Genomic DNA, 253903 nt, shown 5'->3' with positions numbered 1-253903 from the left:
AACATATGGCCTACAACAAGTAGCACACAGTAGGCCTATAAACCCAGCAAAAAAAGAAACGTCCTCTCACTGTCAACTGCGTTTATTTTCAGCAAACTTAACGTGTAAATATTTGTATGAACATAACAAGATTCAACAACTGAGACATAAACTGAACAAGTTCCACAGACATGTGACTAACAGAAATGGAATAATGTGTCCCTGAACAAAGGGGGGGTCAAAATCAAAAGTAACAGTCAGTATCTGGTGTGGCCACCAGCTGCATTAAGTACTGCAGTGCATCTCCTCATGGACTGCACCAGATTTGACAGTTCTTGCTGTGAGATGTTACCCCACTCTTCCACCAAGGCACCTGCAAGTTCCCGGACATTTCTGGGGAGAATGGCCCTAGCTCTCACCCTCCGATCCAACAGGTCCCAGACGTGCTCAATGGGATTGAGATCCGGGCTCTTCGGTGGCCATGGCAGAACACTGACTGTCTTGCAGGAAATCACGCACAGAACGAGCAGTATGGCTGGTGGCATTGTCATGCTGGAGGGTCATGTCAGGATGATCCTGTAGGAAGAGTACAGCATGAGGGAGAAGGATGTCTTCCCTGTAACTCATAGCGTTGAGATTGCCTGCAATGACAACAAGCTCAGTCCGATGATGCTGTGACACACCACCCCAGACCATGACGGACCCTCCACCTCCAAATCGATCCCGCTCCAGAGTCCCGGACTCGGTGTAACGCTCATTCCTTCGACGATAAACGTGAATCCAACCATAACCCCTGGTGAGACAAAACCGCGACTCGTCAGTGAAGAGCACTTTTTTACAGTCCTGTCTGGTCCAGCGACGGTGGGTTTGTGCCCATAGGCAACGTTGTTGCCGGTGATTTCTGGTGAGGACCTGCCTTACAACAGGCCTACAAGCCCTCAGTCCAGCCTCTCTCAGCCTACTGCAGACAGTCTGAGCACTGATGGAGGGATTGTGCGTTCCTGGTGTAACTCAGGCAGTTGTTGTTGCCATCCTGTACCTGTCCCGAAGGTGTGATGTTCAGATGTACCGATCCTGTGCAGGTGTTGTTACACGTGGTCTGCCACTGCGAGGACGATCAGCTGTTCATCCTATCTCCCTGTCTTAGCAATCTCACAGTACGGACATTGCAATTTATTGCCCTGGCCACATCTGCATGCCTCCTTGCAGCATGCCTAAGGCACGTTCACGCAGATGAGCAGGGACCCTGGGCATCTTTCTTTTGGTGTTTTTCCGAGTCAGTAGAAAGGCCTCTTTAGTGTCCTACGTTTTCATAACTGTGACCTTAATTGCCTACCGTCTGTAAGCTGTTAGTGTCTTAATGACCGTTCCACAGGTGCATGTTCATTAATTGTTTATGGTTCATTGAACAAGCATGGGAAACAGTGTTTAAACCCTTTACAATGAAGATCTGTGAAGTTATTTGGATTTTTATGAATTATCTTTGAAAGACAGGGTCCTGAAAAATGGACGTTTCGTTTTTTTGCTGAGTTTAGATGGTAGGCTAAATAGGCCTATTTGTTTTCTCATCTGCTGCTTTGATGGCCTCCAGCAATTATGATTTGAGATCTTCAAATATGTGATTTATGCCAGTTTCTTTCAAATAATCTGAAATAAAAGATAGGCCTTTCATGCCAATGGTTGACCTGCAAGTCAGGGATGGATGTGTATGGATGGAGCTACCTTTTCCATCCGCATGTGGGTTGATCCAAGAAAGTCACTATTTAAGATTAGGTGGTAAAGGCAACAATAGGGTAGACAAATATCATATGAACCAATGTATGTCTACTTGTCATATAGGCTAAGCTACCAGCTCTATAAAACACTCTTAGAAAAAAACGGTTCCAAAAGTGTTCTTCAGAACCATTTTTGGTTCCAGGTACCCTATTCGGTTCCAGGTAAAACCCTTTTGGGTTCCTTGTGGAACCCTCTGTGGAAAGGGGTTCTACACGGAACCCATAAGGGTTATACCTGGAACCAAAAAGGGTTCTTCAAAGGGTTCTCATATAGAGAAAGCCTATGGGAACAGCCGAGGAACCATTTTAGGTTCTAGATAGCACTTTTTTTCTAAGAGTCTATTGTTCTGCAGTTTAGGGTGCTGACTCTGAGGCACTTTTCTATTATTTTACTGAACCTTTATGTCCTATCGACCAAGACCAGTTAAATTGTTGATGAAACTCTTGAATTCAAGTGAAAAGACAGGCCTGTAGCGGCACTGAATGCAAGCCTTGTTCGTCTTATTATCGGGTTAATTAAAGCTAGGATCTGACAATATCACCCGGTTGTAGAAAAACGGATTTAAATGCAATGTCTCCCGGGACTACGTGTCAAGGGCTGCTTTTCACTGAGCCCGTGCGCCTGGACGGGGTTACGATCAGAATTGACAAGAAGCAATTATTGAATTTTAGATGTTCAAAAAATAAATAAATGGTTGCAATTATTCATAAAACATCTATAAAACATGATAAACTTAGTTAAAATACAAAGAGAAAGGCATCTGAGGCAACTCAAACCACATCTTTGTAGGGGAGAGGGATAAAACGTTCAGATCCTGAGACATTTCTAAGGATTTCATTCAAATGTACACATTGAAATGCAGAGGGGTGCTATTTGGGCTTGAGGTCAAGTGACGAACGGATTATATACTTCCTCATAATAATATTAATTAAACAATTTGCATGCTAATAAGGTAACAATTATCCCGGCTTCTGTTGAGAGATTCGGGTTATTACAACACGCCAATCCGGGTGCCAAGGGTCAGGGAGTGAGTGGGGAGCGAAATTTCAACTCAGAATAACATTATGACAGCACCAGACATGGGATAAATAAAGTCGAATTAATTTTCTCTGTAGCCTAAAGAGCAGAGAGACAGAACTACTAGACCTATTTAGACAGGATTGATTCGCTTTATTCACAACACATTTCTTTACATTAGCGAGTGGGGAAACATGGACTAGTCCTATGAAGGTCTCCGGACAAATAGCATAATGTAATAGATATGAATGGTTCGGAGCTTCCCCGCAGTAGACTATGGTCATACATTTCTGTTAACCTTTTACACAATCATAAATGGCCTCAGTTTTCACCGGAGATGAGTCTATTTTGAACTGCGAGAATAAATAACCTCTAGGCATATAAAGGTAAATATAATACAATTATTGAATATATATATATATATATATATATATATATATATATATATATATATATATATATATATATATACATATATATATATATATATGTGAGTGTGTGTATAGAGAAAGAGAGAGAGATATAGAAAGTTATCCGATGACACACTGGTGCTGCAGATCCAAAGCTACAATGTTTTATTTGTTTGCCTCATAAAGACAGCATTTACCTGCCTACATGAGTTCAAAACTAGCCTCCCAAAAAAACGAGAACAATAACTACAAAACCGTGTACACAAGAAGCTACTTTCTAAACCTGGGAAAGATTCTCACACATTTCTAAATTAAGTCTCATTAATTACAGTATAAGTGCTGGGGAATAAGGGTTCACATTTCTTCCTAATATCGTTCCTCTTATTAGCAGAAGATTAATTAGTGTGTGATGTAATTAGTAACTTAACATCTGCCTTTTTTTCAATCAGCCTATCGACAGCAGGCTGAGGAGTCGATCGCCCCCTTTCATCAACATCCCGTTATATTGCACGCGAATTGGTTGTAGTCGCGAATAAGATCTGACAGCATTGGATGATAAATGTCTTTGTGTAAAATTAGGGTATTCGTAACTCGGCATCGATTAATAGAGAGAGTAAACATTTAAAACGCCACAACATGTTGACCAAAAACTGTGACTAGCCTCTCCGTCATGTTCGATGTGGGAGCGAGCGTTCGAAATTAGTCCATCTCTTTCACCTTTTACTGGGCTTCAATCTGATCACTCTCTCTTGGTGGTCCCCCGTGTAGTTGTGATGTAGTTCTTATCAAAGCCATCCTGTCTTGTTGTGACAGCTCTGATATTGTTTATTGAGGTGGATGTCAGGTTTAATTAGCAATCGATATGGAAAGCGTTTGCAGACCGCGCCTCTGACGTCATACTCGATTACCGTTTCTCATTGGTCTCAAATTCCCAAAGCCTAGGCTAATTATTGGAAGGTTCATGTTGATAAAGTACAGCTCATCCTTCCCTCCACATCATGTCCCCTCCTCGCTGGCCACACTCACTGCATGCTTTTTAAATTCACACCACCAGCCTCCAGACGTCGTTTCCTTTTGCCTAGGAGATGATGGACAGCAGAATACTGGATCCACCTCATGCCCAGTTCGGAGGCTCTCTCGGCGGGATGGTGGGCTTTCCGTACCATCTAAGCCACCATCATGTTTACGAATTAGCCGGTCATCAACTTCAATCTGCGGCCGCAGTTCCTTTTTCAATAGACGGATTACTTAATGGTTCCTGCACAGCTTCAGTGGTTAATTCGAACCCCCTCTTGTCTGGCTGTGGTATGAATGGAGATAACCAGCAGTACAAGCTGACAGGTAAGCCAAACGAAATACAATACTTATCAAAAGGGTGGCTGTAGATCAAAGGGCTAAACAAAGAACTGAAAGTGTCTGTATATCCTGTATATCCTGTCCTGTATATCCTCTCCATAAAGCGTTAATGAGGGAATCCAAATCCTAAGAAACAAAGAAGCAGTCTTCTGCTTTCAAAGTAGGCTATATGCAATTCATTTCAGTGGAGAGCAGCATACGAGCTCGGCTCCAAACGTGAAACCCCCTTGTGTTGTGGCAGGGTGGGGAAAATCACTATTTCTCTATTGTTAGTAGAATGTTTAACTGAGTTATTGTTATTATTATCAGGATCAATATTGTGTGATTAATAGTCTATTATTACTACTATTTTCTTACCATCGAAAACTGACATAATAGCCCAATTTATTAGACTATATTTGATTAATTTCTTTATAAAGGACCACAGAAAAAACGTTTCCTTGCAAAAAATCATGCAGGCTACTTTTGCGTCTCTCACACAATCTCTTGTTTTGTATTCTCATGCTAGATTCGTGTGACCCAGACAAGGATAGCCCAGGTTGTAAGAGACGACGAACTCGCACAAATTTCACTGGTTGGCAACTGGAAGAATTAGAAAAGGCTTTTAATGAGAGTCACTATCCGGACGTGTTCATGAGGGAAGCACTGGCTTTGAGATTGGACTTGATAGAATCGAGGGTACAGGTAAATATCAACCATATCCACTTTTTGGCATTCACTGTTGTTGGTTTGTTATGATGTCTAGCCTAATGATTCTTAAACACTGATAGGCTGTTTGAACAAAGGAAAGTATGCCTATTTATTCCCCATGTCTCTTACACAAATATATTACAATGGTCTATTTAGACATATGACTGTCCTGTAATTCCTGTCTCTTTGTTGTTTTGTACTGTGACCAACAACTCCACAGGGAGCTCGTGTAATATAGGCACATAGAGGCCTATTATAGTATGTGCTGTACGATGCCTCATATATATATATGCTTCAAAACTGCAAATGAAAGCAAATCATTTTCACTATTTTAAAAAGGAAAACATTATCAAACGTGAATATTTATTTAAATAACACAATATACGATATATTTATAGCGATATAGTCTTCGAAATCAAGGGTGATACGAGCAGCAAACCGAGCATAAAGAAGACCTCTGGTTCAAGGAAACATACTTTAAATATGGCTAAGCCATGGAATGGTCAGTTCATTTGCTGTACTTGATATTAATATAAATTGTGTAGATTCAGCCGACAAGGCTATATTACTTGCACTCAAACATACTCAAAATGAATATCAGTCTTTCCACTTGTATATTCCAATATAAACCGATAGAACACCCAAGTATACACATACATTTCTGAACTTGAATATTGATTCATTTTCAAGCCGTACATTTTTATAAAGGACACACTTTCCCCACATCTCTCCTCATCAGTCAAATGTCCATGCACGTGGACTTATTATTGTGATCATTTGCACTTCTGATGTCAAAAGCTCACATGTATATTGTGTTATGCACAGAGAAAATGCCCAAAAATTGCAAAAGTGACATGCCAAATATAGGACTAAACCAGCGTTTCTCAAACTCGGTCCTCGAACCCCAAGGGGTGCACTTCCCCCCCCCCCCCCCCCCTAGCAATACACAGCTGAAATAATCAACTAATCATCAAGCTTTGATCATTTGAATCAGCTGTGTGGTGTTAGGGAAAAACCCAAAACGTTGACCCCTTGGGGTCCCGAGGACCGAGTTTGGGAAATGCTGGTCTAATTCTATATTTGGCATGTCACTTTAGCAATTTTTAGGCAGTTAGTGTTGGGGGAAATTTGAGTATTTGTAACTATATTAAACCATTTATTATTATGCATTTGGTTGGGACACATGGGCCCATCATAAGCGAGATATATGTTTTCATGGAGCATTGACCAGATCAGACAGACAGCATTTAACTTTTAATTTAATAACGAAGAAGGCATAAGCACACGGAATAATTGTAGGCCTAGTCGAATTGGAAAATAAATATGCTTATTTTTGTCATCGCATCTGATAATAAACAATTGTAGGCCTACAAGCAAGAGGCATTGCTCTTTGGTTTTGTGTAATTTGGAACCACCTACAAAACATTATTCCAATGGTTCACACAAATATTAGCCTAAATTATTATTAGGCCTATGTATTTCTTTTAAGAAAGTGGACTTCTTTTTGAACATGATTTGTTTCTCTAATATGCAGGTATGGTTCCAAAATCGTAGAGCTAAGTGGAGGAAAAAAGAAAACACAAAGAAGGGTCCAGGGCGACCAGCTCACAACTCCCACCCAACAACATGCAGTGGAGAGCCCATGGACGCGGAGGAGATCGCCAGGCGAGAACTGGAGAGGATGGAGAAGAAGAAGAGGAAGCAGGAGCGAAGACTGTTGAGGTCCCAGAATAAACTTTTGTCAGGGGACCTATTTCACACCCCAGGATCTGACAGTGACAGCGGAGTGTCACAAGTGACAGACAGTGAACAAAATCCACATTGTGACTCTGTAGGCCGAAACCAAACCCAATCGAGCTGTGACCAAACACCACAAACCCTCCAGAACCAAAGACACTTGAACCAAGATGCTGGTGGATCCGAGCTGGACTCGTCCGACAGCAGTCAACAGTCAAGCATGTGCGCCAACAGCAGAGCCTCCACCCTTCAGAAACTGAACCCATTCAGCGTAGAAAGCCTTCTATCCGACTCCAGACCAAGGCGCAAACCGAACATAGATGGATTTTCTGCCTTACCCTCCTCGCGACCTTTGATAGGGAAAGGACATTTCTTACTCTATCCTATCACCCAGCCGCTTGGATTCATTGTTCCTCAGACTGCTTTGAAGACAACACCACCAGACTCAGATACTGACAACTCCCCACAAAGAACCCCAGTGAAGGACAGCAGCTTATCTGCCAATACTGGACATAAAAACCACAAGGAGTCCAACAATCTCAACGACGCGACAGCAATCAAAGTGCAGGTCAACTTTACCGCGAAAAATACTAGTTCCCCACAGAACAGCCCAGGCCATGTTACCTTTTCCAGTAGCAACTGTAGTCAGCCTTCAGCCAGTTGTAGTGCAACATGTTTCCAAGATGATGATGATTCAAAGTATCTGCCATTAGACAAACAAGAGCAGTCTGTAAAAGACTACCCAGAGACTTCCGAGTCTGTGACAACCAACTGTCCACCAGAGACAAAGACAGAGACTCAAGATGTCGGTATGGAATAATAGACCTATAGGTGAGAAAAAATATTGATAGCGTCAACAACACCTTTCATTTGCCCAAAGCTCAATCACGTCTTAGAATATAAACTCTCATTTTACAGATGACATATATAGCCTATTTTCTGATGATGATGGGTTATAACTGTGTGTGTGTGTGTGTGTGTGTGTTTGTTGCGTGCGTGCGTGCGTGTATATGTGCACGTGTGTGTGGTGGTGGTGGTGGTAGTAGTACTAGCCCCCCTGTGTAACAAACTGTAAAAATACATAAAACCCACAAAAATCTTCAAAGGTTGTAAAAAAGTATTATAATATTTATATATGTAAGGTTTTCATAAATAAATCGATTGTATACAATACATCCAAACCGTGTGAGATCTTAAATAGCCCGTATAGTGGGTATAGGTAGCGCTTTCTGCTAAAATCTGATGTTGTATTTTGTGTATTGCTTTAACAAATTTATTCATCTATAAGCCTCACTGAAATGAGGTTACGAGCCGGAGGCGAAAGGACCCGCTCGACTCCTGCAGAGTTTTGATATGAAAGTAATTATTTTCCCGGTGGCTACTGCAGGGATTCAGTTTATTTTAGCCCAAAGGGTTATTATACATTACCGATTTCTAGTGATATGAAATCACATAAACTTCCAAGAATAATAGAATTAGCATGAAAGGCTGGGGTGTCAAATTGAAATAGGAAAATAATAGCCCCGGCAGCTGGGAGTGTGTTTGTGCATATTGGATAGGAGATGGGAATTCGTGGGGCGGAATTTTCATGAGCTTTTCACTTTGTCGGGGCCCTTGTAGCCGGCTATATTAAGATAGATGTTCGATGATATCCCTCATTGTTCTGTCGCTTACATTGATGTTTCTGTGTTATCAGCCTATTGATCATGCGTCGGCTGTAATAGGACGGGCGAAGCAAACGTGCCTATTTACAATAGCAGAACACATTTGTTCTAATAGGGTTGGCGGTCCCCAGGGATGCTGTGCAGGCTCGGGGACATCTGCGCCATGGCAATATTAGCAATGTTGACCAGATCTAAAGTCGAGGTAAGAAAGGAAAGACCATTCACATCGCATACAGCTTGTTTTACAAGATGGGGCCTATAGGTAAAAGAAAATGCCCCCAATAACACGAACATCTAAATCCTAAAAATGAAAAACATCCATTCCAGTGTGGTGTTGTTGTCCTTAAATACCCAGAGTTCCTGCTACTCTTTTAGGGTCTTGATTTGCAAATAAATTGAAAATAATCAGAGGGGCAGCTTTACATCTGAGCCGGCACAAATGAATTTCTGAGCCTGTGTCCCTTTCAAAATATTTACATAATTTTCACCCGATGACTGCTGTTTGCTCAGAGGAAGCAATGACTTATTGGGTGTGGGTGAAGGGGGGGCTCTTGGTATAAGAGACAGGCAAAAGTGTATAGGGAAAGGAAAAATGTAATCTCAACAGAGAATATATAGGCCTATGGCAGACAGAAAGTCAATAAGCTAATGAATAACTTATTATTTGATGAAAACAGATCCAAATACAATGGCCCTTGGAAGTCCTCAACCCAACAAAGATAATACTTGTAACTTTTATTAAATATATATTCCTATACCCGACATAATATTTAAAGACATTATCTTCTTATTCAGCCAGCCACAGCCAGCCCAGCTCCCCCAATTATTGAGCTTTATTTATGTCAATGGGTTGCCATTTAGGATAGGCCATTTGGAAATTAGAGTTGTCTGGATGTGTCCTTCAATATATATATATATATTTTTTGTGTGTGTCTTATTTGGAGCGTATGTTGCATGGTAGGCTGTGTTCATGTTTAATTCATTAGCATACTGAACAGGAGTATCGTGGCTGCACACTGGTGGCCTTAAGGTGAAATTAGCGATTTGCTTAAGTAGTTAAGCTTTTTTTTGCCTGAGAGCTGCACGCTGTATGATTCAAGACAAACTATCAATCGATATGGCCCAGGCAGCCTCCAGGAAATGTGTCCTCCATGAATCATACTTTATGAATTCAATTTCTACCCGGAGAAATTTTCAATTTGAACGCCGGATCATTATGGGAGAGTGTAAATTGTTTTTGCTCTATTATGCATCGGACGCTATCATTTTTCTTTCTAATTACGGAGGTGTCAGGTCGGGCTGTCATGCAGGCGCTGATTTTCAATTTAACTGATCATCATGCATTCATTTTCCCATTTGATAAATCTGCTATCTCGACGCCTCTCCATGCCTGGAATGCTAAAAGAGAGACACAGACTGGCAAAGTAATAGGGGCGTATATGCAGCAATAAGTGCAGATCAGGCAGCTAATTTAGCACCTCCTGATATTTCATTTCCATTTTTCATTTTCAACTCTCAAAGGAGGGAAAAGCAGCCCAAAGGCAGAAAGCTCGTTCGTATTCAGCATCAGAGAGGGAAAAAAGACTACGAAAAAGCTTGTTTTCAACGACACATCCAAATTGGGATATCAAGCTTAATTAATGCTAATTGAGTTTCTCAATACGTGTTATTTTTATTTAATAGAAACAAATTTGCGCAATTAATTATGAGCGTGATATCAAGAACCTCATTTGCAACATTCTCTTTTCCCTCCCTCGCAGCTTTGAGTAAATGAACTTATTTTGTCATTTGCCATTTTTTTTTGCAAACTAAGTGTGTGAACCAAATCCCAACCAGGAATTATGCCATTGACATTATTTAAGAATGAAAGACGCACACTTTTTATATTTTTACAACATGCAATGTTCATAGCACACACCAATGCCGAACTATACAACAAGGTTATACAGATATGCCTACGAATGTATTACTTGTCCATTTACGTAGTTTTTCTTCAGCATTGCATGGGCCTGTAACATCAATTTTTATTCATGTAGCAATTCATGAATTGTTGTCTCATCATTTAATTTGTTACAATCTTAACTATTTGAAGCTGGCTAGTACACATTATTATGGAAATGAACACAAAGAAAATTGTGTTTAGTGACCTGCTAATTCATTGGTTTTGTAGATTATAGGAAAGTTCTTAAGCACTTTTCCTTATACATTTTCCAAGATCGTGTTTTCTGACAAGCCTAGGATATTTTTGAAGATTCTTTGAGTTTCTAAGTGGTTATTCACGTATTATTGCCAGAGGTTTTCTACAAACTTGTCACTAATAGTATCTGCTTAGCAGGGCTTTGTTTCAGTAGCTCGAAATGAGCATGAATGTAGGACTGTGCCAAATCAATTCAAGATTAGAACGATCAGTCATACACGACAGACATCAAATGATTAGTTTAGCTATTCGATGTGGATCTATAGATAGTCCTACAACATAGTTTAGTATATGCGTATATGTCTTGCAGATGTGAGCCTATATCTTCTATCATAATCAAACAGAGCAAATGTACACCAATCATTTTAGGCTACAACAACCCATAGACAAAACATGGCAAGTGATTCAATTTCCACGTGACTCAAAATCAATTTAGGCATTGACCGTAAAACAATGCACATGCCTATGATAATCCTATCCCACGTTTGCTTGGCCGAGATAAGAGCGATTAAGTATGTCGGTCCATTAATAAGCATGCGATGTAATAAAATCCCCCAAAAAGCATGGCGGAGTTGCTCCAGGATAGGAGCCAAATGTCAAGTAGCATTTTAAGCGATTGTGTTAAAGATCCAAGTGCCAGTGTTTCTCTTTGGGTATCACTGGGACAGAAGGAAGTCCCCTTCATTCTCTCATTCAGTCTCAATGAATTAGCTAAACAACGTTGGTAGCCTAAACTAAAATGACATCAATTTGACATCAAGTCATTGGCTACATTGATGAGATTAGTCGATCATAGTCGTTCATGAACAATGCACTACTAGCCCATAGCACAAACTACAACATGTCTTATAGAGCATCCAGTACAATCAAAGCTGACAAGCGAGAAGCCAGCAGTCTTTTTTGTAGCTATTGGCCAAGACAAAAACATAGGCTACTACAGGTAGAACGTTGGCTAAACACTCTTAGAAAAAAGGGTTCATGGAACCCAAAAGTGTTCTACCTGGAACCAAAAGGGTTCTTCAAAGGGTTCTCCTATATGGGGACAGCCGAAGAACCATTTTAGGTTCTAGATAGCACCTTTTTTATATATAAGAGTGTAGAGATGTGTGAAGACGGAAATATTCTATTGAAATGTTTAATGTCTGTTGTGTAATAGGCCCACCCATTTGAAGACCTTCTATAACATTTAATTATCTCATCATCTCAACTGTCGCCTGTCGGCTTTATCTGCAAATTCACGCTTGGAAAGTACAGGCAGTGGGGGACTGAATTATACTCTATCCATCTGTCATATCAACCAACTACATCAAACCATGTGGGAAACAATAAAGGCAACCACCTAGAATGATTCAGTTATTGTAAGGTTTGAGGTATAGGCCTAGCTCCAATCTGCTTTCAGCTACGTTCAATATGCCCCAAAATGCTTCCTCTATAGCAAATGCATCTTGTCATATCCGCATGTAGACATTCTGGTTTACGTTTGAGGCGTTTACCATCCATTATTTTGACCTGGAATAAATCAACATCATAAACATGACCCAGAAATTAACACCAACTCCCTTGGTCATTGTGGTTATTACATATCTAACAGCCTGTGACTGCAGCCCTGCTCTTCTCTGCTAATTATCACCTTGTGAAAAGTGTTTCATTAGCTTTTTTTCATTTAATGAACCAACCACGGAATTCTAGCCAAATAACTAATAAGGGGTCTTCCTCAAAGTCATGAGTAATGACATTTAACATAGGCCTATGTATTATAGATAGACCTATAGCCTGTGCAGCTTATCTAGCCACTCTCAGCTCATGTGTGATATGGATGGATGTACTTCCTCAGTGGACCCGTATGTCAACACCCATAGATGTGGTGCTTTAAAAAGATCACTCAATCTGTTTCCAAATCCATTCAGCAAAAAAAAAAGAAGAGAAACCTACATGGAATCAACAAGGTATTGCCACACAAGGTCTTATTTGTTATACTCTTTTTGCTCCAAGAAATGATATCATGGGTTACATGTAATGAATAGAACGTGCATTTGATTGTATGGCGTTACATTACCAACATCATCCAGCACACATATGCACGATCCACCTGGGTGATACTTACTGTATATAGAAAGCATTTTATGTTTTGAAGCTAGGTTATATTTAGACAGCTTACAGGCCTTTCGCTCCCCACTGCCTCATGTTTTTCACCTGTGTTGATATGCCACAATGAAGACTAACCACTTTGTGGCGGTTTCTAGAGAACGGTGTAAACAGGCATTTTCCTCTCCCGACTTCCCAGGGAACCTGCGACCCAGAGGTTAATGAAGCGTGAAGTGTGAAAACTTCCTGAGATGGGATGAGTTAAACAGTGTCCTCAGATGTTAAGGCAACACTGTCCAAATCCATTTGTGGATGTCAGCTCTTTTCATATGCCTCAAATCCGTCTTTTTCAGAAGGTGAACAAGCCCCATCTGTAGATCTTGGCACTTTTCAATTTAGAGGGCTCTTATCTTTTAGTATACTGTCGCAAAGTAAAGTAATATATGTGTGTTGTCATAGAATACCCTATGAGAGATTGAATTGAAAGTTCATTAGTTAATTAAATACAGTCAGAGGATGAAAGAGAAATGGGTAAATGTTGTGGTTTATTATAGGACTTCAACTCCATGATCATTTCAACATCTCCCTCTGTTTGAACGGACGTTTGACATCTAACATTGCATAGTGATCGTCTCAGAAACTGTACTGTAATCAATACGGTGTAACACTAACAAAGTTCACCATTATGAGCTTGATCTCCATATGCTTTGTTGATGATCACCGTACTTCAGTAGAGGAATACATTGAGATATCATTTCCAATGACTGAACTACACTGTAATAAAACAATTCTGGGAGCTCATAAAAATGGAACATATTCTCCTGTGGCATCTTGGATCTGTCACTACAAGTCAAATATCCAGATAATAGTAGAGGGGGGGGGGTACTTTTCAGTTTCAGTTACAGACCTTAGCTGTCCTTTGGAGTGTGCCTTCAGTTGCACGGTGGTCATTAAAGTAGGCTGCCGTTCTGCTGGAGGTTAGGCTTTGTTAAATGATTTGATAGCTGGACTGTTTTCATTGATTTGGGTCAAGCCAAACATAGCAGGACATGAGCGAAATTGCCATAGGGTGTAGTTAACCCAAGGATAATTAGTTATTATTTCAACCCTTAAACTGCATTAACCTTTTCCATTTCATACAGGGGATTGGTTCTGATCACACTGTCAGGCAGTGTTCCATCCTCCATCAAAAGTTAGCTATAAAAACCATTTCTCAGAACACACCTCAACAGACCCCTGAGTAGTCCCATCAAAGCATTTCTCTCCAGCTTTTTACGTATAACTATCCTTTTAGAAATGTCCCCAAAAGACAGTTTTTAACAACATAAGACAGCTCCAGCAAATGAAAGAGGTGTCAGAGTTTGGTTAAAAAAAAACGTAACAAAGTTACCATGCAGCCTGTAACAATACTCATCAGTGTTGTTTATCAACGTTACCATGCAGCCTGTAACAATACTCATCAGTGTTGTTTATCAAAGTTACCATGCAGCCTGTAACAATACTCATCAGTGTTGTTTATCAAAGTTACCATGCAGCCTGTAACAATACTCATCAGTGTTGTTTATCAACATTACCATGCAGCCTGTAACAATACTCATCAGTGTTGTTTATCAAAGTTACCATGCAGCCTGTAACAATACTCATCAGTGTTGTTTATCAAAGTTACCATGCAGCCTGTAACAATACTCATCAGTGTTGTTTATCAAAGTTACCATGGAGCCTGTAACAATACTCATCAGTGTTGTTTATCAAAGTTACTCATCCTCATGGTCTCGATACATAATTACTTTTAAATAACATCCCTCACAATCCGAACCAAACAGTGCATGGCTGGTGTTAGTGATCTTATTTCAGCCTGCAGCGGAAGTCTTCTTTAGCTAATAGGCATTTTCTGGTTGCAATTAAAATGGTTGGCGTGAAGGTCTTGACATGTCCTCCAATAGGCTAGTCACCAGCCCCCAGCTCTCTCCTTCCTTTCGTCATTAAAGTGGTGTTGCAAATGCTCTTTACACATCAAGGCCAAGACCTCGGATTTGACTACTACATGCACATTATTTAATCCTTGGACTCCCTGGTAGTACTGACATGTACAATTCTGTCATTAATGCGGCAGGAAGCTCAGGGATGGACCAGACACAGGGTTTCACTTGAGGTCCAGCTTTTTTTTTAATGGGCCAGGGGAAATAGGGTCTAACTGGGCCTGAAATGTCACTTTCAAAGTGTCCTGTAGACTGTAGAGGAGGAGCATGTTATGGCTCTGTCGCCAGTCCGATCGATCACATTAGAGCAGGAAGTGGGGAAGATCTGACAGGCCAGAAACACTTCAATACTGACACACTCTGTCTGGGAGCTTCAGGCACACTTCTTGAAATAAAAAAGAAAGCCTTGTACCAGCCCTGTAAGTGGGTGTGATTAGGCATAAAGGATCCCATTGTGCAAAGGCTGGAAGAAAATTAGAAGTGATAGTGGGACAGAATCAATGCTGTTTTCCTCTCAGAAGTGTGACCATATCCATCAACAACACCGAGATGTCTAAGGATCGCTTCCCTACCAAACACCTTATCGACGGCTAGAGGAAGAACCTGAGGAAGGAACCTTTTAAGACATAACATTCATTTCAGCGCTATCGATAAGCAGGCCAGCCTTTCAAAATAACCGATTATGGCACAGGAGAAATAATTAAAGCACCACCTACAGCTTTTTAAGCCTAATAAATGGGGAGTTGGAGGACATACATTTACTGAACAAATTGAGGTTCTCTCCAGCAGGCAGGCTCCCAAATAGGAATTCAATTAAAAGTAATATATGTAAAGTAGATATCAGTAGGAATGTTAATGCACACTGGTATGCAACTGTGAAGCACAAACCACACATATTACTTTAACCCGAGATCCCATATGGAAATTCAAATGGAGCTGGTGTTGAACATTCAAGCATTTACAATAGATTTGCACAGAGACATTCCAATCACTTGGGTTATGACAATGTCCACTGAAATTGGCAAAACAAAGCCCACTAAATCTAATAATCACATTTGGTATGAAACTCAATCTTAATGGCATACTCATGAATAAATGAACAAGACAGCATAGGGGGCAAGACTGTATAGAAGCCACTGCGTTAGGGCTTCTCACATTTCTCTCAGTACTACGCCATACGCCATGGTTAGTTTTGGCTGTGCAAGGCTGCAGTTTGACTCACTAATTCAATGTGTTTGCCAGCTTTGGGCCACCCTCTGTCCGGGAGGTACAGTAATCCTTAGTAATACTGGCGGAGTGCGCACAGAGCAGAATGGCTTCTGATCGGGAAATATTGACTGTAATAATATGTTGCTCGTTCCCAGAAGGTGCACCAGCCATGTTTAATCAACAAACAAAACACCCAATCTAACCCTAACTGGGTTGCCACTCTTTGTGGATCCAGTAGAACAAGTGGCTGCGTGACAACATTTACCCCTCGTTAATTGATAGTTTATGGAGATCCTTATTGAATACTTGTATGGTGGAGTGAAATAAAGACTTTGCTTCTCAGTACTAGCCCATGGCTAGGCCATAATGTTACTGAACTGAAGGGAGTTCAGGTGAATGGGCCAAGCAATTGGTCTTGTGGTCCTGCTCTTTAATGGTGCCTATGTGCTGCTTCTCTTCTGGTCAGGTTTAGCAACCTTTTACACTGTAAAACTTTCCCCTGTAAATTTACAGCACTATACTGGCACCCCAGTGGCCAGCTTAATACTGTAATTTTGAGATGCAGAGATGCTGTAATATGTTTTACAGTACTATTTTCCTTACTGTAAATACATATTACACCATCCTTGCTGTAAATTTACAGGGATGCTGTAATGTTTTACAGTCAGGAAAATAGTACTGTAAAGCAAAATTACAGTATTAAGCTGACAACTCTGGTGCCAGGATAATGCTGTAAATGTACAGTGAAATTCTACCTCAAATCTAAATGTAAGAAAAACAATACATTTGTACATAAAATAAATGAATTCAAATAGGTATCAAAATTAAAAATGAATTAACAACAGAATTGACAATAGAAGTAACAAGAAGTTACCACATGTAACCAAATAAGAGAATCATTACAACGCTAATGTATGCCTGTGCATTGGGGCTGTGGGGGAGAGAGAGACAAAGAGAGAGAGGGAGATGGAGTTCAAATTGGGATTGGGTACAGTCCTAGATCTTCAGATTCAGAGCTCCTAGCTCCAACAAACAGGACTAAGTGAAATAAAACAATGAAAATGGTAATCCGAAAAATAGAAATAGTACTATGTACACTATCATTCAAAAGTTTGGGGTCACCTAGAAATGTCCTTGTTTTTGAAAGAAAAGCACATTTTTTGTCCATTAAAATAACATCAAATTGATCAGAAATACAGTGTAGACATTGTTAATGTTGTAAATGACTATTGTAGCTGGAAACGGCAGATTTTTTTATGGAATATCTACATAGGCGTACAGAGGTCCATTATCAGCAGCCATCACTCCTGTGTTCCAATGGCACGTTGTGTTAGTTAATCCGCATTTATAATTTTAAAAGGCTAATTGATCATTATAAAACCTTTTTGCAATTATGTTAGCACAGCTGAAAACTGTTGTCCTGGTTAAAGAAGCAATAAAACAGGCCTTCTTTAGACTAGTTGAATATCTGGAGCATCAGCATTTGTGGGTTTGATTACAGGCTCAAAATGGCCAGAAACAAAGACCTTTCTTCTGAAACTCGTCAGTCTATTCTGGTTCTGAGAAATTACAGCTATTCCATGTGAGAAATCGCCAAGAAACTGAAGATCTTGTACAACGCTGTGTACCACTCCCTTCACAGAACAGCGCAAACTGGCTCTAACCAGAATAGAAAGAGGAGTGGGAGGCCCCGGTGCACAACTGAGCAAGAGGACAAGTACATTAGAGTGTCTAGTTTGGGAAACAGACGTCTCACAATTCCTACACTGGCAGCTTTATTAAATAGTACCCCGCAAAACACCAGTCTCAACGTCAACAGTGAAGAGGCGACAAGGAATAGCCTTCATTTCTCAGAACAAGAATAGACTCACAAGAATAGACTCAAAGAAAGGTCTTTGTTTCTGGCCATTTTGAGTCTGTAATCGAACCCACAAATGCAGATGCTCCAGATACTCAACTAGTCTAAAGAAGGTCTGTTTTATTGCTTCTTTAATCAGGACAACAGTTTTCAGCTGTGCTAACATAATTGCTAAAAGGGTTTTCTAATGATCAATTAGCCTTTTAAAATGATAAACTTGGATTAGCTAACACAACGTGCCATTAGAACACAGGCGTGATGGTTGCTGATAATGGGCCTCTGTATGCCTATGTAGATATTACTTAAAAAATCTGCTGTTTCCAGCTACAATAGTCATTTACAACATTAACAATGTCTACACTGTATTTCTGATCAATTTGATGTTATTTTAATGGACAAAAATTGTTTTTGTTTTTCAAAAACAAGGACATTTCTAGGTGACGCCAACCTTTTGAACAGTACTGTACATAATAATAACTGTAGCAGTGATCAATAAATACATGTCCATTGGGGTGGACATTGACCATAGGGGGACCAGCAGTCAGACTAAATTACCATTGAGGGGTGTGGAGACAAAGTGAAATAAAACAATACAAATAATAATTAAACAACAAAGAATCATGTATACATTATTAACAACTGCTGCAGTGATGAATGTCATTGGGGTGGGTGCAGAGTAAAAGTTTTTTTTTGGGGGGGGGGCGTATCACCCTCTGAAGCGCCTTGCGGTCCGCGGCGGTGGAGTTGCCATACCAGGCTGTGATGCAGCCCAATCTATGATCAGGGGCAACTCTGTTTGGGGTAAGGGGATTCAGAGGAGGTGAAATACAACTGGACAGTTTGGGCAGGAGAGCATCCAGGACAGAGAAGTCAGTGCAGCATCAGGTGTTCCTCATGGGGTTCCGTAACAAACCTCCTCAATTCTTATTTGTCAGCTCTTCTCACCCCTAGGACAAGCATAGAAAAATAAAGAATAGAATGAGAGACAGAGAGCACCAGGGCCGTTACTCTGTGGGTAAAAAGACAGGGGACAAAGGACATATCAAGTTGGTGTCGTGTGTGTGTGTACTTGCCTCACTAGAGGTCTTCATTCAAACTCAGTTTGCTCTTGGAAGAAAGGGGCAAGGTAGGGATTGAGAACAAACAGCTGGCTTCCTCTGGGCCACCCTGTCATACACTTTGTTCCATCTTTCATAATTCATCATCTTGGGTTGATTCGAACCTACAGCATATATCCAGGATAGTTTATGAAATCAATTGAGGCATTGAACAAACACAAATAAGACAGCTAGATATACCTACTTCAAACCATAGCAAACTAATACAACATTGCTATAGCCTACACAATATCACAGATTATTTTACCAGATTTACAACATTTTCCTTTCTAGCTGTGCCACCAAATGTTTGCGAACTACTGGTAAAAGTGAACAGGTTTAGCTAATACTGTAACATTGCGGAACAATGTTTTTTAAATTAAACAAATGGCTAGCAGGAGAGGCAATATGGACAATCCTGGCCTACAAAACTATGATTTATGTTGCGCAGATGAGAGCCAAGTGAACACTCTGTTCTGGTGTTTTTGCCATTTATGCTCTCCCCATTGAGTAGAATATGTCACGGTGACATCTAGACGGCTACCAAACTAGTTATTTCTTGTGTAGGCTGCAGTCCTACTTGAAATACTGTATAATCCTGGAGGGGAAAATCCACCACTTTACTAGTTTCCACCGCCGACACTGTGTTAGGCTACAGCTGACCAGTGGCACTGCACCTATGGTCGGCAGGCACCTCGATACAATATGGTGCACTGGTCATTCATATCAGCTTTAGCGGCTCACGAGTACGGCCCACAACGTGGTTTATATGCGGAAAATGCGGCCCGTCAATCCCCAAAATATGGGTCATTTTTTGAACTGCTAGAAACGCCATTTTCTCTGTGGTAATGGTGGAAACATAACGGTCACGAATCTGCGCTCAGTGTATTCTCTATGGCACTCAGAGGCTGCGATACAGCCTATCATCACAATATTCTCTCTGTGATGTTTTTCTAGGTCGCACAGCTAGAAATGTACACGAAATTTAGAGCACACCGAAATGGCTTTTGTCAACTCGAGCAAGCTAGCTAACAAACGTCAGCAAGCTATCTAGCTAGGTTAGCTAAGGAAACATGCAGTAATTCAACGTTGGCTAGCAATAAATATGCTTATTAACAAGGCAAGGTACCTACCCAGCAGCTGCTGAAAACATTCTTCCACTTCACAGCCACTCGAGGAAGATATTTACTAAAATAGTCTGAGCTTCATGTGTCTCGCCCGACAGCATGAGGTTGACACCTGAAATTGATCATTTGAATCTACTGTAGGCATACGCTATTACTGTAAAGAAATACAGTATGTTAGAGTAATATTTACAGGAGGCTTCCAAATTACAGATATTTTCAGTATTTTATCCATAATGCAGTGCAAACTACAGCATGAATGCTGTAAAACACATTTATCGTATTATACTATGCATCCTACAGTGTTTTACTGTTGAAATAATAGAAAAGTCTTACAGTGTATGTGAATTTGGCTGTACATATCTGCAGTAGATCCATAGATGCAAGCAGACCGTAAAGGCTGTTGACCTCTAGCTATATCTGCATCTCGGGTGGCACCATATCCCTGTATAGTGCACTACTTTTGACCAAAGGCCTATGGGCCCTGGTCGGGGTTGGTGCACTTTGTGGGGAATGGGGTGCTATTTGAGAAACACTGTATATATCACTCCCTTAATGAATTCAGCGGAGAAGGGCTCTACCAAAACAATACCTTGTCTGGATTATTTATTGCTAATCCTGCCTCCTCCTCTGTTAAATTCCACGTTTTCTTTTCTCTGGTCGTCTCCTATGTGAATCCAACATGGAAGACCTGTATCTCAATCAGTATTGTTCTTTTCCTTTCTTTGTCCTCTGCCCTCCTGGGAATGTCATGAACATGCTGACTATTTGTATTAACAGAATTACTTGCAAACCCCCCCCCCCCCCCAAAAAAAAAACACTCAGACTGTCAATCTGACAGCATTCCAATTCCCCACCCCAAAATTGTGGTGATTTAGAAAATGTATTGAACATATGTAATTGCTAAGCTATTGTTCAAAAGAGGTAATTTAAATAAATGACAACACATCCGTAAACTCCTTTACAAAAGCTTGCTTTATCATAGGAGATATGGGCTGTGTGCATGTTCAAGATATCTTCAACTACAAAAGCACTTTTCCGTTAATGAACAAAAAATGAGCAGAGAAAATTGTTCCTTGAATTTCTTTGGGCAGATAACGATTCTTATCTTTATCAGCAGTTAATCTGCTAAGGTCAAGATTAAAGGGAAATGTGAAGTGAACCCCTAGTGTCCCCAATTAAAGAAAGAAAGAAAGAAAGCAAGGGAGAGGGAGGGAGAGAAAGAGAGAAGTAGAGTCTGCCATAGATTCGCCTGCTCTCCAGTCCCCTAAGTACTGTAGAGAAATAGAAAACAACACAATTAAATTATGACACCTGACACTTAGACCTCACTTCAGTGGAAATGGACTAACTGTAGAATGTGAGATACTGTCAGACGATTAATGTGTGATCACACACATTAGCACCTCTCCAACACGACATTTTCTGATGGCTCCCCCCCCCCCCTCCCATTTTGAGCTACACATGGACATCAGCTACTCAAGAACATGTCTCTAAAATGTGTCCTCTCATGAGCTTGGGGGACAACCATATGTTAGAGGTAAACTGATTGCACGGATTGCGATCATATCTAACGCAAGTGTTGACTGACAGATGGACTGTACAAGCTTCATTCTCTCCAACATAATGAAAAGTAGCAATTAATGCGCTATATGTAGTTACTTCAATAAACATACATTCAATGGACTTAAAGTAAGAATGCATGTTCCAAAAGTCATAAGACAATCAAACAAGCTGTTGTGACGTTAAAAGGGGGGGGTTACATGTTTATGTTAGAGAAATTGAATGCACCTGAGTTACTTTAAAGCCAGACCACAGTATCTTGACATTGAAATAGGCCAATATTTACGTCTCACGCCTGGTGTTATAAGGTCAGTCCTTTACATTAGTTACAGTAGAAAATGAAATATTCAAAACGGGCATCCTTTCCATCTCTAAATGAAGAGAAAGCATGTTTAACCATTAGAGTTAGAGCGCCCACACATATTACAATACAAACAACACCTACACAAGCCCACTCAGAATAACAGCGCACACTTCAATATCAACAAGAGACATGATTCAAATGGTGGTCCATGTGATCTCAAAGCAGTGCAACACATTTAATTGCTGTCACCTGAGGTCACGAACAAGCAGGAATCATTTCTGTTCCTGAACCTTCCCTGAAGCTTTCTTCAGCTGGTCATCTCACGCCGGTGCCATACAGTGCCCATTACATTGCCCCTTTACAGAAGATAATATTCATAAGGAGAGCAAGGAGGGGAGGGAAATATTGTCGCTCACTATTTTGCACAACTGGTAATTAACGGTGTGACGTTGAACAATTTTTACAGCTTTGAGAGCAAATAAGCAAAATACTGGGAAGTAATTGAGTAAGTGCCCACTGACATCACCGCTCACTTAAGATAAGCTAGGCAATATCATACAATCATGGCTGGGGATGGATATGGCTAGTGGGTGAGGGAATGCGTTTAGGACACTATAGGCCTACCACAGCAAATCTGTTATGTTAATTACAGCCCTATACTCACAACCTCTAAATTAGCTGGGCTAAAATGATCTGCATTTGTGCAAAAGTGAAAGGAATCAATTTGCATGCCAAACGTAACCCTGCAAATTTGATGAAGGACGGTGTGTTAATATTTTCCCATTAAAGATGAACGGAGGTCACCACTGGCCAATTTGGCCTAACTAGATTTCCTAAAAGGAAATATTTGAATACCGTTCCGTTGCATAGAAAACCAGACTTTGTTTTACACCAGCTGCTACTGGCAATATATGCATCAGAGAGATTTCACAATGTCCACCTAACGACACAGCTTGAAACAGTCATGACAAAACGGTCAATAACACGTCGTTTGTTTCTTTCCCTGGTTGTGTGTGACACACGTTTGCTGAAGCTCCATCATGAAGAGATGCAAATCTCAACATTCATCAATCAGAGCATTTTGTCACAGAAAGTTGATCAATCATCTCCGGTACTAGATATCTTAATAGTGCGAAAAGAGTGTGATTGTGCTTCAGATAGGCGAGGAAAGAGAGCACATGGAGGAAGGGAAGGGAGAGTCAATCCTCTTGCTCCAGTGGTCCATGGCAGATGGATGATTCCTCAAGGTACATTTTTTTAGTTCAGTTGAGCTACATTGATTTGGCAGCATCGGGTGGATGTCACACATGCACTGAACAATGCTCAATGACTTTGCTATCCTATTCCCATTTAAATTGCCTCTACTTTTCCATTCTGACACCTGTTTAAATCAATGTCTTCCTCTGCGGGTCATGGGCTGAATGTACTAAGGCGCCCACCGACCACCTCTCAAATCCACTAAAATCAACACAATAATTGAAATATTTTCAAGCTGATTACACCGAGGCCCGGGGCTCGGCTGGTTGCTAAGAATACGCTCCCTGGTTGCTAGCGGGAGTAAATCATCTTGCATTATTTGATTTTTGTTACTGATATGAAACCGCTAGTCCCTCGATTAAATGTCTCACAGTCAACCACCTAGGGGACAGAGGGGAGAGACAAAATAAAATAGTCACTGTGAACCTGTCAAATAGGATCTCTAACTTCCCCTTTCTCAGGGCTTCACACACCTACCTGTTTATGTTTGTTCCAGTTGAAATAACAAGAGCTCGGCCGGTTAGAGTGTGATTGAGGAAAAACAGGACAGACATGGGGAAATGTCAGCAAATCACACATCAATCTTGGGTTTGGTTACGATCATTAGATATTCTAAGTGATCCGCCTAGCCCTTATATCTATACTGATTGTATACTCTAAAAACATGATGTTTGGACAAGGCTTAATGCAGTTTGTATGACACAAAATAGCGAAGGTCAAAGACTGAAGGTCAAAACATTGATGCAATGCTTCATACAGAAGTGCTCCCTAAACAGTCACAGATAAATAGGGATTTTCCCAACAAATTCTGCACATGTCAAAAGTCATACGATGGCTTTGTCCATCAGGTTGAGATTACATTAAATGGGGGAACATTATCAAACTGGAACTTTTCATATAATACCATGTTATCATCCTGTTTGGTGGAAATTAATGTTGTAAATGGGATTCAGGGATTAAAAATTAACATATTTTGATAGAAAAACATAAATTCCTCATCAGCACTGTATTGCAACTTGAAAATTGTACAATTCAGACTTGGCACCTATTCATTTTTGCCCCTGTGAAAGACCACACCATGCTGGTGAGTATAACTGGCACTAATACTTTACTATCCCACCATGATACAATTATCATGGATTAGACTGATGGCTTGGAATTGACTTTATCATCCATCAAGATGAAAGAGAGAGACGTACTATTCTGCATCCATTAGATCTGATGCCCTCTGATTACCATTGGTTTCTATTCCATCTCCCTATTATCTCCGCATTGGGAAGGATTTGCTGCTGCAAAGACATGTCAGACACTGAAGGCTGCTCGAGCCTGCCTTGCCAAATGAGATCAGTGCTCACAATAATGGTGGGGTCAAGTGGAGGGACAGCCTCTCTAGTCCATGGCAGGCTGACAGCCAGCATTATGTGCTTTGAGTACAGTACATAGACATGTGATCATCACACAATCAATTAAGAATAGCAGGAGGACTGGACCTGGTGGCGTGCCACACACAAAGAGTTCATTCCGACACAGAAGATGTGAAACCAGAAATAGTGGTCTCAATGTTTTTGGGATTGTATCAGTCTTTGAAAACCAAAATATCCCAAAATACTACTAGTAGTGTGCCACAGACATCCTCCAGTAATAAAAAAAAAAAAATCTAATATATATGAGCTTGGTTCAACTGTCATACCCCATCAGAACATAGATTATAAGCTTGTTTTTCTCCAATGTTTGTAAACAATGTAAATGTAAACAACCAATTTATAGCCTCAAAACATGGTTAAAACTAGAATGTTGATATCACGGATGGTCATCTATATGGGTAAGCTGACAACATAATGAATACGATACGCACTCTTCAATGGGGCAGAAGTCCGTGAGTTGTCATTCTGGATGGCCAGATAGCTACAAACAAACAATGACAAGAAACTGCCATGTGGGGAATTGTAAGTGACTCGTTTCAGGTAGTTTCATCTTGTTCCCGAAACCATGTCTTGCTTTGAGGTGTTTTGACGGATCTCATGTCAATGCTAATATGGCCAAAAAAAAAATCACCGGCTAGCAAACCAACAACTGTAACGATGAATTTGAAAGACAAACAAGTGTTCATTGTGCAAATGTATTTATGTTTTCGATAAACACTGGAGAATAAATATTGTTTACATGTTGTCAACAATCTAAGCCAATCCCCATCAGTTTTGCCCCACCGTTGCACACGCGTTGGTTTAATCCAAGGGGAAGATACTGCTCATATTAAGGGAATTACCATAAATCCATAGAAAGTGGAAGTCCATCCAAATTACAGTCATGTTTATCAATGTAAAAATGATGATGAGGCCCAAATGAAACACTTGCTTATTCAAAGGGGATATTTATCAATGGACTGACCTCACCATTGTATTCCTTTAATTCAAATAAAGAGATTACAAGACATGTAACCAGCCGATTTGCTGACCTCATTTATAAGAGCAGCCTTTCTCACAGGTTTTCCTTTCTCTTTCTCTCCAGCCCCTATCCCTACAGTATAAGGCAGGCCAGGCTGACAGCTCCTCTGAGGGGGGGGGGTCAGCAGTGATCACAGCCTGGCCCCTAAATAAACATGACGCCTACTGACTAGGGCCCCTTCATTAGCCTACAGTCAGGGCTGGCGCGTGGCAGCAGGATCGATAAGCCAGTCCCACTGCTTTTATTTACCAGCTAGCTGCATTTTCTTGTGGCTGACTTGTCTTCTTTTAAACAGTGGCGCTGTTTAACTGCTTTTATTGGGACTCTGTGTGGGACCATCTGGTCCCCCTGTCCTATAAGTCTCTCCTAAAGCCCAGGCCTGACAAGCAAGAGATATGTCAATGCAGTCCTCAGCACAAAGCAACATCTGCCGTGCCTGACGCCCACTATTGTACGGCCATTTAATCTGTCCCCTTCCTCCCCTTAACAGCGCACAACAGCTCCTGGTATTATGTTTGGCCACTCAATTAGCATTATCATCCAGCTGAAATAGAAGCCAATTTACCTTTAATGACATCATTGTTAGATGAGTGACAGCGGTCGGCGCGACGTCCATCGCTAGATAAACGGAGGCCTGCCCCTGTTTCCCGGACTGGGCCTCGGTGAGGACCGAGGAAGACCAAAGCCAGCCAATCACAGTGGCCTCACCTCACCCCTTCACCACCAACATTGTTTCCTCCAGTTCACAGAGGCAGTGTGCTGGAAAATTGAGTCCAGATTCATTAGGTTTCCAGTGTGCCGCTCGAGTCAGTTAAATTGATACATTTCCTAACAAAATTGAAGTGCTTTTGTGGCTGCGCCTGCGGATGGCTGGTGACCCCGCTCGGCCCACTGAGCAGCCGAAGCAAGCTGATGGATCCATTAGACCGCTTAGACTGCTTATTCCTCTCCCTCCATCTCTGACTGACACTGTAAATCTGAACCAATTTCAGACTCTAATCACCATTACAAACCCTTTCCACTGTCCATTTGTTACTCTGCAATTCGAATACACTGCCCAGATTGGTCCAGGAATACCAGTTTTAGAGGAGCTCCCTCCCCATTTTCTCTGGTTAAATGGTTCATGACTGGTCCCCTCTTCCTGCTGGTAGAGAAGAGAGAAGCTCTGGAGGAGGAGGAACTACTACCCATACATACCCAGTAAAAACAAAAGGCCTTGAAAAATTCCAAAAAGTTAAATTGGAACTATAAAAAAAAAGATTAATAAATTAATAAACACACATGATTAAAAAAGATAAGTGTTAAATTCAGGGAGATGACAGACAGGGCTCAAGGCCACACTGCCGGCAGTGGCAGAAGGGTGTTCCTTGAATAACAATCACAGTTACACCTCCAAAACATTTCCTCATCCACTAGCCATTTTTACCCAGCTTTTATCTGTTCACTCAACCGCACGGCGCTAGCGAAGCGGCTGGAGGATATTATTTCCCTGTTGGCCCCAGTCATATAACTCTGCTTAATATGCAGTCTATAATTTAAGAAACTTTAATAATAACCCACGAATATTTTTTGCTTCTTTATTTTCCTCGAACCTCTCTTTAATCTAACCTTCAACTTTGTTCAACTTTGAGTAAGTGACTCTGAACGTTTACACATGACAGGTAAGAACACTCAAGTGGTCTGTATTATTTACACACTTGAAGACGCACTCCAGGATCTTAAGCACAACAAATTCGTAACATACAGTACGAATTGGATTCGTAACGTGTCATACGAAATGGATGATGTAGTACACAATTTGATGACGTAGTACACAAAAAAACGGGGACCACTTTTGGCTCATGAGCACCACTTTCAAAACGACTGGCTGAAATTATACAAAGGTTTGAGATTGCATCTTTAAATCATAGTAGTTCAATCTAAGGGCTTCAATTGAAAGCACTGAGTTAGCCTGTCAGTCTGCAGATCTAATTATTGCTGCTCCTCATATCCTCTAAGTGCAGTGGAAACACATTTTAATTGATATTGAGATGTTTATGCCCTCAGAAAGTAATTAAGATTTTCAATTAATCCTTTTTAATTTCTGGACATCTTGGCTCAGTGTCCTTGAGCGTCCAGCGGTTAATTCCCCAAACCTCCACCAAATGAAAGAACTTTAATTACTCTTCATTGAATCATGGCCCTGTAAGTGACCCCATCCAAGGCTGCATCAACATTTAAATGAAAGCAGATACAAACTCAATTCAATCAAATCAAGGTGGCACGATCCCCTTCGTCCAGTGGGGTCAGTGATGTTATTGCGGAGGCCTTTTTAAGATCCTTGTACATACAGCTGCACAGGTGCTGTAAAACCTGGGAATGCTGCTTATTGCTTATGAGGGTGTGAAGAGGTTGGTGGGCATTAAAACCAGAGGCTCTTAAGTGATCAATACCGTAGTTCTGGAAGAATCAATTAAAACAGCCCACTCACAAAGTTATTCTGGCTCCTCTGGGACAGAAGTAATGCATGCACTGACCTCTTCAACTCTCACCGTGCCTTCATTTGCTTGTTTGGTTAATACATTCAAATGTGCCCATACACAACATTGCACTGTAACAGCGTCCATTCGGCTCCTTATCAATCAACATAGAAATATGTGCCGCGGTGCTACACAGTTCGCCCTCAGAGGTGTGTATAAAAGGTGGACCATGTCCTCGCCCTGATATGAGAAAATAATCCACCCTCTACAGTATTTCTTTTTCCTTTGGAATTACATCTCCCCGAAACCCAAATGTGTACATGCAATATGACAACACGTTGACTGTCCAAACCTCTGTCGCCATGCCAAGAATAAATAACAATTCCTCCTTGCTGCCCTTGCACTGGCTGTTTTGCTCACACATAGAATCACCTGCCCGTTTAGGCAACAAAAAACCTGCTTGGGGATTATGGTGACATAATCTCAGCAGTGGCCTGTAGAGTGGGGGCTGAATGGGGTCTGAACCCTCTATGCCAAGCTGAGATAACATTTGTCACTGGGGCTCCTGGGCTCCCCATTCATAGATTAGTGGACCGCAGCCTTTCAGAATGTGAAATGGCTTTGGCACTGCCACATGTTTATTTAAAAAAACCCAGGCCTCCAAGGACAGGAGGAGGCATCTTGTCTCTTTCTTGAGAGCGCCATTGCCTGCCCTCATCCAGTTCAGCCGCGTCCTTTGTGGAGGCCATCTTTAAGAGGGGTTTGGGGATCACTATGGCTGCTACCAAGACCAGAGATTTCACCTCATTGTTGTTTCATGGCTCTTTTAAAAATACCTATTTATGTTATTCATGCTACCTTTGGCCACTCAGCTTTGCGAGTTTGAAAAGCACAATATTGAAAACTAGGAGTAAACACAACATACTGTATGGGTTTACTCTTGTTAGACTTTCCCCTTTACCTAAAGATTGAAAAAGGATATCATCATTTGAAAGATTATTATTCCAATTCTGTTACCAGACCAAATCATCTTATCCTACCCACTTCGTACATAGACCAGACAGCCCAGACTTGGAAAAAGGCCACATACAGTTGCTTAGTGGTGAAATTAGCCAGCATGACAGAGCAGATGATTTGGGGACTCGCTAGACCTATTTCTTCATTGACTCTGTATCGTCCTCCTCATAAACAGCCACAGTGGTTTTGCATCATCTGGCCTCCCTGCTAGAGAAGCTTTAATCAGACAGCATGCCCCATAGTTCTGATTTAAAGAGAATTTTTGCATCACAAAAGGCCAAGACGTGTAAATGAGATGTGACATTTTATTTGTGCAGCGCCGTGCCGTAAATAAATAAATACCCGCCCATGACAGACAGAGTGAGGCTGCTGGGAGAATCTCTCTACACATTGCACTCCCTGGTTAACTGTCACACCATTAAATTGTCTTGGTCTTCGACACATCGCCTTCCGATTGGTTAGCAGATGTAAAGTGAGGAAACACTTGCCAAACAGTTTCCGAAAGGCATGGAATTGATATTGTGAATCATATGTGACACAGTGACTTCTCTGCCCTGTAATTGATCTGCATTTAAGCTACAAGGCCTGTGAACACTGGGCAGGACTCATCATGAAGCACTAGACTAGAGCTACCCTATGTCCCCAGACAGGAAGTCTGTTTGAGCAGTTTATTCGTACTTCTTACTGGGACTGATTGGATCTTCAATTTTACCTGTGGTGTAGGCAGCTATATACCTCAGTGGGTCAGAAGATATCTGGCTCTAAGTGGGACCTTAGTTATTGCTCTTTCATGTGGTGGATCTATCCGTTCACTCTAATTAAATTGAGTTTTTTAATCAGGCTCTTTTAATCCGGAGTCTTGTGTGTTGGGACTTGTGATGGGATTTTGAAAGGGAATACTCCTGATTCACAGAAACGTCCTTATCTCACTCTCCTCAACTATTGAAATAAAACTTGCAAATTAGGTTTGTGCACTTAAGCACCTTACAATGAGATCCCTGAGCCTTGTGCTCTGGGGTAGAGTGAGTTCAAAGAAGTTCAGGAGAGTTTTAAATGTTTAAAGCTTCTCATCAACAATAGCTGCAAATGATTTGTTCAATTGAAATGAAAAGAAATTGTCATCACAGCTTGAGTTTATATACTTTAAAAATAATAGATGTTCATGATCCAAATCGCTGACAATCCCTTTCAAAGCAAGTAATGGTTGCATTTAAAATCAAATACACGTTTGTACATACAGCAAGGACACCGTAATGAAAGTGGTATGATTCTGACAAATAATAAAACATTCCATTTATATGCCTGTGTACTCTCCTCTCACTACAACCCTTCCTGGCAAATTGAGGAAAACATCCCAAGACAAATCTCCAGGAGATAGGTGAAATGACCAATACTCCCCCTTCCCAAAATAAATGGGTTATATCTTTTAGACCTGGGTGACCACTCTAACCTATCCCAGGGTAAGCCTACAATTTCAGATCCCGTAAAGCAGCCACCACTTCCTCCACTGTATTAGCTCTCTGCTGGGGGAATTCATGCAGTTTGGACTTTAAGATCCAGATCAGGGCCAGGGTTGATAAGGCTTGTTCTAGCTGGGTATTTAGAGATAGGGGTCTTACCTATGAGTCATTTTCAGCATGATCGCCCTTATCTGTGCTGAGCTGGGCTCTCCCCTGGCCACTCGGGCCCTCTGTTTAACTCTGGCCCTCGCCCCGCCTCGCCTCGCGCTGCTCCACCACCAAACACAAAAGCACTCACAGCCAAAGATGCTTGTTTGTCAGGGATTATATCTTTTTTCCTGCCTCTGTGGCATCATCCCTATTTGGCCACAACAGTGGTATAATTCAGCTCTTGTGCCATCACTCTCTGTCATCAGCATAGGCCACTGGCCAAGTTTTATTAGCTCACTTTAACCTGAGCAAACCAGGTTGAGTAAACATTGGAGCACTCAACCATCACAGAGAGAAAACGAGAGAGTGTAAATGTATTTGAGGTCAAATGAAATGCGTGGTACAAAAGTGTACTAAATATAAGCACATAAAGTAATGGAGGGAAAAGTCGAAAATACAATTGCTGGGAAGAGATCATAGCCATGAGAGAGTTCTGTTGCTAGGATGGAATGAAAAGGAACAATGAATATATTTTAAGCAATTACCTCATTAGATTGAGAGCAGAGTTCCATAATTTATCAGGCTGACGACGATAAAAATAATCCACAACATAGAAACTAAAGAGCTGATCTCATAATGGATATTTTAATAATGTCCCTCGAAAATCGGGAAGAGCCTATTAACTTACAATTTCAATTTATGAATACAAAAAAATGAATTTGCACCTCACTGAAATTATCAAGGCATCCCACAAGATGTTGTGCTGGATTACATTGATACTATAAAATAAATTCAACCAGAAACAATCCGAAAGCTATGGATATAACATTTAAAATGTAATCCATGTCTTATTATAATACATTTTCTAACCTTGCTTTTTTTTCAGAACTTTTTTAAAAAGTAAAAATTTGTGACCTATATTGCTATGGTTAAGAATTAAAATATGTATAAGTACTTTTGAAAGCAGTTTTGAAATTGGAAGTATATTTCTTAAAGGATTTCCATCAATATTTCAGAGAGGTGTTGGAAACCCGATAAGGTTAATAGTCTAGAGAGTTGTCTCTATGGTAACAATACAAGTTTATCCAGTATATTTACATCTTCACCTTGAGGGAGCAGGCATAAGTGTAGGACTTCAGTCCCCTAAAGGAATATCACTGGAAGATAATCACCAGCCTCTGACACAAGCATCTCTCAGACCCCTGTCTCTCTGACACTCAGGAATACTCTCCACAAGACTAATTGCCAACATTAACACCACAATGTGCATCCATTGAGACATGATTGAAAATGTCTTCCCACTTTATTAACCTATATAGCAAAGAGATACATTGTTATACTGTTTTTTGTTTCAGGGTCTCATGCTTCGGAGTCTCATCTTTCAGTGTGAAGGAGGGATCTCATCTTAAGGCTTGATTTGGATAATGGAGAACACCAATTCTGCTTGCCTGATTCCATCTATTTAGATTGATGCACATTACGGCTCAAATAGCTTAAATTAGTGAGTAAATGGCAGCCTAGTGAGTCCAACCTGCAGTAAACAAACAGCAGCGGGGTGGGAATGGGCTGTGCTAAACCCCACAGCATCACACTCCAGGGGGTTTCAGTAGGGACTTCTCCGTAGTGACAGCCAGTGTAGCAGCATCAGGAAATGTCCCCACTGAAATCTATCCAGGTTACTATATTTCACAGCATGTGATAAAGACAAATATGAACCCTGGAGCTGAACCTTCTGTAAGAAAAAGGACTATTTTGTTTTCTTCACTACTGATGACTATTGGACCTGATACACCTACCATAGCTTCTAAAAGTTTCATTTTCGGGAAAACTCAAAAACAGGACGAGGCCTCGGAGGGTGTTTAGGTGCGTGTCCGTCGTCAAGAAGGAGAAGGAAATAGCGAGTTAAAAAAAAGAGGGGGTAGGGAAGGATCGGGGTCATTCTGACGGGCGCCGAATTGTGTTTTGAATGGAATGATCTCATCTCTAAAAGGCTACTGTGGATTTTTCCCCTTTATTGAGAGAATAGCAATATTATCATCCTATTCTCCTCGTGAAGTCAAAGTCATATCCGATGATGATTGGGTTTGGGAGACGTTCTGATGGAAAAGTGGAGCCCATTGCATCCCCGTCTCCATCACACATCGCATTGGCATACGCGGCTCACTGCTCCCCGGTTTTGGCCAAAATTGAAGAGCTTACACAGAGGAAAATAAATAGATGGTGGAATAGCAATGGCCTGTGCCACTGAACCTTTTATCAGTGGGAATCTAACAGCCCTGCTGTTTTAGAATTTCAGTTTAGCTTCCGATTAGGGTATGTCCCGGCATTTTATTCCCTACATCTCTATGCTTCATAGCTTTCAAACACTTCTGGGTAACTGCCTATTATCCAACAGTTCCACTCCACTGACCCTGCCAATAAAACTTTTCATATCCTTATAAATGAACTCGATTGCAGCGTTCTAAACATTTACACTGCGCTAACAGATCATCTCCACACCTTGGAATTGGCTAAATTCCCTTTTCCTGATGAATATATAGGAGGAGATTAGATATATGATAGCTTTTCAGATTGCTGCACCCAGAGAAATTAGTTTAGTGAGCGTTTACAGAGGCTAAATTGGAACCATTAAATAGCGGATTGAATTGATGGCACATTCATTGTCTCTCCATCGGTATCACTGTAAAATCAATTAGCCGTCACTTTTCCATTCTCAATAAAGTATGATTGTCAGCCACGGATGGATACAGAAGACCCTGACAGCCACTCAGGGACGGAACACCATGTGAAAACAAATGTGTGTGCAGGGCGGAGGATGGTGAACGTGACCTGTAATTGTGTGGGGAAGTGCAATTGTCTTCATCAAAAGCCCAATGTGCATGGTAAGGGCTATTAGTTTAAGATTCTACCGTGGCAAACTGATAAGGAGATGGTGGAAATTCTTCAAATATTGCTTCAATACAGGGTGAGCAAAAATAAAAATGGGATATGTATTCAATCTTTATTATTCAAACAGAAATATTTTGGGGTATTCTAATATACACGGTACCACTTAAAGCCATAATAGACAACCCTCTCTTCTGGGTTAAACTGACATGTCCACTGTAGCATCAGATTTACTTACAGCCAGATCACAAAATATAAATTATTAATGTACTATCCAATAGAAAGGCCTGAATCTTCTTTAGTAGTGCCTTGCATAGACCAAAAAAATGGGGTCCTGGACTCGAACGGACCCGAGGACGACTGGACCTAGATCCGACACGTACCCTAACGGGTCCTGGTCTAAACCAGACCTGATTGGACCCGAGGACGACTGGACCTAGATCCGACACGTACCCTAACGGGTCCTGGTCTAAACCAGACCTGATTGGACCCGAGGACGACTGGACCTAGATCCGACACGTACCCTAACGGGTCCTGGTCTAAACCAGACCTGATTGGACCCGAGGACAACTGGACCTAGATCCGACATGTACCCTAACGGGTCCTGGTCTAAACCAGACCTGATTGGACACGAGTGACATTTAAAAAAAAGGATCAGCCAATTTGCTCTTCTGGATAAGGAATAGGTCTTTATATATATTGGCTAGGCCTTCTATAAGTCAATAAATTCACCTTAGCATAAAATAAATATGCTATAGGCTATACAGAGCCGTGGTCAGGTCCATTCGGGTCCACTCGTGTCTATCAGCTATAGTTACATAGACCCTAGACCCAATGACAATCAACAGGACCCGATCAGGGACAAGTTAGAATTTCAGACCCGAACCCGATTGGGCCAGGGTCGGGTCTCAGTTATAAGGGGTCTACCCGGACCCGTGATGACCTCTACTGTTTGGCAATGGACAGATCTGTGCAGCATGGCTACAGTGCTTTTATTTCTATAGCATAATCTTTCTGCTACTTATTGATTTGGTATGTTAAAACTAAATATATTAAACACTATGTCCATCATCCTCAGACCAACTAACAATAACAAACCACAGATGAAGCAGGACCATCAAACATTATACACTGTTGTTCCTTGTTTCCTCTTTATTGTGTGGAGGGGTATCATCTGCCGCTTAATAACGTCAAACAATCTGTTTGCGGAATATATTCAGAGCCAGTCAGCTGTTCAGTTTGGGTTGCAAATAAAACAGCATTATGCCTGTCAATTTGCCAGAGGCGTTGCTAAGTGTCCTCTGAGATCAAGACTTTCATCAAATTTTGCTTCCTAATGAAATCAAAAAGGGGGCCCCGATATCTCTTTCTCTCAGCAATGAATCCTGCTATCTTCACATTGAATGAGCTTCTGCCCCCAACAGCTGAAATCCTTCCCTCCTTATTTGCATGACATAGACACATGCCCAAGAATACCAGTGGCCGCAGCATCGCATACGGTATGCTATGAAATCCTAAACGATTCGATGAAATGATGCCAAATTCTAAATGTCACCAGTTTGTTGATTTGATGGAACAACATAAATATATATTTTTTCTCTACTCTCCAGCAATAGACTAAGCCTGGAGGAAGACAGTGTTGCTAATATCAAGTTCTGGCTGGAAGAGTATGTTGCTAATTGATGTGTTATTATTTTGTTTGCAGTAACACTTGCCAAGTTAATCAGTGACAAGTGTTCCAAATCATTAAACCTAATACCCTCCATTATTAGACCTCTAATACGCAAGAGGTATCTTGAGTTAAAGATAAGCATAGAGCTGCTATAGCACTTACAGAACAGGTTTGGGTATTAAACCCATTGTCCTGGGCACACTCATCTAATTTCTATGAACCAAATTAATGGTTCTTCATCTCCCTCTCTCCTCAGCACAATCACTGCTATGCGTTGGTTATCTCCACACAAAGTGGAGGGCTTTGGGTTTCACTGATGAAAGGTGATATGGAAATGCCTTCCATTATTACTGCTGCATGTTATCAACACTTGAGCTTTCACTATATGCATGCTATGCATGACACATCGTAGATGCTCACCTCAGAGGTAAATACTTTCATTTCATGAATACAAAATGGCTGTACACAAAGGCAAGGTAGGAATGCCTTCTATAAATCTGATTCGAAGACTATCCTGGGTCCTTAGTGAGAGAATGAAGGGGTCTAAAAGAAAACCTTCAGGTGTCTTTGAGCTCTGTGTTTGGTATACGGGGTGGTTAGACGGTAGTGAAGTGCCAGTGCCTTTTGACTGTTGTCCGCTAGCTGTAGGGGTTCAGGTTTCGTCGTGTGAGATTAACGATGTTTGTGGAAGGTGGGCAGGGCAGCGGCAGGGCAGCGTGGAGGTCAGGGGATATCCCAGGCAGCGGATCATCCTCAGACCATCTGAGGAGCCCTTTAATGCTGAGGAAGCTAGACTGACGGAGGAAGGTGAGAAGGGCCGACTGGGTGTTTTCTCATGATCCTGGCTGACCTGGGGAGGGAGGCTCCATGGCTCCGGGGGAGGGAGGCTGTTAGGCTGTTGGCTCTGGTGTTGGCTCTGAGTAGACAGCTGATGTTTAGGAGCAGGTGGGGTGGCGCTCTGTCCACAGGTGCTGCACAGATGCCTCCAGAGCGAGGGAGGGAACAGAGCGAGAGAGCACCAATCATCCAGGGACACTGGGACACTGGGACACAGGGGCAGGAGCGGCTGTACACTGGAGACTCCCTGGTCCTGGTCTTGTCTCAGCCACAGCTCCTCGGCCCCTCACATCTGCTGAACCAGTCTGGTTGTGGGCGAGTAATTACCCACACCACACGGTGCAGGACCATGAAGGATCCTGGGAAAACAGGAGCACAAATACAATAGGGATGTTTTTTTGGTTAGTTTACAAAGAATAACTGCAATCTCTTATTAGATAACTGATTCAGTGTGATCTTATTCATTTTCATCTTAACCCAAAGTTAGAATGTTTTTGAGGTTGATCATTCTATCACTAAAACAATCTGCTCTCAGTCATGTCTCACATGTCTCCCTCTTCAAAGGGGGCATTTTCAAGGAGGTCTTTGAAAGCCATCAAGATGAATAAATGGAAATGTATAGGAAATGCTGTCCAATTGGTGTCATGATTGCTGTTTGGGAGACTCATAATTACAGATAGAGGAATACAGATAAAAGAAGTGAGGCTGGTAATGGGAATCTGTTTGGAGAGGAATGGATTCTAATAACTCATTTTGCCTAATAAACTATAACCGATTTAATCTCCACCTTATCAGGCCAAGATTTCACCACTTTCCTTTTTAATTGGCTATTTTGTAATCCCGAGTCCCAACAGAGTGGATGGTCTGTCTCCCTCTCCTGAGAGTTAGCATGAAATCAGTTTGAAACGCTGTGTCAATCTCATTCTGAAGTGGCCATCTGGCCAATATGCAGGAGCTGGGGATGGCACACTGAACCATGGGGTCTCTGTGAGGCAATCATCAGCAGATTTACACAATGTGTTAATGCAAATTTAATAGAGATTTCCTATCGGCCACTTTAATCTTCACTGTGTCATCAGTGTCAGCCTGACTGGAGCCTCTACTTATACCTATCTCCTAGAGAGAACACACTATCGAGCTTCAGCGGACTGGATCATGTACTGCACATGAGCTGTTTTGGATGAAATGTTGAAAACAGTGACTATAATGATATGCACAGGTTCCATCTGAACATGATAACTGTACACATTTACATAGCTCATATACAAAACATGATTCTGATTTTGACACTGGGTTATAGCAGAAAATGTAATATGTAGGATACATAAGGTAGCATTGCATTAAGTTATATGGCTTATGTTTCCTCATACTGTATAAGATATTGAGTTACGTTCCCACGACAGTATTAATATAAAAACAAACTAATAACCACTTTCAAAAGGGACGTGATTGCTGTACATTTCTTTCTTGTTTGCTTTTATGAGGTTTCTACAAATATTGCACTTTTAAAGTTGATATGAGTAACTTGTAGTGTTTTTAATCCAAATAAGTTGTGATGTTATCTCATATAATTTTACTCTCTGCTCCAGAGCAGAACAGCAACAATAGTATGTAATGAATTGTTTTTAGTTTTGACAATTTTGTAAATATTTTGAAGGCACAGTGATTATATTTGCTCAACTTTGCTTTTGAGACTGGTCTTTCAATGTTATCGGTAAACGCTGAATTCCAAAGCAATTAAATGTTTTTGCAGGGCACACAGAAATATTCTCAACGTTGCATTGTCGTATCTACACAAGACAGGAAATAACATGTAAATGCTTGACAGCAGTTCCATGCAAACCTTTGATTTCATTTCAACTTGAATGTTTTTTTTAACAAAAGCGAAGAGGTGGCTACAGAAATAGAAAAATGGATATCAAAATGGAAATATTCCCTTTCTATTTAATTGGACCGGCACGTTTACTTCACTTGAATGGAGAGGCCTGTGCAGAGATAAGTAAAGTGAGCTGTTCCACTGAAACGAGAAATGACTGTTTCCTTTCAGTTCAAAAAGGCTGTGCTTTATGGCATTTAGGCATGATGGGATGCAACAGTGTAAACAAGTCTCTCTTCTGTGTCCTCTGTAAACCCTGTATGTGTCTGGAGACTTAAACGGGCCTGTAGAGTTGTACACATTTCAATTGCTGTGTTTTTTTAACATACTGTACATATGTCATTCAAGATCACATTCAATTGAAAAAAAAAAGGTTAAAAAAGAAACCATAAAATACCTGTGCTTATATTTATAGCTGTGAGATGATTCTGGCAATATGAGACAGACACAATCACCCAGGAGATTCTGTGTAAGTAAGTCAATATGACATGAATCAAGATGGAGGACATTTTAAATGGTCCACAGTTACAGTCGTACCACCTTCATGAGGTGAGTTAAGAGCAAATATTTTTGATCCTATATAGCTTCAGAATAATGGGAAAAGCCCCTACACTATTGCCAGTTGTTCCTGGAAGCTATAGAGTGTGACATTAATCCTGACTGTCTGTGGAACTGAAGCAATAAAAACCGCAAGCGGTGCTCCACGTTCCTCTGTGGTGATGCATTAGAAAAATATAGATCTGCAGACAAACAAAGATATCCAGCCTTGATTGTTTCAGTTCATTTTCCTGGGCTCTCACTGTTCCCTTTGTTGTACATGAGAGAGACATTACACCCATGGCAGGATATGACCTCATTTGCTGAGGAGAAGAAATTTAATTAACAAGGCAAACAATGTCTGCGACTATGCCTCAGCAGCAGAGCCTCCAGGAGATAGCTGCTACCTTTCAGTGCTACTCAAACTGGTTCCAGGAGATAGCTGCTACCTTTCAGTGCTACCCAAACTGGTTCCAGGAGATAGCTGCTACCTTTCAGTGCTACCCAAACTGGTTCCAGGAGATAGCTGCTACCTTTCAGTGCTACCCAAACTGGTTCCAGGAGATAGCTGCTACCTTTCAGTGCTACCCAAACTGGTTCAAGCAGAGCTTGACAGACAGATTTGAAAAACCACACTGCTGGTGTTAAATCACTGCACTTTGTGGCTTTAAAGCAATAAGTCACTTAAGAGCATAGAGAAAATATACACACCGTAACAATTGCACACCAAACAGCATAGATAAGACCATGCTCATGAAAACAAGATGTGTGGAGTTTGTTAAACAGATGCCAGCTGAGCTGACAATATGCTCCTGGTCCTCAGCTGTATGAAAAAGCCTAGGGCCCTATGGGCCCCGGCATTATTAAACCAGTTAGGCACTTTGTATTACACTAGAGCACTTTTGAAAGGAAACACACTGATGTGCCAATGTATAAACACGACATGGAATTCCATGTTAGACCTACTAAAATCAGGATTGTAAACTTGAATGTCAGGGAGTAGAAATACACCTACAATCACAAATGTTTGTTACCTAATAATGTTTGTACCATGTCTGTGCTGCTACCATGTTGTGCTGCTGCCATGTTGTTTTGCTATCATGTTGTGTTGTTGTCATGTTGTGTTGCTACCATGTTGTGTTGTCATGTGTTGCTGCCATGTTGTGCTGCATCCATGTTGTTTTGCTATCATGTTGTGTTGCTGCCATGTTGTGTTGTTGTCTTAGGTCTCTCTTTATGTAGTGTTGTGGTGTTTCTCTCTTGTCTGATATGTGTTTTGTCCTGATTTGTATTGTTTTTTTATCCCTCGTCCCCGCAGGAGGCCTTTTGACACTTGGTAGGCAGTCATTGTAAATAAGAATTTGTTCTTAATTGAATTGCCAAGTTAAATAAAGATTAAATAAATAAATAACAAATGTAGAGGTATAAAACATCCATAATATAAAGCGTAACGGGAGGCAGCCTTGCCCAATGCCTCGTAATGACTTGCACACCATTGTTTTATCTCTGTAGGGAGTGAGGGGTTTCAGATCTACTCAGCTAAATGAAACCGTGAGATACCCTTGACAGAATGTCCACTACATTTCCCAAAGATATTCACATTATCCATTTAAGGCATCCGAACACCTTCAAGACAATCAAATCTCTCACTTCTGGTCTAAAACAACTGGTTTAATGACAAAGCAGTAAGTAATGTCCATAACTCCACACCACTTGGCTGTTATCTGATTTATCTCTCTAGTCTGCTAAGGTGATTTGGCCCCCTACTATAGAACAGGACATGGCTATTGGCTGAAAATGAAAGCCACAAATGGATTGTTTTATTGTCTCCTCATATGGTCAAGAATGTCATCTTGACTTGTAAGTTCCTTTCATAATGTACAAACAGCTTTCCGGCTCCATTCCAGGGAGAACAATGGCTTCACAGCCCAACCAGAAATAGCACCAGTGCCTTATTACCCATGAAGCGCATTCACGATAATGATGGACACCATTACTCGCCTCTCTTCTTTGTCTACTGTGCCGTTCCCAACACTTCTGTACTGTACGGAGGGACTAGCAGCATCTCTACATCCAACATCTCACTGGATGTGAACTTCTCATTGTCAATTACATGAAGCACAAACAGCAGATCATGCAGTGAAAGTCACACCAGAGAGTTGTTATATTTGTTGTTTTCCCCCCGTCCAGATTATTCAGTATGGGAGCATATAATTGGTTTTCTGTGATATTAAATTCGTAGCTAAAGAGAGCTGCATCAAAAGCAGAAAGCACAGCAAAACAATTTTAAGCCTAATTTGGTAGGAGACATGACTGGCCCAGTGGCAGCGCGCAACACAGCCAATTACGATAAGGATTAAGCGCGCGCAATCAAAAGATAGAACAAGATAATGTGCAGAGATACATTTGGAACACAAGCAATTAATTGAAGAAGCATGACACCATGGCACCTAAAGATGAAGGAGGAGATGAAGTTTTAACACTTCATCATTATTAATGACAAAGACGACTGATTTGTCCCCATCTCACAGCAAAAAGGCTGCCGTATGTTTTGGAGAAGCCAGACGGTGCTGTCAGGAAGTCTTCGCTGGGCTGCATGGCGTTCTGTGGCTGCTGTCTGTCTATTACTCATGTGCCTAGTGAACCCAGGAGGCAGAAAATGGCTGAGTTCACGAGGTGATTAATGAGTGCTCTGCCATGTCGTGTCAAAATCGGACACGATTGTTAACGCCGAACTTCTCGCAGGACTGCCACGATAATGCACTCCTCTTATAGGAAATCCATTTACTTGAAGCTATTGAATCATGATTAATAACGTCCTTCAGGTTTGTAAACATACAGATAGAATCATATTTACTTTTCACCCCACTGGGTGGGTACAATTCCTCTAAAGCCCAGATGCTGTTTGTAAAGAGGGATGGGGTGGAACGAATCAGAATGCTCATGCTGACTATTCTCACCAATCTGTCCTAGCAAAGGAGAGAGCAGTTCCGTGTCTGAGATCGCAATGACTGGACAATAGGTCACCCTCTCACTGTATATAATATATAGGGAAGACACTAATTTAATAAGCTGGGCTGCTAACCGTCCAACTGTTAGGAGAGATGAGGAGATGACTCAGTAGGAGGATGACTGCTGAGGGAGAGGAGCGTGTCATTCAAGCTGTTGAGTAATGACTGCTGCTCTCTCTTGATCGTCTGAACCACCCTTCTCTGCAGCACCAACTCGGCCCCAATTAAAACCACAAGTGGTCACTGGGTTATTTCTCCAGGGAACAGCTGAAATGAAGCTATATGTTTCATCCGTGTATCCTGGTTGGAAAGTCAACTTGACAGAACGCAGGGGCACTTGATAAACAGGCTATCTAGGGCACACACTGTATTGCAGGCCTCTCAGGGGGCGTTGTCAAAACCCCAGACATTACAGAGAAACCCGAAGCAAATTATCCTGACATGGATGAAACAATAGCAAATTGGACAAATGATATAATTTGAGTCTTATAGTCCCCAGCAGAGCCCTGGCTGTTCCCAACACTCCCAGGGAATTGGAAATAAGAATAGTGTTTGTAGTAAAGGTCAGGTGAGATAGTGGCTCTCAGTATGGCTCGCTTACTGAAAAGGAAATAGGATTCCCTGAGAAACATCCCAGACACCCAATGTATTCATTACGGTGTTGCTGTTTTGTAATGCACTTTCTATTAAAGGTACCCTGTTTCCATTATTTAAGAGTCTCTTTCTCAAAATAAGAGCAGGTTTGATGGACTCGTTGAGGTGTCAGTGACAACCGTGAATCAGCCACGTCTGATTTTCTACACACTATAAATCACGGGGCTGGTGTTGCTCTACCACAAAGTGCTGTCGTTCACCGGTTATAGCTCCACTGTTAGGCGACGGCTGCAAATGAACCCAGACCAAGCAGAGAGATCTAAAACGACAAAACGTCTATTTGTGACCTGATTCTTCAGCTGAAATAAATTAAGACCGATGAACAACCTTTTTTTTGTCTTCAATGAAAAGACTCCTTTGGGTTTTCGACGGAATTCAAGAGATAAACCATGAGGGGACAGATTGAATTAAATTGAAAGTTCTGGATGACTTTTACCCTTTTCAATGTTTGAACCTACTTCTGTGCCTTGATTTCACTTGTCTTAAAAATCAATTCCTTTTTTTATGTCAGGGAACAAAGGTGTTTCAACAAGTTCAAGAAGACAAAGGTCACTGGGACTGAAGTTCTGAATGTTTGGCTATGTCTGTCTCCCATGGCAAGAGAGGGTTTTAGAGGTAATCTTAGTCTAGACTGTGTGTGCACGTTGCAGCAGGAGGGAGTCATACCAACTCATTAATCAGACCCTACTGACACTGGTAACCTTCCACCCCTCATAAGGTCAAAATAGCTCCTGCCAATGAGGTGAACTGTGGAACTAAGCAACCAGAAACAATGTGATGTTTTGTCTTAGTTTATGTTACTCTCATAAGGAGGCTGGTCAACCTCAGTGGAGGTGAACACACATTTAATGCAGTTCCCGGACTTCATCCACCAATAAGGATGGACATTACATGGCAAAGATCACTGGGAGGAAGTCAGTAGACTCTGGGAGCAATGACAAGAACTGGCTTTCTTTTGGTCACATCTACCTGCCTCTGTGCAGGGTCATTGAATAGCCATTTACAAAACAACCCATTTACTGATAAAAGACAGCAAACCACAAACAAACTTGAAAAGTCTCAGGTTAAATCACACAAGGAGCAACTATAATATTTTGTCAATTTCTGTTATCATGAATTACACTATATGGCCAAAAGTATGTCGACACCTGCCGAACACCCGCCGAACAGCTCATTCCAAAATCAATATGGAGTCGGTCCTCCCTTTGCTGCTATAACAGCCTCCACTCTTCTGGCTCGCAGGCGGCATTCCAATTCATTCCAAAGGTGTTTGAGGAGGTTGAGGTCAGGCCTCTGTGCAGGCCAGTCAAGTTCTTCCACACACCGATCTTGACAAACCATTTCTGTATGGGCATTGTCATGCTGAAACAGGAAAGGGCTTTCCCCAAACTGTTGCCAGAAAGTTGGAAGCACAGAATCGTCTAGAATGTCATTGTATGCTGTAGCGTTAAGATTTCCCTTCACTAGAACTAAGGGGCCTAGCCCGAACCATGAAAAACAGCCCCAGACCATTATTCCTCCTCCACCAAACTTTACAGTTGGCACTATGCATTGGGGCAGGCTGCGTTATCCTGGCATTTGCCAAACCCAGATTCGTCCGTCTGCCAGATGGTGAAGCGTGATTCATCACTCCAGAGAACGCATTTCCACTGCTCCAGAGTCCAATGGCGGTGAGCTTTACATCACTCCAGCCGACGCTTGGTCATGGAAACCCATTCCATGAAGCTCCCGACGAACAGTTCTTGTGCTGACGTTGATTCCAGAGGCAGTTTGGAACTCGGTAGTGAGTGTTGCAAGGACAGGCGATTTTTATACTCTTCAGCATTTCTGGGAGCTTGTATGGCCTACCACTTGCTCCTAGATGTTTCCACTTCACAATAACAGCACTTACAGTTTACCGAGGCAACTCTAACAGTGCAGAAATTGACAAACTGACTTGTTGGAAAGATGGCACCCTATGACAGTGCCATTTTGAAAGTCACTGAGCTCTTCAGTAAGACCATTCTACTGCCAATGTTTGTCTATGGAGATTGCATGGCGGTGTGCTCGATTTTATACACCTGTCAGCAACGGGTGTGGCTGAAATAGCCGAATCCACTCATTTAAAGGGATGTCCACATATTTTTGTATATATAGTGAGTGTTTCATTAAGTATGTATGATGCTTTCGTAAACATGACACCTGTTCAGACCACTTATTACAGTTTCTGACAATGCCGTCATATCATCACTTTGTAAGCTCCTTTTGCAATGCACAGTACAGTCACAATGACATGTGAATGTTCATACAGACAGTGATAGCATTAGGATAGGCTTAGCATGGATCTTTCAAATTTATTGTTAGCCATTTCTCTAACCCCATGCTAAAGAGTCAAGTACTGTAGTCAATTCACCACACATTTTCCCTTGATTTGATCAGGCCCTCAGCGATACAAGTAGGTTACCGGAAAGAGGCACAGGAGAGCAGAAAAACAGTGAAATGAGACCTTTAGCATTAACATGCATTTGCATCCCAGTTCTTGAGATGGTCTGAAGCCGATTGATTAATGGAGACAGGGCTTGGCGAGCCATAACAGGGCGTCTGCTCCGGTTAAGTGGTGCTTAGATTGTTTTATATCGGCTGTGATTAGAGGATGAAGCCCGAGAGTTTGATCGTTTAGAATTCTCTCCTCCCCCCCCCCCCACCCCCCCCAATCGCAGGAGGCCTTTCGATCCAACCTGCCCTGACAACTTCAATCAGACATGGGATACCTGTGCTAGTGGAAGCCTGTCAAAACCATGGAGGCGTATGAAGCGTAAAGAGGAGAGGGGCAAAAGAAACCACTTCATAAGCCATAACCCTATATCTTCATTCAGCATATGATTACAGTTTTGATCAACTTTACAGCACAAATGATTTACCCAATAGTAGGAGATCAGAGGCTATGCAAAGATTGTTGTAATTTCACAAAACCTCAAACTCTCTGGGGGAGACGGCATTATTATCGACATCATCAAAAACAATCACGGCTGCATAAATTACTGCCTGTCTACACCCCATTGTCCCTTGCTTCTTCGTCACTTGCGCAGATAACACACTATTACCATCACAAAGGACACAGCATAATAGAGCCGCCCAGCTGGCGGAAGAGGGACACAGTAATGAGCGTGACAAGCCGCAGTCAGTTGTCTGCTACAAGAAAACGTCTCATCCCATTCAAATGGTGTGTGTGTGCACAGTCAAACTAGAACACAGAGAGAGCATGTAGGCCTGTATTATGACGCCAGGCACGGCCATTGAGGGACACATTTGATCCATTTCAGAAGCACCTGCCACTGTCCTCGGATAATCATCGATACTTAACCTTCTCATTCAGCGGCCTGCTGGCAGGGTAGAGCTGCTGAGCTCTGTGGCCACCTCCGAAAAATAACATGAGTGCCCCCCTTTCAAACCCCCTGCCCCTCAGATGCACTTCCCTCTTCCCATAAGTGAAATAGGTGACAGTTACATTATCATCACAGTCTGTTAGCTCATATGGTATCCTGTATCTGAACTTCGTCGTACGTCTACTTTCCCTCAGCTTTTCACTATGTGAGTTGAGACACTCTAGAAAATCCCTGGCAGCTCATATATCAAGGGAGCTTCTCACAGCACCGCTCCTCTTCCCTTTTCAATGCACTGGATAAGTATTTTAATTAGTTGGCTAATTGTCTAAGTAATTGGTAGACAACTTAGCTCAAAGAGTAATCAATCTCTACAGGGCTGTGTTCTATCACATCAAAGGATCTGTAATTAACACTGCTAACCGTGGGATGGTCTTTGACTGAGCTCGATAGCATGGGGGTGTACGATCACAGATAACACTAGGCTGAGCTGGGGAGATGGATCTGAGAGGCCTCCAATGCGCATCGAGACGGGTTAGCATTATAGACACAACAAGCCCACTCCAGGCTTCAACCAAAACACACATTAGAGAAAGAAGCTAGTCTCATTGTCTTACACATTTCCCATGATGCAATAGTTGCATTGAGGAGACAAAGGTAACGGTCAGTACATTTGGTGGGCTTTCATACTTTAGGATTTGTATGGTTTTATAATTCAGAATTGTAATTATTTTTGTGTTGATATGAGTGAAATACAGAGGCATAATCATAGCACTCACTCATGCTGACTTAATTACTTAAAGCACTTTATTTCTCAGTAAGGCCATTGGTTAAAGCCATGAATTGGCTTTAAATTGTACATCTAGTCACAAAACATTGACTGTTTTGATGTTTGATTTGTTTTCTGCAGTTGTCACACCACAACTAATCTCAAGGGAATTCAAACAATGAAAGTATGATCTCAAAACCTGCCAAGAAATTGAGGGCAAAACGACCCTAAATTTCATCAAAAAATCTATTTCACACTCTCTCCACTCGATTGTGACAGCAAAATGGCAATTCATTCTTTCCCATCTAATTAATATTTCCAAAGGAATAAACATTTTGATATAGGCAGTGTCAATTTCAGTTTGCTGTAACGCTCTATCCCAGCAGTAAGCAATTATACATTTGGGATGAAAAAGACTAATCATGCCTCAAATTGATCCATTTAGGGCATTTTTAATTTCCCCATTGTAGAAAACAAGATGTATAATGAACAATTATACAAACAGTCAATTTCAATCCTGTGCAGAAGACTTAATTAAAATGACTAATGAAAAATGGGCTGCTTACAGTATAGAAGTTTACTTATCAATTTCCAAATGGGGAAATGCTTTATCTTCACGCAAGTTAATGAAAAGTGACCTGAATAACAATAAAGACCATTGTATTCACAAGTAAAGTAAGAAGAATAAGAAGCCCAGGTATGTTGCACTGAATGACATGAGGATATGACACAAGATGGCTTCTTCATTGAGATTAGTTACCGGGCCCTTTTCAGCAAGGCATTACAGTTCAGAATGATTTAGCTCTAACATCTCATCTCATCCATATACAGGCTTTATTCAGTGTGAACGAATGGGAGTCAAGTGTCATAGAGGCCCGAACGTCTAATTATGATGAAGTGTCCAGAGCAGGCAAAGGGAGAACATGTGATTCCCTCAAGTCACCCCTCCCCCTGGCGCCCTGCAGCAAGGGCCAGTCCACAGAGTCAGTGGCACTGACAGATTGACAAATAAGGTTAATAAGTACTTTCCACTTCTCCTAAAGGCTAATCAAATATTAATCCTTGAGGTGTGGTCAGCAGAAAAAAATAACAAACAATTGATAGGGAGAAATTGATTGAATTGATTCTCTCCCCTCGCAACGTTAGAAGCCATTCAAATTCCTTTAGCATCTGGCAGACGTTGAACAGTCTGGCGAAAGGCCTTCTCCCTTTATCAGAGGGACCACTGTCTTAACACAGCCTAAACAATAGCATGCTTAATAAACCATTTAGTAATGTATTTATTTATTCATTTCCCTTTACTGTATTACTGTAATATTACAATTATTCTATTACTTTCTATCATTAGGAATGAGTGTTTATTAGTGATTGAGTTCTTGATGGATCAGTGTAGCCTATAATCTCAGGTTCTAGGAATGATGTCTGATTCTGGGTCCTTTCTGTTTTATGACTCATCAGGGAACCCAACAAGCCAACTAGGCTAGCATTGGACCAACGAAGGGCATATGAAATGAAACAATTACAGTATGTTTGACAAAACATGAATGACACCCGGCACAAGGTTCACTGACATCTAAAACAGAGCACTGACAGACAAATAAAGCATTGGCAGTAAATTGGTGTTGTTATAGGATAATTTTTTCTCTCCCCGACATAGCTCTCACTAATCACAAGCCCCAGGACATCTCAAGTCCTAACCTAGTGGACTATGTGAGCAGAGCCACACACATGTACTGATAGGACAAAATTGGATCCAGTGAGAATGCAAAGAAGCTTATCAGCCACCACTTCCAGGCAGTGCTCCCTCCTAGAGCATATGTCAACATCATTTATTAGATGTGGCCAGGGACTAAATTATGTATGATCACAAAACGAAAAGAGAGAGAAAAAAGATTCTCTCCCGGTAGGTGGGTAGAATAATATTTGGAAAGAATATTAAATTATTAATAATTAGCCCTTGAGGGAGAATATTTGTTAACATTATCTGGTAAGTAATTTGTAATGCTTCAAGTCCATAATTAATCATATGGGATGTTTTGAATCATAATATATATAATATATGCATATTTTTTGCCATTTAGCAGACACTTTTATCCAAAGCGACTTGCAGTCATGTGCGCATACATTTTACGTATGCGTGGTCCCGGGAATCCAACATACTACCTTGACATTACAAGTGCCATGCTCTGCCAACTGAGCTACAAAGGACCACAAAAGACCATATAGGTACTATAGACTATATACGGTACTAGAATTAAGGCTTTGGGTTAACAGTTAGTTGGACAAAGACTACCGTTACTGAGGTCCGTACAATAACTACTATCATTTGAATATGTATCCCTTTGGTACTGTATACAACATAGCATTTGAACGTCCAACCCTTTTTAAATGTGTATTGGCCCAACAGCAAGTTAATCATGTGTTTGGAAATCTAGATAGAGTTTACCACTTCATATCTAATTTCATTTTTTTTCTCAGGATTTATGGATGGAATTGGAAACCAGTTTGTCAGTGTATTTCCATCAGTCCACCCTAACATACATTAAATACTTACTAAGTAGATATATTGCCAGATGAGCAATTCCTGAACCAAAATACACTTCAGAGGTACTGTGTAATTGACTCTCCATCTAACAGTATGGAACAAATCCCACTAGCTCAGGGAGTCTACAAATTGCATTAAAAATACTAAATTGGGCCAGGATTGGATAGAAGCTCATGTTCCTCTTTATCCCATTAAACATGAAACAGTTCAATCTGCAAAACCTGCTGACACACTGGGAAATACTCAAACGTGTGTGTTTGTTAAAAACATCAAGCCAAAAATGTTCCCTCTGAAAAATATACAGCAACTGCAACTAGCAATTGCCTACAACAACGGAATCCCATGGGTTATTACCGCTATAAAAAAAACGATATAATCATAATCATGAATATCCTCATCAGTAGCAGCATATAAAATGCAGCTGTCTAGAGTCAGATGATGAATTACGGTTGACAGTAAAGATCACGTTTCAGCATTCCATAAACTCACACTGTAACGTCAAAAGCGAGACAAAGACTCAAACTGTCAAATCATCCGAGTTTCTCTGTCAGTGGCTTACCCGATTTGAACATGTTCCGCTCCTTTTGATTACATGTAAACAGGTTTTGACATGGGTCTGGTTAAATGTGTACGACGTGATGAAAAAAGGGAAGGGAAATGCCTGTGCAAAACCAAACCTGTCAACACAGTACCTGCTTTAAATCTCTTCCCCATTTCAAGCAATCTGTGGGAACCAGGCCTGTGGAGCCTAATCCTGTTTCCATCCTCACCCCCCTCCTCTGTATCATACTTTCAATTCCACTTCCCCGTTCTTTTGTGTGATTTTCATTTGATCTTGCTTTTAAAATTCAAAATCTATTCAAGCTTTTTTTAGTTGAGTTTCATGCTGCAGCCGTGAAGCCCTATTTATGTTTTAGATTTGGAATAGCAAATCAACTGTGTATGATTTAAGGGGGAATGCGAGTGCGAAATTCCCTGGCATCACCTTTTATGATTCTGTAGGTTTAAAATGTTAACAAGGGTGTTTTAGCAGGCTGATTTGTGCAGTATCAGCCTGTCGTTGGCTGTGTGCGGTCGTCTCAAGCCTCTTCGTTTGTGACATGCGACAATCAGGAGAAAGTCACTCTTTGAAGAGGCATTCCATCACTATCTCAGGTGAGGTGCATACCATAGGAGTAGAATGGTAATGCTAATTCTATGGTCTAGACACAACACCGTACTAGCAACACAGACACCTGACTACACACAGCACCAATCAGATGCAAGGATATGACCGTCACAAGAAGTGATCGAATACCATTATTTTAAAAAGCCTTTTCATGTCTCCCCTCTCTGTAAAGTAGACCAATCAAGTATTCACCTTCAAGACACTAAAGATCCCAGGGCTTACATGAGAGGGGTCTAGGAAGATCAAGTCAGCAAATGCGAAGTAAAGATATTCAGAGACAATAGACGGTCCATTACATGTCCAAACAACAGTACAGTGTGAATACCTGTTTTTCACCAAAATGTGTGAAAAAAGGAATAGGATTAGAAAACACATGTGTGATACATCATTTGCTTGGATGAGGCGTCAGTGTAGAACTGTGAGCTGAGCACAGAGATGAAATGGAATAACCTTTTCTTTGTCATTTCAAATTGTGTTTTGAAATGTCAGCATGTATTACATTGTACAACAACAGTGCTTTGCAAAGCGAGAACTGTACACTATGTAAAACAATAGGAATTTTCTGACAAAGCCACACAATACATAACCAAGAGCTGCAATGTCTATATTCTCCAGTATTAATGGCTTTCATCTAATACCATATGCTGCTGTTCTGAGATTGAGGCGACATGGAAATACTGTATCTACAAACCTACAGCAAATGACTTAGCTACATAATAAATAGGCATCCCTTTGGAAATATCAGTGTACTGTACTGACAGACAGAGAGACAGCGAGACAGACACACACACACACACACCCACACACACGCACACGCACGCACGCGCACACACACACACACACACACACACACACACACACACACACACACACACACACACACACACACACACACACACACACACACACACACACACACACACACACACACACTCCACTATGAATATTATATTGACAAAAACTTTTGAACTGTTGAATACAGAAATGTAATTCAAAGAAATGCAATATTGCTCCTCTGTGAGCAAATGACTATTTCTCATAATTCTCAACTGAAAACAAATTCCAAAGAGCAACAAATCCGGCAGTCATGTCACATCATGAACTGATTCATGGGTATTAACATTCATAAAGGATACAGTGGGTTGTTTTTTAAATGTCATGGTGAAATAAACAACGGAATAAATATCTTTAGGAAATTTGTTTTGGCACTGTGCATCAGAATATCAGATTTAGCTATGTGAACCTCCGCTCAATCCTCATATACGTCCTCTCTGCAGCTAAATTTGTTTTGAGACTGATAAAGTTATTACGAAAGTACAGCGTAGCTACCTATCATTAATATATGGCCACACTTGATACTCTGCCAGGGAGAAGGTGAGATATATAAACATAATAAGCCCTACTACTTCCTCTGATTATCTGACACAAGGTGCTGGCAGCTCTTCACTGTTGACATTTCTGTGATATTGACACTGGAAGTGATAGCAATGACATAGATAGCGTGCTGCTTTACGGCACTTATCGTCAACATTTCAATAGGTAGAAGGAACGACCTGTCATGGCCGACACAGATCCCATTTCAGAGCTGTTTTATCGGTCGTTTCAGTTGTTTGTGACCAGGCCATACTGCTGGAACTGCTGAAACAACATTAGCTACAAAACACGCTATCAATGGTAAAGCACCACAGTAAAAATAATAAGCATTAAAACAAGTACTAAATCTAATGGACGTAGGGTCACTGGGTCAGTATGTCTATGTGGTGGTCATACCATTGACATTGTAAAAGGGAGATGAGTTCTTTTTAGAACCATTATTAGGGCACCCGTAGTAGAATAACTCGGCCGTTGTTTACCATAAAATGACAGCGGAGGTTAATAATAAAATGCTATGTCGCATTAAAATCAGGCAGAGAAAAATTAGCGTACACCTTTTACTCTAATGGATTTCTGGTATTCTCTGAAAAGTACACACTTCTGTGTAGAGGCAGAGGTATTTCCATGAATGCTAGGCAATAATTAGAGCACAAGGTCACAGGCCATGAATTCATAATTCAAATGATTTGCCTAAGTAGAATATTACAATGAATGTGGGAAAAATACACTAGAAACAGAGAATTTTGGTAAGCATTTAAAATATACTGTTTACATGTCTGTATGGAATTAATGTAGGGTGTTTTTTTTATCTTTAAGTGGCCTATATGGCTTTTGTCATGCTCCCGACAAAAGTATAGCAGAGATTTGAACTATTTGTTTCCCAAGCATTGTGTGTCTGGTCTAGTCTTTAGTCTACAGACTAGAGCAACAAAATAATATGAAAATGTTCTACCTCTAAGTGGATAATGGATATGGTATTGAGCTTTCCCATGACATTTAGAGATTCATTTGTGCTGGTTTCATGGTTACTTATTGATGGCCGGCCCGGATATTTCCATTCATCACGCTTTTTATTGACAGAAATGATTAATATACCGTCAAATCAAACAGGATGGTAAGTCTGGAGTGGTGTTGTGCCATAAACACACAGTGCTGAGACTATTTTTTCACGTCAAATTGCACATACTATTATACTATGGCCAGGTATCAACCTCAATCCCAGCTCTTTGAACTCACCAGCTCTCAGTTCCTCAATCACATGACCTGTAGGAATAAAACAAATTCAACATAACCCCCGCGTATAGCTATGTCAAGGTCAACAACATCTGCATATTCAATCAAAATGGGTATTGTGGTAAACACACGATTAGATACTCCCACTAACCTAACATTTGTCTGTGTTGAGGGATGGGTTTCTTCCTGACTGGTCAGAGATGTATGGCGAAAGGTCACAGTGTCACTGATCCAGCATGTCCAGCTTTGATCCAGCCTATCAACTCTACCTGGGAAGACAGAGGAGAGGAAGTAGGAAGTAGGAAGGAGAGATTCTTCACAGCCTGGTATCTGCTCCTCCTGACCACAGATTTGCTTCCCCTCTCTGCTAACCTTCTGACAGCCCTGGAGAATCAATTGCTTCGCTTTTTGCCCTTCCACCAAGAATGCACTATCCTCTGATAAGGTTTTTCACTGTTTGTTAAATTCCCCTAACTTTTTTTTACGCAGTTGTTGTCACATGTATTGAGTCAGTGAAGAATTGTTTGGGATTGAAGGTGTAGTCAGATTATTTTAGATGCTGAAGAAGTACACTGTGGAACCCTCCACCATATGCATTAACAATTAGGAAGTCGCAGACACTTCATCAGACACGGCGTTGACGCTTGTAGTCAGCACACATGAAAATGGATGGCATTTTTGTCTGGGAAATTTGTTCAAGTCATAAAACATACAGCTCTGTGATTCTTAGCCATCTTCTTTATAGTTTCTCCTCCCGTCTCATCTCTCATCCACTAATTCCAAGCGGTTGTGCCTAAATGTGTATAATTTCACATCCACCGATTCACACGGCATGTCACCAACTCAGAATGAAAAATACTTATGTTCAAAGGAGTCCTAATATGGAGTGATGGGGGGCCTACAGTCGCTCAGAGCGCCTGACACACAGCTGTCTTTGCTGTAAGTCTTGGCAAATACACTCTACAAAAAAAAATCCTCTCTTGAGAATTCTTTGTGTGGTAAATTACGTCTGCTCTGAAAAACTGAAGTTACAGTGAAAAGGCTCTTTACCTTTACCATTGAATGGTAGGAAACATGAAATGAATGATTAGACTCACATGTATGAACGAAAGGCTATTAAATTACATTTCCAAACACATCAACTGTTTAAAGATCTTGACATTTGGTTAAAAAATGTCAATAAGTAAAGACATTAGATACATAGCGTATGGTCACTAGACAAGGTTAATCTCTTTGGTTAATAAATATCACATTTCCCCATCTTAATAACATGCGTGGCCTTGTTGGAAGTTCCTCTATCTGCAAGCTTTGTCTATTAAGGTGGGCACGTTAATTGTATGATTGCATTTGTAATTTGTGCTCACCCTTGGGGTCGAGAACAAATTACAGCACACACTGTGTTCGTTTGTTACTCGTCCGTCAGCAATGCAAACCATGGCAAAAGTTCTGATTTTTTTTGGTGTGTAACGAACGTTACATTATTTATGTCATGAATTATTGATGAACTTGAGGAGAACTTCACAGTCCTGAACGGGGAATCGGCTGATAATCAATCCCTGCCTGTGGCAGCTCTCCAACAAGACAGTCATTAGTGGCTACATTTACATTTACATTTACGTCATTTAGCAGACGCTCTTATCCAGAGCGACTTACAAATTGGTGCATTCACCTTAAGATATCCAGTGGAACAACCACTTTACAATAGTACATCTATATCTTTTTTGGGGGGGGGGTAGAAGGATTACTATATCCTATCCCAGGTATTCCTTAAAGAGGTGGGGTTTCAGGTGTCTACGGAAGGTGGTGATTGACTCCGCTGTCATGGCGTCGTGAGGGAGCTTGTTCCACCATTGGGGTGCCAGAGCAGCGAACAGTTTTGACTGGGCTACTTCTGTCGCTCTCGCTGGTGGTTTGAAACATCTTAAAACAACCTAACTAACCTAACCACCTTAATAACAGAGGCTATTATCTCCAATGGCGGTATAGATTACAATGTTATCTAAGGTGGTGTAGCAGCTTTGTCATTTGAAAATAAGCACTGAGATATTCTACCTGTCTGATAAAGACTCAGACAGTGAAGTCCCCTGGTGCTTTGAATATACGGAATGCAAGTTAAATGGCAGAGTCCTTTGAATTAATACACTGTAACTTCTCATGCACTGCTATGAAGCACTGAGCTGAGATGCTGATGAGAAAACACCATTCACGGTGTTTTTCAACCTCACCCAGCTTTCTTAGCTTATTTGATTCCCCATTCTCCTTTTAGTTGATTCAATACATTTCCTATTTGCATAAAACTGTCCGGTAAGATTATCTTCACTTATTCGATCTATCCTAAGAGTCACCTTGTTCAGGATCTTATAGGAATAATGAGATTTTAAATTGGAAGACACTCACACAGAGAATGAGCCATTTACAGTTAATTCATCTCATTGAGGTACATTGCTTAGAGGTATTGGAGGGTTTAGATTTTCATTCAAGCATCATATTTAACAGTTGTCTGCTTCCCCCCACTTTACTTGCATTGAAATTGAAATGGCCTGAATCTGACAGATCCAATATTGCGGTCCACCGTAGCTATTTTCCTGAGAGCAAATATATTGTCAGAATCCCTTTATTCACAGAGAATAAAGAGTCAGAAAGAGGGTGATCACATGGGGGTCCATTCTCCTGGCGTTCCTTCTATTCTGCAGATATCAATGGGAGCCACAAGTATTTTTTACTGGCCCTATTTATAGATAGACTGATTCACATCAGGAGTTATTGATTCTCATCAACTCCATAGTGTGGGAATTTGAAAATGATTTTGTATGATCATTGGCTTTGTTGCATGATGAAACAAACCTGTTGGCAAATTAAACAACATATCTTCAATTACTCAATTAACATCACACAGAATATACACACTGTGTGTGTGTGTGTGTGTGTGTGTGTGTGTGTGTGTGTGTGTGTGTGTGTGTGTGTGTGTGTGTGTGAGTGAGTGAGTGAGTGAATGAGTGAGTGTGAGTGTGAGTGTGAGTGTGAGTGTGAGTGTGTGTGAGAGAGAGAAGAGAGCACGAGCGAGAGAGAGAGAGAGAGAGAAGAGAGCACGAGCGAGAGAGAGAAAGGGTGGGGTTAATTGGCTTTTTATGACTCCAATTAAATAACATTATGCATATACTGGCTTAACGGCTTATATGTGGCCTCCATTAACAATGTCCTCTTGATTGGTTCTTGGGCTTAAGGTCTTCTACAGCTCAGCTACTGCTTGTCATGGACTTTAAACCCATATGTGAAAAAAGCTTTGAAAATAATAATAAAAAATGATTCATATTGGATGTGCTTAAAATCCTGAAAAGGAGAAAGATGATGAGAATACCTCTGTCGGGGCACAGCACCTATGGCAAAACAACCTTTTCGCATTGTCAACCTTCAAATGACAATTAAATGAAATAAATCTCCAAATTAAGGCACTGGTCTGTTATATTTAAAAAGCGGTGGCGGTGGAGAGAAAACAAGCATTTGCCTGTCCTGAAGCTGAAGCTGAAGCAAAGCTGGTGAGGTGTTAACTAATCTCTGGTGGCCAGTCTATGCACTGCCGCCTTTAATTGCTCCCTGTATTTCAGTCTGGTGTGAGAGCAGCCTTTGTAGCAAGCGCCCAGCTGGCCCCCAGAGGTCTCACACCTTCATTATCACTCTTTATTGCACAACCTTATACCGGCACTCAGCACCAAACAGCCGGGCCGTTAAAAATAGAGCCTTCTCTCCTCCTCTCCTCCATCTCCTCCCTCTCTCCTCCTCTCCTCCTCTCCTTTTGGTGGTTTCAGTTTTAATTACCAACACGGAGCCAAAGCCCGAGTCCTCAGCAGGCTGGGGTTTTTTGTTCACTAATTAAAGCGAGGAGGGAGTTTATTGAAGGGACTCTGACTCTGCTCTCTCATCTATTATTAAGAGGGCAGGACAAATCATTTTCAAATTTAAACGCTGAAACCTGTCCAGGGACAGCTACAGCACAGGGGCTGGCTGGACGGCTGGTTGGGGGAAGGTGGATCGAGGTAAAGTTGACAATGTAGTAAGGCAGTCAAGGAGGCAGATTAAAAGGGGGAGGGGAGGGGAGGAGAGGATGGGAGTGTTTTATTTTCAAAGGAAAAATGCAGGCTCACATCTTCCTTCAAAATACACATATACAGGTCAGGTTTAAATAGGTGTACCACAAGGGTGCATCCTAGGTCCAATCACTTTTGCTATTTGTTTTTGTGGATACTTCAACTTTGATTTTAAAAGTGGAATACCTAACTACACTACAAATGTACCACATCACACCACCAGTATCAACAAATCTAATGTAGTCCTGTCGGGATTGATTGCTGGACCCCACTGTGTGCTCTGGGTAAACAGTGGGCATAAATACCAAAACAGCAGGCTGGTAATGTGAGAGCACAACTTCTGGGACAGATTGATGTTCCTAGTGATTCTCTAACCCATCCTGTCTCACACTTCTAATTGTCTAAACAGCCATGACCCTGACAGCTGCACAGGTACCTCAGTCAAAGAGCTCCATTCAGAGAGGACTCACTGTAAAAAGAAACAAACAGCTGAAAACAACACGTTTGAGATGTGGCAAAGCCAAATAGAGGACAACAAGTCCAACAGTAAAGCACTGCAATCTTTACATCATTCACAAAATATATCTAAAATGTAAAATGTCAATAAGGTCTTTTAAATAATTACACAAATAAGAAACACGTTCAGAAGTGAGCATGAACAAAATAGCCTGTTTCCTAGTATCTTTTCATCTGTTATTCTAACCTTCCTAGGAGAAGGTGCGGTGAAAAGAAAGGGAGAAATAATGAATTTAGCTAGGGTGAGGAGCCAGTGAATCTTTCTTTGGCCTAACAAGCAGCTCGCGTCCTTAGGGCAATTAGTCACTGTCAAATGGGGGCATATGTAGAACCCTCTGCATGCTTGTTAAGTAAAACCTACATAGAGGTCAGTGACATTAAGAAAAATGCACGTAGCTACATAACATTTTCCAATGTATAATGTCAGATAAAAAATAAATTAAATCTAATGAAATATTCTTGCTAGTATTGATATAAAACAATACTGAAACAGGTTTGTACTGTATTTGCTTAATTTCAATAATACAACAAAGTAGTGGATGCAATGACATCCAAAATTGCAATTCAATTCAGATACTGGGGTTATACACAAACACCTCTAACCTATATTAAGAAAATAAATTGACCAAATAGGTGCATGCATTTGTTTTAAATCGGATAGCAAACACACATTTAGGTGACTGTGAGACTTAAAATTGAATTTCACAGGCTTTCAATGCGTCGGATTGTTTAATTTCACTATTTATATGCATTAGAAAAAGGTACATTTCTTTCTGGGGATGGATTTTTCCAATATATAGAGGGGAGGATATATAGGTCAGAGACGTCCACGCCTTATCAGTAATTCACCATTGCCTGGTTATTAAGGACAGCTTAGGTGGAGAGGGCTGGAGTACCAGGAGGGGTTAAGGTGAATTGATTGCCTGTGGACATGTTAAACATGACCCTGTCAGGTCTCCACTCCAGTCCCAAAATGCTCCAACCTGTGCGCCTCACTCCAAGTAATCAGCTGTACAGATGCTTTAATCAAATTCAGAAGCCCGGAGAACTTCCCCCCCAGGGACTTTTCTACCAACTTGGAAATAATCGAAACCTGCGGCAGCAGACATTTGCACTGTTATCGTGTGAGAGCATAGAAAATGCTTCTTGATCTGAGCCTTCTTAATGCTTGTTCCAAAACTTAATTGTTTACGGGTGTAATAGAAACGGACGGTGTGTTGTTGTTGTTTAAGGTTAAACAGATCGGAAAGTAATCACGCGAGTGTCTGTTACTCTGCGTACTGGGTTCAGATGCAGCAGCTTGCGGCAGAGGGGGCAGTGGGAGGATAATTATAGGGTAACTTGGGCTCAATCTGTCTGTGGGCGCCCTCCCCCTTTCAAGGGGTGTTTCCCTTGATTAGCCCAACTCAGGGTGCAGCCCCCTCTGCGAACGGCAGATTGAAGTTCATCACGGGGGTCTCAGCTGCCAGTGTGTTGCGATGAATTGCCTGCTGTAAGAAGGTGTTGACAGGACCAGCTGGACATCAGAGAGTGATGATGAAAAGAAAGGGAAATTCACAGAGTCACCCCAGACACAACAGCCCATTGGGGACAGAGAGGATCGGTCACCTGCTGGCAGGGGGCAGAACTGCAGCCACAGCCAGGCCAGAGGGGGTGATTGGACCAATGTAGGCCTACCTAGAGGAAGCAGGGCGGTCTCTTACCCCTTTGTGTGTCACTGTCCCCATTCACTGAGGTGCACTGAGATGTATACTGCTCTAGAATTACTACCATATACACTGAGTATAGCAAACATTAGGTACACCTTCCCAATATTGAGTTGCACCCCCCCCCACACACGCTACTTTGCCCTCAGAACAGCCTCAATTTGTTGGGGCATGGACTCTACAAGGTGTCGAAAGCATTCCACAGGGATGCTGGCCCATGTTGACTCCAATGCTTCCCACAGTTGTGACCATTCTTGATACACATGGGAAACAGGTGAGCGTGAAAAACCCAGCAGCGCTGCAGTTCTTGACACACTCAAACCTGGCACCTACTACCATACCCCGTTCAAAGGCACTTAAATCTTTTGTCTTGCCCATTCACGTTCTGAATGGCACGCATACACAATCCGTGTCTCAATTGTCTCACGGGTTAAAAATCCTCCCTTTCATCAACACTGATTGAAGTGGATTTAACAAGTGACATCAATAAGGGATCATAGCTTTCACCTGGATTCACCTGGTCAGTCTTTTCATGGAAAGAGCAGTTGTTCTTAATGTTTTGTATAGTCAGTGAATGGCTTTTGACACTAGTATAGATGATCTACAGTCAGTTCACAGTACAATAATACTCATGTGTCCTCTTATCTCGCACTAGCACATGTCATCACTGCTGGTAACTAATGCTATAGTGAAAATGAGGTTTTATGGTGAGTGTTTTGGTGAATAGAGCCTGGTTCTGCACATGCCCTGAGGTGAGCAGAAGCTATATTGGTGTGATTCTACCATTCAATGTATTAATGAACTGCCTAAAGGTGCAAATTAGGTTTTAATGGGTGTTACTTTACTGGGACGTCTCTACCTCACACAAAGCACCCCTCATTCACAATCTCCATTTTTTTCTGCCTCTGCAAGAATAACCAATTACAGTTTATGACCACTCCACTAATGCCCAAATCAAATACAAAAACATCATCATTTTTAACTTATTGAGATAAGATTGCACATTCATTTGGATGTCATGATACTCAACTGAAATCTTTTCTCCTCTAAGATGGAATACATCGCTCAAGTGGCAAATCCTTTTACCCCGAGTGGGACACTGGTTTATCGGGAACAAGGCCAAACCATTCCATATTTTATATTGGGGTTCCTGCTGTTTGAACCCTTTTTCTGCTTCATTCCCTACCCAAACATCACTTGATTATTACTTTGGAAAGGCGTATCATGTGTATTGTTAGGATGTATCCCTGTCAAGGAAAAGATGGTGAGATTTTATTCTGGTGCCTAATACAGTATGTCTGTGTCCATGGTACCTGGTTATGATAACATGTCTCTCAGCATCCCTGACACCAGACACTACTTAATTAGAAACTATCAGACCAGCCCTGGAGGAGAGGTAAGGACAGGAGGGGAGGGGAGGAGAGGAGAGGAGAGGGACAAATGATTAATGATGAAGCTGCTTGGAAAGAACCTCTGACAAAACACAACATGTCACCGGGCGTGCTCCAGAGTGAACTATGGATGTATTATCTCCTCCTTTAAAGCCACGTCGATTATTTATGAGATCAAACCCTGATTTAAGCTTCGATTTGTTTATCAAGCTCTGTTGGTTTAACACAATAGGAGCTATGTGATACTGTTTGTTTGCTTTCCTAAACCATATGGTTCCCCCTGTATGCTAAAGCCAAATTCAGAGCAGATATGCTAATGGCGGTGTCAGCCAAGGAAAAGAGTGTCCAAAGTCTATGGGGAAATTTGAAGAGCCCTGTCTCTCTTTGTGTCTAATGGTTGAATTGCATAGCATTTTTTGTTTTGACACTTCGGCTAAAGCTCTGGGTGAATTGCAAAATCAATTGCTTTATTGATCTATAACTAATTAGGGGAAGATAAACGGTCTAACTACACACATACTGCCCCTCTGCTGAGCCAATAGAGTATCATATATATTTCTCCCGTATTGGAGGATTTCAGGAGAGCTTAAGGAGGGAGATCTAGAGGTATTTCAGGCCTTGTTAAGGTATAGTACAGTATGATGAGGGAAATTGATCATCAAAGAGCATGTTTTGATATCATTTCTTAAGGGAAATGTACAGCATTAGATTTGTGTGTAATGTGTAGCATAATTGTAAAGACTTCACTTTATAAAACATATACTAAAGCTTCCCTTTGTCTTCATTTTCTTACCTAATTATTTGCTTTTTTATGCCAATTTACAGCCATAGGCCTATTAAAACTGCCTCTCCTGTGTGACTATTGCTTTATTGGTTGTTGTAACAGTCACAAGTGATCAAACCCTAATTAGTTTCAGCTGACAGGGCGTGCCCCTCAGGTCAAAGATCCTGACTGATGTCATGGGGATGATGGTGAGGAGAAAGGGTCAGGGAAGAGCCAAGGGTTCAACCTCTCTCATTACCGTGGCAACCGCTGCTCGTCAACACCCCGACTAAATATCTTTGTGCTTATAGTTCCTATTATAATCGCTTGTAGATATTATGTTCGAAGAGACTGTTTTGGATGTTTGTTTGTCGTGCAACACCTCTCTCATGTTCCTGGACATGCGTATTGTATAGCAGGACAAGTTGGTCCTCCTGGACAGACTTAGAACCAGGGGCTCCCTCTGTAGTAAGGTTCTGGAACTGTGCTCACCTCACAACAGTGCCCTCACTCACTGCAGCTGAGCTCAATCTTAGACAAGACAAAATGCTCTCAATGCTTGATTTGTCATAACAGATGTTCCAAAAACTACTTCCCCCTTCAAGCCTAAAAATCGGAAGAAGTAAATGAATAACCACTCCCTCCCAAGTTAAGTCCCCCAGACTCAGTTCTTAGCCAGTACTAAGTGCCCTTGTTGATTCAATTGGATTAGCACTAATATGTAAACACAGGAGGTAAGAGGAGTAATCCTCTAATGAGAAGAGAACATTTTTTAAATAAATAAGTGGAAATGCCATGTCTTCCTTTTAACTGAGGCGGATGTCGTATGTAAGCTGGATTGATTGAAATCGGGTCTTAAAGTTTGGGCCCGGAGATGTTCGGAGGCGACTGTTTTGACCATCCAGTGGTAACGTAATTACCCGTTTGTAACTTAGTTGGATAATAGGAGTGTACCCTCCAGGGGATGAGACAAAGACTTGTTAATTATTAAAAGCTTACATCAGCCAAGCGCCAGAGAGTTGCAATTATTAATGTTGTTGTTCTTGTTTGTGCTCAAACACTACTGCTGCTGTTAATATCCTCATTAACCAAAATGAATGATTTTATTACTCTTGATTTGGTTAGGGGTTTGTTAAATGCATCAGAGCTCAGTTGTCATTGCTTATTGAAGGATAAACAGTGCTGGCTCATGTCATGCTGCAGCGGGTCTCTGCTTTGCAGCTTATCTTGTTTAATATTTTTAAAGCTGTGTCCCAATTCAACCATAAACATCACACTGCTCACAAATTACATTTCCAGATTGATATTGAAATTCACCGCACTGTTAGCAGATGATGCTTGTTAATCATATACTGACTAAAGTATGACATGTCCTAGGGTGTATTATCATACTTGATGTTATTTCTATTGAAAGTATCTTGACTGAGAAGGAAAACTTGTCAGAGAAGGAAAACATGTCAGAGTTCAAAATGTATATTATGAAAGATTGTACTTAAAATACATAAATGTGCATCTAATTAAGTGGATTCTCCTCACACAAAATCACTTTCAAAAGAAATAATAATTCTCATAATTCAAATTGTAAGCTAACATAATCACTTCTGAGGCCATTAAATGAAAATGGCTTCGTGTTAATTACATTATGTCTCAAATATTCATTCTGATTAAATTACAGCATTACAAATGAACTAAATGAATGCTTTTCATGTAATGGCCTGATTTATATATTTTTTCTTGTCATGTAAAAGGCCTCACATGGTCTCCTTTATTTCTTGGAAATAATGCTAAATATCGTATTCCCGTAAATGGTCTAACTGCAGCACTATTGAACTAGAGTCGGTGCTACATCTTGCTTTCCTGCTTCAAGGAAAGAGAGCAGTAGCTATATAAAAGTGTAAATTCTTGGTCCCTAAGGATCTAAGATATAGCCTAGCGGTATTTACAATCTTAATAACGTCCCTTCAGATTGTTTGGGCACAGTGTTTGGCTGGAAATAGGTCTTAAACACAAGTGTTTCTCTTGCCTCTTGCCAATACTGATCACTGTGTTCCCTACTGTTGCTGCTGCTTGAAAATATTCTTTAATTGAGCCCGTCTTTGATTCCCCCTAGTGAGGATGGAAACAGAGGATCTGTAAACGGGATCCATTAATCCTATGCAAGATCTCTCAAGATTTTACATCTCGCCTAGAGCCAACAGGACTCCATGCAACAACACTAGACAGTCTGTAAATTAAAAACGATCTAAATATTAAAAAATGAGAAACTACTTCACATATTTTGATGTATTGAGAACTATTTTATGTCTCTAACTGTTTATTTCATAATATGTATGTTATTTTCAGTATATAATATACTGTATCATGTTCTTTTCAATACCTTATATCAACAACGTTAACCATACATTAGCTGCTGACGGCTTTGTACTATAACTGTTAACCCGAGCGTATTCCAAGAGCACAGATGCAAAGCTTCTAAACAAAGCCAAGACATTTGAGATGTCTCACATACACATTAATCTATAAGTAAAACAAAAAAGCCCATACCATCGCTCCCACTCACCATTGCAGAGCCTAATCTGAACCATACGCAATTTTAAAGGGTGTTCCTCGTTCTAATGGGTCCCTGGGGAGGAAAGGGTTAATTGATGCAGATGTTGATAGCTTCTACATGTGACGCAGAGATCCGCTCCCCAGTGGCTCCTATTTGAGAGACTTTTAATGAAGTACTAAACAGAAGGCTTTCCCTTCAGTGGGAGAATACTACCAGCAAACAAAGCACTTCACTGAAAAAAAACAAGGTTTACCATTGATTTGCCTGTCAAATAACAATCATTTTTGCATCCATGCTGATTTCTTGACTTGTATGCCCTAATGAAAGACAAAGTGAGAGAAAGTCAATTGGAGAGCCATTATTTTGACTCTGAAACTTGTCCAATGAGAGAGAATCTTGGTTTGGAACCAGCATCTTGACTGCTCCTCTGTTAGATAATCTCCTCTTTCAGTCATTATCCAATTGCCACACGTTTAATAAACACTTTGTAGAAGGATATAGGTAATTTTTTGTCATTTCAATGCAATATTTTATAAGAAAGTACAATCATGCTTGAATATTTCGGAAATCCAAATAACAGACATGTGCAAAGATATTTAACAGGTTGACTGAAATACATAAGAAATGTAAATAACATGATTGGTTTATGTTTAATAAAGAAGATCCTATCAGTAAAATCCTCCAGCCAGGTCTAGGAGATGGCAGTGTGTGGTGGTAAAAGTTGGCTAAACTGACGGTGGTGTGATGAGGCTTCACACTGAGGATTACTAACCCATAGTCACTAAATCCTCCTCATTAAAGTGACAAACCCAAACACATAGTTAGTCAGGCGTGATCTTCAGCTGTGTACGGCATCTGGCCCTGACGTCCCAGCCCTCGCCACCACCCCCACCCCTCTTCAAGAGCAACACACACACACACACGCACACGTACTACACATGCACACGCACATTAACTGTAACCTCTATCCAATTTAAAACAATCAACATTCCTTTCATTTCCAATTTACCCACAAAACCCTATTAGTGTCCACTATGATAAACTAGCTGTGGTTTATGAAACGAGGCCACTATCTTCCTCTCCTCTCCTTCAGTCTGGAGGAGTTCTCTCTCTCCGTCTCCGTCTCCGTACAGTCTGCTTCTCACTCGATCCGTCAGCCTCCTCCATCCTGATTATCAGGAGACGCCAATTTCAAAGAGACATCTTAATAGTGATGTCAACGTATTAATTAGAAGTGTTAATGAGCTAAAAGCAAACCAAATTAAATTAATGCAGCAATAGACACAGAGAGTGAAATTAGCTTCAATTTCTGTAAATGATTCTGAAGTGTGCACAACATATCAGCCTGTCTGAACATTCCCATCCCCCAAAGCTAATCAAGAGCTACATTGCAATTAGCTGCTTAATTAAAGCAACACTCTGCTCGGGAAAATCCGGCACAATTAAGTAATGGCTGTTATAGCATGAAGACAGACTGTATTTTTCTTGGGGAGGAGAAAAAAAAGAAAATAGAAAAACAAAACATATTTTGTCCCTAATGGCCTGCGGGGGATTGAGCCAGCCAAGATGTGCCAAGATGGAGAGGGTTCCATCCCGTGCTTCAATGGGGTTCCTGTGCTCCAGCTGGAAGCTGTGTGAATCGATGACAGCTCGCCAGATCAAACTGCTTTGCCCAGGGTCTCTGAGCCATCTGAATTGGCAGTGACTTGGGCGACTGTGTCCTAATCCCCAGTTTTAGTGTAAGCAGCTCACTGGTTTCCAGTTGGACAGGGCAGTTCCAGGCTATTAACTGTCTACATATTTCAACAGTGGACCTGTTACTGACCTCCAATCTAGTCCGACAACGACACTGGACACTGCTCTACTCCAGTTAGCACTGGTTAGTCAAAAGGCCTGGGAAAACATTCTCATAAAGTGATATTTTCTATAGCTCTAGTGATGAGAAGCATCAGCCAGTAAATCATTTCATACACCTATGATAGTATGGATGAGCCATAAAATTGCTTGAATATGGCTTCGCTTGACTATTGTGCTTGGAGTAACTTGATATCAGTTTGATATCAGTTTGATATCAGTCTGCAGCTCAGTTGGTAGAGCATGGTGTTTGCAATGCCAGGGTTGTGGGTTCGATTCCCACGGGGGGCCAGTACGGGGAAGAAGAAAAAAAAATGTATAAAATGAAATGTATGCATTCACTACTGTAAGTCGCTCTGGATAAGAGCGTCTGCTAAATGACTAAAATGTAAAATGTAATGTTTTTGTTTGCTAAGAGGTTGTATAGGCCATAGATTTAAATAGAATGCAGGCCTGTACTCTCAACTGTCCATTTGTGATGACTTTGTCACGTTTGCTCCATCCAATAGATACATCATGTCTGGGAAAGGACACATTATAGTTGAGTGGAATCAGTTTTAACGTTCTGCCGTTTCAAACTACACACATTAGCCTACATTGTGCTACGATAGACATAGCTCAACAAAAGAGGTTCCAATGCCTTACAGGGGAAATGATAACATTACGTCCATAGTGACAGAGCCCCTGCAGTTGTGTATTCAGTTATTTACTGGTTTTAAAAAGTGTGTGTGAGCAGAGTGAGCAGTGAGCTGTGATTAACACCCCACTTGGCGGTGGAGCCCAGGGATGGCGGTGTAAACGCCATCCTTCAGCAGGTGTAGGCCACAGCAGAGCATATGCCATCAGGTTGGATGGGGCTTCTCTGCAGAGACTGTGCTCCGTGATCGTTTCCCTGGGCCTGCCTCTGCTGGGAACGGGCGTCACTCACACAAACACCATCTGCCAGGAACAGGTTCACCTGCTAGGAACATTTAACAGAGGGCCTAAGAGTGGTGCCTTCCACTCTAGAAGAAACCCCATACACCTGCAGAGAGTGATGCCTTCCTCCACTAGAACCTGCAGAGACGGACAAAAGGAGGACAACAAAAACGCTTTGTTCTGTTTTGCACTGTTTCTGCACAGCGACACAGGCTCTTAGTTTCTCTTTAGAAGTCATCCATGTAAACATTATAACACCAGACACAGGAGACATGGGGGATGGGTCCTCCGCCCCAACCCAAGACTGCTCCAGGACACCTTTCCCTTTGCTAAAGAGAGGGGAAAAAACACCTGAAGTGTTTGACGCTAAATTAGGTTTTCAAAGACAATAATTAGTCGTCTCCCCCTAAAGGTAAATTACCTGCTACCCAATTGAACTGCCTTCTAATTATAGGCATACGCCTCAGAGCCATTGCCAAGGATTCTCGTTCCTGTGGTGGAAGATGTGAAACATGTTCAGATACACGGAGACGTGGTAACGAACGGCCTGAAGAAGACAGAGCTTAAACACATTGCGAGTGTGTGTGTGTGTGTGTATGGACTCACGCTGTGTGAAAAGCTGCTGTGAGCCTGACACTTCAGCTTCAGTGGAATGATAACCTTTAGTGATTTCTCACATGCTAATAATTGCATTGTGTAATGGCTACAGTATGGTGGCTCACTCATGGTTTTCCGGTATAAGTCAAAATTGGCAAATTAAATTAATTTTTGTCAGACTATCTGTGCAGACTAGTTTCGGTCTTTGGCATATTGTAGGCGTCACAACACTGCAAAGCGCTTTGTACAGATACAGGATGGTGAAAGGGTATAGAATATTTGCACTCACCAAGTAATAAAAGAGATCCAGTCTGTGATGGAGGTCTAGGTACCCTTTGGGTCTTGGCATTTTCCATTGTTATGAGGACTCTATTCTCCGCATGGCGGCAGTGTGACTGCAGACTGGTAGGGGACGGGCTGGGGAGACACCGGAGAGAGGGGCCAGTAGTCATTTGAATCCATCACTGCTTCTGATTCCCTGACACTAATTAATATGTAAATTTCACATTGTTTGTTAGCTGCTATGTCAAACTTTGATGTGAGGAGGGAGCGGCTTCCAGGTTGAGATTTACTGTAGATTGAGGCCTGGATACCTGCCAAATATCCTAGCCAGTCGGTAATCTAATATTTTATTTAAATAGATAGACTAATAAATGTCTCTACAGCTTAGAACCTGAGAGACAGGCTAATGATATTTTATTAAGTCAGAGTAATTGAGGATCCCATCAAAATATGTAATTAAACACTTAAGCATAATTATGCAACACAGTAGGACCCCGGATGAATTAATTAAAGAAACGTCAATACATCAATTTATTTGAATTCCTTTGTCCCTTTTCTACTTGTCATGATTAACATTTTAATTGGCTTAATTTGTGACAGCGTAAAATAAATGTATACTTTATTTTTAATTAGCAATAAAGCTGGGAAATTAGAGCTGAGATGTGTTCACTGTAAAATGGAGGAGAAAGTTGTCATGGCCACAAATAGAGCTCCTCAGTCTGAGGTAAAATGTGAAAAAGAAAGAAACTCAGTCAATTGATTGTCATCTGTTATAAACATCACGCATACATTCCACAAATACACATGTGATCCAAACTCTATGTTGGATTGGATATGGGAAAAGTGTGGTTGTGCGTAAGCATGTTAGTGTGAGTGCTTCTGTGGGCCTGTCTGTGTGTATGTGTGTTATCAGCAGGCTGCCTAGGTTTGATGCATACCTGGAGAGCAGCTTAATATCCTCGGGCTGCCTCTACATGGCAGGCCAGGAGAAAGATACACACACACACACACACGCGCGCACACACAGAGACACATCCCTGGCCCCGGTGGAGCCATTTACCTTTCTCCAAGTAGGTTCAAGATATTAATTAAGATAAATCTAACTCAATTCACACATTCTGCCATCTGGTTATTTATCAGAATTATGTTAATCATTTCTGTAGGGCAGGAAAATTATTACCCATTTTGTGTATAATTCATATTAATATTCAGAATGAAATAATTCTGTATTCTGGGTCCATATGGACCCTGTGCACCATAGCATCTATTCAGCAGAGTAGAATAAGTGGGAACACATAGACATAATGCATGTGTCAAACATTATCCCTTAAGTGTTCTCACAAACAATATGGCCATGCAAAAACTGGAATCACATGCAATTGCACAGCCTGGAGTGATTATGATATAGGTCATACATTTTAATTGCCTTAGACTACTAAACAATAATTATATTGGGCCAACGATCCATTCACTCTACTTAAATGTCAGAGGAGCCAACCCACGATATGAGATTAAGTAGTCCGACAATGACACATTCTGCTTGAGTTGCTTATGATTTGGACTAATCTAAAGCAGCATTGTTGGCTGCTAGAAGCGGTTAGTTAATTAAACACAGAGGAGATAATTAAGATGAGACGACTGTGTGGATCACTGGTCAGTCTGCCATTATTTGGGGGACGGGCCTGGCAGGTGGCACAGCGCTCTGTCAGGTGACAGCTCACAGCCTGCCCAGCAGATCAGATCACATGATAGCAGTCAGCTCACTGTGGTTCCCCCTGGTACAATCCCCTACAGTTACAGTGAAAACCTTAGTTCAACCAAGGCCTCATTTCTGGGCAGCTTTGAGCACGACTTTCCAGCTATTTAGTTGCTGGCTGGTCACGTGCCTGGGGCAGGGGAGAGGCAGGGGTAAAGGGGAGTGCCAGGGCTGAAGCAGATCACACTCCAACACAAGCCAAGCACTAATGAGGGTGAGGCTGGGGCCAGACGACGGCCATGTGATTACATTTAGATCTGGGGGGAGATCTTGACCCATGGTGGCCTGCATCTAAGTGACATTTACCTTGGATAACCACACTGCCGCTGAGGCTTATTAACCTTTTATAGACCTGAGCACCTCCGCACGTCTTACTTGGCAAATGATTATTAAATAGACCAACTTCAACATGTAGGCTATTCTGGGAAGTCCCGTGACCATCTGTGCACTAGCTTCGTGTAGGGGTTAAGTGTAGCAAAGTAGTAATCTTTTCAATATTCCTCTAGTGACATTATTTGAGACTTGTAGAGCACCGTCCCACAAGTACCAATGGTTCCCTGCAGGGAAATAATCTGGCATACTTTCAGGAAGTCAATTTCCAGAAATGATATCCTGATTCCCTTCATAAATTGCAAAGTATAATTTCTTTATTTCAGCAATTTGGACCATTCAGCTGAACATGGAAGAAAAGCATGGATATCGAACAATTGTAGCTATCTCCTACACAATAAACAATAAATATTACATTTAAATGGTTCAAATCATCTGGATCACATTTGTTTTCAAATGATGTCAATGTGCTGCCGGACAGACTGGGATTCTTCTTCTTAATAAAAAAAAAAAACATAGAATGCATAAAAAGACGACAGGAAAAGCTCCAGGCTTATTATCATGCTTGTAACAACCATACCCCTGACTCCTATGTCTGAAATGCTATATAGCCCATTTTCCACCCAAGCCAAAAGTCTTTTAAGTCATGTGTTTAAGTGTGCTGTATCCACCAGAGCCTGGGGTGCTTTGCCATGTCAAATCAATGCTTTCGAGTCGTGGAGAAGTCAGTCATATTTCACTCGGTTCTGCATTTAGGAGCAAGTGGATCCTACTTTAGGCATTGCCATGCTTGTGTGGCCAAGGCGTTCTCATATTCAAATAGGAGATTATGGCACAGCGAGTGAGCAATATTACCTGAGAGCAATGACCTACATTATGTATAGCGTTCCTTCAGGAGCCAGTAGCTTTACTCTGCCACCACCACTCAACGCTGGTCACCGTCTCCAGGTCTGAGACCATGCCCCCTGAGCCAAATATGGGCTCCAGCTTAAATGAACAATGCACAGAAGAAACGTTAGCATCGGGTAATAGAGTAAACGTTGAGCATCAAGCCTTTTTGTGTTGTGTAAACTAAAAATCTCACCTAATGGATATCTAGATATGTATATTTGATAACAGGGCTTCACTGAGGTGTACAGACACTCCAAAAGGAAACTTCCCATAGAAATCTTTGGCATTTCTCAACACTCACATTCCCAACATTTGACTCCAAGATGTGAAGAAATGCAATGCAGATATTAATTTGTCAGCAAACTGTTACTTGCGCACTTTCAATAAAGGTGACCGACAAGCATTCTGAAACAGAGTCCAGAGCCACAAGTCCCACACATCGGAGATTGCATGGTTACATGCGTCTTTAATAATGCAAAGTGATGGGCACAAAAGGCCTTACCAATGAAATCTGGAGTGAATTACAGCACCTTGAATGTCAGCAGAAACATACAGGTAACTGCCTAAATAAAGGAAATGCTTGAGTAGATAGGTATTATACGTATCAGCTAACCACATATGGTATAGCAGTACTATGCCTGACTGCATAGTCAATGACGTGACATTAAACCATTGGTTGAGCCATGCAACATCTGAGCAGTGGAATGCGACCATGATGTGGTTAGCTGATTGGTAAAATACCTATCCAGGTGTTGTAAGATCTGGCAGGCGTCTGCAATGTTTGAGCAGAGGAACGTGCCCATTGAGATGAGAGCGATGAAACACTTTGCTCTCACGCAGTCACACAGAGTATCTGTGCATGTGCACGATTGCACTTCACACTGCTACAAAGTGGTAGCTACAGGACCAAAACAGTAGAGAAGTTTAGCCTCGCGCTTCAACGCTCCAGGGTTGTTGAGGAAATTGACCCACTGCTACTGTTAACTTGGTGCTTCTACGTCATCTCGCTGAGTCTACCTTTAAAACCTGACCGAACCTAACATCAACACACTGGATGACCTGACGCATCTCCTTATAGATTACTGCCCCACAGTGGCAAGAAGTGACATCCCTAAAAATTACTGAAACTACACAACACATAAATGGCTCCTAACCTTCCACGCATAGGCTACTTTATGTCCATAACACTAAAACTGAAACTCAATCATATATCAAAAGCAAATCGATTTTGTTTATGAAACTTAAAGTAAATAAAAATGAATAAATCAGATCTGAAAACTTACTGAAACTAAACTGAATTTCAAATACAATTCTTTAAACTAATAGAAATAAAAACTATCATAAAAACACAAAATTATAATAACCTTGGTGGTAGTTGTACAGTGACTGTGTAAAAGTAGCCTAATAGTAATAGAAGTAGATTGGTAGGTTTAGCAATGCTAAGTAGGGAAGCTATTGTCGTGTTTAGTGAGTTTCTAGTTTCAAAGTTTGTCACGTGCACAGGATACAGCAGGTGTAAAATAGTACAGTGAAATGCATACTTGCAAGTTCTTTCCCAACAATACAGAATATAATAAAAAATATTTCTAATAATTATAGAAAAAGATAACACAAGGAATAAATACACAATGAGCAATGATAGCTTGGCTATATACATGGGGTAGTACCGCATCGATGTGCAGGGGAGCGATGGAATTGAGGTAGATACAGTATGTACATATAGGTAGGGATACCTATATGTCAACAGGACAGACAAACAGTAACAGCGTATGTGATGAGTCAAGAGGGACAATGCAGATAGTTAAATAGTTAACCAATACCTACCCTGACTAACTGTTTAGCATTTGTACAGCTTGGGGGTAGAAGCTGTTCAGGGTCCTGTTGGTTCCAGACTTGCCATGAGGTATCAGAGAGAACAGTCTATGACTTAGGGTGGCTGAAGTCTTTGACCATTTTTAGGGCCTTCATCTGACACTGGACAACAACCAGGACAACTGACTGGTATAGAGGTCATGGATGGCAGGGAGCTTGGCCCCAGGAATGTACTGGGCCGTGCGCACTACCCTCTGTAGAGCCTTGCGGTCGGATGCCAAGCAGTTGCCATACCAAACGGTGATGCAGCCAGTCAAGATGCTCTCAATGGTGCAGCTGTAGAACTTTGAGGATCTGAGGGAATATGCCAAATCTTTTCAGCCTCCTGAAAGGGAAGAGGCGTTGTCGTGCCCTATTCACGACTGTGTTGGTGTGTGTGGACCATGACAATTCCTTAATGATGTGGACGAGGAACTTGAAGCTCTCAACACGCTCCAATACAGCCCTATCGATGTGGATGGGGGTGTGCTCAGCCCTCCGGTTCCTGTAGTCCACAATCAGCTCCTTTGTCTTGCTGACGTTGACGGAGAGGTTGTTGTCCTGGCACCACACTGCCAGGTCTCGGACCTCCTCCCTCTAGGCAGTTTCATCGTCATCAGTGATCAGGCCTAACACCGTTGTGTTGTCAGCAAACTTTATGAAGGTGTTGTAGTCGTGTGCAGGGAGTACAGGAGGGAATTAAGTAAGCACCCCTGAGGGGCCCCGTGTTTAGGGTCAGCATGGCGGATGTGTTTTTGCCTACCCTCACCACCTGGGGGCTGCCCATCAGGAAGCATCATTGCCGAGGTTCAGCTGTGTGCCCACTGTGCCACCATTTTGCACATTGCCTTAGGATGAGCTACTTTTGTAATATTTACCATGCTTGCCAAATCAGACTCAAAATCAAACTGCTCATGCAATATAATATGCTTTGATGTATTTGACCATTTTTAATGATGTTGACTTCTTTAAAAGTCTTCTCCAGAACCGCTGGACCGATCGGCACCTAATTTGGTATACAGCATCTACGGATGTACATCTTCAAATATATTCTAAGACTCTAGCTAAAACAATATGGCCGCTATGAGCCGATGGCTTGCACGAATGGTTTTTCATGTCCAACAGCGCCACAATGTGGCCAAACTCAACCCTACTATACAGGTTAGCTAGACTCATCCTTGAGCATGTGCGCCAAATTTCATCATTGAGTCAAACAGATCAAGAGATACAAAAATGTGCCTGTTATAGCGTCACTGTGTAGTCGATATGAAGGTACCCGCATATGTTGAGTCTTGACAGTGTTTGCAACGCGTGTACCAAGATGTGCTAAAATACAAATATCCGTGACTGACTTATGTGCCAGACCACGCCCGAGTGAATGTTTATTGGTCAGTAGCGGCCATGTTGTTTGACATACCTTGGTCCATAGAGGCCAGATATCAAGTTTAGTGCAGATCGGTCAATCCCCGCCAGAAGAGTAGCGTCGTTTTTCAATAAAATTCTAAATGCCGGAAAATCCATCATGGCAGACTTTATGGGTCCTTGAGGCAAATTTGTTTCATGTGAGGAGAGGGATCTGCATACCACATTTCTAGCGCAAACAGAGTGAGGGGTGTGGCCTTTAAAAGCTTTTCAATCGCTTGTTATAGTGCCACCATTTTGCCAATTGGCATGGCATGAGAGGGTGTGGCCCATGGCCCAAAAACAGTCATTAATATAGCAGCAGTGTTAGTGGTTGATGGGTGTGTGAATGGTGACGTGAGTGTGTGTACATGGTGAGAGAGTGTGCGCGCAAGAGTGTCAGTGTAGGTGGTGTGACACGTGGGTAGAGACCAGAGTGTGTGCATAGAGTCAGTGCAGATAGTCTGTGGATGAGGGTGGATGAGTCATTGTCAGCTGTTCAAGAGTCTTATTGCTTGGGATAGAAGCTGTCTCGGAGTCTGTTGGTTTGAGACCCGGTGCTAAGGTTTCGCCTGCTGGAGGGTGGCAGAGAGAACAGTCCATGGCTGGGGTGGCTGGAGTCTCTGGCAATCTTTCAGGCCATCCTCTGACACCGCCTTCCTGTGTTAGGTTGTTAGAGTGGGTTAATTTAGTGGGTTGGAGTGAGCTGTGGGGCATAATCTGTCTTGGAATGTGTTCCCCCAGTGCTATAATTATTAAAAAATGTGAAAGGCCCATTGCAGTTAATTTAACAGTGGGAAGTTAGCTTAATGAAAGTAGCTGATGTAGTTATTAAAACAGCTGTACCTCTTGATTGGTAGATGATTGGTTATTTCTGTTCTGATTTCACATTTGAATAGCATGGAAACAGACCAAGATTTCATACCCTCTAAGTTTGTCTAAGTTTATAGAAAATGTAGTTGATTTGGTTACTAAATCAGCTGTATAATGTGATTGGTAGAAGATAGCTGTTCTGATTTCAGATTTGACTGGCAGAGAAGCAAACTAAGTTTTTGACTGAGTTGTTGGGAAAGTGGTCAAAGCTGATTTGTGTCAAAAGTGACATTGTTAACAGTAAATAAAAGGTTGGAAGTCATGGGAGTTAACAATGGGAGCTTTAGAATGTTGAAGAAATCCAATTAAAGTATTTTTAGGAGGACGTTTTACAAGAAACCTATTCCAGACCAGTCTGCACGTTTTAAAGTTTGAATGGAGTTTCTAGCTTAAACCGGTGTAAGAGGAGAAGCATTCCAAATAACTTAAGTCAGAATTAAGTTGTACATTATTTAAAGTGGAACTGCTGTCGCAAGTTCCTTTAATAAGAGCTGACATGAAACATGTTAGCCCTGGGCTAATTACTGCCCTAGGTAAAGTATAGCCCGGGGGCTAAGACTGCACTGCACTGCACTCAACCTTACAGCGCATAATGCAGTGTTATCGTGTGAGGGAGAGTCAACAGCTTTTTCTAATGGGCCCAAAGCAGGCTCTCTTTCATGCATATCCTCAACATGTTAGATAAATGAAAGCGTACATTAACCATACAACATAGTTTGGGTTTAATGCTCCAAAGTCATGCTAAAGTGTACCAGCATCAGACGGCTGGTAAAAAGCCATGTGAAGAGGCTCAACTAAAGCCACAGACGTTCATCGTGGCTTTTACCCTATCAAAGTCTAATCTGTCGGGGATTTCACGTGTGTTAACACAGCTACAAACGCAGAGAGCAAACACGTCGACAACAGTGCATAAATGTCTCGATATATTAAACAACCAGACAATAAACAACCTATTCAATTCCAGGGATTTGCATGAGAAATGGGAGTATTAGTGAACACAGACATCCTCAATATCTACTTTCAGAAGAAGACTGACTTCAAACATTATCCTGTGAGTGAGAGGAAAGGAGAAGAGGGCCAAGCCCGACAGAGAGAGAGCCATGTCTTCCTCTCAGTTTTGGGCACATCTGTGCTCACAATATCAAAGATTAGTACAGTGTCACCACACCCAATTCGATAAGCTTCTTTTAGCATATTGACAAGAGCTACGTAATACATAGCTGTGATTCATGACGACTGGGTTTATTTACGGGGTTTACAATTATGAGGGTGAAATACAAAACGTTATGGTCAATAATGCTCCTTTCATGAAAGTTCTGTAAAATAACATGTGATCATGTAAAACATTTCCAGTCCATCACATATTCATGATTAGAATGCTCAGACTACTTGATATGCACAGCTACTTTACGTCCGCTATGCGTCAGTGTCGGTGTGTTCCCATTGAAACAATTAAGTTGAATCTGGGAATGATTTCACTGCACTCGCAATAATTCTGGACAATGGAGCATGAGGGTTAAACATAAAAATAATTTTCTTATTAGGTTGAAATGGATTAATTTACATTTTCTCCTCGCATACTTTACATATCCTGTATGATCTCTTGCACAGCGCAGGGAGGTCTGGGTAAAAGAGCACTATTTGTATAGGATGAACTCATCTATATGCTAATTCATTGGCATGTAGACATGCTTCATTTCTCTGATTCATTCCTGTTTACCTATTAGCTGTTATAGATGCAAAAGGAAATTGGAATATTAAAAACCAAAAAGCTGAGGGCTACAAAGCATTAGCAGTACATCACCTGTTATTGTAGTCGTATTAGGGTGCCATTGTTGGCCTTTGTTTAAGCTGCACCCAAGAGCCAGGCTCCAAGTCAGGTTTCGTAAATAAAATGAGCCATCCCTTTAGTTAAGTGGGACCTGGTGCACCTGACAAACCATAATGAGGTTTCAAATGTACCTAAGCCGAGACAATGTCATATGGAAACGGGTCCAAAGCCCGTCTTAATATGTAGCAAAGGTTTCTTTTCAGGGGGGCAGTCAAACTTAGTGTCTCAAAGCAACTCTGTTACACTTGCTTAGCACTACAGTGCAAGTTGAATACAACTACCTTTACTAAAACACCACATGGCAACACCAACATGGGCTTATATGGGAGATGTGACAGATCATATTACTACCAGAGCCTAAATGCTAATGTAATTTCACATGAACTGGGCTTAAAGAGATCCAATCGACCATTCGCTGATACCCACTTCCGTTGTGTTTAAGAGGATGACAACCTCTCTCTTATTGTCTAAGTAATTCACCAAAATTGCCACTTATAGCCGCTCAGAGTCGTACGTTTCATCTCGGAGCTTCCTCTGGTCTTTGCTACTCATCCCATTCCGACTTCCTTCCGAAAACGGCACCACTTCATTAACCTTGCCAACGCGAGAGATAAGACAGGCATTGCATCAAAGCAGTCTGCCCACAGAGAGAGAACAGAGCCCAGTCTCTCCACTACACAGCAGCCGTCACACACCCAAGCAGAGACACTCCACAGACTTATGCGAAACTCAGAAGGAGCGTGTGTTCTACACTGTGTCACTCATAGGCTGTCTGAGAAGCTAACAACTATATATCCGTTATGTTTTAAACAGTATTGAGTGAGAAGTGTGTTTTTTGTTTGAAAGCAAGGTGAACTTCCCCCATTGCACTGTCCACAATTGGACCACTGTCCAGAACATAACCAGGAGTCTGAAGGGAACATACGGTACCATACTGTAAAGACTGCTCAGTTACACAGAAACACTGTTGATGTTGCATTGACCTCTGACCTTAGAGGCATGGACATGAGAGGCATGGACATGAAAGGAATGCTTGATGGAAAAGGCAGTGGAAAATAACTATTACCAAATTAAGTAATTGCCTGACAGCAATAATTACTGTAGCAACATAATACAAATATCATTTACAAGACTTCTATTTATACTACACGTTTGTTTTACTTAATCGCCCTGCCCACAATTTCTGAAAAAATTATTTTCCTTTGGAGGAAACTGCAAATCCCTGTCTGGATTCTGTTAAAAGGCTTAAAATGTCACTAAATGCCAGGGCTGAGACTCCTGCTAACATGTAGGTCTTTAAGACAAGATGTTAAAGCGTTGAAAGTTACCTGAAATTGATGAGGTTAATATTCTTATCGCAAACTGAGGGGTTCTGTGAAAGTGGATATTGAAAAAAGGTAGACGGCACCATAACCCTTCATATTAGAGGGTATCAAACAAGACTTATGCAATGTAAACAGCAATTACTCATTGAATTGTTTATCATAGTCTTTAGATACTAGAATACACCGGCATAATTCAAAGAAATTAAATATTGTGGAGAAGACATCACTGTCTTCATATGGGGGTATTACTAAAATATTACACCAACCAAACTGTTCTTGCATAGCAGACTGGAATTCAACATTAAATCACTTAATACATCCCTTTACTGAACATCTGAAATGCCAAATATGTCCACAGCGGCATCTCACTTATGATTAGCACACTTTCTGATATCAAAAAGGACCAAAGGCCAAATTCTGTTCCTAGGTTTCTTTGGAGACCATCCTCTCTTGGTTTTCAGCCAAATGTGAATCACAGGTAAAATACAGTGAAGTCAGTCATCCACCGAGCCAGCACATAGTCTGAGGAGAGTGAGACATTCTGGCATCTATTAAGACTTATGTTATGTATTGTGTTGTGAGGGGAATTTTACTGCTCCACAAAACCAGCAGGAAAAGGATAAGTGTGAGAGTTATAAGACCCTGTGGTAAAGCAACTGCATTGCAGAATCTCTGTTAAGTTAAAAGTTGCTGTGGCATTGAGCAGAAAGTCAGGCAGAATCCTGCATGCCCACTGATAACATGGTTGGATTAGGGATGTTTAAGGGAAGTGAAAATTATTCATTTGAGATGGATGAAAGCTGCACTTGTCAAATCTACCAGTCATGTACTTTATATATTTAATTTCCACTAGCCAGCATACATAATTTCTCCTCAATGCAAATTTCTACACACTGGAATTGTGAGCATATTTACCTCGGCTCTCTCAAAACGTTCTGACACAGAAAAAGTATCACAAAAAAAAAAAATATTCTCCATTGAAGTAAAGCTGTGAACAAAACAATGCGATTCCGGTTTGCCATATTGAGAAACTAATTTTACACATCCATTTACAATCAAATGACTAGACCAACAACTTTCATTTGAAATAATGCTTTAAGATGAAATTAATGTGATGCGGGTTAGACCCTGGTTTTAGCACATCTAATGACAACTTTTAGCACATGCTCAATTGTGTGTGTCAGTCCACTAAAAGTGTTGCAACTACTGTATAATAAGTCATAAAGTCTTTCCCTTTCACTTAGTGTTGGTCTTACAGCCTAGCAACTCATAGAACATGTCTGTCTCTCTGTACAAATATTAAGATCTCTCTGATGAGAATTAAGTCTCCAGCCTGGATGGCCAATAAATTAGAGGCACGCTTCTCGTTTACTCATCAGAGCTAATGAGCCTGATAAAATTACCTCGAGGATCATAATTACAGGCTAGTGGCAGACTGAATGAGTACAACATGCGCACACACACACACACATTTTATACAGAGGGGTTTTTAACCCATATGCCCTCAAAAATGCTTACTGGTGCCTTGTTACTATAGCAATTATGGCTAAAACTATCAAATATAAATTACACTATAGATGGGTAGTGGATTTGATTGTAAAACATGCGTAAGGATGCAATACAATGTAGAGTACGGCACAAGTCCTTGTAACAAATCATTTAAATGAATTGAACGTAAAACCCTGAATAAGTCAAGATAACGTGTATTTTGTCAGAGCCAGTACAACACATTATTGCCACCCTTTCATAAAGATTAACCACTCCATCAGTAATGGCATATTTTGATGGACAGCGCGGACACAAGAGCTCACCTCAGAGGATTTCATTTCAGCACATTCACAGGACGAATTGTTTTACTTATGAATATTAATGGCCTTCTAATTTGAGGCCGTTGTTAATGCTTGTCGCTAGGAGCCTGGCAAATCAGGTCCCATTCCTGTTAAAACCATGTATTAGACACCCCCCTGACACTAAGCCCTCGCCTTTGATTCTTAATTGCAGAAGCGCAAGCATTTGCAGTAGATGGGGCGCAAAGCTTTAATTACCTCGATCACGCGTATTCTGTCTTGACTGTCACCTACATCACACATGGCGTACTGCACCAATATCATCCCCAGCTCCTCTCAGCTAGAAAGATGCCGTTCCAAGTTTGTGATCACAATTTCATGCATCTTCAATTGGGGATATATCATTTATAAGTAGCCGCAAATATATTGACGTGAACAAAATCATCTTGATGCCGTCCCTAAAACCCATATTAAATGCAGAAAAGTACATAGCTCTGAATGATCCCTTCTGAGCTTAAGTAGGGCCCCGGCATAGCTGGTCCAGAACCAAAACATGTTGGATGAGGACTGTGGTCTAACTGTGTGCTTCTATGAGATAGAACAAGGATCGGTTTAGATTTTTCATCAGGAACTGAACAGTCTCACATGTGAAGAATTCAAATCATATTGAAAATACATCCCCTACAGTTTATCAAGGAACATGTTAATTGAAACTAAAATATCATGGCTTAAAGTAAAATAAAAAAAATAAAAGGCCTACAGTTAAATTCTACAAGACCTTAAGAAGTTAGATATGAGTGCTTTCAAAACCAAGTATGTTCAAATTATTTATTGGACAGCCAACTCATTTCAATAAAAGATACACACATTCATTTAACATTTCTTCCAAATTTTAAAAAGTCAGACATTGGGACCTGTGCATACCTCAAACAGCATTTTCACAGATGACTCCAAAAGACAAATGTTTACTTAAAACATTGCAATAATGGACCAGGCATAAACAATGCTTCAGTAGATATATTAGTATAGAATTATGTTTAATTAAAACAGGTTTAAGATTAAAAGCTCAATACAACCATTAGTTTATAAGCTACTGTTCTACGTAAACTTTCACAATGTTATTGCATCAGCAGAGTTGGAACTTTTTGCAGCATGTATAAAATTTGCTAATAAATTAACTGTACTGTGGTGAATTGGATTCAGGTTCCTGCCCGGTACGTGTACGGTAAAACCATGGTGCCACCTACAGCACGACAGGAGAATTACAGCCTTTAAAAATGAGGTACCGTAGAACACGCTGCTCACCACTTCACTGGTCTACAGACAGATTCCACTAGAAATGTTACTCGATGTTTTTGTAATGACATACTTTTTGGAAGCAAAATAAAAGACATTGGTATTAAAATAGACATCCTGGAGCTAAAAACACCACTCAAAGGCAAGCTCTTCTTTTGATACTAACAACTTAACACAGTGATATGGATTCTCCTTCACCATTATCTGGTGCAACAATACCTGTTACATTATTTTGCATTGGACTCATTCTAACAGTGACTCTTGAACACCTCTTCACAACAATCCAAACCTAGACGTGTGGGGGGGAAAAAAACTAACAAAGTTAAGCAAACCATGAGCTAAATTGTGATCTCTTAGATATACACCATAACTCACAAGGAACAAAACATCACATTATGATCAGTCAAGTGTCATGAGACCCATCTCAAGAACAACACTAAATGAAGAGTGAAAGCCTAGAGTCTTCTCAAACAAAAAACATTTCTAAACAAACCTTTGTGACAAATCACATCAAGTTGGTGTTATGTTGCTGAAAAAAAAAAAGTTGGTCTTGGACCTTCAGATCTTTTAGGCTCAGCAACATACAATCTTGTTACTTATTAGCCGAGTTCCAATACCGCCATGAACAAAAGTCGGTGCACACACTCCGTATCACTTGAAAATATAAACCCAATCCAGACACATGGGAAAACGCATACCTCAACCCCCCAGAGCAGATCAAAACGCAGTCCCTGGATCCCCCACAGTGACCTTTTTACTACTTTTTTGTCTGAACAGCATTTTGAAGGAAGACTTCCTCTTGATTTTGGATTGTTTAAGTCCTGTCCACCAGAACAAAGAGAGGAAAAGACATTAAGCAAGGAACATCCCAGGGTTTAAAGACAGGGGCATTTTAAATACTCACCAAGAGTCTGCATCATTTCATTCAACTGCTGATCCTCTTTGTCTTCCCTAAAAATTGAGAACATGTTTAGGTTTTTCAAGTTACACATCCAGCTTGACCTCAGTGACATTCCAGTCACTGCTTAAGACCAGTGCAGATATTCAAATGCTCCTCACATTTAAAAAAGGGTCACAACTCAAATTGTACAAGCAATAAAGTTGCACTACTTCCCTACCTGAGCCTGTCTTCATCCAGTCCTTCTACAATGGCGTTTCTACCGTTCACAATCTCCATCAACCTCTCCATCAGCCTGTTCTCTCGCTGACGCTCCTCTGTAGACTTCAGATGATCTGTGACACCAGGGATAAGACGACCTGTGTTAGACATAGGAGCACTACAAAACGGTAGCTGCTGATCTGTTAGGGGATTGTAAAGTAAACAGTTGAGTTGCTGTGTGAACATTGTGCCTCCTACCTGGTTTCTCCAACAGTCTGCGCAGCTCACCCTCCACCCCAGGCTGCTGCTCCTCAAGGTCTTGAGTCTTAGCTCTGACAAATGCAATAAGTGATGTTTAAGCCATTGTAATTCCAAAATGGTGCATATACATTTGGGTAACTTAACTTGACAAGTACTCACATGTACACAAGCTCCGACTCCCTCCTAATGTATGTCTGCTTCTTTCGGATCAGGTTGAACCAGTCAACCATCAGAGGGTCCATCAAAATGTCCCCCTCACCCTCTGCAAAAGGCCAGTGTCAAGGAAGTTCATTGGCAATACATAAAATAAATGACATTTATTTGTGCAAGACTTATGAACAAAATGAATCACATTGTTACAGTCCAACATGCACATTGAGCCTTTGTCAGTGCCTAAGGGCTGTGGGTATACAAACACACCAGCCACAACCAATAGTACAAACTGGCCTGGGACAGAGAGAAGAGTCCCATTAACTCCCCCTGCCTCCTATCAGCAGGACAGACAGGAGCATGTAAGGAGTGAGGGAGGGAGTAAAGCAGTGAACCAGATAATAATATTAATATAACCGTGCCCAGATGGTGACCTTGAGCAGAGCAATCAGGCCCCCTACTGCTCCTGCTCTGTCTGCAGCCACAGCCAGTCTCTGGGGCTGGTCAGCTCTTCACCACCACCTCTCTATCACTCAAGGGGGATGGATAGTATCAGAGAGGGAGAAGGCGCTCCATGCAGACAATGCCCGCCTCTCGCCTCATTGGGCCGTGGAGGAGGGAAATGGAACCTGTTCGGCAGTCACCTCTCCCCTCCAGGCTGTGTGGGTTTGGATTCCTGTGTAGAGTCCCAGGTGGGCTAGCAGGGATAACATGCTCACCATCAGAGCACAACTCAAAACTGAGAAGTGGAGGGACTGGGCCATTTCAATTGAAATACATTAAGAAATATCTAATCATAAAGGCTGGTCTATTTGGAAGTTAACTTGGAAATAAACTTTGACAGAGGGGGAGAATCTCAATTGCATTCTCCCCCCTTCTCAAAACCCATTGGAGGAGAAGGTCAGAGGAGAAGGGCTTCTTCATCCAATGTGTTGAGGTGAGGAGTACGCAATTGAGATTCTCCCATGTCCTTCAAAATCTTGTCCTATAAAAGATCCAGTTAGGGTTGAAACATGGTCCGTCTTCTTTAACATAAACGACAAGCGATTCTGCACACAGTTAAGTCCTTCAAAAGCCAGACGTGCCAAAACCAATAACTTAACTAAAACGTCAAAGGGAGAAAGTGTATGCCGAGGACCTCTCTCCCACTTGCTTTGGCAAATGAACAATCGCTATTAGTCAACATCAACAAAGGAAGGAGAAACACGGAGTAAAGGGAAGTCCCTTGGAAAGTACCTTCCTCACAGCTGCGAAGCCTCTTCTCCATCTCCACTCCCTTCCTCTCCAAGTCACCCAGGCTGTCTTCAATCTCACGCAGCTCCTTCACTATCTGGTCCATGGGGATGTGATGGGACTTGCATTGAACAAAACAAAGAAAAACCCCATTGTGTCACCACCAATTGCTAATCCTGTGTAATTATTTAACTATAACCTGAATTTCATAAGAATATTACGTATTTTCACATAGGATAGTTATTGCCTCTAGTAACATGCCACTATTTAAGTATGAGACAAAACTGACAACTTACCGAGGGGGACCTCGTTTCAGACTGGGAGGTGTTTGTGGGTGACAAATACTTTCCATTTTTGGAGCCTAAGAGGTAGATAATCCTATTTTATTACATATTTAATGGCCGACACTCAGGGAGCCATTGTCACATAAGACTTAACTTCTGAAAATAAACAGGCTAAGACACAACAAAAAAAAGATTAAAACATCAAAGGTTGAGACAATGTCTGGTAATAGAAAGTGAAGGCACAGTCTAACCGGTGGAGCCATGGCGAGGCCGTTTAGGAGACATAGGGGGAGAATAATCGCCATCCGTTGAGCCTAAAAAAAAAAAAATCAAACAAAATGTAACCGATTAATAAACTGCAATATATAGACTCCAAATACATTGTTGCGATGCAATCACTGAATGGAGTTCTTGTCTTTACCCGATCCCGAAGAGCTGAGGTGAGGCTTATTGGGAGTGGGAACCCTGTGCCAGACAGGAACCAGGGGAGGAGTGGACAACAGAGTAGAATAATTCCCATTTTTAGTACCTAGAAGGTGAGGCGCGATAATTTAAAATCCCAACAAGTCATCGAAAATGTTTACTCAATCACTTATGAGACACTAATCACTACTCTGCCAACTTTAGAGGATAATAAAAAGCATGTACCCAAGCCTCCAGAGCCGCAACGGGGCTGCTTGGGAGACGGAGCTCTGTGAGACACCGGGACAGGCGGAGGAGGGTTGAAGGCTGCTGGGGGAATCGGAGGAGAGGTAGAGCTGATGTTGATGATGATACTAGTAGCAAAAGACTTCGAGATGGCTTCAGGTTTGGGTTGCTCAACAATGATCGCTTGGTCCTTAGAGTCAGAGGTGCTGGGGAAAGAGGGTGCATGTAAGGAACAGGAAAATATTGGACTTTCCCCTGAAGTCAACCATTTTGGATTGAACATACAGTAAGTACAAACAGAACATTCAGCCTCACCTTGAATATTTAGAAATAATGGAGGTGAAAAAACAGTGGAGGGGGTCATCAGAGGGAACTCTGGGAAGCTAGTTAGTGTTGCACTAGGGTTCATTTCAGGCATAGCACTCCTTGGGACTTGTGAGGATGGGGGAGGAGAGTGGCAGCAATTTCAGCCAATCAGCCATAACAGAGCAGGGCGAGGCAGGATGAATCTGGAGGCTGGAGGTGTGGATACATGAGATGCCCAACTGGTTAGCTCTCCAGATCAGATATATAATTTAATCTCTCACCCGGGTGACCATACCTGCCTTCCCTTTGCGTGGATGTACAGGATTAGAAAGAGAAAGTGATTGATTAACAGATAACTGATGAGCAGTCCAGACTTACTTCAGTCCTGGTCCATTTTTAACAGGCTTGAGCTTTGATCGCCAGTTAACAGGAGCCTCTGCACAGCCTGCACTTACTGCCAAAGAGAAATACATTTTGAAAGGAGAGTGGATGATTCAAGCTCATTATCAAATTCTACAATTCAATGTACATTTTTTTTTTTAAACATTTAAAATAAAGGGCTAAACAAGCTGGGATGACCAAATTAAAAATGGCTGTTAGTGAAGACTGCTAATGCACAAGCAGCGCATCTTATTTTCATGCACTTAAAAACAGACTTTTGTTAAACTGTATGGAAATGCTGTTCTCGGCTACACCCTTGTATTAACAAGGTAATCGAAAGCGTTCCAGCTTTTGAAGTTTCCCCTATGGGGAGCTGGAGTGGTAAAAACATGATCATGATAAAAAAAAAAGTTCTGAAAATTAAGTGGAATTGAAAAAGCTTGCCTTTGGTGGTGGAGGATACAGTTGTTGGTCTGGCGCTGGCTTTGTTGACAGTGTTAAGCAATTCCTTATTGCTGGTGGGGCTGGTGAAGAGTTGTCCTGCTGTGCCTGGCCCACATTTAGCCTGCTTCCAGCTGGGGAGGTCCGCTGAGCTTAGCACGTCTCCAAACCTGGGAAGCAATACCATCACCATTAGGTTTGGAAATGTACATTTAGTATTAGCTGACATCCACAAAATAATAGGAACTGTGGCTGTGTACACTGGAACACTAAAAGCCTGTAGGTAAACCCATAGGCCTTTTCTCACCTCCTTTCTGCTGGTCGGATAACAAAGTATCTGGTGTTATTGTTGTTGCAGTTCGCTTCAACTAGTTTCTGGGTAATGACAGCCCTGGCTCGGTTCTTCTCTTCCTCAGGACTCAGGGGTACCCTCGGCAGTCCTGAGGGGCCCTCTGGGGCTGAGGTAGATGACTGGAAGAACCTCTGCCGTGCTGCCTGGGTTCTCTGGGCCGAGCTGGTCCAGGGTTGGGGAGCTGGGGTGGTGGTCTCCACAGGCTGCAAGACCACCTTGATGGGGATCGAAGGCACAGAGGTGGAGCGGGAGACAGACTGGACTCTGCTGGTGTCACTTTTGGATTCAACATTGGCGCTTGGGCATCCGGTTTGGATGACAACCCCAGAGGAGGGAGGCTTGTTGCAGCCATTCTTAGTGTTCTGATCATCATTACAGATGAAGATACCTGGCTCCTTCCCTGGTTTATAGGCCCCAGCCAGGAGGACGATGGAGCATTCACTGCACCTAGTGAAAGGTGCAACATAAAAGGTATCAACACATTTTAACCATAATGATGGAGCAGCTTTCTATTTTTGAAGTGGACATTTACTTGAAGCAGCTCCTGTGGTAAAGCTTCCCCTCGATGAAGTGCCGTTGGACCAGATGAACGTGGCATTTGCACACAACACATTTACTGCTCAGAGTGCCCGTCTTATTGGAGCTCTCCACCAAAACTTCAGTCTTCTGTGAAGGAGAGAGGAAAAAAAAGAAGAAAAAAAAGAAAGTGTTTTGGTCATGTAAACTCTGCAAAAAAAAAGAAAACATCCTCTCACTGTCAACTGCGTTTATTTTCAGCAAACTTAACATGTGTAAATATTTGTATGAACATAAGATTCAACAACTGAGACAAACTGAACAAGTTCCACAGACATGTGACTAACAGAAATGGAATAATGTATCCCTGAACAAAAGGGGGGGGGGGGTCAAAATCCAAAGTCAGTATGTGGCGTAGCCACCAGCTGCATTAATTACTGCAGTGCATCTCCTCCTCAGACTACACCAGATATGCCAGTTCTTGCTGTGATATGTAACCCAACACTTCCAAGGCACCTGCAAGTTGCCAGACATTTCTGGGGGGAATGGCCCTAACCCTCCGATCCAACAGGTCCCAGACGTGCTCAATGGGAATGAGATCCAGGCTCTTCACTGGCCATGGCAGAACACTGACATTCCTGTCTTGCAGGAAATCACGCACAGAACAAGCATTATGGCGGGTGGCATTGTCATGCTGGAGTGTTATGTCAGGATGAGCCTGCAGGAAGGGTACCACATGAGGGAGGAGGATGTCTTCCCTGTAACACACAGCATTGAATTTGCCTGCAATGACAAGTTCAGTCCGATGATGCTGTGACACACCGCCCCAGACCATGACAGACCCTCCATCTCCAAATCGATCCCTCTCCAGAGTACAGGCCTTGGTTTAACGCTCATTCCGTTGACAAGAAACACGAATCTGACATTCACCCCTGGTGAGACAAAACCGCGACTCGTCAGTGAAGAGCACTTCTTGCCAGTCCTGTCAGGTCCAGCGACAGTGGGTTTGTGCCCATAGGCGACTTTGTTGCCGTTGATGTCTGGTGAGGACCTGCCTTACAACAGGCCTACAAGCCCTCAGTCCAGCCTCTCAGCCTACTGCAGACAGTCTGAGCACTGATGGTGGGATTGTGCGTTTCTGGTGTAACTCATGCAGTTGTTGTTGCCATCCTGTACCTGTCCCGCAGGTGTGATGTTCGGATTTACAGATCCTGTGCAGGTGTTGTTACACGTGGTCTTCCACTGCGAGGACGATGGGCTGTCCGTCTTGTCTTAGGCGTCTCACAGTACGGACATAGCAATTTATTGCCCTGGCCACATCTGCAGTCCTCATGCCTCCTTGCAGCATGCCTAAGGCACGTTCACGCAAATGAGCAGGGACCCTGGGCATCTTTCTTTTGGTGTATTTCAGAGTCAGTAGAAAGAACACTAAAGAGGCCTAAGTTTCCATAACTGTGACCTTAATTAAGCTGTTATTGTCATAACTACCGTTCCACAGGTGCACGTTCATTAATTAAACAGTGTTTACAATGAAGAACTGTGTAGTTATTTTGATTTTTACAAATTATCTTTGAAAGACAGGGTCCTGAAAAAGGGAGTTTTGATACTTTTGGTCATGTAGTGTATGTGGACACCTGCTCGTCAAACATGTCATTCCAAAAATCATGGGCATTAATATGTAGTTGGTCCCCTTTTACTACTATAACAGCCTACACTCTTCTGGGAAGGCTTTCCACTCCCTGTTGGAACATTGCTGCAGGAACTTGCTTCCATTCAGCCACAAAAGCATTAGTGAGATCGAGCACTGATGTTGGACGATGAGGCCTGGCTCGCAGTCGGCGTCCCAATTCATCCCAAAGGTGTTCGATGGGGTTAAGGTCAGGGGTCTGTGCAGGCCAGTCAAGTTCTTCCACACCGAGCTTGACAAACCAACTTTAATATTTCCCTTCAGTGGAACTAAGGGACCTAGCCCAAACCATGAAAAACAGCCCCAGACCATTATTTCTCCAAACTTTACAGTTGGCACTAGGCTTTGGGGCAGGTAGCATTCCTGGCCAAACTCAGATTCATCCGTTGGACTGCCAAATGGTGAAGCGTGATTGGTCACTCCAGAGAAAGCATTTCCACTGCTCCAGAGTCCAATGGCGGCGAGCATTACACCACTCTAGCCAACGCTTGGCATTACCATCTTAAGCTTGTGTGTGGCTGCTCGGCCATGGAAACGCATTTCATGAAGCTCCCTATGAACAGTTCTTGTGCTGACGTTGCTTCCAGAGGCAGTTTGGAACTCTATAGTGAGTGTTACAACCGAGGATAGATGATTTTTACACGCTACAGCACTCGGCAGTCCTGTTCTGTGAGCTTGTGTGACTGACCACATCGCAGCTGAGCCATTGTTGCTCCTTGACGTTTCCACTTCACAATAACAGCACTTACAGTTTTCTGGGGCAGCTCTAGCAGGGCAGACATTTTACAAACTGACTTGTTGGAAAGGTGGCATCTTATGACAGTGCCACATTGAAAGTCACAGCTCTGCAGTAAGGCCATTCCACTGCCAATGTTTGTCTACGGAGATTGCATGCCTGTGTGCTTGAATTTATACACCTGTCAGCAATGGGTGTGGCTGAAATAGCCAAATCCACTAATTTGAAGGGGTGTCCACATACTTTTGTATATATAGTGTACATTCAGTAGTTCACCTAAATGTATGCCTGTCGAACATTTTACCATAATTTTTTAAAATAGACATTAAAGAGCCATTTGTACTCCTCTAACCTGAACAGCAGCTCTGGTTGCTTTGGGGGAGGTTTTCACCATGAGAGAGGAGGGAGGTGGGCGATTCTCTATGGCCATTTTAGACACTATGGTTTTGGCAACCACCGGGAGATTCTTCTTTCCACACGGCTCCTCCTTGGAGCCCTCTGCTGGTCTTTTCACAGCACCCACGCCTCCAACTGGAAGACAACATTGGCCATCAGAAAATCAGAGGGTTGAGCCACAATACTCTAGTCTACAGTACCTGAACCAATAGCTCAGTAGAGATGCTTTGTGCATGTGAAACTGTATATCCAAACTATCTTATAAACCAATAACCATAAACAATTTGAAAAAACAAACATTTGACAAGTTTTAAATATACTACCGATTGTAAGGACAGGCACATTACACTAAACGGATTTGAAGTAATGTTTTCACCAAATTTAACACAACACCTGTGTTTTTCCCACAATCACCTTAAGTAACCTCACCAGGAAAGGAAGCACTTATAGTGCAACATATAGGCTAGTGCTCCAATGTAACAAAGCTGCCTCAAGTCAGACAGTCTTACTAGGGTTGCGTCCGTGGAAGTAGTTGTAGTACTGGGAGACGTAGGTGAGGATGCTCAGTCGGTCTGGGATCCTCAGGGCCACCATGTCCTCTGCATCCAGCAGAGCAGCGATCCCCAGCTTGTCCTCCGCAACCCGGAAAGCCTGAAGTTAGAAATAAACACTTCGTTTTATTAACCAACCCTAAAGCCATAGAGAGACAAGAGGGGTCAGGTGTATTGGAGTTCCCCCTAGCAAGCAGAACACATAACATTGTACATTTTTACAAACTGTTAACTTTTTTAAACATTTACAAAGCAGAGGTATTAAGGAAAAATCTTACATCATTTGAATAACACTTTCCCAATGTTCTTGAGTGTTTCTTAATATACAAAGCAGCTACTTAATTTAACTGTAAACATAAGCCAGACAAAATTGTCTCTTCAGAAAAAGGAAATAGTGAAGTCCAGCCAGCAGCTGTTTGTGGCCCCATGCCGGGGAGGTCTGGACAGGGGGTGAATAATGAATAGCACATTTTCTGTGCACACTCAGCCCTGGGAACAAGGAGGGAGAAGGACAACGGGGCATTGTTTAGGCTCAACCTGGATGTGCTCATTAAAATGTTAAAGTACAGCCTTGCAGAACGGCATATCCGTTCGCGTTGGAGCAGGAGGAGAAAGGCCAAACAACTTCTACATTTGTGAGATTCTCTGTATAACAGAAACGTAACAGCCCATTGTTGCTGTACTGTAACGAAACAGAGTCTGGACAAGACAAATGCATATTTGAGTCTGTAGTGACAGAACCACCACTGAGAGAAACCTGACACACACACGAAGGACTGGGACCTCCTTGTCATGAAATAGAGAGGACTACTGTCAATGTGTATGGGATTACCTCATACTAAAAAGAAGTAGCTACACAACATTGGTGTTTGGACTCCACCATGGGGGAATTCCTTCCTAGTTGGTTGGTCAAATAGACTAGCGTTACTAAAACTGAGAAGGAAAAAAAACGATATTCTTCTTTGTGGCTTAAAACACATTTTTCTTATGCAACCCCCCAAGTAGTGTTGTCTCACCATACTGTCTAACATTTGTAAATGGACCTTTATCGTGCGGATCGAGTGGCCCACGGATAACAGTAAGCCTCATTCATAATGAATAACCCAGGGAGCCTCTTCTGGTACTCAGGTTCTTAACAGACGCTGTGGGGGATCGGCACAACTAGCAGCTAGTGTTTTGCAACAGATCCCGGAGAGCATAGAACACTATGAGGTCTGTAATCCTCAAAAATCAGAGGAAACCAGCACAGAGAGAATGACTAAATTATGGACAAGTCCCAGCTGCGCTGCTGTTTAACTCATTCTTATACTAACAGTCCTAACACACTTCCTGCTATGAAGGAAATAGAGAGGGGGGCGGACAATGACAAAACAGTTGGTGAAATAATTCCTAAGAGTTAAAAACAAGTTAAATACAACCAAGTCCAACATAGTATCTGATGTTCTTCAGGTGTTAATAGTCAAGTCGGCATCTGTCGAAGTATCAATAGAAATGAGTGTAACTACCCAAAGTCACTACCAAGTGAATTGTTAGGCAGTGTAACACTCACTGACTTGACACGTTCCGTACAACTCGCAGATGATATTCTCCTCACATTAAAACAGCAACATGGGACAGACCTCGTATAGCACCCCAAGCAGAGATGGTTTCCCAAACTACAGTTGGTATATGAATTACCTTGCCTGGGACATGAAATCCTAGGAATACATGTTCAGTTATCAACTGGGAAAGACGTTCTGCATTTGGCCACTGCATTTACATACTATGCATGCTACAAGCAATAGGTCACATTTATGGTGAGCCATCACATTCTTTTCATGAGTTGCATTCAACATCACCCTTCAAAGCAAACTGTGTTTGCCCCAGTTCAATAGAAACACTTCTGAGGTATATATCAAAATAACCATGAATTGACTTGTGCACAATTCCAGTCCTTTGGAGACTTCACTAATAAAAATAGGCCTGAATGTTACAAAGGACTTGATGCATTTGTAACAATGCAATCACCTCAATCACAAACCAACTGACTTCCTGATAAGATGGCCAAACAGTTCAGTATGGGCATGTCAATGTACAACCTTTAACTGTAATGATGTTACATGCATAAATAGACAGTACACCCTTACCAAGTTGTTGTTGTCAAAAACATCCTCTTTATTCAGGGAGTCGTAGTCTCTGAATATAGAACACAGGGAAATTAGTAATTCACATTGGGGAGGTTGATCAAAGGTTATTCTCGTGAATTTGGGTGAGTAACTGCCCTGTTCAGGGAAAATAACCAGGTTTTATCAAAGATAATATTCTAGTCCACTAGTACAGCAAGAAATCTTGTGGGAATGGTTATGCTGTGAGGTTTCTTTCTGTTTCAGACATTTAGTACATAAAAACGAATGTGTTCTCTCCTAACCTGGAAACTCTAAGTTTGACAAGGGCATATTTTATTTCCATTCATGTGACATTATGCAACGTATTGATTAAAAATAAAGGATCACATGCAAACCTACATGAAACTGGTAAAAAAAAAAAAATTCCTTACTCGTAGTTCAAAATTCACATGAATATTTGCCTATGCTAATCTAGCCTAATTTATGAACATGCCTAGATAAATAGGTAAAATTAAATAAAAATTGCAACCAAAAGTTTGCCCATCCTCTGACTAAAAGGACGTTGACGAGGGGGGATTCCCGCCACCATTGTTAGACAGGAAGCCACTGGGAATACTTTAGTTAGATTTATTTAGAACATGATAGCAAATAGCGCTTCGTTTCTATTGTCTGTAGTGTTCAAGGGATTACATTAGGCCTAACGTTACATGAGAACATTACTTTTCTAAAATCATGATTCGAAGCTATAGTCTAAGCTACAAAATGTGTTCGTAAAGTAGAAGACTAAATGACAAAAACATTAAAATGTTGTTTGGTTGTGGTAAGGTACGTCGACAGGAGGCTAAGGTTTCCCAAACTCGGTAACGTTACACGTTTTGTTTTTTTGCCCTAACATTACTCAGCTGATTCAAATCAACTAATCAAGCTTTGATCATTTGAAATCAGCTGTGTGGTGTTATGGCAAAAATAAAACGGTCACCGAGTTTGGAAAACGCCGAGGTCGGTTATTCATATGATTCAATAATATTACAAGTTTTAACTGTAGCTTTAAAAGCGAACGCCCATCGAAGTGTTTGGACGTATTGATTGTTTGCTGCTGCTGATTTGTTGCACCTGATTAACCATTACGTTGAACAGCAATTCTTCACCCAAATCTGTATTTTAAGTCATTATAATTCTTACATTAGGTCCGGTCTGTACTTATGGATAAGCGCACAGAACGCCAACCCGTCCCTAAAAGAAGTTGTCATGTTGATGATAGCCACATCTCGGTACCCATCGCATTGAAGTTTGCACCACTGTTGAAGCGCCTTGATGGCAGCCATCCTTCCCGGAGCGCGTCCTGTCAAATAAATTACTTCCGAAAAAATATCTATACAAAAGAAAAGTATGCAACCAGTGGGTGTTATGTCTTATTTCAGGTGATGTACAGGTAGTAGAAAGCAAGATACTGATTACCAAGAAAGAAAAGCCAGTTCAAACTATTCGGTGTTCAATCATCAGCTGCTGCTCGCGACTGATACGCTACCATTACATACCTCATGAAAAAGTATATTGGCGTGACGCAAGGGGGCGAGGCTTTGGTTCAGTAGCATAATTAACGCTGTTAATTATCACTTTACACCGTGACATAATTGCACTTTTTAATAATCACAGTGTTGGCAGTTAATCGATCCTTTTAGTGTCTGTCCGGTTATCAAATATTAATTTGCATTATGTCCTGAATAGTCTATTTCAGAGAGGTAATCATTGGTGTGTATATATATATATATATATATATATATATATTAAAAAATCTATGTTAACCCTATTGTTGAAGTCTGTGTGGTTTTAATATCATTTTCATGGACAAAATAGGCTATAGGCCTACAATAACGCACTAATGAGCAGACATTAGTGTTGAGGCCTTAATGAGCAACTCAATTAGGCTATGAATACAAAGGATTCGGCTGAGCCCTTGTTTGCTCATTTGCATATGGGGCATTTTCATTCGAAAAACCAATGATACATATTTTAAGTTACATGTTGCAAACTCGGAAGAGGCTTAAAGTCTCCATGAAACGAATTAACCCAGAATCCAGACCAACTGACCCATTTTGGGTCACCAATGGTGGTTTCAAATTTGACCCAAATGAGATGGGCCCAAATGAAGATGGAGTGACGGGGGGATACTCTCTAATTGAGATTGGACAACAATCAAGAACAACTTGAGTGTGTCTGAGTATGACCAAACATCGGAGAAACTGACCCACCAAGAACTCGACAACCTCAACTAGATGCATAGTCTACAAAGAGATTAGATGGACATTGATATATTTACAAACAGCAACAAAAAAGCATTTACTTCGTGTAAATAATACAAGTAGCCTAATACAAAGTAGGAACAACAAAGAAAACAAAATACATTGGGGAAAACGTGTGTAGTAACACTGTAATTACACTAAAACCTTTGTATTAACATTTTTTATATGAATTGTTTTAACATATTAGCTAAATATGTGTTACCAGACCTTAATCTACAGAATATAAAGATATGGATCGTTTAATTATTACTGAAGCAAATGCACACTGGCAATAAATATCCTGCTGACAATGAATATACATACAGTTATAATAATACCTATGGGGTTTTCTCATTTGGGCAAAAGACCGTCCTCTGTCCTCTCTCCTCCATGACCAGGAAACCGACAACTGATCAAGAGTGTGTCAAGTCATTAGTAGGCAAACGAAAGAGTGTCCTCCCCATTCTCGATAACCAATTTTCATCAAGGATATTCATGTGCATCTTACCGCGGAAGAGTTTTGAAATCTTCCACACACCCTTAGAATCAGCTTTTGTTTTGTCAGAGGAGAAAAACATGCACACGTTGAAAAACAATATTCTACTTATTGTTTGTTTTATCTATAAAATCTCTTGCACAACTAAATTAATTTGTTTTGATCACTTTACCCTTATTTTGGGATCCACCCCAGTAAACTGTAATTTGCCTAATGACGAGTGAGTGGAGAAGGACCGTATCATTTCAAGTAAGCGCATTTCCATCCACGTTCACTCTCCTCGCCGACTGTCCTCGATTAACTTTTTCCTTTTTCAAAGGAGGCAAGAGAGGACGGAGGAGGTGAGCAAATCTAACTGATAAAAGGCCCATAAAAGGAGAAGAGATTTCATTACCAGAGGGGGGCACTGTTAGACTACAGAGAGACTTTTGAAAACATACAGAAGACTCAAACTAACACTCAAGCAGAGCCGGCCCTGGGCATAAGTGACATAGGCACTCGACCCCGGCCTTTATGGGGCCCCAAACTAAAAAAAAATGAGTTGAGGACTCAACTTAATGTTGAGCTTTACAATAGTAGAATACACAAGATGCAATGTCGTGCTTTGTGCGTTGGCAGTTTTCCTCTTGCTATGTCAGTCACTCAATTAGCTCGTCAGCTAGAATTTTTTAGATTGGGAAGTTAGTCTACCCAGCTATCTAAACGTGTAGTAGTCATGGGCAAAATAATTACCGACCGGGCACAAAGGGCATGTGTGCAGGGGCCTTTACCTCCAGGGGCCCCCCTTTGATTTTGTTAGTCACTCTCAATCAGATATCATATTAACATGCTATCAGTCATGGCAAAATATGTAGAATTTCAGTAAATGATCTGTAAAACTGCACATTTTTCTCTCTGCCCCATGTCAAAATGTGTAGAATTGCAGGAAATTAACTTTAAATCTTAAAATGTTTCTCTCCGTTGTCAAAGGGGCCCCCAAAATGCTAGGGCTGGCCCTACACTCAAGATTTACATTCTCCTTTCATTACAATCCTTCCAACTCCCTATTCATATCCCCAGATTCTGGATTGGAATTTGCAGTGACCTTGGCCAAGTGGTGTCATATCCCATGTTTCTTTCACAGAACTAAAAGCTGTTCATGTCATACAGGAGATTGGCCATACAAAAAAGGCCAATGTCTAAGCCCGAAGGAAGTGCTCTGACTGTGAGGCTGAAAATCCTTTAGACTTGGAACAGCTGCTCTTTCCATGCTCTGAAAATCAACATAATACGGTTCAGTAGGACAAATAGTGCCACCTCTGGAAAAGTAGTGTTAATGATGATACAGGCTATTCTTATAGTCCCATCATGTAAATATGTTTTAGCCAACTGTACCTTTTTAAATCATCGATATACAGTATTGCTCAAGACGATACAATATGTGAGTCGTCTTGATATACATTTTGACAATACCGATAAAATATACAAACTGATGTATTTAAATGACAGCACTGTTGTAAAAAGTTTATCTTTCTCAGCAAAAAACATGTATTTGCCTCGTAATCTTCAGAAAGCGTTCCTGTCATTTGGGGGCAGTCATTTTTCAGCCACTTCCATTGTTTCCTGCGAGGGCCTGTGGCAGCACGCAGACATCCTGCCTCTCGGTCTGCAGTGAAGGTAACAGGATAGCCCCGGCCAGGGTTGGGCTTGTCATCGATGAGATCATTGAGAAGTCATCAGAGCGTTTCCTCTTTTGATTTTACCCTAATCTGATGGCTAATGTAAGAGCATTTAGTCACCAGTAATACAGCAGAATATCTAAAGACCTTGAGGTGATGGATGAAGATCAGGACTGTATATCGGAGTTTTACATGTATTATGTACAGATTTATTTAGGTGTGAAAAATCATGAATTTATTAAATAAAGAATTTATTCTGAATTGACTCACCTGGATAAATAAAGGTTCAATAAAATGAACCACCTCAGCAGGGAATGTGAAACGATAACAATGTCATCTTTGTTTCATGTGTTCAAGAGTTCAAGATAGTTCATGATAGAAACTGGAATTGTTCAGCCAAAGTGTAAAGAAACATTAAGGATAATATTTCAAGATGTTACTATGGATATACTATATATTTATAAGATGTTACTGTGGATATGCTATATATTTATAAGATGTTGCTGTGGATATACTATATATTTATAAGATGTTACTGTGGATATGCTATACATTTATAAGATGTTGCTGTGGATATACTATATATTTACAAGGTGTTGCTATGAATATACTGTATATTTATAAGATGATGCTATGGATATACTATATATTTATAAGATGATGCTATGGATATACTATATATGTATAAGATGTTACTATGGATATACTATATATTTATAAGATTATGCTATGGATATACTATATATGTATAAGATGTTACTATGGATATACTATATATTTATAAGATGTTGCTGTGGATATACTATATATTTATAAGATGTTGCTGTGGATATACTATGTATTTATAAGATGTTACTATGGATATACTATATATTTATAAGATGTTACTATGGATATACTATATATTTTGGAAAGCATTCACCTCTTCCTAGTCTGAGCATTTCAAATACACGTTTAGCGTGATTGTTGATAGAGAAAGTTGTCCAGTACAGAAAAATAATGGCATTTCAAAACACAATATAATATTAAACAAAAAAATCAGCACCTTTTGTAAATGTTAGTTCATATCCTCATTGAATAACAGAATGAATAAAACCAAGGATGGGGTACTTAGGCAAGTTGCCTCAACCATAATGAGGTCTTAAGGACCTTTTTGCAAAGCCATGCAGCGAGAAAGAGCCATATCAGTTGCTCTCTCTGTCGTCAGTGTTCTGTGTTTGTGTCTGCAGTGCTGATGTCTCTCCTCCTGACCTGGCCACAGTGCTGTGGATCTCAGCCTCGTGCTCCCTGGCCTTGGCCCTCAGCTTGGCAATGCTACAGCAGCGGAACTCTTCTGGACTGGGACCCTCCATCCCCTCCCATTCTCCTGCTGGCCCCTGAATCATACCCTGTATGGGGGTGGTCACCACAGCAGAACGAGGTACTTTAGTCCAGGGATAGCTTCCTTTCTCCTGCCTCCTCTCCCAGTGCTCGCCTTCAGAGCGCTCTAGCTCCGGTAAGCTCTTGTTGGGTTTGTCTGTTGTTGTGTCCTCAGCTTTGTTCTTCCTGGGAAATGGCTCTCCTAGCTGACCCTGCAACTTCAGCTGCCTCCGCATCTTAGCTCGGCGGTTCTGAAACCACACCTGGTGAAAATAGAACCAATGTAATATGTAGAATATGAGAGAGTGAAATCTCTTACAATGCAGTTTCGGGAAGAAAAAAAATCAGTATCCACTAGATTGAACAGTTTTTGGACGTATTCATAAACAAATAATATTTTTTATATATATAAAATACAGTAACATTGTGGCATGAAAGCTGATAGAAACAAAGATGGCTTCTAGAAATCAGAGTTCCTGCATTAGTGAAAATGGTTTGGAAGGAAGAGGGTGTTGGGACCGTACCTGCACTCTGGCCTCGATGAGGTCCAGTCTGAGGGCCAGGGCTTCCCTCATGAAGACGTCAGGGTAGTGGGTGGTCTCAAAGGTCTTCTCCAGCTCCTCCAGCTGCCAGCTGCTGTAGTTGGCCCGCGCACGACGCTGCTTCACTGGCCTCTGTTCATCTGGAAAGCACAGCACAACCACCAATTACACAATCGCCAACGGTTGACAAGGAACTAATGGCTCTAGATTGGATAATTAGCGCCGCCGTTCATTAGGCCCTCTTTAACCGTGCTTGATAATTGATTATTAGTTAGGAGCTGTTAGGAAAATCTTTTGTAAACATTTACACTGCCATTAGATAGTGCTCAATGAGTCTCTATGAGAAAATACATTCCACCAACTAATAAGCCAACACGTATCTGTAATAAATTGTCACACATGAATGTAAATATCCATGTGTTCTCCAAAGTTACAGTAATTCTGACATTCTAAGGCAGACTGTTGGTTGGAACTCACCCATGCTGGCCGTGAACTGCCCCATCCCAGCTGCCTGTGTGGCCAGGAACAGAGCCTCTTTGCAGGGCTCTGGTTGCAAGTAACTCCGCAGGGACTCATAGCTGATCAGTGGCCCAGGGATCAGGATCTGTGGAGGGGAGCCCAGTCTGGTGGGGAACGCAGGGAAGAAGTGAGCTGCGGAGGAGTGGAAGACCGCAGGTAGAAGAGTGGAGACCAACTGCCCAGGGCCAAACATTATCCAAAAGCTCTTAGAGGAGTCCAGAGTCTTAAGTGTCAATCCACTGGTATGAAGGGGACAGTCTAATACCAAAACAATGGGACGTATCTCAGGAGCTCTTCACAACATCAGAGTAAACATTCTTGTTGAGGTTGGCACAAAATGGAGCAGAGTCAAGTTTTGAGGCTTCTTTACAACAGTGAAATCAAATAGGGCTGTTAATGAAGTACATCACCAGATCCAGAATGAAAGAAATCACAGAATCTTCCACCATCAATTCTGCGGGATGAATTGCAGTCATCAGCCATACATTGACTCTCGATCCAGAAGGCTACCTAAGATGAAGGTTGACATGGAGACTCAGGAGGAGCTCAGGTGAGATGCAGGTGATGGCTGGGGAGGCGAGAGAGGACTGCACTCAGCAGGTAAGGGGGTCTCACCTTAGTCTGGTGAGGTTCTCTCTCCTATCCTGCTGTTCCCCCTCCTTCCTCAGCAGTCACATGACTCACAGTGGGCCCAGACTGACTCCTGGGTGTGAGAGAGAGGGCTGGGCTTCAGAGAAATGGAGACAGGAATGTGAATCTGACCCATGATCCATCTCCAGGTAGATTTTCACACCATGGTATCATTCAATCCAAGTCCATTTAAAACCACAATGTACACTTTATCCTCTTCAGCACACCAATCCCATACAAGGTTCTGCATTCAACTTACATTATAGCAGCAGCTTCTACCCTCTATTTCATGTTGCACTCTGCATGGATTTGGTGTCTGAGGTTTACTTTGAACAAGTTAAGACATCTTTTAGCTTTGGAAATTTCAATCAAAGTGATGGATCAGACGTCAAGGTGTGGAAATGACATTAAAAAACAAAAGCTTGAACGTTCAGTTGAACACGTACACCACAAATATTTGAGAATATCGCTCGTCTTTCAATTAATAGTTGTCAAGCAGAAGAAGAAGAAACGATTCCGATGACAAACTGGTACAGCCCTTCGGAGATTATCAAAACAAGCTCAGAGGTGCCAAGCACAGAGCCACTGTTGCCAAGGTAAACAAGTTCACGCTAATTACACCACCTAATTGACATGACGTTGAATGATGACAATTAGCTGGATCGAAAATGTTTACCTAACACTTATTTCCTGATCTGATGTTCATTTTGGATGTTAGATACACTAAATGCAGTCATTATACACCCCAAAAGTTTATACAATTCAAAATAAACGCTTTCCTAATAGCTAGGTCTAATCTTTCAAATGAAACGTTCAACAAAAACAATGGAAATGCTGTCATTAAATGACTAAAGTGGTCCCATCTAGTCTTCTATCTAAAATAGGCTCACCTGCTCAAATAGAAGGTTTTGTTTGGTCTTCGGCTGAAGACAGAGTTCACTGACAATGGCTGTGGGTCAGGGCTCCTTGGCCTTTGAAAACAGATAACTTTCACAGCTAAGCTTCAACTGGAATTTGCACCGATTTCATGTCACCCAGATTTGTATTTGTATTAAAACGTCTCCTCTTTCTCTCCAAGTAATATACACAATCCTAACATAAAGACTGTAACAATTACATTGACATAGAGATTCCAATCGATAGGGATTTAATGGGAATAATGATCACCGCAAGTGTTGGAATTGTAAATATTGTGAATTTGTATGATTGTGTGCAGGGCTCCCTTGTAAAAGTGGCCTTGGGTTCAATGGGATTTTTCAAGTTTAAATACATTTAAATAAAATCTAATAAACCGAAAAACAGGTATTACCAGTGTTATACACAGATGCAAGCAGGTTTTGTTACTATGTAATAAGTTAAAGTGTTACTCAATCCCTCTTTCATGTCGTCAGGTAAACTGTCCCAAATCACAGCTTAGTACGGGGCCTCAAAGTAAATCTCCACACATGCTGGAAGGAAGGTAATACAGCACTGTACTCCAACAGACCGTGACAGAGAGAGAGCATTCTCTCACACAAGAGCTACACGTATCCACTACACGTATCCACTACAAAACTTATAGACAATAATTAGGTCTCACACCTTCACACACACTCTCTCTCACACACACGCACGCACGCAGACAGACACACACACACTCTTTCTCTCACATAGTCAACTCACGTTGCTGTGCATACTCTTAAAGATCATCCCCACCTTTCCCAAGCAGCCCAGCTGTGGCCCCGGTGTTGAAGGATCTCTGATGAGTTGATCATGATGAGGACCGACTGTCTATGATGAGAATGAAACACAGATGTGTCAATTAATCCGGAGATACGCATCACCTGACACACCCCGCTAACTGCTTATCGGATCAGACGGCGGCTAGAACACGCCACTGTCATGGTTGTCACCACAGACTGGCGGCTTGAACTGCAGACCTTTGATCAGTTCCAGAACATCAGCAGGAGACATCTGGCCAAAGCCATGCTTCCAACACCAGGGGAAGGTGAATCACTGTCTAGTCAGAGGACAGCACCTCTCTCTCCTCTCCAGTGGGGCTTTCATCCACACCTGTTCAAACACTAAATAAAGCCTACGCACAGGTACAGAGGTCAATAGACAAACATCAGAAATACCTGGACAATCTCTATGTTAAGCTGAATCTGTGAGCATGTTTATTGGTGCGTGTGTATGCGTGCGACAGTGAGGCATCAATGTTCACTCTGCTCCAGCAGCCCCCAGTCATTTCTTGGCTTCGCCGTTTCTAAAGCAAAAAGGAAAATAGATTAAAAGTGTCTAGTTTGAAGGGTGGGTAAATAAACAATGTGTGTGGGTTAGCACTGAATACTGAATGGCCATCTCCGTTCCATTTGTCCTTGGCACACAGGTAGACAGAGGGATTTCTGGGATGTCTGAAAGTATATCCCCCCCCTGCTGTGTTTGGTCTTTCCCGGGTTCCTCTAATGCCCATTGATCCACCTAATCAGGGGAGAAATTGGTGGAAACCAGTAGGGGTGGTTTAGCCATCAGTAAGGGGCTCGTGTACAAATGAGCTGCTTGTGGATAATTGAAGGAGGCATTAGGACAACAATGGCAGTGGCTCACACCAGTCTCTCAGGTATTCCCAGGTCCCTGGATCACATGGCAGCCTGCGAAATCCACAGCAGGCTTAAATAAAAATCACAGCATCATTAGTGGGCCTTCAACATTTGGGGGGCAAAATGCACATTCTCCATGGATTTAAAAAACCCACCAACGTTGTTGTGCCTCTTTTTCCATTACTGACTTTAGTTTGAAATGGGCTTGTTTGAGCTCGTATTTACGGCTTACAAATGTAAATGTAAAGGGATAGTTCCAAAGAGGACAAGAGAAGCAATGCTAGGAATGTTGGAATGAGAAATGCCAATACTCTGCAGTATAAGACCAACATAAAGAGCAGCTATTTAGGTTAGTGCGGTGTTAGGCAATACATGTACCATACATAACAAAAGCCTTCAATGTTCTTGTTAAAGGACATTTGAAACTGGCTCCACTATCAAATGTAACTGTGGACGTATTAGTACAGGACCTTAGATGACAGAGATTGGGAACAACGCACAATATCATTAATACTCATCCATTAGAGTGACACTTCAAAACATCCGACTAAAGTTCTGCCAAATGTCTTGTGAAGATGGATGATGTTCGTTGGTGTCACGGGACTGTGCATACGGCCGGTGTAATTTGCAGTACATAATAGCAGCAATGAACACTGATAAGATCAACTTTTAATGAGAGCATAAGTGAAGCTTAAGGGTTGTCACTTAACTGTCTCCGCTGCTAATGACTTTTCAGATTGTCAGGCAGATTTTTCAGACAGGGTCTAAACTAAACTCCAAATTTTTATTTCTGATTCATTGCAAATTGTAACAAAAAAAACTAAAAAAATACATAAAATCGCAGCAAGGTTCTCTCATCATCGGTTGCACTTACTCTTATTGACTAACTTCAACTTTAAATCAAAGCATGGCAGTACAATTGAATTCCGTCTGTTATTAAATTATTGTGATGGATGTGTTTGTCACATCCAGGGAAGACAAAGGGACATGTGTTTTAGAGCAGATGAAGCCCCTATCTGCTCGATGCCTCACTCTCTCTGGTTGCTAAGAGTATCCTGCAGAGAGCAGGCTGATTGGTTTAGTCCTGGATCACTGGCTATGGGATAAAGCTGAGAGCCCAACCTGCTTTTCATGACAAAACGTTCAAGGGAAAGCGGCCACGATCCAAGAGCAATCACACTTTAGGCTTCAAAGTGCCAGGGGAAAAGAGAGGCGAGAGCCGGTCCACATTTCTTCCACGTCGGCCAAGTGCAACTCATGCGTGGAGGGAGACGAGATGATCTAAGGAGAGGAAGACAGGTGTGCTGGGCAGGTAGAGGCACATCGGGGCCCCTCCCAGGGTTGAGTGAGAGACAAGGACTCACCCCCACCTTCCTGCACTGTCCACTTTCACATGAACTAGAAAATCAACAAATGAAACATTAAAACAACTCTTTAAACTCATCCTTATGAGTTTGCAATCTGTGACTTTTCATAAAGCCATGATAGGGCTGTTACAAAATACCTCATGTGCAGCAGTAAAAATGATTGATATAAGGTAGTTCATGTAGCTTAACTTGGAGCATGGCACATTGAGACGGTTTTAGTACAGACCACAGCACCAGGTGCTTCTGAGGGCATCAAACGCTAGTCTGATGTGATGATGAATCAAGGCAGAGGTTATTAGCATGTCAGTGGCCCATCAGGCTACTTAATGACAGCCCTCTCTTTCCATCTCCTCCTCCTCACTGGCTGTCACTCATCTCTGTTCCGCCTCACTGCCACCAAGCCAATGGGATGCTGGCGCCTCACCAAGAGCCCAGGCAGCTACGGCATCTGTTGCTAGCTGATGGATAACCACAAACACTTTCAACTCCAGACTCAGTGTGTACTATAGAACACCTTACAGGTGCAATTAACTCATTAACCAAAAAAACAAGCAGTGGGAGGAGACCACAGACAAGTAGAATAATTGCAGTACATAGAAATCTATTGCCTTTTAACTCTAACAAAATTGGAAAAGTACAGAGATAAAAATACACTCAAAACAAACGTGAGGTAACATGTTTTCAAATACAAACTAAATAATACAAGAGGCTTTTTTGTGAACAAATTGTGGCACAATTGTTTGCACCACAGGCAATAAGAAGCATATTTGGACAATTAGTCAACCCATCCAAGTCTTTTTCATTCCAATTTGTATCCAATTGATTATGCACAGCAGCACGTATAACGGTGAAAACCATAATGGTGGCAGAATCACTTGAACATTTGAAGACATTTCCACCCCTAGCTTACCATCGATTATGACATGTTAAAAGGGTAGCGGGGAGCAGATCATTGGATATGTGTGGACCTCAGTGAAGGAGGCTGCTTTCATCAGCCCCATGTGTGCCGTATGTAGAGTGACTGTCAGTCCCAACGGACAACAGCGTCCCCTGACCCACCAGTGTGGGCATGTTCCACCTTCACTAACCAACTGCTTCCTCCCCATGTCCCACCATGTAATCCAACACCAGCAAAGTACATTTCAGTGCTGGCCAAAACAGCCTGCCCACATGCAGCCTTCAAAACAGCGCTTTGGTCTGTGTGATTGAACAATTACTGCCTTGGTTAATTTCCCATAAATGGGCGAGGAAGGAACACTTAGCTGGGTTACCTGCATGCCTGCATGTTGTTTCGTCTACCTCTGACTCCATCGAGAGGGTTTCTGAGGAAGTCAGTGGCACTGGGCAAAACAACTCACACTTTCATGGCAAATTGGTTTCCATCGCATGCCTTTAATTTGTCTTCTTCACCTCAGTGAAAAGAGTGCATAACTACGACAGCCATTTCAAACATGATCTGTCTCAGAGAACGCATAGAATGAAATATGAAGGCACCAGGGTCTTGCTCCATTAACTGTTGCTCCGTTTCTCTTGTTTGAGGTGGTGAAATGTTGATGCCCAAAAGCAATAATTAGTTCTGCTGAAATTCCAAAGATTATGCTACACAATTTCAGCTGGTAACTGACTTCTCTTTTAAATGTTTAAACATGCAGCACAGACACCATTATAGTATGAACTCTGAGGTTAGAAGCAACAGAAAATACGTCATATGGCACCCTGGTTTTATGTGGTGTTAATCCTATTATATTTGAGAGAAAAATCCCAAAGTTTTCCTCTTTTTTTGAGAGATAGACAGTATTCATTATTTCAAAAATAATAGAAGCACTACCACTGCAAAACAAGCATGAGTGACATTTTAATATATTTTTTTTTTTTACAATAATCATTATCACCATCTTTTGAACACTTTGATATTACCTTCGAATCAAATAATCAGTTCGTATCAATCCATAAATCCTGATGAAATGACCAAATGGATAAAACACACAGAGCAGTTGTGTATGACTTGAGTCTAAATCTACAGTACAAAAACGTTATGGTGACACTGCCTCCCGTCAGAGGAGAAGGACTTGTACCTCCGGGTCCTCATGTTGTTGCCTCCATGTGCAGGACCTTCATGGACTCAGAGATCATAGAGCTGGTGTCAATCTGCCCATAGATCCCCACCAAGAAGGCCTTGTGGAGTAAGATGTCTGCATGCTCTGAGGAGAAAATGTTTGCTTTGAGCATGAATCCTTATACATCTTGAAAACACAGAACAGTTTACTTTCCAACTTGCGAGTTTAGCTCCATAATAAAGACCAAGCACAGAAGCTGTGTAGTGCTGAGAAGATGGGACAATCATACCTTGACAGAGCAGCACGTATTCTGGCAGGTTCCTAAGCGCTGTCTGCACCACATCAAAGTTCCCGCTGCCCATACAGTACATGAAGGTGGGCAGGAAGTCTGCTGCAGTACTGCAGCAGTACCGAAAAAACACACATCTTACTCAGGACATGTCTTTCATGTAAAATAATGTTTCCTTAAAGTTAACACCTCACAGGTACCACTACAGCAACATTTGCAGCCACACATTCCTAGACAACGCATCAATAAATTAATATCCAGCCAGACAACTGGAGCGCAACTAGATCCCTATAAAAATAAGCAGAGAAATCCTGTCAGCATTCTGATCTTACCACGGGCTGTTCTGGATGCAGCGCAGGGCCAGGCTGAAGGCCATGTTACGACACAAGTCCTCAGTAGAACTCATCAGTCTCCGCAGGTCATTCTGAGGGCAGGGAAGGCAATGAAAACCTGTTTACCTATACTGTACAGAGTGGTGCAAAGCAGAGTGTGTTGGGGGATTATTTGTCCATAATAAAGGTCTGTTATTAGAAGGCAAACTTACAGTGAAGTACTGGATGATCTCAGGATTCCTCTTGGACTTGTCCTCCACCTCGGTCAGAACTTCCAGCACATCTGAAACACAGAGAGGAGCAAAATGTTGGTAAAGTTCAGCAAAATCCCTGAAGTTACGTGTTAAACTGACCTGAGAGCGTATTAAACGTTAATGACCTTCGATGGCTTCTCCCCTGGAGATCTTCTTCAGGTACTTGGTCATGTCAGCTGCAGTCAGTGGAACGGAGGCTGAGATACTGACCAGGGGCAGGGAACCAGAGGAACACTCATCTGATCGGAGGAAACCCAGAGACATGTCAAAAACACCACAATTAGCGAGATGGTTGATGTGTATGTATCTGTACGCAGTCAAAATGTGTAATTAATATATTATATATTTTTTTTATTTGCCAAATTGTTGATGTGATCTGATTCACTTATGTTTTTTCATTCAAGGCAAATTTTTCACGAGCGGATAAGCTTACCATCTCTGTCCTCAGCAGAGCTGTCAGAGGAGCCAGTCTTCACAGGCAGGGTGAGGCCAGCCAGCAGGGACTTGAGCAGCAGGTCAGGGTGCTCTGACGAGAGGCCCCTAGTGGGACAAACAGAGAAAAACAAGTCACTCCTTCACTGCTCCACACAATGTGAAATAATAACTAACATTAATGCAACGGTCTTGCCAATCCTAACGTCTCAATAATCCTTTTTTAAAAAACCCAGCTCAATGACTTACTGTAGGATATCGGAATGCTTCTGTAGATAGGGAATGGCTGTTGCTGCATCGTGGGTAATGTACTTCTGAATGAACTGCACATATTTACTGAAGACGGCCAACGGATGCATACGAGGTCTCCTGAGGTTCTGCAGGGAATATGGACCACAACATTAATAACTCCATCATCAATAAGATATTTATTTGAATGCACAAAGCAGCAGACCTTGTGGAAATACTACTGTTCTGTGAAAAAACATTAGATCTAGTCAAGATATCCAGCCAACCACAGCTGTAACAGTGGCAACAATCTATTCTTTCCCCACCTATGAGAAGTCAAATACCTCAAACACTAAAAAGAAAAACACAAGCAAATGTCACCAAACCAACTGTAAAACCCTGAGGCTGATCTGTGACTGCGTTCCGTGTTCATTCCCTCACCTGCAGGATCTTCATGAAGGAGAGCAGGCAGTCCTGCAGCGCCCTCTGGTGTTCACCGTGGAACACCAACGGCTGCAGCAGCTCCAGGATGGCCAGCACGTTGCTGAAGAATGTCAGGTGGTTCTGGCTCCGGAACTCCTGGAAGTTGAGGTGGATGCGTCCGTGGAGAAGCGCTCCGATCATCGGCAAGTGTCTGGAAAGTGAAGAAAGGTAAGCTGTGATCATTCTCCAGACGTTCCACCTTACTACAGCAAAGATGAGAACAACAACATTCACAGGGTGATTATAAATCACGTCAGTGAAGGTAGCTATGGAGCTACAATCTACCATAAGAGGTGCATGAATTCATATGTCCAACACTAAGTTTCTAATGAACATGGTGTTCACCTGAGGAGGAGGACAGGGTGGGACACAGCCAGCTTCCTGCAGGCCAGGTTAGCGTCTGACATCCGGTTCTCAGCCGACTTTGTGTCTCCCGTATCGCCTAGCAACGTGACCAGACGGTGAACCAGGACGTCGTGCTGAGAGGGAGGGATCACACATCAGTCCTTAAGACCTCCACGATGGCTTCTGTGCCAGCCAATGGCTTTGAGAAACAGTTAAGCGACTGAGCCAGCTGAAGGTCAGGTCTACCTTGCATGTGGTGCCGTCGGCGGCCCCCTCGCTGCTCAGGGTGGCGTCAGGTAAGGTCACGTGCTGGATGACCTCTGGGAAGTGCAGGTAGAGCTGGAGCAGGAGGTTCTGGCACCGCTTACTCATCACACTAAGGAACACACAATGGAGTCAGCTAGCAAACATCAGACAACAGTTTCCACACAGCAGACAGTCACAATGGTCTCCTACTACAATGCTCTCGTCTGATGGAGGCAAAGTTAGTTGGCTCATACACGTCAGACCGTCTACGAATCAACAGGATCTGTGTTCACTGGTCATCACTGGCGGTGTTTTCCATAAACAGCAACAACCTTGACCAAGAGTCAGATTCCAATGTCTCTTCAACAACCATCATGTAATTGGGATAAACACCAGCTAATCTAGCGATGAGACTTAAAAGAAGAGGCTGTGAGGAGAATGCCTATCACACAGGGAAATGTTTATCCAACACAAGGACAAACACAGTCTGCTTTGTAAGACGGGTTTTAAGCAACCCATGTTTTCAGTCGCAACTATTTGAACAAGACAGCTTAGCTGTGCTTAAAAATATTGTAATTGGATAGATAATTTTTCTGCTTGACCTTGGCCAGAGTTTCCCCATTACAATTGGTTTAATAACCAGAGGCAGACTCATGAAAGAAGGTTTGGCTTCCGCAAAGAGAAGTTGCACCCTGATCTCTGACAGGCAGCTAAGTCGGAGCAGGAATCCACAACACAGGCAGCACGTGTAGAGCAGCAGCCCTAATCCTCTTGGCTTTATTATAATACACTGAGCCTTTAAAGAGATCACAGAACACACGACTTCTGCTCCTTTTCATGTCACACCAATAGACCTAATTATCGCCTTTCCCCTGGTCCACACAGCGTTGTGTCTGACAGAACATTCAGTCTGTGAATTTCAACTCTTCCGTCCGGGGGTAATCTAGTGATATGGCCCCAAGTTTATTGGCTCGGTTTAAAGAGGCCAAAGACCAAGTTCAATACTGGGGCTAATTAGGGAGGGTGAAAAATATGTCTAACTAAATGAACTGTGGGCACTTTATTGAACCTTATGGGACCAAAATATTGTGGAGTGTCATGTCTGCTGCTGAAGGAACAGATGGGGTGGGGGGGAAAGAAAGAGACAGAGACAGATGAGAGCCAGAGAGAGCCAGAGCCAGAGAGAGACAGAGAGAGACAGAGAGAGGGCGTCTCTGTCTAAAGTAGATCACATAGCAACAGATCACCCTGTAAATAGTATAAAATTCCCATTGTACAAGCCTGACTAAGTATGTCAGTCCGAGAGCCAACACTCCACCCATACCTGTCTTCCCATTTCTTTGTGCAGTTGATGAGGTATTCCGAGACCTTCTTCACTCTCTCCAGGTCGCCATGGCAACAGCTGTGGAGCAGGGGCAGCCGTGACTGGATGAGGGAACAGGAGGTGTGGTCCAGGGTGCTCTTGGCGTTGCCGGGGGCGTTGGCAGGGGGCGAGGAGTCGCCGCGGCTGTTGAGCTCAGACTCTGACATGATGAGGTCCACCAGACTGATAAGCTCCTCCGGGTTCAACCGCAGGACAAATGTATCTGTCTGTTTCTGGAGAGAGGGAGCAAGAGCACAAGAGAGAAGTGTTGGAAGCAGTCAGGCTAAGGGGGGAACAATGTTCTCTGCTTTGTGTTATGTGACTGGATTAATTGAAGTCCTCATTTGAGGGCTAGACCGGTGTACTGCGCTACCTGTGGGGTCTTCTGGTCCCGGCCCTGCCAGATACGAGGGATGTGGCTGCAGGCCCACAGGAAGTCCAGAGCAGAAGATGGGTCCAGTCTGGAGAACAGCATACACAACACCCTTACAGAATATTACAATACAACTTTCACTATTTGGAAAACACTGTCAGTGTGACTACTACTGCTGAAGGTAATGATTTGGGATTGATATACTGACTGACCGCTGGTCTTGCTGCTTGCTGAGAAGAGCACTGATGCACTGATGAAGAGTTGTCCAGTTGGACTGATGGGTCAGCAATGCCAGAAGGTATGGTCTGTAGGAGGGAGTTCCTTTACCCTGGAATAAACCACATGAAGTAAGGTGGTGAAGTACGTACACACACACACACACACACACACACACACACACACACACACACACACACACACACACACACACACACACACACACACACACACACACACACACACACACACACACACACACACACAAATATTTGCTGAGATTACCTTGTTGAGAGCAAAGAGCAGCTTCCGCTGAAGGTCTGGACACACAGATGTGACCTCAGGGTCAAGAAGTCCCAGCCAATCAACAAGCAGCCCTGAGCTGGACCCGGTCTTTGTCACCTCAGAGCTGCTGCTGAAAGGGAAGTGAATAGATTGACAGGCTCAAGGTCGGGCTACATGAACGATGAATCTATACAATCCCTCAGTCAAACAAAGTGCTGATTATTAAACATACAATAGTAATATTTCTAAGGCATTACAAAACACAAAGTCATAAAGAGATAAACAAAATGTTCTCTATGAGATCAATGCCACAGTTAACCAGATTGGTATGTTGTTGTTTGAGTAAGGGCAAAAATACATGTCTTGAATGAATTTAGGCGTGATAGAATTTACACGCTTACTTGTTTGCATCCACCTCCATTTTCACGGCTTGCTCTTCAGTCTCCTGGAGAAGCAGCGCTATCACCATGGCAACAGGGCCTGCGGTGGTAGAGCCGGTCCCCGTCTCTGTTCCAATAGTCATTAGCAAGGCTAGCAGTTCCTCCAAATACGGAGACTTCCCCTCCACTAGCCCCTGTAACACTGGGAACAACAAACAGTACTGAGTGTTACGAGCTGTCATGTGATGGTTGTGCCGTTCCCTCAGCTACGGCGGAACATTCAGAAGTTAAAAAACAAAAACAAACCTGGCCATGATGCTGAGCTCAGGAAAAATCTTGTGATTCAGAGGAAAAATAAAACATGGTAGAGGCAAGCCAAAAACCACCAAAACTATGAACTACCAACTACCATTTTCGCATTTCTGCGTAACCTAGATCACCAGCTTGGTCGCAACCAGTTTAAAGTTTTTTTTTTTAAATCCTTTATCTGGGCTTGATGGAGACCTGAGCCCATATTGGACATAAACAAACTGGAAGCCGCTGGTCTGGTTTGGTTTCAGAGAAGAGCTTATAAACTCAAAGGAACAGGTCAACAAAAGGAAAAACAGAGGCGGCAATGAAACAAACAGATCTGGGGAAATTGCGTAATGTCATCCACCACATCCAAACTGGGGCAGAAATAGTGAGGATAGTTGATGTTCCAGTCTGAGAGAGAGAGAGAGAGTGAACGACGCACTAAAGTACCATACCTTTGCCTATCAGTTCCGGCTCTGCGTTACATCTCTCCCCTGCCTTCAGTGTGGCGATTATGGCCCTCACGGCCACCTCGGAGTCCCTCCGATAAGCCAGGGCCTCAGCCAGGTGGAGGAAGCCTGTACGAACTGCAAAGGATAGGCATAGTCAGTTATCGTCACACCATTAACAGTGGATTACTTGACTATCTGTGACTAGGCCCAAGTATGTGTGTGTCTGTATCATAAATATATATACGTGCAATTGGGTATCATTTTCTACGCAGCCAAGGACATGATAAGGAGCACGCACCATCAGTGAGCCGGTGCTTCTGGGAATACTGTCCAGCAAAGGACTTGAGCAGGGCCCGCAGCGGCCCCGCCTCCACGGCCGGGTTCTCCAACCATGTCATCATCTCCATGACAGCCTTGAAGAAGAGAGAGGAGAAGGCCACGTCCTGCGACACCAGCCGCTGAGTAGAAGAGACGGAAGAAGACCGAGAGAAGGAGAAAAACACATGTTAAAAATACAACCCAATACAATCACATCTGTTTGGAGTAATGACAGACATTCTGTCGTAGTGGTGACTGATGAAACACACACATATAGGCTACAGAGAGACAGAGATGCAGCACTGTTGCACTGTTTAGAAGGACAGCAAAGTAAATCAATCCTACCTGGTAGAGGTGCAGCTGGCGCAGCATGGGGCAGGACAGGGCGTGGCTGCGGTTCATGGCCATGACGAGGGCCCCGGCGTGGGCAGAGCTGAGCAGGGTAGCCAGGGCCTGTAGGAGACGCACTGCCACTCCACCCTGCTGGGGGTGCCCCCCGTGTCTGGCACGCACCAGCTCTTGAGCCAGAGCCTGCTGCAGGGCCAGGGAGAGGGGCCGGGGAGGGGGGCTGGGCCTGCGGAGGTCCACCTTCAGAGGGAACATCTGCCAAAAGTATTAGACCCTCAGTCAGCACTCTGAAAACAGGTGGTAGATCTGACTACAGTACTAACCAAACAACTCTGTCAGCTAGGATAATCAATCACTTCACTGTAGGCTACTTGTGGAGGTATGATTAAAAAAGCCTCGGTGTCTGTTTTATCAGACAAACTACAAGAAAATGGTTGATCAAATCGGAGAGAAAACTTTTGAAAAATGATTTTCTCCATAAACTTCAAAAATGACTTCAGACAGGTATTAATGTGTCATCCATCTCCAGGCAGAGATACATTCCTACCTGAAGCAACATGCCGGTGAGGTCATCCTCAGGCCCAATCACTGGGATCTGATTGGCTCTCATCTTCAAGGAGCCACTAGGAGTTTCCACGGTAACTTTGGCTCTGTTCACCTCAGTACTATCTGTAAGGTTAAACATCATAGTCTTCGGGTTATTGACAGGTATGGACCCAAAATACCAAAACGGTTTTTACTGGGCTGTTCCAAAACTTTTATAAGAACTGTAACCCAGAGAGGCATAAACAAATGTAATCACGTAGTAGTAGTAGTAAGAGACTGTATGGGGTGGCAGGTAGCCTTGTGGGTAGGAGCGTTGGGCCAGTAACCGAAAGGTTGCTGGATCGAATCCCGAGCTGACAAAGTACAAATCTATCGTTCTTCCCCTGAGCAAGGCAGTTAACCCACTGTTCCCTGGGCGCTGAAGACGTGGATGTCGATTAAGGCAGACCCCCCGCACCTCTCGGATTGGGTTAAATGCGGAAGACACATTTCAGTTGAATCCATTCATTTGTACCACTGACTAGGTGTCCCCCTTTCCCTGACTGACCTCTGCGAGGAGGAAGAGAGGAGCTGAGCAACCCGTGGAAAGTGTGCCCCCCTGTGGCGCCGCGCTCATGCTGCACCTCCACCAGATGAGCCATGTAGTCTGTAGCACAGGACATACAGAAACATCAGGAATAGACAATATACCGTCAGCACTAAATAGTCAGACGTAGACACAAAATCTTCAGGAATAAATTATATGAGCACTAGCTACATGACTGAGGCGAACATTATTCACGTGGAATAGATATAGTGTAGTAGGATAGTTTGTGGTCAAGCTCTCGCACTCTTGTCCATGATGTTCTGTTCCAGTGTCTGTGAGTCGTGGGACACGGCCTGGTCCAGGTACTGCAGCAGTTTACTCATACTGGACACGGGGATGCCAAACGACTGGACAAACAGCAGCAGCTGCTGGGGCTCCAGATCCTGCAGCGCTGCAGAGTACAGACGTTGTGTCATAAATACCAGAATGATATTTTTATATACTGTCGTATTTTTCTCTGTTAGGCCTACACCATGTACACTTCTACCTGCATGTATTTAAAATGTGTTTGGACTCGTACCTGCATCCACCAATCGTGCGACCTCTGACCGGATCATCCTCAGCTTCAACCAATCAGGTAGCAGCAGGGCCTCCTCGGAGGTGTCCACCAGGAAGGCGGTGGGGAGGGGTTTCTTGTCGGGGAACCAGATGTCCAGGAGGTTGAAGAAGTCACTCTCCTCTGAGAACAGAGACACATGAATCATACTATACATTGAAAACAGACACTGAGGTACAGTAGACAGGCCATGTTTGTGACAAGTGTGGTATTCAGAGATGCATACCTTTGGGTGGTCCGAGCGTCAGGAGAATGACCATGGCATGGACCACCAGAATGTGCATTGTGGCCGTCTCCCCTGTGGTCCAACGCAGAAACACCTGGTCCTGAGATTCTGACTATAGAGTTCAATAGAAAGGGTCAAAGGAATCATGTAATTTCAGTGACAACTGTATTAACAGCAAGCACCTCTAGTTGAAATGATCGATAAGGGTCTACCAATATGAAACGCTCAGTCTGAAACCATCTTCCATTTAGATGTAGAAAACTTTAGGTTACTCCCCCCCACCCCCTCCCCGTAATGATCCAATCCTCACCCAGCTGTAGAGGTCCTCTCCCTCTTTGGTCTTCCTCATCCTCCTGATGTAGCTGGAGAAGATGGAGATGAGGGCTGAGAGCACAGCGTCTGACTCGGGCCAGCAGGAGTACTTGGAGAACAGGCTGTTCATGATGGTGGAGCGCTCGACAATCAGACGGGCCACATCCTAGAGGATCACAAATCAAACCCACCTCAGTATCTAACTATGAAGGCAATACAGGGTCGTGTTCAGTGGGGAAGAAAACGTTTTGAAACTCCCTGAACTTGTTCAATAAGAACACAGACTTTAGTTCTCCGTGCAAAACGTTTTGCTACGGGGTGCTCGACTTAACACACAGCCCAGGTAAATTATAGGAGGTATGACTGAGGATAAGAGGTGTCAGGGCTACCAGAGCGAGGTCATTGTGAGACGCCTGCTCCTCCACTGGTGCATGCTGGGACAGGTAGATGAGGTAGGCGCTGATGGTCTGTGGGTCTGTCTCCATGTGGATGGCCTGGGGAAGAAACAGAAACACAACACACATTCTTACCACACCCCTTCAGCAACAACAAAAAACTCAGTATCATCTACAACCTGACAATGAGACTAAATACGGCTCGCATTGGTTCGAACGATCTAGACCAGTTCCCCACTGACCTGCTGCAGAGCGGTGGAGGTCATGCCCCGGACGCTGTCGAACAGGGGCAGCTTGGGGAGGTCCTGCAGGAGCCACTGGTACCCTGGCAGGAGCTCAGCATCTCTGGAGTCCTCCTCCATGGGCTGGTCCCTCTCCTCTCCATCCTTCAGACCCCCCTCAGTCAGCACCAGAGACAGACCCTGAACAACAGCAGCCAAAGTAGATGAATACATCTCCTCAGTAAATCAATGAAACACTCATATTAGTGTGTGTCCTGTCTCTTATAATGCACCTTCATAGCCAGGACTCTTGATGCAACTTGAGAAGAGCTGAGGCGGCGCAGGAAGTAGTCCAACACCTCACACGTGGTCTGTTCGTCAGCTTTAGGACCCAACAGCAGATCCTGCAGCCGTCCAAGGAGCTGCCTCTGCTTTTGTTGCCTCTGGTGTAGCGAGAGCGACAACAGAAAAAAAACGTCATTTGTTGGTTTGTGTGGATGAAATAAAACGTAACATGCGTATCCTTTGAGATGCTGGGGTCAGTGATTTCTCTAGCCACAAAAGCCATTCAAAACAAACAAAAATATGATAGCTGTTGAGAAACGGCAGCATACTTGTCTTTTCTTGGCTCTCTGCTCTTTGCTCTCTCCTTCCTCATCATCCTCGATGGGCAAGTTGTCATCTGCAGCATCGTGAAGCAGGAATTCACACAGGCACTGCACGGGCAGCACATCCAAGGACCCCTCACTGGACTGCACCAGGTCAGCCAGCCAGGGCATTGACTGAGAGGAGGCCTGGGGAAAACATAGAACACAGTTGTAAAGTTCCTTCCAGAGAGAATACTTTCTATTGGCGAGAGAGGATGTGCTCTTGTTTACCTGTCTCTGGATGATGTTGAGCAGGAAGTCAGGGTTGCGAGAGCGACAGAGGAGGTGACCCAGGCGAAGGGACTGGTTAAGGCTCTTCACCTGCTCCTGGACTGCGGGTGGGGGTTTGCGAGGGGGGCCCCTAGAAAAAAGAAACAAGATTACCATTTTTATCAAATGAATGAAAATGGGTCGGTTTCCCAGACTCAGATTAAGCCTAGTCATGGCCTAAAAAAAGACCATTCAATGGAGATTCTCCATTTAGTATGCTTTTTTTAGTCTAGGACTAGACTTAATCTGCGTCTAGGAACAGTCCCTAAAAGTAGTCTACAAGGTGCAGGTATGAAGCGGGAGTCTTACTGTGGGTCCAGACTGGTGAGCTGGGACAGCAGCAGGCTGTTGCTCTCTGTGATGGTCTGCTTGGTGGAGGCAGCCGCCAGGTGGCTCTCGAAGGCCAGGATCTCCTGCTTCTCTCTCTGGGACACCTGCAGCTCCCTGTTGATCATCTCGGTCTTGGTCTCCTCATCGGCCACCGTGCATGGAGGGTAGGAGTAGTTACTGCCAAGCAGGAAGGAGAAGGGGGAGGAGAAAGATAAGGTTCGTTGAGTAGTTAGTCTGGTATGTGTTGGGTTTAAACTGATAAACGTTTCATACTTGTGACTTACTTTGTCATAACCATCTCCATGAGCATTTTCAGTGTGGGATAGCCGTCCCAGGCAGCCAAGCCTGGAGAGAAATAAATGGTTGATTGTAACAAAAGGTAAAACCTGTGGCTAAGGTTCTAATATACACTCGGGTGATTTGTAGGGAAACGTGATTGAGACTCATACCTATTTGCTGTGGATTGAAAGCGGCCACCACAAGTAGCAGGAGCCACGCTTTCCAGTAGAGTGTGGCTATCGCCAGGTTCGGAGGAGTATAGCTTGAAAAATATCAAACGTGTTATTTACAGAAAACGACATGAACATCGACTCAAAGCTGGCTGGCAAGTTGATTAATTACAGTAAAAGAGAGCAGCGTACCCCGCAGGCAGCTGGATGTTCTCTGGGTGGTGGTAGGTGCATAGGTTCAGCACTGCGTCAATCAGCTGGATCCGCTCCACTCTCAACACATCCAGATCTACAAAAGCAAAACCAGGAAACAAGCAAAAATATCCCTCTCCATGTAAAGCCAAATAAACAAAGTTCCCTCAACGTCATCTCTTTTCATGAAAATGTTAACTACTGTAAGTAAGTAAACTCCACTTACCCATTGCTGTTGCAGATGTTGTACCATCGGACTGGACCCCGGCCGCCCTCTTCACCAGGTGGTCCGCCAGCTCCATGGCGTCGGCCGGGCCCAGAGGCAGGTCACGGGACAGTCCGATGACCAGGATACGCATCAGAGTGTCCTCCAGCAGAGGCACTTCAGAGCACAGCCGCAGGAAGAAACTGGCGGAGGCAAAACAAATAAGTGATGCCAACGGAGCAGGGAGAGACAGCAGGGACAGACAGCAGGGACAGACAGCAGGGACAGACAGCAGGGACAGACAGCAGGGACAAAACAAATCTAAAACAAAGGTTGGGAAGAGATGCTCACTTTCTGTCGCTCTCAGGGGGCCAGTTGTCCCACTTGTAGTAGGTCTCTGGTTGCTCCGTGAAAAGCACCTTGTGAAGACTGTGGAAAAGAAACACAAGTAAATTCTTCTACCCATGTAATGAAAATAATCTTAAGAAACTACTGTAGGAGGTTTATTAGCTCCTCCTATGTTTATCCTTTTGAACAATCAAAGTGGCACGAAAACTCCCGAACACATACCAGTGTATATAGTCCTTGGATGGCACTTTGGCAATAGTGGGAACAACAGTGTGAAGCCACCACACAGCATCCCTCTGAATGGCAGCGATATTATTCTGAAAGGATCTCAGACCATCCAGATCTGAAACAGACAAAAGGGATGTTCAAAATGCCCACATCGACGACAACCAGAGAACTACAAGAACTTACTCTTCTTCTCTCCTTTGTCCCATGCAACGCCAGCCTCCTTGACCTGAGCTGTGATGCCCAGCATCATGGAGCACGTGAGCAGGTCTGTCACCTGGATCACAAAGCGTTCCTGTGGAAAACAGACAGAGAGCATGAGCTCAGATTCACAGAGAACACATAGAAGTTATTCATAGGTGAAGAGGCACAGAAGTGCATATAACTACGTAGGGGGTGAGTTATTTAATGGTACAGGAGACTGAGGCAAGGTGGGAGTAATATAAAGATCATGAGCTCACTTTGAACTCCATGTCGACGTAGGTGGCCTCCTTCCTTTCCTGCATCAGACCCAGGCAGAAGGACTGGAAGTTGATCTCGTGCTTGGTCTGTTTGATGATCTCTCTCAGCAAGGCTCGAGAGGCACGCAGGTAATCATCCTTATTGGTCAGCAGGTCCTGGAACACCATGGCCAGGAACTAAGGAGAGGACCAGAAGGGAGAGGACAGCTTTAAGACAAGCGGTTTCCAAACAACATCTCCTTCTTGTGTTTCATTTATTAAAAATAAACTAAAAGTGCGATCAATCCGAGAAAAAAAAATTGTGCACTTCAATCCAAAGCCAATAAAGCTTATCCTGGTCCATTTCGGAACCTGGGCTTGACATTAAATGTTTTAATTGTCCGAAAGCTGAAGTCACTTGTCAAGTCAACATAAGCCCCCCCCCCCCAAAAAAAGGTCTGTAACACCATCGGCCAAAAGGGCATTACAACGTAAAGTAAAGGGTGCTGAGGATGCTGCAGCACCCTGTGAAAAATCAGAATGTAGTGTAGTGGGCCTGTACTAGTTCTGTATTAGAGGACAGGTACAGCTGTGTGTCGCACGGTTAATACTGGTTTGAAGACTGCTAAGCATTTGGATCGCATGCTTACATGAAGGACGAGCAAAATCGTGACATAGACAAAAGATATTTAGGGAGAGAAATCTTTTTCGAATAGCCTATTCTATTCAGGTGGAGCTGTGGCACGAAAGAAATGTGTAGTAGCCTAGGCCTATCTGGCCATCTGTGTGTCTGTGAGCAGGCAGATGGAGCGAGTGACACACAGTCAACGAGCCATGCTGGCTGTGCTCTTGTTGCGTCATGTGATGGACTCATGTGGGGTCATGTGATCCTCATGGGCTCCAGAGCAACTCTGCTTACCTCAGAACTGGATAATTACAAACTGATTCGCATATATTCCCTCATCTTCCTCTCTTATTAGGCTACTATATGCATTGTAGGTAGGTTGCACACACTGCATCATTTCTTTCAGAAGCTTTCATCAGCTGTAGTATAAGTTCTCTTTTGACTCATCATCTTGGGATTGTTTGCTCAATTTCACCCCGTGGCCTAAAATAAATCTGTGTTTGAGAATAGCAAAGACTCCGACTTTCATTACTATTCCCATTTAAAATCTGCAACTTTAGGACATTTAAATCGTTTATTAGAATAGTTTGGAAAACAGTCATAACTTTAATCGGACTTAATGCTTTATGATATTTTCAAGTTAGTTTCCAACCTCACATGCATGCATCATTTCTGTCTTATAATTCTTTGCTCAAACTAAGATTTGTTCAAATGTCTCATTTGATCTTTATATCTTGCTATTGTTTCTATCTCTCTCATTGTTACCTTAGGCCTCCCCTGTTTTGGGGTTATTTAAAAGCAACTTAAACTTTGAGATCATGAAATAGCACGGCAGGAGAAATCTAGCATGCATTAAACTGAGAGTGGCTTAATAGGCCAAGTCATTAATACGAAATGAAAAATGTGGGCTTCTATAACAATAAGACACCGGAGTGTCCTCTATATAAATAGACTGGCTATTGGCCCAGATCATCTGACATTCGAGAGAGAGAAGAATATATATATTCCGACTGGATATTTTGTGCTACTTTAGTCAGACTCTTACAATTCGATCACACCGACAGCATCATTGCGCTTAAGTACAGCAGAAGTACATTCCTTTCCAATGGACCGCTGCGTTTGTCGTCGCAGCACTGAGTTGTAGAGGCAGTTGCGGTGTGTTCTGTGTGGTGCATATGTTGGATTCATCGAACGTATGCAACAAATTGTATGCGTAGACGGCTTAACAGAAATGGTACCACAAGGTGAATGTTTAACTTTTGTTGCGCACATATCCAGATAATGCTGCAGCGTACCATTTTGCACAATGACGCTGTTGGTGTGATCGAGGCGTTAGCACTGTCTACAGTGTTCTCTTGCTTTGTGTAAATATTACATATTGATTGAAATAGGCTTTAGCAAATAGGAATATAGGCAATTTACTCAGAATGCCAATTGTTTGATATTGTGATTTTTTTACTTGTCCATTCGGACAATTAAAATCTATATTCTGGTTGTCCGACATTCATTTTTTTATATATTTTTATTATTTGCCCCGGACAAACCTTAATTTCTAGCACTGTGAGCCACTTTCCCCACAGTAACACATTTTGTTATTTTCCCCAGCTGTCTTGTCAGCATGGAATACTCCCTCACCTTAGGGGCCTGCTCTGGGCTGTGCTGGAGCAGTGTGTGAAGGACTTGCATGTTGTTGGGGTTCCTGGCATTGGACAGCTCGTTGAAGATCACCAGCTTCACCATAGTTCCCAGGTTGTCTTTGTGTGCATTCAGTAGCTCCCTGGTTAACAAAGGCCAGACAGCACAGTTAAGTGTATGAATAAAGCATTCTGCACCAAGGCTTTTGAAATATAAATGGTCCCCTATAGGATGTTCAAACTAACAACATTGAACACATCAACTATGTTGATATGCAACAACTTGTTCGGGTTGAGGTTTGGTTTGAACCAGGATGAGGACATGAAGCTAGGGTTTGGGTAAGGGTTTGTGGTTGAGGCCCCTGGGTACTTAGTTGAACATCTATAAACCATGTGTAGGGGACTATCCAAACTAAACAATCATATGGGCATAAGAGAGGACCTGCAGACCTGACACAGAGCATGTAGTGATTGAGGATGACTTTAGGTTTCAGACGGATCTTGATAAGGTTGGAGATCACCTCCATGTCATCCGCTCCATGGGAGTTGCAGTTCATACAGAGAGACATGAGAAGGTCCTGAGCTGGACGGGTCAGCTGCAGAGACAAAAGGCTTCATTATACATAACGGAACACTAGTTCACTATCAGATTTCATTTCATGCAAACAGATGCATTTACATGCTGGATTTGAGGCTGGAAGGAGATGGCTCTAATGTTCACTTTAGACCACGATTGCCAATGAAATGATGATTCCTGTTAACTAGTGAAGGTGATGTGTGTAGCTGAGTGTTACTCCTCCTCTCACCTTTGGATTCTGCAGCCACATCTCTAGCCTCTGCACAGCCATAAGCCGCACCTCCTTGTAGCCACAGGTAGCAGTGAGCAGACGCAGCAGGTTACGGGACACATTGTCCATGGGCTGCCTGCGGTTCAACTGGTCCTTCAGGACATCTAGAACATAGTCCTCCACACTCTCAGACAGCTCCTCGTACCTACAATGAGATGAAGAGTGAATGAACACAAACTGTCCAATAAACTGATCGGTCTAAGTAGAAGCAGACAGACAATACAGACAGGCAATCGATATATTACTGCTACTGTATATGTAGTAACCTATGCCTAAATACCTTGGCATAACTTGTCCATCATCTTCAGGGCTAAGTTTCTCCTCAGCAATCAGCAATTCGGTCTGGCTGTCATCCTCATCTGGGGTGGAGGGGTGAGGACTGCTCCCTGGAAAGTTGACATTTTAGTCATTTAGCAGACGCTCATAACCAGAGCGACTCAGAAGAGCAATTAAGGTTAAGTGCCTTGCTCAAGGGCACAGACAGACTTTTCACCTAGTCGGCTTGGGGATTCGAACCAGCAACCTTTCGGTTACTGTCCCAACGCTCTTAACCGCTAGGCTACCGCCAAATGTTAAATGACGTAGTAATGATTAAGAGTCAAATCCAATGTCCCTGGATTCACACCTGAACAAACCGGTAGGTACATACATACAGTACTATACCTGCACTGATATCTCCACCGGAGCGGCCAGTGTCAGTCTGCAACTGCAGCAGCATACTCTTTGGGGGCATTTTGGTACTGAAGGCAGTCTGGATATTGTCCACAAAATTCTTACAATGGGAACTGTCTACCCAAATTCGCTCCCCCAAAGAGTCCTCAATGTACACCTGAAAAGAACATGAACGTGTTAAAGAGCGCACAACAGTGGTAACAATGCAGCTAGAATAAAAACAGAAATCCAACCGGAATGATGAGTGGTTCTCACTTTGACAAAGATCTCTGGCCAGTTCTCATCCTCCTCATAGGCTGCCATCAGCAGGTTGCAGGCTAGCACAGACACCAGACTGTTGCCCTTTGCTTTGAAGTTGATGGAGGCATCCCGGCGAAGGAGACTGCACAAGGCCTGTCCACGCACAGATAGAAAAAGTAATGAACCAATCTGTATAACAATTGTATGGAACTGATTGTAAAATGTTGCGTTTCAAATCTCACCTCAATAATGCCTTCAGTGGCAAAGAGATTGGGCTTAATCTTGGCCAGGAACATGAGGCTGAGGTATAGTGTTATGTCAGGTTTGGCCCGGTTCATCTTCAGCTGTTTGACAGCTCCACAGAGCACCCCTTCAATGCGATCATCATTTCCATCCTGCTCTGCATTCTCAATCTCATCCAGGAGCACTGCTGGGGGGACTGCACGAGAACCATTGTATTAGTAATATGCAGTCACAGCACATCACAGAATCAGGATTCACCACTACCTATTCCTCTGAAAAAATATTTGAATTGATACTGTTTCCTACCTTCTATGGGCACCACTGAGGGCTCCTTGATCGAAGGCGATATAGCCCTTTTGTCCACTGCTGCCACATCAGCCAGTCGTCCTAGGGCACTGACAGGAGGGGTAGAGGAGATCTTGGGGCGCTTCACGAGGCCGGACAGGCCAGAGGAGGATGGAAGTGACGAGGAAGTCTCTCGTTTACGGTCAGCGGGTAAGGTGGACGCTGGCTTAAGGAGAACTGCAGGTGCTTTGGACTCTCCGCCACACTTTGAGCCCAGTGCTATGAAATCTCCAGGAGGAGGGTGACCTATTGGCAACATTTTGAAGAGAAAGACTTAGTATTGTAATAGTATTGTATGTTTGACAAAAGTTAGATAAAGTGGGTACACATAGCTAGATACTGTACATACCGGAGGGTTTCGCAGCACTAGGCCGCCTAATCGTTGTAGGCTTGGGACGATTCATCATGTACACTCACTGCCAGATCATGTACTGTGTGGGTGCAGTGATTTCAACATCAGACACACAGATAGCTAGTTAGCATAGCTACCTGGAAACTGGTCGGTAAATAATTCTCATCTCAACATCGAGGCTGCCTATTTGTAAAGCATTTTCACATCAAGATAACGGATTTATCCTCGAAAAGTGCTTAAAAACCTTTGGCATTTGTCAAACTGACAGGGCTAAGTAGTAGCTACTAGCTAGCTATCTAATGTTATTGTGAAGCATTATAAAAAGCGGCTACCTACGTTTACCGGTATGTGATCTAGCTAGTAGCTAGCTACAAGCAATTACATCGGCAAAAAGCTAGTTAGATTAACAACTAAGTGTTTGTTCGTTTCCAATATGCATGGAACTTATGACTGACTGTTGCAATTGAAAACTATTGAATATCAAAAAGAAACAGATTCGTTCTCACTTCCATATTGTTTTCCCGAACGGAAGTTCCCGCGTCTCGAACGGAAGTCCCGCCCGTGAAAGGGTGAGCGTTGAAGAACATAAAAAATGTGCTCGTGCTGTGCAGATCACAAACTAAATGAAGATTAGGCTATAGGCTATTAAGTATAGAAACATCTGCATTTTGTTATTAATAAAAATGTATTTAAATATTTTTCATTAAAATAATGTATGACTAATGTTCCCATTGTAATTGTATTTATCCTATAATGTAATTTCTCCAGTTTCACAAGTAGGCCTAGGCCAAGTGTAATGATATCTGGTAGTGGGTGTTGTTATGGGTGGCACTATTTGCCTAAAAGCTTTGGAAAAGGAATAAGGTTTCCAATAATCCTCACAATGATGTCAGGCATGGAAACATACATTACTGCATCGCGCCAGACATAAGAAAACAGTACTGTCACCCAGAAAGGCACACCACAAAACACACACTGTAAAGCACACATTGAAAAACAAACAAAAAAAGTGCTTGTAATCTAGCCTTGTTAGTGAAAATGCTTTAGTTCTTGTATTTGGTTACAGTTACTGCTTATGAAAACAGCATGTCAACTGTGCTCTCCTTTGATGATACACATTCCATTTATCTGATGACATCATTACAGTGCATAACATAGCCGCCGTACTATTCCCAAAACATAAGATGAGCCATTTATCCTACTTTCGACACTGTTACAGTATTCTCCATGCTATTACATCAGACATGTTTGACACTTTCTCTAATAGCAACAAACTAGCCTACATCTTATTCAGAGACAATATTGCTGAATACCAGTCTTTCATAACAGACTACTAAGACAAACTGAAACTGCTTCACCACATGTTTCCATAGCCCTGTAACCTGACAGTGTGTTACATAAAGTGTTTTTCATATTAACCATATTTTGGATAAATCAGTGGAATGCTTAGTCATGTTCCAAATATAAATCCTGTGTCACATGGGAAGTCCACAAACCTGCAAAAACAATTTGTGAGTATTCTGTTTCTTCAGAAACAACTCACGGGCAACTATGAGTCAATGTTTTTAAGGAGAAATCCACCCAAAACAGAATCTCCCATTTTGTATGCACCTCAGGAAGCTAAAGTCAATGTGGTGGTCATATTGCTGTGTTAATTGCAAACCTTTTAATTTGTTTTGCTTAGTACCCAGGGTTGAGTAGGTTACTTTCTAAATGTAATCTGTTAGTTACGAGTTATCTGTCCAGAATTGTAGTCAGTAACTTCATTTTTGTATTACCCAAACTCAGTAACCTAATCCGATGACTTCCAGTTATGTTTGGATTACTTTCTCTTTAAGAGGCATTAGAAGACTACAAAGAGGAATTGAATGTCAGTGAGAAAACATCCTTTCTGAAAATAAAAGTAATTCAAGAAGTAATCATCTAGTTTTAAAAAAAAAAAATTGCTGGTAATGTAACTGATTTGTTTTTTTTTGTTGTAATCTGTTTACATGTAAACAGTTACTCCCCAACCCTGCTAATAACTAGACTGAAGAAGTTAGTGAAGTCATCATTTATATGTTAATCATCAACAGTCTGTTGGGGTACTGGAGGTTTATTTTCCAAACTTCTGTAAACAGTCGGGGGGCTCTTTGTCTCAGATAATTTTATCCGAGCTCAGCATCATCGGTGGGATATCGTGGGCATAAAAGATAACACCTCCTCTGATCTTTATTGTTTCATGTCCCAGTACACTACTGTGTAATATTGATTTAGTCAAAACAAAGACATGAACAGACAAGTCCTGCCTCAGGTAAAGGCTTCGACACTGCTGGAGTGGAACATGGGTGACACATTTTTCTAATAAATCGACCACATGATCAATAAAATAATGAATTGCCGACAGCCCAACTATACACCAAGCCAAACAATCCCATGCCACAGTGCACATTCAATTATATTTTTAATTACAAGAATGCTCAGGGGGGGATTACAGACGCATATAAACTATTGCGAACATAACCTGATGTTAATTCTGTTGACAAGATGTGCTCTAATAAAGCAGGTTTGGGCATTGCTTTAGAATGAGAACCACCCATAACAGAAACTTGAGTAAATACTCATCTCATAAGCTGCATTTGCTATCAACTTTAAATGTACTGATCCCAGCACATCAATGTACAATTTAGTCCATATGCCTCTACTGAGGAAAACACTCATGTGTTGAATCACCCATGGCAATGGTCATCCACAGAAATACAACCATACACCAACCTCCTGGCTCTAGGCCCAGCTACAGTGGGTGAACTCCATGGGAGTTAGTCAGTTCCTTTGCGAGGAAATTTGTGGGAATCTTTTTTCTTATTATTTCCAGTGTAATGGAGAGGTCCTCACTAAAGACATCCTGATTTGAACCAATGTATTAATGCATATTGTAAGGGGCAAGTTGATTATTATATGAATATAATTTAGTAATTTACAACCCTTCCATATAAATTTGACCTTTTCCATTCTCAAACCTCTGCAGCGCAGTCTATGGTTGCGTTTACACAGGCAGCCCAATTCAGATCTTTTGCCACTAAATGGTCTTTTGACTAATCAGATCGGATCTTTTGCCAAACGACCAGAATTGGAATGCCCGTGTTCATTGTTTCAATGGTTCTATTGGTGCATCTAAATTGATGTGGCAGGTGAATACTGTTGAAGCCAAATAGTCCACAGCCTTAAGGCGTGTCAGCATTGCTTATCAACCTCTGTGCTCAGTTTGAGGATGTTCAATGAGATGAGCCCTAGAGTTAGGCTGTTAATGTGTATCATGTACATACACATTTTAAACATGCAGTATTAAAATTAGTAAATCGTTTTTGGAAGAATATTTGATCTGTCTGTTTAAATAAAAAATGCAGCGTATGACCGGACTTGTTCTTGTAGACTTACAACAAGAACAACTGCACGTTGTGGGAGTCCTTAGTTGGATGGATACTACTAGTTTATTTTTGGAGATGTGTCATGTTTTTTTTCTAAAGCATTTCACCTAAGAGAATGTCTGTCACCCTTCTCAGACTATATATTGTCATGCATGAGAATGGTCTTGGGGCAGTAATGTAAGTGGTTAGTAAGAAGGCGGAATAAGCAAGTTTATAGTTGGGCTCAGAGCCTTCAACAGTATGCAGCCTATAATTAATCCAAAACTCAAAGGAAAGGTTGAGAGGACAGGACATTGGTAAAGACAGATGGCGCTGTTTCTTCTATTAACCAGTGAGGCAGTAACTTTAGGGTCAGATTACCTCAAAAAATGATAATTCTGTAATGTAAAATTATGGGAAGGTATGTGGGATAGGGATTCTCTAATAGTTATTTTGTCACCATAAAAACAAACATTGTGCAATCAGGTGCGCATGGAATTATTGAATCGGCCTATAAAAAGCTAAAACATGTGCTGACATTGTTTGGGAAGTATTAACAGCCTATTTATAGTTGGATAGCCATCATTAGTATAATAATGATTTAATCTACACATTATCTCGCTAATTTTCCCTAAAGTATTCGCAAGCTGCGTCTATTTCTAGCTTCGCCTAGTTTCCCGCCTCGTTCACGTCAGCAGAAAGTTATTTTCATGAATGGAGGGGGCGGTCACGAGGAATTGGTGACGAGAATGCTTGCGGAAGCACGGAGTGGAATGTTGATACATTGTTGTTGTTTTGTAGTTAATTTAGTACGGGGATACATTTCGGTTCGACTGCTGGACGCCTTTCAGAATTGCGACAAGTAACTTCAACCCGTATAGGACGGAAACTTCACAAGCTTTACGCTTTCCAGACGGAGAATATCCGCTTTCATAAGGTGAGGGTACGAGCGCTTTTCTGGGAGATGTTTTGACATTCCTCTCTAAAATTGCTGATGCTATCACGGTGACAGATTCGATTTTACGCATGTATCAACAAGTAAGATCTGGTTTAACCAAACATTTAATTTACATGTTATCAACGTACTTGGTAATTTTATTTAGGCCCATCTTAACAATTTGAAACAGTTTGCAAACTTTTATGGTTATTTGCAAATATTGTTCTGCGATATATGGACACGTGTTGGAGTAGCGTAACGCCAGAAAGGAACTTTTTTCACCAATTTAACAAATCGTGTTTTTCTGAATATTTTTTATTTTTTATTCCATCTATTTACCCATCGTAATATTTTGAAGGGTAATGTTTTACTTCTGCCTCTTAATAACTTGAAAATGTGTAATATTTTCAGAGATCTATTACTGTATCCATATCGTTGCCCACATCTATATTTACGACTGAAGGAAACAACACGTGGTTTGGGTTTTAGAATTCTGAGTCAAAGTGCACGGTGTGGGGATAGACCACCAGGAGGATAGTAAAGCGGATAAAAATAATGAAGACGGAGCCGAGTTATAAAACGTTGCCCCTGATTCAGACATGTGTAATTCTACGATTTGCTTGTTTTACTATATCAAGGCCCTTAAGTGTGTGGGCTACTGTAATTATCAGCAAATATGGCAGTTTATTTTCCTTAAATGTAGTATATACTGTAGAAGTTAGGTTTATGTTCAGTTTATTATATATAATCTGCAATATACAGTGCCTTCAGAAAGTATTCACACCTTTGACTTTTTCCATATTTTGTTGTTACAGCCTGAATTTAAAATGAATTAAATTAAACACAATGCCCCTTAATGCCAAAGTGGAATTATGTTTGCGCTGCTAAGGTAAGCAATAGTATATTTTGGTAGACAGATGGTACTCTTTGGTAAAAGGGGTACATTGGAATTAGTTTTTTTTATGTTTACAAGTTAAGTAAAAATGAAAATCTGAAATGTCTTGTTATGGCATGCCTAAATACACTACATGACCAAAAGTTTGTGGACATTTGCTTTAAGAACATCTCATTCCAAAATTGTGGGCATTAATATGGAGTTGGTCCCCCTTTTGGTGCTATAACCGTCTCCACTCCCTGTGGCTCAGTTGGTAGAGCATGGTGTTTGCAACGCCAGCATGGTGTGCGCAACGCCAGGGTTGTGGGTTCGATTCCCACGGGGGGCTAGTACGAAAATGCATGAAATTAAATGTATGCAACTGTAAGTCGCTCTGGATAAGAGCATCTGCTAAATGACTAAAATGTAAAATGGGAAGGTTTGCTTCCATTCAGCCACAAGAGCATTAGTGAGGTTGGGCACTGATGTTGGGCGATGAGGCCTGGCTCGCAGTCAGTGTTCAACATCCCAAAGGTGTTCGATGGGGTTGAGGTCAGGGCTCTGTGCAGGCCACACCGATCTCAACAAACCATTTCTGTATGGCCCTCACTTTGTGCACAGGGGCATTGTCATGCTGAGATTGGAATTAGCATTTCATGTCCTAGAGATTTACACGGTTATCAAAATGTCATGCCAGGGTAAGCCTAAATGAAACACAGCCCTTATTTTAAGTGTTTCTAAAATCCCCTATGGGGAAAAATGTATGGTGAAAAAAGGATTGGAACCATTTCCCTGTTTGACCGCTAGCCTTTATGGCTATTATGACTCATGCTGTGGTACTCTATAGTGTTTAACATGATTTTTGAATGACTACTTAATCACTGCACCCCACACATACAAGACCAGGGAGGTTTTGCAATTTGTAGAGCACCTATTTGTAGATGGGCAAAAAAATAAAAAGTTGATGTTGAAAATAACTTTGAGCATAGTGAAGTTATTAAATACACGTTTGATGGTGTATCAATACACCCAGTCACTACAAAGATAGATGTCCTTCTTAACGCTGCTAAAACACAGGGCCAAATCTACACTGGAGTTGCTTACCAAGAAGACGGTGAATGTTCCTGAGTAGCAGAGTTACAATTTTACTTGAATCTACTTGAAAGTCTATGGCAAGAACTGAAAATGGTTATCTAGCAATTTGCCAGAGCTTGAAGCATTTTGAAAAGAATAATAGGGAAATGTTGCACAATTCCGGTGTGGAAAGCTCTTAAGCCGTGTTCACATTGGCAGTTTGAAGTCTCAAATCCTATTTATTTGCATATCTGATTCAAATCTGTTATTTTTCCTGCAGTCTGAACGCCACATGGAGTCGGATATTTCAAGCCACCTTCGTAGGTGGTTTGAAGTCGGATACAAATCTGATTCGTGGCCATGTGACTTGTCTGAATGGTCATATCATGTTGCTTGCGAGCTACTCTGTTGACAGTTTGACAAGAACACGTGGTAGCTAATTAGCTTGTTAATTGTTTACAAACAAATTAGTGAATGTGCTAGATAGCTAAACAGCTACCTAGCTAGCTAGTTGACTGCCTTGGCTAGCAAAAAATGACTTATTTTGAAAGATGGGTCATCCTATCCTTTGAGGATTTAAGTGTTCTTACAATGATTTTTAACATTCAAGCAACTGGGAAATATCCATGGCAGGCATTGTCACCTTAGCTTACTACATAACTTCAGAGTGATGGGAAGCACGAGCGCCACCATCAATCAGCCTACACCCCCATGCACACACCTGTCGGGAGTATGACAACAAGCATAGCCATGTCAGCAAATGACTGCTGTCTGAACACAACTGATTTGAGCATTAAAGCCTGCCGTGCGAACAAGGCTTTAGAGACTTACCCAGAAAGACACAGCTGTAATCGCTGCCTAAGGTGATTTGACAAAGTATTTAGTCAGGGGTGTGAATACTTACAGTACCAGTCAAAAGTTGGGACACACCTACTCATTCAAGGAAGAAAAACCCTTGAATGAGTAGGTGTGTCCCAACTTTTGACTGGTACTGTATGTATATGAGATATTTCTGTATTTGATTTTCAATTAATTAGCAAAAATGTCTAAAAACACGTTTTCACTTTGCCATTGTGGGCTATTGTGTGTAAATGGTTGAGAAAAATCTAATTCATTTTGAATTCAGGCTGTAAGACAGCAATATTTGTGGACTAAGTCAAGGGGTATGAATACTTTCTGAAGGCTAGTGTCTAGTGTGGTGCCGTGTCCTATTGAATACTACTGTAGACATTCCCAAAGACAAATTGTTAGTGCTGTATCAGTGATTTCGTTCTTTATCCTATACCCTGGTTTGACAGTAGAGAGTGGAGAGAGTGCCATAGTCGGCCCTGGTTCAGCAGAATCTCTTTTGGAAGCCGCAGTGTCACAGGCCAATATGAAATTGAATCTACGGGTCTGCTACGCTGACTTTTGTCTCTGCCTCTGTCCCGATGCCCAGCTTTATAGAATAAACAATGAGAAATCCTTAGCAATTTCATATTTTGGTGCTGACTGCATGTCTCCAGACTGGGATCATATTCTTGGACACTTTACTGTCATTGTGATTTATATGGAAAATATGAGAGGAGTCCTTTCTCATCCAAAACTTTCCATACTGTATGAGGGCCTTGAAACCTTGTCTAAGAGGCTGCCAATGTCCTGAGTCACTGTTAATGAGGTATATGTGGTGGTGGTGAGCTCCCACACCAAGTGCATCATATCCATGCACTGTCATGAGGTTAACATGTGGCTTGGTTCCCAATGTGATGTCTGGAGGAGAGAGAGGGTTTATCATCATCTTCTGCTCTCTCACTTCCCTACCCAATATTTCAGCATGACAATATGATGTATACATACTCATAATGGTTAATGATGGCCACAGTTTTCATAGTATTGAGTGTTCTGCGGGTTCTCTTCCACCCCCTGTACTCATTGTGGGTTTTGCAGTGTATTGTGAAATGTCTGTGGTTAGTGAAAAGGTATGACTCAAAAGGAAACCCAAGTCAGATATTTTTGTGTGTAAACTTCCTTTTTAACTGTGAAATGTGTAACTTCATTTCCTTACTATGTGTTCTAATAATTTATTTCTAGAGGCAAAGACCGTGTCATAAGAATTACACAGCTATGACAGATGACAAATATTTACAGTACTGTATTACATGTACAGATTAACAGTCCCATTAACAAGTTTTCACTGAAGCATGGAGAGATATACACTGGCATCTCTCAACAAGGGCCCCTTAGGTGCCTGTGTTGTACCAACCACCAGGATCTGCACCCAGCCCATTCCTGGATGACTTCCTGGATCTCAGACCAATGCTCTCGCCACACTGTGGTCTGGGGTGTGGAGGGATAGTCTCGAGTAAAGTGCCTTGTTTTTGTAATTATGGTATTAGGTGGTATACAGTAAACAAGGAGAAATGTCCTGAACTTTCTCACTTTTACATCTGAGAACTTGGGTACTCAGACTGAAATAAGAATATTAACAACTTAATGGAGAGCCGGGATTGGATTAATGACTGTCGTTTTTCTCCTGCTGATGTAATCTCAAGTCTCTTGTGTTAACAAGTACTGAACTCCTTTGTTATTTGAAGTTGGAAAATGTAATGGTCATTTGTTTTCTCATTGATCTTCATTGTTATTCAATGTGTACTATGGAATGCCTTTAGTTAGGTAATAACTGGACAGATTTGTCCTTGCTGTGTGCGTACTTGACATTCTTTTGAATTCCTATGTCCCCAGCTGGAAAGTCGCTTCGCTCAGATATCTACCTCCTCCCTTTTCCGTAAAAAAGTTCCGGCGGTTATGCCAGCCGTTTCCTGTACTTTTCCTTCTGCCCTGAGAAACAACGTTAATTTCCAGGAAACGTCAGTTTGGGAGGGTGTGATTCCCTGCCGCTCGTCCTAGTTCTTACCAGTAAACAGCATGACTCATGGCTCGGCTATGCTCTCCATTTCCTTTACATAACATCTCTCCAAATGTGCTGCGCTGGAGTGCAGAGCAGAGTACACCACCACAGCATAGTCTGGAGGAAGGCTTTCTCCTCCCCAACTCCCTGAGAAAACAGAGGAGACATTCTGAACAGAAGGGAGCTCCATCAAGCTCGCTCTGCTCTCTCAGAGGAACGTAGCGTGTCTGTTTTCCACCAAACCCAAACTCCAAAACTAATCGAAAAGAGAAGGAAAACAAGCAGCCAAGACAAGCCAACACTTCATCTATCACTAGGACCTGAGCACTCAGCACTTTGATGTGCTGTTTATTTTAGCGAAACGTCAGGCCCCAGAACAGTACCTGTCATAAACCAAGCACACAGATTTGAATTTGAGCTGATGTCTGAATGACAAAAACGAAACGGAGTCACATTTCACACATTGTCTCTGGACTAATACCATAACAGGCCTGCAGCTTATTGGTTTGTTTTTCTAGCCAGGTCACGATCAGTGCTTAAAAGGCAGTTATTCGTCCATTATTAATGGTTACTGCCTGGGCTGATACTGTGGTGCTGATTTTAATATGCACCTTAGTAAAACTCATTCTAGAGTATTTTAGCAAAGCTATAGCCCTAGTTCTTGGCTCAAGCTTTGAGTAAGTCATTAATGTCAATTACACTGAATGACTAAACAACAAACTATGACAAAGGTTATGTTCACTTTTTCCAACAGAGTTCAATTGGGCAGAGAACAGTGTTTATTAGCAGTGGGCCTACAGTAATGTTGTCAGTTGGACTTGTGTGCTTTGATACGATGAGTCATTTCCTCATGATCTGGACTACGTGAGCTGATGAAATATGGTACTGAAATCATCAGGCTTTTCCTGTGGCCAGAAAATGGTTTATATTTTCCATCTGTTTAGCCACCACCTTGTGTGTAAATGCTCCCTCTCTCATCATGGAAACTTAAGTGTTGTCTAACTAAGTTATTTATTTTTATTTTATTTTTTAATTTGACCTTTTATTTAATCATGTAGGCCAGTTGAGAACAAGTTCTCATTTACAACTGCGACCTGGCCAAGATAAAGCAAAGCAGTGCGACACAAACAACAACAGTGTTACACATGGAATAAACAAACGTACAGTCAATAACGCAATAGAAAAAAATCTATATACAGTGTGTGCAAATGAGGTAAGATTAGGGAGGTAAGGCAATAAATAGGCCGTAGTGGCGAAGTAATTACAATTTAGCAATTAAAAACTGGAGTGATAGATGTGCAGAAGATGAATGTGCAAGTAGAGATACTGGGGTTCAAAGGAGCAAAAAAAAATAACATGGGGATGAGGTAGTTGGATGGGCTATTTACAGATGGTCTATGTACAGGTACAATGCTCTGTGTTGCTCTGACAGCTGATGTTTAAAGTTAGTGAGGGAGATATGAGTCTCCAGCTTCAGGGATTTTTGCAATTTTTTTCCAGTCATTGGCAGCAGAGAACTGGAAGGAAAGGCAGCCAAAAGAGGAATAGGTTTAGGGGGAGACCAGTGAAATATACCTGCTGGAGCGCATGCTACTATGGTGACCAGTGAGCTGAGATATGGCGGGGCTTTACCTAGCAGAGACTTATAGATGACCTGGAGCCAGTGGGTTTGGTGACGAATATGAAGCGAGGGCCAGCCAACGAGAGCATACAGGTCGCAGTGGTGGGTAGTATATGGGGCTTTGGTGACAAAACGGACGGCACTGTGATAGACTGCATCCAATTTGCTGAGTAGAATGTTGGAGGCTATTTTGTAAATGACATAGCCGAAGTCAAGGATCGGTAGGATAGTCAGTTTTACGAGGGTATGTTTGGCAGCATGAGTGAAGGATGCTTTGTTGCAAAATAGGAAGCCGATTCTAGATTTAATTTTGGATTGGAGATGCTTAATGTGAGTCTGGAAGGAGAGTTTACAGTCTAACCAGACACCTAGGTATTTGTAATTGTCCACATATTCTAATCCCGAACCGTCCAGAGTAGTGATGCTGGACGGGCGGGCAGGTGCGGGCAGCGATCGGTTGAAGAGCATGCATTTAGTTTTACTTGCATTTAAGAGCAGTTGGAGGCCACGGAAGGAGAGTTGTATGGCATTGAAGCTCGTCTGGAGGTTAGTTAACACAGTGTCCAAAGAAGGGCCAGAAGTATACAGAATGGTGTCGTCTGCGTAGAGGTGGATCAGAGAATCACCAGCAGCAAGAGCGACATCATTGATGTATACAGAGAAAAGAGTTGGCCCGAGAATTGAAACCTGTGGCACCCCCATAGACTGTCAGAGGTCCGGACAACAGGCCCTGTGATTTTGACACACTGAACTCTGTCTGAGAAGTAGTCGGTGAACCAGGCGAGGCAGTCATTTGAGAAACCAATGCTGTTGAGTCTGCCGATAAGAATGTGGTGATTGATAGTCGAAAGCCTTGGCCAGGTCGACGAATACGGCTGCACAGTATTGTCTTTTATCGATGGCGGTTATGATTTCATTTAGGACCTTGAGTGTGGCCAAAGTGCACCCATGACCAGCTCGGAAACCAGATTGCATAGCGGAGATTCGGGATTCCCAGATTGGGATTCGAAATGATCTGTGATCTGTTTGTTAACTTGGCTTTCAAAGACCTTAGAAAGGCAGGGTGGGATAGATATAGGTCTGTAACTGTTTGGGTCTAGAGTGTTTCCCCCTTTTGAAGAGGGGGATGACCGCGGCAGCTTTCCAATATTTGTGGATCTCAGACGATACGAAAGAGAGGTTGAACAGGCTAGTAATAGGGGTTGCAACAATTGCGGCGGATAATTTTAGAAAGAGATGGTCCAGATTGTCTAGCCCAGCTGATTTGTAGGGGTCCAGATTTTGCAACTTTCAGAACATCAGCTATCTGGATTTGGGTGAAGGAGAAATGGGGGAGCTTTGGGCAAGTTGCTGTGGGGGGTGCAGGGCTGTTGACTGGGGTAAGGGTAGCCAGGTGCAAAGCATGGCCAGCCGTAGAAAAATACTTATTGAAATTCTCAATTATCGTGGATTTATTGGTGGTGACGGTGTTTGCTAGCCTCAGTGAAGTGGGCAACTGGGAGGAGGTGTTCTTATTCTTCATGGACTTTAGTGTCCCAGAACCTTTTGGAGTTTGTGCTACAGGATGCAAATTAGGGATAGTCCTACTCTGTATCCCTGTTAGTCATAAACACTTGATTCATTCTGGCTGTTGTTAGACTTAAATATGAGACGCATCTGAATTCCAGACATTTGTAAGATTTTTACAGCGACGTCTTTACATCTGAGTAGACTAAGCCCTCCTCTCAGAGATGGGTGCATTACACAGGATCTATTCTGAATACATTTATCCTCCCAATTGAAACTTGGGGCCTCTTTCCTTTGTGTTTGTGTGTGTGCTCAGTCAGAAAGGTGGTTCTGTTATCCACACTTCAGCCACCTTCTATGGCTTTACTTTAAGGTCTTCTCTGACACGAGCTGAAGCACTCAAAAAGGTGAAAAGGGAAATAGTTTTCTGGAGGACCGTGAAATGTGCACAGTCAAAAGCGGTACTGAATTGTAAAATGTACCTCTTGCTCGTCCTGAAAGATGATCAAAACAGGGATTTGGTCTTTGGACATTACTGTTCTTTTCCTCTGGAAGAAGGAAAGCAGCAAAGTGGGACCTTAAGAGCTCGACCTAGTGCCATTTGCAAAAACAGAGAGGAGCACATGCAGAAGGAATTTGAAGGAAACAACGTGGCCTCAGCTGTAAAGCTTGAGCACCCCGTGTACGGAGAGGGAGGCCTTTTTCCATCCCATTTCATGATATTCGCGTCTCACGGAATATTACCCAGGGTCTCCCCCCTGATGCAACAGTTCAAAACAGGCTCTTTCAGCCAACTTGCTGGAACGTTGTCTTACATTTTTGGCTGGCCGTGCAGTGCTTGATTCAAAGATGCATACATGTGCCAAAATAAGGCAATGTGTATGCTTTCTCTACTCTCTTTCCTATAGTTAAGTTGAAAACCCAAGTGAATTTCAAATGAGGTTCAAAGGGGATGGCCAAAACATGTATCAGACGTGATGGTTCACCAAACAAGTTTTCATGTGGTTCTTAAATCCACACAAAACAGAAGAATCTATTGGTTCATTTTCCAAGTTAGGATTGTGTGTGTCCCCTCTCTACATTCATGTATCCCTTCATTACAGAAACATGCGGCCAGGCACAGGCTGTACCTCCGATGTGGTTTTACAAAAGACAAAACAGATGGCTGACTAAGAACTTATAAGTGATATGTTCAGATTCAGTGCCAAAGCCAGTGAACTTTCCATTATCATCAGACCAATCATTTGGCATTCTGCCCCTTTCCACTTAGGACCTCTGACTAAGACTTTCGATGCAAGAACAGTATTTCTATTGAAGATACAGTGCAACCACTTCAGCTCTTCAACACAAGGTCAACCCAGCAACAGCTGTCAGAAACTGCTGTGATCAGCGATCTATATTTATTTCCAGGGGCATGAGATGAACTTCCCTAAAGGAATAGTCATTAAAACCTCACCCTTTGGGTTGTTGTATCTTGTTCGAGAAAGTGCAGCTCAAAGCGCCGGATGGAATATTTGGCCTCTTAATGAGGTATCACATGTTCACCTAAATTGTTTAGCTGGCAGAATTTTGCGTCAGCAGCACAGTGAGCTAAATATATCCAGCAGCGTTAAATAAGGGCATGTAGCAGCTCAGGAAAGCCCAGTGTAATACGAGCCAGACAGGCAGACACAAGTCCTAAACCAAATAGAGTACATTGTCTCACTACAAAAATACACCCCTGACCGTAAGGGAAACTATTCCTCTGTGACACGATCTTCAGGAATTTCCCACATATCTACATGACTTCAGTATGAAGTTCAGTATGACCATAAATGTAGGCTTGTGTTTGTTGGGTAGCTTTACTGTTGATGTAGGCATTTGTTCTGTGTTATAAAGAGGAGACCCATACGGGTCAATGTAGGCCATGTTAGGTTAAATAGTACTGTATCTAAAAAGAGACTATGCATTAGGTCTGAGGGAAATTAAAAATAGGGGCCGATGTTCAGAGTTTGAGACTGTTATTGTACACACTCCCTAAACTATTGGTGATCCTCACTTAAAGTTCTTCAAACTGACCTGCCCTTGTAATGTCTACCATGTGTATGACAGGGTTATGAATGAGACTTGTTTACCCTTTGGCTGACCATGTGACTATACTCCCAAACCCATTTTCAGGGTGTTTCCATGGCAGCTGTTGCCTAGAGAGCAAGTCAGGGTGCTGAAATGGAGCCTTGGGAGAATGTGGGCCTTTATTCACAGTCAGGTACACAGCAGTCTCTCTCTCTCTCTCTCTCTCTTTTTGGCCATGGTGGCAGTCTCAAAGGCTTGCATTTCACTGTAGTGTTCAGATAGGCCTTTTTCTAAAAACAATTTTGACCAAAATAGGCCATGCCCAGTTTCTAAGCAGAGGGCTCAGACAAGCTGTGTGGTGAGAGCTGACCTGTTTCTATTCTTGCTGTCTTGCTACGGTCTAGTGAACTACATTGTGAGGGCCCTCCCTACAGCAGCAAGTAAACAGGTTTGCCCAGCAGTCTGTGTATTCATTATCATCTTTCAGTGTGATGCTGACCTCTGCTGGCAGTCTCTGTTACTAGAAAATCTACTGAGCTGGTTACAGATGATGTAACTAACTCAGGAATGTTGTTGTGGGATCTCTTCAATAGATTTCTTGGGAAAGGGGAGTGGCTTCTTAGGATGGCTGTATCTGAACTTGGCTACACTCAAACCCGACACTTTAATTTCACAATGAATACACTACATTATGCATACAAATATATATATACATTTTTTTATTCCAATTACAATTTTCCCTTCTTTGTTTTGCAGTGTGACATCTGTGGGATTCTGGCCAGTTTATGCATGCAGGGTATGACGACTCAGTTTAAAGCAAACAAGACTTTAAAGGTAAATTTGTATTCGTACACTATCTTTAATGTAAATGATGAGTTCAGGAAAGGTCCAGAATCTCATCAACGGTTGTCTCTGTTGCAGGTTAAGAAGGAGGTGGGTGAGAATGCTCCGGCCCTCTGTGATGACGAGCTGGTGGCCATGTCGGTGCGCGAGCTCAACACACACCTGCGCGGGCTGACCAAGGAGGACGTGGTGCGGCTGAAGCAGCGGCGGAGGACCCTGAAGAACCGCGGCTACGCCGCCAGCTGCCGCATCAAGCGGGTCACCCAGAAGGAGGAGCTGGAGAGGCAGAAGCAGGAGCTGCAGCACGAGGTAGACAAGCTGGCCCGGGAGAACGCCAGCATGAGGCTGGAGCTGGACGCCCTGCGCGCCAAGTATGAGGCTCTGCAGTGCTTTGCCCGGACTGTCACCTGCGGGCCTCTCTCACCAGGCAAGGTGGCCACCACCAGCGTCATCACCATCATCAAGTCTACAAACAACCACAACTCCAGCCCAACCTCCTTCTCAGCTCCCTCCTAGTGTTGACAGGACTGCGCTCTCGTCTCCCCGTCCTGCCTGGTCCTTACCGGTTCCGACCCGATCCAGCCTGAAACCAATGGCACCTGACCCATGCTGAGAGGAAGCTCAGTAATTAGACTGAGGGAAGGGGGTGGGGTGTCCACTAGCTCTGTGTGATGATGACATGATGCTGCATTCATTCTCTACGCTCTTTCTCTTTCTCTCACATACTGTACATAATCTTCATTGTCTGTGCACTGTGCTACAACCTCCCCAGCACCGGCAGGGCATTGGGCCTCTGACCCTCTCTCCTTGACTGATGACAGAGATTAGCTCATACTACAGTGTGAGTGGATACTTGATATTATACCCCGCGATGGCAGCACTGGTCTGAGACAGCTCTGATGCCTGTGGTATCTTGCATTTACAGAGTATAAAGTAATATATTATTGTAATAAATACAGTATTAATACATTATAAATATTTAAAATAACAAACAAAAAAACGCTTATCTAAGCCTAAAAGCCTTCTTTCTTCTGTATATGAAAGCATATACTATCTCAATGAAAATTGAGGCATTGAAGCTTTTGCCTTAAACTGATCTCTGAATGATCTCTCAGTAATATTCCATTTTTTTGTCACTCATACAGTATGTTCAATATTTTAAGCTTTTATATTTCCAATTTCAAAGGCAGCTTGAAAACTGTAAAAAAAAAAGAAAAAAAAAGGTATATTTGATAACTGACCAAGCATGTTTAGCTGGATGAACCAGGCCCTTTTGACATTGGACAACTTTTATCTGGTTTAGACTGTAGATTAGACTTGCAGGTATATAGCATAGCCTACATATAAGAATACAAACATACTCATGGGTTATCCTCCTTGCAGCTGTGAGGAACTAAATCTACAGTACAAGTAAAACACAAATTAGGCAAATGACAGATCATTGAACGGCACTTACTATGAAACTGTTAGATCACGGTGTAAAAGTACCAAAATCACTTGGTTTGCAAATGTTAAAAATTATATAGCTGCAAATTTACATTTAAAATCATAGGACACCTGAAGCATCTTTTTGGGAAATACCGCAGTCCATTCTTGTATTACTTTAGCAATGGGAGATTGTATGATGCTGATCATAGTTTGTGGTCTATCCCAGAATTGCTAAAGTTGCAGCCAGTTTATAACTATTGCCACGGGTGGCATATTTATTTCATGTTTTTAAGACAAGCACTTACCTATGATCTTTTGCCTCTGAACTTCCCTCTCCATGCTATGCCATATTTCATGGTAGGTAATCCATATTGGATATAGTAATAATGGGAGCTGCCTTGACAAATGAAATGCAATTCAATGAATTCCTGTATATTACAGACTTAAGCTAGAGCCTCTATTTTAGTTTCAATGCAAGAGAAGGAAAATTGAAGCTCTCAACTGCCTCCTGTCACTTTACATCGAGAACGCCGTCCTCTTAGAAATCATTCCTACTGTTGGGTCGTCTGAAAGTGCTGCTGCCGGTGTTGGTAACTCTCTGAAACAGTAGACATTGAACATAAATGCTTTCGACACAGACTCTTGGGTAAGAGGAATCCCGGCATAAAACTCAAGAAAAAAAACTCTAGGAATGGTGTCATGACCAAATCCAATGGCACGTTGGCTTCAAATGTTACCCGTAAACAAGCACAGGTTGCGTATGCTTTTTGAAGGCTATAAGTGTCAGTTCTGGATAATTATCTAGAATCTATCGTTTTTGCATTTCAGCACTTATCAAAGTTAGTCACGAGTGAAGTCTAGAGTTGGCTCTTGTCAAGGTTTTCTCTTACCCCAGTGGACATGACTTTTCCTCTCCCCCTGTTTCTTAGCTGTAAAGAGCACTAAGGGGGACTTTGCTGCTGCATGGCCCTCTGCTATTTCAGGCAGGGCCATTGCTGTGCTCTTATCATTCTCATGTTGTGTTTTCATTTGGTATATTTGTTATTACACTTTAATTCCCATGTTTTTATATATGTGTGTTTTTCTATAATTGTTGGTTTATTATAGGGATATTAAATACCTGGGAGTGGTGTGATCTTGTAATCGTCTCCTATTTTCTGGCCTATCTCAGCAGGATAGTTCAATTATTATCTATAGCATCAATTAAATCATAAGGAATCTATTCTGCTGACTTTATAGTTGTATTTGTCTTTGAAGGTCAGTTCATAATTATTACTTGCAAACTACCCTCGGCTATTCTGCAAATTAGGCTGTTTGTGTTTACAGTCATGACTGTTTTAGAGTAGGTGGATTGGGTATATTTTGATAGAAAATACTTACTTTGGTAGCTAATTGCCATATGCCCACATGCTATTATAAGGAAGTTACGTTTGTATCACATTGCTAAACTCCAAGACTTTTGAAGTTTGAGTTGATGCTTTTGTGACAGCTATGAAACAGATACAAGTATTACAATTTGGAGGAGAATATACCGCAGAATGCAAGTTATGAAATTAAAGTTGAAGTGAAAACACTTGAATTATTTAGCATCCTTTTCTGAGCTTTACACTGACCTCTGCTGGTAGTCTTTATAAATGCTGTGAATAAGCACATTGTTATTGATCAAATTGTTTTGGAGACTTTTGCAGTCCAATTGCATATCAATTTATGACTTTTATCCATTAGTTATTGCTTTCAATTTCATTCAATTTTGTTCTAAACAAAGCCACAATACTGTCTGACTCAAATTTGAGTGGAAAACATATACTTTTGTGTCAAAATAAACGTCCAACAAAGTAGATGAATTTCTATGTAACCCAAGCTGCATTTTCCTCCCAAGTTGTATTGAAACTCACTAAAGATTGAAACACATCTACACATAGCTCTGCCAGCTGAAGATGGAGTATGGAAGCACTAGTAGTTATGCTCTTCCTGCACAGCAGGTGGCTGTGTTATCCCTCAGTACCCTCAATCTAGAAATAAAGAACTGTGCTCCTAGAGTTGGATTGAACATTGACGATGGCAAATTCATATGCACAGGGCACTGTAATGAATGAAACTGCTAGTAACTAGAGGGCAATGTAGATAAAATGTTTTTCTGCCATGGTTGATTGCATCTTTTCTGATATGAGCCATTATAATGCAACGGTAAGGAAATTGGATAGAAAACCAAGTGGGCACTTTTCAATGTTTATCTTGTACGTTTTGCTATATGTCGCCTTTTAGGCTGCCGTGGTTAAATTATTGTATATTTTTCACCTGATTATATCTACACTATGTTTTATGTAGGCCTACACATCTTTCCTATATTTGCTCTGACAGTCAGTCCTACAAGCTATTTGCCATAAACGCACACAGAACATACATGTTAAATGTCCTATGTTCAGCAGATGTACTTATAAATTGGTAAAACAGTTCCATGACATCTAAAGTATGCTGCTCCAAATTAGTACTTTGTATACGTCAACATTCAAATGAGTAAACAAGGTGGTGGTGGGTGAAAGAAAAACAGTTGTAATACAATGGATGTTATGCTTTCACTCATCTTCCACTTTCTATCACACAATTGTATGTTAACTATAAAAAAAAGTTATCGTTTGGACTTTCACAATGAATCGGATCTCAAGTTTTAATGCACAGGCACAACGACACTAGATTAGATGCTAATTTGTCTAGTTTGTGGTAGTTAATGAGGCATGATGATAGTTCTATTATACCGCTTTCTAGCTGATGGTGAGTAAATAAAATAATAATGAGGCAGCATTTTGAAGAGAAACCGTACCATGCGTGACTGACCTTTCATTACTCTGCTAACTAGTATGTATTTTATTTGAACTTCAATATTTATTTGATTTTCTGTAAATTGTATTTTCAACATCTAAATTATTTTATTTACATTCATTTATTTACTTTTTGCGTTTAATGAAATACCCTCCTGTACAAATAAAATACTTTGTTTCTTTTTCGATTGAAAACAAGGAGGTAAATTTTTCCTGTAAATAGACGTCTGCTGTGTCTGTTTTTGTACTTTTAAATAAAGCTTTTATTCTCATTTTTTTTTGTCTAACTCCTTGAATGATTTCAAACACTATAGGGTGATTCCTCAGGAAACCAGGACAAAAAAAGGCCCAGAGTTTGGGGGATTTTCACAAACTTTAATCCATAGAAAGGTCCTGTGTGGGAAGGATTGTTGACAAATATTGATTTTTGTATCAAAGCATAATAGAGAAATAATGAATCAGTGTTGGCATATTAATAACAATTTGGCCTTACCCAGGCCTCCTTTAAAGGTGCTACACATAGGATTTTTGTTTTTTTTGAATTTTGTCATTGTAATTTCTGAAAATGTCAATAATATAAGTGTCCAATGTAGAAGTCACTGTCAAATCCTGGTTACAAATATTCAACACGTTTCGCTCAATTTCAGTAAGTGTTGTAAGCGTTACCAACTGAGTGAATGTGAAAATTGACAAAAATGGTCACCTTCTGTTGGTGATTTTCAGGATGTGCAATAATACAAGTAAAAGCAAGGCTGTGATTGGTTACATTGCCTACTGTACCAATTTCTCTGTAGAAAAAGGGCCATAACTTTAAAACTAGCAGAGATCCCACTCTGGAAAATTGATATGCCCATGAAGTATATTATGCTCAACGATATATAGAAATATTAGCATGTTTCCTATATTCATCTTTATATTTTTTAATATTAATAAAATAATGTAAGAAAAATCTAAATACTACCCATATTTCAGAGTAAGCAGTAAAGCTTCATATGACACAAATATTTGCTTTATGGAGTTCGTATTATTTCTCAATTACACTTTCAGATACAAATGTCAAATAAATGTCAACAATCCTTCCCCCAAAGGACCATGCTATAGTTTAGATTTCCTGATATAAAATTAAAAATTAAAAAAATGTATTGGTTAAATGATAAATCACCCTTTAGTCTACAGTGTGGTGCTGAGAGAAGACAGTGTACCGTCTAGCCATTCTCCCAAGTACTTGTATGAGGTGACTACCTCAAGCTCTAAACCCTCAGAGGTTGTAATCACACCTGTGGGGAGAGGGTCATTCTTCTTACCAAACCACATGACCTTTGTTTTTCGGCTCATACACTCAACAAAAACAGTGCATTCGGAAAGTATTCAGACCTCTTCCCTTTTCCATTTTTTTTTTACGTTAAAGCTTTATTCTAAAATGGATTAAAAAAAACAAAATGCATCAATCTACACAAAATACCCAGTAATGACAAAGCAAAAAAGTTATTTTGAAATGTTTGCAAATGTATTAAAAATAAAAAACTGAAATACATTATTTACGTGAGTATTCAGACCCTTTGCTATGAGACTTGAAATTGAGCTCAGGTGCATCCTGTTTCTATTAATCATCCTTGAGATGTTTCTACAACTTGATTGGAGTCCACCTGTGGTAAATTAAATTGATTAGATATGATTTGGAAAGCCACACACCTGTCTATTCAAGGTCCCACATGTCAGAGCAAAAACCAAGCCATGAATGAGGTCGAAGGAATTGTTGGAACAGGATTGTGAGGCAAAGATCTGGGGAAGGGTAACAAAAAGTGTCTACAGCATTGAAGGTCCCCAAGAACACAGTGGCCTCCATCATTCTTAAATGGAAGAAGTTGGGAACCACCAAGACTCTTCCTAGAGCTGGCCACCCGGCCAAACTGAGCAATCGGGGGAGAAGGACCTTAGTCCGGGAGGTGATCAAGAACCTGAGAGTTAATCTGTGGAGATGGGAGAACCTTCCAGAAGGACAACCATCTCTGCAGCACTCCACCAATCAGGCCTTTATGGTAGAGTGGCCAGATGGAAGCCACTCCTCAGTAAAAGGCACCTGACAGCCCGCTTGGTGTTTGCCAAAAGTCACCTAAAGGACTCAGACCATGAAAAAGAAGATTCTCTGGTCTGATGAAACTAAGATTGAACTCTTTGGCATGAATGCCAAGTGTCACGTCTGGAGAAAACCTGGCACCATCCCTACGGTGAAGCATGGTGGTGGCAGCATCATGCTGTGAGGATGTTTTTCAGTGGCACGGACTGAGATACTAGTAAGGATCTGCTCCCGAGCGCTCAGGACCTCAGACTGGGACAAAGGTTCTCCTTCCATCAGGACAACAACCCTAAGTGTAACCGATGTGAAATGGCTAGCTAGTTAGCGGGGTGCACGCTAATAGTGTTTCAATCGGTGACATCACTCGCTCTGAGACCTTGAAGCAGTTGTTCCCCCCCGCGGCTTTTGTGGAGCAATGCTTCGAGGGTGGCTGTTGTTGATGTGTGCAGAAGGTCCCTGGTTCGAGCCCAGGTAGGGGTGAGGAGAGGGACGGAAGCTATACTGTTACATAAGCACACAGCCAAGACAATTCAAGAGTGGCTTTGGGACAAGTCTCTGAATGTCCTAGAGTGGCCCAGCCAGATCCTGGACTTGAACCTGATTGAACATCTCTGGAGAGACCTGAAAATAGCTGTGCAGCGACGCTCTCCATCCAACCTGACAGAGCTTGAGAGGATCTGCAGAGAAGAATGTGAGAAACACTCCAAATACAGGTGTGCCAAGCTTGTAGCATCATACTCGAGGCTGTAATCGCTTCAAAAGTTGCTTCAACAAAGTACTGAATAAAGGGTCTGAATATTTATGTAAACGTGATATATATTTTTTGTATAAAAAAAAATGTTTTTTGCTTTTTCATTATGGGCTATTGTGTGTAGATTGATGGGAGAATGAAACGATTTAATCCATTTTAAAATAAGGCTGTAATGTAACAAAATGTGGAAAAAGTCAAGGGGTCTGAATAATTTCCAAATGCACTGTATAAATGAAACATGTAAAGTGTTAGTCCCATGTTTCATGAGCTGAAATAAACAATCCCAGAAATGTTCCATATGCACCAAAAGCTTATTTCTCTCAAATCTGGTGCACACATTTGTTTACATCCCTTTTAGCGAGCACTTCTCCTTTGCCAAGATAATCCATCCACCTGACAGGTGTGGATAATATCAAGAAGCTGATTAAACAGCATGATCATTACACAGGTGCACCTTGTGCTAGGGACAATAAAAGGCCATTTTAAAATGTGCTGTTTTGCACACAACACAATGCCACAGATGTCTCAAGTAGTTTTGAGGGCGAGTGCAATTGGCATGCTGACTGCAGGAATGTCCACCATAGCTGTTGCCAGAGAATGTAATGTTTATGTCTTTACCATAAGCTGCCCCCTTGTCGTTTTATAGAATTTGGCAGTGTGCCAAACTGGCCTCACAACCACGTGTAACCACGCCAGCCCAGGACCTTCACATCCGGGGGTGGGGGTGCTGAGGAGTATTTCTGTCTGTAATTAAGCCCTTTCGTGGGAGAAAAACTAATTTTGATTGGCCTCGCCTGGCTCCCCATGGCTGCACCCCTGCCCAGTCATGTGAAATCCATGGATTAGGGCCTAATATTGTTTATTTCGATTAACTGATTTCCTTATATGAACTGTAACTCAGTAAAATCTTTGAAATTGTTACATGTTGTGTTTATACTTTTGTTAAGTATACATTGTGCATACAGTTGAAGTCAGAAGTTTGCATACACCTTAGCCAAATACATTTAAACTCAGGTTTTCACAATTCCTGATATTTAATCCTAGTAAAAATTCCCTGTCAAAGGTCAGTTAGGATCACCACTTTGTTTTAAGAATGTGAAATGTCTGAATAATAGTAGAGAGAATTATTTATTTCAACTTTTTTCAACTTTCATCACATTCCCAGTGGGTCAGAAGTTTACATACACTCAGTTAGTATTTGATAGCATTGCCTTTAAATTGTTTAACTTGGGTCAAACATTTTGGGTAGCCTTCCACAAGCCCCCACAATAAGTTGGGTGAATTTTGGCCCATTCCTTCTGACAGAGCTGGTGTAACTGAGTCAGGTTTGTAGGCCTCCTTGCTTGCACATGCTTTTTCAGTTCTGCCCACAACATTTCTATAGGATTGAGGTCAGGGCTTTGTGATGGCCACTCCAATACCTTGACTTTGTTGTCCTTAACCTGTTTGGGATAGGGGGCAGTATTTTCACGGCCGGATAAAAAATATACCCGATTTAATCTGGTTACTACTCCTGCCCAGAAACGAGAATATGCATATAATTAGTAGATTTGGATAGAAAACACTCTAAAGTTTCTAAAACTGTTTGAATGGTGTCTGTGATTATAACAGAACTCATATGGCAGGCCAAAACCTGAGAAGATTCCATACAGGAAGTGCCCTGTCTGACAATTTGTTGTCCTTCTGTCTCTATCGAAAATACAAATCTGTGCTGTAATGTGACATTTTCTAAGGCTTCCATTGGCTCTCAGAAGGCGCCAGAAAGTGTAATGGGGTGTCTGCTGTCTCTGGGTGAAGAACAGCAGGATAATTTGTTAGTGGTCAGCCTGGGAACAGTGACACTGGAGATGCGCGTCCACGAGACTACTCAATTTTTTTATTTCTGTCTTTGAATGAATACAACGTCGCCCGGTTGGAATATTATCGCTATTTTACGAGAAAAATAGAATAAAAATGGATTTTTAACAGCGTTTGACATGCTTCGAAGTACGGTAATGGAATATTTTGAAATCTTTTGTCACGAAACGCGCTCGCGTGTCACCCTTCGTGTAGTGACCTGAACGCACGAACAAAACGGAGCTATTTGAATATAACTATGGATTATTTGGAACTAAAACAACATTTGTTGTTGAAGTAAAAGTCCTGGGAGTGCATTCTGTCGAAGAACAGCAAAGGTAATCCAATTTTTCTAATAGTAATTCTGAGTTTAGTGAGCCCCGAAGTTGGCAGGTGTCTGAATAGCTAGCCTGTGATGGCTGAGCTATCTACTCAGAATATTGCAAAATGTGCTTTCGCCGAAAAGCTATTTTAAAATCTGACACCGCGATTGCAAAAAGGAGTTCTGTATCTATAATTCTTAAAATAATTGTTATGTTTTTTTGTGAACGTTTATCATGAGTAATTTAGTAAATTCACCGGAAGTTTTCGGTGGGAATGCTAGTTCTGAACATCACATGCTAATGTAAAAAGCTGTTTTTTGATATAAATATGAACTTGATTGAACAAAACATGCATGTATTGTATAACATAATGTCCTAGGAGTGTCATCTGATGAAGATCATCAAAGGTTAGTGCTGCATTTAGCTGTGGTTTGGGTTTTTGTGATATATATGCTTGCTTTGAAAATGGCTGTTATTATTTTTGGCTGGGTACTCGCCTGACATAATCTAATGTTTTGCTTTCGCTGTAAAGCCTTTTTGAAATCGGACAATGTGGTTGGATTAACGAGAGTCTTATCTTTCAAATGGTGTAAAATAGTCATATGTTTGAGAAATTGAAGTTATAGCATTTTTAAGGTATTTGTATTTCGCGCCACGCTCTACCATTGGATATTGGTGAGGCGCTAGTGGAACGTCTGTGCTCAACAGGTTTAACAAGAAATTTGTGGAGTGGTTGAAAAACGAGTTTTAATGACTCCAACATAAGTGTATGTAAACTTCCGACTTCAACTGTATATAAACTATAGAAAAATATATATGCACATCCAACTTATCACTTGCAGGACAGAAGAACATATCAAAGACAAAGGAATGTGCGCAACTCCGGTATGCTCCCATGGCGATTTAAATCAGATGCACAATCAAGACAAAGTTTCAATCAGAGTTGGATCTTCGTCAGATTGACCCCAGTTGCGGACATTCCATTTTCTTGCATATATGACCTACACATTGACACATCCAGCCCAAAACGGGAGGTTTAAAAAAATACGCAGTGGCCAAAGTTCCGAAACATCTCTTTAGTCGTTTATTTTACATGAGTGCAAAATGTGACAAGCAACCAAATAAACCAGGATTCAGTAATAGACACTATAGTTACACTACATCTCAGTGATCACATTATACCCAACTCTACATCTGTTTCTGCTTTCCCAGTAAGGCAGCAATAATTGGCACATGAAGGTATGGAAAAAGTGATTACACTGCACTTCATTTCCCTGACTTAAATGCAGTTCAAAATGATAGGGTAGATGGTGTCCCTCTATCACAATTTCCCACAAACAGAAACAAAATATATTATATATTTTCTAATGACATGAAACCAACTTAAATATCATGAAATATCAAACTGATCTGCAGAAATCACTGAAAACACATTGTTAATACTACATAGCTTATATACAATATAGCAATTTATCAAACTTTGTCATTAATCTAAACATAACAGCAGACATGTCTTAAAAATTACATTGAGACCAAATTACACTACATAATTCAACATTTAAACCAATCAAACAATTGCTGTACAAATGTTATCTTCAGTGAGTTGAAAGGACCAATAACAGGAACATCAGAAACTATAAAGGTTCTACTCAAACTATTTACAATACTGCAAATGTTTTTTTTTAGGGTTAACATTGTAGAGCTCTGCTGAATTATACACTCTAATCCATGCTGAAAAAATTCATGAGAATACCGCAACCCTCCAAGTTGGTGGGAGTCGGCCTTATCCTCCAATTTGTCTGTGGCATGTTAGATACAAAGGATTTCAAAGCGACAAAGTCTAGTTTGAAGTTCCTACTCCAAAGTTAGTTGTGTCTTTGAAAAAATAATTCAGTTCGTCGGGAGACCCAACAGAGGACTGCTGAGCAAATACTTCAAACACGCAAATGCAAGAGATGGTCCTTGAAGTGTCAGAGCCAGCCATGACGGGCACGATTCCTGGGTTCCCTCCTGAAGTCGTACATTAATCAGCTCCTATTTGAAACTCACATAAATCAGAGAGAGCGGAGTACATACTTCAGCGGCCAGAGAAGAGCTCAGTCACTGCTACGATAGAGACCGAATCAGGATCAGGGAAATTACCTAAATAAAAATTGCATCACTACCTGCCTTGTCTGAAACGGTTCAGCAGACAGTCTATTTTCCCATAGTATCATGACTAGCAAGGCAGAAACAAATATCATCTCATCACATAAGGTTATTCAAATCTTCATTCTGTTCCCTTCTTGATTGTACCGGCAGGAATTAGTCATTAAATTAACTGTCCAGTGAAAATCTCACTTTTAAAAGTTCATAATCTGTTAACTCGTACCCAAATAATGTTGTGGTGAAAGCATCAATTGGAGAAAAACACTTCAGAAACCTCACCTCAAACTTGTATTTCAAACAGACCGCTTAAAACATGCTTGCCATTTCCTCATAGAGGATGATGTCATCCTCCTCAGCTATCTACTCGCATTAATATTTTTACCTCACCATTCTATTGTTGGGGTACGCTGACACCATTCCAACAGAGAAAAACTGCATACTTAAACATTTTTGGAAGGAAAACTTTCCCAAATGTTGTAATTAATTATATATAGATCATATTTCATAGAAATCTGGAAACACTGGACAGTTACTTTAAAACCAGGACTAAAGTAAAGAGTTCATCTTAAAAAAATGAAATGAAAGAAGATGAAAATTAACCACACGGACAGATGCCAGGTCTGACGCCAGGTCTGACAGTGGGATATGCGGTGCCAGTGTTGTCCTGGGTGTGGTGAGGAAACAAAGACATGGATCCTCGTGGTGGTGGGCGGCTCCTTAGAATTCGTCATCAGAGATAATCAGCAGGACTTTGTCAGATTTCTTGGAGCTCTTGCTGCTGCCACCTGTGCCTGCCTTGCCGTTGTTCTGGCTGGGCTGTACCACCTCCTGGGTGGACTGCTGGGTGTACTGCTGGTAGGCTGGGGAGAAGTTGTGGATGGCATCCTGGACCATGTCCCCAGGGTTCATCGTCTCCTTCAGACCACTGGAGATGCTCTGCATGGGGGCGATGTTGTCTAGAAGAACATAAGACACATTTTGACATGGTCATTTAACTTGTTTATAGGACATAACTTTGATCTGAATATCAAACCACAGAAAAAACAAGATACAACATGAGAAATACAAGAGTAGTTACGCTTATGCAAACTAAATTCATGCATTTTTGAAGACAAGGTGCTGACAGAGACTCATTAGGAAAAACTCCCTAGTCCAGAACCACAGTTGATACAAATCTCACTAATGCAAATTCATTGGTTGTACTCAGTCCTTGTGCCCAGTGTTCCACCACATGAGGACCTCTTGTTAGTGTTCCTCTAGTATCAGTGTTGATGGATGAGAGCATAGAGAGAGATGACAGGAAGTCTGCAGCAATTCAGTGGGAGTGAGGAAGATGCTTCCTCTCCTCTGTCTACCTTCCCAGTCACTTCCCCGGCTGAGCTCCTCCAGCTGTGGGCCAGGCTGATACTTGACCCTATAATACCAGGATGTCTCATCCAACGCCTCAGCAGCTATATCAAAAGGCTAGACTAGTCTTAATGGGAATCCTTCTGGTTCAGGTAATGTTTATGCAGTCCAGTCACATACTATATCACTGAATTATGACCTTTGAATTGATGCTTTGGTAAGAAAGAACAACTCCGTGGGGCATATAAGAAATGTATCCCCAACACCATGCATCCCTTTGAGAGGGAAAATTTACTTTCAAAACCATACTTTTGGAAACTCCTCAGTGAATAGTTTGGCTTCAGCTGCATTTCATTTACAAGTTTAGACCACAATAAAAATCTAATTTGCTGCTTAACTTTCTGCAGCTACATTATCATTAGTTAAATTAATATCAAATATAGCAAATGAATAATACATTTTGTGCACGAGCATGAACGCCAAACATGGGAGACATCCTCAATTCATTTTGATCACTCGGCAAGATGAAGAGAAAACTTTTACCAGTCAAATGAAATGGACATGGAAACACTTCACACTTAATCAGCATTTAGCGATTCCGTTTCTTTCTGCAGGTCTGTCTCCTATAGCCCAAGGCTTCAGCAGGATTGCTGTTGCAGGAGGGAACGAACTGAGATGATTGATATCTCCGCAGAAGGCTTTTCCCTTAGTCTCCATTTGTCTTCTGCTCGTGAAAGGTATTGACATCAGAGTGGTACCGCTAGTTCCTGCGATTAAGCATATCGAGGCTATGAAATGCTCTTTCTATAGTGTGCTGGGCTAGCAACTTTCCTGTGAGCCATGAGTAATGATGAACACCCTGAAGACCGTTCCTCTGCTGACCTCAAGCCTGCCTGGTTCACACTGGCCATTTCTCTCTGATGTGTTTCCCATTCCATGTTTACAGCCAGGGAATGGGACTGAAAACTGCATTGTCACAGGTAACTTCCAAAATAAAGGAAACACTTGAGTTAATGGGGGATACAAAGTATATTAAAAGCAGTTGCTTCCACACAGGTGTGGTTCCTGAGATAAGTTATTAATTAACATCTCATTATTTTGTCTACCATGGCTCGGTGACTTTGAAAAAGGGGTCTCAAAGGAGCGTAAAGGGTTTAAAGTGTGTGGGGTCACTATATCGCAACCCAATTGAACACTTAAGGGAAATTCTGCAGCAGACATATGGTGAGCCATATGTCTGGAACATCGAATTGCAAAGAAATCACAGTATCGAATCACAATACATACAGAATCGTGAGAATTGCAATACATATTGTATCCGTACCCAAGTAGGTTGATAACATCGTATATGGCGATTCCCAGCCCTCCAAATGACCACTTCATCAGCTCCCAACAGATACAGTTCAAGTCTGAAGTTTACATACACCTTAGCCAAATACATTTAAAAACTCAGTATTTCACAATTCCTGATATTTAATCCTAGTAACAATTCCATGTCTTAGGTCAGTTAGGATCACCACTTTATTTTAAGAATGTGAAATGTCAGAGTAATAGTTGAGAGAATGATTTATTTCAGCTTTTATTCCTTTCATCACATTCCCAGTGGGTCAGAAGCTTACATACACTCAATTAGTATTTGGTAGCATTGCCTTTAAATTGTTTAACTTGGGTCAAACGCTTCAGGTAGCCTTCCACAAGCTTCCCACAATAAGTTTGGCCCATTCCTCCTGACAGAGCTGGTGTAACTGAGTCAGGTTTGTAGGCCTCCTTGCTCGCACACATTTTTCACTTCTGCAAACAAAATTTCTATTGGATAGAGGTCAGGGCTTTGTGATGGCCATGCCAATACCTTGACTTTGTTGTCCTTAAGCCATAACTTTGGAAGTATGCTTGGGGTCATTGTCCATTTGGAAGACCCATTTGCGACCAAGCTTTAACTTCCTGACTGATGTCTTCAGATGTTGCTTCAATATATCCACTTAATTTGACTTCCTCATGATGCCATCTATTTTGTGAAGTGCAGCAGTCCCTCCTGCAGCAAAGCACCCCCACAACATGATGCTGCCACCCCCGTGCTTCACGGTTGGGATTGTGTTCTTCGGCTTGCAAGCCTCCCCCTTTTTCCTCCAAACATAACGATGGTCATTATGGCCAAACAGTTCCATTTTTGTTTCATCAGACCAGAGGACATTTCTCCAAAAAGTACGATCTTTGTCCCCATGTGCAGTTGCAAACCGTATGGCTTTTTTGTGGCGGTTTTGGAGCAGTGGCTTCTTCCTTGCTGAGCGGCCTTTCAGGTTATGTCGATATAGGACTCGTTTTACTGTGGATATAAATACTTTTGCACCCATTTCCTCCAGCATCTTCACAAGGTCCTTTGCGGTTGTTCTGGGATTGATTTGCACTTTTCGCACCAAAGTATGTACATCTCTAGGAGAAAGAATGCGTCTCCTTGCTGAGCGGTAGGACGGCTGCGTGGTCCCATGGTGTTTATACTTGCGTACTATTGCTTGTACATATGAACGTGGTACCTTCAGGCGTTTGGAAACTGCTCTCAAGGATGAACCAGACTTGTGGAGGTCTACAATCTTTTTTCTGATGTCTTGGCTGATTTCTTTTGATTTTCCCATGATGTCATGCAAAGAGGCACTGAGTTTGAAGGTAGGCCTTGAAATACATCCACAGGTACACCTCCAATTGACTCAAATTATGCCAATTAGCCTATCAGAAGCTTCTAAAGCCATTCCATAATTTTCTGGAATTTTCCAAGCTGTTTAAAGGCACAGTCAACATAGTGTTTGTAAACTCCTGACCCACTGGATTTGATACAGTGAAATAATCTGTCTGTAAACAATTGTTGGAAAAATTACTTGTGGCATGCACAAATAAGATGTCCTAACCGACTTGCCAAAACTATAGTTTGTTAACAAGTCATTTGTGGAGTGGTTGAAAAAACGGGTTTTAATGACTCCAACCTAAGTGCATGAAAACTAGCGACTTCAACTGTACCTCCCCTCTCTATGGACGTGTAGAGGTGCAGTTACCGTGTGTCACTGGAAGTTCGTTCTTCTTCTCCCGGTACACGGTGCAGGTGAAGGCGTAGCGCAGGGCGATAGCAGCGAAGAACATCTCGATGCAGATGATGAAGTTCTGCCAGCCTGCTGCCACTGTGCCGGCCCCCACCTCCTGGTCGTCGATAAACAGGGCGTTAGGGATGACCCCACAGCGCTCCAGGATGGCCAGCACCATACCTAAACAACAAAAGACAACACCTTCATGTGCTACTCCAGTCTAATGTATCAATTACAATGTATTTTGTAGACTTTTCCAAACCCATTGGGGTTTGAACCTGTTGATATTAAGTCAAGGTAAGTAAAGGGACCAACGCACCCTGCCAGAAGGACAGGAAGATGACAGATTTGATGGTGAGGAATTTGAGCACGGGTTCATAAGGCCTCAGCAGGTCACTGGTAGCGAAGAAGAAGAGGAAGAGAGCGTACAGGGCCAGGCTGACAGAGATGTTGTAGATGATGGTGATGTAGAGGTATCCTCCATTCACACTGCAGAGGGGAACAGGATCAATACAGACGTGTTAGTGGGGATCTTTGTACATTCACTTTCTGAATTTCCATCCAAATTGATGTATTACTCAATACTCGTATTGTAAATATCAATGACTAATACTTTCATGTGAAATGTAAAAAGCAAAAACACACACTGAGTAATGCGAGCATGCGAAGGGAAGTTGAATGGGTGAAATGGAATGGAATGAAAGGTTGTGCTCACTTAAAGTCTCCATCATGATATTTGCCAAAGGCCTGCAGGAGGATGGTGATGACGGCCATGATGGGTTTGACGACACAGAACTGAAGAGTGGCCTGCATGACATCAATACAGGATGGGACATGCATTGAACACAGACACAAAACAAGGAACAATGCAGGTGACAACTACTTCATGTTGGTTATTGGGTTTGAAAGGTAGCCAACTGTACGTCTTCAAACACTGAGTAATCTATAAAATGAATGAACATTTTGTGGAAATTGTGTGTCTATCAATTTGCAATGTATGATATACTATGTTAAAAAAATCGCGAAAATATGCATGTATTGACATTATGCCAAAACAATGTACTGTCTGAAGTAATGTTAAAGTTCACTAAGGGACATGTGATTGAGTTTCAAGGGTCAGTAGTTTTCCTTACTGGGGCCACCTGCAGACCTTTAAATGGGAAATGATATAGCAACTTTAGGACAGGCCGGTGCTTTTGGATTAGACGTCCTCCTCTTGAAACCCGGAGTAATCTCTAAATGCAGTTATTGATCCCATTCCCTCCAACTTGTCGTCTCACAGAGCCAGAGCAGATATATTTCTATCCCTTCCAACTCTGCTACCAGAGGGAAGAGAACAGCAAGGTTGTGCTTTGAAACCAGCCAACATAGGAGTCCAGCCAGAACATGCCGAGTGTTAATCAGCTCCCTTTTCTGGACGTCTATTGACTGTTCTGAGGACATACCTTTCAGATCCAATTGCCATCAGGGTAAGACTCAGAGCACAGACTGCATCCCCAAGACACTATGGGGACAGTCAAGCTGACAGCTCATGTTATTTCTCTGTGCTTATTACAAAGCTGCTTTCACCTGTTCTCAGATTGCTTTTATTTTCCTTTTTAACCAGTCAACCTTATCCTCTAAAAAGTGGACAGCCAATTATAATGGCTGTCATTTCGCAATAGAGGCGCGATCTTGATAAAAAAGTTAAACGAGGTGACATTAAAATAACAAAATCACAATTTCCCATTTCCATATTTTCAGAGTGCTTTCATCACCCAAGCAGGGAGGGAGATGGAAACTCACCTGTTTACAGAATCTTAAAAAGCCAATAGAGTAGCTTATTCCACCTAAGCAGCAGGTACCATACATACAGCTCGACCTGGGAATGATAGAAAATGTGTGGTCACAACTGTATGCTGTGAATGTGTACCAGATTTAAAGACATTCTAGTGTCCAAAATACAAGACAGCACTATCCTTGAAGTCAGACTACCTTAAAATAAGACCAAGACGTTAATTCAAGGAAATTATAGCCTGACCCTGGGTGACTGCAAGACTTGCAATACAAACTGAAAATCCCCAACATTCTGGGTGGGTTGTTTGAAAGCGACTTGCATAGAGTGTAGTATGAGACCATGGTATGGGGGATAGGACTGGGAGCACTCACTCAATGGACTTCCCTCGGATCTCGGACATGATGGCACTCTCTCCCCCGAGGTACTCGAAGGACAGGCTTAGGAAGTTGTAAATCACAAATGCTGTCATGGAGAGAAGGGACAAAGTCACTCACATACATTCCTGTACATTATGACACCACAGCCACTGCTAGCTTGCCAACTTTACCAACTAGCAGTACTGTAGAAACTAAATACATTACAACGGAACGATTTGATTAGTGTAATGTTAGCTAGCTACATTTAAATTTACATAGTTGTCTACGTATCAAAGATAAAAGATAAAGGTAAACGCAGCCACTGCTAGCTAGCAAACTCTAGCAGCTAGCAGTACTGTATCATTTTTAGTCAATAAGATTTTTGCAACGTAAGCTTAACTTTCTGAACTTTCGAGTTGTGTAGTCCACTTGTGTAGCTAGCAGGACTGAGTTTGTATTAGCTAGTCAACGTTTAATCACTTCTGCGTTATGAAAGGAACTAGACACGGACACGAATGATCCATTGGTAGTTTGTTGTAACCAAGTATTGGTGCTAACCGTGTGTTATTGGATGCTAGCATGCTAGTTAGCTACGGCGTCATAGGACACGGTGCACTGGGTGGGTTTCACGGAAGAATACTGTACCAAGTTATCTAGCTGAATAAACTAAGTTTGAGCCTATTCTTGGAAACATTGAACCACTGTAGTTTACATCAATTATAATTTCTATAGTGGAAGTTGGAAAAGTTAGATTTGAGTGTTTCAGTGAATGGTTAGTGAGGGAGGCCCTGCTCTCTCGCTTCCCCAGTTGTTTAGTTAATTTTCATTCATCTCCTTTGCATTAGCGTAGCCTCTCCTGTAGCCTGTCAACTATGTGTCTGTCTATCCCTGTTCTCTCCTCTCTGCACAGGCCACACAAACGCTTCACACCGCATGGCCGCTGCCACTCTAACCTGGTGGTCCCAGCGCGCACGACCCACGTGGAATTCCAGGTCTCCGGCAGCCTCTGGAACTGCCGGTCTGCGGCCAACAAGGCAGAGTTCATCTCAGCCTATGCTACCCTCCAGTCTCTCGACTTCTTGGCGCTGACAGAAACATGGATTACCACAGAAAACACTGCTACTCCTACTGCTCTCTCCTCGTCTGACCACGTGTTCTTGCATACCCCGAGAGCATCTGGTCAGCGGGGTGGTGACACTGGAATCCTCATCTCTCCCATGTGGACATTCTCTCTTTCTCCCCTGACCCATCTGTCCATCTCCTCCTTTGAATTCCATGCTGTCACAGTCACTAGCACATTCAAGCTTAACATCCTTATCATTTATCGCCCTCCAGTTCATCAATGAGCTTGACGCCTTGATAAGTTCCTTTCCTGAGGATGGCTCACCTCTCACAATTCTGGGTGACTTTAACCTCCCTACGTCTACCTTTGACTCATTTCTCTCTGACTTCTTCTTTCCACTCCTCTCCTCTTTTGACCTCACCCTCTTACTGTCCCCCCCTACTCACAAGGCAGGCAATACGCTTGACCTCATCTTCACTAGATGCTGTTCTTCTACTAATCTCACTGCAACTCCCCTCCAAGTCTCCGATCACTACCTTGTATCCTTTTCCCTCTCGCTCTCCTCCAACACTACTCACTCTGCCCCTACTCAGATGGTATTGCACCGTCGCAACCTTCGCTCTCTCTCTCCTGCTACTCTCTCCTCTTCCATCCTATCATCTCTTCCCTCTGCTCAATCCTTCTCCAACCAATCTCCTGATTCTGCCTCCTCAACCCTCCTCTCCTCCCTTTCAGCATCCTTTGACTCTCTATGTCCCCTATCCTCCCGGCCGGCTCGGTCCTCCCCTCCTGCTCTGTGGCTTGACGACTCATTGCGAGCTCACAGAACAGGGCTCCGGGCAGCCGAGCGGAAATGGAGGAAAACTAGCCTCCCTGCAGACCTGGCATCTTTTCACTCCCTCCTCTCCACATTTTCTTCCTCTGTTTCTGCTGCTAAAGCCACTTTCTACCACTCTAAATTCCAAGCATCTGCCTCTAACCCTAGGAAGCTCTTTGCCACCTTCTCCTCCCTCCTGAATCCTCCTCCCCCTCCCCCCTCTCTGCGGATGACTTTGTCAACCATTTTGAAAAGAAGGTTGACGACATCCGATCCTCGTTTGTTAAGTCAAACGACACCGCTGGTCCTGCTCACATTGCCCTACCCTATGCTTTGACCTCTTTCTCCCCTCTCTCTCCAGATGAAATCTTGCAACTTGTGACGGCCGGCCGCCCAACAACCTGCCCGCTTGACCCTATCCCCTCCTCTCTTCTCCAGACCATTTCCGGAGACCTTCTCCCTTACCTCACCTCGCTCATCAACTCATCCTTGACCGCTGGCTATGTCCCTTCCGTCTTCAAGAGAGCGAGAGTTGCAACCCTTCTCAAAAACCCTACACTCGATCCCTCCGATGTCAACAACTACAGACCAGTATCCCTTCTTTCTTTTCTCTCCAAAACTCTTGAGCGTGCCGTCCTTGGCTAGCTCTCTTGCTATCTCTCTCAGAATGACCTTCTTGATCCAAATCAGTCAGGCTTCAAGACTGGTCATTCAACTGAGACTGCTCTTCTCTGTGTCACGGAGGCTCTCCGCACTGCTAAAGCTAACTCTCTCGCCTCTGCTCTCATCCTTCTAGACCTATCTGCTGCCTTTGATACTGTGAACCATCAGATCCTCCTCTCCACCCTCTCTGAGTTGGGCATCTCCGGCGCAGCTCACTCTTGGATTGCGTCCTACCTGACAGGTCGCTCCTACCAGGTGGCGTGGCGAGAATCCGTCTCCGCACCACGTGCTCTCACCACTGGTGTCCCCCAGGGCTCAGTTCTAGGCCCTCTCCTATTCTCGCTATACACCAAGTCACTTGGCTCTGTCATATCCTCACATGGTCTCTCCTATCATTGCTACGCAGACGACACACAATTAATCTTCTCCTTTCCCCCTTCTGATAACCAGGTGGCGAATCGCATCTCTGCATGTCTGGCAGGCATATCAGTGTGGATGACGGATCACCACCTCAAGCTGAACCTCGGCAAGACGGAGCTGCTCTTCCTCCCGGGGAAGGACTGCCCGTTCCATGATCTCGCCATCACGGTTGACAACTCCATTGTGTCCTCCTCCCAGAGTGCTAAGAGCCTTGGCGTGACCCTGGACAACACACTGTCGTTCTCCGCTAACATCAAGGCGGTGACCCGATCCTGTAGGTTCATGCTCCACAACAGTCGCAGAGTACGACCCTGCCTCACACAGGAAGCGGCGCAGGTCCTAATCCAGGCACTTGTCATCTCCCGTCTGGATTACTGCAACTCGCTGTTGGCGGGGCTCCCTGCCTGTGCCATTAAACCCCTAAAACTCATCCAGAAAGCCGCAGCCCGTCTGGTGTTCAACCTTCCCAAGTTCTCTCATGTCACCCCGCTCCTCCGCACACTCCACTGGCTTCCAGTTGAAGCTTGCATCTGCTACAAGACCATGGTGCTTGCCTACAGAGCTGTGAGGGGAATGGCACCTCCGTACCTTCAGGCTCTGATCAGTCCCTACACCCAAAGAAGGGCACTGCGTTCATCCACCTCTGGCCTGCTCGCATCCCTACCTCTGCGGAAGCACAGTTCCCGCTCAGCCCAGTCAAAACTGTTCGCTGCTCTGGCACCCCAATGGTGGAACAAGCTCCCTCACGACGCCAGGACAGCGGAGTCAATCACCACCTTCCGGAGACACCTGAAACCCCACCTCTTTAAGGAATACCTGGGATAGGATTAAGTAATCCTTCTAACCCTCCCGCCCTACCCTACCCCCCAAAAAAGATATAGATGTACTTTTGTAAAGTGGTTGTTCCACTGGATATCATAAGGTGAATGCACCAATTTGTAAGTCGCTCTGGATAAGAGCGTCTGCTAAATTACGTAAATGTAAATTATGGAATGTTGTTTACAACACTGATACTAGGTTTTGCAAGTGGGGTAATTTTCAAAAACAATAATTCAACGTCACGGGTCAGTCCGTTTGAAGATGGAATCCGTAGTAGGGGGAAACAGCACCACTGGCCGCCCTACCACCATGTTTATTGTTTTTGTTGCTGAGCTGAGGAGCGTCGTGCAGCATGGTAAAACATTTTTGCAGTAGTCTACCGCGCGTGCAATGATGTTGTAATATCACAAACGGGTTTGGCTGATTCACCATTAACTCTTTACACTCGTGGGAACTAGCCTACATGGATAGGGCTACATTTCTTTCAGAAGAAATATGAAATGCATAACCATGGTAGCAACTGAAAGGGAACAGTTTAGAGATAAAGGGGAAATTATTACACCAAAAGGTGAGGACACAACAGTTCACCTGACAACACTGAATCCAAAACATTACACTGTTGATTTTATGTGCATTTTACATTTACTGTACTTTTCATCGCATCTGTTGATTACGAAATCTGAAAATACTCTTGATACATTCAGTAATATGATGAGAATATTCCTGGAAAATGTGGGGTAGGCGCAACATAAGAAAAAAAAAGACAAGGGTTTGAGTGAGAGGTCCAAGTGGCTACACACCTCTCCAAAGTGTGCACAAGTCATTTCAATGCATTTTTATGACTCAAGAAGAGTCTTCCACTGTAAGGTGCTTTTCACTCTCCTAGCTGTTCCATTGAGGAATTAGAGCAAGCATATTTTTAGTTGTTTTGTTTGGAACACAACCCTGCTATCACTTAATTACTGTTGTCATTTACGCAATTCCAAAACAGACCATTACAAATCACAATCTGGGTCAGGTGGGCATCATTTGAAAGCTTGTTATTTTGCCAACATGACTAGCTAAGTTATAAAATACGATCTTACAATTTCAGGCTTTCCCAATGCAATACAGGGAAACAGATCATTTTGGTGCACATAGAAAGGAGTCGTGACTGCATTCAGGTACGTGTGCCACTTGGGGAGTTTTCTTCACGGTAGACAAACATAGGCTCATTCTGTTCACAATAACCCTGGGTATGTCATCATGTAACTGTACATTAAACATAGTGATCATAAACGTTGACACTGTATATGACATGAATTTTATGATTTGGAAATGTGAAGTGCAGATTTGGACTCACGGGTGTTTGGCTTGCTTGTATGACATCAAAGCGGTATTTATTATAATCCTCAACTTCTCATCTTTCAAAATACATAAGAGTTCTCTTAATTTACAGCACTTCCCTCACTCAGACAACAACAAAAATTGCTAAAGTCATCCAATTAGGGGGAGGGATGGGAGTGACATCTTGTCACGCGCGGTGCTCAAGTTCAGCACGGATGTCAGTCAGAACCCATACAGCACTGAAGTGCATGTATAGCATGTTACTGTACAGCCAATGCCTTCCAATTAGCCGTTTATTGGTGCCCAAATCTGCCATTTCAACCCGTATACGGGTACGAGTGTAAAGGCTACCGATTCCAGCTAATCTCAGTAAATATTCATGTTCTGTCTATATAAATCATTCATGATAAACATGGATTTTAAAGATAATTTGTCAACCTGTGAGCATTCTGTGCTGCAGGTAATATTGTGGGCCAGATTGTGATGATAGCACTGTAGAGATCTTACATCCTAATTTAGAAGCTGTGGAAACTGAAATTAGACTTTGGTGAGAGGGTTTCACTTTACAGTAATCATATTTTTCACCAATCAATGTTTTCTCCCCACCGCTAAGAGGTTTAGGATGGTTCTCTGTCCTCCAAATCCTTCCTAAGCCTTGGATGCTATTTCAGGAGGGGTTTAAAAAAAGCGAATGCAGGTTACACTCTCAAGTATCAGGGGTACAGAGTTTCACAGTGCTTTAGCCCTGGCCATGCTGACTCAATGGAATGCAGTTAACCTGCTTTCAGATGCTATTTTTAAAGAGCAATCTCCACCACCAATCATAAATGTGTCTCAAACACTAAATGAGTCTGGTCAATAATGTATGTGAAATACTAATAGTTTTGTCCATATATCAAATTACATAATTCTGCATGTGATTCACCTCTGATATTGTTAAAGTACTACAGTCTTTTCTTATTGCTTCGGTACATAATGACTATTAAAGAAAGGCTTTTCAGAGTAAAATTCATGAGACATTAATAATTTAATGTGAAGAATAGCTAATGAGGAAGATTAACATTTCCTTTGTGTTTGAATTAAAAAACAACTCGACTAGTTTAGTTCGGATTAGAATGACCTCAACTAAAGTACATCCCTTTTCCACCTTTTGCAAAGAATAGAATACAAAAATCACTAAGCCTAAGAGGAAAAAAAGACAGGTCTGAAAGTCTGCACGCCCTGGAAACAGAACAACATGAACAATAGGGCCTCTCTGCCCATAGGGAAGAACTGACAGGTGAGGAAAAACAGGTTGGGCCAGTCCGTTTTAGCTTCAATCAACTCATAATAGGTCTACCGCCAGTCTAAATGTCATTACTGGCCAGACAGAACCCGCCCGGTGTCAGACTACTGCCGCCTGTACAGGTGCTTATAGAGTAAACCGCTGTCAGGGCGCTGGCTGAGATATGAGGCAACAGTGAAGGGGAGGAGAAGGGTGGGGTGGTTTGTTTACCGTACCTTCATAACAGTCTCGGACGGAGTCAAAGTAGACATAGTACTGGTCGTTGCTGATGAAGAGCAGGCTGAGCCAGGAGTCGAACGCATAGATTGGCACGATGAAAAGAATGCGAATGATGTAGCGCTGCTCGTTAGGGACTGTGTAGGACCTCAGGTGTGTGTAGATCTGGAAAACACAGAAACAAAACAAAAATAGTTATTTAAAAAAACAAGAGCACTGACTAGGCAAAAATGCATTGAGGTATTCAAATCCCAGTTTCAGCCCCTAGACCAACCATTATGAATAATTGAGCTAAACCGGACGAGCAGTATTAGGGGCCAATGCTTCAGAGATGGGTTCTTATGAATAAACGGCACTTCCTTGGAACCCTCTCAAGGCACGATTTGGCTATCACACAGGGCCCAACAGGCTTTAGAAGGACAGCATTACAGCATTGACTAAAATATATATAAAAAAGGACCGTGTCTGTAGATTTGGGGTCGAGAGGTAAGAAAAAGATAAAGGAGGGTAAAAATGAAAACCCAGAAAGATAACACTGCATAATTGGGGTAACAAGGTGAGCGGGATGAATTTCTGCTGATCAAGACAAAAGCTTGACTGAAAAGTGAATGTCTGTGTTATAGGATCAACTCCGCTAGAGATGTGTTACACGGACGTTTTTACACTTGGGAGGGAGAACAGAAAGAAGTAGAGGGGTGCACTGCTTCAAAACCTGTGTTTCAGACTGTTGAATTTGATTGAACTCTTCGACTTCACTGAATCGTTTTAAAACATAATGCAGTATGTGAATGCTAAATGGGTGTGCCATGACTCCCTATTCTAGGAACCAACATTTTTCAGAATTGGAGTCAAGGCCATGGGGTGAAGGAAAAGTTCAGAGTATCCATTACATAATTCAAATCAAAATCAAATCAAATGTATTTATAAAGCCCTTCTTACATCAGTAGATGTCACAAAGTGCTTATACAGAAACCCAGCCTAAAAGCCCAAACAGCAAGCAATGCAGATGTAGAAGCACGGTGGCTAGGAATAACTCCCTAGAAAAGGCAGGAACCTAGGAAGAAACCTAGAGAGGTACCAGGCTATGAGGAGTAATTAAGTTGTGAAGCACATAATCAACTACATATTTTCAGGGGCAAATGCCAAAGGAAACTAAAAGCTCATAATCTAGTGATCAATCGTATACAGTACACCAGCAATGGTCAGAGTTGAGTATTGCAGTTTGATCCATTTCAAGTAGTGCACCCTGGCATTTCTTGACTTCAGGTCCACTCACACAGACTCATGCAACATGATTAAATGGCCATTAGAGGTGGCACATTAGAGGCTGGCCAGTGCCAGGGCGTGATGCATGTGGCTCTCCTGAGAAGTGAAGTGAAGCAGGCTGCAGACTGGCTGGTGGAAAGACTTGCGGTCCTCCAGGCTCCATAATGCTGAGCTGACAGGTAGACAGACAGAGCTGTGCCCTGGGTAATGACTCTGCTCTAGCCTGACTCAATACCCTTCTGTCTTAGTTGAGCAGTAGCCCAAGTCCATCCCCCAGCTAATTTCAGTTAGTCTGTGAAAGGCGTATAACTCCACCTCATAACACTCCCCAGCCCGCCCCTGGCACTGACAGCTGTGACACACCAAACGTCCATGCGAGTGCCTCGCGTTTATACCAAGCAGTGTCCGTGAGAAAGTGAGAGGGGCGCGCACTGAGCACGACAGTTCTATACAGAACACCCAGACAGAATGAGAAAACCACACATCACACTGACTATAGTGTGATATCATGACCCTCCTCTCTCCCTGACAAGCTGCCCCGGGAAGTGGGAGGTCTGAACAGTGTAGTGTGTCAGAGAACATCAGTAACACTCCATAGCACTGTAACACCTGGTGCTTTGGACCACAGTGAGCAGACTGGGACATCTAAGGTCAGCATCGACCAGCATACGGTGTTAGCATGCAGATTGGGAGAGGAGGAGAACTCTCCGGAGACAGTCTTAGAGGAAAATCTGATGATACACCAGAATACTAAATAAAACCAATCCTGTCGGGAAGGCTGTTTTTAATCTCCCTGCATGCTTGCCTCATGCAACCCTGCAACTATCTCACGGGCCACATATGTTAATGTCCGGCCTGCTTCGATGGGGAATGGATGGGAAAACAAACTACTCCAGAACTAAACAGATGGACGGAACGGGAGACTCCATAGAATGCCAAATTGACAAAAAATGTTGCGTGTCGTGAAAAAAACGAATCTAATTTAAAAACTCCTTTTATGAACAATTTCAATTTTATAAAGACATGTTAAATCTAGTAAAAAAAAAGGGCATTCTTGCTATACCAGAGGTATGCCAACTTCTGCTTGATGTATTTTCAGTAATAAAGTATGAGCTGATGATAATGTGAAACGTATCAGAAATGTTGCAACCAGCGTATAGAAAAGGTTAGCACATGAACCCTGGGGACAATAACACCATCATATTCCTATCTAGAAATATGTGATCATCTAAATCTCCAACCAGAGCCAACAGTGGGACTCCCTGGGGGCTTCCTGTCTATACAGCCGCTAAAGGTTGGATGGACCCATTCTCAGCAGCACTCAGGTTTATCGGTTCATCAGCACAATATGAGAAGAGACGGCTCGCTCCCCAATGCAGAGCAGCAGAAAACACACGGGGCCTCTGCTGATTGCCCTTCGCAAAACGTGATCCTCTCCTATTATTGCGACGCTGGAAATGTGCAGGTGTTGTTGAGGTCACCTCTCTGCTGATAATGCATGCCATTCAAATGTACACCCTCTCTGGAGTTGATGAAACCCCAGTCTGATGATAAGGATCACCATTGTCTCTACTGAAGGATTACAGCAAGAGACTGAGTAAATAGCAATAACTGAAGAAAAAAAAAACACCCTTCAGTAAGCCTATACTGAATGTGAATATAATCATGGTTAGGCCTTACTATACTTGGCTAAAGTTATATGACTGCTCTGCCCGGGCCATTTGATCGATGACGGCTCTGTTTGCATTGTGTCGTTATCAGTGGTAGTCACGGTCAACGGAAGTGCCCGCAAACAGCAACACTAATGGATCACCTAGTAACAATTAAGAAACAATGACACACTATGAACAGACCGTCACTTTACAGATAGGAGCCAATTAACTATCACACTCAGTCGTGCCTCTCAATGATGGAGAAAATAGGTCTGGTCAACAACAGATACTGGATCAAATGTAGAAGTGAAAAACAAAAAGTATTGTCTGGCTGGAGTCTTTGCCCTCTGGTAAGGGTGTAGACAACCCACAACACCTACCTAGCTCCCATTACATATTTGCATTTGTTTGCCTAGAAGCTGAGTGATACTGACAATGCCTGGAGCTATGCTTTTTGTTTTCTAGATTCACATCAAAACAAGTAGAGGCAGACAACTGATATAATGTAACCTACCTGATGGCAAGTGAGGAGCAGCGCTGACCAGACGAAGATCCCCGACAGAGCTTGAGCAGCGGTCGTATTCAAGAAGATATCGTGTGCCACAATAGTCCCATTCCCTATTTGAATTATTGTCATGTTGGATATGTCTGACTTGTTAAGAATTGGAGATGCGAAACGCATCAGAGACTCATTTTGGTTGACTTCCGAGTCCATCGCCATCTCCTCTGCTGAGCTGTTCATCTGAAACAATAAAAAGTGTTGTTTGGGTAAATGAGGAAGCTTTAGGCCAGGGATCGACAACTAGCGGGCCCATTTTATCTTGAGTGGATAGTCAGGGGGCTGGAATATAATGACAAATAATTTCTAGACTTCAAGAAGCCCAAACAGATACAATATTTCACTAAAACATAAATCATTTCAAACCTTGCTAACATTTGAAAATAATCACATACAGTTGATGTCGGAAGTTTACATACACTTAGGTTGGAGTCATTAAAACTCGTTTTTCAACCAATCCACACATTTCTTGTTAACAAACTATAGTTTTCGCAAGTTGGTTAGGACATATAGTTTGTGCATGACACAAGTAATTTTTCCAACAATTGTTTACAGACAGATTATTTCACTTATAATTCAGAGTATCACAATTCCAGTGGGTCAAAAGTTTACATACACTAAGTTGACTGCCTTTAAACAGCTTGGATAATTCTAGAAAATTATGTCATGGCTTTAGAAGCTTCTGACAAGCTAATTGACATAATTTGAGTCAATTGGAGGTGTACCTGTGGATGTATTTCAAGGCCTACCTTCAAACTCAGTGCCTCTTTGCTTGACATCATGGGAAAATCAAAAGAAATCAGCCAAGACCACAGAAAAAATATTGTAGACCTCCACAAGTCTGGTTCATCCTTGGGAGCAATTTCAAAACACCTGAAAGAACCATGTTCAGCTGTACAAGCAATAGTACGCAAGTATAAACACCATGGGACCACGCAGCCGTCATACCGCTCAGGAAGGAGACACGTTCTTTCTCCTTGAGATGAACGTACTTTGGTGCGAAAAGTGCAAATCAATCCCAGAACAACAGCAATGGACCTTGCAACTGCACATGGTTTGCAACTGCACAATGGGGACAAAGACTGCACTTTTTGGAGAAATGTCCTCTGGTCTGATGAAACAAAAATAGAACTGTTTGGCCATAATGACCATCGTTATGTTTGGAGGAAAAAGCGGGAGGCTTGCAAGAACACCATCCGAAGAACACCATCCCAACCGTGAAGCACGGGGGTGGCAGCATCATGTTGTGGGGGTGCTTTGCTGCAGGAGGGACTGCTACACTTCACAAAATAGATGGCATCATGAGGAAGTAAAATTATGTGGATATATTGAAGCAACATCTAAAGACATCAGTCAAGAAGTTAAAGCTTGGTCGCAAATGGGTTTTCCAAATGGACAATGACCCCAAGCATACTTCCAAAGTTGTCGCAAAATGGCTTAAAGACAACAAAGTCAAGGTATTGGAGTGGCCATCACAAAGCCCTGACCTCAATCCTATAGAACATTTGTGGGCAAAACTGAAAAAACGTGTGCGAGCAAGGAGGCCTACAAACCTGACTCAGTTACACCAGCTCTGTCAGGAGAAATGGGCTAAAATTCACCCAACTTACTGTGGGAAGCATGTGGAAGGCTACCCAAAACATTTGACCCAAGATAAACAATTTAAAGGCAATGCTACCAAATACTAATTGAGTGCATGCAAACTTCTGACCCACTAGGAATGTGATGAAAGAAATACAAGCTGAAATAAATCACTCTCTACACTATTATTCTGACATTTCACATTCTTAAAATATAGTGGTGATCCTAACTGACCTAAGACCGGGAATTTTCACTTGGATTAAATGTCAGGAATTGTGAAAAACTGAGTTTAAATGTATTTGGCTAAGGTGTATGTAAACTTCCGACTTCAACTGTATATCACTAGGATCTGATTTGCGGGGTGTTTTTACAGTCTTATGTCCCAAAAAATAAATAACATATATAACTACACACACACACACACACACACACACACACACACACTTCCGACCCTCTCCTTTTTCCATTTTGTTACGTTACAGCCATATTCTAAAATGGATTAAAAGCACAAAAACATAAAACATAAATAAAAGAACGTTTGAAATGTATGCATTCACTACTGTAAGTCGCTCTGGATAAGAGCGTCTGCTAAATGACTAAAATGTAATGTAAAATGAAATAAATCAATCTACACACAAAACCCCATAAGGACAAAGCGAAAACTTTTTTTTTTATGTTTGCAAATGTATTAAAAATTTAAAACTGAAATACCTTATTTAAGTGAGTATTCAGACCCTTTCCTATGAGACTAGAAATTGAACTCAAGTGCATCCTGATTCCATTGATCATCCTTGAAATGCTTCTACAACTTGATTGGAGTCCACCTGTGGTAAATTCAATTAATTGGACATGATTTGGAAAAAAGGCACACCTATCTATCTATATAAAATCCCACAGTTGACAGTGCATGTCAGAGCAATAACAAAGCCATGAGGTCGAAGGAATGTTCCGTAGAGTGCCGAGACAGGATTGAGGCACAGATCTGGGGAAGGGTACCAAAATATTTCTGCAGCATTGAAGATCCCTAAGAACACAGTGGCCTCCATCATTCTTAAATAGAAGAAGAGCTGGCCGCCGGCCAAACTGAGCAATCAGGGGAGAAAGGCCTTGGTCAGGGAGGTGACCAAGAACCCAATGGTCACTCTGACAGAGCTCCAGAGTTCCTCTGTGGAGATGGGAGAACCTTCCATAAGGACAACCATCTCTGCAGCACTCCACCAATCAGGCCTTTATGGTAGAGTAGCTAGATGGAAGCCACTCCTCAGTAAAAGGCACGACAGCCCGTTTGGAGTTTGCCAAAAGGCACCTAAAGACTCTCAGACCATGAGAAACAAGATTCTCTGGTTTGATGAAACCAAGATTGAACTCTTTGGCCTGAATGCCAAGCATCACATCTGGAGGAAACCTGGCACCAGGATCGAGGGAAAGATGAACAGAGAAAATTACAGTGAGATCCTTGATGAAAACCTGCTCCAGAGCGCTCAGGACCTGAGACTGGGGTGAAGGTTTACAGGACAATAACCCTAAGTACACAGCCAAGACAACGCAGGAGTGGCTTCGGGACAAGTCTATGAATGTCCTTGAGTGGCCCAGGAGGGGCCCGGACTTGAACCCAATCTAACATCTCTGGAGAGACCTGAATATAGCTGTGCAGCGACTCTCCCCATCTGACAGAGCTTGAGAGGTTCTGCAGAGAAAAATGGGAGAAACTCCCCAAATACAGGTGTGCTAAGCTTGGAGTGTCATACCCAAGAAGACTTGCTGTAATTGCTGCCAAAATTGCTTAAACAAAGCACTGAGAAAACAGTCTGAATACTTATGTAAATGTGATTTCTAATGCTTTGTCATTATGGGGTATTGTGTGTAGATTGATGAAGAAGAAAAAAGACTAATACATTTTAGAATAAGGCTGTAACACAAAAGAATATGGAAAAATGTGTAAAAGGTCAAGGGGTCTGAATACTTTCCGAATGTACAGTATGCATGTGTGTCTATATCTCTATATATATATTATATACATCTCTCTCTCATATATATATATCAAATATATTTTATATTTGAGATTCTTCAAAGAGCCACCCTTTACATTGATGACATCTTTGCACACTCTTGGCATTCTCTCAAACAGCTTCACCTGGAATGCTTTTCCAACAGTCTTGAAGGAGTTCCCACATATGCTGAGCACTTGTTGGCTGCTTTTCATTCACTCTGCGGTCCAACTCATCCCAAACCATCTCAATTCGGTTGAGGTCGGGTGCTTGTGGAGGCCAGGTCATGTGATGCAGCACTCCATCACTGTTCCTCTTGGTCAAATAGACCTTACACAGCCTGGATGCGTGTTGGGTCATTGTCCTGTTGAAAAACAAATTATAGTCCTACTAAGCCAAAACCAGATGGGACGGCGTACCACTGCAGAATGCTGTGGTAGCCATGCTGGTTAAGTGTGCCTTAAATTCTAAATAAATCACAGACAGTGTCACCAGAAAAGCACCCTCACACCACCTCCTCCATGCTTCACGGTGGGAACCACACATGTGGAAATCATTTGTTCACCTACTCTCTCTCTCACAAAGACACGGCAGTTGGAACCAAAAATCTCAAATTTGGACTCATCAGACCAAAGGACAGATTTCCAACAGTCTAATGTCCATTGCTCGTGTTACTTGGCCAAGCAAGTCTTTTCTTATTATTGGTGTCCATTAGTAGTGCTTTCTTTGCAGAAATTCGACCATGCAGGCCTGATTCATGCAGCCTCCTCTGAACAGTTGATGTTGAGATGTGTCTGTTACTTGAACTCTGGGAAGCATTCATTTGGGCTGCAATTTCTGAGGCTGGTAACTCTAATGAACTTATGCTCTGCAGCAGAGGTAACTCTGGGTCTTCCTTTCCTGTGGCGGTCCTCATGAGAGCCAATTTCATCATATCACTTTATGGTTTTTGCGACAGCACTTGAAGATTTTTTTTTCTCCAGATTGACTGACCTTCATGTCTGACCTTCATGTCTTAAAGTAATGATGGACTGTTGTTTCTCTTTGCTTATTTGAGCTGTTCTTGCCATAATATGGACTTGGTCTTTTTCCAAATAGGGCTATCTTCTGTATACCACCCCTACCTTGTCACAACACAACTGATTGGCTCAAACGCATTAAAAAGGAAAGAAATTCCAGAAATTAACTTTTAACAAGGCACACCTATTAATTGAAATGCATTCCAGGTGACTACCTCATGAAGCTGGTTGAAACAATGCTAAGAGTTTGCAAACTGTCATCAAGGCAAAGGGTGGCTACTTTGAAGAATCTAAAACATATTTTGATTTGTTTAACACTTTTTTGGTTACTATATGACTCCATATGTGTTATTTCATAGTTTTAATGTCTTCACTATTATTCTACAATGTAAAAAAAACTTGAATGAGTGTATATATATATATATATATATATATATATATATATATATATATATATATATACACACACACAGTAATATAAACGCAACATGTAAAGTGTTGGCCCCATGTTTCATGAGCTGAAATAAAAGATCCCCAAAAATGTTCAATACACACAAAAAGCTTATTTCTCTAAAATTGTGTGCACATGTTTACTTCCCTGTTAGTGAGCATTTCTCCTTTACCAAGATAATCCATCCACCTGACAGTGTGGCATATCAAGAAGCTGATTAAACAGCAAGATAATTACACAGGTGCACCTTGTGCTGGGGACAATAAAAAGCCCCAAAATGTAGTTGTCACACAAAACAATGCCACAGATGTCTCAAGTTGAGGGAGCGTGCAGTTGGCATGCTGACTGCAGAAATGTCCACTAGTGCTGTTGCCAGACAATGTAATGTTAATTTCTCTACCATAAGCCAACTCTAACATTATCTTCGAGAACTTGGCCTCAGAAACGCAGAACACGTGTAACCACGCCAGCCCAGGATCTCCGTATCCTGCTTCTTCACCTGTGGATTTGTCAGGACAGCTGATGAAATTGTGGGTTTACATAACTGAAGAATTGATGCACAAACTGTCAAACTTTCTCAGGGAAGCTCACCTGCATGCTCGTCGTCCTCACCAGGGTCTTGACCTGACTGCAGTTGGCAAATGCTCAACTTTGATGGCCACTGACACACCGGAGAAGTGTGCTCTTCACAGATGAATCCCGGTTTCAACTGTACCGGGCAAACGGCGTGTCTGGCGTTGTAAGTGTGGGCGAGTGGTTTCCTGGTGTCAATGTTGTGAACAGAGTGCCCCATGGTGGCGGTGGGGTTTTGGTACGGACAACAAACACAATTGCATTTTATCGATGGCAATTTGAATGCAAAGAGATACCGTGACAAGATCCTGAGGCCCATTGTGGTGCCATTCATCCGCCGCCATCACCTCATGTTTCAGCATGATAATTCACGGCCCCTGTACACAACTCCTGGAAGCTGAAAATGTACCCAGTTCTTCTATGGCCTGCATACTCACCAGACATGTCACCCATTGAGCATGTTTGGAATGCTCTGAATGGATGTGCACGACAGCGTGTTCCAGTTCCCGCCAATATCCAGCAACTTCGCACAGCCATTGAAGAGGAGTGGGACAACATTCCACAGGCCACAATCAACTCTATGCAAAGGAGATGTGTCACACTGCATGGTTTTCTGATCCATGCCCCTACCATTTTTTTTAAAGGTATTTGTGACCAATAGATTAGGGCCTAATGAATTTATTTCAACTGACTGATTTCCTTTTATAAACTGAAATTGTTGCATTCATATTTTTGTTCAGCGTAGACAGATAGAGCTCAGAAAACGTGGGGGGCCAAATAAATAATTTGGCCAGCAGGTCGCCAGTTGAGGAACCCTGCTCTAGGCTCAGTTGTGGAAAAAGTATGCGATTATCCTACTTGAGTAAAAGTAAATATACCTCAATAGAAAATGACTCAAGTAAAAGTCACCCAGTAAAATACTACTTGAGTAAAAGTATAAATCATTTCAAATTCCTTCTATTAAGCAAACCAGAAGGCACCCCCCAAAACACTACTTAAATTGTACTTTAAAGTATTTTTACACCACTGTCTAGGCTACATACATATAGGAAAGAATATTTTAAATTTCCTAAACATTTACTTGACTGAATCAGGGCTGCTGGTTTATGAAAAAGCGCAGGTTCTATGAGCTGCGAACTTCTTAATAACGAAACAAAAACTATAAGATCACAACTCCAGTATAAAATACCACTAAAAACACTAGCAGATCAGCTCCATGTGATTTTAATTTGGGAACTCTGTTCCAAAATATTCCCACGCATAATAGAGATATATATTGAATCGTATATAAAATGTGGGCAAGGGTTGAAATGATTATGTTTTAGTCTTCTTGCGGTCAATTTGTTATCTACAAATGATTTGTAATTCTGTTCCGGTGTTCTGGCAGAGGGGGGATTTTCGGCACAACACCCGCCCAATGAACACCCGCTCAAGGAAAAAATCGTCCCGCGGCTGAATCTACAGTAGTTGATAATCCCTGTGATAGGCCTATCTGAATTATCAAGACAAAAACATCCACAGCCTTAATAATCTGTCTGAGAAACCTGTTGCATGGGCAAGTCATAGCCTACACAAATTTTGTCCAAACAAATATTTGTAATTACTTAGTTATATGTAGGCTACATAGGTAAAATACTGAGGTTTACCTTAGCGGTCTGTAGACTCGATGGCCTTGACCTAACGTTACTGGTATATCCACATTGAGCGAAACAGACTTCAAATGGAACGGGGTAGGTGAAAATCGTGCCGTTTCTCAAAAATAAATTTGGACTGGAACAATTAAGAAATAAAGACGATTTAGCTGATGTTATCGAATACCATTACCAGTGAGCTTGCTATGAGAAATGGCTTCCTTTCAAAAGGTACGAACGAAGGATTCAATACTTCCTTGTTGTGAAGACAGGTGTAATGCGAGTTCGAAGTCCACAGAGCCGGTGACTCAGTCAGTGTCGGTTATTCGAATAAAGGAGGATATGGGCCTATGTTTTAATTCATGTTCTAATAAAAGCGACACGGATAATACCGAATATATCCTCTTTGGACTGTTGTCCCTTCTCAATAAACTGCAACATCAGGGATTTATTCATTGCGCTGTTTCTGTTTCAAAACGTTTCGTCGCAACATAAACCGTTTTAAGCCAAAGGAAAAGGTTTTGCAACGAAAACGAGTTTCAATTGGACAAATTCAGATAGGTCCCTCCCAGTTTCGTTCCGTTCGCTCAGTTTGCTTCAGTTTGGTTCTTAAACGGTAAACGGTTTCCGTTACCAGACTAATGAATACACCCCAGGTAAACATCCAGGTGGAACATGGACGTAGAAGCGGTCATCGTCATGTGACATAACCATAGGCCTAGTGGCATATACACCCTTTGCATGTCCATCTAGTCGTGTGTGTATGTAATAAGTGAGAACTATGTGGTTACACGTGGTCTGTGGTTTTGAGGCCAGTTGGACAAACCAAATTCTCTGGATTTTTTTAAATTTCAGCTCATGAAACAACACTTTACACTGAAAGAATATATTAACGCAACATGTAAAGTGTTGGTACCATGTTTAAGGAGGTGAAAAAATAAATCCCATAAATGCTCCATACCCACAAAAAGCTTATTTCTCTTAAATTTTGGGCACAACCCTGTTATTGAGCATTTCTCCTTTGCCAAAGTGTGACAAATCAAGAAGATGATTAAACAATATGATCATTACACAGGTGCACCTTGTGCTGGGGACAATAAAAGGCCACTTTAAAATGTGCACACAACACAATGCAACAGATGTCTCAAGTTGAGGGAGTGTGCAATTGGCATGTTGACAGCAGGAATGTCCACCAGAGATGTTGCCAGAGAATTGAATGTTAATTTCTCTACTATAAACTGCCTCCAACGTCATTTTAGAGAATTTGGCAGTATGTCCAACTGGGCTCACAACCGCAGACCACGTGTAACCACGCCAGCCCAGGACCTTCACATTCGGCTTCTTCACCTGCAGGATCGTCTGAGGAGAGGTGGGGGAGTTGCTGAGGACTATTTCTGTCTGTAATAAAGCCTTTTGTGGGGAAAAGCTCATTTTTATTGGCTGTGCCTGGCTCCCAAGTGGGTGGGCCTATGCCCTCCCAGGCCCACACATGGCTGCATCCCTGCCCAGTCATGTGAAATCCATAGATTAGGGCCTAATACATTTCTTTCAATTGACTGATTTCCTTCTATGAACTGTAACTCAGTAAAATCTTTGAAATTGTTGAATGTTGTGTTGATATTTTTGTTCTATATATATATTTATATTTATTTATTATGTGCATAGTGTTTATTCTAGTGTTGCATTAGCCTTCACTGAAGAATCAAGTCCAGTGTGAACTCCTTACAGCTAGGTTGTGTTTACACACTAAGCCAATTCTGATCTTTGCAACAATTATTATTTTGCCAATAATTGGGCAAAAGATCAGAATTGGGGACATCAGTGTAAATCAGCCTCCCGAGTGGTACAGGGGTCTAAGGCACCACATCTCAGCGCAAGAGGCAACACTACAGTCCCTGGTTCGAGTCCAGGTTGTATCACATCCAGCCGTGATTGGGAGTCCCATAGGGTGGCGCACAATTGGCCCAGCGTAGCCCGGGTTTGGCTGTCATTGTGAAAAATAATTTCTTCTTAACTGACTTACTTAGTTAAATAAAGATTAAATAAAAATATTAACTTTTTTTTTTTACAGTGCCTTTGGAAAGTATTCAGACCCCTTGACTTTTTCCACATTTTGTTAGATTACAGCCTTATTCTAAAATGGATTAAAAAAATCCTCAGCAATCTACACACAATACCCCATAACGACAAATCAAAAACAGTTTAGAAATGTTGCAAATGTATTAAAAATAAACAGAAATACCTTATTTACATACAGTTGAAGTCGGAAGTTTACATACACCTTAGCCAAATATATTTAAACTCAGTATTTCACAAGTCCTGACATTTAATCCTAGTAACAATTCCAAAGTTTTAGGTCAGTTAGGATCACCACTCCATTTTAAGAATGTGAAATGTCAGAATAATAGTAGAGAGAATGATTTATTTCAGCTTTTATTTCATTCATCACATTCCCAGTGGGTCAGAAGTTCACATACACTCAATTAGTATTTGGTAGCATTGCATTTCAATTGTTTAACTTGGGTCAAATGTTTCGGGTAGCCTTCCACAAGCTTCCCACAATAAGTTGGGTGAATTTATTTTGGCCCATTCCTCCTGACAGAGCTGGTGTAACTGAGTCAGGTTTGTAGGCCTCCGTACTCGCACACGCTTTTTCAGTTCTGCCCACAAATTTTCTATGTGATTGAGGTCAGGGCTTTGTGATAGCCACTCCAATACCTTGACTTTGTTGTCCTTAAGCCATTTTTCCACATCTTTGGAAGTATGCTTGGGGTCATTGTCCATTTGGAAGACCCATTTGCTACCAAGCTTTAAGTTCCTGACTAATGTCTTTAGATGTTGCTTCAATATATCCACATGATGCCATCTATTTTGTGAAGTGCACCAGACCCTCCTGCAGCAAAGCACCCAAACAACATGATGCTGCCACCCCCGTGCTTCATGGTTGGGATGGTGTTCTTTGGCTTGGAAAACTCCCCCTTTTCCCTCCAAATATAACGATGGTCATTATGGCCAAACAGTTATATTTTTGTTTCATCAGACCAGAGGACATTTCTCCAAGAAGTACAATCTTTGTCCCCATGTGCAGTTGCAAACTGTAGTCTGGCTTTTTTTGTGGCGGTTTTGGAGCAGTGGCTTCTTCCTTGCTGAGCAGCCTTTCAGGTTATGTCGATATAGGACTCGTTTTACTGTGGATATAGATACTTTTGTACCTGTGTCCTCCAGCATCTTCACAAGGTCCTATGCTGTTGTTCTGAGATTGATTTGCACTTTTCGCACCAAAGTACGTTCACCTCTAGGAGACAGAACGTGTCTCCTTCCTGAGCGGTATGATGGCTGCGTGGTCCCATGGTGTTTATGTTTGTGTACTACTGTTTGTACAGATGAACGTGGTACCTTCATGCGTTTGGAAATTACTCCCAAGGATGAACCAGACTTGTGGAGGACTACAATTTTCTTTCTGAGGTCTTGGCTGATTTCTTTGATTTTCCCATGATGTCAAGCAGAGACACTGAGTTTGAAGGTAAAGCGTGTGCGAGCAAGGCCTAGAAACCCGACTCAGTTACACCAGCTCTGTCAGGAGGAATGGGCCAAAATTCACCCAACTGTGATGAAAGAAATAAAAGCTGAAATAAACAATTCTCTCAAATATTATTCTGACATTTCACATTCTTAGAATAAAGTGGGGATCCTAACTGACCTAATACAGGGAATTCTTTACTATAATTAAATGTCAGGAATTGGGAAAAACTGAGTTTAAATGTATTTGGCTAAGGTGTATGTAAACTTCCAACTTCAACTGTATATATATATATATATATATATATATATATATATATATATATATATATATATATATATGCCTCACGAGTCCTCAACTGGCAGCTTCATTAAATAGTACCTGCAAAACACCAGTCTCAACAGTGAAGAGGGGACTCCGGAATGCTGGCCTTCTAGGCAGAGTTGCAAAGAAAAAGCCATATCTCAGACTGGCCAATAAAAATAAAAAGATTAAGATGGGCAAAAGAACACAGACACTGGACAGAGGAACTCTGCCTAGAAGGCTAGCATCCTGGAGTCACGTCTTCACTGTTGACGTTGAGACTGGTGTTTTGCGGGTACTATTTAATGAACTTTTCCAATTGAGGACTTGTGTGGCGTCTGTTTCTCAACCTAGACACTCTTGCTCAGTTGTGCACCTCCCACTCCTCTTTCTATTCTGGTTAGAGACAGTTTGCGCTGTTCTGTGAAGGGAGTAGTACACAGCGTTGTACCAGAGCTGCAGTTTCTTGGCAATTTCTTACATGGAATAGCCTTCATTTCTCAGAACAAGAATAGACTAATGAGTTTCAGAAGAAAGTTCTTTGTTTCTGGCCATTTTAAGCCTGTAATCAAACCCACAAATGCTGATGCTACAGATACTCAACAAGCCTAAAGAAGGTCAGTTTTATTGCGCCTTTGACAACAGTTTTCAGCTGTGCTAACATAATTACAAAACGGTTTTCTAATGATCAATTAGCCTTTTAAAATGATAAACTTGGATTAGCTAACACAACGTGCCATTGGAACACAGGAGTGATGGTTGCTGATAATGGGCCTCTGTATGCCATAAAAAATCTGCCGTCTCCAGCTACAATAGTAATTTACAACATTAACAATATCTATACTGTATTTCTGATGAATTTTATGTTATTTTAATGGACACTTTTTCTTTTCAAAAACAAGGACATTTCTAAGTGACCCCAAACTTTTATATCATAGCAATCAATCAAATGCTATTTTGCATGGGAATTTCATGGGAATGAGATGCATTTGCTCCTTTATTTATATTTGTGTTAGTTGTGCACTAACAGTATTTAGAGTGTGGCTTTAAAATCGAGATGGTTGTCTCAAACAGAATCAGTTTGTGGCCATTGGCTCCCACTCAATCCCCCAAATTCCATAGGCATTTATAATACATAACCTTCCCATTTATATGGCATTTATTACCACATCATGCTTAGAAGTAACAACAGATAACAAAATACATTTTTAAAGGATGGAAAAACATTGAGGAAAAAATTTGTTAAATTAAATTCTTAAATTGTCTTTCCAGGTAAGCTATTCTGTTGCTCGTTCCCTGTACCAATAGTTACCAGACTTGACAACTTTTGATGACATCTTTCATGGCCTTTATTGCTCCTATGGAACTGTCCTTGAGTGCCAACCCCAGTAGAACAGGCCTGTTGCCTGCCTCTTGTGACACAAATGTTGCCAAGTTTTTGGCACAGACATGTGTCAAAGCCTGCAGAGAGAAATAAAACAAGACCGTGTGTGAGGAACAGTGTAGCCAGCCATACTCATACTCATAGTAGTCAATTACGGTAATACAATGCTACTAATATTAAGAAAAATTCCAGTGGTGTCTAGCTGCTTACCTCTTCTTTTCCCAGCAATACTTTGGTGGTGAACATGGCAGTGCTGATATCACCTGATCTGGAGTCAGGTGTGATTGATACTAAAGTGCCAATCTTTCCATACTGTGTGAGAACTATAAATATGTAGTTACTGAATTCTGTGCAAACAACCTGTGTGGATATTCCATTGATTGATTTCTCGGTCTGCTTTGATCTGATGAGAGGCTGAGTTGACATGGTTTTCTTTCTGTTCTGAAACCAAAAAAAGACATGTAAGCAACACATTGAGAAAAGTAAACATTACGCCACATGATTACTCTATTGCAAAATAAACATAATTTCCAAAGAGTATTCTCAAGCATATATCGCTAGGATGAAGTCAAAACACAGCATAATGAAAGTGCAAGAACATTTTGACCAAGCTTTAATTCGACAATTTTGACCAAGCTCTCTATTACAACAACCAGAATCTCAGACATGTTTTAGGTTAGATAACCTTCTATTGGGCTAATGCAGGCTGAAGAGCCAAAGTTTCGCCCCGCTGCTGTGGCATTTCATATCGGCAAGCAGATCTAGGATATGCCGAGGCCGCACTGAAACATCGACAGGATTCTGCTATTGCTACCGTTGTTCGTTAAAAAAAAGTCAGATACCTATAGATTTTCTAAATAGTGGTGAAATATTTCACACCGTGTGCCTCTTGGGATCCGTTTGCCGTGAACTTCAATACTAACCTTTATTGAAGACTGTTAATTATAAGCATAGATATCGTCTGCAGCTTCAGTTTCTCAAGCGTCCCTCTCTAAATTTCGCACATGCGCACTGCCACTGAAGAATGAAATCACGCTGCAGGTCCTGTCGCTTCTAAGGGCAGATCTGAGATCAGCCATATTGAGCCTGTGTGCATTGGTTTTTACATTTGTAAACACAATCATGATTGTGATAAAAACTGATTTTGGATGTGTCTAAACTAAAGGTATGGCAATGGCATATTCCATCTTCGGAGTATGAATTCTAGTCTGGGTATCAGTCTGTTTCCACATTGTCAAACAGCATATTGAAAGTTGAAATTACTGAAAGGCCAGTCTCTTTGGCATATGACACGGAGTACAAGGAGTGGAAACAATGATAATTACCTGTATTCAAAGGGCGGGAAATACTATAGAGAAGCAGCTGCAACTGTGGGTTTACCTGTTTTCCCACTGAAAGTTTGAAAAATCGTTCATTTTGTGTGTTAAAGTAGGCGTATTTATATTAAACCAGCATAGCATATTGTTTTCGGTTTAGGCCGCACTACACTCTGCCACAATGTTTAGAAGGTAATCTCAAATGCTCCTCTTGTGGTGGGGAAAGGAAAAGTAGCCTAGTGTGCGGTCCAAACACTTAAAAGACACCCTATTCCCTCAGCTCTCAAATTAAGTGGACACTTCTGATGATGTATCATGACAATGCCGCTTTGTATGTTTCATACCCTACATTACTCATCTCATATGTATATACTGTACCCTATACCATCTACTGCATCTTGCCTATGCCGTTCGGCCATCACTCATTCATATATTTTTATGTACATATTCGTATTCATTCCTTTACACTTGTGTGTATAAAGTAGTTGTGAAATTGTTAGGTTATATTACTTGTTAGATATTACCGCATGGTCGGAACTAGAAGCACAAGCATTTCGCTACACTTGCATTAACACCTGCTAACCATGTGTATGTGACAAATAACATTTGATTTGATTTGAGTATACACTTGCAGGGCAAGGGGTGATGGAGGAAGGAATGATTTTCAAATGGACCACCCTTGGTCAGAAATTCGTCACTTGTTCATCCCGTGATGATTGTGTTTTCAGCCACCGGTAGCTTGTAGGTGCTTTATATGCGCTACAGTCAACTATGAGTGCATGTGTACTTATATTAAATATATAATTATTAATATATACGCCTACTGTTTGATAGCTTGCAAATTAATTAGCTAACTAACGTTAGCCTGCCTAGCTGGAACTTCTGAAGAAGGAAAATGTTTTATTTCTACAATTTCCAAAAGATAACCAAACAAAAACATATTTGCTATTTACAAGACGTGTTTGTGCCGTCATGTGCACTAGTAGCACATTTTCAAACTTATTTGCATTTGTTTTTACTTACACTTGTATGTTGACTTCTCAATTGAGGTTGTTTATAAGTTTTCGCAGACTTTTCTTAGCGGATGTACAATCGTTGCAAATTGAATTATGGGGAGTTTTAGGCCACGGAGTGAATATAATTGTACACTCGCAAAGCCGACTGAAAAACGAGGGCTGTGGGGCTTACGTTGCAAACTTCCCTTGTTTGGCTAATAATTTGGACCGCCCTCCACGATGGCGACAGGGATTCCCCCAAGGGCATAAGGCGAGGGAGGTTAAGTGGACGAGGGTGTGTCTTTTAAGTGTTTGGACCACATCCTAGGCCTACCTCACTGCAAAATAAAGGAGAAGAAACTAAAACTGAGTTTTTAATTTTGGTGAGTCTGATTTGATTCATTGAGTTGATTGCAAAATCTGTTGTACCGTTGGGATGTGGCCATTGTTATAAATGTTTCATAAAATAAGCCGGACATAGACCTACTTGCACTCAGTTTTCAGAATGCGTCGGATTTGGATGGATATCAGGAGTGTCCAGCAGCACAGCCTGAACCATGAAAAACAGCCCAAGACCGTTATTCCTTCTCCATCCAACTTTACATTTGGATTGGGGCAGGTAGCGTTCTCCTGCCATCCGCCAAAACAAGATTTGTCCATCAGACTGCCAGATGATGAATCATGATTCATTATTCCAGATACTTGGCATTGCGCATGGTGATCTTAGGCTTGTGTGCGGCTGTTCGGCCATGGAAACCCATTTCATGAACAGCTCTTGTGCTGATCTTGCTTCCAGAGGCAGTTTGGAACTCGGTAGTCAGTGTTGCAACCGAGGACAGATCATTGACGGTGCCACGTTGAAAGTCACTGAGCACTTCAGTAAGGACATTCTACTGCCAATGTTTGTCTATGGAGATTGCTTATACACCTGTCATCAATGGGTGTGGCTGAAATAGTCAAATCCACTAATTTGAAGGGGTGTCTAAATACATTTGCATATATAGTGTTTCATCTAGGTCTTGTGCACCTTGCGCATTCGTGCAGTTGGGTAAGCTACATAACACAAGGGAGGGAACCATTCCTCTTGTCAAGGTCTGTCATCAAATATGACAACATAGCATATAAAGTTATCCAGCTAACTTTCTAAGACTGTCTTAAACAGACAAAAAGAAAGATAAACCTGAAATGGAAATTGTAGACTAACAACCAACCCTGTCTGTGTGTGACCTTTCTGATTTCTTATTCTTAGTGAACTTTGATGAAATACTTCTACTTGGAGAATTTGGTAGCCATGCTGATAATCTCACACCATACACCTTTGTAACCTATGTTTTTATTTATTTACATCAGAGTTGGACCCTTTTCCTTTCAAACAACAAGGTGTTTTTTTCTGCTAAGGCCTGCTATCTGAAAGTGAAACCCCAGGTAGCGGGACTCAAGGACACTCAACTGAGGGGTGCTCGATAAGGTCAAACCTCCACGAAGAACTCTCCTTTCATGTTATCTTCGTCCTCAGTCTGAGCGTCCCTCAGGAGAGCACATAACAATTCCGCTGAGCCTGGTCTATTTGACATTTTGTGTCATGTTCACAGAGATGACTCTTTGTGCATCATTCTGGCGCTGCACTGGCAGACTTCAGGGGAGTCTCACTGCATCGCTTCCACCTGAAAAAATGTGCAAAGCTTGCATTTTTGTCACCGGGGCTACGTTCCCTTTCATTTGACTAACATAGGCAGGCCCCTCTCTTCACTCATCTCTTCCTGACTGAAGGAGCAGCTGTCACCTTGTAGACCATATGGATGTGGCAAATATTGGGGGTGTAGTAGCTCTGCTTGCTGTTGATGCATATTAATGATTAGCTGTTGCTACATGACAGAGCCATTTTTTAAAATCCCCTCAACAGTTAAGATGTTTGCCTACTTTATAGCCTACAACGTTTGGTCTGGTTTTCAAGAACAGAATTAGTCTAGCCCTGCTGTGTTGGATCTCCAATCTCCATTCCAAGGTGTGACGTAGATTCACACAACCCCCTCTAACAGCATTTCATATTATTCTGTATATAAATCCGACACACTTCATTTGGAATATGATACTGTATGTTACATTTCGTATGTGTAACGTGTACGCTGGGAGTCAGGAAGCAAGTTCAGGGAGTGTATTTAATAACTAAATGAACATAGAACAAAAGCAGAAACACGGGTAGCGTACAGACATGAACACTGGAACAGTAACACCTAGAGAAAGAACCAAAGGAGTGACATATATAGGGAAGGTAATCAGGCAGGTGATGGAGTCCAGGTGAGTCTGATGAGGCGTTGGTGGGCGTAACGATGGTGCCAGGTATGCATAATAATGAGCAGCCTGGTGACCTCGATTGCCGGAGAGGGAGTATACCTGACAGTATCCCCTCCCTGATGCGTGGCTCCAGCCTCAAGACGTTGACCAGGGGACCAGGAACGGGCCGGTCACTTCTGCTGAGGCGCGGGAGCCTGACGAGCCAGGCTGAGGCGCGGGAGCCTGACGAGCCAGGCTGAGGCGCGGGAGCCTGACGAGCCAGGCTGAGGCGCGGGAGCCTGAAGAGCCAGGCTGAGGCGTGGGAGCCTGAAGAGCCAGGCTGAGGCGCAGGAGCCTGAAGAGCCAGTCACTTACACTAACAAAAAAAATAAAAACACTCCCTGATGCTTCCCTTTGGTGAGGCGATATTCTGTAACATGTACGTTGGGAAGCAAGTTCAAGGAGTATATTTAACAACTAAATTAACATAGACCAAAACACACAGGTAGCGTACAGACATGAACAGTGGAACAGAAACAATAACACCTAGGCAAAGAGTGAAATATATAGGGAAGTTGACATATATAGGGAAGGTAATCAGGCATATATAGTGACATATATTGGGAAGGTAATCAGGCAGGTGATGGAGTCCAGATGAGTCTGATGAGGCGCTGGTGCGCGTAACAATGATGATAGGTGTGCGTAATAATGAGCAGCCTGGTGACCTCGAGCGCCGGAGAGGGAGTATACGTGACAGTATGGTATGCATTCATTTTGGGATTTCCATCATCCTTTTGTATGATATGTTACAAATTGCAATTAATACAATATGTTACGAATTGGCAAAACATATGATATGTTGCAAATTCTAATTTATTGTTGCTAACATTAACTAGATGGCTAACGCTAACGTTTGCTGGGCTAGGAGTTAGGTGTTAGGGTTAAGGTTAGGGTTATGGTTAGAAGTTAGGTTAAAGGGTTAAGGTTAGGGTTAGCTAAAAGGGTTAAGGTTAGGGTTAGAGTTAGGGGAAGGGTTAGATAACATGCTAAGTAGTTGCAAAGTAGCTAAAAAGTAGAAAGTTGCTAACTATCTAAAATTGTCCGTGGTGAGATTTGAATACGCAACCTTTGGGTTGCTAGACGTTCGTGTTATACGCCCACCCCGACCAACCAACCAACCAACCTCCTTTCATTTTTGCCTTAAGTAACATTTTGTCTTATGTAACCAAACCTAACATATCCTAATAATTTGAGGGTCTGGATCTACATTTACTATGTTACATCTAATCTATGAGTCCAGGCTGATTCATATGTAACACTGAATGAATGGTACTGAATGGCAAATTAAACAGATGCAGTGAAACTGACATTACAGGCTTTTTAAAGGTAGACTCGGCGAAATGGGGTTGCCATGAACAGCGCCACAGATGATGAGACGTATGACTTTGCTCTCGTACGGTCACACACAGTGTCTGATTGTGCACGGGTTTGCTTCACGCTGTTTACAGCGTGGTAGCCACGGGACCAAAACAGCGGAGAAGTTGAGCCTCGCGTTTCAACATTCTTAGTTGTTGCGGAAATGAAGCCACTTTGCTGTTTACTTTCTGCGTCTATGTCATATCGCTGAGTGTACTTTTAAGTCAAAATGTTTCTTCTAACAAAATGCAAAGTCATTTGTATTCATGCACTCATGCAGTAGACTTGCTGAAAAAATGATTAATCATTGCACACTGCACAGATACTGTACATAACCTTTCCAATTAGGACATTATAGATTTTAGTTTTGTGCCAGAAAGACAGCGAGAGAAAAGCATAGGAGTGGCCGATCATGCAAATTAAAAAGAAAGAACAAGCTCATTCATTGTTCATGAATACCTCTGGAGGTAAAGCACTACCATTTTAATATCTGTTTTATGTTCTTGTAAAACTGTGTATGGAATTTTGTCTCTTTATGCGCCCCCACATAGGGGAGATAAGCGTGATTGTGTGACTCTGGCAGGATTTAATTAAAAGTACATTTCATCCCCAGTGTTAACTCCTACATTTCAGCACATACCTAGCCGTCTTTTGTTCCCATTCTCAACTGCATTTTCTCATATTCATTTTATTTTAAAGCTGGTTTCTAATGAGACAGGGATTATATAGCCATGATTGACGTATTAAATCCATTGAATGACTCCATTTTAATAGCGAGGATACTTAAGACCAGGGTAATTAAAGTGTGATTGTCTTTCTTAATTGCTATAGCTGGACATTTTTAGCAGCTATTCACATTCAATAATGTACTGTACTAGGCCTACTGACAGAGTCAGGAATCATTTAATTGAAGAGAGGAGTTGGCCATTCATTTTACTGCACTCATAAAAAGTCATGAAATATTTAACAGAGTTCTATTTCCTTTTTTTAGCTGACATGTTTTGATAGGCCTACTGCATAACATGGACTGCTCACTAATGCAAGTTACTTTTTGCTAGTATTTATTCAGCCGTCAGCCAGCGTTGAAGTTCTTCCGGCAGACATTTTTGTTGGTGCAATCTAAGTACATCATTGAGGTCCTTTCTCTCTTCCCGGTCAATTTAATGAAGTACTGTATATTGATGGTAAACAATACACATCAAATGTTCACATTAACTGGAAGTTGTTTGTCGCCATTATATTAATAGAGAACCCGAAAAGCACCCTATTGCTAAAACCTGGTTGTCACCTCATCATTTGGCTAGTGCCCTAGCCGGCACAATAATCTTTCTCACTTTAATGCAGGCTGCTGGCTAAATAAGCACAGCCTTACACCTAATAGTCGTCCCAGTAACTAAGAGAAGTGACTTGGCCCTCTGATGTAACTCTTTCATTCAATAAGCAAAGGCTATGGAGGGGTCATGGCATCCTTGTTTTGGCATGGTGCAAAATGAACTCTGTTCGGGTTAACAGGAGCCTTGATGGGTCACCTACCTCACAGATTACATAGAGATTGAGATTACAAACACCCTTCTACGCACACATACAGTAGAGCTCAGGGACACACAGGGCTCAGGGACACACAGGGCTCTCTCTCTCTCTCTCTCTTACACACACACACACACACACACACTCATATGCAGATAAAAGCTTGCAGTGTCAAAATGTCATCTTAACTGTGAGTAATTATCTCCTAATTGCAGAAGTCACTTCCTTCCCTCCCATCACTACACTGCATTTCAAATGTATTCAAATGTGTTTCTTCTATGTATAGCCTCATCAAGTCTCTTCGATACTGTATGAATGGATATTATGTGTTCTTTCTTTGCATATCTTTGAATGACACCTGCCTGAATATTATGTGATGTGTGATTCATTTACTATTATCTGTAAAACACAGATTCAAAATGTAATATGGTGCTTAACAATATGTTTAATTGAAATTGCTGTCCTAACATCTGGAGTCTAACGTTGTCACGACTTTGAAGTCGGCTCCTCTCCTTGTTCGGGCGGCGTTCGGCGGTTGACGTCACCGGCTTTCTAGCCATCGCCGCTCCATTTTTCATTTATCCATTCGTTTTGTCTTGTTCCCTGCACACCTGGTTTTCATTCCCCAGTCACACTACATGCATTTATTCCTCTGTTCCCCCTCATGTCTTTGTGTGTGATTGTTACGTGTCATTTTTGACCCGCTATTTCTGGTGTGCGTTTATTCCGTGTTTTTATTCACGAGGTATGTTTATTTGTTTGTACTTTATTATTGTGACTGTTTGCGCGTTTTTGCACTTTTCATATTGGATGGAGGTTTCGACGCAGTGACTTCCGTCTGTTGGTTTCTCCTGCCTAAATAAAGTGCGCGCCTGTTCACAACTCTCTGCTCTCCTGCACCTGACTCCTCTCCCAGTACCTACACCATTGACAGAATCACCCACCCACCATGGAGTCAGCAGGAGCAGGTACCCCGGTCAGAGGAGTTGAGGAGCGTGTCCAGGAACACTCAGCAATGCTGCATCATCTCGGTGCCATGATGGATCGCGTTGTCCAGACCATGGACCGCTGCGAGAGACAGGAAGTCTCTCCAGCGCCTCGACCAGCTCAACCGGGGTTACCTCTACCCGTCCGGATCCAGTTCCAGTGGGATGCGTTTCTCCCTTCCCAGGGAATATGACGGGACAGCAGCACAGTGCCAGGGGTTCCTCCTACAACTGGACTTATACCTGGCCACCGTTCACCTAGCTCCCTCGGAAAGGGAGAGAGTGTCCGCCCTCGTCTCATGCCTCTCGGGGAGAGCTCTGGAGTGTGCAAACACCGTATGGGGAGAAGGCGACGCGGCGTTGGACCACTTCGAGGAGTTCACCCGCTGCTTTCACCATCCACCCGAAGGGAGAGCCGCGGGGGAACGGCTCTTCCATTTGAGGCAGGGGACGAGGAGTGCACAGTAGTTCGCACTGGAATTCCGGACCTTGGCCACCGGAGCAGGATGGAACACAGGGCCCTCATCGGCCACTACCAATGCAGCCTGCGTGAGGACGTCTGACGGGAGTTGGCCTGCAGGGATGCCACCATCACCTTTGACCAACTGGTGGATCTGTCCATCCAGTTGGATAACCTGCTGGTCACCCGCGGACGTCCAGAGGGGGCTCTGTCGGTTCCGGTGCCCATGGAGCTGGGAGGGGCTGCGCGTAGGGAGGCTGGAGTAGGGGCCTTCACGTGCACCATCTGTGGTCGCAGAGGGCACACTGCCGGTCGGTGCCGGGTTGGTCCCTCTGGGAGTTGAGGCAGCAGGCAGTGCACTCTGGCATCACCCCAGGTGAGTCTGCACCACTCTCATCCAGAGTCCTCTGTTGTCCACCTGTTTGTACCTGTTTGTTTTCCTGAGTTTTCCACGCATTCCCAGCATAAGGCGCTCATCGATTCAGGTGCAGCTGGGAACTTTATCGACAGAGTGTTAGCCCTTAGTTTAGGGATCCCCATTATTCCTGTGGTTAGACCTTTCCCTGTACACGCTCTGGATAGTCGCCCATTAGGGTCTGGGTTAATCAGGGAAGCCACCATCTCCCTGGTCATGGAGACGCAGGGGGGTCACGAGGAGAGAATCAGCCTCTTCCTCATCTCCTGTGTTTCCCGTGGTACTAGGCCTTCCGTGGTTGGCTCGTCATAACCCCACCATTTCCTGTCAACAGAGGGCTCTCACGGGGTGGTCGCGAGAGTGCTCGGGGAGGTGTGTAGGGGTTTCCGTTTGTGCTACCACGGTGGAAAGTCCAGACCAGGTCTCCACCGTGCGCATTCCCCCAGAATATGCCGATTTGGCTCTCGCCTTCTGTAAAAAGAAAGCGACTCAATTACCACCCCATCGACGGGGGGATTGTGCGATAAATCTCCTGGTAGACGCTGCACTTCCCAGGAGTCACGTGTATCCCCTGTCGCAAGCGGAGACGGTGGCTATGGAGACATATGTCTCCGAATCCCTGCGTCAGGGGTACATTCGGTCCTCCACTTCACCTGCCTCCTCGATTTATTTTTTGTGAAGAAGAAGGATGGAGGTCTGCGCCTGTGCATTGACTATTGAGGTCTCAATCAAATCACGGTGAGGTACAGTTACCCGCTACCTCTTATTGCCACGGTGATTGAGTCAATGCATGGGGCGTGCTTCTTCACTAAACTGGATTTCAGGAGTATGTACAAACTGGTGCGTATCCGGGAGGGAGACGAGTGGAAGACGGCGTTTAGTACCACCTCGGGGCATTATGAGTACCTCTTCATGCCGTACGGGTTGATGAATGCTCCATCAGTCTTCCATTCCTTTGTAGACAAGATTTTCAGGGACCTGCACGGGCAGGGTGTAGTGGTGTATATTGATGACATTCTGATATACTCTGCTACATGCGCTGAGCATGTGTCCTTGGTGCGCAAGGTACTTTGACGACTGTTGGAGCAAGACCTGTACGTCAAGGCTGAGAAATGCCTGTTCTTTCAGCAGGCCGTCTCCTTCCTAGGGTATCGCATTTCCACATCAGGGGTGGAGATGGAGAGTGACCGCATTGCAGCCGTGCGTAATTGGCCGACTCCCACCACGGTAAAGGAGGTGCAGCGATTTTTAGGGTTTGCCAATTACTACCGGAGATTTATCAGGGGTTTTGGCCATTACCTCACTGCTGAAGGGGGGTCCTGTATGTCTGCAGTGGTCGGTTGAGGCGGACAAGGCTTTTGGGCACCTAAGAGCTCTGCTTACCTCGGCTCCCGTGCTGGCCCATCCGGATCCCTCTTTGGCGTTCATAGTGGAGGTGGACGCATCCGAGGCTGGGATAGGAGCCGTGCTCTCTCAGCACTCAGGTATGCCACCGAAGCTCCGCCCCTGTGCTTTCTTCTTGAAGAAGCTCAGCCTGGCGGAGTGGAACTATGATGTGGGGGACCGGGAGCTGTTGGCTGTGGTTAAGGCTTTGAAGGTGTGGCAACATTGGCTTGAGGGGGCTAAACACCCTTTCCTCATCTAGACTGACCACCACAACCTGGAGTACATCCGGGCAGCTAGGAGACTGAATCCTCGTCAGGCAAGGTGGGCCATGTTCTTTACCCATTTTGTGTTTACCCTGTCCTACAGACCAGGTTCCCAGAATGTGAAAGCAGACGCGCTGTATGACACAGAGGAGCGGCCATGGATCAGACTCCCATTCTCCCGGCCTCCTGCCTGGTAGCGCATGTCGTGTGGGAGCTGGACATTGAGCAGGTGTTGCGTACAGAGCCCACTCCACTCCAGTGTCCCGTCGGGCATCAGTACGTTCCGTCTGCTGTCCGTGACCAGTTGATCTGTTGGGCCCACACATCACCCTCCTGGTCATCCAGGGATCGGTCGGACGGTGCGCTGTCTGACTGGAAAGTACTGGTGGCCCACCTTGGCTCGGGACGTGAGAGTTTATGTTTCCTCCTGCTCGGTGTACGCCCAGTGTAATGCTCCTAGACACCTGCCCAGAGGTAATCTACATCCCTTACCCGTTCCACAACGGCCTTGGTCACAACTGTCGGTGGATTTTCTAAAGGATCTTCCTCCCTTACAGGGAAACGCCACGATCCTGGTTATTGTGGATCATTTCTCTAAGTCCTGTCTCCCTCATCGTTCTCCCTACGGCCCTACAAACTGCGGATGCCCTGTTTACACACGTCTTCCTGCACTACGGGGTGCCTGAGGATATAGTGTCTGATCGAGGTCCCCAGTTCACTTCAAGAGTTTGGAGGGTGTTCATGGAACGTCTGGGGGTCTCGATCAGCCTCACCTCAGGTTTCCACCCCGAGAGTAATGGGCAGGTGGAAAGAGTGAACCAGGATGTGGGCAGGTTTCTGCGGTCCTATTGCCAGGACCGGCCGGGGGTGTGGGCGGCGTTCGTGCCCTGGGCAGAGATGGCGCAGAACTCGCTCCGCCACTCCTCCACTAACCTCTCCCCCTTTCAGTGTGTACTGGGGTACCAGCCGGTTCTGGCACCGTGGCATCGGAATCAGACCGAGGCTCCTGCGGTGGACGATTGGTTCAGGCGCGCGGAGGAGACATGGGAAGCCGCCCATGGTCACCTCCAGCAGGCCACGCTGCACCAAAAGACCAGCGTGGACCGTCACCACAGTGAGGCCCCGGTGTTTGCTCCGGGGGACAGGGTCTGGCTCTCGACCCGAAACCTGCCCCTCCGCCTGCCCTGCCGGAAGCTGGGCCCGCGGTTTGTGGGGCCATTTAAAGTCCTGTGGAGACTGAACGAGGTATGTTGCAAGTTACAGCTTTCCCCCGATTACCATATTAACCCCTCTTTCCATGTGTCTCTCCTCAGGCCGGTGGTGGCTGGTCCGCTCCAGGAGTCTGAGGTGTGGGAGGTTCCTCCGCCCACTCTGGACATCGAGGGCGTACTCCGTCCGTTCCATCCTGGATTCGAGGCGTCAGCGAGGGGCCTTCAGTACCTCGTGGAGTGGGAGGGGTACAGTCCGGAGGAGAGGTGCTGGGTTCCGGTGGCGGATGTGTTGGACCCTGAACTGCTGCGGGAATTCCACCTTCGCCGGCCGGATCGCCCTGCGCCTCGCCCTCCGGGTCATTCCCGAGGCCGGTGTCGGCACGCTGCTGGAGCCGCGCGTCAAGGGGAGGGTACTGTCAAGACTTCCGCCAAAGTCGGCTCCTCTCCTTGTTCGGGCGGCGTTCGGCGGTCGACGTCACCGGCTTTCTAGCCATCACCGCTCCATTTTTCATTTATCCATTCGTTTTGTCTTGTTCCCTGCACACCTGGTTTTCATTCCCCAATCACACTACATGCATTTATTCCTCTGTTCCCCCTCATGTCTTTGTGTGTGATTGTTTCGTGTTACGTGTCATTTTTGATGCGCTAATTCTGGTGTGCGTTTATTCCGTGTTTTTATTCACGAGGTATGTTTATTTGTTTGTACTTTATTATTGTGACTGTTTGCGCGTTTTTGGACTTTTCATATTGGATGGAGGTTTCGACGCAGTGACGTCCGTCTGTTGGTTTCTCCTGCCTAAATAAAGTGCGCGCCTGTTCACAACTCTCTGCTCTCCTGCACCTTACTCCTCTCCCAGTACACACACCATTGACAAACGTCAAAGATTAATTCATGGAAATGTATGGGGTGGAAATGGAGTGTACCTTCACATCACAGTATTGAAAAACACAGCAATAGAATAAATCTCTCGCTCTCTCTCTCACACACACTCACATTCCCCTTGTGACCACTAGAGTGCTGTGCTGTATTGCTGATAGACAAGTAGCCTCAGGTCTATCTTAACAATAGACCAAACTCAATGACTATGGTCTGTATTCTATGAAACCTGGTATTCTGGGTTTCCAAATAATTCACACAAAAATACATTTAGACGTGATTCCAATAGCTCAGTTGGTTGGAGCATGGTGTTTGTAACACCAAACTGGATGATTGCTGAAAGCAAAACTCTTGAGGACTTTGCTGTGGAATGCATGGGCTTCTTTTTAATTCGCTGCCCTCTGTCATGTACATTGGTTTGTATAAGCCTCTCAGCACAGGTTAGTACATATACTAGCCTTATTTACAGCACTATTACCTGGACTACTGAGCAGGGACTGGGATTACCTTCATCAATAAACAGTAGGTTAAGAGTGGGTAAAATTTAATTCCCCATTATTTATTTGTTGTAGTTATTCTGAGCCATGGTACTGAGTACTTTTATTCTAATTGTGGCTGGTGTTTTGGTGTCAGGGATAGTAATATTTCTTGGCAGAATCAAAAAAACGAATCTGCTTCACCACAATTGATGCGCAATTTGCAAAACCGCACATCTTTGTTGGACTGTACTTGTGATGAAGGAAAATTAGTGTCAATGTCAGTGTCAGCCCTAAAGTCTCTGATGTATAGAGCTATATCGTTAACTGAGTAATTAAACTGAGGTTTGTGAATCAGCCATGAGTTTGGCCAGTCTCTCTCTGCTGTTGCTGTGTGGACCCACCGAGGAGGGGCTGACTAAGAAAGGGAGAAGAGAAGAGGAGAGGAGGGGAGGAGAGGAGAGAGGATGGAGAGGAGAGAAGGCTGAGTCTCTCCCTCCCTCTCAGATGGTTTGCCTGTCCCGTTTTCTTTTTAAATAAAGTGCTTCTTCCCACAAAAATGCACATACAAGGTTGTTTCACTGCAGACCATACATCCTCAGAGCCAAGGAGAGAGAATGTTAAATTCCAGGGGATTCGGCAAATGAACATGTTAACTACTGACAGTACCGGAATATAATATATTTCCCTTTAGGAGCTAAGTGGTGGCAAAACATGAAGTCATTGTGTTTTCTTTTAACTAAATTAATTTCTGTTGACATGCGATAGACTGTACATTCTCACAAGTACAGGTATACTGTATGTAAAGGGTTGCAGCTTGGATGGAGAATAAAATATTTTCCATTTCGGTGCAGCAAGCCAGGTTGCCTGGTGTGCTGTTATGCAATTACAATCCCCTAGGCACTTACAGTATGTTCTTCAATGGTGTTACCATGAAAATGAGAATGATTAACATTTTGTATTTGAATGGTTAACATTCTGTATTTGACTTGCACACAGTATTCCTGGGCAATAATGTCTTGCCCCCTATTTGCTGTGGATCACCATGCAGATGTCTAGGCCCATTAGTTGCCCAGTTATTGAGGTGTGTGCACCTCAGTGCACTGTCTGCTGATAATGACACCCCTCATCATCTTGATTTGGACAAAGAGAAATACCCCTATTACCAAGATCCTGTTTCCAATGTGGAACAGCTCTGCCAGTGTGAAGTGACAGCCAGCCTCGCTCCACACATTATTTTGACTTGCTTATATTTCAAGGCTACTATTTATTCAATGGATCATTGTACACATAGGCCCATTTCCTTGTTACAGAACATATCGTGAACATTTCCATAATGCTCACATTGTGCATTAGAGCTGGGTTTGCAACCTTGTGTGTCTCCCAGTTTATCATCGTAACAGGCCTCTGCTACCTCTTATCTTGGTTAACTGCTGCCTCTACTTGCTTTGCAGGGTGAGAGCCTGTGCAATTATGAAAACACAGTTACCATGAGATGGCATCAATGTCAGTTCCATCGCAGTAAGGAGAAATTAATTAGTTACTATGACAGGACCTAAATAGTTGAATAAATTTGGTTGATGAGTTCATTAACTGTAATGTATTTCAAATACCTCTTGACATATGTATGTAAATTACACCAAAGTAGTATGCCCTTTGGTATTGTTTAAAGTCTTGGAGATATCTGTAATACCTGATTAATTTGAATAACTTTATTAGTTTGTGCCGTTGAGTGTCTTTCTGGTTTATGATGCAGCACCTCATTAAATGCAAATTGCTCCAAGGCATTATTAATGCTTTAGTTGATACATTGAAATATCATTGACTATTCACAGCAATTAATATCAGACATTAAGTTACCTGCAAAGCTTCTATATAGTTCATTATTGATTCATTAATAACCTGTTTAAATGATTTACAAAGATGGACAGCTTCGCTATTGTTTTGCGTACAAAGCAGTCAAGTACAAGTATACCTGTTTTTAAGTATGCACATTTATCATAGGATGCATTATTGCAAGGTAGATTTGACTCCAGCAATATTAAAAACACAACATAATTTATTCCAATCTTGCCCCTTTTAAGTGGTTTTAATGTAAAAAAATAGTTTTATCAAAAGAGATGATTATTCTAGGTGAAATGTTTATCAAAATGGAACCTTTACCAAGGGAATGTAATATTTCTCAACTCACCACAACAATTATATAATGTACTTTCACTAGATTCATGTTGCCCTTTCAGTCCTTTCAGTTGTCAGCATTGACCCATATGCAACTGTTTGAAGGCAATTGTGTCGTCGTTTCTTTGGCAGTGTCTCCAGCATTTTGATCTCTCTCCTCAATTTTCCTCAGCGTAATATTCACACAGAATTGTTTTGTTTTATGGCACCTCTAAATCTTAATTTCAAATGTAGACAATTCAAGTGTTATCTGCGGCCCTGGGAGTACCCTGAAACGCCCAGCGAATCCAAAGCAGTTCACTACTGAACAGTCTCAAGGTGGCTACATTTTTAATGACTTTTGGTTTTTAATTGAATACTCTGAGACATTCTCGAAGCCCTGAAGAGGCCGGGTTGGAGGAGATTCAGAATGTGGAGCAGTGCCTGCATAGTCTGTTTTGTTTCTCTTTTATTATATGAAATTAGAATAGACCTCCTTTTAATTCCAAGTAATTCACCATCTCCGCTTAAGATTAGCTTCCACACATATAGATACAGAACGTTATGAAATGACGATGACAATGAGGTAAATAACATAATATAGCTTACTGCATTTCACAGTGGGGGGGGGGGGGAGGATTCATTTTTCATGTTAGATCAAACCACACATGGTATAAGATATATATTTCAGAGAGCTCAGACTCATAGCTTAGGTCCCATAGCCTCCTGCTTTCTATTTAGTGTAGATACGCATCTGATTAAACCCAATGATGAATGCCTTTTATCAAGATGCCATTAGAAAGGCTGCTGTGCACTAGTGATGGGGGGGGAAAAATAGATAGTTACATATCGGGATATTATTTTTGGGACGATATATCATATGGTATCGTTTTGATAATTTCGCAGTATTATTTTTGTGCTAGTTGGCTGTACCTGCATCAAAACCAGTATTTTTCCTTCATAGCTTGTTCTGCATATTATTTTTAAATAGGGGGCAATTTTCAGCACTTTAATTTCCATATCTGATATAAAAACGTGTTTTCTCATGGTTCTCACTTGTTCCTCTACAGCAGACATATGGTGAACAATATGTTTGGAACAACGAATTGCAATAAAATCACAGTATCGAATTGCAATACATATAGAATCGTGAGAATCGCAATACATAACGTATCAGCGCCTAAGTATTATGCTAATATCTTGGTACATGATGGTGCCGGAGAACAAGGCGGATGTTTTACGTATTCCTAACCAATTGTGTTTTTTGGTCATTTCTTTGCGTTGTTTGTAACTTATATTTTTACTTATTTTGTACATAATGTTGCTGCTACCGTCTCTTATGACCGAAAATAACTTCTGGACATCAGAACTGCGATTACTCACTACGGACTGGCAGAATCCTTTTTTTCCATTAACGAGCCTGACGTAAATGATATACTGCTTTCCTGGGAACAGGCCCAGATCCCCGTCATTTGCGTGAAGAGAAGGCGAAGAAAAAGGGGCGGGCTGCCTTCTGAGAATTCGTAGGCGATCGAATAAACCCCCACTTCCTTCCATTCTGCTCGCAAACATGCAATCTTTGGAAAATAAAATCGATGACCTACGCGGAAGATTAAACTACCAACGGGACATTTAAAACTGTAATATCTTATGTTTCATGGAGTCGTGGCTGGCTGGTTATACGCTGTATCGGCAGGATAGAAGAGCGGCTTCTGGTAAGACAAGGGGCGGTGGACTATGTATTTTTGTAAATAACAGCTGGTGCACAATATCTAAGGAAGTCTCGAGATTTTGCTCGCCTGAGGTAGAGTATCTCATGATAAGCTGTAGTCCACACTATGTACCTATAGAGTTTTCATCTGTATTTTCCATACAGTAGCTGTCTACATACCACCACAGACTGATGCTGGCACTAAGACCGCACTGAATGAGCTGTATTCCGCCATAAGCAAACAGGACTTTAATGCAGGGAAACTTAAATCCGCCTTACCAAATTTCTATTAGCATGTTAAATGTGCAACCAGAGGGAAAAAAACTCTGGACCACCTTTACTCCACACACAGAGACACATACAAAAATCTGCCTCGCCCTCCATACGGCAAATCTGACCATAATTCTATCCTCCTGATTCCTGCTAACAAGCAAAAATTAAAGCAGGAAGCACCAGTGACTCGATCAATAAAAAGGTGGTCAGATGAAGCAGATGCTAAGCTACAGGACCATTCGCTAGCACAGACTGGAATATGTTCCGGGATTCCTCCGATGGCATTGAGGAGTACACCACATCAGTCATTGGCTTCATCAATAAGTGCATTAATGACATTGTCCCCACAGTGACCGTACGTACATACCCCAACCAGAAGCCATGGATTACAGGCAACATCCACACTGAGTTAAAGGGTAGAGCTGCCACTTTCAAGGAGCGGGACTCTAACCTGGAAGCTGATAAGAAATCCCGCTATGCCCTCCGACAAACCATCAAACAGCCAAAGCGTCAATACAGGACTAAGATCGTACTACACCGGCTCTGACGCTCGTCGGATGTGGTAGGGCTTGCAACCCATTACAGACTACAAAGGGAAGCACAGCCGAGAGCTGCCCAGTAACACGAGCCTACCAGACGAGCTAAACTACTTCTATGCTCGCTTCGAGGCAAATAACACTGAAACATGCATGGAAGCACCAGCTGTTCTGGAAGACTGTGTGATCAGGCTCTCCGCAGCCGATGTGAGTCCCCTCCTGTACTCCCTCTTCACTGATGACTGCACGGCCAGGCACAACTCCAACACCATCATTAAGTTTGGCGATGACACAACAGTGGTAGGCCTGATCACCGACAACGACGAGACAACCTATAGGGAGGAGGTCAGAGACTTGGCTGTGTGGTGCCAGGACAACCACTTCTCCCTCAACGTGATCAAGACAAAGGAGGTGATTGTGGACTACAGGAAAAAGAGGACCCGAGCACGCCCCCATTTGCATCGACGGGGCTGTTGGGGAGCAGGTTGAGAGCTTCAAGTTCCTTGGTGTCCACATCCCCAACAAACTAACATGGTCCAAGCACACCAAGACAGTCATGAAGAGGACACAACAAAACCTATTCCCCCTCAGGAGACTGAAAATATTTGGCATGGGTCCTCAGATCCTCAAAAGGTTCTACAGTTGCACCATCGAGAGCATCCTGACTGGTTGCATCACTGCCTGGTATGGCAACTGCTCGGCCTCCGACCGCAAGGCACTACAGAGTGTCGTGCGTACGGCCCAGTATATCACTGGGGCCAAGCTTCCTGCCATCCAGGACCTCTATACCAGGCGGTGTCAGAGGAAGGCCCTAAAAATTGTCAAAGACTCCAGCCACCCTAGTCATAGACCATTCTCTCTGCTACCGCACGGCAAGCGGTACCGGAGCACCAAATCTAGGTCCAAGAGACTTCTAAACAGCTTCTACCCCCAAGCCATAAGACTCCTGAACATCTAATGAAATGGCTACCCAGACTATTTGCATTGCCCCCCCCCTTTACACCGCTGCTACTCTCTGTTGTTATCATCTATGCATAGTCACCTCAACTAACCGGTGCTCCTGCACATTGACTCTGTACCAGTACCCCCCTGTATATAGTCTCGCTATTGTTATTTTACTGCTGCTCTTTAATTCCGTGTTACTTTTATTCTTATTTTTTTAACTGCATTGTTGGTTAGGGGGTCATAAGTAAGCATTTCAATGTAAGGTCTTCATTTTTATATTTACATTTTAGTCATTTAGCAGACGCTCTTATCCAGAGCAACTTACAGTAGTGAATGCATTCATTTCAATTCATACATTTTTTTTCTTGTTTTTTTCTTCCCCATACTGGCCCCCTGTGGGAATCGAACCCACAACCCTGGCGTTGCAAACACCATTGCAAACACCATGCTCTACCAACTGAGCCACAACTCCTGTTGTGTTCAGTGCATGTGACTAATACAATTTGATTTGAATATCGTATCATGAGGTCCCTGGCAATTCCCAGCCCTACTGTGTGTTATGTTGGCCTGTGACTGGAAGGCGCAGCCAACAAAACTTGAACCCCACATCAATCAATGAATAAAACAACATGGTGATTTCGGTGAGGATGGGTGCTCTTAATTTTCTGTGCGGCTTCTCAATATTTCAGTAGTCTCTCTCAAAGTTGGCTGCTTGGCAGGGGTGTCTCCGGAGAAAATCTGTTGTCTGTCTTGCCTGTCCCAGCGCCTGCTGGGGAAGTGGCTGAGGGGAGTTTCTTCAGAAGACGAAAAAACCTATTAATTACCGATGTAGTCTCAGAGCTGGGCTACGGTAGCAGGTAAATGAGATTCAGGAGGAGCAGCTGCAGCTCATCTCCCATGTCTAGCTATTCTTGGAGACTAAAAAGATGAGGGGATGGCTTTGGGACAGGACCAGGACCGGAGAAATGAACACATTGTGTTGCTATGTGTTTCTACACAGCAAAAAGCGCCTGTGTTAATTCAACTTTAATAGTGTAAGTAAAATGTATATTGTCCCACTCAATAGAGTTTCCAGACTTGTTCAAAAAAGTGTCCCATCCTCTTCTTTCTCTGACAAGGAATCTGACAATGTTCCTAAAAGTAAGGGAATCACTTTAGACATTTGATAGAGACCCCCCTTAACTTAACAATCATAACCCTAATAATCAGTACACATTCCGGACGATGATGTTCTATCTTAAAAATGTCCTAATTCCTACAGCAGAAGTAATTCTGCATTCGGATACTATTCCAGCCTATCATCTTGACATTCATTCATCATTATGTTAATGTTTTCAGACCATTTAGGTATTTCCTTTTTGAGGAAATAATGGGTTCAATAGTGTACAATGACACTGCAACGCCATTGTAGGCGGCCCTCTTTAAATTCATACATCAATCCGGTGGCCTCTGTTTGATGATTGGGCGGCATTTTGTGAAGACTGAGTACAGGTGTGGTGACAGGTCTGTGATTCTGCCTCGGTGTTATTTACTGCAGCGGTAGGCACACAAATACATTATACACCTCTTGGAAAAGGTCGTGGAGAGAGATGGAGAGCAGCAGTAAATTGCCTCTCCATCACATTATTGGCCTTTCATGTTACCGAGTCGGTCATGTAGGCTCATTGTGAAGGCATGCCTCTGATTGAGTATGAGCACATCGACTAGTTTGCATTAATCTGCATTTGGGTCATTTACACTGTTCAATAACATCATTATTCGTTTCTCAATAGGATGATTGTTCCAATGATTAATCAAGGACATTTAGCAAACAAGGATGTGTGATACATTTGACCGTAAATGCTCTCGAAATGACTCTCGATCAATTAAACTATATGGCCTATTCATTAGTCATTAGGCAGGATGTAGATTGTCATTCACACTCTCAAAGTCGTTATTTTTCGATATCATAGAGAATATCCCAAGGTCTTATTTATGGGTTTTCATGAGTTTGTCAATGTATCTTCCAGGCAATAACAAAACACAGCCAAGTAAGTGGTAGCCCAGCAAATTAGGGAACATTCCCAGAACATTATGTAAGATTCCCATTAAGTTGTAGTTAGGGTTTTTATCTAATATTAGGTTGATAACATCCCAAAAACATTCAAAGAAATGTTTTAAATTAAATATAATTGGAACGTTCTCCTAACATTCACAAAAATGTTGTGCACAACATCTGTAACAAACAAACGTTCTCATTATGTTTCCAGGTAATGTATTATTAACACAATGTACCAGTTATGGTTTTAGAACATACTGCTGCAACAAAATGTGAGAACAATAGAAATGGTTCTGGGAAAAGATTACGGGAATGTTCTGCTAATGTTGATGGAGATGTTATTAAAAACACCCATAACAAGCAGGGAATATTCCCACAATGTTCTCATAAAGATATAGTGTGACGTTATAACATGATTGTTCCAATAACGTTCCCTGAACATACTACAGCAATATAGATGGGTTAGCTGACAGCGTCACAAAAACGATGTGCACGCTTCAAAGGGGCAAAAGGCTGTGTGTTGTTATGGTTCTGGATGGCCAGATAGCGAGCAACAATGACAAGAAACTGCCAGGTGATGAATTGTAAGTGGCTTGTTTCAGCTCGTTTGATCTTGTTCTTGATATCATGTCTTGTTTTGAGGTATTTTGACTGATGTCACATCTACTGTATGCTAATATGGCAAACATATGCTAGCTAGCTAGCTAACCAACAACTATAATGATGTATTTGAGAGAAAAGTGCTCATTGTGCAACTTTATTTATGTTTTCAATAAAATTGGAGATGAAATATAGTTTATATGTTATCAACAGTATAAGCCATCCCCATCTGTCTTGCCCCATAGTTGCACATTTTTCATTAGGCCAAATCAGGTCTGAATTTTTTAAGTGGAAATTACAAACTTCAGAAGCATTTTTCATCCATGAATACACTACAAGTTTTCAAATTCTGCGACACAGGAACATTTCTCCTGCAACAGGGTGGTCCTGTTTAGGATCCGGTATAGGCCTAACAACCAATGATGTGTATTGATAACAACAAACAGCACAGAAAACTGGGAACATTCCCAGAACATTTGCATACATACCAATTAAGTTCTAGTTAGCGTTTGAGCTATCATTACGACAGTGTTGTAGTACTCGAGTCCGGTCTCGAGACCACATATTGAGTGTCTCAGTCTTGTATCGGTGTTGGATACATTTTTACTCGGTCTTGACTAGGTCATGGACGGTGATGACTCAAAATTTCTTGCTGAGACCAGCGGAGTAAAAAACTCATCATTATCAGCTTCCATTCAGTCAGCGCATAAAAGCGATTTGCCAGGCCAAAAATATACACTCCTTTCTTGAAACATTAATATAATATTGCCTACTGAAACATGGGATTCCTACTTTACTCATACCATTACTGTCCTTTACTTTCATAAAAAAATATCCTCAAACTTTGTCCAAATTTCCTTGACTCGCTGGTAGGGAAGATTGGGGGAAATTAGAGGTATTATAGACATGTTTGCGCAGTGGCAAACCTATTACACCTTCAGTGTGTGACAGGCCCGTGATGGTGAAAGGACAGCAACCGTAATACCAGTGCACTCACATAGGAGAGTGCACTTTTTGTAAAACACAAGGGCCCTTTGGTGTAGTGGAGGTTCTACACAGGTATATGCCCTATACCACAGGAGGTTGGTGGCACCGTCATTGCGGAAACGGGCTCGTGTGTAATAACTGAAACGGAATAAATGGAATGGTATCAAATACCACAAACACATGGTTTCCAGGTGTTTGATGCCGTTCCATTTGCTCCGTTCCAGCCATTAATATGAGCCGTTCTCCCCTCAGCAGCCTCCACTGCCCTATACCCACTTTTCTCTCAGTGGGCACTGCCTATACTCAGTTCTTAATCCCTACTGTTGCGTATCAAAGTAGTGTATTGGAGGTATACGATTTATCATTGATGTAGTACAATAGAGAAATCATGCAAAAAGTAGCCTACACAATCGCAAAGCAGGTGAAATATATTCACATGTGAGCAGCACACATAGCCTAGTTTCAGCAGAATATCATCTGCAGGCAGCAAGAGTGTGCAGCTCTCAACTGGTTGTCGCATGGAGCAGCTCACAGAAGAATGACATCGGTAGCCGGTAGGGTAGGAAAGATGTTTCAACTTATGATATCTACCAGTAAATGCTAACTAAGGCAACAATGGCTATGCAAACCAGGTATTGAAAAAGTTTGGTCCATCATCTTGGTTAGTAGGATATTTGCAATGAGCAATCCAGTCATCATGCACAGTTTGCATGAACATTTCTTAAGGCATTCCCAAAAAAACCTTCCCAATTAAATGTTAAACTACAATTAATTAAACTGCAATGTAGGCCTACAGAATGATATAATGCTGTTTTGTATCAATGGGTAGGGCATTTCTTTTGCTCAATTGAATTAAAGGGTAACTACACCCACCAAAAATACATATTTTATTTTTCCCAGACCTCAAATGGTCTGCTGATGTGGTTTAAGCATTGTTGTGGACTTAGAACATCACATTTTCATATTTTATTTCTAAAAAAGTGTGAAAATCAGCGTGAAAATCTGACAAAACTATAGGAAAACATAGGATATATCACACAGGGTGCCTTTCCTTCACATAGGACCACTTCTCCAGGCACCACTACACCACTGCATAGGGCTGATGGAAAGACAGCAGTCCATTCACTCTGACATAATAAGCCAGTAGGTTCCAATCATAAGAATACAAAAACATGACCATTAGGCTAAGCATTTCCCAATCGAAATGTACAACTATTACTTCCCATTGCAAAAAAAACGTTTAATGTTTAGCACACAAAGTAACCATTGATCTAAAGTTTAAATGCAACAATGTTTTACGCACATACTGTAAGTTATTTTCAAAGAGATGGCTAACAGCATGCGAGCTGCAATAAAAAACACAGTTCCACTCACCAGATGATGATCATATGAAACTTTACTTATTGTTGAAAGTTATTATTGAAAAGGGACAAGCTAACAAATTAACAACAACAACCTCTTCGATAAATCCTTCTGCAGCCGCTGCAAACTAGCCTACAACAAAAGCTAGCTAGACCATGGGAAAACTACTGCTCGCTATTGCACAGTGACCTGTTGGCCTTCGAGAAGGCAAAAGTTTACATACATTTTTGTAAAATTGGTCCCACCCATTACAAGTCATTGTGATTGGTTGATACCACTGTCACTCCAGCATTTTGCCCTAATACAGTTGACTGGCAGATGCCTTCTATCAAGCTTCTGATGGCCTATCCAATGGCTGACTTAGATAGCTAGATTTATCTTCACAGAGACCACCAAAGAAAAATCCAGATTTGAATCGGTCTCACTTTAGGTGGTCTCGAACACAACACTGCATTATGATAACGTTCAAAGAATATTGCTGATCACCAAATATTTTATTTGAAGTAGTTCGAAGTAGTAATATCTCCGTGTTTAGGGAACATTATTAGAACCATCGTGTTATAATGTCACACTATAACTTCATGAGACCATTGTAGGAATTCCCTGCTTGTTGTTATGGTCGTTTTGAATAACATATCTGTCACGCCCTGACCATAGAGAGCCTTTTATTCTCTATGTTGATTAGGTCGGGGTGTGACTAGGGTTGGTAATCTAGGTTGTACTATTTCTATGTTGGCCTGGTATGGTTCCCAATCAGAGGCAGCTATTTATTGTTGTCTCTGATTGGGGATCATATTTAGGCAGCCATTTCCACACTGTGTTTTGTGGGATCTTGTTTTGTTTTTGTGTAGATGCCTGTGAGCACTCCAGAACGTCACATTTCGTTTGTTTGTTTATTGTTTTGTATTTGCTGAAGTTTCACTTTATAATAAAGATGTGGAACGCTACGTACGCTGCGCCTTGGTCCAGTTCTTACAATGATCGTGACAGAAGATCCCACCACAACAGGACCAAGCAGCGTGCCCAGGAGGAGAAGGTATCCTAAGCTTGGGAGGAGATCAAGGAGGAGAAGATATCCTGGACATGGGAAGAAATCATGGAGGGACACGAAAGCCTTCCTTGGAAGCAGACGCAAAGAGATAAGGGAGGACAGCGACGATGCCGGGGTTCGCGGCCACAAGGAAAGCCCAAAGGACAGCCACGGGGTGGTCAGCGGAGCCAAGGTATCGAACCGGAGCCAATCTGGGAGAAGAGGGAGAAATTGGAGGAGAGTGAATGGAGAGAGTCAGAGACTGTCAGTGAGTTGATGGAGAAATTGGAGGAGAGAGAAATGAGAGAGTTGTTTTGTTGGTGTATGATGCACGACATTTGCCCTAAGGAGCGTGTTATCTGTTTGATGCCACCTGAGTCAGCTCTCCGTACTCATCCTGAGGAGCGTGCTAGCAGTCTGGTAACAACTGTGCCAGCTCCTCACACCAGGTCTCCAGTACGCCTCCACAGCCCTGTACGTCCTGTGCCAGCTCTCCGCACTCGCCTTGAGGAGCGTATCATTTGTCCGGTACCATGTGTGCCGGCTCTACGCACCAAGTCTCCAGTACGCCTTCACAGCCCAGTACGTCCTGTGCCAGCTCCCCGCACTCGCCGTGCGAAATGTGTCATCGTTCCGGTACAATTTGTGCCGGCTCTACGCACCAAGTCTCCAGTGCGCCTCCACAGCCCAGTACGTCCTGTGCCAGCTCCCCGCACTCGCTGTGCGAATTGTGTCATTGTTCCGGTATGATTTGTGCCGGCCCTACGCACCAGGTCTTCAGTGCGCCTCCACAGCCCAGTACGTACTGTGCCAGCTCCTTGCACTCGCCCTGAAGAGCGTGTCATCAGTCCGGTGCAACCTGTGCCGGTCCCAAGCATCAGGCCTCCAGTGCGCCCTCCCAGTCCAGCATGTCCTGTGCCTGCTCCTCGCACTCGCCCTGAAGAGCGTGTCACCAGTCCGGTGCAACCTGTGTGCCGGTCCCACGCATCAGGCCTCCAGTGCGCCTCCCCAGTCCGGCATGTCCTGTGCCTGCTCCCCGCACTTGCCCTGAAGTGCACGTCACCAGTCCGGTGCCACTTGTACCGGCTCCATGCACTAGGCCTCCAGTGCGCATCAACAGTCCAGAACGGTCCCCAGTCCAGAGCTTCCGGCGACGGTCCCTAGTCCAGAGCTTCCGGCGACGGTTCCCAGTCCAGAGCTTCCGGCGACGGTCCCCAGTCCAGAGCTTCCGGCGACGGTCCCCAGTCCAGAGCTTCCGGCGACGGTCCCTAGTCCAGAGCTTCCGGCGACGGTTCCCAGTCCAGAGCTTCCGGCGACGGTTCCCAGTCCAGAGCTTCTGGCGATGGTTCCCAGTCCAGAGCCTCCGGCGACAGTTCCTAGTCCGGAACCTCCTGCGACGGTCCACAGTCCGGAACTTCCTGCGACGGTCCACAGTCCGGAATCTCCTATGACGGTCCACAGGCCGGAGCCCTCCTTTGCGCCGGTGCCCAGTCCAGGCACGGCGTCCAGTCCAGCTCCAAGGCCGGAGCCTTCCTTTGCGCCGGTGCCCAGTCCAGGCACGGTGACCAGCCCAGCTCCAAGGCCGGAGCCTTCCTCTGCGCCGGTGCCCAGTCCGGGCACGGCGTTCAACCCAGCTCCATGGCCGGAGCCTTCCTCTGTGCCGATGCCCAGTTCAGGCACGGTGTCCAACCCAGCTCCATGGTCGGAGCCCTCTCCTGCACTGGTGCCCAGTCCAGGCACGACGTTCAGCCCGGCGCCATGGCCGGATCCGGGGTCTGGGCGGGGGTTACGACCTGCACCGGAGCCGCCACAAACGCTAGATGCCCACCCGGGACCCTCCCCAATTGAGTCAGGTTTTGCGGCCGGAGTCCGCACCTTTGGGGGGTGGGGCTACTGTCATGCCCTGACCATAGAGAGCTTTTTATTCTCTATGTTGGTTAGGTCGGGGTGTGACTAGGCTGGGTAATCTAGGTTGTTTTATTTCTATGTTGGCCTGGTATGGTTCCCATTTATCGTTGTCTCTGATTGGGGATCATATTTAGGCAGCCATTTCCCCACTGTGTTTTGTGGGATCTTGTTTTGTTTTTGTGTAGTTGTGTGTAGTTGTGTAGTCCAGTTCTTACGACGAACGTGACAATATCCATCATTAGCAGAACATTGCTGTAATGTTTCCCCAGAAACATTTCTGTTACTCCCACATGATGTTGTGGCAGTATGTTCTAAGAACATTACCGAAACATTGTGTTGTTACATTCCCTGGCAACCTAATGAGCACCTTAGTGGAATGTTTTTACAGATATCGTGAGAAACATTTTAGTGAATGTAAGGTGAACACTCCAAGGATATTCCTATTACAACACTACAAGGATCGTTCCTGCGAGACTCTTATGAAGTTATTCTGTAAGGTTATGACATACTTCAACGATTAATGGAAGTAGTTTTGAAAACATTTCTGAAATGTTCAGCTAATACTGATGTGTAATGTAACATTATTATATGAAGTTGCCAAACTTTTAAACAAATGTCATTTCAATATTTTTACATCACTATATTTTATTAGGGTATTTTCCAAACATAGTTATAGCTTTTTTAAAGAATAGTAATGAATTAGAGTTGATCCTATTGTCATCTTCAAGCCCTGTAGGTTATTTAGTCTGCTACACCACCAGGATCCTAATGTTTCTAGTGGATTTCCCTTTGTACTGAAATCATTCAATTATGATCCAAACTATGGCTTGATGTCTTAGTACATATTCACATCTATGTGCACATCACCGCAATCTGCCAGGCAATAATTTAACATGATTTCTGAAATTAAGTTTGTAGGGGAGATGAAAGTCATAACATCCCAACTTTACAGTATATAAAGAACATTGGTAGAGTAAGAAATAATAGAGTGTTCTTATTTTTCTAGATTAAGACAAAGACCACAACCTGGGAGTCAGAGTAAAGGTATAAACAAGTTTATATTTGTGTTGGTCCCATTCAAGTGGCGCAGTGGGTTAATTCCAGGACTAACACGCCAAACCTCGATCCCCGCTTGCGACGATCAACAAAATACAGTAGAACTGTTTGTGCAATAAATGTCTAATAAATTGTAATGTGATTCCAAGTAATTGCCATATGTGTTGTTGTTCAACTAATTTCTTCAACAATAAGATAACACATGAAAGAAACCTCAAGGACTGTTCAAAACTTAATTTTATAATTCTGGGAAAATTTATAGTGAATTATTGTTCTTGTAACATCAGGTGAATGTTTTTTGCACCCTAAAATAAACATTGTATATTCAATTGCGCAACTGGACAGTTTGTGTTTTGGGAACACATCTTTTGGGATGTCCCTACAATGTTCTAACCACAACTGTTCACACAACCTAATGAAACATTTTGGAACCTTTTGAAGAACAGACTATGTGCTCTGGGAACATTCTTGCAACGTTGGCTGAATGTTTTATACAAACATTGAATAATCATCAGCACAACTGGACAGTTTTTGTGTCATGAAAACCTATGACGCAACCTTACGAATGTTCGGGGAACTTTCACACAACCAATTTGGGTTTGCTGGGAGGCTTCCTACTGACTGTATTGAATGAGCACCATACATTGCAGTAAATGATTTATGTCCCATAGCTCTTAAGTCTGTGGTTTGGAATGCTCGGGTCTTGATGGAAATAAAGTGCTGTGTATGTTTTACCAAGACATGTAATCCCAAAGATGAATGGCTCTATTCTATTTACTCTCAAGGTTAGTGATCCTCACCCAGTCTGTGGGGTACAAATGGAGATGCTACATGTATCACTGAAGACCATGCTGACCGTCCATGGTACTAGTGTAGTTGAAGATCATGGACCACATCTGCATGATGCAAAACTCCCATTAGGATTGAATGGTAAGGAAATGGAATGCCATAGGTTTGTGTAGTCATAGCTATCCATGAAACCATGTCAACCTGCCAGAATGTTGACTCACATAAAAGCTTTTAGATCATGCCATGCATATGAAAACTTAGACACAGCAAGACAGAGCTGTAGAGACTACTAGCAAACCACAGTGTTGTGGTGCATAGCTTTACTTTAAATTGTGCATTACATTTAATTCCTAGCATCAGATTGTCTAAAAAGTTTTCAAACATTCTTCTGGATTCGCTTGGACCATCTTTATGTAATGGTAAATTATTTACAGTTGGATGCTCTGAAATCCTATATTCCAGATATATCCATGCAGCATTTCCATACATGAGCTACTTGAATGAGCACAGTATTTTCCATTGGGATGGTGGGGAATTTGTGTTACTCAGCAAATCGACCCCCCCGATAGCCGGATGTTTAATTCCCCTGTAGCGCTACACTAAATTAACAACCCGGCGGCAGCAATTTGAAATGGGAGTGTAGAGCCTGTCATCGGTCACAAAGGCATCAGGACATCTGTGTGTGTGTGTGTGTGTGTGTGTGTGTGTGTGTGTGTGTGTGTGTGTGTGTGTGTGTGTGTGTGTGTGTGTGTGTGTGTGTGTGTGTGTGTGTGTGTGTGTGTTTGTGTGTGTTTGCTCGCTCACATTCTTGTGTGTAAATGGTTGATGGGCTTGGTGGGCCCTGCTGTGGTGGTTCTCTGTTTTGATTGCTTTACATCTGAGTGTGTTTTCTCAAGTGTATTTAGTGTCCAGGGCTTGTCTGGCAGCAGGAGCAGAACTCTGTCAGTTTCATGTGCTCACTGAGCAGGAACATTATGTTTGACTTCACCTGGTCATCTGCCCCTTGGTAGTATCCTTCTTGTGCTCTAATTTACTTTCTTCTGAAAGGCATTTGTGTAATTATATTATTCAAATGAAGACAACCACAGAATGCATACATTTTATCAAACATGGCACAAACTCATTTAAGAGAGTACTGTTTCTACAAGTAGGCTAGTTTTCAGGTGAAATCATTTCTCACAATTCCTCCAAAGGGCCTGTTTCAATTCAAATGTTACAAAGGAACCTCGACAAAATACGACAAAATACATACATATATATACATACATACATACATACATACATACATACATACATACATATATATATATATATATACAGTTGAAGTCGGAAGTTTACACCTTAGCCAAATACATTTAAACTCAGTTTTTCACAATTCCTGACATTTAATCCTAGTAAAAATTCCCTGTCTTAGGTCAGTTAGGATCACCACTTTATTTTAAGAATGTGAAATGTCAGAATAATAGTAGAGAGAATGATTTACTCCAGCTTTTATTTCTTTCATCACATTCCCAGTGGGTCAGAAGTTTACATACACTCAATTAGTATTTGGTAGCATTGTCTTTAAATTGTTTAACTTGGGTCAAACGTGTTGGGTAGCCCTCCACAAGCTTCCCACAATAAGTTGGGTGACTTTTGGCCCATTCCTCCTGACAGAGCTGGTGTAACTGAGTCAGGTTTGTAGGCCTCCTTGCTCGCACACGCTTTTTCAATTCTGCCCACAAATGTTCTATAGGCTTGAGCTCAGGGCTTTGTGATGGCCACTCCAATACCTTGACTTTGTTGTCCTTAAGTCATTTTGCCACAACTTTGGAAGTATGCTTGGGATCATTGTCTAGTTGGAAGACCCATTTGCGGCCAAGCTTTAACTTCCTGACTGATGTCTTCAGATGTTGCTTCAATATATCCACATAATTTTCCTCCTCATGATGCCATCTATTTTGTGAAGTGCACCAGTCCCTCTTGCAGCAAAGCACCCCCCCAACATGATGCTGCGACCCCCGTGCTTCATGGTTGGGATGGTGTTCTTTGGCTTGCAAGCCTCCCCCTTTTTCCTCCAAACATAACGGTGTTCATGATGGCCAAACAGTTCTATTTTTGTTTCATCAGACCAGAGGACATTTCTCCAAGAAGTACGATCTTGGTCACCATGTGCAGTTGCAAACCGTAGTCTGGCTTTTTTATGGCGGTTTTGGAGCAGTGGCTTCATCCTTGCTGAGCGGCCTTTCAGGTTATGTCGATATAGGACTCGTTTTACTGTGGATATAGATATTTTTGTACCTGTTTCCTCCAGCATCTTCACAAGGTCCTTTGCTGCTGTTCTGGGATTGATTCGCACTTCTCGCACCAAAGTACGTTCATCTCTAGGAGACAGAATGCGTCTCCTTCCTGAGCGGTATGACGGATGCGTGGTCCCATGGTGTTTATACTTACATACTATTGTTTGTACAGATGAACGTGGTACCTTCAGGCGTTTGGAAATTGCTCCCAAGGATGAACCATACTTGTGGAGGTCTACAATTTTCTTGGCTGATTTCTTTTGATTTTCCCATGATGTCAAGCAAAGAGGCACTGAGTTTGAAGGTAGGCCTTGAAATACATCCACAGGTACACCTCCAATTGACCCAAATGATGTCAATTAGCCTATCAGAAGCTTCTAAAGCCATGACATCATTTTCTGGAATTTTTCAAGCTGTTTAAAGGCACAGTCAACTTAGTGTATGTAAACTTCTGACCCACTGGAATTGTGATGCAGTGAATTATAAGTGAAATAATCTGATTTAAAAAAATTGTTGAAAAAATGTATTGTGTCATGCACAAAGTAGATGTCCTAACCGACTTGCCAAAACTATAGTTTGTTAATTAACAAGAAATGTGTGGAGTTGTTGAAAAACGAGTTTTAATGACTACAACCTAAGTGTATGTAAACTTCCAACTTCAACTGTATATACACTGCTCAAAAAAATAAAGGGAACACTTAAACAACACAATGTAACTCCAAGTCAATCATACTTCTGTGAAATCAAACTGTCCACTTAGGAAGAAACACTGATTGACAATACATTTCACATGCTGTTGTGCAAATGGAATAGACAACAGGTGGAAATTATAGGCAATTAGCAAGACACCCCCAATAAAGGAGTGGTTCTGCAGGTGGGGACCACAGACCACTTCTCAGTTCCTATGCTTCCTGGCTGATGTTTTGGTCACTTTTGAATGCTGGCGGTGCTTTCACTCTAGTGGTAGCATGAGACAGAGTCTACAACCCACACAAGTGGCTCAGGTAGTGCAGCTCATCCAGGATGGCACATCAACGCGAGCTGTGGCAAGAAGGTTTGCTGTGTCTGTCAGCGTAGTGTCCAGAGCATGGAGGCGCTACCAGGAGACAGGCCAGTACATCAGGAGACGTGGAGGAGGCCGTAGGAGGGCAACAACCCAGTAGCAGGACCGCTACCTCTGCCTTTGTGCAAGGAGGAGCAGGAGAAGCACTGCCAGAGCCCTGCAAAATGACCTCCAGCAGGCCACAAATGTGCATGTGTCTGCTCAAACGGTCAGAAACAGACTCCATGAGGGTGGTATGAGGGCCCGACGTCCATAGGTGGGGGTTGTGCTTACAGCCCAACACCATGCAGGACATTTGGCATTTGCCAGAGAACACCAAGATTGGCAAATTCCCCACTGGCGCCCTGTGCTCTTCACAGATGAAAGCAGGTTCACACTGAGCACGTGACAGACGTGAGAGAGTCTGGAGACGCCGTGGAGAACGTTCTGCTGCCTGCAACATCCTTCAGCATGACCGGTTTGGCGGTGGGTCAGTCATGGAGTAGGGTGGCATTTCTTTGGGGGGCCGCACAGCCCTCCATGTGCTCGCCAGAGGTAGCCTGACTGCCATTAGGTACCGAGATGAGATCCTCAGACCCCTTGTGAGACCATATGCTGGTGCAGTTGGCCCTGGGTTCCTCCTAATGCAAGACAATGCTAGACCTCATGTGGCTGGAGTGTGTCAGCAGTTCCTGCAAGAGGAAGGCATTGATGCTATGGACTGGCCCGCCCGTTCCCCAGACCTGAATCCAATTGAGCACATCTGGGACATCATGTCTCGCTCCATCCACCAACGCCACGTTGGACCACAGACTGTCCAGGAGTTGGCGGATGCTTTAGTCCAGGTCTGGGAGGAGATCCCTCAGGAGACCATCCGCCACCTCATCAGGAGCATGCCCAGGCGTTGTAGGGAGGTCATATAGGCACGTGGAGGCCGCACACACTACTGAGCCTCATTTTGACTTGTTTTAAGGACATTACATCAAAGTTGGATCAGCCTGTAGTGTGGTTTTCCACTTTAATTTTGAGTGTGACTCCAAATCCAGACCTCCATGGGTTGATAAATTGGATTTCCATTGATTATTTTTGTGTGATTTTGTCAGCACATTCAACTATGTAAAGAAAAAAATATTTAATAAGATTATTTCTTTCATTCAGATCTAGGATGTGTTGTTTAAGTGTTCCCTTTATTTTTTTGAGCAGTATATATATATATATTTAAAAATATATATATATATATTTTCCTTTATTACTTTCCCCTAACCTACCACCCCTCCCCTAATCTAATCACATTTTATCAGTCACACAGATATTTAGCAAATGTTATTGCGGGTGTAGTGAAATACTTGTGTTTCTAGTTCCAACAGTGCAGTAATATCTAACAATTCACAACAATAGACACAAATCTAAAAGTAGAAGAATGGAATTAATATATAATATATAAATATTAGGATGAGCAATGTCGGAGTGGCATTGACTAAAATACAGTAGAATAGAATACAGTGTATACTGTACATATTAAATGCTTAAAGCACTATGTAAACATTATTAAAATGACTAGTATTCCATTATTAAAGTGACCAGTGATTCCATGTCTATGTATGTAGGGCAGCAGCCTCTAAGGTGCAGGATTGAGTAACAGGGTAGTTGCCGGCTAATGATGGCTATTTAACAGTCTGATTGCCATAAGATAAAAGCTGTTTTTCAGTCTTTCGGTCCCCGAGCACCTGTACTGACCTCACCATCTGGATGGTAGTGGGGTAAACAGGCCGTGGCTCGGTTGGTTGATGTCCTTGATTATCTTTTTTGCCTTCCTGTGACATCGGGTGCTGTAGTTGTCCTGGAGGGCAGGCAGTGTGTCCCTGGTGATGTGTTGGGCAGACCGCACCACCCTCTGGAGAGCCCTGCGGTTGCGGGCAGTGTAGTTGCCGTATCAGGTGGTGATACAGCCCGATAGGGTGCTCTCAATTGTGCGTCTGTAAAAGTTAGTGAGGGTCTTAGGGGTCAAGCCGAATTTCTTCACCCTCCTGAAGTTGAAGAGGCGCAGTTGCGCCTTCTTCACCAAACTGTCTGTGTGGGTGGACCATTTCAGATTGTCAGTGATGTGTACGCCGAGGAACTTGCAGCTTTTGACCATCTCTACTGCGGTCCCGTCGATGTGGATAGGGGCGTGCTCCCTCTGCTGTTTCCTGAAGTCCATGATCGCCTCCTTCATTTTGTTGACGTTGAGGGAGAGGTTATTTTCCTGGCACCACTCTGCCAGAGCCCTCACCTCCTCCCTGTAGGTGGTCTCGTCATTGTTGGTAATCAGGCCTACTATTGCTGTGTCGTCTGCAAACTTGATGATTGAGTTGGAGGCGTACATGACCACGCAGTCATGGGTGAACAGGGTATATATGAGGGGGCTGAGCACGCACCCTTGTGGGGCCCCTGTGTTGAGGATCAGCGAAGTAGAGATGTTGTTTCCTACCTTCACTACCTGGGGGCGGCACTTCAGAAAGTCCAGGATCCAGTTGCACAGGGAGGGGTTCAAATCCAGTGCCCCGAGCTTAATGATGAGCTTGGAGGGTACTACAGTATGGTGTTGAAGGCTGAGCTGTAGTCAATGAACAGCATTCTTACATAGGTATTCCTATTGTCCAGATGGGATAGGGCAGTGTGCAATGCGATTGCATCGTCTGTGGCTCTATTGGGGTGGTATGCAAAATGAAGTGGTTCTAAGGTGTCAGGTAAGGTAGAGGTGATATGATCCTTGACTAGTCTCTCAAAGCACTTCATGATGACAGAAGTGAGCGCTACGGGGCGATAGACATTTAGTTCATATACTTTTGCTTTCTTGGGTACAGGAACAATTGTGGCCATCTTGAAGGAAGTGAGGACAGCAGACTGGGATAGGGAGAGATTGAATATGTCCGTAAACACTCCAGACAGCTGGTCTGCTCATGCTCTGAGGATGCGGATAGGGATGCCATCTGGGCCAGCAGCCTTGTGAGGGTTAACACGCTTAAATGTCTTCCTCACGTCAGCCACGGAAAATGAGAGTTCACAGTCCTTGGGAGCGCACCGGGTCGGTGGCACTGTGTTATCCTCAAAGTGGGCAAAGAAGGTGTTTCGCTTGTCTGGGAGTAAGACTTTGGTGGCCGCGACGTGGCTGGTTTTCCCTTTGTAATCCGTTGAATTACGACTCTACTTTGTCTCTGTACTGACGTTATGCCTGTTTGATTGCCTTATGGAGGGAATAACTACACTGTTTATATTTGACCATATTCCCAGTCACCTTGCCATGGTTAAATGCGGTGGTTCGCGCTTTCAGTTTTGAGCGACTGCTGCCATTGATCCCCGGTTTCTGGTTTGGGTAGGCTTTAATAGTCACAGTGGGAACAACATCCCCTATACACTTCCTGATGAACTCAGTCACCGTGTCTGTGTATACGTCAATGTTATTCTCACAGGCTACCCGGAACACATCCCAGTCCACGTGATCAAAACAATCTTGAAGCATGGATTCCGATTGGTGAGACCAGCGTTGAATAGACCTTAGCACGGGTAATTCCTGTTTGAGTTTCCGCCTATAGGAAGGGAGGAGCGAAATGGAGTCGAGATCTGATTTACCGAAGGGAGGGCGGGGGAGGGAGGGCCTTGTATGCATCCCGGAAGGGGGAGTAATTGTGGTTGAGCGTTTTAATTGGAGTAAACTAATGGACAACAACACTTAGGCTTCTACTTCCAGCTTATACATACTATTTACATTTTACGGACACAGTGTATTTTACAATAGTTATCTTTTGTTTGTTTTTAGTCCTGTCCTTCAGTTACCCTCAACCCCTCCCATCTATCTCTGAAGACCATCCAGTTTTGATTTCTAATGATGGAATCTTTGGTTATAACTCTGACCCGTAACACTTCTACCTCATATGTTTTATCAATGAAACAGGATACTGGAAAACTATATTAATGGATTGGTTCACCACATGGCTATCAATCAATGAGCCCAATTACCTCTAGGCTTAGTATTGCATTCCATGTGTATGGTGTCCATTTTAGGACAGCCAAACTCACTGTTTTGAAACTCACTGTTATGTAGCCTATGCATATTAGAATGATGCAACTAGCTCATTACTTGATTGCATATTCTATAGAGCACATACTGAGGCTGTAGCTGAATTATATTAATTAATTCACTCCCATTGCTTATTGAAAATGACAACTTTGGATAATTGTAATTGCAATAGTTCAATCAATCAACTCATATGAATTGAGTGACTCCCTAGTTGATTGTGTTGAAAACAATGCATACTTGACTTTGTCACATTAGCTTGGTTTGTTATTCCAAATACTTCATTCTTCTTTGTAGTGCATTTGTATATTAGTGTGTACTTTGTATTGCTCATGTCAAGGATACACCTTTAGTCAGTGTTGCTTTTAGAATTGCTCCACAGCCCATGATATTGAATGAATTATAAGTCAATATGTCAGAGGCCCAGTTTAATAAAGTAGCAGGTCATGACTCTAAGGCTTTACCTCTTCATTGGCTATCCACAAGCCATGACCTTGAGTTTGATTTATCATCACTGACCTCTCCCAGGGTGCACAGTAGAACATTTGCTAATCCTACAATGTCATTTGTCCATATACACACAGAGACATCGGTGAATACGCGTTGCCTTATTATTGTCCTTCTCCACCCTCGGTAGTAGTGTGTGAGGCTGATACACATACTTGTTTTCCACTGAGGTTTGTTGTACTGGTAGTAAATTATTGGGATGCATAGTGCAGACTTGCATCTTTCATGTGCTGTACATCACAACGCTTACAAATAAAATTGGCAGAGACTCCAGTCACCCAAGTCATAGACTGTTTTCTCTGGTACCGCACGGCAAACGGTACCGGAGCGCTAAGTCTAGGACCAGAAGGCTCCTTAACAGCTTCTACCCCCAAGCCATAGGACTGCTGAACAATTAATCAAATGGCCACTGGACTATTGCATTGACCCCCCCCCCCCCTCCATTTGTTTTGTACACTGCTGCTACTCGCTGTTTATGATCTATGCATAGTGACTTCACCCCTACCTACATGTACAAATTACCTCAACTAACCTGTACCCCCGTACACTGACTCAGTACCCTATACCCCCCGTATATAGCCTTGTTATTGTTATGTTATTGTGTTACTTTTAAATTGAAAGTTTTAGCATTTTTTACTTTAGTTTATTTGGTAAATATTTTCTTAACTCTTTTTGAACTGTTGGTTAAGGGCATGTAAGTAAGCATTTCACGGGAAGGTCTTGTATTCCGAGCATGTGACGAATAAAGTTTGATTTGATTTGAAACCAGCGGACCCGCAGGCTAAAGCTAATTTGTCACAAATCACCACATCAGAATTTGCGAAGAAAGATTATACTGTATATGGCGTTCTTGGAAACTGCTTTGGATCATTTCAGGTACTGTCAATAAGTAATTAGCACATATTTCAAGATCATATAACCTGCAGTAAAATAACCTAATATGACCCGATATGACAACGTTAGAGATGCGTATTAGGCCTAAAATCTGTCAAGTCAAGATTAACCTTTTCCATGCTCTGGGTCTGTTTTTGTGAAAGCATTTTGACAAAGTAGGCAACTGTTGGGCGTTGCTGCGAGGCAACAATATTGTCAAAAATACTATATTGGCATCGATATCCCCCTTTTAACCCAAAAGAGTCACCCTAAAACCTTTAAAGTGGTATTTGATTCAAAGTTCACAAACATTTGAAACTGATCTAAAGGCATCCTGACCTTTTTTAGATGGTTTGACTTAATCTTTTTCAGATAAAACTCCCTTAAGGCTTGCCATTTGAGATTCATAGAGGATGTTGCTGCCTGTAAACCATGCCAAATATTGTGATGATTCTCAGATGTTGGTATATGGAAAAGGAACCATTTGTGTTAAAAGTGAGACGTGAATAGTGTGTCTCAAGCTGTTTACATTTCACAGTCTGTGTGATGCAATCACAATACTACGGTCGTGTATTTGTTGTGGGAAGGTAACAAGTGATGTTGAAAATCCCTCCTGTAATTTGCATGGATGCTGTGTGGCACACAATGTCAAGTTACCTGTGCCAGGTTTCAGTAGAATGAAGTGTTTACAACTGTATATGTTTCACATGTTATTTTCAGAAGGGAATACAAGACCAAAACAATTCTAAAATCCTATAAACACATGTTTTCTATACCTCGGTTCAAGAGAATAACAGGTGCAACGTTTGCACCAGAGAAATGCAGGGAATCAGGCCCTACGGCTCTTAACATTTAATTAGAGCCTCTCAATGATAAAGCCACGCTCATGAATAATCCATTGCTCTTCCCATCTCATCTGCTATAGAATAAGATAGCACGCGCTGCCATCAGGGAGAGCATCAGTTATGTTTCTTATATTTTGTAGGCGATGCATATCACCCTCTGCTATCCACCCTCTAATACAATCTGTCTGTTTGTAATGGATTAGTTTCCATACAGAAGTCTCAAGATACCAATACGTTAGCATACAGCTTCTTGTCACTACAAATCAGGAGGACAGGTTGGAACTTGTGCACTCAAGCGGATTCTGCATGGCCTTTTTTTTTTATAATTTCAAATTTGCTCCGATTTTTTTTTTCTTCCTGTCCCTGATAAAGAATCCAAAAGTTGAGGGGCCTACATGCCACATTTGAGAGCTTTCATCAGATAGTCCTGTACTTATTCTGACCCCATCACACCATGTGTGTAATGGACTGTCTGTTGTCCGCTCTTTTTTACCCATGTCTCATCTCAACACTGTTTTTTTCCCCAATTTGGTATCCACTGAAGTTTTTAATTATACCAAATGATTTGTCTTTGAAACGCTAAATCTGTCTCTGAGCGTGGTTATTATTATTATATCTCATAGACAGCTGCATTACCTGAGTCCATTGCGTCAATGTGTGTTGTCTTGAATAATTTGGCGTTGACGACTGCTGCTGAACATGCAGGTTAAAAGATACTGAGTCATATGTGATAAGAATAAGTTAAAAGATGTGGGTTGCTATGGTAGTGGTAGAAATAACTCAGGTGGTTAACGCCTCAAAAGAAATATATTATAGAAAGTTAAGTTGAACTGACGTAGGTGGATTGAACAGGTTCTAGCTTGTTCTCTGATGATTCATTAAGATAATCATGATGAGGACCATGGAATAGCAGAGGTTCTAGACCTTGACTATACTCAATGTAGCTACTATGACAACCCAGTCTGAACGCTAAGCAGATCATATATTTTCATGGTTTGATGTATGCCACTCTAAAGTAAAAAGATTGACAAGTCACATGCAAGCTGAACTGGGTCATGTTTATAGTGTTCCTATATATATAAAAAAGTACTTCATAACGATTTATGCTTTGTTACATTTTTTTAAATAGTAGCTTGATATCTACTTGCAAACAACACTCCTGCCTTCAGAGCCAAACTGTAAACTTAGTTTGTGTAATGGAGCGAAATGGTGCACCAATAAACTTAGAGATCAATAACTGCCCACCCATCACATATTCTAAAGACGGACATTTACCCTGCATATGATTAGTAACTTTAGTATATATATAAAATAATATGAACTGCCATATGAAAACAACAATTGACCATGAAACAGATTTGCTTCTCTCATGTACCTTTTGAATAAAGAATATCAGAGTACATTTCTGTGTTTCCTCTCCAGGGAACCCCGCGTTAATTATTCAGTGAATACATAACTATGGACACCTACTTCTTCCGCTCACTGAGTGTGTGTGCAATGGCACCCCGCAGCCCCACAAGGTGGGGGGCCCATGGCTGACATCGATGTTAATTTACAAAATAATTTTGACAGTAACCATCAAAAAGTCATTCATAAACCTTTTTAATTTCCATATGTACTAGGAAGCTTAGTAATTGTTTGTTAGGCTTCAAGAATGAGACAAAGTGCCTCAGGCCTTGAAAAATAAATAATTTAACTGATATTGGTAAACAAATGTCGTGTTCAAGACTACGACGACGCCACTCGCCAGTGCAATGACTGGAACTTACTCAGGTGTTCAAAAAAGCATATTAGACCGAGAGCCTAATGCTTCTTAAGTAGTTCTTTGTGAGTCGTTCAGAGAGCACACTGGACGCACTGGCTGAGGAGTACGGTTGATCCGAGTGTTCTGACCTCACAAGGCAGTCAAGCACCCAAGCTAGGTGGCCAAAGATGGCTAGCTTGCTAGCTACTTTCAGACACAAATGAGAGAACACCTCACTCTGACCATTTTACTCGCCCTAGCAGAGCTGGTTAGGCTGTTTTCATGTTATTTAGAGCGTTTGTGACTAACTGTGCTGATCGCAACAATTGAATGACGTTTTTTTTTGCAGATGTTTACTGACACCGGTCATATTCAACAGGTGTTGCTCGTTAGTAAATGAATCAGTTATTCTGTGCATTGGCACACTCAGACGAGAGTGCTCTGAAATCAGAGTAGATAGCCTGAGTGAATTTACGAACGCACCCTTAAAAAAGGATTTCTCCAGAAGCGACAGTTACAGGGATGGTTAAAAACAGCTTGATTGCCATAGCAACATCAGGGAAACTGGGTAGAAGGAAGTGGTGCTCCAAATACTAATTCTCCTTAATTGCCGCCCTCAACACATTACGGAAACTGTATAGGAAGCTATGGGGCAGGCCGTCTGGATACTGAACAGCCAACAAATTAGCAGATGCAAACAGATGATCATCTTTAGTAGACAACAGTTCTGGAGGGCTCAAACAAAAAAAGCGGTTTGCGGTTTTGTTCATAATGGTGAATTTGCATTTGAGTTGAGTGATTGCAATATCAACAGTCCCTTATCTCTGGTAAATCTTGGCATACATCATTCAAGATTAAGTTCATATTGTGTGCAGTGCAATGGACATACAGTGCACAATGTCTCAGGAATGACTGTCTGGGTTGTCAATACTCAGTATAGAAAACAGTCGGGCCTGCAACCTGAACCTACAGGCCGTGGTGAAAACATTTGCACACAAAAATGCAAGGCGACACGGTCACATACTGTAGCTACTATAGGCTTCTACATAGAATAAAGAGATTGATATTAATAGACTGGTTTTACGCACAACAACTTTCTATTCAAGCTGGGAGAGAGCGCGAGGACTGTTCATGTCATGCAGGTTCAGGTAGGCTAAACAAGACAGTTGTGTGTGTGTGTGTGTGTGTGTGTGTGTGTGTGTGTGTGTGTGTGTGTGTGTGTGTGTGTGTGTGTGTGTGTGTGTGTGTGTGTGTGTGTGTGTGTGTGTGTGTGTGTGTGTGTGTGTGTGTGTGTGTGTGTGTGTGTGTGTGTATACAGTGCATTTGGAAAGTATTCCGACCTTCCCTTTTTCCACATTTTGTCACGTTACAGCCTTATTCTATAATTCATAAAATACTTTTTTCCTCATGCTTTTTTAATCACAATGCCCCATAATAATAAAGCAAAAACAGATTTTTGGAAATATATTTTATTTAAATCCCTGAAATATCACATTTACATAACTATTCACATCCTTTACTCAGTATCGTGTTGAAGTACCTTTGGCAGCGATTACAGCCTCGAGTCTTCTTGGGTATGAAGCTACAAGCTTGGCACACCTGTATTTAGGGAGTTTCTCCCATTCTTCTCTGCAGATCCTCTCAAGCTCTGTCAGGTTGGATGAGGAGTCACAGAACAGCTATTTTCAGGTCTTTCCAGACATGTTTGATCGGGTTCGAGTCCGGGCACTGGCTGGGCCACTCAAGGACATTCAGAGACTTGTCCCGAAGCCACTCCTGCATTGTCTTGGCTGTGTGCTTAGGTTCGTTGTCCTGTTGGAAGGTGAACCTTTGCCCTAGTCTGAGATCCGGAGTGCTCTGGAGCAGGTTTTAATCTCTCTGTACTTTGTTCTGTTCATCTTTGCCTCGATCCTGACTAGTCTCCCAGTCCTTGCCGCTGAAAAACATCCCCACAGGATGGTGCTGCCACCACATGCTTTACCGTAGGCATGGTGCCAGGTTTCCTCCAGACATGACTCTTGGCATTCAGGCCAAAGAGTTCAATCTTGGTTTCATCAGACCAGAGATTCTTGTTTCTCATGATCTGAGGATCTTTAGATGCCTTTTGGCAAACTCCAAGCGGGCTGTCATGTGCCTTTTACTGAGGAGTGGCTTCCATCTGGCCACTCTACCATAAAGGCCTGATTGGTGGAGTGCTGCAGAGATGGTTGTCCTTCTGGAAGGTTCTCCCACATCCAAAGAGGTATTTTAGAGTTCTGTCAGAGTGACCATAGGGTCCCTGACCAAGGACCTTCTCCCCCCATTGCTCAGTTTGGCCAGGCGGCCAGCTCTAGGAAGAGTTTTGGTGGTGCCAAACTTCTTCCAATTAAGAATGATGGTGTCCACTCTGTTTTTGGGGGCCTTCTATGCTGCAGAAATGTTTTGGTACCCTTCCCCAGATCTTTGCCTCGATTCAATCCTGTCTTGGTGCTCTACGGACAATTCCTTCAACCTCATGGCTTGGTTTTTGCTCTGACATGCATTGTCAACTGTGGGACTTTTATATAGACAGCTGTGTGCCTTTCCAAATCATGTCCAATCAATTGAATTTAGCTCCGGAGTTCCTCTGTGGAGATGGGGAGAACCTTCCAGAAGGAAAATCATATCTGCAGTACTCCACCAATCAGGCATTTATGGTAAAGTGGCCAGACGGTAGCCACTCCTTAGTAAAACGCACATAACAGCCCATTTGAAGTTTGCCAAAAGTCACCTAAGGGACTCAGACCATGAGAAACAAGATTCTCTGGTCTGATGAAAAAAAGCCTGAATGCCAAGAGTCATGTCTGGAGGAAATCTGGCACCATCCCTACGGTGAAGCATGGTGGTGGCAGCATCATGCTGTGGGGAGGTTTATCAGTGGCAGGGACAGGGAGACTAGTCAGGATTGAGGGAAAGATGAACGGAGCAAAGTACAGAGAGATCCTTGATGAAAACCTTCTCCAGGGTGTTCAGGACCTCAGACTGGGGCGAAGGTTCTCCTTCCAACAGGACAACAAACCTAAGCACACAGCCAAGACAACGCTGGAGTGGCTTCGGGACAAGTCTCTGAATGTCCTTGAGTGGTCCAGCCAGAGCCTGGATTTGAACCCAATCGAACATCTCTGGAGAGACCTGAAAATAGCTGTTCTGCAACGCTCCCCATCCAACCTGACAGAGCTTTTACAATCTGCAATATTGAATTTACAACTTTAATGACTGAACAAGTAATTACTGCGACACCATATATAGCTTTGTGAAACGTTAGGCTTAACATGAGAAAATGATGACCAAACTGGCCTACCAATAAACATTTATCCATTAGATAAAGCAAAGCTACAGGCTACATGCTCTATCACCACAGAAAGCCTATCATCGATTCAATAGGCAGCTGCATAGACATTTCAGCACCATGGACACCGATCGCTAGTCTATATTTTGTAAGTGGCTGTCTTGCAGACACATTCGATTTTATTGCTGGGGTCCAGAGAAACTGTGTTATACCAGTGTGTGTGTGTGTGTGTATGTGTGTGTGTGTGTGTGTGTGTGTGTGTGTGTGTGTGTGTGTGTGTGTGTGTGTGTGTGTGTGTGTGTGTGTGTGTGTGTGTGTGTGTGTGTAAGATAAGTGCAATGGAGATGCCAATATTTTGTATATACTGTACCATATGGCAACTGTATGTGTGAGTTGAATGTCACAGTACAGCGGGTGCATTTGTTTCTCTGGAACAAGAGGGTACTTGAATTAAGCATATTGAGGGTTTTCATGGCACCCTGTTGTATACGAGTAAGTAATACATGACAATTGAGCGGCTATTGACAATTACAGTGTAGCGTGTTGGTTTTAAGATCCCAGCTCTTCAAGGAAATAGACACATCATATTAGATGACATGCTGTGTTTTGGCCTATGAGCATGGTCCCTTGTGTTATTTTAAGAACATAGAGGCCTCCGATACAAACTCCCCGGCACTCAGATTGATTAGCTATTGCATAACCTGTAGCCATGCCAAAGGGTTAAAGCCCAGTTTTAATCTAGTTCATGCATTAATGGGTTTCAGTAGATTTCTTGGGCTGCAATCCAAGAGGACAATTTAAGAGAATTATTGGAGGCAAATTAACTTGACAACGTAACCATTCCTTCCCCTGAACGCCTGAAGTAACATGTTATTAAGAGGAGAGGTGTACCAGAGCCTCCACTGACAGCGGAGATAGTTGGATGTCTGGAATAAATAGGATAGAATGTGGATTATGCATTTATTTACAGTTTTTTTTCTGCCACACTTTATTCTTTCTTGTTTTGAAGATATTTTGGTCCTTTTTATCTCACTGTCTTCTTTGTCAACAATTTTTGTTGTTGCGCTTTCATTAAGGCTCTGGCTGTGTGTGTGGGTTTCCGTACGGTGTCAGTTTGTGTTAATGATAGAGACAACATGCTCTACAGACTAATCAATGATGCATCCTCCAAACCTAGGAGGATTCAGATCATTCCCCAGTTGTCTCCGTTGTCTATTGATCAGTCTCAAATCGCGGCTCAGCTTGACATCCATTACAGTTAATTAGTGATCACAAAGTGTTGTGTTATGACATTGGCATGTTATGATGATGTCATGAAGTCTCAAAATGGCAAGGGGTTCTAAATAGTTTTGTATTCAAACTTTTTGCACATTGAGCAGTCTGTACTTTGTAACTATACAGCCAGTGATGGGAGATACGTTCTACGCGAGACGTTTATGGAGACGAGCAACGCTGTAGCAACCTCATTGGGACATGATCATTCACTGCCAGTTATAATGTCAGGGTTCCTCTGTTTATCTTCATGCTTTGAATATCATGCATTTTACATGTGCATGATAGGCTTTTATGGAACATCACATTTCTCTTTATTAACCAAATCATTCTTCTCTAAACCACATGTGAAAGATAAAACCATTTAGGACCACAACGTTCAGTACAGTTCTGAAAATACATTATGTTTTATTGCCTGAATGTTTGTGTTGTGGACCAAAGTATGACGCCTTAAAGTGGGAAATGATGATGTAGATAATGGAGGCTATAGTGGGAGTTCCCCATAATAGATGTTTCCAGATGATCGTTATCTCCCACACATCTGTGCTAAACACTGCAGTGTTTGCTTACTGTATGCTTTTAAACTTACACTGAAACACATCTCGGGTGGATTTAAACATTGAAGCCTTTGAAGTCACTGCGGAGGAGTTTGATGGTTTAGTTCCCCTCGCAATGCACTTTCATGGAGACTGCAGTAAACTGTCATTGCAAGGCAAAATGATCTAAACTGAAAGTGTCACAAAGTGCAGCTCGTGAGTTCAGTTAGGAAATGGATGCCATGAACTTCTCGTAAATAAGGGGGATGTTTAGCAAAGGGCTACTTAAAAAAAACACGAGTCTTCCTTTTGGGGAACTGGACAGAGTCTGGTAGATTCTTCCGTAATGTAACTTGCAATCTTCTAGACAGTATCTCATGCCTCCCACCCCCATCCCACCAACCTCTCCATCCTCTTTGATACAATGTCCCTGGACGGATGAGGGCTGTGGAGGAAGTCAGACTAAATGAGGGATTTGACAGAGAACCCAGATTCCATCTCTCAGGAGAAGTTATATTGGCAGGCCCACACCACCAACAGCATCCATGTTAACTTGAAGCTATACAGTATTATGATTGGATAGGGACTGATACCATAAAATAGCATGTGTCCATGTAATTATTAGGCAGCAGTATCTGGGAAGCCATGAGGGATCATGGAAATATTTAAATTCTTCTGATCATTCTGTAACACTGTTGCTCGCCTCCATGCATTTTTATGTTCCTTTTGTCATACTATGATGTCTAAGAAGTAAATGACTGATATGTGGAAATTGTTTTAACAGCATGATGAAATGTACAGCATGTAAGTTATACTCATTTTATATACACTGTATCACGTTTCAGGTAAGACCCAGATGCAGACAGTGTCGAAGTAACAAATGTTTATTACTAGTACAGGGGCAGGCAAAACGTCAGGTCAAGGGCAGGCAGAGGTCAGTAATCCATATAGAGTACAAAAGGTCCAGAATGGCAGGCAGGCAGGCTCAGGGTCAGGGCAGGCAGAATGGTCAAAACCAGGAAAAACTAGAAAACAGGAACTAGAACAGACAGGCACAAGGGGGAAAATGCTGGTAGGTTTCCCGAAACAAAATGAACTAGCAACAGACAAACAGAGAACACAGGTATAAATACACTGGGGACACTGGGGAAGATTGGTGACACCTGGAAGGGGGTGGAGATAAGCACAAAGACGGGTGAAATAGATCAGGGTGTGACACACTGAGTCATAGCAGAAATGCCTTTGAAACATTCAAGAAGGAAGTAGGGCATGGATCATCCATGTTTGACAGGACAGCACTGTGCTTGCCCTCTTGTAAGACCTAACCTAACAAAACATCCCATTTACAGGATGATTAGCTACAATCTATATTCTTCCTACTTCATTCTGTACTACATTCTGTTTCCTAATTGCATTAACTCTAATTAGCCGTCTTAAGAAAATACATTATAACGTCAAACAAACATTGAATTCATTGTCAAACCATTATGGACCACTTTAGTATGGGCTAAGAGGGAAGCTAATTAATAAATGAATGAAACATTCAAAGTTTCTCACCATTAATGTAAAGGCTAATGTGCCTGTGTTAAGGGCTTGCTGTTCTGTCCAAGCTATTGCAATTCAAACAATCCTGTGTTGCTGTGGTTCACTTTAATTGGGATTGATGCAATGCCAAACCAAGGGGGACATTACAGATACACCAGTAAACCAGATATGACAAGATTTACTGAGGGGCAATCTTGCATTTCCTCAAAATATTCCTTTGTCCACAGATGATCAGTCAATGGGTATTTGACACAAACCGAAGGCATTTTGAGAAAATATGACATTAGTCATGTTGTTAGCATTCCCATTGACATTGGCTGAAGGTTTTTGTATGTTCACATTCTGTATCATAGTTTTCATTGTTATGGAGAGTTTTTAAGTACACTATATGATTTCATATATTTTAGTAGTACACAGAATTTCATATACATTTATGAAGGATTTTTTTCCCAGGGACCTCAGCATTCATCAGATTCATCATGATGTAGTTGCCTGAACTCCCAACATTTGTTACCAAATCAAATGTTAAGGTCCATAACAGTAGTCAATAAACCAGCTTAGCTCTTCTCTTGACTGCTGTTGAACATAATCATCAGTGGCGAAAGTACATAGTATATTTTCATAGTCTCTTGCTTGAGAAATACCCGAGGCACCCTCTAATCTCAATGCAGCATGTGGTTCAAAGTAGGGATTTAATGCTTACAGGTCGAAATTAAATTAACTCTGCCAAGGGTTCCAACCAGGAATCAAAGACCCACAAAATACTGTGTGTGTCCCCTTGTATGTTTTCAGTTTCCATTCTGTTTCATGTCAAGTCATCTGATGTGTTGTCCATCCCAGCAACAGTCAGGGGGAAGAAGTGGGAGGTCAGAGTTCTTCCCCTCCGTGGCAAGGCCAATCAGTATCTCCTCTGTTCATACCTGTTAGGGTAGGAATTCAATACCTCTGAACGTTTATCAGTCAACTTCAAACACCCCATCTGTTCTTAGTTTTAGAAATTGGCTATTTATTTGGTAAGGGACTCCTACTAGTGTACTTGTCTGATTCAGCGGACACTTAAAAGGTTTGTTGTGTAACCCCTGTTGCTATGGTTGCTCCTGTGTAAAGCCTCTGGTACCATATGTGTTTATGTTCTGATTTGCTCCCTGGTCACATTCGATGAGGTTTCATGTTAGTGGCCACGGTGTGTGGAGGCACTTGAACATTTCTGAATCCGATCAAGATTGTATTCAGCATGACCACAGCCAGAAGTTGATGAGCAACCACAGGTCCATATTCAATCCATTTTACTTGCAGCAGCTATGACTTACAAGACATTGGCAACAAAGTACATTGCTGGGGTTCTGAGTGAAGGCCTTGTCGGGAAATAGAGTAGCTGTCGAAAAAGCACTGTGTTCTTATTTATTTTTGTGTGTGTTTTCAGGCACCCAGCTGCGTTACCTAGGAGATGAAAAGGGGCGAAAGTAGGCAAAAGACACTAGAAACTGGAATAACCAAGTGAATGTTTGCAAAGACAACAACAAAAAAAGAACACTCGCAGTTTACTTTTCTTACTAGCACTGACTTGGCTGATAGCTACCTATTGAGAGGAAATGTGCTTACTATGACTGTGATTTACGGTTGTCTCTTATCTACCTGAGATGAATGAATGAAGAGCGTCTGCTAAATGACCTAAATGTAGAATGAACTCTTTCTGAGTTAAATGGTCTGTATGCATATCCGATAACAAAACATACACTGCACAGAGATGCTTTTTGTCTTGTAAGTCAGTGAAACAGAGCCTTGAATATATGCTTATCATTCTGTAACCCGAGGTAAATGTTAATCAGACAAAGCTTATCACGGTCATACATTTAAATGACAAAATGTGTTTTTCCGCATAAAATTATCATTCTTAATACATTCATATTCACAGACCCACTCACCCTGCTGACCCTCACAAAAGAGTAGAAATGTCCTCTGAATTTTAAAGAACCAATAGTAAGATCTTGTCGTGAGAAGGTCAAAAGGCTTCTATTTTCATTTACCAATGTCAGTCCGAAGTCAGTCCGAAATTGATGCATACTGGCCAGCAAGTCATGATTGACAAACTAACTTGAAAATAGTTGGTTCCAAATCACTAGTGCTATCAAATGTATTTGATGTCATTCATGGACCAAAACTAAGTTTGGCTTGTTTTGCCAACCTATTAAGTATTTATCAAGTTGTATTATTCATTTTGAATTAAATGTGTCATCTGTGTGATAAAACTTGCATGGCGTATTTATTGATTAAACAGTTGGGAAGTATACAGAAAACAACCTTTGAAGTAAATAAGCCATTTTTAACGCACATATACGTTTTCAGGATGCATGTCATTTTGAGTGGGCTGCATTGATATGCCATCTTCTTTGTGTAACTATCTCAATATTTTCAGCTGCAATGCTCCAGGAGCTGTGGTTAACTTGTTCCTATAGAGAAATCCCATGTTGAGCTGCAGTGAATGACAACGTCTTGCAAAAGTGACCTAGAAGAAAATGAGTGTATGGTGATGAGGAAAGGGATAGAAACTGGGTTTTAAGAGCTATTCTCTTGCTGAACGACAACTAAAAGATGCTCAACAAAAATTCTGTGCAGGAGCCAGCAGCAAATTTCAATTACTAATAATGTAAATTCACTGCCTAATTGGCAGCACACCATCTGTTTCTAAGAAAATAATGAGTCTGATTTTTTTGCCATTCAGAGAAAAATATTATCTACTTATTTTTGACAGTGCAAGCTTATTTTTTATTTGCTAGCTTTTAAGATCTGTCTTAAGCACTCTCTAAGGGATCCCTATACAGAGCATCCAGAGTTTCCAGCTTTGAGAGTTTTCAAAAGAGTGGGAAAAAGTTTATGGAGGAAAAAAACAGGCAGACTCTCCAAACCGGTGACTGACTGATTAATTTCCCATCCGGTCATTCGGATCGCATACTCTTCATTGGGGTTCTGCTATGTCCTCATCCTCCACTTCCTAATGGCTGGCTGCACAGTTTGATTGTATGTAGATGAGGGGACCTGATGAAGATATTACGTGTGCACACTCGTAGCTGCAGGGTTTCAGCTCCGCCACTTGAGTCCCACTTATTAATGATCTGTGGGAGATGAATACTTACCTATCTATGCACTGAGCAATACTGAGCTTAATAGACTGCCTTTCTTTCAGAGGTAAAGTAATCGACGCAGGGAAGGAACGCAGGAACTTGTGGTTAGACTAGAATCTATGTTGAGTTTCAAGGATGTTATCAGCGTTTTTTTTTTAATGTTTTGAGTTTTTGCATAACCTTTAGCAATGTAATATGTTTTTGTTCGTTAATGAGGTTACGTCTGTAGATATGTAGCTTCTAATTAAGTTCCTGTTTGCACCTAATTAGCAGACTTTACACAATGTCAAGGAAGGCACTTAAACAATGCCTACTAGGTACTCTCCGGGGCTAAATACAAATATGAATACCTCAAGTAACCCACTGAGCAAAACAATAAGTAAGAGATGCCAAGTACACAGCCTGCTCATTGCACTACTGATTTTATTGAAAAAGTGCATTTGAAATTTAGGCTGACTTTCAAAAAATACTTGCCAAAAACGTACCAAGACCTACGGTTTTGTTTTTTAACTTACATGGTAACACTAAATATTAAGGTGTACTTTATGAAGAGTTTCTAAAGTAACCTTAATTGAAAGTGTTCCCATTTACATAAGTGATAGACCGACATTACAGGGAGGATCCAAAGAAGTACATGATGTCACTTAAAGGGAAACTTCAATATGTTCTACTTCATAGCAGTCATCTCCAGGACCGCCCCAACATCAACATATGTGGAAATGGTTCGTTTCTATGTTTTGTAGGAAAAAAAATAGAGGAAGATAAGGGCAATGACATCATCGGTGTGCATCGTGTGATTTTGACAAATTGTGAGTAGGCATTGCCTACTAATTGCCTACTAATTGGTTGAGGATATCATTGGAAACACTTATCTTTATCTTTTTTACTACAAAACATAGAAACACACCATTTTCACATATGGTGATGTTGGGGTGGTGCTGGAGATGATGAATATGAAGTAGAACATTTTTGTCCTGTCAACAGTAAGACTAGAGGCAAACAACCACCGGCAACAAACGGACTACTGTGGCTCCTACAGAGAACTTCTTAATTTGCATATTAATGAATGCTTATGTTTTATTGTGTGGTAGCGCTATGTTAACCGTCTTTGAAATGGATAGTTCCGGTGCTTTGGACCTCTGCCACTTGGCTGTTAATCATAGAGAATGACTTTGCGGTGACCAGTGTGACAGAAAAATAATGAAAAACACTCTCTCTCCAATGCAGAACTTCCCATTAATTCATTTGAACATGTCTCTCCCTCTGCTCCTTTGGAGTGTCATAGCTGATGGCAGCTGTGGAACACTACGTGGGTGCAACGCTCATTAACTGGGAGGAATAAAATCCATTCACAGTTGAAAATATCCAATACAATTTACACAGAAATAAACTAGAATAGGCATATATTGTCTCTCTGCTCTTCTATTGTCAAAGGAACCACTGTAACAATATTAGAGTGTTGAATCAGAGAACATTTATTTAAGTGTGTGAGAACTGAGTTTCAGATTTATCACTGCTAAAAATTCCAATTTGTAAAGTCTCGCATTCAGATAACTTTAGATTTCAATTTTATATTGTGCATCTAGATAACTTAATTTGTAGTCACAGAACAAAGCTGATCAACTGTCCAGTCTGCAGCCTCAGTGCCGTCTCCTGTTGCTCAATGTATTCAGGAAGGACTGCGGTTTGCCCTTGACCTCAATGAAATATTCAATGAAAGGCCACACACATTCAGCCATCCCTCTTTATTGAGAAGTACAGGCAGGTCTGGCCCTACTTTCGGACAGTAACTATTGGACACGTTCATCTCCCGCTGACAGTGCTGAAGTCACAGGGTCACCGTTGTCCGACTCTGAACTCTTCCAAGCTGCACACAGACAGCCCTGAATCATATGAATGGTCTCAATCGAACATTCTGTCTCAGAAACATTAGAGAAAGGACTGAGATTTGCTCTGTCCCTGGACAGTGATATGTGTCTGGCTAGTGAGGTCATATTGCAGTGGTGTGTCTGCTGTCCAGTATCCAGTATCCAAGCTTGTGCCACTACGAGCAAAGCACCTGTAACCTACACCAAATGCTTTTCCATTATGAAAGAACACAATCAACACTGCAGTGTGTATGGTCTTATTTAGATGCTAAAGCCCTCTGTTATGCAGCTTTCTCGAAGTGAATATATTAGCCGTAGATATGTACAATTGTACTAATGCACTTACCAATTACAGTAGCAGCCCCAAAGAAAACACAGCCAATGTATATGTTATAGGAGCAGTATCACAGGTATACATGGATCAATACATACTTTGCATATGTCTCGTTTCAACCTGATTCAGTCTGCAGAACTCACAGCACTGCTTGGGTACTTGGAGATGTGATCTGAAAACTAAAACCCTTGAGTCTGCAGAATAGTGATGTACTGCACTGGCTCGATACGATTCAATTAAATGCATAACAACAAACTCCAGTATTTTTTGATTATATTTCTTACAAAAAAAGTTTGATGTGATGTCATATCAAAGAAGAATCCCTGTAAGTAGCCTAGTTCAGTTCCATATGTCTGGTACGGAAACAGAGATCTGTGTCATCTTTGCTCAAGCACCTGGTAGGCTTTTCAGTCGACTGCCTCCATACGCTGTATTTTTCACACATGAGAGCCGTGGGCCTTAGACAGGAGTGGAGCTGCTCTCAGCGGGATTGGCTCCATGCTGCCTCCTCTGTCTCTGGGGCTCCACCATGCACATATGTGAGGCCTAATCCATTCAGAGCACTGGAAACTCTTCTGCCTCACATACAGTACCACACACAGCCAAAAAGCATGTGTTTTCAAATCATCATACAACTGGCAGTGCAAGGCAAAGAATAGGTTGTTATGTGTGTGTGTGTGCGTGCGTGTGTGCATGCACATTGTGTGTGTGTGTGTGTGTGTGTGTGTGTGTGTGTGTGTACTGGACAGGGGCCAAGCTCTGTCTATGTTTCTCTTTCTATATCGGAGCACCCTATGCTAAAGCAGTCAGGAAAACACTCTCTTAAAGGGACAGACCCTATATACTGTTGCCTTGTAAGCAGCTTTGTGCTTTTACTTCAGCATTCAAGTATTCATCATTCAGAATGGTAGATTAAGTCTCTCAGGAAAATTGGTATTTGCCACAGGCCATGAAATGAACAAAGCCAGCTGTGGAGAATGAGAGACAGAGAGTGCAAGAAAGAGGGAGAGGGTATTTGAAAGACACATTAAAGTGGCGTTTCACAATAGCTGCAGACAATGAGTTACAAGGAGCAGGCAAGAAGTGGTAAGGATTATCATCGATGGGAGATACATTAAGTGTCAGCTGTTTGGACTCCTGATCCCCCAATCCAACCTCCTTACTAGACAGTGAGCTGGGTTGTAACATGGCAGCTGTGGATGCGTTAAAATACAGGCTAATCTAAATATGTTGACTTGCTGCGCTATTCTTTTATTTATTTAACCAGGACAATTTCTTATTTACAATGACGGGCCACCCCGGCGACGCTGGGCCGATTGCGCGCCGCCCTATGGGACTCCCAATCACAGCCTGGATTCAAGCCAGGTACTGCAGTGACGCCTCTTACACTGGGATGCAGTGTCTTAGACCACTGCGCCACTCGGGAGTTATGTAAATGTTGTGTTCTAAGTCTCCATGGTGAACATCCATCATCATCACCCATCCTCCTCAACATCATCATGAATACAATGCACTAAGATGTTCAGTTGGTTAAGTATTCACAACATTTCCAAATGTCTTAACCTTTTGGGTTAAATCAGGGTCACAGAGTGTTTCTTGGTAGTCTTAAACAACTCTACTTTGAAACAAAAGTACTCACCTCACACCATGTCAGATATAGAGTGGAAATGTAATACATTTAGAGTTTGCATCCCAATATTACACTTTATATGCATCACAGAAGACTGAAATATAACAACACTGTTTGACATAGAAACACCGGATTTTCAACGGCTTTTTAAAAATAATGTTTATTAATTATGAAATGATATATATAAGTAATTTGACTGCAGGAAAAGGCTACATATCGTTTATATGAAGGTTCCATGTCTTCTATGAGACCATAATTCTCCATTTAAATCACTCTCTGATCATTTGCATGAGAACCAAAGGCATAGGATCGTTTTAAAATGCTAATTACTAGAGGTATGTCCCCAGATGCCATTTCAATAATCTAAACTGCTTTAAAATATATAGTATCGTGCTCTTTTAGCCTTCACTTGCTTGCTAATGCTAATCAGTGCCATTGTCTCATAATGCAAATGTTTGTAGGAGGCCAGAGTGGAATTCATCCCTTAGATACCACACAAAGCCAATTTGTGTCAAAGCACCGGGGCACATTACTGCAAATGAAATGCAGGGAAAGCACAGATTATAATCCAGTTACCAGGAGAGAGGGGAACTACAATAGTAAGACAGCAGACACATACAACTGAACTAGTTGTCTCTAGCATTGAATGTTCTCTAGCATTGAATAGCTCTCTAGCATTGAATGTTCTCTTGCATTGAATGTTCTCTTGCACTGAATAGCTCTCTAGCATTGAATGTTCTCTTGCATTGAATGTTCTCTTGCATTGAATAGTTATCTAGCATTGAATAGTTATCTAGCATTGAATGTTCTCTAGCATTGAATGTTCTCTAGCATTGAATAGTTATCTAGCATTAAATAGCTCTCTAGCATTGAATAGCTCTCTAGCATTGAATAACTTTCTAGCATTGAATAGCTCTCTAGCCTCTTGAATCGCTGATCCCGTAATCGGGATCAACATCCAGCGAAAAATCAGAGCGCCATATTCATAACCAAATCTAATAATTTCTGCTTCTCAAACATAGGACTATTTTACACCGTTTTATAGATACACTTCTCCTGAATCGAACCACGTTGTCCGATTTCAAAAAGGCTTTACAGCGAAAGCAAAACATTACATTATGTTAGGAGAGTACATCGTCAAAATAGCCACACCTCCATTTTCCGACCAACCACATGCATCACAAATAACCAAAACACAGCTAAATGAAGCACTAACCTTTGACAATCTTCATCAGATGACACTCCTAGGACATCATGTTACACAAGACATGCATTATTTTGTTCGATAAAGTTCATATTTATATATAAAAACAGCATTTTACATCGGCGCATGACGTTCAAAAAATATTTTCCCTCAAATGCATCCGGTGAATCAGCGCTACAATTTACTAAATTACTATTCGAAAACATTTTAAAAATGTAATATTGTCATTCAAAGAATTATAGATTAACCGCTCGTGAATGCAACCGCATTGCCAGATTTAAAAATAACTTTACTGGGAAATCACACTTTGCAATAAACGAGGTGCTATGCTCAGAAAAATAGTCTAGGCGATACAGGTTAGCGCCATCTTGGAACCATCTAAAATCAAATATACTATTGTAAATATTCCGTTACCTTTGATTATCTTCATCAGAAGGCACTTCCAGGAATCCCAGGTCCACAACAAATGTAGTTTTGTTTGAAAAAGTTAATAATTTATGTCCCAATAGTTCCTTCTTGTTAGCGCGTTCCGAAAGCTACTCAAAATGTACTGAAGCGCGCGAGACTTGTCGTCACAAATGTGCAAAAAAAATATATTTACGTTCGTTCAAACATGTCAAACGTTGTATAACATAAATCTTTAGGGCCTTTTTCAATCAGAGCTTCAATAATATTCAAGGCGGACGATTGCATTGTCTTACTAAACGTTTCGGAACGAAAGGGTACCCACGGGCGCCGGCGTCATAGTAGTAATGGCCCTCCCCCTATGACCAACTTTCCAGGCCTCGTGTTCGGTCAGTTTCTACCGGAGAAGACTCAAACCACTTTGTAAAGACTGTTGACATCTAGTGGAAGCCGTAGGAAGTGCTCAATGAATCCTAACTCACGGTGTGTTTCATAGGCTTCCCTGTAGCTCAGTTGGTAGAGCATGGTGTTTGCAACACCAGGGTTGTGGGTTCGATTCCCACGGGGGGCCAGCACAGAAAAAAAAATAAAAAAAATGTATGATATGTATGAAATTGTATGAAATGTATGCATTCACTACTGTAAGTCGCTCTGGATAAGAGCGTCTGCTAAATGACTAAAATGTAAATGTAATAGGCAAAGACTTGAAAGTGATTCCACAAATCAGATTTCCACTTCCTGTTAGGATCTGTCTCGGGGTTTTGACTGCCATATTAGTTCTGTTATACTCACAGACACCATTCAAACAGTTTTAGAAACTTTAGAGTGTTTTCTATCCAAATCTACCAATTATATGCATATCCTAGCTTCTGAGTTTGAGTAGGAGGCCGTTTTATTTCAAAATTTTGAGTAGGAGGCCGTATTTTTTTCAAAATTCGCTGTAGCGCCCCCTATCCTTAACGTGCGTCAAGAGGCTAGCATTGAAAAGTTCTCTAGCATTGAATTGTTATCTAGCATTGAATGTTCTCTAGCATTGAATGTTCTCTAGCATTGAATAGTTATCTAGCATTGAATAGCTCTCTAGCATTGAATGTTCTCTAGCATAGAATAGCTCTCTAGCATTGAATAGCTCTCTAGCATTGAATGTTCTCTAGCATTGAATAGTTCTCTAGCATTGAATAGTTCTCTAGCATTGAATGTTCTCTAGCATTGAATAGCTCTCTAGCATTAAATAGTTCTCTAGCATTGAATGGTTCTCTAGCATTGAGCGTCTGCTAAATGACTTAAATGTAATGTAAATGTAGTTATCTAGCATTGAATAGTTCTTATGAAAAGAGTGGATTTAAATATGTTTCCTCAAGGCTAGTTAACAAGTTCAGCTGATGACTCCGAGCCCACAGATACATGCATGTAATTAGTGCAAATCTCTTCAGTGTCATTAATCTATTGCCTGCCTGCCTGCCCATGGGCACTCATACTAGTGGAGCTGGTAGATTGCTAGAAGTCAATCAATGGCTATATTTGGATATGTTCAAAAGCAGGACCTTTTTAGAAACAAGGTAAAAAGTTGAAAGTGAAGCGAAGATGTGGAATGTGAAGGAACAGACTGTGCATGTCCTCGAAGTCATATTCAATTTTTGAGTTTGTGGAGAATGCTCAAGTGAGATATTTCAAGGTAAGGTTGTTATTTGTTGCAGATGTTGGGTACATCTTGGAACTTGTGATGTTATGATTTTAGGGCAATAGTTTCCCAACTCCACAATATATGTATGAAATGCGATATAACACTTACATTTTAGTCATTTAGCAGATGCGCTTATCCAGAGTGACTTAAATGTATGCTTGATCCAAATATGGGGTTTGAGGCTCCGTATGGAGGGTGTGACGCAATTGCTAAATGCAGAGGCCAAATCGAGCTCCGTACCACATCGCTGTGCGCCTCCCAAATTTGCCTTGACATGATTGATTGGTTGACGGTAGGTGCTGGCGGTAGAAACACAAACTTCCTTCACAACAGCTCTGTGCTGCTCCGCGAAGCACAAGAAGTACTTCAGCAGAGACCATATCACGGTAAATGCTGCACGTCCAATGCAGACGTTGGATTGACCATGTGGTGCCTTTTACAGTAATGGGTGCATATGACACGTGTCTTTTACAGTAATGGGTGCATATGACACGTGTCTTTTACAGTAATGGGTGCATATGGCAGTGTCTTTTATAGTAATGGGTGTATATGTCAGTGCCTTTTACAGTAATGGGTGTATATGTCAGTGCCTTTTACAGTAATGGGTGCATATGACACGTGTCTACAGTAATGGGTGCATATGGCAGTGTCTTTTACAGTAATGGGTACATATGGCATGTGTCTTTTACAGTAATGGGTGCATATGGCAGTGTCTTTACAATAATGGGTGCATATGGCACGTGTCTTTACAGTAATGGGTGAATATGGCACGTGTCTTTTACAGTAATGGGTGCATATGGCAGTGTCTTTTACAGTAATGGGTGCATATGGCAGTGTCTTTTACAGTAATGGGTGCATATGGCAGTGTCTTTTACAGTAATGGGTGCATATGTCCTGTGTCTTTTACAGTAATGGGTGCATATGGCAGTGTCTTTTACAGTAATGGCTGCATATGGCGTGTGTCTTTTACAGTAATGGGTCCATATGGCACGTGTCTTTTACAATAATGGGTGCATGCATATGGCAGTGTCTTTTACAGTAATGGGTGCATATGGCAGTGTCTTTTACAGTAATGGGTGCATATGTCCCGTGTCTTTTACAGTAATGGGTGCATATGGCAGTGTCTTTTACAGTAATGGGTGCATATGTCCCGTGTCTTTTACAGTAATGGGTGCATATGGCAGTGTCTTTTACAGTAATGGGTCCATATGGCACGTGTCTTTTACAATAATGGGTGCATATGGCAGTGTCTTTTACAGTAATGGGTGCATATGGCAGTGTCTTTTACAGTAATGGGTGCATATGTCCCGTGTCTTTTACAGTAATGGGTGCATATGGCAGTATCTTTTACAGTAATGGCTGCATATGGCACGTGTCTTTTACAGTAATGGGTGCATATGGCACGTGTCTTTTACAATAATGGGTGCATATGGCACGTGTATTTTACAGTAATGGGTGCATATGTCCCGTGTCTTTTACAGTAATGGGTGCATATGGCAGTGTCTTTTACAGTAATGGGTGCATATGTCCCGTGTCTTTTACAGTAATGGGTGCATATGGCACATGGCTTTTACAGTAATGGCTGCATATGGCACGTGTCTTTTACAGTAATGGGTGCATATGGCACGTGTCTTTTACAATAATGGGTGCATATGGCATGTGTCTTTTACAGTAATGGGTGCATATGGCAGTGTCTTTTACAGTAATGGGTGCATATGTCCTGTGTCTTTTACAGTAATGGGTGCATATGGCAGTGTCTTTTACAGTAATGGCTGCATATGGCGTGTGTCTTTTACAGTAATGGGTCCATATGGCACGTGTCTTTTACAATAATGGGTGCATGCATATGGCAGTGTCTTTTACAGTAATGGGTGCATATGGCAGTGTCTTTTACAGTAATGGGTGCATATGTCCCGTGTCTTTTACAGTAATGGGTGCATATGGCAGTGTCTTTTACAGTAATGGGTGCATATGTCCCGTGTCTTTTACAGTAATGGGTGCATATGGCAGTGTCTTTTACAGTAATGGGTCCATATGGCACGTGTCTTTTACAATAATGGGTGCATATGGCAGTGTCTTTTACAGTAATGGGTGCATATGGCAGTGTCTTTTACAGTAATGGGTGCATATGTCCCGTGTCTTTTACAGTAATGGGTGCATATGGCAGTATCTTTTACAGTAATGGCTGCATATGGCACGTGTCTTTTACAGTAATGGGTGCATATGGCACGTGTCTTTTACAATAATGGGTGCATATGGCACGTGTATTTTACAGTAATGGGTGCATATGTCCCGTGTCTTTTACAGTAATGGGTGCATATGGCAGTGTCTTTTACAGTAATGGGTGCATATGTCCCGTGTCTTTTACAGTAATGGGTGCATATGGCACATGGCTTTTACAGTAATGGCTGCATATGGCACGTGTCTTTTACAGTAATGGGTGCATATGGCACGTGTCTTTTACAATAATGGGTGCATATGGCATGTGTCTTTTACAGTAATGGGTGCATATGGCACGTGTCTTTTACAGTAATGGGTGCATATGGCATGTGTCTTTTACAGTAATGGGTGCATATGTCCCGTGTCTTTTACAGTAATGGGTGCATATGGCACATGTCTTTTACAGTAATGGCTGCATATGGCACGTGTCTTTTACAGTAATGGCTGCATATGGCACGTGTCTTTTACAATAATGGGTGCATATGGCATGTGTCTTTTACAATAATGGGTGCATATGGCATGTGTTTTTTACAGTAATGGGTGCATATGGCATGTGTCTTTTACAGTAATGGGTGCATATGTCACGTGTGCCTGCGGCTCTATTTAGTAATTTTTCTTTATTACATTATTTGCTTTATTTTGAAAGTATTAACCTTGAAGTGCTTTAATTATTTATCCTATCCTATCATGTGCTGTGTTTTGGTTTATTTTGTATTTACTAATTAACTTCCTTTACTTTGAATTGGTTAACCTCCTTGAGTGTTTGTCTCCTTGTGCACATGAGTGTCTTAATAAGGGACCTGAGCCATGCCCCCCACACCCAAGGAACTTTGGGGATAACGAGCTGTACCTGCACAAAGGCAGCTCTCTGACATTGTTCAGCAGAATCAAGCCATCAACGGGAGAGGACAGGTGCCATAGGCTGTATTCAGCCACGGTGGCGACTGGGGAGAGGGGATCGGATGAGTGTGACCCTGCTCGGGATGAAGAGTCGACCGGAATGACCCTGCTCGGGATGAAGAGTGGAACGACGTGAGAGTGTGTACCAGTGGTTCCCAGTATGTTGACGGTACTGATGAAGAGTGGAACAATGTGACAGTGTGTACCAGTGGTTCCCAGTATGTTGACGGTACTGATGAAGCTTTCTCCACTCTCTCCAGATGTAGCCTGCTAGACTACCGCATCGGAACCCCATGATGCCAACTACGATGCGACAAACCACCATGCTAAACAACAATGGACTAGTGTGTATGTGGAATGAGTGTGCCCAGGGCCTGTCCTTGTGTTTGTTCTGTGTTGCTTTTATCCTGTAACCCCCTTTTTTAAATACTAAGGAAAGAAAGATATTAAAGAACTGTAGACACTGACTGTCTGTTGTTGAAAGAACTTACTGGTCCCCCATGGGAATCAAACCCACAACCCTGGTGTTGCAAGCGCCATGCTCTACCAACTGAGCCACACGGGCTAGACATGTGGCAACATATTGGAAGCTTTAGGCTAAGGACTTCATGAGGAAGTCATTTTAGGACACATTAGCTTCACTATTGCAGCGAGCTGAAAGTGAAAAGAGATCTCCTGGAGCCTATTAACAGTCACTGGGAGTTCGTCCATCGTTGAATTTAGAACAGCATAGATTCAATCTTTTGGGGAATATAAATTGTCAAATTTCCCTTAGGCCATAAAAGATGGCTGTCAAAACATGGCAGCAACATTTTGAATGAAAAGTCTGAGTCTTCATATTGAGGGGAACCCAGTGTGTACAGTTTATATTGACTGAAGTAGGAATGTGCAGGGAACTCTATGCCCACATATGTAAAGAAACGTATCTAGTTCTAAAACAAAGATGAGCCAGTTAGTTGACAGATTAAAAGTAATGGGAGTCTTAGTAAATAATGGACATGGTGAATTAAGTTGTCATTCTCTTTTAGGGATGGGAATTATTTCTCCTAAACAGGAGATCATGAAAAGCAGACTGTATATAAAGGCAGGCAGTGCCGCAGGCTTTTGTGAGGAAACGATGCACCAAGCCTTAAACTTAACTGGAGTGCGCTGTCAGCAGAACCCCTGGAAGCGGTTTCCCAGCCTACCTTGAATGGATGAGGCTTGATACCACCACAAACTGCAGGAGTGACGGAAGGATTTTTAATCATTCTTAAAGTAATAAAAGTACTGAAACTATGAACATAAATTGACTGTCAAAGTCGACATTCTGGACTCTCACTCAGTTTTGTGCACTGTATATGGTAAAGTGCACACTATAAAGTACATCTTAAGCATGCAAATCTTTACGTAATTGAGAATGTAGACGTTTTACTAACATGCTATTTTTTACCCCTGACCATTTATTTTTGGTTACTACATATTTATCAATATTTTTTTTGTGTGGCTGTGACTCAGAATGGTATACTATGAATATATACGGTTATGCCATGACACATTCACTCCAGTCCAATCACTCTGCCCTTTGAAAGCTTTGTTGTAAATATTGCATTTAACTGGGTAGTATTTTAAGTACGGTTCAGCACACTAAAATGTATTTCTGGGCCATGCCTTACTAAAACATTTTGGTTTGATAAAAAAAAGTCCTGTCTTAATGTCAATCTTAAATCTGCTCGTCAAATGAATTATTTTGCATCGACCTTCAGCATGTTTTTATTTATGTTGCATAATATCCATTGCTAACATTTTATTCCTGTTTATTAACGTATACGAAATTAATTTCTAACATACTCTAGCACAGATGGTGTGAAGAAACACAGAGGTCTCAGAAGTATTGTAAAGAAAAGAGAGAACAGTAAGTCTCAGCAGTATTGTAAAGAAAAGAGAGAACAGTAAGTCTCAGAAGTATTGTAAAGAAAAGAGAGAACAGGAAGTCTCAGAAGTATTGTAAAGAAAAGAGAGAACAGTAAGTCTCAGCAGTATTGTAAAGAAAAGAGAGAACAGTAAGTCTCAGAAGTATTGTAAAGAAAAGAGAGAACAGGAAGTCTCAGAAGTATTGTAAAGAAAAGAGAAAATAGTAAGTCTCAGAAGTATTGTAGAGAGTACAGTAAATCTTAGAAGTATTGTAAAGAAAAGAGAAAACAGTAAGTTGTGGTAAGAAAAGTTGATTACAACTGTAGACACATGACCTAATGTTGTCTGCAACATTCTACACTGACACATAGTTCCCTCAGGCTTGAGCAGCTGTGAAGCTATTAATATCATATGATTTCACAGCAGGTAGATTAAAAACATTGTTCTATGTCAAATCATCAGTGAGTTTCCTTATCCATCAGGAACATCACCACTAGACTGTAAGATAGAGCTTTTGCACAACCGTTTTACTCTGATCCAAAGCAAACGACCCTTGAAAGCACATCAACAGACTGCAGAAGATGGGATCAATGCAATTTAGAGATTTAATATCACGCTTCATGTTGACATGGCACATGAATACAAAACGCCAGGAGGAGCCCAGGAATTTTGACCTGCATAAAGCATCACCTATTAAAGCTGCGTATACGGGAACACAGCGGTTCGAAGATGTGTTAAGTTGTGAAGGACTGAGGTGGGAAATAGCTCATGCCTCCTTGAGAGACCTCTGCTGAGAATGCGAAAAGGAAGCGTTCATGTCACTTCACATCTCTCTTAGATATCAAGCCTCAGACAGAATCTCATTGATACAACTCTGGAATTTCAATTTCAGATGGGAATGGAAGTGTGTGTGATGGTTTTGAGTTGGAGTGTTAGTCAGCGTGGCTCTGGACGAAATGCAAAGACTCCCTGGCGGTGAAGGAGGGAGATGATGAGGGCTCAGTTCAGTTGAGGAGAGGCCATTGTACTGACTGCTGTCTGTCCTGAGGACCATGTACCAGGACAGGAGGATTTCACAGCTCAGATCTGATGTGAGTGACTATCTTCCTATCCTGAGAAGCTTAAAGGGACTCTTTGGGATTTTGGGAATTGGAGGTAGCGTATTGTTAGCAGAGCGGAATTGCTGGAATTCTCCAGGAACTACCGGCCAGCTCCTCTCAAAAGCAGGGAAATAGACTTTCTAACTACTAAAAAGCTGGGCGGTTGGTCATTTATAATCTTACAAAGTTATACATAGTAATCAATATTTAATATATGTGTTAATTTGACTAATAATCGTAAGAAACAAGATTCTATCCACTTCTTCATATTCGGTCAAGTTGTTGCATAAAGATATAGAGATCGCACCATTATATCTGTCTCAATGACGCTGCCCATACACATCAAACACATGGTTCCCATGTGGTTGATACCATTCTATTGACTCCATTCCAGACATTATTATGAGCCGCCCTCCCCTCAGCAGCCTCCACTGGTCTCTATACCTCTTTATGCGACAATGGGACAGAATATGAGGAAGTGGATAGAATCTTGTTCCTTACGATTATTAGTAAAATTAACACATTTATTAAATATCAATTACTATGTATAGCTTTGTAAGACTATAAATTACCAACCACCCAGCTTTGGAGTAGCTACAAGGTCTATTTCCCTGCTTTTGAGAGGAGCTGGCTAATAGTTCCTGGAGAGTTCTAGCAATTGGGCTAAGCTAATGATATGCTACCTTCATCTTCCTTAAAACTGCACTCAGAGACATATAACTGGTATCCATGAGTTCGTCTGACTCTGGGTAAGTAGAAAAAATAATTCCCCAAATCCCAAAGTATCCTTTTAAGGCACCTTCATAACTTCTATGTGCTAACAGTCAAGTGCAGACGTTTCAATTCACTTTTCTACAGATCTAAATGGCTCAAGGTTATTTTTGTCTTGATTTAAAGGAAAGTGTTAAATTAGAGAGCAATCTTCTTCGAGTGTGTCAGTCTACCCTCGAGCATCTGTTACATAGAAGAAACCCAGACAGAAATTGAAACTCCATTTCAAATCTGATGGTAAGGCTTGTCAATTACAAGGAATTATAGAAAATTAAACCAACAGTTTATAAATGGGTATATTAAATATAACAATTGTGTTTTAGTACCCTCATTATGTAACAGAAAGCACAGTCCATTAATTTTAATACACTTTAGTCAGATATTTTGCTCCCAACAACTCAACCGAGCAGAAAATTGTGACAAAAAGTAATTATCACAGCTTAGACTGAACAGCTTTGAAATATTAACATTTCAAACTGGAATTTTTAAATGAAGGAAGAATGTAATTATTCTGAAAAGTTACAGCCCAACAGGACTTCATAAATGAATTCATGTCTTAATGAACAGTGATTATCAAGGCAAGCTAATGCTCATGCGGAATTTAGAGATTGTGATTAATGGACACATCAAATCCTGATTAAACTTTCAGCACAGTTGGATCACCTTTTAGAGGATTATCAAACCACAACAAGAAGGGTTTGTGTGTGTGTGTGTGTGTAACTTGTGCATTAATCCACTTTGAACCTGTCTTAACTGCAGAGAAGTAAGTGCTCCCAGGGCACAAGGTCAGAGACATTTTCTTCCACAGGCAAGAAAGGCCTTTCAACTAAGTTGATTGAGAATCTTCCTTTACCAACAACGTATAGGCATTTATTCGAAAACTACATATCCCTTTTGCGGACCTAAAGTCGTGGGAGTATACGAGTGACCCTTGGATATTCAACAACATTGCTTCCAACTTCCAGAGAGACGTTGTGCAAAAACATAAAAAAGTAGTCGAGAAAATGAGTCAGGTATTTTTCTAAATCACCACCCCCTCCCTATCATCATGCGGCACTCAATCTATTTTTTTTCTTCTCTCCACTGCTTCGTGAGCTGGGAATCACTTGGCCAACAAAGCGTAGGAGGATGTCCCTTTTGTTTGTGCGCTGAGCGTCTGCGTGGGAGGCCTGCTGGGCTGGGCTCTCTCATGGAAGGGCCACAGAGAACCACACACTCCCCGGCTGCTGCTTCACGCAGACAGATGCATACTGGTGGGAACTAACCGCCTGCAGTCAGAGACAGACAGAACCACAGTCCATGCCAATGTAGAGTGATGTAAAGAAGCCCTGGAAATGGATATAAATATGCATGTGGATCTTTCTAACTCAAGCTTTGCTTGCCTTTTGTCCCCTGACCCCAAGTAGTAGCTAACAGTATACGCTTCAGGTCTGGTATTTGTCTACGTCTGTGGGAGTAGAAGAATTACATGAGATGAGAGAGAGTGCACATTAATGTTTCATCTTAAAAAACCCTTTGAACGAGTAGACTGCACTGTATCGCTAGATACATTCTTTTGCAGTGGGTGTTCGCAGTGCACAATGAGTTTAACTGTACTTGTACAGGACTTTACTGAAGAGAACATCAATGTGGACCCTGATTTATGGTAAGTAAAATCCCAATATCATAACCAGGTGCATCATGGTGATGTAAGAGAAAATGTTTGAGAGATCTTTGGTAAGTGTTCACAGTATCACAGTTGAAGCATTCACAATACTGTATATCTATAATGACATTTCCTAGGCCTAAATAATTAATCCAGTTTCTTTAACTCTCTTGGGCATGAATGAGGTGCCAGTATGTGTGCAGACAGGTGAGAGGATTGTGGACTGCATAAACGACTGCACTGGCAGGGAGTCAGAAGGTCCCATGGTTTCACAGGCATCAGCCAAGCTAGCTAATTAATGACTTGCTTCTTTCTAGGCGTATACCACATTTAAATGCAGCCTGCTGCTTTCAGATTTCTATGATCTAAACCCCCAACATGTGAAGGCTCAGTCTTCCTTCTCGCCTCTTGATCAGTGTATACAACATCATTACCCTCTTTCAACGACACAGTCAGGGGAATGATCTGAAACACTTCTTCATACACTGCCTCAACTTTCTTGGGTACTGTATTTCACACTTGTCTTTGGAGATTTTACACCTTTACAAGGGTGTCAGTTAATGTAAAGAAACCTGCACTAGCAAGCATTTCCCCCCTCAATTGTTACCTTTCACAAAATCCTTCTGCCAGCTATATATATTCCGTTTAACCCCTTCCTCCCAGAGACTCATATGTCTCTGTCAAATAGAGTACATCGCAAGCCTGGACAACTCAAATATAGACCCTGTAAATCTCTGAACCATGCAGGACAGGAAATTCTCAGCTGAGTTACAAGGGGATGCATGAAATTTAGCCATAGCATACGCCATCTCCCCCCCCCCCTCCCCCTTTGCTCCACGGCGAATGGAGAGAGGGAACAACTGGAAGGTAAAAATGACCCAGGCAGTGCGCCCAGGCACTTAGCCAATTTTAATTATGTATGGTCTGCATCCACTGTCAAAGTAACTATTCTGCTTGTTCCTTATAAGTGTATCAATCTGAGGCGGGCACTATTTCCAGACATGGAGCACTGCCCCCACCGGGAGCCTAGCCCCAGATCCTGCTCCACGCTGCAGCCCAGAGGAGCTCCAGACCCAGAGAGCTGAAAGCACAGACGTCAGGCCGTTTGACTGTTTTCCCCCTCTCCATTTAAGTCACAAATAAACCTTGTTCATTCCAGAGTCATGGGGGTAGAGGCAGCATGTCACAGCTGTTTGAAAAGCCATGTGTCTTTTGCAAGGCTTCTAGTGTAGGTGGTGTGTTTATCCCAATGGCCAGGCCGAGGGAGCCACCGTGGGGCCCCACTGTTCCTTACTGAGTGAAGTCTGACTGAGTTAGCCCACGCTCAGCTCTCCGCTCCTCTCCTCTGAGCTGTCGACTCACGCTGTGCTGAAGCCTTCAAAAGCCTTTACTGTAAATTTACAGGGGGGAAAAAAATCATTTGCACTAAATAATAGAGTGAGTTTGACCCCCTGCTGATTCACTCAGGGTTGATGAAAGATGATGAAAAAAAAACGGACACCTCCACTGTTTGATGCTTAGCATAGATATAATCCATTTAAATAAATGTAAATTATAATCCAGGAAGATGCTAAGGACAGTGCACTGTAGAAGTCAAGTCTCTAGAACGCTTTTGACTCTGCTGTATCTTCTATATCAATGATGAATTGTATTGTCTACATGTTAAGCAGTAGGGATAAACCCTTCTTGGGTTTGCATTTTGCATGACAGATTTTCCTTGAAACAGAACCATGTAGCATTTCTTGTGTTTTAGTCGGTGAATGGATGCTGGATATTCTCCTCAGTGAATAAATTCCTTAACTCATTTAATTTAGAAACTTCTATAAACTTACAGAGAGTGAAATGTGAGGGGGAATCTGAACAGGGATACTGTTGTTCATAGAGTATTGCTTCAGACAGCCTATTTAAATGAATTCAAATGGAACTCCCACGAAATAAACTGCTTTGGCTCTGTGTCTGAACCCAGCCCCACTCATTGCAATACCTAGTGTTTATGTAAATCATTCCTTGCACCTCATCTAACTACCCCAGAGTTAGTTGGCTCATTTCAATTCTTTGTTAAAAGTTCCATTAGTTGCTGCATAAATCTTTCAGTCAGAGATTCCTTCTTCTGTCTGTTTCTCGTTACTGTTTCATTGTGCACTTTGTAGATCAAGTCCAGAACGTTTAATGAAGACACTTGGATTAACTCTGGTTGTCTCACTTTTTACTTGTAGCTTTTAGAGTACCTATGTTAGCCTGTCTGTGTCTCACACATCTATGTTTCTCATTAATAATTCTTTAGAGGCCTCCCGAGTGGTGCAGCGGTCTAAGGCACTGCATCGTAGTGACCCGGGTTGGATCCCAGGCTGTATCACAACCGGCCGTGATTGGTAGTCCCATAGGGCGGTGCACAATTGGCCCAGAGTCATCCAGGTTAATTAAGGGAGGGTTTGGCCGAGGGGGGGGGGGGGGGGGGCTTCACTTGGCTCATCGCACTCTAACAACTCCTTGTGGTGGGCCGGGCACCTGCAGGCTGACCTGAGTTGTTAGTTGACCAGCTGGCTTCCGGGTTAAGCGGGTGGGTGTTAAGAAGTGCGGTTTGGTGGGTCATGTTTCAGAGGACGCATGGCTCGACCTTCGGGAGTTGCAGCGACGAGACAAGATCAAAATTGGGGAGAAAAGGTAATAAAAATAAGTAAAAATAATAATAAAAAATTATTATTTAGAGTCTAAGAGGTTAGGGGAGGGCGGGGTGATAAGCTAACACAGGGAATTGTTTTAAGATGGTCATACTATGTCACGTCCTGACCATAGTAAGAGGTTATTTTCTATGGTAGAGTAGGTCAGGGCGTGACGGGGGTGTTTTGTGTTTTTCTATGTTTTCTATGTTTTAGTTCTAGTTTTTCTATTTCTATGTTGTTGTTTTTTGGGTTGATCTCCAATTGGAGGCAGCTGGTCCTTGTTGCCTCTAATTGGAGATCATATTTAAGTACAGGTTTTTCTTCCTGGGTTTTGTGGGTGATTATCTTTTGAGTAGTGTTTGTTTCTCTCTGCGTCACGGTTTGTTGTTTTTGTAAATTCAGTTATTTTGTGTATTGCAAAAGTTTCACGGATTTAATAAAATGTGGAACTACAACCACACTGCACTTTGGTCCGATCCTTTAGACAACCGTGACAGAATCACCCACCACAAAAGGACCAAGCAGCGTGCCCAGGAGGATCGGGAGAAAAGAGAATGGAGGACGTCCTGGACCTGGGAGGAGGTAATGGCAGGGGACAAGACCCTGCCATGGAAACAGGTGGAAACGGCGCAAGCGAAACGGCGATGCTATAAGGAGCTAGCCCAACGACGGAAGCCCAAGAGGCCCCCCAAAAATATGTTTTGGGGGGGCCACACGGGGAGTTTGGCAGAGTCAGGGTGGAGACCTGAGCCAACTCCACGTGCTTACCGTGGGGAGCAAGTGACGGGGCAAGCACCGTGTTATGCAGTGATGCGCACTGTGTTGTCAGGGCGCACTCACAGGCCGGTGCGATCTGTGCCCGCGCCTTGCAGTTGTCAAGCTGGGTTGAGCATCCAGTGAAGACGGGTTGTGCCAGCCATAAGCTCCAGACCTCTAGTGCGCCTCCATGGCCCAGTATATCCTGTGCCTCCTCTCCGCACTCGCCCTGAGGTGCGTGTCAGCAGCCCGGTGCCACCTGTACTTGTCCCACGCATCAGGCCTCCAGTGCACCTCCACAGCCCAGTACGTCCTGTGCCTCCTCCCCGCGCTCGACCTGAGGTGCATGTTACCAGTCTGGCGCCACCTATGCCAGTCCCACGCATCAGACCTCCAGTGCGCATCCCCAGTCCGGAGCCTCCAGCGACGCTCCCCAGTCCGGAGCCTCCAGCGACGGCCTACAGTCCGTAACCTCCTGAGACGGCCTACAGTCCGGGACCTCCTGAGACGGCCTACAGTCCGGGACCTCCTGAGACGGCCTACAGTCCGGGACCGCCTGAGACGGCCTACAGTCCGGAACCTCCTGAGACGGCCTACAGTCCGGAACCTCCTGAGACGGCCTACAGTCCGGAACCTCCTGAGACGGCCTACAGTCCGGAACCTCCTGAGAAGTTCCACAGTCCGGAACCTCCTGTGAAGTTCCCCAGTCCAGAGTCTTCAGCGACGGCCTGCAGCCCAGAGTCTTCAGCGACGGCCTGCAGCCCAGAGTCTTCAGCGACGGCCTGCAGCCCAGAGTCTTCAGCGGCGGCCTGCAGCCCAGAACCTCCAGCGGCAGCTTGCAGCCCAGAACCTCCAGTAATGATCTACAGCCCGGTTCCTCCTCTGGTGGTACTAGAGCGGAGGGATCAGTGGGTGGAGTGGGGACTACTCCCCGAACCGGAGCCGCCTCCTCTGCTGGAGGTTAAGGTTATGTGGACTGCATTTGAGCCGCCATAGACAATTATCACCCTCCCTACCCTCCCTTTTGTTTTTGTTTTGTTTGGGTAGCATTCGGAGTCTGCACCTTTAAGGGGGGGGGGGTACTGTCACGTCCTGACCATAGTAAGAGGTTATTTTCTATGGTAGAGTAGGTCAGGGCGTGACAGGGAGTGTCTTGTGTTTTTCTATGTTTTCTATGTTTTAGTTCTAGTTTTTCTATGTTTTTTTTAGGGGGGGTTGATCTCCAATTGGAGGCAGCTGGTCCTCGTTGCCTCTGATTGGAGATCATATTTAAGTAGGGGTTTTTCTTCCTGGGTTTTGTGGGTGATTATCTTTTGAGTAGTGTTTGTTTCTCTCTGTGTCACGGTTTGTTGTTTTTGTAAATTCAGTTATTTTGTGTATTGCAAAAGTTTCATGGATTTAATAAAATGTGGAACTACAACCACGCTGCACTTTGGTCCAATCCTTTAGACAACCGTGACATACTATCGATAATTTAGCTATTTGATTTTGAATTTTAGAAGCCCTTTAGGTATAAAAAAATATATACACTACCTGTCACGGTCTTGGAAATGAGCGGACCAAGGCGCAGCGGGAGTATAGTTAGACATATTTAATTAAGTCAAAATAACAAAACAAAATCACAACCTTACAACGACCGTGAGGAAGTAGTGCCCAAACACACTAACAAACAATAAATATCCCACAAAACACAGGTGGGGAAATCGCTACCTAAATATGATCCCCAATCAGAGGCAACAATAAACAGCTGCCTCTAATTGGGAACCATATTAGCACCAACATAGAAATAGATATACTAGATCACCCCCTAGTCACGCACTGACCTACTACACCATAGAGAACCAAGGGCTCTCTATGGTCAGGGCGTGACACAGGTCAAAAGTTTTAGAACACCTTCTCATTGAAGGGTTTTTCTTTATTTTTACTATTTTCTACATTGTATAATAACAGGGGAGACATCGAAACTATGAAATAACACATATGGAATCAAGTTGTAACCAAAAAAGTGTTACTCAAATATTTAATCTATTTTGATTTGTTTATCTTCAAATAGCCACCCTTTCCTTGATGACCGCTTTGCACACTCTTGGCATTCTTTCAACCAGCTTCACCTGGAATGCTTTTCCAACAGTCTTGAAGGATTTCCCACATATGCTGAGCACTTGTTGGCTGCTTTTCCTTCACCTCTGCGGTCTGACTCATCCCAAACCATCTCAATTTTGTTGAGGTCGGGGGATTGTGTAGGCCAGGTCATCTGATGCAGCACTCCATCATTCTAGTTCTTGGATGTGTGTTGGGTTGTTGTCCTGTTGAAAAACAAATGATAGTCCCACTAAGCCTAAACCAGATGGGATGGCGTATCGCTGCAGAATTCTGTGGTAGCCATGCTGTTTAAGTGTGCCTTGAATTCTAAATAAATCACAGACAGTGTCACCAGCAAAGCACCCCCACACCATAACAACTCCTCCTTCTCCATGCTTTATGGTGGAAAATACACACATGGAGATCATCCGTTCACCCCACACCGCGTCTCACGAAGGCACAGCGGTTGGAACCAAAAATTTCAAATTTGGACTCCAGACCAAAGGACAAATTCCCACTGGTCTAATGTCCATTGCTCGTGTTTTTTGGCCCAAGCAAGTCTCTTCTTCTTATTGGTGTCCTTTAGTTGTGGTTTCTTTGCAGCAATTCGACCATGAAGGCCTGATTCACACAGTCTCCTCTGAACAGTTGATGTTGAGATGTGTCTGTTACTTGGACTCTGTGAAGCATTTATTTGGGTGCATTTTCTGACGCTGGTAACTCTAATGAACTTATCCTCTGCAGCAGAGGTAACTTTGGGTCTTCTATTCCTGTGGCTGTTCTCATGAGAGCCAGTTTCATCATAGCGCTTGATGGTTTTTGCGACTGAACTTGAAGAAATGTTCAAAGTTCTTGAAATTTTCCGTATTGACTGACCTTCATGTCTTAAAGTAAAGATGGACTGTCGTTTCTCATTGCTTATCTGTGCTGTTCTTGCCATAATATGTATACCCCCCTACCTTGTCACAACATTAAGAAGGAAATAAATTCCACAAATTAACTTTTAACAAGGCACACATGTTAATTGAAATGCTTTCCAGGTGACTACCTCATGAAGCTGGTTGAGAGAATGCCAAGACTGTTCAAAGCTGTCATCAAGGCAAAGGGTGGCTACTTTGAAGAATCTCAAATATGAAATGTATTTTGATTTAACACTTTTTTGGTTACTACATGATTCCATGTTTTTTTATGTATTCACTATTATTCTACAATGTAGAAAATAGTAAAAATAAAGAAAAACACTTGAATGAGTAGGTGTGTCCAAACTTTTGACTGGTACCTCTAAGTGAATTTGTCCCAATACATTTGGTCTCCTAAAATGGGGGACTATGTACAAAAAGTGCTGTAATTTCTAAACGGTTCACCCAATATGGTTGAAAATACACTTAAATTAAAGCTGCCAGTCCGCACGTTAACCTCACAGTATCATTTTGAGTGATAGTCGATTTCACGAAAATGAAAATGTTTGGGGAATGTTCTGTGGTGGTTGTTACAGATGTTGTGCACAACGTTTCAGTGAATGTTAGGAGAACATTTCAAGGATGTAACCAATGTTTTTTTGTAAAAAAAAAAAAGTTAATTTAAATATCCTTGGAATGGTCTCCTAACATCCACTAAAACGCTGTGCACAACATCTGTAACAACCATCATAGAACATTCCCCAAACGCTCTCATTAGGTTTCCAGGTAAAGAACAGACAAAATGTGTTCTGAAAACATATCAGACGGACGTTTTATATAAATATTGTATAATCATCAAAACAACTGGATAGTTTTTGTGTAAGGAGAACATTTGCCGCAACCTGACAAAGGTTTTAGGAACTATCACATATTGTTAGATATTTTTGAAACATGATTTCCATTGCACTCGTTAGACGGTCTCGAATCTGCAATATTATTTTCATGTTGGAGTACACATTCATTTTCTATTAAAAGCCCTGTCAGTGTCAAACAAAGATATGCTTTGGTTATATGATTTCTTTATGTATCTGGATTAATAGCTTTAACTAGCTTTATCTACACTTCCATTCGTATTTGCATATTAACAAAGGCAAGCATTATTTTATGCTTATGAATACTGTCATACTAGGCCAGTGCATAATTCATGTGATTTTCATAAGAAGAAGAAGGGAATGTCAGGGCAGCAGAGTGATACGTTATCCTCACTGACTTTACTGAGCAATACCGATTTAGGTTTGGATCGGCTGGATTACTTGTGTTGGTCCTTTAAGTGAAATACAAGTTTGAAAATGTCAATGGTTATGCCCCTTTTTATAGAAAGACCCTCCTTTAATCTGTTCCATTTTTTTTTTATCCAGTGAGATTTCCATTCCTAAAAAGAGGCCTTTTGGTCACAGGGCTCAAACCCTCTAATCCTCTAAACATGGATTTACTCAATCCAGTTTAGACAATACGCAATACCGTGGGGCAATGAAATCAAATATCACTCATTTAACGTTTAGAAAAGGGCAAATACCGTTTTTGGTTGCTCCCACGCTTCTACGACGAGACAATCCCATCCACTTCAGAACCCGAATCAATACATTCTCCACTGGGCTATATCAAAGGCGTCGTAGTACTTCCTCTGTTACACCGGATGAATGCTTTAATGCGGAGACAATGACAACCATGTTACAGGGGGTGTTTAAACAAACAATTCAAACAACCTCCGAGTTGATGGGATCTCATTTACCTTGACGCAACACCATCAATAGGAGAGCTGCTGCAGTAGGCGTCTGTTCGTCTGTCCCACCGCCCAGATGTTAAGATGGATCTGGAGCATTCAGTGTCAGCAGATGCTCCATTATACCAACTGCACCTCACCATGTCCTGCCCTGAATTATAACTAGCCCTGTCGTCTCTTCTCCTCAGCCCCGAACAGGCTTAGCCAGTAAATGGGGGATTTGAATAAATAACACTTGACATTCCCACCTATTGGCCTGCTTCACCTTCTTTCCCCAAAACTCCATTTACTGACATTAGAATATTCTCTTTTGCACTGAAAGCTACTTAAAATATTTCATGTTGGCTTAACATGTATAACAAGTAGTTACTCCTACAACCTGTACTGTATTCCCCAGTGCATCTTGGTGTCAATGTCTATGAACAGACAAACATATCAAAGTACTGTAGACGACATGCAGAGGTATTGTCATTTCCCCTTCACTTCACTGCTTCACTGCTTCAGAAATCAATCCCATTTGTTCTGTCACAGTATAAAACAGAAACAGTATAGACCAGAAAGTTCCTGTTCGTATGATGTATCATTTAAAACAGTTCAGATCCAGGTACACTAGCATTGACATCTACTTCTTCATTCATTTGATGTTAGTGCCATGTTTACTGTTAGCTGCCCTGCGAACTTTGGTTGACAGTCCATTCACTTTGGTTATGATCAAAGGCATTTTTTTGTGGGAAATAAATGAACATTGAAAAGATACAGCACAGCTCCTGAACTGTAGGTTTTGATGGACTGTGCAGAGATAACAAACAGAATTTGGTATGTTGTTTGTGGTTAGGGGGGGGCAGAAGTCATCCCAAGTTCAACCTAGGCAGGTTACAACCTAAATTAATTAGTGCTGCCTGCTGAAACAGAATAAATTGTTTTTACTGGAGGCCAAGGGAGGATGGAGGAATAACCCAAATGTCTTAGAGAGAGAGAGCTGTAGCCCCTGGTGCCTGACTGAGGAGTGTGGCGTGTGCAGCTGCTGCACCAGGCCCAAAGACATCCAGGCAGCTAGGCAGCACTGCAACAGCCAGGGCCAGGGAAACCCAGCCCAGCCCAGCAGCAGGCCTCCCCCAGTATCATAAAGATATTAGTGAGAGTGACACAGTGCTCCTGCCAACCCCAGTGCTGCAGCAGCAGAACCATGCTGCCCGGCCGTCCGCCTGCCTATATCCAGAGCCTGAGTGCTGCAATGAGACAGGGGCAGTGCAGCCTCCTGCGCCAGCTCCTCACAAGCCCACTCCCTCACTCTGACAGACAAGCATCTGCAGCCTGGCCAGCCGGCCACACCGGTCATCCCCCATCCAGCCT

At 42.3% G+C, this 253903-nt stretch overlaps 7 protein-coding genes across 14 annotated transcripts; 2 read left to right on the top strand and 5 right to left on the bottom strand.

The window, feature by feature from the left end:
- The first annotated feature begins 4161 nt into the window (after nt 1–4161).
- LOC115198516 (homeobox protein unc-4 homolog) lies at nt 4162–8436 on the top strand. Its single transcript, XM_029760490.1, has 3 exons — nt 4162–4523; nt 5047–5222; nt 6763–8436. Exons 1-3 carry the CDS (start codon nt 4268–4270, stop codon nt 7783–7785), a joined length of 1455 nt encoding a protein of 484 aa, XP_029616350.1. The 5' UTR covers nt 4162–4267; the 3' UTR covers nt 7786–8436.
- A 71843-nt stretch (nt 8437–80279) lies between these two features.
- Nucleotides 80280–93430, bottom strand: LOC115198500 (MICAL-like protein 2). Of its 2 annotated transcripts, XM_029760477.1 has the most exons (19): nt 93366–93383; nt 93090–93279; nt 91929–91977; nt 89761–89902; nt 89208–89386; nt 86449–86582; nt 85872–86363; nt 85568–85734; nt 85121–85196; nt 84437–84642; nt 84210–84317; nt 84040–84102; nt 83801–83865; nt 83508–83625; nt 82281–82383; nt 82119–82192; nt 81880–81994; nt 81666–81712; nt 80280–81582 (listed from the first exon to the last, which is right to left on the bottom strand). In XM_029760477.1, exons 2-19 carry the CDS (start codon nt 93230–93232, stop codon nt 81479–81481), a joined length of 2385 nt encoding a protein of 794 aa, XP_029616337.1. In that variant the 5' UTR covers nt 93233–93279; nt 93366–93383; the 3' UTR covers nt 80280–81478. The 2 variants fall into 2 exon arrangements, with proteins under 2 accessions (XP_029616337.1, XP_029616330.1); XM_029760470.1 differs by having other exon boundaries at nt 93090–93430.
- Nucleotides 93431–97241: 3811 nt separating this feature from the next.
- LOC115203542 (paired mesoderm homeobox protein 2-like) lies at nt 97242–101228 on the bottom strand. 2 transcript variants are annotated; one of them, XM_029768355.1, is made up of 6 exons: nt 101089–101228; nt 100284–100364; nt 99379–99466; nt 98722–99273; nt 98227–98384; nt 97242–97965 (listed from the first exon to the last, which is right to left on the bottom strand). In XM_029768355.1, the coding sequence occupies exons 4-6, from the start codon at nt 98954–98956 to the stop codon at nt 97528–97530; spliced, it is 831 nt and encodes a 276-aa protein (XP_029624215.1). In that variant the 5' UTR covers nt 98957–99273; nt 99379–99466; nt 100284–100364; nt 101089–101228; the 3' UTR covers nt 97242–97527. The 2 variants fall into 2 exon arrangements, with proteins under 2 accessions (XP_029624215.1, XP_029624302.1); XM_029768442.1 differs by lacking the exon at nt 100284–100364 and having other exon boundaries at nt 98722–99466.
- Nucleotides 101229–105174: 3946 nt separating this feature from the next.
- Nucleotides 105175–123490, bottom strand: LOC115198468 (integrator complex subunit 1). 5 transcript variants are annotated; one of them, XM_029760434.1, is made up of 48 exons: nt 123448–123490; nt 122939–123020; nt 122551–122835; nt 122244–122440; nt 122017–122154; nt 121753–121918; nt 121370–121475; nt 121048–121234; nt 120692–120837; nt 120243–120384; nt 118004–118180; nt 117729–117837; nt 117540–117660; nt 117321–117398; nt 116991–117172; nt 116765–116861; nt 116573–116664; nt 116408–116468; nt 116103–116300; nt 115755–115884; nt 115491–115670; nt 115170–115319; nt 114898–115077; nt 114650–114754; nt 114259–114426; nt 113949–114060; nt 113687–113845; nt 113411–113557; nt 113128–113226; nt 112582–112703; nt 112032–112289; nt 111667–111826; nt 111372–111503; nt 110644–110824; nt 110243–110372; nt 109954–110069; nt 109742–109853; nt 109330–109601; nt 108006–108135; nt 107760–107893; nt 107373–107565; nt 106953–107080; nt 106705–106811; nt 106397–106510; nt 106230–106300; nt 106018–106109; nt 105686–105795; nt 105175–105540 (listed from the first exon to the last, which is right to left on the bottom strand). In XM_029760434.1, exons 2-48 carry the CDS (start codon nt 122994–122996, stop codon nt 105425–105427), a joined length of 6648 nt encoding a protein of 2215 aa, XP_029616294.1. In that variant the 5' UTR covers nt 122997–123020; nt 123448–123490; the 3' UTR covers nt 105175–105424. The 5 variants fall into 5 exon arrangements, with proteins under 5 accessions (XP_029616294.1, XP_029616302.1, XP_029616318.1 ...); XM_029760442.1 differs by having other exon boundaries at nt 123278–123473; XM_029760458.1 differs by having other exon boundaries at nt 109742–109829; nt 122939–123473.
- Nucleotides 123491–127025: 3535 nt separating this feature from the next.
- LOC115198459 (transcription factor MafK) lies at nt 127026–142642 on the top strand. Its single transcript, XM_029760422.1, has 3 exons — nt 127026–127264; nt 138035–138112; nt 138200–142642. Exons 2-3 carry the CDS (start codon nt 138068–138070, stop codon nt 138635–138637), a joined length of 483 nt encoding a protein of 160 aa, XP_029616282.1. The 5' UTR covers nt 127026–127264; nt 138035–138067; the 3' UTR covers nt 138638–142642.
- A 5774-nt stretch (nt 142643–148416) lies between these two features.
- Nucleotides 148417–174177, bottom strand: LOC115198452 (transmembrane protein 184B). Of its 2 annotated transcripts, none has more exons than XM_029760407.1 (9): nt 173399–174177; nt 166096–166323; nt 162663–162828; nt 156070–156160; nt 155707–155782; nt 154637–154728; nt 154241–154410; nt 153895–154101; nt 148417–150459 (listed from the first exon to the last, which is right to left on the bottom strand). In XM_029760407.1, the coding sequence occupies exons 2-9, from the start codon at nt 166321–166323 to the stop codon at nt 150221–150223; spliced, it is 1269 nt and encodes a 422-aa protein (XP_029616267.1). In that variant the 5' UTR covers nt 173399–174177; the 3' UTR covers nt 148417–150220. The 2 variants fall into 2 exon arrangements, with proteins under 2 accessions (XP_029616267.1, XP_029616260.1); XM_029760400.1 differs by lacking the exon at nt 173399–174177 and adding an exon at nt 171771–171962.
- A 3997-nt stretch (nt 174178–178174) lies between these two features.
- Nucleotides 178175–179627, bottom strand: LOC115198442 (proteasome assembly chaperone 3). Its single transcript, XM_029760388.1, has 3 exons — nt 179514–179627; nt 178801–179031; nt 178175–178667 (listed from the first exon to the last, which is right to left on the bottom strand). Exons 2-3 carry the CDS (start codon nt 179014–179016, stop codon nt 178515–178517), a joined length of 369 nt encoding a protein of 122 aa, XP_029616248.1. The 5' UTR covers nt 179017–179031; nt 179514–179627; the 3' UTR covers nt 178175–178514.
- Nucleotides 179628–253903: the final 74276 nt, after the last annotated feature.

The sequence above is a fragment of the Salmo trutta genome, chromosome 1, assembly GCF_901001165.1.
Source record: "Salmo trutta chromosome 1, fSalTru1.1, whole genome shotgun sequence".
NCBI classification, from domain to species: domain Eukaryota; kingdom Metazoa; phylum Chordata; class Actinopteri; order Salmoniformes; family Salmonidae; genus Salmo; species Salmo trutta.
Note: the sequence above shows the minus strand (reverse complement) of the source record. Positions and strands in the feature narration are given on the sequence as shown.

Excerpts from the sequence above, each read along its gene's own strand:
- LOC115198500 (XM_029760470.1), bottom strand. The coding sequence starts at position 93,232 with ATGGCTGCCATCAAGGCGCTTCAACAGTGGTGCAAACTTCAATGCGAT. Across the intron at positions 82,384-83,507 it reads GCTTCGCAGCTGTGAGGAAG|AGGGTGAGGGGGACATTTTG; the intron begins GTACTTTCCAAG and ends GGCCTTTTGCAG. Across the intron at positions 81,995-82,118 it reads CAGACTGTTGGAGAAACCAG|ATCATCTGAAGTCTACAGAG; the intron begins GTAGGAGGCACA and ends CTGGTGTCACAG.
- LOC115198459 (XM_029760422.1), top strand. The coding sequence starts at position 138,068 with ATGCAGGGTATGACGACTCAGTTTAAAGCAAACAAGACTTTAAAG. Across the intron at positions 138,113-138,199 it reads AAGCAAACAAGACTTTAAAG|GTTAAGAAGGAGGTGGGTGA; the intron begins GTAAATTTGTAT and ends TCTCTGTTGCAG.
- LOC115203542 (XM_029768355.1), bottom strand. The coding sequence starts at position 98,956 with ATGTTTGGCCCTGGGCAGTTGGTCTCCACTCTTCTACCTGCGGTCTTC. Across the intron at positions 98,385-98,721 it reads GCAGTTCACGGCCAGCATGG|ATGAACAGAGGCCAGTGAAG; the intron begins GTGAGTTCCAAC and ends TGTGCTTTCCAG. Across the intron at positions 97,966-98,226 it reads TCATCGAGGCCAGAGTGCAG|GTGTGGTTTCAGAACCGCCG; the intron begins GTACGGTCCCAA and ends TATTTTCACCAG.
- LOC115198442 (XM_029760388.1), bottom strand. The coding sequence starts at position 179,016 with ATGTCAACTCAGCCTCTCATCAGATCAAAGCAGACCGAGAAATCAATC. Across the intron at positions 178,668-178,800 it reads TATTGCTGGGAAAAGAAGAG|GCTTTGACACATGTCTGTGC; the intron begins GTAAGCAGCTAG and ends TTCTCTCTGCAG.
- LOC115198468 (XM_029760434.1), bottom strand. The coding sequence starts at position 122,996 with ATGATGAATCGTCCCAAGCCTACAACGATTAGGCGGCCTAGTGCTGCG. Across the intron at positions 110,825-111,371 it reads GCCGGAACTGATAGGCAAAG|TGTTACAGGGGCTAGTGGAG; the intron begins GTATGGTACTTT and ends TGTTGTTCCCAG. Across the intron at positions 108,136-109,329 it reads ACAAAGAAATGGGAAGACAG|TGTGATGAGTAAGCGGTGCC; the intron begins GTATGGGTGGAG and ends TGTGTTCCTTAG.
- LOC115198452 (XM_029760400.1), bottom strand. Across the intron at positions 154,729-155,706 it reads TTTTAAGATTCTGTAAACAG|GCCACTCTTCAGTTCTGTGT; the intron begins GTGAGTTTCCAT and ends GATGTCATGCAG. Across the intron at positions 154,102-154,240 it reads CTTCCTGTCCTTCTGGCAGG|GTATGGTGCTGGCCATCCTG; the intron begins GTGCGTTGGTCC and ends TTTGTTGTTTAG.
- LOC115198516 (XM_029760490.1), top strand. The coding sequence starts at position 4,268 with ATGATGGACAGCAGAATACTGGATCCACCTCATGCCCAGTTCGGAGGC. Across the intron at positions 4,524-5,046 it reads CCAGCAGTACAAGCTGACAG|ATTCGTGTGACCCAGACAAG; the intron begins GTAAGCCAAACG and ends TTCTCATGCTAG. Across the intron at positions 5,223-6,762 it reads TGATAGAATCGAGGGTACAG|GTATGGTTCCAAAATCGTAG; the intron begins GTAAATATCAAC and ends TCTAATATGCAG.